This window comes from Erythrolamprus reginae, chromosome 5 (genome assembly GCF_031021105.1).
Source record: "Erythrolamprus reginae isolate rEryReg1 chromosome 5, rEryReg1.hap1, whole genome shotgun sequence".
NCBI classification, from domain to species: domain Eukaryota; kingdom Metazoa; phylum Chordata; class Lepidosauria; order Squamata; family Dipsadidae; genus Erythrolamprus; species Erythrolamprus reginae.
This window is the reverse complement of record NC_091954.1, coordinates 23,058,978-23,347,335: the sequence shown is the minus strand read 5'-3', so window position 1 is coordinate 23,347,335 and position 288,358 is coordinate 23,058,978. Positions and strand designations below refer to the sequence as shown.

Genomic DNA, 288,358 nt, shown 5'->3' with positions numbered 1-288,358 from the left:
CTTTATTACTTGTTCTCTAGTCAGGTTTGTCACTTGTGGTACAAATGGACGGTGACCTTTCTTTTGCCTTCTGTTTCCATTGCCACTTTCCTGGGTTTTTTGCCTTGCCTTACTCACTGTGAAATTGCAAATCCTTTGATGCAAGAGCACATTTTTTGACATTCTTTGAAGCTTGATGTACAGCACTGCGGCCAGTGAAACATCGAATAAGCAGAGCCTTCACTCAATATTGCTTAATGGGGTATTGTTCAGGAAGGTTAACTCTGCATTATTTCTCGCAGTTCAAAAGTACTCACTGTATTTCTGGATATTTCAATGCCTTTAGACTCCTAGCCATAGTAGATATATACATAAAATTAGTAATAAGTACCATATTTTTCAGAGTATAAGACACTCCAGAGTATAAGACATACATTAGTTTTGGGGAGGAAAACAAGAAAAAAAATCTGCCTCTGCCTACCAGCATCCATCGGTATTCATATGGCTAGCGTCCTTGCAGCAAATTGCAAACAGCTTGATCAGCTTCAGTACATTATTGCAGCCTGATTCAGCACAAGCAGCTGATTGATGCTTGTATCAGCCTCCCGAAATACCACCAATCAGCTGTTGCAGGCTTCAAGGATCGCCACAGCCCATCACTGACTCCATGTTTCACTTTTTTGTCTCTGCACATTGCATTTTTGGCCTGGGCACATTGTGTTTTTGGCCTCCACATTTTGTATTTTTGGCCTCCGTACACCACATTTTGGCCTCCGCACATCACATTTTAGACTCATTCCAGACTGTTGGAATCACCACAGCACATTGCCAATGATCGCTGCCTCTGGGTGTTGCATCTTTGGCCTCTCTGCATCACATTTTTGGTCCATGCCAGCCGGCAGGGATTGCTACCATTGCAGCCGATCCCCGCTGGCTAGAACTGGCTGCAAATACAATGTGCAGAAGCTGAAAAAATATTATTTACTTATTTATTCAAATTTAAAAGCCGCCCGTTTCCAGCAGACTCAGGGCAGAATGGCCAAAGGAAGCCGGCGGGCCAAAGGGGGCTGGTGGGTGGGTGAGTCTTTGGCAACATTTGCTGTATAAGATGCCAAGACATTTCCACCCAAAAATATGGTAAAATAATAAAATTAACCCACAAATGTTAGACTCTTAAAATGGGTCCTAGTTATGTCTTCTGTGGTCAGCCCAAAGAATCAAGAATATGAAAATACTTCTGAGTAGTTGCTTTACTATTGTTCGCCTATAGACAGAATCTTGCCAGGCTAAAGCAATTATAAAAACTGTGAATTGCTGTTCACAGGACATTCCAAGCTCCACAATCTCTTCTCCCTTTGAGAAAGAGCCCCTCCCTTCTGCAATTCAGGACAAAAAGCTATGACAATCCTAGAACTAAGGATAAATTACTTGGCAGTGAGAACAATTGTCCAGTGGAATGGCTTGCCTTCATGAAGTTATGGGTCACTGGAGGTTTTTAGGAAGAGATTGGACAGTCGTTTGTCTGAAATGGAATAGGAGCTACTGCTTGTGCAGGAGGTAGGATTAGACAATCTCCAGGGTCCCTTCCAGTAATGGGTTGCAGCCAGCACGGCTGGGATCGGGGCTCCAGTGGCGGAAATTGAGATGTGCATGCATCTCTGTGCCCGCAATGCATGTATGTGCATGCACACATGAGATTTGGCTTCTGTGCACACGCAGCAATTGAAATCTCACTCAAGGACTCTTTCATGCATGAGATTCTGCCATTTTCTGGTGTTTTTTTGCTTCAACACATGCACAAAGCAAAGAAATCGGCAAAAATCAGCAAAAGCTCTCGGGTTAGAGCATCCTCACATGAGATTTCGCTTCCTGAGCATGTGCAGAAGCCAAATCCCACACCAATGGGTGTGCGTGTGCCTGCCAGATGCATACACACTCACGGCAATCCCGGAGGGCGTACGGGTAGCAGCTAGTAAGTGGAAGCCCCGTCTGATTCCTTCCAACTCTATTATTCAGTTATTCTGTTAAACATTCCATTTTGCCTTTTTTCTCCCTTCACAAGGCAGTCTGTAATTATAAAGCAGGAATTATATCCCAGCTCATTTGAGATCTGCTCTCCCTCCTTTCATGTGCCATGTTACACACGCCCTCAGTAAGAGTAACCAATTTAGGATAACCTACATAGGCGCTGCTTCCAAATTGACGTTTTTTCCAATTCATCATATGCGAGAGCTGTGCTTTGCGCTTCCTGTTGATGCATAGACATTAACTCTCCAAAGATAGCAATGTTCAGATCACCTACCTTCAGGAAACCCATGCCAAACATTTCCATTTTTAAAGATGCAGATGCCAGCTCAGGAAGCTCAAACTGCCCAAGGAGCTGCTGATACAGTTCTACAGAGGAATCATTGAGTCTGTTATCTGCACCTCTATAACTGTCTGGTTTGGTGCTGCAACCCAACAGGATCAACACAGACTTCAGAGGATAATCAGAACTGCAGAAAAAACAATTGCTGCCAACCTGCCTTCCATTGAGGACCTGTATACTGCACGAGTCAAAAAGAGGGTGGGGAAAATATTTACTGACCCCTCACATCCTGGACACAAATTGTTTCAACTCCTACCCTCAAAATGTCGCTACAGAGCACTGCACACCAAGACAGCTAGACACAAGAACAGTTTTTTTCCGAACGCCATCACTCTACTAAACAAATAATGCCCTCAACACTGTCAGACTTTCTACTAAATCTGCACTTCTATTCTACTAGTTTTTCTCATCATTCCTATCACCCATTTCCTCCCATGTTGACTGTATGACTGTAACTTGTTGCTTATATCCTAAGATTTTTATTAATATTGCTTCTTCATTGCTTATTTGACCCCTATGACAATCATTAAGTGTTGTACCACATGATTCTTGACAAATGTATATTTTATTTTATGTACGCTAAGAGCATATGCACCAAGACAAATTCCTTGTGTGTCCAATCACACCTGGCCAATAAAAATTATATTCTTCTATTCTATAATAGAAGTGGGAAGACCCAAGTTTTTGCCTCCTCTTAGGGCAGGCAATCAGCTGGGTAGTTATTCCACCTCAGCTGTAATTAGTGTCATGCTCTCTGACATGCGAATTGACTAACATTCATAGACACACAAATACACCCAGTGTCCCATCATGTTTTGCTAAGCTTTGCCATGTTAAGAGGTAAGCATAGAGCAAAAACTCTTCCCACAGAAACTGTTTCTTAATAATAGTAATAATAATAATAATAATAATAATAATAATAATAATAATAACAACAACAACTACAACAACAACAACAACAACAACAACAACAAAACCAACAACAGAGTTGGAAGGGACCTTGGAGCTCTTCTAGTCCAACCCCCTGCTTAGGCAGGAAACGCTACACTACTTGGTTATCCAACCTCTTCTTAAAAACTTCCAGTATTGGAGCATTCACAACTTCTGGAGGCAAGTTGTTCCACTGATTAATTATTCTAAATGTCAGGAAATTTCTCCTTAGTTCTAAGTTGCTTCTTTCTTTGTTCAGCTTCCACCCATTGCTTCTTGTTCTACCCTCAGGTGCTTTGGAGAATAGGTTGACTCCCACTTCTTTGTGGCAACACCTGAGATCTTGGAACACTGTTATCATGTCTCCCCTGGTCCTTCTCCTCATCAACCTAGCCATGCTCAGTTCCTGCAACCGTTCTTCATATGTTTAAGCCTCTAGTCTGCTAATCATCTTCATTGCTCTTCTTTGCACTTTTTCTAGAGTTTCAACATCCTTTTGCATTGTGGCGACCAAAACTGAATGCAGTATTCCAAGAGTGGCCTTACCAAGGCCTTATAAAGTGGTACTAACACTTCACGTGATCTTGATTCTATCTCTCTGTTAATGCAGCCTAGAACTGTGTTGGCTTTTTTGGCAGCTGCTGCACACTGCTGGCTCATATTTAAATGGTTGTCCACCGAGACTCCAAGATCCCTCTCACAGTTACTACTGTTGAACAAAGTACCACATATACTGTACTTGTGTGTTTTGCTTTTCTTCAAGATCCTTCTGTATTTTGTGCCTATCTTCTGGAGATTTGGCTATTCCTGCCAGTTTGGTGTCATCTGCAAATTTGATAAGTTCCTCATCTATCCCCTCGTCCAAGTCATTGATGAAGATGTTGAAGAGTTCTGGGCCTAAAACAGAGCCTTGGGGTACTTCACTGATTAAGCATTGAAGATCTTCGGCTGTTTGGAACGGCAAAGCATTCGAATCGAAAAAGACAATTGATTTTTTTTTTTTAAAGAAAGGCTGTTCCTGCTTTCCAACCATCCCACCTTCCCTCTCAATATGTTACTTTTTGGCACAGAATTTACCTGTTGTTGTTAGTTGCAAAGTTGTGTCCAACCCATCGCAACCCCATGGACAATGTTTCTCCAGGCCTTCCTCTTGAGTTCATTTAAGCTCACGCCGACTGCTTCAGTGACTCCATCCATCCAACTCATTATCTGTCGTCCCTTTCTTCTTTTGCTCTCAATCGTTCCCAGCATAGGGCTCTTCTCCAGTGAGTCCTTCCTTCTCATTAGGTGGCCAGTACTTGAGTTTAATCTTCAGCCTCTGGTCTTCTAAAGAACAATCAGGGTTGATCTCCTCTAGGACTGACTGGCTTGATGCCTTGCAGACCAAGGGACTCACAGGCACCATAGTTCAAAGGCCTCAATTCTTTGCGCTCAGCCTTCCTTATGGTCCTACTGTATTATGATATTTATTTATTTTATTTATTTATTTTGTCCAATACACAATGAGGGTTTTAGTGGGTATATATCTATATACACATAGTAAAATACATGATGAAGGTTATAGAGGAGATACTCACAGTAAAATATATCTAAGAAATAATAGAAAAGAAGGTATAGTAATAGAACATATCAATGAAAGAATAGAAGAAGAGATATAGGAATAGAAGAAAGGTATAGGAGATATAGGAGAGCAATAGGACAGGGGACGGAAGGCATTCTAGTGCACTTGTACTCGCCCCTTACGGACCTCTTAGGAATCTGGATAGGTCAACCGTACATAATCTAAGGGTAAAGTGTTGGGGGTTTGGGGATGACACTATGGAGTCCGGTAATGAGTTCCACGCTTCAACAACTCGGTTACTGAAGTCATATATTTTACAGTCAAGTTTGGAGCGGTTAATATTAAGTTTAAATCTGTTGTGTGCTCTTGTGTTGTTGTGGTTGAAGCTGAAAGAGTCACCGACAGGCAGGACGTTGCAGCATATGATCTTGTGGGCAATACTTAGATCTTCTTTAAGGCGTCTTAGTTCTAAACTTTCTAGGCCCAGGATTGAAAGTCTAGTCCCGTAGGGTATTCCATTTCGAGTGGAGGACTGAAGGGCTCTTCTGGTGAAGTATCTTTGGACATTTTCAAGGGTGTTAATGTCTGAGATGCGATATGGGTTCCAAACAGATGAGCTGTATTTGAGGATTGGTCTGGCAAAAGTTTTGTAAGCTCTGGTAAGTAGTGTGAGATTGCCAGAGCAGAAGCTAGGTAGGATTAGGTTTACAACTCTTAAAATATCTCTTGGCTGCTAACTTGTATTTTATTTATTTTCTGACTTGTGTTTTAATTGTCTGTGGAGATTCTACATCATCCACGTCATGGTTGTCTCAAAAGGCAACTGGACTTTGTTTTTCCTTTAAGATGTTTTGCTTCTCATCCGAGAAGCTTCTTCAGTTCTGACTCAATGGTGGAAGAAGGAAGGATTTATATTTTCTGCAGTCATCTGGTCATGAGCATTCTTTCTGAGAGTCACTGAGGCCACTTGAGAAGGAAACTTCTCACAAATTCAAACTTCTTGCACTTGCAATGGGACATGCAGTCCTATGCTTGTCCCTTACTGCATCCCCAAAATAATAAGACCCCCCCCGCCCCCGATAATAAGACCAAGGCTATATTTCAGGGTTCAAAAATATATAAGCCCTTGTCTTATTTTCGGAGAAACACGGTGTGTATATGTGTGCATGTATATATGTGTGTATGTGTGTGTAGAGAGAGAGAGAGGAGGAAAGCCTGAAGCCTAGAGGTTAAAGCCACTGCCTTACAAGTAGTGATGGGCTACCAAAATTTTTACTACCACACTGTGGGCATGGCTTATGCATTTTGTTTCAACATCTTTCAGTGCAAATTGGGTGCTCTGGGGTGGAGCTCCAAATTTTGCTACCAGAACTATATTCCTGACCGTTCCCGTAGGAGCCCATCACTGCTTACAAGGCAGACTCTGCAAGTTCAAATCCTGATAAGGGTATGTCTAGCTGATAAGAGCATAATAAGCTCGAACTAGATCTATACTAATCTCCCTTCCTTTTCATTATCAGTCAAAAATATGTTATACATACACACACACTAAATACATATTATAGATAATATACATTGTTACATTTATTTGTAATATAAGTTATATGTTTTTAAATGCATGATAAACTTTTATTTCTATTATTTGGAAAATGGTCTTGGTTTTAAACAGAAACAATAACAAAGGAGTTGTCCACCAATTAATTACAGTAAAATACTTTCTACCAGCTTCTGGCAATCCTAAAATCAGACATAAAGCCTTTTACAATTCTTTTGGCCAATCTCCAGTTTAATTAATAAAAGAAATGTTGCAATTGTCTTTGTTTCTCTGTCTTATAAAAGACATTTGTGTCCTAATTAACCATCAAGGCCAAGAACTGGCATGCATATTTTAAAAGATGGGCAAGCTATTGTTTATTTCTTTGGGTCTAATTAGCCTTGATAAAATATTGGCGGTGGCTATAGGTCCATCTAATTAATCCTCAAAAAAAAAAGAGAAGAAGTTCAGAACTAAAATGTTTTGTCATTCACTATTTTTCTTTGTCTACCCTCTCTTTTCACCAAGATCCCAACAATTTTTTGAGAAACAGATTGTGGTCAAAATATGTTAATTAACCACCTCCCTCTTCTTCTCCCTCTCCCCTTCACTCTCCTTCTTCTCTCTCCCCCTCTCCCTCCCCTTCTTCCCTTCTCTCTCTCCCTCTTCTCCCTGTCCCTCTCCTCTTTTTCCTCAACCTCCCCTCCTCTCTCCCTCCCTCTCCTCTTCTCCATCTTTCTCCCTTTCTCTCTCTCCCTCTTCCCTTCTCCCTCTCCTTCCTACATACACTCACACCATTGAATCTGGGCTATTTCTCCCGTGGGTGATAACAGAAGAGTTGTCCACCAATTAATTAAAATGCTTTCTACCAGATTCTGGCAATCCTAAAATCAGACATAAAACCTTTTACAATTCTTTTAACCAATCTCCAGTTTAACTAATAAAATAAATGTTGCAATTGTCTTTGTTTCTCTGTCTTATAAAAGACGTTTGTTTCCTAATTAACCATCAAGACTAAGTTAATAAGCACTGGCAGGCATTTTTAAAAGATGGACAAGCTATTGTTTATTTCTTTGGGTCTAATTAGCTTTGATAAAATATTGGCGATGGCTATAGGTTCATCTAATTAATCCTCCCCCCAAAAAAGAAGTTCAGAATTAAAATGTTTTTTCATTCACCATTTTTCTTTGTCTATCCTCTCTCCTCACCAAGATCCCAACAATTTTTAAAATAGAAACACTGTTTGATGTATGTTAAATTATTATCCACCTTCCTCTCCCTCTCCCCTTCTCCCTCTGCCCTTCTCCCTCCCCTTCACTCTCTCCCTCTGCCCTTTTCCCTCTCCCCTCCCCTCTCCTTCTCCTCTTTCTCCTCCCTCTCCCATTCTCCCTCTCCCCTTTCTGTCTCTCTCTTCCCTCCCATTCTCCCTCCCACCTTTTCCCTCTCCCCTCCCCTCCTTCTCCCCTTCTTTTCCTGTGTTTTCCCTCCTCCCCTACTCCTTCTCCCCTCTCCCTTTCCTTTTCACTCTTACCTTCTCCCTCTCCCTCTTCCCTTATCCCTCTCCCTTTCCCCTCTCCCTCTCTTCTTCTCTCTCTCTCCTTTCACTTTCTCCCACCCCTTCTTCTCTTCTCTCTCTCCCTTCCCCTCTCCTCTTTTCCACCTTCTTCCCCTTCTTTCCTCTCCCTCTCCCCTTCTCCCTCCCCTTCTCTCTCTCTCCTTCTCCCTCTCCCTCTCCTTCCTATATACACCCACACCATTGAACCTGGGCTATTTCTCCCCTGGGCGGCCTGATTGCCGTAAAGAGTGAACTCCAGGTGCTGCGTTACACTACATTCAACTAGGCAGATGCTTCTTTCAGCCTTTAGGTGGAAAGACTCAAGAATGGCAGCCAGATTCCCCATTCCCATCTATCCTCTGGCCCAGGGATTGTAAATGGAGGGAGGCCACCCCTCAGTTGCCAGTGCCCCTGTTCCCCTCTTTGGATTCTGGCACTGAAGGTCAGGTAGCCTGGAGAGCTGATGTGGAGGCTGGGCAGGAGGTGAGTCCTAAGGGGGCTCTTGCATGGTCCCTGAGAAAGTCCAGCCCTCCCTGGCATTACCCCCTTGTGAATTTGTGGACTGAGAATTATCCATCCCCCCTTAGTGATTGACTATTGAGTGAAGTGATATTTGTAAGATTTTATGTACCACTGCCACTGGTACACTACACGTGCAACTTCGGGTCTCTGGCGCATGCGCAATATGTCCCAGCATGTTCTTGCTTCTGCGCATGCACAGGAAGCAAAATCTTACAAGGGGACATGCGCACGCATGTAATTTCGGCATTTTTTTGCTTCCACGCATGCACAGAAGCAGAAAACCACTAAAATATCATGCGTGCATGGGTCCCCTCCTGAGATTTTGCATCCTGCACATGCTCAGAAGCAAAAACACACTGGGACACACAGATGCGACAGAGACCCAAAGCTGCGCATGAGCTCAACTTTTACTACTTGTGCGGCGTCCTTATCCATACTGGTAGCAACCCAATACTGCCTGGCCCTATTTACTGTTGAGCTCACCCAGAAGTAGGTTTCAGCAGGTTCTGATCAGTTTTGAAGTACTGGTAGAAGAATTTTTTTTAAAAAAAAAATCTTTATTAAATATTTACATTAAAAAGTCCATAAAAAACAACGACAAAACACACCTTAGAGAACATACATACAAAACCATAAACACATATACACTTTCGTATTTACAACTATGTATCAAATCTTAAACACTCAACGATTTATGCAAATGTAAACTATCCTGTTGACCATATTTATTACAACCTACTTGTTACAGCCTGGTAATATGTTATACCTTAATATAATTTATGTTTAATTTTCTATTTCTTAATCATAATATTTTTTATAACAATGGATTATTATAAGTATTTGACAATGATTTTTCTATATATGTCTTAATCTGGTTAAAGGATTTATAAGATTACTTGTATATATCAATGCAATTTCCTTTCAAATTGTGTGAAATCTTAAGATTTATAAATTTAAGATTTTTAAATATTTTTTTTATGATTCAATCAATTGTACCATTTGCTCCATGTCTGATAAAATTCTGGGTTATCTTTTTCCTGAGGTTCCAGGGTCATCTTATTCATTTCCGCTATCTGGTGGATATTAGTTATTTCATTTAATATTGATGGGGTAGTTTCTAGTTTCCAACTTTGGGCATATACTAGTCTGGCTGCAGTTAATATATGCAATACTAAATATCTATCTTCTTTGGACATTTTATGTTTGATTATTCCAAGTAAATACAATTCATTTTAATGGGATTTGTTTAGTGATAATTTGTTCCAAATAATTTCTAATTTTTTTCCAGAATCCTTTTGCAGCTGGGCATGTCCACCATAGGTGATAATATGTACCTGTGCTTTCTTTACACTTCCAAAATGTTGAACATGAGTTCAGATACATTTTAGCCATATGGCTAGAGGAAATTTTGAAAAGTTCGGAGAACCGGTAAATACAACCTCTGACTGACCCTGCCCTCCATCTACAATATTTTTTACCTCTTGAGTCCCAGCGGATTGGGAGGGAATGGAGATTTTACAGTATCCTTTCCCTGCCGCGCCCACCAAGCGACACCCACAGAACTGGTAGTAAAAAATTTTGAATTACACCAATGACCACGTCCCATTCTTAAGAGGTCTGTAAAGGGACATGCATAAGCATACCAGCGTGCCTAGAGTTTCTGTCCTAATGTACCCTTTTATTTTTATACATTTCATGTATTCAATTCATGTTTATACTCGTATATTATTATTATTATTATTATTATTATTATTATTATTATTATTATTATTTAGATTTGTATGCCGCCCCTCTCCGCAGACTCGGGGCGGCTCTACTATCTAATACATGTTTGACAAAATAAATACATAAATAAAATAAAAAACTATTTGTTTGTTCATTTGTCTGTTTGTAAAATTTATTAACTGTGCATCTTGGTAACTCTGGGCGATATATAATATTAAGGATTGACTTTGCTTTAAGATAAGCAGCCCTAGATGCTACCATTTCCTCTCATAAGGAAAATGGCCTGATTCCCACATCTGCCTCTTTAAAAGGTATCTTTTCCATTGTTCATATGAAAAGCAATCGCATCAATGGAAATGACCAGACTTACTTACTTACTTACTTACTTTCTTTCTTTCTTTCTTTCTTTCTTTCTTTCTTTCTTTCTTTCTTTCTTTCTTTCTTTCCTTCTTTCTTTTTTCTTTCTTTCTTTCTTTCCTGTTCTTCCTCCCTCCCTCCCTCCCTTCCTTCTTTCCTCTCTTCTCCTCTCCTCTCCTCTTTTCTTTTCTTTCCCCCCCAAAGCCAAGCTGAAACCACAGTAAATCCGAAAGCCTCATTTTCATTCCATTGACTTGCCAAAGCACCAACTGCCTACTCCTGGCATCTGTAGGAGGTGATCATTCATACTTTGAAAAAGGAAACAGCACCATGATGTTCCAGAAAAGGAGGAAAAAACTTCCTTGCATGGTGGATGAGAGGAAAGCCACTTATTGCCACAGATGGTTTTCATAATCTCTGAAAATAGCTCTTATAGGCAGCAGAAGCAAGAAAGATTATTACTATGGAAAGAAATAACCATCAAAAGGGATTTTTGTGTCAGATCTGAGAGCTTCAATCTGGAAAGCAATACAGTTAAATGTTTGATTAAACCAGCCAATGACATCACCCCTTCTTTTGATTTTCTAAGGGGAGCTTTGGGTTATATGTATATATATATATATATACATATATATATTGACACTCAAAATATTACACGGGGCAAAACCCGAACTCAGAACAATCTACATACGTATATATGTATACACACACATATACATACATACATGATCCATCCATCCATCCATCCATCCATCCATCCATCCATCCATCCATCCATCCATCCATCCATCCATCCATATATACAGCCACCCTGAGTCCCATGGGATTGGGCGGCATATAAGTAAAATAAATTAAATTAATACACATACACACACACACATACACACTGAATACCCTATTCCGCTATGCAACTATGTGATTGGGCTTGATAAATTGATGCTTACAGCTTGAAAATTAAGGAGTAGTTACCATCAGCCTGTCCTCTCCCTTCTCCCTCAGTCTTGCTGGCTTAGCTCAACTGTTCTGTAGTAAAGCTGCTTGCTGGTGTGAAGGTAAAACTGAAACTGAAACGCCTTTCCTCTGCTAGTGTTTGGCATTTGGAACAGATTTATTTTCAGGTGGGGAGAGGGAGTAGAACTCTTAAGCATCAGAGTGCATTAATAATAATATAGGAAATACTAATGCTCTGATGGTCATTTTGAAAATTCCTTTCTCAGTGAGCACCTAGAAGCCAAGAGGAACATACGTGGCAAATTTCACGTTTGTAGGCTTTTCAGTTCTGAAGATTTTGTGATGAAGCATGAATGGTATTTCGCATATATGTAACTCTCTCTCTCTCTCTCTGTATTGATTGATTGATTGATTGGACTCAGGGAGGCTCACAACATAATAAATAATATACAATGTACAATCTAAAAATCTGATTAATTTTACTAGAAAAACTTTAAAACTCTACTAACATTTAAAATCATTCATCCCCATTCCCATCACAAAATATACTACATTTGTCGGCCAGGGGCCTGGCGGCACAGATAGGTCTTTAAGCTTTTATGGAAGGTGAGGAGGGTGGGGGTAGTACGAATCTCTGGGGGGAGCAGATTCCAGAAGATCGCCCCCCCCCCACAGAGAAGGCTCTTCCCCTAGGTCCTGCCAAATGACATTGTCTAGTTCAGTGTTTCCCAACCTTGGCAACTTGAAGATATCTGGACTTCAACTCCCAAAATTCCCCAGCCAACATTCGCTGGCTGGGGAATTCTGGGAGTTGAAGTCCAGATATCTTCAAGTTGCCAAGGTTGGGAAACACTGGTCTAATTGATGGGACCTGGAGATACACACACACACACACACACACACACACATATTTTAATGATTAGATTAATTTAAAATTTGCTTTAAAGAAAAAATGATTTTAAAGATCAGCAATATTTTTTAAAAAGTAGAATATTAAACTAAAGATAGTCTTCAACTTGCAAGCACAATTGAGCCCAACATTTCTGTTGTTAAGTGAATTACCCCCCCACACACACACTCATTTTTCTATCTTTCTTGCCACAGTTGTTCAGCGAATAACTGTAGCTGACAAGTTAGTAACCTGGTTGTTAAGTGAATCAGGCTTCTGCATTGACTTTGCTTGTCAGAAGGTCACAAAAGGGGATCACATGGCCCCAGGATGCTGCAACAGTATGAACCACTTGCTTAGCATCTGAATTTTGATTGCATCAGTATGGAGATGCTGCAATGGTCATAACAGTGAAAAGCGCTCATAAGTCATGTTTTTCAGTGCCATTGTAACTTTGGATGGTCACTAAATGAACTGTTGTCATACTCATTTAAAAACCTCAGTGACCAGAATTCTAGTCCCAGTTGTAGTCCTGGAGTAGTTACTTGTAAGTCCCTCTTCCTGCAGAAATTTGTTTGCAAGCATACAGCAGTGTTGCCAAATATCTATCCTTCAGCTTACAGCAACATCTCTAGAGAGATGTTAAACAGGACAGGAGCTAACACAGATTTCTGTTTCACCTCTTGGCAGATTGGAAACTGTTGTGGTTAGCTCTGGCCCAGCAACTGCCCCAAGGACTGTGGATGTGGGGGAGACATCCACATGCCGCAGGCCTGTTTTGCTCTCGGTGGAATCTGCTGATGAAGGCTCCTCTGACCAAGAAGACATGAGTGACAGAGAAGAGGAGAGTGTGGCAGACAGTTCAGAAGGAGATCAAGTATCTCTCTCCTCCTTGGATTCGGAACAAGAGTTAATGATACAGCCATGCATGCGGAGAGCGATGCATAGGCAGCAACAACTGAGAGATTATTATCAAAGAAAATGAGGCCACCTGTGGTTGGGTGGGGCTGTGGTAATTAGTGAGGCTGCTATAAAGAGCAGCCTGTGGGTTTGGCCATTGTGGAGGATTATCTGATCGTTGTGTTTCGTGACTGCCTTGCTGACTTCAACCTTGGTGTGTTGCTTTTTCCCCCGCTTTGAAACTAAACCAGAGCAAAGTGTGTTTCACTTTGTGAAAGAAGAAGGACTGTGAATTGCCTCACAGCTGCAAGCTACGTATCTCAGAACTGATAAGGGACTTGTACCAATTAACAGTTTGTTTGGAGACAAGTGCTCTTTGCTATACAAAAAGAGGGCTTAGTTTAAGTGAATTTTCATTATAAAGAACATTGTCTTGAATTTTCAAACGTGTGTGTATCTGAAATTTGTACCTGTGAATTTTTGGGAGGATTCTACCAGAGAGCCCGACAGAACAGAAACTGTGCAAGAAGATCACCAGCTTTATTACAGTTAACTGGAACCAACATGTTTTCACACTGCCTCCTCATTAGCACAAGTAATCATCAGCTGTTAAATGTAAGCATGAGGGCCTGTCAAAATGTATAACTTGGGTTGCAGTTGATGTCAATTTTACATTGATAAAAGCAATATGTAAGGGTATTTCTTGTGGCCTGCCCGCCTCCTACGCAGCTGGTCATGAATCCAGAGGACCAGGAGATGATTGAGGCATTACCAATTCATCCCACGCACCTAGCACCTGAATCCTATAGTGAGGAGGGCTCAGTGCCAGAGGCTGAAAGCCAACCAGGGCCTTCTGCACCCCAGTTTGAGCTGAGCAACTCAGGAGAAGATGGGGAGCCTCTGCTTGATGCTAGGGCATGCAGGGCATTTAGCAGGCATGACTGGCTCTATAGGAGGAGGCCTCCTCGTGAGTAGAGCTGCAGGCTAATTGGTCATGCCCTGAGACTATTTAAGGCGTAAGCACATAGAGTCACTTGCTGGAGACAACGTGGTTGATTCATTATACCTAGTTTTGCCATGTCCTGACTTTCCTGCTTTCTGAAGTCTGGATTATTGCTCTGTGAAAATAATTAATACCAGGATGTCGGCCAACTTCTGTGAGTTTTGATAACTGTGGAGTTAATTACCTGTTTGCTTTGGGGGTTTGATATCAGGCCAGCTCTAAAGAAGAGAAAGTAACGTTTTGACTCACTGAGAAAACAATTGTATGAATTTACTATCATAGCCAATAAGGCGATTTATTTGTACTAAATAGGATTGTTTGCCAAAAGTGGTGTGTGCGTCATTTACAAGAGGACTCCACACTGGGAAACAACAGGTATTGTTCTCCATTTTTTTTTTAAAAAATAACTATTGCTAGATGCTCCATTAGTGTCTCATAGATCTGCTTTGTCTAAATCCAGCTTGCTCATCTTCTTATCTTTCTCCACTCCCATAATGGAGTTTGATGGGTTCCCTGAATAGACTGGCTGGGCCCTAGGGGTGACATAGGGGATGTCCATTGTTGCCTATTTTGGGGTCAGGAACAGTTATAGATTCATTGTTCCAAAGTTGCCTTTTCCAAAAGGCAAGTTGACTTCCTTGGGTTCCTCCCCCCCCCTTGAAATCATTTCTTTTCTCACCCAAGAAACTTCTTCAGTTCTTCAGAATGAAGACGGATGAGACTCAAATGTTTTCAAAGGGGGAGAAAAATCTAAATCCAATTACCATTTGGAAAAAAGATCTTGGGACAACCTGAGCTGGATAATTGAGAATCTCTATAGATGCTTAGAGATTCATTCTGGTCACTTGAGATTTGTTCTTGACATGGTTTAAAAAGGGAAGCAAGGGCAGAAGTCACAGCACTAAGATCTTAGCATTCATGGGGGGGGGGGGAACGAAGGGCAAAGAGGAAAATACAATGAACCATGGCTTTTTTTCTAATTTAAAAACTAGCCATCTTTTTTAAAAATAAACCATGGTTCATTTTGACCAAGCTAGTGTGGCTTGGTCAAAATCAGAGTTACTGTTAGATTCGGAATAAGTTGCAAGACATGTGGTCGCCTGATTCTTCTTTATTAGGAATCAGCTCGTGTGTAACAAATGTGCAACAAAGTATGCAATTGTAATTTGCGGTAAAAGACAAAGCGGCTAGGGTTTCACTTTGTAAAGGATTTTTTTCATTGTAGGCGCGGCTTTGACAGCCGCTCGAATTTCCCGGCCGTGGTTCAGCCAGTCCTCGGCCAGTATGTGTTGTGGTTCAGCCTGAGTCAGATGAAAGACCAGCTGCGTCTCTGCTGGCTCCATGCCCGGGGGAGGATGAGAGCGGAGAGGAAAGTGACGAGGAAGAAAGGCCTGGGAGCCCTGGGGAGGGGCTCTCTCAAGCCAGTAGCTTGGATTCTCTAGAGTCTCTGGAGTCATTGGATGACGAGGCACAAGCTGTCATTAGTATGCGACAGAGACGCATAGATCAAAGGAGGAATCAATTGAAGAAATATTATCAGCGTTGAATAAGGAACACCAGGGGGTTGGGTGTGGTCCTCATTAGCAGGGAAGGGTTTATAAGGCAGGCAAACTTTTTCGGCAGTGTGGAGTGTTATCAGAGTGGAGTTGCTGTTATCTGCATTGTCTCAGCATTTCTGTTCCTGGCTCGTGGCCCAGCAGTCTTGAAGACCCATAGGAGGTGTATTTCTGTTATCTCAACAGCCTCGTCTTGGCATTAAGGATCCTGTGTTTCTGTATGAACAATTGCCTTCATGTATCTATTTAAAGTTCCAGTGTTTTCCTGATTTGTAAGGACATTTTCTGTTGGCTTCTTTTCTCTTTACCATTATAAAACTGTGTTTGGATTCTACCGGTGTGTCTGGCTTATCTTTGTGGGTTGGTCATAGCTTCCAGAGTGACCCAGACAGAACAGTATGTAAATGATGTAGATTAGCATAAGGTATTAGCACAACATATTTACATATTGGGTATTTACATAGGTACACAACAGTTACAACATATATGAAGTCAAGACTGTCCCCGATTCATAGATAATGCAAAATTTAAAAAATTGCTTTATGCAATAGAAAAAGCTAAAATCAAACTAAGCACCATATCCACCCCCGTCCCAGTTAAAAGTGGTGTTCCCCAAGGTAGTGTACTGGGACCAACGTTCTTCATTCTCTGCATCAATGACCTTTGTGATTACATCACAAGCAACTGTGTCCTCTTCGCCGATGATGTAAAACTCTTCAACACCACCGATAACACAACTACTCTCCAAATAGACCTGAAATCTGTTTCTGAGTGGTCTAACACATGGCAACTCCAAATCTCAACCAGCAAATGCTCTGTGCTACACATTGGGAAGAAGAATCTGAACTCCAAATACGAACGAATAATCAAATTATCACAGATAATCCCCACTCGGTTAAAGACCTTGGTATAGTAATAACAAAAGACTTAAGTGTCAAAGCCCACTGCAACAACATAGCCAAGAAAGCTTCAAGAGTTGTAAACCTAATCCTACTTAGCTTCTGCTCTGGCAATCTCTCACTACTTACCAGAGCTTACAAAACTTTCGCCAGACCCATCCTCAAATACAGCTCATCTGTTTGGAACCCATATCGCATCTCAGACATTTACACCCTTGAAAATGTCCAAAGATACTTCACCAGAAGAGCCCTTCACTCCTCCACTCGAAATAGAATACCCTACGAGACTAGACTTTCAATCCTGGGCCTAGAAAGCTTAGAACTAAGATACCTTAAACATGATCTAAGTATTGCCCACAAGATCAAATGCTGCAACGTCCTGCCTGTCGGAGACTACTGCAGCTTCAACCACAACAACACAAGAGCACACAACAGATTTAAACTTAATATTAACCACTCCAAACTTGACTATAAAAAATACGACTTCAGTAACCGAGTTGTCAAAGCATGTAACTCATTACTGAACTCCATAGTGTCATCCCCAAACCCCCAGCACTTTACCCAATTATCCATGGTTGACCTATCCAGATTCCTAAGAGGTCAGTAAGAGGCAAGTACAAGTGCACTAGAGTGCCTTCCGTCCCCTGTCCTATTGCTCTGCTATATCTCCTATACCTTTCTTCTATTCCTATATCTCTTCTTCTATTCTTTCATTGATATGTTTTATTCCTATATCTTCTCTTCTATTCTTTCTTAGATTTATTTTACTATAAGTATATCCTCCATAACCAGGGCCGCCGATAGACCGGTACTACTGGGAGTGGCGTCACGGGCCCGGCCAAATTGAATAATGGGGGGCCCCGGCGCCCGCCAAAAACTCTCCAACCCCGATTGCGACGAACTCTGCCTCTGTGGAGCTTCTACGACTGCGGCCTGCACCTTCTCCCCACCCCCACGAGGAAAGAAGGCAGGGAGGCTGGCAGATAGGCAGGGAGCCCCAATGGCAGCCGCGGAAGGAGCTCGGCCCTCCAGAAGCCAAGCTCCCCATCGCTATGGGAAGCCGGCCGCTTCTCCTGCTGAGCCCAGTCCTCTCCTGGTGGCTTTTGGCTCTTCCTGACGAGGAGCTGCAAGGCTGGCCCTGGAGCCCCACGCAGCCAGCGTTCCCTCGTGCCCGGCGGGCTCCCCTTTCCTAAACCCCCGCCAGCCCCCTCCTTCCCTTCCCTTCCCGCCCTGCCCTCCTTCCCCGAGGCATCCCTTGCCCATCATCCCCTGCCGGGCAATGGGGCAGCGGGACTGCTAGATGGGCAGCTCTTCCGGCGAGGGTGGGCAAGGCGTGCCCTTCTCAGCTCTCGGCCTTCACCCGTGCAGAAAGCATCCTTCCTCGCACCCAGCGCCGGCCATGGGGGCTTCCGCCGCCGCCTTCTGCAAGGCCCCCCGATGAGCCGCGTGGGTCTCCAGCCTTCTCCTGGTGAGTCACCGCGGCAAGGATGCGGGCGAGGGAGAAAGGGAAGAACCAGGCGCCTCGGGCGCTTCCCTCTTGTGGTAGAGGGGTAGGTGGTTTGTGGGGAGTGGGGGAGGGAAGGAGCCAGCATAGTCAAAATCACAATTTCTTTCGTTTCTTTTTCTTTCTTTCTCTCTTTCTCTCTTGCTCTTTCATTCTTTTTTTCTTTCTCTTGCATTCTTTCTTCCTCTTTCTTTCTCTCCTTCCTTCCCTCCTTCCATTTCTTTCATTCCCCCTCTCTCTTTTTATTTCTCTTTCATTCTCTTTCTTTCTTTCTTTCTCTTTCTTGCTCTTTTTCTTTCTCTCTTTTACCTTCCCTTCCTCTATTTCTTCTTTTCTTTTCTCCTTCCTACCTTCTTCCCTCCCTCCCTTCCATCAGTCCTTCCTCTCTTACTCTCCCCTTTCATAAGTTTCCTTCCTTCCTTCCTCTGTTCCTGTCCCTTCCCCCTTTCTTTCTTTCTTTCTTTCTTTCTTTCTTTCCTTCCCTCCCTCCATTTCTTGCTTTCCTTCTCCTTCCTCCCTTCTTTCCTCCCTCACTCCCTTCTTTCACTCCTTCCTCTCTTACTCTCCCCTTTCACACCTTTCCTTGCTTCCTTTGCACCCTTCCTCTGTTCCTGTCCCTTCCCTCTTTCCTTCCTTCCTTCCCACCCTCCCTCCATTCATTCACCCATTCCTCTCTTGATCGCCCCTTTTACCCTTCCTTCCTTCCTTCCTTCCTTCCTTCATAGCTCGCCATCGCCTTTCTTCCCTTCCTTCCAGATGGGAGTGCCCCCTCAAGACACCCGCCTGACTGCTGGTACCCTGCTTTTTCTCTCCCCTCGTCCTTTCCAGCTCCTCGCCGGTGGCTGCTGGGTGTGGGATCCCCCTCCCCTCTCCCCTCGCTAGAAAGCACATGGTTTTGTCAACAAGAAGGGAGAAGTGCCAAGGAGCCATAAATAAGCCTCGCTCCGCCTGACCGATGCCAGGAGGATCTTTCTTTCCCTTGTCACTCCCGCTTCTTTCTTTCTCCTGGACGAGTCCACACAATCGGCTTAACCCAGTTCCTGAAATAGCCTATGGCAGTGTTTCCCAACCTTGACAACTTGAAGATATCTGGACTTCAACTCCCAGAATTCCCCAGCCAGCATTCGCTGGCTGGGGAATTCTGGGAGTTAAAGTCCAGATATCTTCAAGTTGCCAAGGTTGGGAAACACTGGTCTATGGGACCGCCTCGCTTGGCGTGAAGCGGGAAATGATCCCCGGGGGATGGAGTGGCTTGGCAACTTAAAATAGTTTTAAAATGGCGGGTGGGGGGGGCAGACACTTAGGCTGTATGGGGCCCCAAAATTCCTGATGGTGGCCCTGTCTATAACCTTCATTATCTATGTTACTATGTGTATACCCACTAAAACCCTCATTGTGTATTGGACAAAATCAATCAATCAATCAATCAATCAATAATATATAATTCACTGTTGTTTCATTATGAATTCATTAATTCAGCCACAGGGACACGGAGGCATGCATGCAAGATAGCCTTTCCAAACCAGCGAACTCTCCACAGGTATGCAGTACAATATACCTCCGAGAATTCCAGGCTATCAGCGGTGAATTCTGGGAGCTGAGGTCTAAAATGTAGGAACTGGAAAGGTTTCCATAAGATGCAAAAATGCAAAACACTGTGTAAAACAAACACTGATCCAGGTTCACTCAACTTAATACTCTGGTTTGGACACGGTTTGGTTTGGTTTGTTACCATGCTGCCAGATTGCTTCCTATAGATGGAGACTGAATGCATAGTGCTGGAAACTCAACTTCTGCACAGGCTGAGAAGAAAAATAAAATTTAATAATTTTAAAAAAAGGTTAAACTCTTTTTTTTTTAAAGAAAGCTAAAACAAGATGGCAACTGGATTCACAGTGCTGGAGGCTTTCTGGAAGTCTGGGGAAGGCAAAAACAGCCTCCCCCTACTCTCTGGAATGCTGAAAGTCAGATGGCCAGTGCACATGTGCACATTGGAGCCGATATAGGACTACGCCACGCATGCCCTCAGATATGGCCACGTGTGCCGTCTGTAGCACACGTGCCATAGGTTCGCCATCATGGTTCTAGGAGAAAGGTGGGTGCTATCTTTCTACAGGACTATGCTAGCATTTCAAAAAGTATGAAGATCATGTTTTTTCAATAGGCCAGATGGTGTAAAATAATTGAAGCCGCTATACCAAGGAGGTACTGTTCCATTTAATGCCACATGAGTGTTTTATTTATGGTTTTTAAAAAATATATTTTATTGGTTTTTGCACATACATAACACAATACAAACAACATACAACGGTGCTCTGTGCATGTGTTCCCATCACCCGACTAACATACATTCCCCACCACCAATTGGGGGCACCATGTACCAGTACCAATTCTGTAATGTCCATTTTTTAGCCTCTTTCCAGCCCAATACCACTACTGCTTGAGCGCTTTCCAGTGCTGCAGTTTTTATTTCTTTAAAATCTCCCAGTTCTCTTTGTTTAACTAATACCGCTGTTTCTTTTGTAATTATCCACTTAATGTTTAACATCTTATTTATTTCATTCTGCACTTCCTTCCAGAATTTCTGAACTTCAGCGCACTCCCAGAACAGATGCATAAAAACTCCTTTCTTTTGTTTTATTTATGTTAATGTACCATGCATTGCATGTTTTTTTTTAATTCATGGGATGCCTCGAATGGTAGCGGGTGGTATGGAAAGATGTACAGGTAGGCACAGGTAGGACATAATTATTGTGAATTTGAATAATGTGATTTTAGATTTAGAGCAATTTGTAAACGGATACCAGGTCACGTTTAATGCAACTTGAAATTCACTTACTGGTAATGTGAATAGCCGATGATGTGCAATTGAGGCTGGTCCATGCGCAGTTTCAGTTGGGATTTTAGACCCTGTTAACCTTTGTGTGGGCAAAATGAACAAAATAAAGATTCTGCCAAAGGAAAAAAAATAGTACAAGTTCTTTAAAAAGAAGAGGCTTGTTATTACATTAGAGCAAACGTTTAATGTAATTGAATAACGTGTTTAGCATAATTTTACTAGAAATAGGACAGGATTGTTGAAATGCCAGAATGCCAGTAGTTTTTTTTTTTGCTTTTATTTTCCTTCCCTTAACTACTCTGGCTTTGTTAACCATCCGTTTAAGTGAATTATTTTTATCCTTGACTGTAATGTTTCTGTTCTGCCGGACTCTCTGGTAGGAGCCTCCCCAAAATTCAAGGGTATAAATTTCAGACACACACACATTTGAAAATTCAAAACAATGTTCTTTATCCCAAAAGTCAAAATAAACTAAGCACTCTTTTTTTATTGCAAAGAGCACTCGTCCCAAAACAACCAGGTAGTCTGTACAATTAACCTTAAGCAGTCAATAAGTACTTAGCTAGCAACTGTGAAGAAACTTCACACTCCTTCTTCTTCCAATGAAATGAGACACACACACACACACACACACACACACACACACACGTGGCTCTGCTTGGTTTTCAAAGGCGTGAAAAATCAACAAGCAAAGTCCAGAAACCAGCAACCCAGGATTCCTGACGAACTGCGATCAGATACTCTTTCACAACGGCCAAACCCACATGCTGCTATTTATAGCAGCAGCCCTAATTAATGGAGCCCCACCCAACCACAGGTGGCCTCATTTTTTCTTATAATAATCATTTAGTTGTTGTCTCCTATGCATTACTCATGTGTGGATGTGTCACTAATTCTTGTTCAGAATCCAAAGATGATACAGGTGATTGATCTCCTTCTGGGCTGTCTGCCAAACTCCCCTCTTCCCTGTCACTCACGCTTCCTTGGTCAGAGGAGGCTTCATTGGCAGATTCCATCGGGAGCAAAACAGGCCTGCGGCATGTGGATGTCTCCCCCACATCCACCTGCACATTCCTTGGGGCAGGAGCTGGGCCAGAGCTAACCACAACAGTTTAGTTAGCATGTACTCTTTGCAGGTACCAGAAATCTAGAAGGATTTGGTATTAGTCAGATGATCCTTAGGTTTTCAGCTTTATTGTTGGTTTTATTTTCTTAGAGAGGTTTCCAGGCCATATAGCCACAAAGGTGTTGTGGTTGGCTCTGGCCCAGCTCCTGCCCCAAGGAATGTGCAGGTGGATGTGGGGGAGACATCCACATGCCGCAGGCCTGTTTTGCTCCCAGTAGGATCTGACGACGAAGTCTCCTCTGACCAAGGAAGCGTGAGTGACAGGGAAGAGGGGAGTTTGGCAGACAGCCCAGGGGGAGATCAGTCATCTGTATCATCCCTGGATTCTGAACAAGAATTAATGACACATCCACGCATGCGTAGAGTGATGCATAGGAGACAACAACTGAAGGATTATTACAAGAGAAAATGAGTCCACCTGTGGTTGGGTGGGGCTGCTGTAATTAGTGCTACAGATAAAAGTGCAGCTTGGTGTTTTAGCCTCATGGCAGTTTATCTGATTCATTGTTTTGTCAGGATTGTGGTTTTTGTGCTGTTCAAGATTGTGTGGGGACTCTCTGGACTTTAGAATTGGACTCAATTTCCCAGTTATTGGGTGAGCAATTAGATTGCATTTAACCTGTGCCTTGTGTGCACCAGAAAATCCCTTTGGCATTTAAAAAGGGAGCTGTTTCTGTTTTTCTGTTTATAAAAACTTTTGGGTTTTCCTTTTATCATGTGATGTGTGTCTTCCTGGACTAATTACCCTGTAATTACGGGCAGTTGAAACACGCCGGCAGAACACATTAATGTGCATATAAAATGAATATCTAAAATGTTTTTTGTCTGTCAAGATGTAACCAATGACTCAAATATGAATAATGCAATCCCTTTGTGGGAGCCATTAGCTGCCCTTGAGGAAATAAATATAACACAGCTTTTGGTTTTCATCACAGGCCATGACAGCAACTGAAGACCACCCCAACATCAGAATGATGAAATATTACTCACTTCTGATTCAGGATAGCCAATTAGATTAAATGGTTTCCTCACCCGCATCAGCCCTTAATCTGATAGATCAGATTAAGAAGGTAATGAATATTAATCATCCGAATACTATTTTTATTATAGATTTATGTAACAGAAAATTGCAAGCCTGGATGTGCCTCCCCTCTCCCTGTATTTATCCTAGACAGAATTAGGAATAGTCAAGTCTGGGATACTTTTTTCAATATTGACTTTTGGACTTCAGATTTCTCTTACCTGACCATTGTCTTGGCTGCGGCTCTTCTTATATATCTTATTTATTTATTTATTATTTATTTATTTTATTTATTTATTTAGATTTGTATGCCGCCCCTCTCTGCAGACTCGGGGCGGCTCACAACAAAGTGAAAAACAATTTATAACAAATCTAAATTTCTACTAAAAAACATTTTAAAAACCCCATTTTCTAAACACACAAACATACACACATACCATTCATAAATTGTATATGCCCGGGGGAGATGTCTCAGTTCCCCCATGCCTGACGACTTATATACTGGATCTTCTTATACAGTAGTCCCTCGCTATACCGCGCTTCACCTACTGTGGCTTCACTTCATCGCGGGTTTCTGAGGAAGTCGGTCGGCAGATTTAAACAGCCCGCCGAACTCGATCGGCAGGTTTTTCAAAAAAAATAAATATCTAAAATTGTAAATACTGTATTTAAAAACTGTATCTAAAATAAATTCTGTGTGGGAAGGGTTTATAAACACTTAAAACAATGAAAACTTACCAAACAATTACAATATAAATACTTAAATAAGTACTATCAGTCGATAAATTCCCCATCGCGGATTTCACCTATCGCGGCCAGGTCTGGAACGTAACACTAGCGATAGGTGAGGGACTACTGTATATCTTCCTCAAATGCTAAAACTTAGGAAGAACAGTTGCAGGAATTAGGTATGTCTAGTTTATTTATTTATTTTAATTATTATTATTATTATTATTATTATTATTATTATTATTATTATTATTATTATTATTATTATGTCAGTACAACACAGCAAACGAGAACACTATGCTGGATTTTGTATTTCATCACCAGTCGGGCGCTTCCCAAGCACCTAGGACTGCGTGATGTAGTGGCGAATTATGTTTGCCGATCCCAGTAAAGTGGCCTTTTGCAATTGACAGATGGAGATTTTGTCAATTCCGATGGTTTTCAAATGTCCGCTGAGATCCTTTGGTACTGCGCCCAGCATGCCAAATACCACTGGGACCACTTTCACTGGCTTATGCCAGAGTCGTTGCAGCTTGATTTTTAGATCTTCGTATTTCACCATTATTATTATTATTATTATTATTATTATTATTATTATTATTATTATTATTTAGATTTCTATGCCACCCTTCTCAGACAACTCAGGGCTGCATACAACATAACAAATACAGTACAATACACATGTATAGAAATCTAATACTAAAAATTACTATGAAAAAACTATTTTTTTTAAAAAAAACCTTTCAGCCAACAAGTTTAATAAAAACAAGGAATAGAGGTGACGTGATAGCTGTGTTCCAATATTTTAGGGGCTGCCACAAAGACAAGGAGAGTCCAGTGGTGGGATTCAAATTTGTAAACTATTTTTTTGCTAGTTTCTGTGAGCATGGCTTGGTCAACATGGAGTGCCTTGGTGGGCATGACAGGGAATGGATAATATAAAATCTCCATTTCCTCCCCCCTCCAGGGGAAGGTTACTGCAAAATCCCCGTTTCCTCCCGATCCACTGGAACTCAGGAGGCAGAGGTGTTATTTACTGAGCTACTCAAAATTTACATAAGTGCACTGTCCTATAGTCTCTCCTATATCTCATATATCTTCTCTATTATATCTCTATAAGCTTCATTGTATATTATTGTGTATTAGACTAACTAACTAACTAACTAACTAACTAAATAAATAAATAAATAAATAAATAAATAAATAAATAAAAAATAAGTGATGACAACCTGCTGAGTCCCACCCTATTTTCCAAAGCACCTGAAGGCAAAACAAGAAGCAATGGATGAAAACTAATCAAGGAGAGACCCAACCCAGAACTAAGAAGAAATGTCTTGAAGGTCAGAACAATAAACCAGTGAAACAGCTTGCCTTCAGAAGTTGTGGTGCTCCAATACCCTAAGTCCCTGATGGTGAATCTATGCCACAGGTGGCACGCATAGCTATATCTGCTGGCACATAAGCAGTTGCCCTAGCTCAGCTCCAGCGGGTATGTGTGTGGCAGCCAGCTGATTTTCGGCTCATGTGGAGATTCTGGAATAAGGCCTGTGGAGCCTGGGCAGGGCAAAAAATGGGCCTACTGGAAGTTGGGAAACAGGCCATTTCTGAGCTCTGGAGGGGTGGGGGAGACTGCTTTTGCCCTCCCTAGGATCCAGGGAAGCCTCTGAAGTCAGGGGAGGGTGAAAAACAGGCATACTGGGCTCACCGAAAGTTGGGAAATGGGGGGATGTGGGGTGTCATGAATAGGGGGGGGGAGAATAGTGGAGGGGGTCATGCATGCACAGGGCCTCATAGGGGGCATTGAATTATGGGTGTGGGTACACGCGCGCCCGCTTTCATCACCTGAGGAAAAAATGGTTTGCCATCACTTCCCTAGGTTTTTAAGAAGAGACTGGACAATCATTTTTCTGAAAGGATTATAGAGTTTTCTGCCTCAGAAGGGGGTATGATTAGAAGACCTCCAAGGTCCCTTCCAACTCTTTTAGTCTGCTATTCTGTTATTTTTCCTGATCCTTAAATTTATTAAGGAGCCATTATATCCAGCTTCAGATATCCTAACTTATGATCATTGTTTGATGGTTCAAAATTGCCACAGGCTTGGAAACAGTGACATGATTCATCATCACATTTATGATCGGTGTACATCTCCGCAGTCAGGTGATCATACTTTGTGCACTTATGACAATTGCAGCATCTTACAGTGATTGTCATTTACAATTGTCTAATAACTCAACTGGGGAAGCCACATTTGCTTTACAACCATGTAATTCACTTAATGTCCCAATTATTCCCTTTAATGACCATAGTGATTTGTAGAATGGCTATAGTAAAAATGTCATAAAATTCGGTCTGCTCATGTGTTCACTTGTTTTAAAATTGCACCAACTTATGATGGACAAGTCCCAATTATAGTTGTTGAGGACTATGGTAATGGATCTAATGACTACCTTATTTAGGGTTACCAGATCTGGCTTGTAAAAATTGTGATAAGCACTAGATAAGGTACAGAAAAGAACAGAAAAGTTCACTCTTAAGGCCATCTTGAGGTAGTCATCATTTTTGCAGCTCCAATCTGATCAGTTTCCTATTGGCATGGATATTGATGAAAACTGTCAAGCCCTAAAAATATCAGGAGATCCAGACAGTTCAAATAGGTACAAAGGTTTATTGTAAACTTAAGCCAGGGGTGTTCAAATCACATAATCACAACTGTGTCATGTGACATATCGGGACTTTTTCCCCTTCGCCCCAGACGTGGGCGTGGCCAGTGCATGATATATCTGGCCCGTGAGCTTGGAGTTTGACAGCCCTGACTTAAGCTCTTTACAAGAATCTGAATTATTAACAGCCAAGGCAAATTAGCAGGAGATAATAGTCAATGGAATTCACAGTGGCTGGACTTAGACCTCTGGTGGGCATGAAGGGATTCTTGATTGAGAACATATTTGACCCTTCTCTCAGGCTCAATTTGCTTGTTTCTTCCCCAAACCCCCAAAACTTTAACCTTAGATTGTCTACAGTCGACCTTTCGCTGTTTCTAAGAGGTCTATAATGGGTGTGCATAAGCACACCACTGTGCTTACTATCCTGTTCTACTGTCCTATTGTCCTCTTTTATCATTACTTTTTACTTATGTTTATACAAACTTTTAACTTATGTTTATACAATCCTATGCATGTTTGACAAATAAATAAAATAGAAAAAAAAAGGTAGGAAGTGTTTTTCCCTTGCTGTTTTCTATAGCAAAGATCTTTATACGATACAAACAGCAAAAAGATTTCGCGTTCCACTTTCGGTTGATTCCTTATTTCTATCCAGTTGGACCCACAAGACCTCAAACGGATTGGCTCATTAATTTTACCCCTGAGGTTTCTTTTGTCAGGTACCTCCTATTTCAGTTAACTCAGAAAAAATACATCCATGGGAAGCTTCTGCAAATCAGATAAGCAGGATAATGTCAGTCGGGATTTGAGGAATATAAATCCAGAAGTGTGAAATTGCACAGCTGGAGGAGATCACATGGAGGGTATAATTCAATCCCTTGAAATGGTGGTCTTCATGACATGATACCCAGGTGTGTCTGGAAATTCAAAATTGTATTAGTGCAGCAGCCCTGTTGCTTCCCTGGTAAGCTGGATTACAAAACCCATCATGTTTGTTAGGGTTATTAATATTATAGTCTAACCCAATTTTCTGGGATAGGTTATCGTAACCAAAAAACAAAATCCCTTTTTAAAAATATGTTCTCTTGAATCTTTCATACATCAGATTTTGTTCAATTAATTTTATTTACTCAAAAGTAAAATGACTTATGCTGTGCCTCAAAGTGCCACTCTCAAATAATTCTAATTTCTCATTAACTTTTCTCATTATTCAATTTTAATCTTAAATTATATGACCAAACTTTGATGAATTTCAATAGGAGGAATGCAATTAATTAACAGGATTCTTTCTTTCATGAACAAATTGGGGCCGGTAAGATTAAGGAAAAAAATCTGATTTAAAGTTTACAATGAGTGGGCACATTTATGCCCGGGGTAAAACACACTGAACTTTTAATGACTTAATAAATGTTTTATTAAGTTTCCATCTAAGATAAAAATATAGAAGAAACAAAAGTAAAAAAAAATAAAAAAGAAGAGAGAAAAGTGCAAAAAATAGAGAGAAAAGTAATAACTTTGAATTTTCTTCAGTGCTGTAGATTGCAAAATTAATATATCATCCTTTTGCTTTACATTTCACATCATTTCAAGTCAGTTCTATAATTACGAAACCATTCTTATAATCAAAACCTAAGAGCAAGATGTCATTTTTTCATAGTTTTAATAAAAAAAATCTAGAACAAGTTGTTCCAAGTCGAAATAATATAAAATAAATCATTTTCTTTCATTAGCAATAGCATTTTAGGCTTATGTAGCATTTTTACAGCACTCTCTGGGTGGTTTGCAATGTCAACCTTATTTGCATACTGCCCCCAAAAATCTGGGTCCACATTTTACCAATCCTGGAAAGATGAAAGTCTGGATCAACGTTGAGCCCTAACAGAATCGAACTTCAGGCTTTAGACAGAGTTTGCCTGCAATATTGCCTTCTAACCACATTTTTAAAAACAGATTAACAGAGTTGGAAGAGACCTTTTAGGTCATCTAGTCCACCCGCCTGCCTAAGCAGGAGACCTTACACCATCTCTGACAAATGGCATTACGATCTCTTCTTGAAAGTCTCAAGTGATGAAGCTTCCACAAGTCCTGAGGGCAAGCTGTTTGATTGGTTGATTGTTATCCCTGTCAGAAAGTTCCTCCTAATTTCTAGGATGCTTGTCTCCTTGATTAGTTTCCATCCATTATTCCTTGTCTGTCCTTCAGGTGCTTTGGAGAATAGCTTGACCCCTTCCTCTCTGTGGCAGTCCCTCAAATATTGCTATCATGTCTCTCCTGGTCCTTTTCTTCTCCAGATTGGCCATAGCCAGTTCCTGTAAATGCACTTCATATGTTTTAGTCTCCAGTCCCATCATCATCCTGGTTGCTCTCTTCTACACTTTTTCTAGAGTCTCAATATCTTTTTATAGTTTGGTGACCTAAACTGGATGCAATACTCCAGGTGCAGTCTGACTAAGGCCTTATAGAGTGGTATTAGTACCTCACTTGATCTAGATTGTATCCCTCTCATAAGGCAATTTAGGATTGCATTGGCTTTTTTGGCTCATGTTTAGCTGATTGTCCACTAGGACTCCGAGATCCCTCTCACAGTCACTGCTATTAAGCCTGGTTTCTCCCAGTTTATATGTATACTTTTGGTTTTTTTAAATTTGGCTAATTAAAGCAGCCCATTTTGCCATCTCCGTTAATGGAGAACAGACAGAAGAATACATTTAATGAAGACTGAAAAGAAAATAACGGATATCCGGCATAATAAGTTTTCATATATTTAACGCATCACCTTTTATTTGTTATTTTTAATTATGTCTGCCTCCTTGAGTTGAAATACCCTTACAAAACTGAATAAATGGGTTCCATAACTCCACTGGCATGAGACAGTGCTTCTGCAACTGTTAGGAAGCAAAGTTGTGCAATAACACATGTGTGAAAAGGGGAGGCAGCCTTTGAAGCAGCCTCATGAATCATACAGAAGATATGGCTGCTTTCATGCTTGAACAGAGATACTTCCCTTTACAAAGCCCGACAATAAATAGCAAAGATTTTATGCAATACTGCTTGCTTTTCAAAGTTAAAGCAAATTATCCTTAAAGGCCAGCAGGGTTATTATTTTGAATCTCTGTATTATAATAGAGAGCCAGGTCACAGGCCCTATCTCACTGACAATCAATCAGGTTTTATTTTAGAAGACCAGTTCAATCTAGGTTGGAAGTCTTAGCAATCATTCACAAGTAAAAGTTTGGTTTTTGAGCCGAGCTTGAAGCTGTTCTCTAGTTGTTCTGGTTTTCCAGTGCAGAGAATGCTTTGATATGGAGGAGTTTTCTATCAATATATCTAAGAAACTGCCATGAAGACAAGGTTGTAAACCAAAGCACCAGAAAGCAGGACAAGAAGCAATGGTTGGAAATTAATCAAGGAGAGAACCAGTCTATATAGTTAGAACAATTAAGCAGTGCAATGACATGTTTTCAGAAATTGTAAAAGCTTCCAACATTGTAAGTTTTTAAAAAGAGATGGGATTTGTCTGAAATGGTCCAGGGCAGGGGTCAGCAACCTGCAGCTCTGGAACCATATGTGGCTCTTTCATTCCTCTGCTGTGGCTCCTTGCTACCAGTTGGCTCCACAATTGATGGGGCTTTCATTTAGGACAGGTAGAGGAAAAAGGATGCTACGCAGGAAGAGACTCTATAGTGGGGAAACCAGACTTCCAGTCAGCAGAGGAAAAATGATGCTGTGCTAGGAGGAGACTCTATGGTAGGGGAATCAGAGTTCCTGTCAGCAGAGGAAGAAGGATGCCATGCTAGGAGGAGAATCTATGGTTGGCTCCAGAATTGATTGGGGGACTTTCGGTTAGGACCTTTGTGGCTCTTTGAGTGTTTAAGTTGCCGATCCCTGGTCTAGAGTTTCCAGGATGAACAAGGGGTTGGGCTAGAAGATCTCCAAAGTCCCTTCCAACTCTGTTATTTTGATATTTGGTTAAGTTCACTCCTACGCCTAGTTGGAGAGAGAGAATGATTCATGATGAGAGACAGTACACATGTCAATTTTCACACAAAGTCCCTCTTGGTCCAAGGATTTTTGTATGTGAGCCCTTAATTTGTACTGGGCCTCCGGTTGGGGCGAGGGAGGCCATTTTAGCCCTCCCCAGGCTCTCTGGAGCCTGGAGAGGGTGAAAAATGAGCCTACCGGGCCCACCAGAAATTGGGAAGCAGGGGAGCGGGAAGGTCATGCGCGCACACACGGGGCAGTGTGGGGAGTCATGCATGCATGTGCAAGGGGTGGGCCATGTGGGGATATTGAATCATGGGAGTGGGCACACACGTGTGTGCAATTGCACTTGCACACATACTTTCAGCACCCGAGGGGAAAAGGTTCACCATCACTGCCCTATAGCGTTGGCCCCATATACTGTTTTCTTTCACTACTGTAACGCTCTCTACATGGGGCTACCTTTGAAAAGTGCTCGGAAACTTCAGATCGTGCAGAATGCAGCTGCGAGAGCAATGATGGACTTTTCTAAATATGCCCATGTTACACCAACACTCCGCAGTCTGCATTGGTTGGCGATTGGTTTCCGGTCACAATTCAAAGTGTTGGTTATGACCTATAAAGCCCTTCATGGCATCGGATCAGAATATCTCCGGGACTGTCTTCTGCCGCACGAATCCCAGCGACCGGTTAGGTCCCACAGAGTTGGCCTACTCCAGGTCCCGTTGACTAAACAATGTCATCTGGCGGGACCCAGGGGAAGAGCCTTCTCTGTGGCGGCCCCGACCCTCTGGAACCAACTCCACCTAGATATCAGAGATGCCCCCACCCTCCTTGCCTTTCGTAAGCTCCTTAAAACCCACCTCCGTCGTCAGGCATGGGGGAATTGAGAATATTCCCTTTCCCCTAGGCTTACAAAATTTATGCATGACATGTTTGTATGTATGATTGGTTTCTTAAATTGGGGTTTTTAAACTACTTTTAATATTAGATTTGTTTATATTTTTTTTTACTGTTGTTAGCCGCCCCGAGTCTAGGGAGAGGGGCGGCATACAAATCTAATTAATAATAAATAAATAAATAAATAAATTTTAATGGGAAAGCAAAAGCACAATCAATGTTATTATTGCCATCTCTTGTACCCAAACATATTTAATTATTGAAGGTCACAAATTATATGAGATGGTTAACAAAAATTCATCGGGGTACTCATCCAATTCATACCATACCATTTCTCTGTCACAAACATTGTTCCCACTGAAAACATGTCAAAATGTCTTTCAGACAGTCCTTGCATTCAATACCTTCAATGCTCGCTGCAGCTCTGATGCTCCCAAAGAACATGACCGCTGTTCCCTCCATGGCCTAGATATCACACACAACACATCGCAACTTCCCACATTTGAATAAATTGCTCTAAAAGGCACCATGACTTAATAACACTGGGAAACCCTGCGGTTCAGTCCACCGCTGTTGATGAAAGATGTGAAAATCATCTGCAATCGGTTGAAATGAATAGATTTCCTTTGCAGTAATTTCCATTTTCTCCCATTTGTCTCTGGCTTCCTACTTCATTTCTTATTTAAGGATCAGCTGGAGAACAAACTAAAGGAATATCTAAAGGAGCATAGCACATCTTTTCCTTAAGGTCTTAAAGCAAATAATACTTTTCTTTTATGTACACTGAGAGCATATGCACCAATGGCAAATTCCTTGTGTGTCCAATCACACATGGCCAGTAAAGAATTCTGCCCTGCCCTGCCCTACCCTAACCTGCCCTACCCTACCCTGCCCTGTCCTGCCCTGCCCTACCCTACCTGCCCTGCCCTACCCTACTCTTCCCTATGCTGCCCTGCCCTGCCCTACCCTGCCCTATCCTATCCTATCCTACCCTACCCTACCCTACCCTACCCTGCCCTGCCCTGCCCTACCCTACCCTACCCTACCCTGCCCTACCCTACCCTGCCCTACCCTACCCTACCCTGCCCTACCCTACCCTACGCTACCTGCCCTGCCCTGCCCTACCCTACCCTGCCCTGCCCTACCCTATCCTACCTGCCCTACCCTACCCTACTCTTCCCTATGCTGCCCTGCCCTGCCCTACCCTGCCCTATCCTATCCTACCCTACCCTACCCTACCCTGCCCTGCCCTACCCTGCCCTGCCCTGCCCTGCCCTACCCTGCCCTGCCCTACCCTACCCTACCCTGCCTTGCCCTGCCCTACTCTGCCCTGCTCTGCCCTACCCGCCCTGCCCTGCCCTGCCCTACCCTACCCTACCTGCCCTGCCCTGCCCTACCCTGCCCTACCCTACCCTACCCTGCCCTACCCTGCCCTACCCGCCCTGCCCTACCCGCCCTGCCCTACCCTACCCGCCCTGCCCTGCCCTACTCTTCCCTATGCTGCCCTGCCCTACCCTGCCCTGCCCTACCCTACCCTACCCTACCCTGCCCTACCCTGCCCTACCCTACCCTGCCCTACCCTACCCACCCTGCCCTGCCCTATCCTACCCTGTCCTCCCCTCCCCTCCCCGCCCTGCCCTGCCCTATCCTACTCTATTCTATTCTATTCTATTCTACTTACCTGAGGATGTCACTCCTGAACAAAAGGAGATGGATCAGAGGTGAAATTCAGGAGGTTTGGACAGGTTCTATAGAACTGGTGGTGGTGATTATGCGCAGTTCATAGAATTGGTAAATCACACCACTGACTAGCCTCCCACTCACTCATTCTCTCCTCCTTCTCAGGCTCATATACACAGAGCAAACATGAAAAGAAGGCGAGATGCAGCCAGGTTGAATGCTAGAAGACTTGGCCGAACTTTTATGTCGGTTCTGTGGGCTTGGTGAAGCGGTGCTGCCCCACTTTGTTGTGAGTGATGTCAAGTTGGCCATGCCCACTCAGTCACATGACCCCACCACCAAACCACGACCACAGAACCTGTAGGGGGGGGAATGTGAATGTCACCCCTGAGATGGATCCGTTGGGGGTATCTAGTTGGGGGAAGGGGGAGGCAAATTAAAATTATAATTAATCATTGCTAGTCATTTAAATTCTCTGAAAATTTCTTGTTTAATTGTTACATCAACACGTAAAGAAGATAAAATAATTCTCTTCATGCCCTACCGGATACAAAAGCTCAGCACTGATAGAACCTGACTGCAGATTTTGACAAATTAAGATTCCCATCCCATGTAAGAGTAGAGCAATAGCTGCTCCTTAATTAGCATTTCTGACAAAATCTACCTCATCTACTCATTTCTTTTGTGGTTTGCTCTTGCTTCCCTGGAGAGAAAAGGTGAAGGGCAGCCATGTGAATTCTCTCTCCCAGTAAAAAATAAATAAAAATCTGTTTCTGGCAATTGAGCCACTAGGGATTTTTAAAAAAAGCAGTTCCATTATCTGGTAGTTTGGGCAAGTCTAATTGCTGAAGGGGGTGGGGGAGAAATGCTGCTTGAAATTAGATGCAGCTGCTGTAAAGTGGAATAGCTCTAATGAACAGTAACACCTCCTCATGGGAATCCAAGGGGGAACTGTCACTTGGTGGTCCAACTGGCAGAAAGGCTGGCAAGACTCAGCACAGAGAAAAATTAAAATCTCTATGCAAAGATGTAAGCAGAGATATACATATACAAATGCGTGCACACATGCATACTGGATTGGATTGTTACATGCTGTTTTTTATCACTGTTGTTAGCCGCCCCGAGTCTGCGGAGAGGGGCGGCATACAAATCAAATCAAATCAAATCAAATCAAATCACAAACAAATCACAAACAAATCACAAACAAATCACAAACAAATCACAAACATAGAAACATAGAAACATAGAAGTCTGACGGCAGAAAAAGACCTCATGGTCCATCTAGTCTGCCCTTATACTATTTTCTGTATTTTATCTTAGGATGGATATATGTTTATCCCAGGCATGTTTAAATTCAGTTACTGTGGATTTATCTACCACATCTGCTGGAAGTTTGTTCCAAGGATCTACTACTCTTTCAGTAAAATAATATTTTCTCATATTGCTTTTGATCTTTCCCCCAACTAACTTCAGATTGTGTCCCCTTGTTCTTGTGTTCACTTTCCTATTAAAAACACTTCCCTCCTGGACCTTATTTAACCCTTTAATATATTTAAATGTTTCGATCATGTCCCCCCTTTTCCTTCTGTCCTCCAGACTATACAGATTGAGTTCATTAAGTCTTTCCTGATACGTTTTATGCTTAAGACCTTCCACCATTCTTGTAGCCCGTCTTTGGACCCGTTCAATTTTGTCAATATCTTTTTGTAGGTGAGGTCTCCAGAACTGAACACAGTATTCCAAATGTGGTCTCACCATCATTCTATATAGTGGGATCATAATCTCCCTCTTCCTGCTTGTTATACCTCTAGCTATGCAGCCAAGCATCCTACTTGCTTTCCCTACCGCCTGACTGCACTGTTCACCCATTTTGAGACTGTCAGAAATCACTACCCCTAAATCCTTTTCTTTTGAAGTATTTGCCAACACTGAACTGCCAATACAATACTCAGATTGAGGATTCCTTTTCCCCAAGTGCATTATTTTACATTTGGAAACATTAAACTGCAGTTTCCATTGCTTAGACCATTTATCTAGTAAAGCTAAATCATTTACCATATTACAGACGCCTCCAGGAATATCAACCCTATTGCACACTTTAGAGTCATCGGCAAATAGGCAAACCTTCCCTACCAAACCTTCCCCTATGTCACTCACAAATATATTAAAAAGAATAGGACCCAGAACAGATCCTTGTGGCACACCACTTGTAACCTGACTCTGCTCAGAATACTCGCCATTAACAATAACTCTCTGATGTCTACGCTTCAGCCAGCTGCAAATCCATTGAACTATCCAGGGATTAAGTCCAATCTTCACTAATTTATCTATCAGCTCTTTATGTGGAACCGTATCAAAGGCTTTGCTGAAGTCCAGGTAGGCAATATCCACGGCACCACCTTCATCCAACACCTTTGTGACATAGTCAAAGAAATCAATGAGATTAGTCTGACATGATTTGCCTTCAGTAAAGCCATGCTGATTTGAAGGCAAATCATGTCAGACTAATCTCATTGAGTTCTTTGACTATGTCACAAAGGTGTTGGATGAAGGTGGTGCCGTGGATATTGCCTACCTGGACTTCAGCAAAGCCTTTGATACGGTTCCACATAAAGAGCTGATAGATAAATTAGTGAAGATTGGACTTAATCCCTGGATAGTTCAATGGATTTGCAGCTGGCTGAAGCGTAGACATCAGAGATGTCCCAAACAAACAAACAAATACTGAGAATTCTCTCTGTGTAAAATTCTCCCTCTGTGTGTTTGTGGCAGGATTGGGTTCTAACTTACATGGCTGCTGGTTCGCTTCTTCCCACATTGCCCATGCAGTGTGGAAAATCCAGCTTCTGCACATGTGCAGAAGCTAAAAACAAGATGGCGGGCCTATGGAGCCTCCGAGAGAGCTGGTTCAGGGTTGTGTCCAGCTGGCCAGCGGCGAGCAGGAGGAAATTCTAAAGAACCAGTCTGAACCAGCAGGAACCCACCTCTGCTTTGTGGTTATTGTTGGAAGAAATAGCCAAGTCCAGATCCAAGCCAGGAATAAAAAAAAAGCTGATTGGAAAGAAAGTTGATTTACTCTCAGCCCCTCCAGGGGCCATATCCAAGGCAGTTAAACTTTTATAGCCAATAAACTATAATCTCTATATATAATATATTATTGCTGATAATGAGAAAGGGAGACTATTTCGAGCTTATTATGCTCTCATCAGCTAGTCATACTCTTACCAGGATTTGAACCTGCAGTGTCTGCCTTGTAAGGCAGCAGCTTTAACCTCTAGACCACAGGCTCACCTCCTCTCTGCTTTGTACCAGGGAAGAGTTATATGTTTTTTTCTGTTGAATCACCCTGGTATACTCAAATATGGGAGGAGCATACAGCTTCCTTTTTGCCTGGTGGGCAAAAAAACATATAACTCTTCTCTGGCACAAAGCATATCACATATATATGATTTTTTCTTGAATCACCCTGGTATACTCAAATATGGGAGGAGCATACAGCTTTTTGCCTCTCGGCCCCACCAGGGGCCATATACCAAGGCAGATAAACTTTTCATAGCCGATAACTATACTCTATAAGTGAAAATAGGAAAAAAATATGTTACACATACACACACACGCATATATATCCGTCCATGACATATTCATGTGTATACACTACTACACACATGAATACAGATACATCCATATACATGCACAGAACATGAGTGCCCAGATACCAGTTCTCCAGTACAGACATAGCATATACTGTACATGATTGCAATGGAAAAGTATTATGGTTACTTTTGCTAAACAAAAGGTCTGATAGCAAAGAAAACTATCCTGCAAATAATAAAGAAAAAAGAGGCGAAAATAAGAAAGCTAAAGGTGACAACAGGAACCGATGACATTTCAATCTGGCAACACATTGATCACAAAACCTTGTCCCCACTTCTGGTGCTGAAATCATGCTTGGGAGGGGGGGGCACATTGTTTACTCAAAGCAAATAGAAAAATGTCAACAGAAGGTTGTATTGATAGTGTTCTGCCTGACTGGCTCAGCAATGCGTAATAGTCCAATGAAAAGAAATCAAACACACACGTGCTCTGCTAATCAGCAAACTTGTATTAGAGAAACAAAAATAGGTTACTCAAAAAACAGTTCTTAATGTCCAAAAACAATGCAAGGCTTACTTCAGCCGCATACAAAAACACAGGGAAAAACAAACAAAGACAACCTGGAATGAGCAAAGACGTTTTAGGAGTCCTTTTGAATCTTTGAAGCAAACAGCAAGTCCCAGAGTTTTCACCTCCCACCTGTCTGAAAAAGCTGGGTTGAAAACTCCAACGGCACAGAAACTTCGAAACAGGAACCACAAAACAACACAGATAAACAGCCACAGTTTGCCTTGGCCTTTGTTCCCTTTTATCCCTTTAGCCCTCATTAAGGGAACCACACCCAGCCCAGGTGCTCCAATAATGATTTGTAATACTCCTTAAAGCGATCCCTTCTTTGCATAGCTCTTCGGCTACGTAGATCAATATATTGATCTGCAGAAGAACTCAGGGAGGAAAGACTGTCTGAGGGACTGCATGCCAAATCCCCTGGGCTGTCTGCTGAATCCTGTGTCCCAGTGGCCTCGTCCTCCTGGCTGTCGGCCACATCTTCCTGGCTGTCAGCCAGGCTTTCACATTCATTTTGTGCCGCGTCTCTCCCATCTGTGGGAATAACTGCTGGCCCAGGCCCAAACACAACAGATAGTGTCAGAATGGCGAAGAGAAACGTGGACTTGTTTTCTTGCAAATGTTTCATGAAAACTGTGCAAGAAAACAACCAAGCTCAGAAAGCACCTCATTTCATACCTGGCCTACCAATATTCTCCTTTATTGAAAGTGGGAGAGAGAAGAATAACATTTAAATTCCAACTTTGCAACATAAAGTGTTTTCAATCCAGCCAGACTAGGCTAAACGGCATGTAAAAGAAAGATTTTCACCCATGCTGGTCAGGGAATTCTAGGAATTGAAGTCCACAGGTCTGAAAGTTGCCAAGTTAGGAGACCCCACTCTCCTCCCTGACATATTCTGCCCATTTTCCTCCTTCTCCTCCCTCCCTTTTCCCAGTACTTCATCTATCAGTCTTGCCACCTGCAATAAATCAGAACAGATTGGCCGTCTAATTCTTCCTTCGGTATCTAGGCACATTCTTCTCCCTGTAGCTTTCCTTGTTATTGCCCATTTCTTAGAAATCAATGTCTTGCAAAGTAATTTAAGGCAAGAAAACCGCAGGTGTGTTTTTGCTTGTGTCTCACCATGTGCACTGCACCATGGCACTTTCAAAGAAAGAGCACACTTGATTGGTTCTGCATTCTTCTGTGGGTGGGCCAGGTGGGGAGCTTATGAAAAGTAGTTTTAGAAAAGTTGGCTTTTAAGGACATGTTCTGAAGAAGGTTAAAAAAGCCAAACTTGCAGTCACAAGTGCTCAACTTAATGGTATAATAACTGAGGCCTTTTAGTTAAACATGCCAGTTTAATCACAGAACTTGCCAACCGGGCAGATACAGGCTTAAGAACACAGATATGAGAACACCGACTTATATACAGCACGCCTTCTGAGGCAGCTACCAATGACAAACGGAGGAAAGTTCCCGCTTACAAGTAACTGGGCTTACGCGCCCAATCAGCACCCTGGAGAGGGATACGCGAGCTAGATTCTGACAGCCGGCTGTTACTATGCGGACACAGCACTCCTGCCCCTTCGGCTGACACAGACATAATCTTTTAAATATGTTGGTCTGCGACAGATCCTCTCGGAGCGCCGGGGCTCTGTGGCATGTTCCGAACCGGCGATCTCAGCCGGGTGGATCGCTTGGGGAGCCTGAATCGCCTCCGCCTCCCTGCTATGTGCCGAGGAAGAATTTCCTGACGGTTCTTCTGCTGTGGGCGGTTCCTGAAAACACTCCCCCTGGAACTCATTGGCTTCCCTGCCACCACTCCGTTCCTCCCTATTAAGTCTGATCTGATCCAGGTGTCTTCTCCAAATTCGCCCGTCTCTTAACTCTATCTCGAACGAACGAGGCCCCAGTTCCCTGCAAACCATCCCTTTCTCCCAATTCTTTTGGCCTGAATAGGCACGGGCAAATACCGCGTCTCCTACGGACACCTCACGTCTGGCTGCTTCTGGCCATTGCACTGTTGCCGTGTACCCTGGGTGCAGCCTGTCAAGTATAATCCGCAACTTGCGACCCATTAAAAGTTCCGCTGGCGTCCTTCCCGTGGTTACACATGGGGTGGTATGTTGGGCCAGGAGCACATCAGCCAATCTGGCTTTCCAAGAATTCTGGGGCATCCTTTTGAGGGACTCTTTAATTGACCTAACTGCCCGTTCCGCCTGGCCATTACTGGCCGGATGCCAAGGCGAGGTTAAGGCATGTCTAATACCAGCAGTAGCTAAAAATGATTCAAACAGGACAGATGTGAACTGCGGGCCGTTATCCGAAACTAGCAGGTCCGGGAATCCATGTGTGGCAAATAGGGTCATCAAAGATTCAATGATGGCCTGTGACTGAGTGGACTGCAACTGGGCCACCTCCACCCACTTGGAGTATGCATCCACGGTGATTAAAAATGTTTGCCCCATGAAGGGACCGGCCAAATCAATGTGCAAGCGTGTCCAGGGGCTGGCTGGTGGTTCCCACGTTAAAGGTTCAGCCCGTGGGGGCATGGGCCTGCTCTCCTGGCAAACAGCACAGTTAGCCACACACTGCTCTACTTCCTTATCTAATGCTGGCCACCACACGTAATCTCTGGCCAAACCCTTCATTCTAACTATTCCAGGGTGCCCCTTGTGCAGCAGGGACAACACCTGGTTCCTCAGCTTGCCTGGTATAACCACTCTGCCACCCCTTAAAAAAACTCCTCTCTCTACTGAGAACTCCGTGCGACAGCGGAAAAACGGAATGAACTGGTCAGCTGGGGCAGCGAGTGGCCACCCCCTCAAAACCCATTGCCTTACCTGGGCCAAAATGCGGTCTTTCCCTGTCTCTCTAGACACCTCGGGAGCAGCTAATACTAATGGCCCTTCTGTCAGAGTAAAAACGGAGCTGGCGGGTGCAGGGTCTGTTAATTCCTCATGTACTGGGCACCTGCTGAGTGCGTCGGCGTGCGCAATGTGACGACCCGGTTTATATGTTAAGGTGTAGGTGTAATTGGCCAAAAAAACAATCCAGCGTGTCATACGCGGAGACAACACAGCTGGGCTCTGGCGGTTACCTGAGAGTAACCCTAACAAGGGCTGGTGGTCCGTTACTAACTCGAACCTTCTGCCATACAAATACTCGTGGAAACGGCGAACTCCCGCCACTAGGGCCAATGCCTCCTTATCTATTTGTCCATAGTTTCTTTCTGCCGCGGCCAAAGTCCGAGAAAAAAACGCTAAAGGGGCTTCCGAGCCATTTGGCAATCTGTGGCTGAGGACTGCCCCCACTCCGTACCTGGAAGCGTCACAGGTGAGAACTAATGGCAGACTTGGGGAATACTGAGCCAGGACACTGTTTGAGGTGAGTATCCCTTTGACCCCTCTGAAGGAAGCTTCTTCCCGCTCCCCCCAGTGCCAAGCAGACCGCTTGTCCAGAAGCCTATGCAACGGTTCTGCCACCGAAGCCTTATGCGGGATAAACACCGCATAGAAGTTCAAGAGACCCAGGAAAGCCTGCAGCTCCTCCCTCGACTGGGGTCTGGGGGCATCCCAAATGGCCCTAGTCTTTTCAGGGGTGGGATGGATTCCCTTTTCATCCACCCTGAAACCCAGGAAATCAACCTCTGGAACCCCAAAGACACCCTTTTTTGATTTGAGTTTCAGTCCCGCTTCTTGAAACTTAATCAATACCTTCTTTACCCTGCGAAGTAGTTCGTCCTCGGAACTCCCCGAGACCAGGACATCGTCAAAGTAGGGCACCGTGCCTTCCAGCCCATACAGCAACCGCTCCATCAATCCCTGAAACATACCCGGTGCAATAGAGACCCCAAATTGTAGCCTGTGGCACCTGAAAACCCCCCTATGTGTTATAATTGCCTGGGCTTCCGCAGTCATGGGGTCCACGGGGAGCTGCCGGTAAGCCTGGGATAGGTCGAGCTTGGCGAAGAGCTTGCCATTACCCAGAGTGTGAAGTAACTGCTGCACCACTGGGAGCGGGTACGAGTGGTGAGCCAGGGCCTTATTAACAGTGCATTTATAGTCCCCGCACAGTCTCAATCCCCCATCCCCTTTGAAAGCGATGACCAGTGGGGTCTCCCAGACAGCCTGGTCAACTGGCTCTAACACCCCTTGGGCAATCAGACGGTCCAATTCAGCATCGACTTTTGGCCTGAGGGGAATGGGCACCCTGCGGGGCTTCAGCCTCACTGCTGGTACCTTGGGGTCAAGGCTAAAAGAAATCGGGGTCCCTGTGTAGCAACCCGAAGACTGAGGGGAATTCCTTAGTAAGCTCATGAAATACAGACCCCCCCTCTCACAGCGTTCACCCCCGAAACAGAAAGCCCCAAGGACCTAAACCAGTCTAAACCCAGGAGGCTGGAAAATGGCCCGTCCACCACCATAAGAGGCAACCTGCCCATGAACGATTTGAATATGACAGGGAATCTCCCTTCCCCCAACACCGGAATGGGCGCCCCTTGGTAGTCCCGTAAAGTCACAGTACATGGCTGTAACCGATTCTTGCTCAAGCCGGGCATGCATTTCTTTATGGTGGCCCAGGAAACCAAGGAATGCGCGGAGCCCGTGTCCACTTGCATGGAGCAATTCACGCCTCCCAGGCGAACTGTCACGGAGATCTTCTCTGCAGAAACTGATGTTTTCCTCACAAATGTACAAGCTGGGCGCGGGCAGCTATAGATGGCGTTGCAGTCATCCCTCTTGGTGGAAGAAAATCTCCTCTGCCAGCGGGGATTGAAACCTTGGAACTCCCTCTGCTCTCTAGGGGCGGCTGGAGGGGACCTCCGGGAACGGCAGACTCTCGCAATGTGGCCTCTGGCCCCGCAACGCCGACAAGCCGCTTCTTTAAACGAGCAATTTGACCGATAATGGTTTCCCCCACAACCCCTGCACGGGGACAGAGGGGGGTGGGGGCGACTAGCAGGAGGCTCACGACCCCTAGAAGCCCCCAGCCGGCAGACTTCCTCCTCCTCAGTTTCGCTGCCGACCTCCTTTTCCGCAGCGGCTTTAGGGTTTTCTGGCACCGCTGGCACTTTGGCCGTTACGTTCACCGAACTGTCCATGGCTGCCAGAGATTGCGTGGAAAGCTCAAAAGCACGAGCCTCAGCTAAAGCTGTTTGAAAGGTTAATTCCCGGGTGGCCAACAAGCGGCGTTTAAGGCGGCCATCCCGGACTCCGAACACTAGCCTGTCCAGCAAGTAATCATTTAAGTCGGAAAACTCGCAGTATAAAGCAGCCCGGCGGAGAGCAGCCACAAATTCATTAATAGATTCACCCTCCGCCTGATTCCTCTGATAGAAAACGTATCTGCGGGCACAGCGGGATGGGGCTGGGGCATAATGATCTTGAAGCATTGACAGGAACGTCTGCCAAGGCACATCGTGTATGGAGACTGGAGCAAATAAAACCCTGGCCGTCTCGAACATCTCGGGGCCGCAGAAACCGAGAAAATAAGATCTTTTGCGGTCCCCAGAAATCTCTGTATACCCATTGGAGATCAGGAAACAGTCGAACCTGGCGACATAAGAGTCCCAGGTCTCCCCTTGTGGGTTGAAAGGGGGAAAAGTAAGCTGTACAGACATTTTCACTTACTGCAGGTATAGATGCGAGATGGAATTGCAGGGTTGAATTCTCGTCGCCAGTATAATAACTGAGGCCTTTTAGTTAAACATGCCAGTTTAATCACAGAACTTGCCAACCGGGCAGATACAGGCTTAAGAACACAGATATGAGAACACCGACTTATATACAGCACGCCTTCTGAGGCAGCTACCAATGACAAACGGAGGAAAGTTCCCGCTTACAAGTAACTGGGCTTACGCGCCCAATCAGCACCCTGGAGAGGGATACGCGAGCTAGATTCTGACAGCCGGCTGTTACTATGCGGACACAGCAAATGGTCCTTGAGAGGGAGGGAGGAGAGCCACAAAGTAGGCAATGATAGATAAGAGACAGCCAGGCCCACAGTGGGAATGTAGGCATGGTAAACATCTTAGACGTTTCTTAGACCACGGGTGTTAAATTGAAGGCCAGTGGGCCAGATCCGGCCTGTGGGGCTCTTAGATCTGGCTCGTGGGGTCACCCTGGAAACAGCAAAACACTAGCGAGCAGTGTCTCTGCTAGCAAAAACAGAGCTCTGTTTTCACTGGCAGAGGGCTGCAGAAAGCTATCGCAGCCGAAAACATTTTGTCATTTTCGCTGGCCATACACTCGTAATTTTTAAAATATTAAAATAATAAAGATTCAGCAGGGCACCACAAACATATTGTATAAAGGAATGTTATTGATGCTTAAATGAATTTACAAAAAAGTGATAAAGAATCTTAATGAGAGAATGATATTGCTGAAGATTCAGATTATATCTATTTAATGAGCGTTGGCACTTCGTAAGAAGGATATTGACCCAGTTAATGCACCATCCACAAAATATGCATGCTGTGAAAGGAAAACTAGAAATAAAACATATATGAAAAAAGAAAGAAAGAAAGAAAAAGACAGTTATTTAGATAGTACTATTCATAAGCAAAGCAAATGCTGCAGGCAGAAATCCATTCAAAACTCCAGCTAACAGGCAGAACGGATGGATCAGAAAGTAGCCCCTCACCCAAGGTCCAATGCAGGACAAAAGCCATTAGCTACAATAGCCATTGCCCGACACCCTTTTCAGAACAGAAGCCCCTTCATTGCACCCACAGAACAGAGACCTATAAAGACCCATCCATCCATTCATTCAACCATTTTGTTCAGATGACACAGAACTGTCTTTGTGGTTCTGTTCAATAAACCATCTTTCCAATTAGCCTCCATGTTGTTTCCAGCGTTTTTCTCCCAGCAGGACCAGGTGGAGTTTTCGTCCAACATTAACATCCTATCCTTTTGCTAGCTGAACCGAGTGGTGTGTTTATGCTTCCTTGGATCTGGTCATAGAAATTGACTGAGAGTGTGCAGACTACCCAGAGTAATTTTCCAAAACAGATTATTTCATTTTTTAAATCTGTATGACTAATAAGAAATAGGTTGTGAAAACGTCTCCAGAAGAAAAAGTTAGGTCAGCTTCTGAGTATCACTTTTTCACATCTTTCTTTCAGAGTTATTCTCATTCTTGTGGAGCAGTGTTACACACAACTGAGTAGTTCCCAAGAAATTAATCATTGAACAGCAAGATTTCTTATCTCTTCGGGTTACCGCTGTGCATCTTGGGAAGGCAACAATATAAGATATACTTAGATTTTCTAGATTTTTCTGAGAAGAGACTGTGGGGAAAGTCAGTGAATAAACTAGAGACAGTGTCAGGTTTCCCCCCCCCATTATAGCTTGGACAAAACAGTAGGTATTAAATATTTAATAATAACAGTCTGATATGTACAGAGATGGATTTTTCTCCCTCTTTATTGTCTTCACCCTCTGGGGATCCACATCTGAATGTCATAAAATGATCTAATTTGGATGCCTTTAAAAAAATGTTTCCTAAATTTTTCAGGATGCCCTTGAAGCTCTTATTTTAAGTGAGTAGAGTGTAAATATTATTTTATGTTTAATCACTGTTATAGTGATAAAGATGGGAGAGAATTGATGGGCCACCTTTTTAAACCCATCTTGAACATAAAACAGAGGATCCATATTTTATTGAATATCGTTACATGCACATATTTTTCTGCTTTTTTTTTTTTTCAGAGACAACAGATCAGACCTGCCATTTTCCTAGATGCGCTGGGCTATAATTGCCACAATTGCTAGCCAGTTATAGTGCATCACTAAATTGGAAAGGGTCACATCCCATCCATTCTTCAACAGAAAACACTGAGCTACAAACTAAAACTTGCATCTTTTATGTTTGTTGGAACGAATCTTTGATTTTGCCCCAATTTTTTTTGCTCCTGTTTTACCAACAGATGCTTTGTTTTACAAACGTTCTCCATTTTTATGTTCTTCCCTTCTCTGTATGAAGATTTTTGAAATGATTAAAATTTGTATTGCTTTAGCAAAGGGGTGTCAAACTCAAGTTCATTGATGGCTGCATCAGGATTATGTTTGACCTTAGGTGGGTGGAGGGGCCGTGTCCAGATCGGCATGGCCAGGGTTTGATGTCACTTGTGTCTGGGGTAACTGTGGTGGCTTGGGCAGCCCCCACTGGCTCCATTTTCAGCTGGGACAACCTCCTGCAGCACCCTGCCAGAGAAAACAGGTGCCCCCCATCGGGCTCTGTTTTCGTCGGCAGAGGCACCACAGACTGGTCCTTTGCTGTTTCTATTGCAGTACTCTGTCCTAGATGCGGACCACCAAGAATACAGCACACACTAAGTTGGTCCAAAGATTTGTTTACTCAATTAACGACTACAAATAAACTTGCTTAATAGTTGACACACACACAAACACAAGTTAAAACCATCTTTTCTTTTTCAGAATTAAATGGAATTAACAGCTAGCATATGTCCGTGAACTCATAAATTAAGTCTAAGCAAATAGTTTTGGATATATCAAGAAGCTTACAAGGGTTGGCAAAATGCCTAGAAGCAGTCTGCAGGAAGAATGCCAAAACAGATAACAAGAGCTGATGAGCAGACGTTTTCAATAAAAAACAAAAAAGGCATGGGGGAACTAAGACATCTCCCCCAGGCTTTCTTATATTTTATGTTTGGTATGTATGTGTTGTATGGTTTTTAACAGTTGGGGGTTTTTATATAATTTTATTATTAGATTTGTTCCATTGTTATACTGTTTTTATTACTGTTGTGAACCGCCCCAATTTTCGGAGAGGAGCGGAATACAAATCTAATAAATTATTATTATTATTTCAAAACATGAAGGCATATGAGCGAACAAACGTTTCCTGCAAAGATTTTGCTGTTGCCATCCCCTAAATAGGCTAGGGGAGCGGCCAATTAGCCACAAGCCTTAGTCTCAAGGAGACCTTCTCCTGAGGAACTATTCCTGCCTTTGGGCAGTTCTGTGTGCCCATGCTGCTACTGCTGCTCCTCCTCCTCTTCCTCATCACTGATAGGAGATGCTGGAGGTTCTGAAGGCCCAGGCTGAACCTTTGCCTCTGGCATTGAGTCCTCTCCAGCCTCTTCACTGTCTGACTTGAGTGCTAGCTGCACAGGATGCTGGTGCACCACAACATTGGCCTCTTCATGGGTGGGATCCACTACCACCTGCATGGGCTGCTGGCAGGCCACAGCAGGCAACCCTGCAGACCATATCTAAGCATCCCAGGAGCCGGATATGGCCCATGGCAGAGGTGGGTTCCTCCCGGTTCAGACCGATTCTTCCGAACTGCTAGCGACTTGGTGGTGATGTCATAATGATGTCACCAATCCAGTTCTGTTTTGCCGGTCCATGGGCACTGCCATCTTTTTTAAAAAAATATTTGTTTTGAATGTTTTTCTTGTTTCTGGCACTGTCCATGTGTCGTCACCTAGTTTTTGGCATTGTTTTTGGGGACTACTCATGCACATGCACTTATGAGGCACAGCCACATGCCATGGGAGGCAGCAAACTGGCAGCAAGGTAAGTTAGAATCCACCCCTGGCCCACGGGCCTTGAGTTTGATACCTCTGCTTTTGTGTATAGGCCAGGGGTGGGGAACTATGGCCCTTTTATGACTTGTGGGTAGTGATGGGCGAACCAAACCTGCACAATTCGGGTCCTTACCGAATTTTGCGATGTTCGGTATGCCGAACCCGAACCTGAAATTTTTTGAAACTTCGGGCAAAGTTCGGGGTCGCGTTCGGCATTCGTAGCTTTGACGTCACCGGCAGGTTGCTAAGGATGCCAAGGTGATCCAGAAAGTGATCACCTTGGCGTCCTTAGCAACCTGCTGGTATACGTGACGTCAAAGCTCCACCCCCGGAATCTCTTGGTGGGATTCCCCATTCGGATTCGGGTTCGGGTTCAGTTCAGGTTTGGGTTCGGCTGAATTTTGTGTAAAGTTCATCCGAACTTGCCGAACCCGAACACTGTTGGGTTTGCCCATCACTACTTATGGACTTCAACTCCCAGAATTTTGAGAGTTGAAGTCCACAAGTTACAAAGGGGCCATAGTTCCCCACCTCTGGTATAGATGGTAAAGGAAAGAAGCTGTCAATCCTGTAGGACTCTCAGTAATTAACAATGCTTTTAAACAGAACAGTGGCCACAGAGAGTAATATTGGTCCATGATTCCATGTCAGGGATACAAGCCAGTTCATTACAAAGCAAACACACATCAGTCCAAGATTGCAAATCTAAGGTAGTATAATCTTTCTGTGGTAAAATAATCTTCTTATTTTTTTGCTACAGCTCATGCTCAGTGAATTCATAATGTTTAATATAATGATACATTCCAAATTCATATTCATATCCTTAAACCATATTAGTAAATTAATGGGTAGAAGTTCTTTTCTATTATTTTTCAATTCCAGCATGCTAAAGTCAACAATTAATCCTTTTTAGCATTCATTCTGGGTGGTGTCTAGTAAACAAGACCAGATCTACAAGGAAAGTAGATCTTTCCTTGAATTAAAATCATCTTAAATTCACTGGAGGCATACTTAATCTATAAAACCCTTAACAAGTAAATTGTACTAATCCAACTTTTTATTGCAAAATTCTTAGATGAAGTGAATATCTAGTTTAGCAGTATACTTTAATTGTGCATAGAAAAATATAGTAGATTTAAAATTGTCCAAAATCTCTCTATGGTAATAAAAAATCAGGAGTTTTAAATAGTGCTAACATATCTGGACCACGTTGTAAAGATTAAAAGTGCTTTGAGTATTTTACATTCTGCAGTTTTAGGCAATTCAGGATTTCAAGACAGAGTTATTACGTTTTAATGGTAAGAATGCTGTCTTCCTTATACTGTGCATTTTCTGAAATATGTCATTGCAGCCGGCATCTGCAGTATTCTGTTTCTTTCAAGGGCCATTTATAAGAGAGAGAAACTGTGCTATGAGTAAAGCGAATCAGATTAGATCTTTTGTGCACTTACCTAAAATGCAAATTAAGGCAATTGAAAGGCAAAAATGTTTTTCCATCAAATATTTCTAAGTGAGCAAAGAGGCCAATGAAACGAGCATGCTAAAAGTTAGCAAAAAGTTAAATTCAATGCTACCAACCACCTGATATACCGCAATGCAGATTTCCTTTTAGTTGGAACTGGTTTAGAAAGTAGCGATAACTATGAGTGATTTTGGAGGCATATGCACTTCGGTATGTGATGTAATTTTATTACTACATTGTTTTTCAATGGACTTCTAAATTTAATTATTCATTCATTCATTCATTCATTCATTCATTCATTCATTCATTCATTCATTCATTCGATATTTATGCCGCCCTTCTCCTTAGACTCAGGGCGGCTTACATCATGTTAGCAATAGCACTTTTTAACAGAGCCAGCATATTGCCCCCACAATCCGGGTCCTCATTTTACCCACCTCAGAAGGATGGAAGGCTGAGTCAATCTTGAGCCGGTGATGAGATTTGAACCGCTGACCTTCAGATCTACAGTCAGCTTTATTGGCCTGCAGTACAGCTCTCAACCTGCTGCGCCACCCTGGCTCAAGATGTTGGTGGTTATCTATAAAACCAATTTATTTATTTATTTAATTGGATTTGTATGCTGCCCCTCTCCCAGGACTCGGGGCAGCTCACAGCATATATAAAAACAGAACAATAATGTAAATCCAATTAATACTACAATTTAAAAACAATTAAAAGAAAAACTTATCGACCAAACATTCAACAATCATACTTAAAGCATTCAGTGGTCAGGGGGAAGATCTAAAAGTCCCAAGCCTGGTGGCAAAGATGAGTTTTTAAGCACTTTCGGAAGGCAAGGAGGGTGGGGGCAGTGTGAATCTCTGGGGGGAGCTGATTCCAAAGGGTCGGGGCTCCCACAGAGAAGGCTCTTCCCCTAGGCCCCACCAGCCAACATTGTTTGGCCGACGGGACCCTAAGGAGGCCAACTCTGTGGGACCTCACCGGTCGCTGGGATTCGTGCGGCAGAAGGCGGTCTCAGAGATAATCTGGTCCTGTGCCATATATGGCTTTATAGGTCATAACCAACACTTTGAATTCTGCCCAGAAACTGATCGGTAGCCAATGCAGTTTGTGGAGTGATGGCGAGATGTGGACATTTCTTGGAAGGCCCAAGACTGCTCGCGCGGTTGCATTTTGGACAAGTTGAAGTTTCCGAACACTCTTCAAAGGTAGCCCCATGTAAAGAGCATTGCAGTAGTCAAACCTCGAGGTGATAAGGGGCATGAGTGATCGTGAGCAAAGACTCCCTGTCCAAATAGGGCCGCAACTGGTGCACCAGGCAAACCCGGGCAAACGCCCCCCTCGCCACAGCTGAAAGATGGTGTTCTAAAGTTAGCTGTGGATCGAGGACGCCCAAGTTGCCCAAGGTCAGAATATTTGTCACACCACCTCCAATTGCCTCTTCTTGCCCTGTAATATCTGCCTGGCCAGCACCCTCCAGATCCCATCACTGAAGCAACATCATCTGATGAGATAAGGAGTACCGTGTTTTGCGTGGTTAGGATGCTGGGATGAAGTTACAGGAACTGGGCATGGCTAGTAGTGAAGAGAAGAACCAGGGGTGACATGATAGCAGTGTTCCAATATTTAAGGGGATGCCACAAAGAGGAGGGGGTCAAGTTATTTTCCAAAGCAACCGAAGGCCAGAAAAGGAATAATGGATTGAAACTGAACAAGAAGAAATTCCTCCTGGAAATAAGGAGGAACTTTCTGACGGTGAGAACAATCAAGCAATGGAACAGCTTGCCTTCAGATGTTGTGGGAGCTTCATCACTTAAGACTTTCAAGAAGAGATTGGATTGCCATTGTTCAGAAATGGTGTAAGTTTTTTGCTTGAGTGGGGGGTTGGACTAGATGACCTATAAGCAGGGGTGGGCTACTGCCCGGGTTGAGGTGGGGACGCAGTGGGGTATCAGAAGTGGAGCTCCACCCCAGAGCACCCAATTTGCACTGAAAGATGTTGAAAGAAAATGCAGGGCGTCCTGCATAAGCCACGCCCACAGTGTGCTAGTAGAAAATTTGGTAGCCCTTCACTGCTTATAAGGTCCCTTCCAACTCTGTTAAACTGTGTAGGAGGTTAGCAAGCCTGCATTCAAGACTCGAGTGCTGCTCTGGGGCAGCGTTGAGCTCCCCATCCTTTGCTCTAGATGCCCAAGAGATGAAAGGAAGCCTCCAACTGGGCATCCCCTGCACAACAGTGATGCTACCGGCTAACACTTTCAATCTGGAAATTTTATTTTATTTTTATTTATTTATTCATATGTCCAATACACAATACACATGGAAGAGAATAGACATGTAGTAATATATATAAAGATAATATGTAAAAATAGAGGAGAAGATATATGAAAGGAAGAAAATGTATATGATATATGAGATAAAGGAAAGGCAATTGGACAGGGGACGAAAGGCACACTAGTGCACTTATGTACGCCCCTTACTGACCTCTTAGGAACCTGGAGAGGTCAATCGTGGATAGTCTAAGGGAGAAATGTTGGGGGTTAGGGGTTGACACTATTGAGTCCGGTAATGAGTTCCACGCTTCGACAACTCGATTGTTAAAGTCATGTTTTTTACAGTCAAGTTTGGAGCGGTTAATATTATGTTTGAATCTGTTGTGTGCTCTTGTGTTGTTGCGGTTGAAGCTGAAGTAGTCATTGACCGGTAGGACGTTGCAGCATATGATCTTGTGGGCAATACTTAAATCGTGTTTTAGGTGCCGTACTTCTAAGCTTTCTAGACCCAGGATTGTTAGTCTATTTTCGTAGGATATTCTGTTTCGAGTGGAGGAGTGAAGGACTCTTCTGGTGAAATATCTTTGGACGTTTTCAAGGGTGTTGATGTCCAAGATGTGGTATGGGTTCCAGACAGATGAGCTGTATGCAAGGATGGGTCTGGCAAAAGTTTTGAAGGCTCTTGTGAGTAGTAATGCCTTGTTGCTTCTGACAGGAGTGCAAGCAAACCTGATGAGCTCTCAGAGGATGACTTCTCTGTTGTCAAGGCTGCCCTTTGAACAGGTTCGGCTGGGTTTTAGAAAAGAACTTAAGACTCTTCCTACAGTCTCTGGGCTAAGATGTGTGTCTCTACTAATCAACATGTGCAGTTGATGGAGCTGTATTTGTTACATTGTGATAAGACATTTTAGTTTTTCTTCCCATCATGGTTGTCTTTCTAATATGATCTTTCCACTGATCTTTTAATCCTTTGAAAGCCACCCAGAGTTGCGAACACACAGATGGTCTTACAAATGTATGAAATAAACAAAGGTCCAGAGGTGAAAATGAATAAAAGGAAGTAGCAGCAGCTGATACACGATGCGGGGGCGGGGGGGGCGGGGGGGAAACACTAATGAGAAGCAGAATAGGGTGAAGGGATAACTGAGTTTTGAATTCAGGTTGTAGGGAGATGGCATAGGGGTATCTTTGGTAAGCTGGCAAAGAGAAGAGGGACCAGACCTGGCACAACTCTATTACTGTTCCTGGGAAGAAACTCTGATGGAGTTAGAAACATGTCATTGCAGGATGCTACGATGTCTGATTGCCTTCGCAGTGTTTATTGCTTTTTATACAGTTTTCCAAGCAGCAAAAGGTAGAAGAAAGTAACAGCATTCTTATTGGTGAATTCTCCCTGCCAATCCTTAAGAACATCCTGTCAATAACAACCTGGATGAGATCACATACCAGCCAGGGATAGTATCCTACATCATCCTGGCTATGCAAACTGGGTGAGATTGTGTAGGTCTGAGAGATCCATTTGAGGTAGGAAGTTGTTGCACACAACCCCCACATCTCTATCTCTATAATTATCCTGACCAAGGCATTATGTGCTGAACCTAAGGACCTGCATGCAGAGAGCCAAGAACTCTATTGGTGCAATCTTTATATCTTGATTTTGCATTATGCACTTTACACATAAAGGATAGACAGAGAGAGAGAGAGAGAGAGAGAGAGAGACAGAGACAGAGACAGAGACAGAGAGACATAGACATAGACAGAGACAGAGACAGAGAGACATAGACATAGACAGAGAGATCTACTACTGTTACCTTTGATATGCAAATAATCCTAAACCCACATTGTATGATAAATTGGAGTAGAGAAAATCTATTTAGCATTTTTGCACTATTTTCAATACTATGACCAAAGTCTTCTATTAAACATTTATAACCAAAACTTTCATAGTGTGGCCTTTTGTGAGCTTCACAGCTGATGTATGTCAATGGAGAAGCCATTGTAAAAGCACAAGTTGCAGTCATGCGATGTCTCGCTTAATGACATTAACACTTATCAATAGAGTTGCTGGACCCAACTGTGGTCATTAAGGGAGGACTACCTGTATTTTCCGTCCACCTCAAGATTTTTACCTTTCAGAAGTTTGTGTAAACTCAATGTTGCAAAAACATCTGTATCTACTTTTATTGCAGCTGGCTGTATTTTTTTTCTCTAAGCAATAATAAAATAGCAACCACATCTTCCAACAGCAGCACACATAACAGTTTACTCCAGGGTAAGGTTGACATTTAATTAATTTACTTCTGAAATGTCAGTGTTCTTAGCACCTTGACCCTGCACTTGCTGTACAACCTTTCAGAAAAGCAAGAAGAAAGATTTCTTAGGAAGGGTGAGCATTCCTGGGTGACTAAAAATGTTCATTGTTGTTGCTTTCTGTACATAAAAGTGCAAGAATGGGAGACATGAAAAGTAACCAAGACAAGACGGAGTGGCTGTGGGTCTTGCCTCCCAACGACAATTCCATCTGTCTGTCCATTACCCTGGGGGGAGAATCATTGACCCCCTCAGAGAGGGTTCACAACTTGGGCGTCCTCCTTGATCCACAGCTCACATTAGAGAAACACCTTTCAGCTGTGGCGAGGGGGGCGTTCGCCCAGGTTCGCCTGGTGCACCAGTTGCGGCCCTATTTGGACCGGGAGTCACTGCTTACAGTCACTCATGCCCTCATCACCTCGAGGCTCGACTACTGTAATGCTCTCTACATGGGGCTACCTTTGAAAAGTGTTCGGAAACTTCAGATGATGCAGAATGCAGCTGCGAGAGCAATCATGGGCTTTTCTAAATATGCCCATGTTACACCAACAATCCGCAGTCTGCATTGGCTGCCGATCAGTTTCCGGTCACAATTCAAAGTGTTGGTTATGACCTATAAAGCCCTTCATGGCACCGGACCAGATTACCTCAGGGACCGCCTTCTGCTGCACGAATCCCAGCGACCAGTTAGGTACCACAGAGTGGGTCTTCTCCGGGTCCCGTCAACCAAACAATGTCGTTTGGCGAGACCCAGGGGAAGAGCCTTCTCTGTGGTGGCCCCGGCCCTCTGGAACCAACTCCCCCCAGAGATTAGAATTGCCCCCACCCTCCTCGCCTTTCGTAAGCTGCTTAAAACCCACCTCTGCTGCCAGGCATGGGGGAATTGAGATACACTTTTCCCCTAGGCCTTTAAAATTTTATGCATGGTATGTCTGTATGTATGATTGGTTTTTTATATAATGGGTTTTAACTGTTTTTAGTATTGGATTATACTGTTTGGTTACTGTTGTTAGCCGCCCTGAGTCTGCGGAGAGGGGCGGCATACAAATCCAATAAATAATAATAATAATAATAATAATAATAATAATAATAAATAATAATAATAATAATAATCTTATTGCCTTTTCTTATTTAATTTATTGGGCTGATTGATTTACCATCAAGAATTGGCATCCTGAACATTTCCCTAATCTTCCACCAGCAAATTCCTTCTTTATTTAGCCACACATGGGTGGAAAAGGGTTTCACATCTGGAAAAAATCCTCAACAGGACAAGTCTCCCTACTACTGTACATTGGCTTGGCAGCCTTGTTACTCAGTCCATTGAGAGACCGGAAGCACTGGTATAGTCACAGAGCCCAATATGATTGTTTGCATTAAAGCTGCTCATTCTGCAGCCCCGAGACTGGGTTGAATACAGCTGGAACAGCCCTTGAAGATGAATTGTCAAATTCTATTTATTTATTTTTTACTCTATGGGAGAAAATGGATTAAAAGAACGGTGGACAATCTCACATTTAATTGCTTTAAATTCCAATTAGGTTAAAACCGAACAAGACATGTTACGATTCTTTCAAGCTAAGTTCTTTATTGTTCTGCACCTATAGCCAGAATGTTGCAAACATAAGCCCTCTACTATCTGTATCTACAATATACTCTGAGAACTATTAGGCAGGGGATGCCTTCACCTTCTTTCTCTCGCACAAAATATCTGGATTAAGTTGATTTTTATTCCACTGGAATATCCCCTCCCTCTTGGGACAATCCATCACAAAATGTCCTTGCTTCTAGTACTTTATTCTGGCAAATCCCACCCTTTGAATATGAACCCCTTCCCAGCATGTTATTAAAAGGTCAAAAGATTAAAACTGGCTCTCCTCCTCCCTGCCTTTCCCCTCCCCACATCCAGTAAAAGTGGTACAGGTAGTCTTCAACTTACACCCACAATTGAGCCCAACATTTCTGTTGTCTAGTGCAGTGTTTCCCAACCTTGGCAACTTGAAGACATTTAGACTTCAACTCCCAGAATTCCCCGGCCAGCAAATGCTGGCTGGGGAATTCTGGGAGTTGAAGTCCAGATATCTTCAAGTTGCCAAGGTTGGGAAACACTGGTCTAGTGAGACATTTGTTAGGTTTTGCCCCATTTTACAACCTTTCCTGGCACAGTAGTTAAGTGAAAGTGCAGTTGATAAGTTAGTAACCCGGTTGTTAAGTAAATCTGGCTTTCCCATGGACTTTGCTTGTCAAAGGTTGCAAAAGGAATTACACAATCTTCAGACACACAATGGTCACAAATATGAGCCAGTTGCCAAGCATCTGAATTCTGATCATATGATCATGGGGATGCTTTGAGTACAGAGTTCCCTTGATTTTCGCGGGGGATGCGTTCTGAGACCGCCCGCGAAAGTCGAATATCCGCGAAGTAGAGATGCGGAAGTAAAGGACCGTTGAAACTTACCTGAACGGTCTTCTCGATGCACTGCGAGGAGAGTCCAACATGGGTGATACTTCAGCCTGATTGGTTAGGGACTGAGTTAAATTATAATATTAATTAGCTCCGCCCTGTAGCCACCCCCTTATAGCTCAGTCAATAAAAACGAAGGAGTAGTGCGATTAACACAACTTTATTAACTCAAACTTCAACAAACACTGAGCCCCTGGGCCAAATGGCCGGGATGGGTTTGGACTCTCCTCGCAGTGCATCGAGAAAACCGTTCAGGTAAGTTTCAACGGTCCTTCTCCAATGCACTGCTGCGGAGAGTCCAACATGGGATATACCCAAGATTACTATGCCAGGGCGGGAGAAGGCTGGACCAGGGGCGTATGGACATCACACACCCGCTGCAGCACTCTTCGGCCAAAGGCCGCCTCCGAGGATCCGAATGAGTCTAGTTTATAATGTTTTACAAACGTATTCGGAGTAGCCCAAGTTGCGGCTCGGCAAATGTCCTCCAAAGGTGCCTGAGAGGACCACGCCGTCGAAGTAGCCGCGCTCCTCGTAGAGTGAGCTGTAATGCTCTCGGGAACTGTCTTAGACCGTGAGGTGTAAGCTGTAGTAATACACGACGTCACCCATCTACTAATCGATGTAGGAGACACCTTAGTACCCCTAGTAGATGATGCGAAAGACACAAATAAGGCCTCCGTTCGACGGAAACCGGCAGTGCGACGCACATAGATTTTAAGCGCTCGACGTACGTCTATCTTGTGCCAGCGTAATTCCAGCGGATGGTTGCCCCTGGCACAGAAGTCTGGTAACACAATATCCGTTGATCTATGGAAGAAGGTGTTTACCTTGGGTAGGAATGTAGGGTCAAGCCTTAACACTACTCGATTCTGGTGAAACAGACAAAGGTCAGGCCTTACTGAAAGAGCCGCCAATTCAGACACTCGCCTGGCCGATGTGATGGCCACCAGGAAGGCGGTCTTAAAGGATAAAAGACGCAGGGAAATGGTGCGGAGAGGCTCAAATGGGGGCGCCATCAGGGTATCTAACACAAAGGAAAGATCCCATGATGGGAACCTATGGACCCTCTGAGGTCGTATGTTAGCTGCCCCCTTGAGAAAATCTCTCACCAACGGATGATGGCCAATTCTTCTCCCGTCGTCCAGCTTGACGATGGTTGAGATAGCTGCCACATGTCTGCGCAAGGTGTTCGGGGCGAGACCCCTGTCCAGTCCGGTCTGCAGAAAGGAGAGAACTTGTTCTACCGAAGCAGATTGTGGTTCTGTTCCAGTGGCAACACAAAATTTATGAAAGGCCGACCAGGTGGTCTGATAAATCCTTGTCGTTGAAGGTCTACGGGCCGCCTGTATGGTGGAAATCACCGCTGGAGGAAGCGCTGCTGCTCTCAATCTGTTCCCTTCAAGCGCCAAGCGGCAAGTTTCCACCAGTTGGGATCCGGATGGTAGACTGATCCCTGGGACAGCGAGACAAGGTTGATCGGGATTCGCCATGGTGGTGTGATTGACAGATCCATCAAATCCGCAAACCAGGGGCGGCGCGGCCAATAAGGGGCGATGAATATTACTTCGGCCCTTTCTGCGATTATCTTGGCCACTGCACGGTGAATGAGGCATAGCGGAGGGAACGCATACAACAGGCCCTCCGGTCAGGGGCTCCTGAGGGCATTGATCCGTTCGGCCCTCGGGCAAGGGAAACGAGAGAAAAAGCAACGCAGATGTGTGTTTTCTGCTGTGGCAAATAGATCCACCCGCGGAGTCCCGTACCTTCTCGTCACCGCCTGAAATGCGTGATCCCCCAAACGCCACTCGGCCGGTTGGATGGTGGACCGGCTGAGCCAATCCGCCTGGACATTGTCTACCCCAGAGATGTGCTCTGCTCTGATTGAAAGTAAGTTTGTCTCTGCCCACGAGAATAGCATGTTCGTCTCTTGCATCAGTCTGGCTGACCTCGTCCCACCCTGATGATTCAAGTGGGATCGAGTCGCCACGTTGTCGGTGAGAATTAAGACATGAGAGTCCTGACACTCCTCTAGGAATGCCTGGAGAGCCAGAAAGACTGCTCTCAACTCCAGAAGATTGATATGGTTGTCGGTTAAGTCTGCCATTGTCCAAACTCCCTGAGCCACTTGAATCTCTGAGTGAGCCCCCCAGCCTCTGAGGCTCGCATCCGTAGTGATCACCACCTCCCTCTGTTTTAGGAAGGGGGAGCCTCGAAGAAGCGCGGGCGAGCGCCACCATGGGAGCGACTTCCTGACGCTCCCTGGGATTGAGACCAAACGTTGTGAGTGGCTCGCTCGAATCCGCTGGTAAGGGAGGAGGAACCACTGCAGGGGCCTGGTGTGGAATCTGGCCCAAGGGACTATGTCTATGCAGGAGACGAATGACCCTAGTGTCTGAGATAGCAGGGCCAAGGTCACTTGACGTTGATGGCAAAGAAATCTTACCATGTCCCGAATCTTCATCTGGCGTTCCTCTGAAAGGAAAACCTCGCCCAGTTGAGAGTCTATGACCGCTCCCAAATGTTGAAGACGGGTCGTGGGACTGAGATGACTTTTTGGGAAGTTGACGGTAAACCCGTGGTCCTCCAAGGTCTGGATTGTCAGCTGCAGGTCCGCTCGAGCTCCCTCTGGAGTCCTGGACAGAATGATAATATCGTCCAGGTACGCCATGAGGCGCACCGAACTGGATCTTAGGGAGGCTGTCAGGATGTCGATAAGTTTTGTGAATGTCCTGGGCGCCGAGGACAACCCGAACGGCATCGCCCGGTACTGGTAATGGCGCTCGTTGACACAGAACCTGAGGAACTGCCGATGTGCCGTGTGTACAGGTACGTGCAGGTAGGCCTCTTTTAAGTCTATTGAGGTCATGTAATCCCCCCTCCTGATGCAAGAAAGTATCGTACGGAGCGAGTGCATTTTGAACCGCACATACCTTATGTACACATTGAGCTGCCTCAGATTTAGAATAAGCCTGCATCCCCCTGAAGTCTTGGGTACCACGAATACCACTGAGTAGTACCCTTGCCCCCTCTGGCTCAAGGGAACCGGCTCTATGGCCCCTATGTCCTCCAGGTGCAGGATCTCTTGTTGAAGGAGAAGCCTCTTGTGGGGGCATGCAATCCAAGGACATTGAACAAAACGTTGACGTGGCAAACAGAGGAAATTGAGCTTGAGGCCCTGACAAACAGTGTTGATGGCCCAAGAGTCTGTGGTTGAGCCTTCCCAAACCGAAGAGAATGCCTGCAGGCGGCCTCCGATACGAACCCCCGTAGTGCAGTCACTTTTGGCCACGGAACCCCTTCTGGCCTGCATTGCCAAAGGGCTTTTTGGCTGGTTGATACTGCCGCCCCCTGTTACCATAGCCTCCTCTGTTGTTCCTGAACGTATTCTGGTGAAATCCTCCTGAATACGGCCTTGGATTATGTGCGCCCGCCGTAGCAGGCTCCTGCCGAAAGGGCTGACGGCGGTAAAATGGTGTTTGGCGGCGATCTGCTCGTTTGGAAGACTTGGGCAGGACCTTCTTTTTGTCCTTATCCTCGATAAGGACTTTATCCAAGGCCTGCCCGAAGAGCTCCGCCCCATGATAAGGAGCCGAAGCCAGCCGCCACTTAGATTTTGTGTCAGCTTGCCAGGAACGCAGCCAGAGTAATCTCCTGGAGGACAATGTGGCTGCCATCGCCCGGGAAGCAAATTTGGTTGCCGTTAGGGTAGCATCCGCCGAGAACTCAGAGGCCAAAAGAAGCTTGCCTATGTCCTGCCGAAGGCGTCCTTCCTCCGGTCCTACCCTGGCCTGCATCTCTTGCAACCAGAGAATGCAAGCTCTGTTGAAGAACGAAGCGGACAGCGACGCTCTTAAGGCCCACGAAGCCATCTGATGGGTCTTCTTTATAAGTGTTTCGGCCCTCTTATCGTCAGGTTTGAGGCCCTCTGCGAGCTCAGACGGAACTAACGCGCTTGAAACTAAGCTGGCCACCGGTTGGTCAATGGTCGGAAAGGCCAGCACGTCCTCAATCTCAGGGTCGAAGGTGTACATTTTCCTGTCCAACATTGATGGACCCTGAGCCGCCGCCGGTTGCTGCCACGGTCTCTTGATATTGTCTAAAAATATCTGAGATGATGGTATGTGGCATGACTCGGGATGGGGCTCGGTAAATAGGCGCACTGCTGATTGAGCGCCAGCTGATGTTTCAACAGGCTTAGACGCTGCGGATAAGGCGGCCACCTGTTTGGCTTTCCTCAAAAGGACGTCGAACAAAGCCGGTTTGAAAAGCATTGCAGAGGCAGGTTGGTCATGAGGAGGCCCCTCATCGTCAGACAGCTCACACTCATGGTCTGACTCCCCTTCCTCCTCTTCCATTTCAGAATCTAGAGGGAAGGAAGAAACCTGTGGAGCTGACCAGAGATCCTTCCTGGGCTGCCTTGATGGCGGCATCATTGGCTTCTGGGGTCCCACAGCCATGCCATGAGTATAGGCGCAAGTCAGCATTTCCTGCAAAGCAGGTGGCATAGACTGCCATGTCTCATTTACTCTAAGTCCAGCTGCTGATGGGGTAAAGGTCGCAGATGGCAAATTAGATGAATATGTTGATTGAGGCGGTTGGTACAGGTAGCCTCCTGTCCCCCATACATTCGACTGGGGCAGTGAGAAGTCTGGTCTAGGAGGTGCTTCGCTGGGCAGGTTTAGAGGCTGTCTGCCTGGAGACAGCTCAATGCTGTGCACCGACTCAGAGCCCCTGTGTATGGCCGGGGAGCAACCGGGTAGCCAATGTTGTGATTGTGGCTGCATTGAGGTTGTAGACTGAGGAGGAGGTGAGGGAACCAGCGAGGCCTGCCTTTGGGCGGCCTCAAGCTGCGCCTCCAGAGTCCTGATCTTTCTTTCAGCCTCCTTTAGTGATGAGGAGGAGGCATTAGACTTGGTTCTGGAGGAGGTGGTCTTAGTGCTCACTTTTGGAGCTTCCTCCCTCACAGATACTGCCTCAGCCGAGGCACTGGCTGCTTGTTCTGCCATTATACAAGAGAACTCACAGTTGAGATTGAAAAATCCGGTTGTGGCTGTGCAAACAGTCGCTGTCAACACGGAGATGCACGCTCGAGTCCACTGACAGGGACACAAAATGGCGCTGTCCGGTGTCGCTGTGGGCGTTCCTCAGCTAACCCGGCAACTTCCGGCGAGCCAAAATGGCGGGCGCCGTTGTGGGGCGGGAAATCTTGGCGGGCTTTTATAACGGCTCCTGATGTCTTTGACAGGAGCCGAAGCCAAACCGCCAGCTGTACCGACGCTGCGGCGGCATAAGGGGCCTCCCCGGTACGCCCCTAGCTAGATCGCTTCCTTTACAGCGATCAGCTGTGAGTCGGCCCTTTATTCTCGCCGCGCCGCCGAATTCGGCGATTCTCTGCGGCGGCTTCAAAGGGACCCCTGTTGTTGCCGTTCTTCGCGCCGCGCGTCTCTGCGGTGGCTGCAAAGGGACCCAACTGAGGCTCCTCCTGAAGCTTTTGGCCCTTCTGGTGAGCTCAGCACAGGAACGTGTAAGGGAGGGGGGGGAGCCGCTGAGGCAACCGTACCTTCGCCCCTCCGAGCTCACTGAGGTATGGCCACGGAGGCCAGATGACCTCAGTGTAATAAAAACGGCTTGGGATCCCACCACAAGGCAAAAGGAGGGGTCTGGCCACTTAGGTCAGGGACCCTGCCCAGGGGAAGCCGTTCCTCTGAGCTGCTCCCACTGGGGGAACGAGCTCTGAGGAGGTAAATAGCTGCAGGTGGTACCCTCGGGGGGTAGGCACCTGAGACTTCCAATCCATTTCTGCTTCTGTTAAAGAAGAGAGAGGGAGAAAAAAAGGGAAACATTAATTCAATATATTTATTTATCTCACATTTTAAACTGTTAAAAAACCAAGAGAAGAAAACTCAAGTCCCTACACTACGACTGAGTTTTTTAAACTGAGCTATAAGGGGGTGGCTACAGGGCGGAGCTAATTAATATTATAATTTAACTCAGTCCCTAACCAATCAGGCTGAAGTATCACCCATGTTGGACTCTCCGCAGCAGTGCATTGGAGAATACACCATTTTTGGTTATGAACAGTATCCCTTAAAACTTTAAACCCCTAAATTACCATTTCCCATCCCCTTAACAACCATTTACTCACCATTATTACTGGCACTCACCATTGAATAAGACACTTAGTGATCCTGATATTTATAAACATAATTATTTATTAACAATAATTATTTTTTTTGTTATTTATTTGCAAAAATTATTAGTTTGGCGATGACGTATGACATCATCAGGCGGGAAAAACCGTGGTATAGAAAAAAACCCAGTGAAGTGTTTTTTAATTAATATTTTTTAAAAAACCGTGGTATAGGCTATTCGCGAAGTTAGAACCCGCGAAAATCGAGGGAACACTGTAAATGTAAAGAAGGACCACAAGTCACTTTTTTCAGTATTGCTGTAACTTTGAAGAGTCCTATTGTAACTCAAAGACTACCTGTACTGAAACAACATCCCATTGTTACTTGTAACGACTAAGATCACAATTACTATACCACAGAAGCAATCAAAGAATGATGCCTAAAACACGGAAACAGTCTTACTAAATGGCTTTCATTGTGGCTATTTCATTGTGGCTAACAACCTCCCTATCTTCGATTCTATTTTCACAAGAAAAACTGGGTCAGCACTCCTTCCAATACGATTCAAAAAGAACTTTTCTTTGTGGATGAAGATCATTTCAGGCTGTTAAATGGCCGAGAGTGAATGACTGGCAGAAATAGGGAACAACACTCTTTAAAAGATTCACATTACCTAAGTCTTTTTGGCTTATTTCAAAGCTTGCGTCAATTCTGAAGCGAACCTGCCTGAAGCCATCTTGTGCTGCCTCATAGTTGCAACAAAGCCTGAGAGAGGGAAGGGAGGAGGGAAGTAGATAACCCAGCTAATAGTCAAAATAAAAAGTTTTTCCTGCGGGAATCAAGGTCATCCATAACAGGTGGTTGGTGAAGGAGGAGAGGAGCCTGGCAGCTATTTTCATTGGACAATATGACTGATGATACCTGGGAGGGGGTAAGTTTTACTCTTTTATTTAAGAGAAAACAGCAGGAGCTTTCAGAGCTGGTTTTCACTGGCTGTGCAGATGTATTTAATAAACATGTTCTTTGAGGAATCTACCTGCCTTGGAGTTTTGCTTTCAATGCATGCATTACTTGGAAGGATGACAGCTTGTTCTTCTGATTGTAAAAGAGACCTTCACCGCAGATTACAGTTGCAATTTGAAGTAGACCCAGAGGCAGGGTTGGTTGAGAACGGTACTTTTATTCAGCTCAGAATAGGTAAGTGACTTTCAGCGAGTACCGTCTGCTCTGCTTGGGAGAAACCGCTTCTTTTATACATTTGCGGTTCCCGCCAAAGCAAGAGCAGAGCGCGTCTGAGCCAATCAGGAGCGACTTCCTGATTTCCAGCTCAGACAGCGCTTTAGCAAGGAACAAACTATTTACAGAGATACAAGGTAGCCATTACAGGATACAACACCCCTCCCTCCTTAGTTGGATGCATCCATCACGAAAGCCATGTGACGAAGTCGTCCAATCTGTTGGGTCGCCGCGAGGCTCGTTCCGACCTGCGCAGTTCAGTTGCGTCCTCGCTACCGGCGGTGGAGGTTGGCTCGCTGTTGCTCCCCCGGCGCAGCTGGGACCTGGTTGGGGCTCCGGCCTGTTGATTCGGCCTGGCAGGCACGATGATGGCTTCGGAGGAGGACGATGGTTCGGCGTCGCTGGAGGATTCTCCCTGACCCGATAAGTCCATTTGAATGTCTAGTAAATCGGGTTGCGAGTTATAGTCTGTTGGAATGGGAGAGTCTTTGTCAGCAGTTTGCTCCAGGGGGTTTCCCATGCGTTTCCGAATGTGGTCAATGTGCCGTTTCCACATTCGACCATCCTCCAGTTTTACCATATATGTTTTTGGAGCGGTCTGTTTAACAACAATTCCTTTCATCCAGTTTACACCTCCATCAAAATTTTTTACAAATACATTTTGTCCCAAATACATTTGTCTTTCCGGGTTTACATATATTGGGTTATTAGTACAAAACCTTGGGTGTAACCTATCCAGTGGGGACCTTAATTTCCTTCCCATTAGTAACTCAGCAGGACTCACGTGCATGTGAGAGTTTGGGGTAATGTGCTGGGTTAACAAGAACTGGTCCAAATTCTGTTGTACATCTCCTGGGCCTGCGTAATGCTTCCTTAGCCACGCGAACATAACGTTCCGCCAACCCATTAGCCCAGGGCGAGTAAGGTGAGATGAGTGCATGTCTGACCCCTAGGTTATCTAAAAATAATTCAAACTGCCTGGCCGTTAATTGAGGCCCATTGTCAGACACTAGGATATCGGGGCAACCATGGGTAGCGAACAGTCTGCGCAAAACCTTGATGGTGGCATTTGTGGTTATGTTGTTCATTGCTATGATTTCCACCCATTTGGAAAATGCATCAACCACTATTAGGAAGTATTGTGACCCCACTGGCCCTGCAAAATCAATATGGACCCATGACCAGGGGCCTGCAGGTTGTTCCCACTCTGCTGGAGTTGTTTTGGGGGGTTTAGGCCGTGATTCTTGGCATGGGTCACATTTGGCTACCCAATTTTCAATATCAGCATCCAAACCTGGCCACCATAAATGCCCTCTAGCTAGGCCTTTCATCCTGACAATCCCAGGATGGCCCACATGTAACATTTCAAGTACCTTTTCCCTTAGGCTTTTAGGAACGATCACTCTATCCCCCCACAATAGACAACCTTTTACATATGACAATTCAAGTCTTTTGGTTTTGAAGTCACACAATTCAGGTTTCACAGAGTCATTTTGCCATCCTTTTAGTACACAGTTAACCACCTGTTTTAGGATTGGATCTTGCTGCGTATGTGCAGCCACCTCCCTTGCAGTAGTTAGTGGGTTGTCTTCGAGCTCTATCATTAAGACATCAGCAGAAGGGGCAGGGTCCTCCACTAACTCTGCCATGGGGCACCTACTGAGGCCATCTGCGTGGTTGATGGTTTTACCCCCTTTATGGATGAGCTCGTACTGGTATCCTGAGAGGAAAAGGGCCCATCTGATTAATCTTGGGGACATAAATGGAGGAGTAGGCTTGTTGGGGGCTAAAAGGCCTAATAAGGGCTTGTGGTCGGTAACCAATTCGAAACTCCTCCCAAAAAGGTAATTATGAAACTTTTTTACTCCTGCCACTAGAGCTAGAGCCTCCTTATTTAGTTGGCTATAGTTCCTTTCAGTATTGGTCATTGTTCTGGAAAAGAAAGCAATTGGGGCCTCTGTTTTGTTAGGCAAAACGTGAGCCAAGACTCCTCCCACGCGGTACGAGGAAGCGTCGCACGTAAGCCTGATAGGTAGCGAAGTACTATACTGGACTACCACACTTTTAGAAGTCAATAATTGTTTTATTTGTACAAAGGCTTTGTGTTCAGTTCTCCCCCATGTCCAAGGGGTTTCTTTCTGTAGCAAACGGTGTAGAGGCTCTGCTGCTGTTGCCTTCTGTTTTAAAAAAACGGAGTAAAAATTAAGAAGGCCTAAAAAGGCTTGCAATTCAGTCTTATTTTATGGCTCTGGGGCTTCTCTAATAGCTCTCAGTTTCTCAGTGGTGGGGTGGATACCTTCCTTGTCGATTTTATAACCTAGGAATTCTACACTGTTGGTTCCCCAGACGCATTTATCAGGCTTAATTCTCAACCCTTTGTCTTGAAGTCTCTGGAGTACTTCCCTAATCCTTTTGTTGAGCTGTTCTTGGTTTTCCCTTGCAATTAAGATGTCATCAAAATAGGGAATGGCCACTTTAATCCCTGATAACAATCTTTCCATTATGCTTTGGAATATCCCTGGGGCTATGCTTACTCCAAACTGTAATCTGGTACATTTAAAGGCACCCCTGTGGGTCACAATCGTTTGCGTGTTTGCTGTCGCTTCATCGACAGGCAGCTGCTGATAAGCTTGGGCGAGATCAATCTTTGCAAACCTTTTCCCTTCCCCCAGGGAGTGCAGGAGTTGTTGTACCACCGGAATGGGGTAAGGGTGGTGTTGGAGTGCCTTATTTAGCGTAGATTTATAGTCAGCGCAAACTCTTAAGGAGCCATCCGGTTTTAGAGGGGTGACTATGGGTGTTTCCCATGGTCCCTGCTCCACAGGAACTAAAATGCCTTGGCTTATCCAGCTGCAGGTCAAGTTTGGGGAGTAGCGGAAGGGGTACCCTGCGAGGTTTGAGCCGGACAGGTGGGACCTTGGGATCGATGGAAAACGAGATAGGGGGCCCTTTATACGACCCCAAGGTGGGGCTAAACACTTCAGGGAACTCTTGTAAAAAGTTAGGCATGCTATCACAGTTAACATTACAAATACCAGAAATTTCAATTCCCAAAGGTTCCATCCAAGCCAACCCCAGGAGAGACTGTTTAGCCCCTGTAACAACAATCATGGGTAGGGTACATTTAACATTCTTAAATACGATAGGTACATTCACTTTGCCCAGAACAGAGATTATCCCCCCTTGAAAATCTCTAATTACCAACGAGGTTTGCAATAGCTCAGATTTAGACAGGCTAGGCATGTACAATTTAAGCTTTTCCCATGGCATAATGGTGTATTTAGACCCCGTGTCAAGCTCCATAGAACATGGCTTGTTATTTAAAAGTAATGAAATAACAATCTTGCCCCCATTTTTTGTTGCCGTGGTATTCACGGAAAATTGAGTGTTACCTCTTGAGTAGTCGCGGTTAGCGGCTGAGTAGTTCTTATGGCTCGAAAAACGGAAAGGTCGGTTTTCTCGCGGTTGAGGTGTTTGATTCTGGGGTCGTTGGTGGCGCGGTGTGGAGAAGGTTTCCTCCGGTGCTGATGCTCTGCAGGCTTCGGCGATGTGGCCGCGTCGGTTGCAGCGGCGGCATATGGCGTCCCGGAAGGGGCAACGTTGGCGCTGATGGTTTCCTCGGCAGCCGGCGCAGGGGGTGGCGGGGTGAGGAAGTCTGTGTTGTCTCGGCTGGTCTTGCAGCAGGAAACAGCTGTCCTCGTTGCGAGCTGGTGGGCTGCGGTCATCTGGGTCCTCGGCGCGGGAGAACGTGGAGTCTATCTTGGCGATGACTTCTTTCTTTTCGTGATCTATCAGCTCTTTAGTAGCGGCGGCGGCGACCTCTGCGGTTTGCGCTAGCTTAATCACTGTTTGTAGGGTCGGTTCGTCTTCGGTGAGGAGTTTGTTCCTGACCGCGGCGTTTCTCATGCCAAAGACTAAGGCATCGGTGAGGCGAGCTTCCGGGTTGTCAAACTTGCATTTCGCAAGCACCGTTCGAAGTCGCGTTGCAAATTGGTTGATTGATTCCGCTTCGCGCTGAGCCATTCTAGAAAACTGGTGCCGGAAAACCATGGCTGGTTTTGTTGGCTTGAAATGGCTCGCGAGCTTGTCTTGTAGGACGTCCCAAGCGACGGATCTTGCCGGCAGCGGGTCGGTGAGAGTCTGGGCGAGGGCGCGGATTTCTGGACCGCAGTAATTTAGGAAGATGGCCCATCTTCGATCGGCATCGGCGTCCCGTATTCCTGCTGCCTCGAGGAAGATCTTGAAGCTGGCTAGGTAGTCGTCCCAGGAAGTCTTTTCGGGGTCGAATAACTCAGGAGCCCGGCCGATTTGGAGATTGTTCATGTTGCACGCGTAGTTTCTTTCGTCCATCGTCGCCAGTGAAGTAGACCCAGAGGCAGGGTTGGTTGAGAACGGTACTTTTATTCAGCTCAGAATAGGTAAGTGACTTTCAGCGAGTACCGTCTGCTCTGCTTGGGAGAAACCGCTTCTTTTATACATTTGCGGTTCCCGCCAAAGCAAGAGCAGAGCGCGTCTGAGCCAATCAGGAGCGACTTCCTGATTTCCAGCTCAGATAGCGCTTTAGCAAGGAACAAACTATTTACAGAGATACAAGGTAGCCATTACAGGATACAACACAATTCTAGATGTCATCCCTTAAAGATAGAGGTTTAGCTTAAAGTGGATCTTCAATATGTACTTACTTTTTAATGTCTAATACATGGGTTTTTGACTTTGGCAACTTTAAGGACCTCAAACCCCAGAATTCGCTAGCCAGCATTCTGGGAGGTTAGTCCACAAGTCTTAAAGTTGCCAAGGTTGGACACTCACTCACTCTATCTTCACTAGTAGAAAAGCAAAAACCCTTATTATATCTTCTAACCCTAAAGAATTTAAGGATTTCTTGGCCTATCCATTTATCTAATGATCGATTATTTGTTCCAGTTACTCCAGAATAGTAAATGCTTCAGTTTAGAAGTTTTCTCATCCATCAAAAAATAGTATCAAGAGACAATTACTTTGACAAAGATTGATTTAGTTGCCTCAGCCGTTGTGTGCTTTCATCGTTTCATAGGTCTTCAGCCCGTTCCTAGATCCCTTCTGCCTATAAATCTTTTATTTTCACTTTTTTACCTGTGAAGCAGATAAAAAGAATCCCACAGAGAGTAAATATAAGCCACAAGAAAGCTGTTGTTAGTGCCACACTATGAATGTTTCAGGTATAAATGTTTAATAGAAGACTTTGGTTGGTGATGGTACTGAAAATTGTGCAAAAATGCTAAATAGATTTTTCCCAGTCCAATTCATCATACAACGTGGGTGTAGGATCATTTGCTTATCAAAGGTAATAGTAGTAGATCTCTCTCTCTCTCTCTCTCTCTCTCTCTCTCTCTCTCTCTGTATCCTCTATATGTGTGAGATGCATAATGCAAAATCAAGATATAAAGATTGCACCAATAGAGTTCTTGGCTCTTTGCATGCAGGTCCTTAGGCTCAGCACATAATGCATTGGTCAAGACAATTGTAAAGATAGAGGCCTGTGGAGTTTGTGTCCAGCAAACTGCCTACCTCAAACGGGCCTCTTAGACCTGCATGATCTCACCCAGTTCACATAGTCAGGATGATGTAGGACACTATCCCTGGCTGGTATGTGATCTCATCTAGGTTGTATCAACAGGATGTTTTTAAGGATTGGCAAGGAGAATTCACCAATAAAAATGCTGTTACATTCTTTGATCTTCTGCTGCATGGAAAATTGTATAAAGAGCAATAAACACTGCGAAGGCAGTCAGACATCTTAGCATCCTGTAATGAACTCCATCAGACAATGAAATTATTTATTTATTTATTTATTTATTTATTTATTTATTTATTTATTTATTTATTTATTTATTTGATTTGTATGCCGCCCCTCTCCGGAGACTCGGGGCGGCTAACAGCAATAATAAGACAGCGTACAATAATAATCCAATAATAAAAATGATTAAAAACCCATTAATATAAAAACCAAACATAAATACAGACAATCCCGACAATCCATGCTGAATTTGAGTTTAATATTTTGGAGCTTTAACCTTCCATGAAATCTTGATTTATAGGTAGACTATGCAAGGGGAAGTAAAAAAAAAAAAGATGCAACAATACAGTCCTTGTCTCTTTTTACGTGTACAAAGTTGCCCCCTTAGCCACAGACATCATTTTAACATTTTAAAATTCCTTTATGGATGTCTGTTTAGAGACATTTATATTATCTCTTCTCTTTCTATGATGTACTCTTTTCTTGGAAATTCTATTCTGGTATTATATTACATTTTTTCTACAAGTGTCCCTTTGTGGCAATTGAATGTTTATAAATTCTTATTGCTGTGCATTTTTAATGAGACCACTGCTTGGGGAGAAAATAACATTGTAATCCCATTTTTTAAAAGAAAATCTGGGATAGCAATTCAACTTCTTAAAAACTTGGTCTGATGCCAAAACATCATCTAAGATGTTTCACTCCTGAAAAATTGACTGGTAAAGGTTGGGAGAACAATGTCTATGGAGATTCTCAGTCATCCAGGTCATGGTTGTCCCAAAGGTGCTTTTTTCAAGAGGCAACTGGATTTTCTTGTTTTTCTTTGAAGAGGTTTCACTCCTCATCTAAGAAGCTTCTTCAGCTCTGACTGGATGGTGAGGAATGGAAGGATTTCTTGGATGAGAAGCAAAACGTCTTCAAAGGAAAACAAGGACGTCCAGTTGCCTTTTGAAAAAAGCACCTGTAGGATGTGTTGAGAGAATAGGATGAAGAAAACTTCTTCATTTCATATGGATAGATTTAGCCATAGAAACTGTGAGCATCCTTACCAAGCTAAAGCCAAAAACAGAAACAAAAGAACAGCCTAGGGAGAAATAAGTAGCTTGGTCCTCAGACTAATCTGCTATCAACCAGCACATAAATAATATTTACATATAGTTGTACTTTTCAGACAAGGCAACATAAAAGTATCCAAAGATACTTCACCAGAAGAGTCCTTCACTCCTCCACTCGAAATAGAATACCCTACGAGACTAGACTTTCAACCCTGGGCCTAGAAAGCCTAGAACTAAGACGCCTTAAACAAGATCTAAGTATTGCCCACAAGGTCATATGCTGCAACGTCCTGCCTGTCGGTGACTACTTCAGCTTCAACCACAACAACACAAGAGCACACAACAGATTTAAACTTAATATTAAGCGCTCTAAACTTGACTGTAAAAAATATGACTTCAGTAACCGAGTTGTCGAAGCGTGGAACTCATTACCGGACTCCATAGTGTCATCCCCAAACCCCCAACACTTTACCCTTAGATTATCTACGGTTGACCTATCCAGATCCCTAAGAGGTCAGTAAGGGGCGAGTACAAGTGCACTAGAGTGCCTTCCGTCCCCTGTCCTATTGCTCTCCTATATCTCCTATACCTTTCTTCTATTCCTATATCTCTTGGAGGATTGATATTTTGGTAACTTTAATCTAGTTTAGACGTGCTTGGTAAGTAACAACATAAATATAATAACTTTTTAACATTTTGTTTTGTTTTCATTTGTTTTATTCAAATATTAGAGATAATTAAGTTCATGGGGCTTAATTGTTCATGTTCTTAAAGAGACTTTAAGGGGCTGACAGATTTCCTTGACCCAAGTTCAGCTCTTTGTAGCTTCGTGGAGACATCTGGGTTAGGGTTAGGGTTAGTGCAGAAATGTTTCCTAAGAGTGTTAAAACTTCCCAGCTCAGCTGATCCTCTGGCATTTCTGATCCAGATACAAATTAGATCTGATGCAACTCGGCTTTTTGAAGATGACTCAGAAAGATAAGGCGATGCCAACTTCCTAAAACGTCTGGTGAGAGAAAGCTCAACTTATAGCATTTTCATCAAAAAAGCAATTTAACAAGTTAAAAACCTCTACTCCTGTTGAGTAGTATATATTTCTTTTATACCCGTATGAATAACATAACAATGCTTCCTTTATCAAGGGAGGTAGTAAAATCAGAGCAATCTTAAAATCTGGAAAGCAGGCAATTGTATTGATTCCTCCCTCAGTACAATTTGATAAGGATTCAAAGAGTTTTCTCTCCCGAGTAATTGTACGTGTTAACATTTCTCCTTAGTATTAGTTTGAAAAGTATTAACTTTTCATATCTTATCTGTCTGTCTATACATCTGATGGAGTAAAAATGGAATGAAACTTACTTGCTATTCAAGTCAAATGCAAATGCTTATAACTGAGCAACAGTGTAATATTTGGTTTTTAAATCAATTGGCATTCTACAGAAAATGGAATCCAACGCCTATTAACTTATCATCCTTCCATGGATGTGTTCACAATATTGTCCCTTGAGGTGCAAATGAAACCTTCTTGAGAGGTCTTTGGTATTCTCCGAGCTTGATTGTTTTGTTGATGACTGTTAGAAAAACCCTCCAAATAAAATCAACAGGAGTCCAAAAGAACAATAAAAGAGAAATTTATTATTTTATTATATTATATATATATATATTTATTTATTTGTTTGTTTGTTTGTTTGATTTGTTTTCTATGCTGCTCTTCTCCTGAGACTCTGGGTGGTTTACAACATGTTAGAAATCTACATAAAACGGTATACTAAAAAACCCACAGTTAAAATTAAATGAACAGGTTCACACATCTGACATTCACTCATTTGTCGGGGCAAGATGTCAAAGTTTCAATGGCCCCGAGCCTGCCGGCAGAGATGGGCCTTCAAAACTTTGCGGAAGGCAGGGAGAGTGGGGGCAGTACGGATTTCTGAGGGGAGCTTGTTCCAAAGGGCCGGGGCAGCCACAGAGAAGGCCCTTCCCCTAGGCCCTGCCAGATGACATTGACTAGCTGATGGGACCTGGAGAAGGCTGAATCTGTGGGCCCTGACCGGCCACTGGGTTGTATGAGGCAGAAGACGGTCCCCAAAGTAATCTGGTCCCATGCCATGTAGGTCATAACCTACACTTTGAATTGTGTTTGGAGACCAATAGCAACCAGTGCAGCATGCAGAGTGCTGTAGAGACATGGGCATATATTCTTGCAAGAAAGGTCCCCATATGATCGGATCTAAAATCTCTGTACCACAAGAGGCAAAATTACAATATGAATGTGACGTATAAATATAATTCACGTCTTCAACCTCACTCCTCCTACTTCATTTTCTACTTCTCTCTTTATATAATATTTTGGCATCCTTTTTAGGGTGTTTTCCAACTTGGAAGAACTCCATCACCCTCATAACAGCACATTTCCTCAATTTAATGTCTTTAACAAGTCAATATATCTCTTTCCCACAAATCAAAGATTATCAAACAAAAATACATTCTTGATTATATAGTCATAAAATGTTGTGCAATGGTTCTTCTTACATGCTTTAATTCTTATTTATTACAAGAATAATATTCCATTTCTTACCGTGACATTTCATTACCCAACTACGTGACATCGACAGTGCTTGAAAGGAGTGAGATTTGCTCTTAATTTATATTCTTCTGATTTGCCATCAGTAGCAGGTTGCAGCCAGTAGGGCCCAATACGGAGTCCCGGTAGGGAAAACGGAGCTGCGAATGCCCCAATGTCCCCAATGCATGTGCGCCCATGTCCACACGAGATTTGGCTTCTTCGCATGTGTAAGAAGTCAAATCTCACATGAGGACATTTGCGTGCGAGAGATTTTGCTGGTTTTTGGTGGGTTTTTTTGCTTCCACTTCTTTTTGCTTCAGTGTTTCTGGGTCTTGGAGGTTCTTTGGTTGGGCTGTTAACATCAAGATTAATATCAAACCAGCTATCAAGAAGTAAACAATATCCCACTCAAGGAACCATCAAACAGGCTAACAGTAAACAGTCCCACCAAAGAACCTCCAAGACCACACTCACCAACATTAACAGGATAGGTTACTAGACCAATGATGGTGAGCCTATGGCACGGGTGCCACAGGTGGCATGCAGAGCCATATCTGTAGGCACGTGAACTGTTTGTTTGTTTGTTTGTTTGTTTGTTCGTTCGTTCGTTCGTTCGTTCGTTCATTCATTCATTCATTCATTCATTCATTCATTCATTCATTCATTCATTCGATTTTTATGCCGCCCTTCTCCTTGGACTCAGGGTGGCTTACAACATGTTAGCAATAGCACTTTTTAACAGAGCCAGCCTATTGCCCCCACAATCCGGGTCCTCATTTTACCCACCTCGGAAGGATAGAAGGCTGAGTCAACCTTGAGCCGTTGATGAGATTTGAACCGCTGACCTTCAGATCTACAGTCAGTTTCAGTGGCCTGCAGTACAGCACTCTACCTGCTGCGCCACCCCGGCTGTTGCCCTAGCTAAGCTCCAGCGTGCAGGTATGTGCTGGCCAGCTGATTTTTAGCTTGCAGAGAGGCTCTGGGTGGGCGTTTTTGGCTAGCAGAGAGCCTTTGGGAGGATGAGGGAGGGCGTTTTTACCCTCCCCTGGCCTTCAGGGAAGCCTTTGAGCCTGGAGAAGGTGAAACACAAGCCTACTGGGCCCACCAGAAGTTGGGAAGCAGGCAGTTTCCGGCCTCCAGAGGGCCTCTGGGAAGTGAGGGAAGCTTTTTTCGCCCTCTCTAGGCATTGAATTATGAGTGTGGGCACTCGCGCATGTGCGATACTGCATGCACATGCTCTTTCGGCACCCAAGGGAAAAAAGGTTCGCCATCACTGCACTATAAAATGAGAGCAAACCTCACCCTCTAACAACACTGGTGATGTTACCTAGTAACAAAAGGTCTGCAAAAAAACAACCAAGTTAAGAGAGCACCAAGAACCCTTCATTTCAGTCTTGCGTTACAAATACTCTCCTTTATGAAATCACCTTGGATGTGGTAGAATTCTCCCAGCAAAAGTCTGTGCATCTGGTATTAGGAAGTGAAATAGGTAGGGCAAGCCATTAAGCAATTAGGCACAGATGAGCAGATGGTTTTAAAAATGGATTAATTAAATGTAAATGCAAAGAATAATTGTGTGAAAACAAGATTTAACATTCCTCACATATAAATACCTTGGAAAGAGAAAATTATACGGCGGCTGGAATCTGGCTGGCATTAAGGGAAGCTGACTGGGATAGGAAAATACCCTATAGGGCAGTGATAGTGAACCTATGGCAAGGGTGCCACAGTTGGCACTCGGAGCTATATCTGCTGGCACATGAGCTGTTGCACAAACTCAGCTCCATCGTGCATTTGTGTGCTGTCCAGCTGAATTTTGGCTCACACAGAGGCTCATTCTGGCTTCCAGACAGCCTCCAGGAGGATGGGGGAGGACGTTTTTACCCTCCTCCGGCTACAAGGAAGCCTATGGGGCCTGAGGAGGATAAAACACATGTCCACCAGAAGTTGCGAAACAGGCTGTTCCCAGCCTGCAGAGAGCCTCCAGGGGTGGGGGGAGCTGTCGTCGCCCTCTGCAGGCATTGAATTATGGGTGTGGGCACTTGCACATGTGCGATAGCGCATGCCCATGTTCTTTCGGCACCCGAGCAATAAAAGGTTCGCCATCACTGCTATAGTGCAGAGAAGACTTTTGTGCAAAGTTTAGATAAATTCTGGCTTTTGAGCCAGTTTTTATTTTAAAAAAAGCACCACCACCTAAGTATTATTGATCTCTGGCAGGCCCGGGACAGGGGTTTATCCTCTGTCCTGGTGCTTCTCGACCTCTCAGCGGATTTCTATACCATCGACCATGGTATCCTTCTGCACCGACTGGAGGGGTTGGGAGTGGGAGGCACTGTCCTTCAGTGGTTCTCCTCCTACCTCTCCGGTCGGTTGCAGTCAGTGTTAGTGAGGGGTCAGAGGTTGACCTCTATGTTTCTTCCTTGTGGGGTGCCTCAGGGGTCGGTCCTCTCCCCCCTGCCATTAAATATCTACATGAAACGGACTTAAACTCAACAATGATAAGATGGAGTGGCTGTGAGTTTTGTCTCCCAAGGACAATTCCATCTGTCCCTCCATTACCCTGGGTGGTGGGGGAATTACTGACCCCCTTAGAGAGGGTCCGCAACTTGGGCCTCCTCCTCAATCCACAGCTAACATTAGAGAACCATCTTTCAACTGTGGCGATGGGGGCGTTTCCCCAGGTTTGCTTGATGCATCAATTGGGGCCCTATCTGGACCGGGAGTCACTGCTCATAGTTACTCATGCCCTCATCACCTCGAGGTTCGACTACTGTAATGCTCTCTACATGGGGCTACCTTTGAAGAGTGTTCGGAAACTTCAGATTGTGCAGAATGCAGCTGCGAGAGCAATCATGGGCTTTCCCAGGTATGCCCATGTTACACCAACACTCCGCAGTCTGCATTGGTTGCCGATCAGTTTCCGGTCACAATTCAAAGTGTTGTTTATGACCTATAAAGCTCTTCATGGCATTGGACCAGAATATCTCCGGGACCACCTTCTGCCGCATGAATCCCAGCGACCGGTTAGGTCCCAGAGTTGGCCTTCTCTGGGTCCCATCGACAAAACAATGTCGTCTGGTGGGACCCAGGGGAAGAGCCTTCTCTGTGGTGGTCCTGACCCTCTGGAATCTACTCCCCCTGGAGATTAGGATTGCCTCCACCCTCTCTGCCTTTTTCAAACTCCTTAAAACCCATCTCTGCCGTCAGGCATGGGGAAATTGATTCCCCTGGGCAGTTTCCATTTTATGTATGGTTTGTCTGAGATGCATGACTGTTTTTTATATTAAGGGGTTTTAAATTGTTTTTAACTATTGGATTTGTACTGTTTTGTTGTTGTGAGCCACTCCAAGTCTTTGGAGAGGGGCAGCATACAAATCTAATAAATAATAATAATAATAATAATAATAATAATAATAATAATAAATAATTATAATTTTGGATGACTGAATGTTGCATTGTTGCACTGGGCAATCTTTCAATGATGAGGTCTTGGGATTGTGAAAGATTTCCATTTCTGCATTAGATATTATAGCGCAGGAATGTCAAACTTGATTTCATTGAGGGACACATCAGGGTTGTGTTTGACCTTGGGGGAGCTCGGGCGGGTGTGGCCAGTTTGACGTCACTTGTGTCGAGGGCACCTGTGGTGGCCCGAACACTATGTCAGAGAAAATGAGCTCCCGATCTGTTTTCAGCTTAGATGGCCTCCTGCAACCTTCTGCCAGTGAAAATGGAGCTCGGGAAGGCCGCTCCATTTTCGCTGCCACAAGCACTGCGGGCTGGTCCTTTGCTGTGTCCAGGGTGGCCCCGCAGGCCAGATCTAAGCATTCTATTGGCCGGATCTGGCCTGTAGGCCTTGAGTTTGACATTCCGGTCCTAAAGTGTATTTTGCTAATCCAACTTTATGATTGCCTAAGTCAGTGATGGCGAACCTATGGCACGGGTGCCACAGGTGGCACGTAGAGCCATATCTGCTGGCATGTGAGCCATTGTCTCAGCTCAACTCCAGCGTGCATGTATGTGCTGGCCAGCTGATTTTTTGGTTTTCATAGAGCCTCCGGGAGATGAGAGAGGGCGCTTTTACCCTCCCCCGGCTCCTGGGAAGCCTTTGGAGCCTGGGGAGGGTGAAACACGAGCCTACCGTGTCCACCAGAAGTTGGGAAACAGGCCATTTCTGGCCTCCAGAGGGCCTCTGGTAGGCAGGGGAAGCTATTTTCGCCCTCCCAGGAATTGAATTATGGGTATGGGCACTTGGGAATGCATGATAGCACATGCCCATGCTCTTTCGGTACTCAAAGAAAAAAAGGTTCGCCATCATTGTCCCAAGTGGAACATTTTATCTGGACCCAGTTTACTCTGGTTCCAACTTTGGGATGGCACTCTCCTTTTTAGCCTAGTACAAGGGTTTTGCTTGAAGCAAGACATAATGATCCTGCTGGACCTTTAAGCAGCTCTTGTATTACTGACCGGGGTGGACAATTATGGCTCCTTCATGACCTGAGGACTTCAACTCCAAGAATTCCTGAGCCAGTTGAAATCCACAGGTTCTAAAAGGGCCATCATTGCCCAATTCTGTTACCGACTGTAGTATTCATTCATTCATTCATCCACCCACCCATCCATCCATTCATTCATTCATTCATTCATTCAATTTTTATGCCACTCTTCTCCTTAGATTCAGGGTGGCTTACAACATGTTAGCAATAGCACTTTTTAACAGAGCCAGCCTATTGCCCCCACAATTCGGGTCCTCATTTTACCCATCTCGGAAGGATGGAAGACTGAGTCAACCTTGAGCCAGTGATGAGATTTGAACAATCTTATGACAAACCTTGCTGGACTGATGCAAGATCTTGTGGGAGGTAGTTTTGTGGTGATTCTCCATTTCTCCTTGTGGATAGATTTTTTAGACAGTATGTTTGGGGAATCTTCTTGTACTTTCAACTATGAATCTGGTATTTCAGTATCTGCACAAAATCTCTCAGAGGCCACTTGATTTCACAAACTTTATTGTCAAAACACGGAATCTTGTCAATTACACCCTGAGAGGGGAAAAAATGGGGGGAAGCAGGAAGGAAAGGGACATTTCTCAATAATCTCTTCACCTCTCAATAAACTACAACTAGTTTTACTATGCTGTAACTACTTAAAATGAGAATTTCATGCAGTTTTTAAAAATACTTTTTATAAAATAAGGCAGCAAATAAACCCATGTTTTACTTTTACTAAAGTAAAGGGTGGCAGATTGTTCTATGGGCAAAGATTAAATACAGGTTTCCATTTAAATTCACAAAACAGTTACACTTCATTCACAGATCTAGAAGGGATGAGTAAATTATAAAAGTGATTGTATCACCTGCAAAGTTCCAGTCCTCAAATGGGAATAAACTCATTTCTGGTGAAGAATATATAATGGCGAGTTGACATTACTGTTCATATGTACTGTATAAAACCAATCTTCTGAATTTTGTTAAATTCAAAATTTGAAATTATAACCCACCAGTCATTTCATCTCTTTTTAATCTCTCTGCTAAATTCCTTTCAGGGTGCAAATCTTTAACCCGCTGAGAAAAAGAAGAGTAAATGAAAGAAGACTCCATTAGTAACCACTATCTGAAAGCATAATGAGTCTTTCAATAGGCTCAATTGGTTAAAATAGAGATAAGAAGCCATGGAGATGTAGAACTTTATCAAAGGAAGCCATCCTTCTTTTCTATATGCCAGTTGCCCTTTCACATTTTCTTAAATATCTTTTGGTTTGGAAGTGTGAGTAGTTGGCCTGTTTCCAAGTCACATACCTTCAAGCTAAGGTCTGAACAGGACAGCACAAAAGATAACTGACCAGTGAAACATGGCATTTCATCAGCTTTCTATCTCTAGGTAAATGTATTTATGTGGGAGACAGAGAATAAATGTCACCTAAAAGCATTCCCAGGAAGTGTGGAAGTTGGATCAAAAATCCCTTCCTGAATTACAGTAATTAAGCCGTCCAGATGCAGCTATGAAGATAACAACAATAACAACAACAACAACAACAGATTTGGAAGGACCTTGGAGGTCTGTTCCAACCCTCTGCTTAGGCAGGAAACCCTTCAAATAGTTATCCAATGTCTTCTTGATATTGTGTTGGAGCATTCACAACTTCTGGAGGCAAGCTGTTCCACTGATTAATTGTTCTAATTGTCAGGAAATTTTCCCTCAGTTCTAAGTTGCTTCTCTCCCTGTTTAGTTTCCATGCATTTATTTATTTATTTATTTATTTATTTATTTATTTATTTATTGGATTTGTATGCCGCCCCTCTCCAGAGACTCGGGGCGGCTAACAGCGACAATAAGCATTGCTTCTTGTCCAACTGTGCTTTGTTTTTGCTTGAAGATGTTTCGCTTCTCACCCATGCAGCTTCTTCGGTTCTGAGCCTGGTTGTTTTCTTGCAGACGTTACATTATCCTAGCTAGGTAACCTCACCAGTGCTAGCATTGATGATGTTATATAGTTTGGGTAATGAAACCTCTGCAAGAAAACAACCAGGCTCAGAGACCCTTCATTCCAACCCTGAGCGACAAATATTCTCCTTTATAGGCTTGCTTGGTTTTTGAAGACTGGGATTAAATTGTCCAAACTCTGGATGTATCTCTTTTAGTTTTCTTCACAGGAATATCCAGCAACCACTCTGTGGATGAGAAATAAATATTTCATACAGTCCTCAGCTAAAGGCAGAGTGTTCATGATCTGATCCTGGCACTCTACCTTTGCATCTGTGTACAGAAATCTTTTAGAAAGATCCCAAGAATCTTTATTGTTTAGAAATTTCCACTGGTTTTATTTTGAAAGTGGCCTTCAATGAGTGTGTCCTCCAGGACTGTGTTTCTAAAGGTGCTCCTACAAAAATGGCACTACAGCAAGCTGTCAATTCAAGTTGTACTGTAACAAGGGATGAGATGGAAAACTCAGTAATTGAGGACAACAAAAGTAATCCTGGGTTTCTTTCTTCAGGGTGAGATTAAGAAACAACAGAGCATTTCATTTTAAGAGATATACAGTTAAAGATGCTTTATAAATAAAGGGTACAAAATCCACAAATGCACCTGTTTGATGTCACAGGCTACCGAAAGCACAAACCACTAGCAAATCACTGCCACAGATTTAAATATTGGTTCAAACAGCACAAAATATCAGAATTTACTTCCAGGTCAAATATGGACGATTCCACCAAGTACCATATTTTGAGAGAATATGCATTTGCGGTGCACCAGAAATAGAAGACATTGCACATGTGCTACTCAATTGTAAACTATACTCCTCAGTAAGACCTCAGTATTTACAGCCCCTACTTGACAAAATCATACACTGGGACTGTAATAAACAATTATCATATTTTCTTCAGGGTACAAATATATATGTAGTTTCTAGAACCGCTAAGTTTATAGTCAGGGCTGTTCAGATGAGAATACATTTTATAGAACATATTGGGGTGGCATGCAAAGGAGATGAACTCACTTAAGAATATTTTATATCAGTATCTTAGATTTGTTTAATATAATCCTTTGCACGAGTTATATTCTCATGTTTTACTACTCAATTTTAGCATATTATACTGCATTTTAACTTATTATTTATTCAAATTCCCTCTATTTTAGCCAATTTTATTGTATTTTAACCAGTCACAGTTTTATGACGACCGATGTGGTCTTTTTCCTTGCTTTGATATGGTCGATTGACTAATCAAATAAAGTTGATATTGTATTGTACTTCCAGGTAGATGATAATAGTTTTATACTAGGATTAGATTTACATCCACATCTTTACAGAATCTCTTAATATGTAGGCGAAGAGCAGGCAGAACTGGTGGATGGAATTAAATGTGTCATTAGCTTGTTTTGTTGTTATGTTCCCAGAAACAGTCCAAGTCTAACCCCTCTTAAATTACATTGAGACATCGCCAATTAAGTACTGAACTTCAGTTGTCTAGATTTTTGTGTGTAGGTTTGAATAAATGTGCTGTGTTGCAACTTAATGTAAGGACCTGATCTTTTGCACTTGACGGCTAACAGGTTATATTTTATGCTCTTGAAATCACATCTATCTTTTAGAGTGTCTCTTAATCTAGATATATATTTATCCTTGATATATTTGATTTACCATATTTTTTTGAGTATAAAACGCACCTTAGTTTTGGGAGAGGAAAACAAGGGGGGGGGATCTGCCTCTGCCTCCCAGCAAACAGTAAACATAGAAACATAGAAGTCTGACGGCAGAAAAAGATCTCCTGGTCCATCTAGTCTGCCCTTATACTATTTTCTGTATTTTATCTTAGGATGGATCTATGTTTATCCCAGGCATGTTTAAATTCAGTTACTGTGGATTTATCTACCACGTCTGCTGGAAGTTTGTTCCAAGGATCTACTACTCTTTCAGTAAAATAATATTTTCTCATGTTGCTTTTGATCTTCCCCCCAACTAACCTCAGATTGTGTCCCCTTGTTCTTGTGTTCACTTTCCTATTAAAAACACTTCCCTCCTGGACCTTATTTAACCCTTTAATATATTTAAATGTTTCGATCATGTCCCCCCTTTTCCTTCTGTCCTCCAGACTATACAGATTGAGTTCATTAAGTCTTTCCTGATACGTTTTATGCTTAAGACCTTCCACCATTCTTGTAGCCAGTACAGTGTTTGTTGTATATTTTTGTGCATGTGTGCCTGAATTGGAGAAATGTACATTATGGCAGTACATTAATGCTAGCAAGTTTTCTGAAACTCCGCCCAATTATTTAAATAGATCTACTGGTCAGAGTTTAACTCAGAGTTTAACTAAGTCAGAGTTTAACTCAGCTGCCCTATCTTAATACTAAAACAAGACATTTCAGAATATACTTGTACAGATGCTGTTAAAATTTATGCGGCTTTCTGGAAGTATACATTATTCTCTGCTATTTAAAAGAAGATACAATAGCACTGGGCTTCTTCAGATCGAGCATTTATTTTAAAAAGCTTCTTCATTTTGTTAAGTTGTCTAGAACAATAATAAAGAGGTCTTTAAAAAATAAGTCTAATAATTTGAACATTCTATAGACATTTAGTTATTGACTTACCTCCTTGTATCTAGTTTCAGCAGTCTGATTAGCACAAGAAAATAAAATTCTGCCTCTACTGCTACTTCCCAGCAATTTGCCTCCTTGCAGCTAGATTCACTTTCAGTTTTAGCACATAGCCTGCCTACAGCCTCCATCAGCTGTGGGTCGGGAGGCTGATAATCATTTGCTTGTACTAATCAGGCTCTGCATTTTTTGCTGCAAGGAGGTAAATTGCTGGGAGGCAGAGGCCAAAGGATGGGGGTGACTGGCTGGGGCTACATTTGGTATATAAGACGCACCCAAGTTTTCACTCCTTTGGGGAATAGAAAGGTGCGTCTTATGCTCCAAAAATATGGTAATTGTCCTTTGTGAGCACTGTAAGTAAAGAAACAAGTGTTCCTTAGTTTTCCTTGCATATAAGTGGAGAAGATAAAATGTGAAAGAATGGAACCTAAATTCACTCAAGTTGAAAACTGTTCTTTTAACATAAATTTGCAAGCAATTTTTCAACCACAGATAGGTTTCCTCTTTTCTCAGTTGTACAAGGTGTCCATCCACACCATCTAATTATCTCCTAAGCAAACAGTTGGTCACTTTTGCCCTTCTTCTTTCTCTGTGGTTACGGCCTAGAAAGGCAATGTCCTCCCTTCTGTCCTTTCCATCATTCAATGAAAAGCGCCTTCTCCAGCCACATATTTTCTATGGATCCACGGTTTAGCAGATAATAGTTCTGGCTGCAACTGCCAACCCTTTGCGCCCCCCCCCCCCCCCAATATCACACTTTTGCAACTCTGGAAGCTCATAAACCTAACACATGCAGAGCAATGCAGCTTAGGAGTGGCTTAATTCAGCAAACGTGGCATTTCCTTTCCCTCTTTCACTGCAACCTCCTACAGCTGCAAATCTAGGTCAGACATGGCTTCAAACTTGGGGCACGGTTGGAGATGTCAGTAGGTCAAACTTGATTAGTGGCTTGGCAATCACCCGGACCTCCTCATTTAATGGGTTGGATTTTAAGTTCACACACTGCAGAGACTCCATGGAAGCAAGTTTTTCAACAGGAACATCTGTAGGAAGAAGAAACGTAACATCAAATGCAATTCATCTACCAAGGTTTCTTTTAAAAGTGAGGAATCGGTTAATGTTACTAACTGAGAGAAATGGTGAATTATTCTTGTAATAAGTGAGCAGGGTCACAGCCATATTGTATAACATATTGTATAATCAATAAGACATCTGTACGTCGGTTATGTACCAAATGTAAAGGAAATAACCAGGCACTTCATATTGCTTCTGGGTCAGGCTGACATTAGAAAGGAAAGTGCAAATGTTAGGAGAAAATTATCTTGGGATTTTCATGTCAGTAAACCACCTGTTAGGATGCCAAAATGTTATATAACATGGTCTGACAATTGAGTAGGAGGGGTGAGAATGTTGTTTGTCTGCAATGTAAGAAATGTATCTAAACTCTATATCCAGATTCCTTATCTTATCTGTGATCCCCTTATATAGAGCGCTGGTGAGACCACACTTGGAATACTGTGTTCAGTTCTGGAGACCTCACCTACAAAAAGATATTGACAAAATTGAACGGGTCCAAAGACGGGCTACAAGAATGGTGGAAGGTCTTAAGCATAAAACGTATCAGGAAAGACTTAATGAACTCAATCTGTATAGTCTGGAGGACAGAAGGAAAAGGGGGGACATGATTGAAACATTTAAATATGTTAAAGGGTTAAATAAGGTTCAGGAGGGAAGTGTTTTTAATAGGAAAGTGAACACAAGAACAAGGGGACACAATCTGAAGTTAGTTGGGGTAAAGATCAAAAGCAACATGAGAAAATATTATTTTACTGAAAGAGTAGTAGATCCTTGGAACAAACTTCCAGCAGACGTGGTTGGTAAATCCACAGTAACTGAATTTAAACATGCCTGGGATAAACATATATTCATTGTAAGATAAAATACAGAAAATAGTATAAGGGCAGACTAGATGGACCATGAGGTCTTTTTCTGCCGTCAGTCTTCTATGTTTCTATGTTTCTATCTTGGGTCTTCTGGGCCCAGGCTAAGTCCTTTTGCAAAAGTTTTTATCTTCGTTAAATGTTCTATGTATTGTTTGGTGGTCTCCTGCGGGTTTCTTTGAGTACATTTGTCTCACTAACAGTCAAGATATATATTGAATGTATTCAAAACATTAATTTGAAATGCATCTGAGGAATGTAATGCAGAGACAAAAACTAGTGATAGTTTTATATGAAGAAGGCCCCAGGTTCAGCCTTGGACACATTCAGTTTGGCTGGGAAAGAGTCTTACATTACATCAGGGTATATCACTGCCAGCCAGCTAGTCTTACCTAGGATCCACCTTTGTCCCCCCCCCCCAAATATATTTAAGGAGTGACTGCATATTCCTGTTAAATTTACATCCATATAGAGTTAGGGAAGGTGCACCCACCCATGGATAGCAAGGTTATAAACTGGACTTCTGGGAAGCAATGGCAGATTAAAGACAGCTTTACTTTTGGCAGAGTTGATGACTGTCACAGAACAAGGCACCAACAATGTATTGGCACCTCAAAACGTCTCCCTGATAAAGAAGAGGAGATAGAATCACTCATAAGTGCTCTATATCAGGAGTCTCCAACCGTGGCAGCTTTAAGATCTGTGGACTTCAATTCCCAGAGTTCTTCAGCCAGCTTTGTTGGGAAAGAATAAAGGCAAAAGCAAAAGGAAATTAGAGGATTGAAATGAGATTTGGGCAAACCTCTGGAAGATGCCTGGAATACTTTACCTGACTCTCTAGTTTCTTCCCCAAATCCCCAAAATTTTAACCTTAAACTGTCTACCATTGACCTCACCCCATTCCTAAGAGGTCTGAAAGGGGCATGCATAAGCACATCAGCGTGCCTACTGTCCCTGTCATAATATCCCCATGTATTCGTAACCATCTCATGTACTCATAACCATGCTTATATATCATTCATTCATTCATTCATTCATTCATTCATTCATTCATTCACTCACTCACTTACTTACTTACTTATTTTGTCCAATACAAATTGAAAGTTAAGGAGAATAAAAACATGTAGTAGTAAATATCAGGGAAGGGATAGAAGAAGAGATATGAGAATAGAATACATCAATGAAGAGTAGAGGAAGGATATATGGATGGGAGAAAAGATATATAAAATATAGGAGAGACAATTGGACAGGGGACGGAAGGCACACTAGTGCACTTATGCTCGTCCCTTACTGACCTCTAAGGAATCTGGAGAAGTCAACCGTGGAAAGTCTAAGGGAAAAATGTTGGGGGCTGGGGGTTGACACCACGGAGTCTGGTAATGAGTTCCACGCTTCAACAACTCGATTGCTAAAGTCAAGTTTGGAGCAGTTGATATTAACTTTGAACCTGTTGCGTGCTCTTGTGTTATTGCGGTTGAAGCTGAAGTAGTTGTTGACAGGCAGGATATTGCAGCATATGATCTTGTGGGCGATACTTAGATCATGTTTAAGGTGTCGTAGTTCTAAGCTTTCTAGACCCAGGATTGTAAGTCTATTTTCGTAGGGTATTCTGTTTCGAGTGGTGGAGTGAAGGGCTCTACTGGTGAAGTATCGTTGGACCTTTTCTAGGGTGTTGATGTCCGAAATTCGGTGTGGGTTATATATTTACAATCATGTTTATACTTTATCTGTAATCATATATATGCTTGGCAAAATAAATAAATAAATAAAATACATTTTAAAAAGACAGTGAAGGACCAGGGGGCCTGTATGCTACGGTCCATGAGATTGCAAACAATGAAACATGTGTTGTGACTAAATAACAAAAACAGCTGCTCCTCCCTCAGGTGAGTTAGGGTGGTATTGTCCGCCCACAAGGCTCGGCTTTAAGTGGAGTGTACTAACACTCTGAGATTTAAAGAGGAGGAATCAGGAGGCTGGGGCGGAAGCGGGCTATATCACGGGTTTTGAAAATAAATCTTCCGCAAAAGTCGAACCTGCGAAAGTCAAGGTACTCCAAGATCTTTGACAGAGTGAGGGGTTGTCTGCAAGGTTGTGTCCATTCAGCTTGTATTTAGTGTTCTGATTATTTTTGCTAGATGTGTAGGACAGAGCATTTGTTGGTTGAGATTTGGAGTTGCCATAATAAGAAAAAATAAAAAGGCTGGGAGTTTAAATTAAATGAATAAATCATTAATCCCAATAGCAAACATAATGGCCTATGTTAAAGGACTGTTTTAGTGTCAGATATGATTTCTTCAATCTCCAAGTGAAATATGTTATTTAGAACATTGCAAACATCCAAGGACGAAAATAAAGGGAAATCTTCAATACAATAGGTTCCACATCTGCAGAGATAAAATTTATTCCTACTGATGAGTTTTTATTGTTATACTCTGTAATAGATTTATCACCTTTCAAAATGCCAAGGTCTGCAGCCTATCCACATAGTCTCAAGTGAAAAACCTACTTAATGGAACAGCTAACTTTCCTCCCACTTAATAAACATATTTATGTAAATTCAGTGCTTTGTCTGGGCTTTATCAGGGCGGTACAGCCAATCTGTTCTAAAAATCCTTGTTGTTATTACTGTTTCTGAGGATTTTTTTACACCAAAGAAATTGAGCTAGTATATATTAAGCAAAATGAACTTGGTAAGTACCCTGAATGGTTGACTAGATCAGCGTTTCCCAACCGGTGTGCCGCGGCACACTGGTGTGCCGCGACACACCGTCAGGTGTGCCGCGGCGAGAGGCGGCAGAGGAGAGTGGGCGGATCGGGCGGGCAATGGGGCAGGGGGGAGAAGCCAGGGGCGCGTTTGGCCGGAGGCACCGTGGGGAGGCAGGGGCAGCCGCGGCTCCCTTTACTCCTACCGCCGCACCTCCCTGCCCCTGCCTCCTCACGGTGCCTCCGGCCAAACGCGCCCCTGGCTTCTCCGCCCTGCCCCATTGCCCGCCCACTCTCCTCCGCCGCCGCCTCCTGCCTTGGGGCGAGCAATCCGGGAGTCCGGGACTGTGTGGCTTTGCGCCATGAAGAGAAAACGGCCGACTTTTCCCTGCTGCCATTTTCTCTTCATGGCGCAAAGCCACACAGTCCCGGACTCCCGGATCGCTCGCCCCAAGGCAGGAGGCGGCGGCGGAGGAGAGTGGGCGGGCAATGGGGCAGGGCGGAGAAGCCAGGGGCGCATTTGGCCGGAGGCACCTTGGGGAGGCAGGGGCAGGGAGGTGCGGCAGTAGGAGTAAAGGGAGCCGCGCTTCCCCTGCCTCCCCACGGTGGCAATAGCAGCGGCTGAGGCTTTCACTTGTGGCATCGGGAGTGCTAATAGCGGCGGCGGCGGGAATAGCGGGGGGGGGCTCCTGCAAGTGGAAGCCTCAGCCCTGGAGCCCCCTCGCGCCCATGGCTTCTCGTCGATGCCTCTGCCTGCCCGATCCGCGGGAGTGCTAATAGCGGTGGCGGCGGCGGGAATAGCGGGGGGGGGGCTCCTGCCCGCCGCTGCTATTAGCACTCCAGCGGATCAGGCAGGCAGAGACATCGACGAGAAGCCATGGACGCGAGGGGGCTCCAGGGCTGAGGCTTCCACTTGTGGCTGTCCCCGCCCGCCCGATCCTTCCCTCCGGATTTTTTTGGGTGCGGCTTCTTCCACAGCGGTGGCTGCAGCGGCGCTGGCGATCCGGCCGCTAGCCGCTCCAAGCGCTGTGGGAACGCCCACCCCTCTCACAGTCCCGTCCCGGACTGTCAATAAAGGGGCTGCTTGCTCGGAACATTCAAACTAAGGGAAACCTTCGCTGGCCTCCACAGAGAAGAAAGGAAGAGAGAGAACGAGAGAGAGCAACAGAGAGAGAGAGAGAGAGTGAGAAAGAACAAGAGAGAGAAAGCATGAAAGAGAGAGAAAGAAAATAAGAGAGAACAAGAGAGAGAGAGACTAAGAGAGAGAGAAAGAAAAGAGAGAGAGAGAGAAAATAAGAGAATGAGAGAGAGCAACAGAGAGAGAGAAAGAACAAGAAAAAGCACGAGAGAAGAAAAGCAAGAGAGAAAAAGAGATAGCAAGAGATGCTGAAAGAAAGCGAGAGAGAGAGAAAAAAAGAAAGCAAGAGAGACAGGAAGAGGAAAGGAGAGAGAGAAATGAGAACAAAAAGGGGAGGAGAAATGAGAAAATGATTGAGGCAGAGAATGAGAGGAGAGAGAAACAAGAGAGAGAGAGAGGTGATTCTTGAAGCATATGGTAAAAAGCACCCAAATAATAAGAAAAAAACCCCAGCCCTCACCTGTTTTTGAAAAGAATAAAAGAGAATTAAACCCCAGCCCTCACCTGGTTTTGGAAATGGTTGGAGTGTGTATACATACACACACATAAGGGGGGGAGAGAGACAGGGATGGAAAAAGGGGAGAAGTGAAAGGGAGAAGGAATGAGGGAAAAAGGGAGGAAGAGAGAGAAATGAGAAACATGAGAGAGAAAAGGGGGAAAGACAGGAGAAGTACCCATAAATGAGACAGTGGTATAAATTTCAGGAGGGATGATTGATGATTGACTGTATTTATAAGGGGATGTTACATGGGATTATATATATTAGGGGGTTATGTATGTATGTATGTATGTATGTATGTGTGTGTGTGTGTGTGTGTATGTATGTATGTATGTATGTATTTATTTATTTATTTATTTATTAGATTTGTGTCATTTTGGTTGGTGGTGTGCCCCAGGATTTTGTAAATGTAAAAAGTGTGCCGCGGCTCAAAAAAGGTTGAAAATCACTGGACTAGATAATAACCCCAGAATTATAAACTAGACTAAAGGAAAGATATAATCATAGGAAAAATGCTCATAGATTTAAATTATTTATTTTTAGGATAAACAATTCTTTCCCATGAATTTGCAAGCAAGAGACATAATTTGAAATAAAGATCCATTACATATTGCTAAAGAAATAAACAAGCACATACAGTATCTGCTAATCCACAAATGGCACTTGGTAGTAATATTTTTTTGTGATAAGGGGAAAAAAATCAGTGCCAATTTGCTATTATTGCCTTTTCATTAGTGAGCTAGAGCAATTTGTAGATAAAACACAGGTTTCTAATTATATAATTAAGGAAACATTTCACCATCTCACTATTTTAGTCTGTATAGTGATAAAGACAGTTACTAATGTTTTAATCTGTTTTTAAAAAATACATTCAATGATTTGGGACTTGCTTTTATGACAAACTGCCTTTATTTCAGAAACTGACCTATAACTATAAACTTCTCTTTCATCATGACGGGGTGGGAACAAAGATCAAAAAGTAAAATTTATAAAATTATTGTTTGGAAGTATGACTGTCCTGCCCAAAATCAGCCGAAGGGTTCTTTGTATCTTTTATGGGTTACATTATGCATACCTGCACATTTATGAGTTTTCCCCTCCCTTCAGGAAAATCACACAGGAATCCTGCAGTGAGATATACATGCAAATATATATTTTTGCTTGGAAATAAGGAGGAATGGGTCAGAATTTTTTATTTTTAACCCTGCTGTTCTGTTCGGGTCGTATGTGACCCGAAGCCAAGTTTGAGTCCCTGTAAAAAATTTCCCCTGCATATCTGAAACTTGAAATTTCATGACTTTTCATCATTTCAGGGGTTCTCTCTATGAGAATTTTTTTTGGGGGGTGGGGGGCTTAGTTTTTGCTGAGCAAAAAAAGTTACAAATCTTATGTTCGGGTCACATACGACCCGGACCGAAAACACTTCATTTGAAGTGCTTATGTTTGGTCAATTTGAAAACTTTTTTCACTTGGAAAGTAGTCTGAACATTTCTGCACACAATGATATGAAAATTGAAATGAAAAAATTAATCCTTATTGATTTATTTTGCACATAAATGTGCCCCCCCCCGTTTTTGTGATTTTTTTTCAATTTATGGATAGTTTTGCTTGCAAAATCCATTCTATTTTACTGGAGTTGGTGTGGGATTGGTAGCTTGAACATTTCTGAATATAAGAAAAATATAAAGGAACTGAAAAAAATGATTCTTACTGGTTTTTTAACATCAGAAATAAGGCCTCCCCCCCCCCTCGGCTGCTTGCAATCATTTTCACTTTTTATTTTTTTATGCTCCAAATCCGAAATATTCTTTAAAATCTTAGGCATTCATTTACTCAATTTAACAATGCTGGTCATCAAAAAATATTTTTGGGGTGGTGGCTAATTGTTTTCTGGGCAAAAAAAAATCATAACTTCAAATCTGTTTCTGTTCGTATATGACAGGACCAAAAATATTTTTTTTAGGTACTTGAATTTAATCTTTTTGAAAACTTTTTCAACTGGAAAACTAGTTTGAACATTTATGAACATAATGATATGAAAATTGAACTGGAAAAATTGAGACTTATATTTTTATTTTGATCAAAAAGCCCCTCCCTCCCCCCATCCTTTCTGAATTTCGTGTCAATTTATATTTTTTAAGGCTACAAATCCCTAAGGAATTTTCCCCCAAAAGGTTTGATATACTAAATTGAACATTTCTGAACATGAGAAAAATATAAATGAACTGAAAAAAATGGTTCTTATTGGTTTATTTTTGCCACAAAAGGGCCACCCCCCCCCGGCCTTGCTGTGTGCCATTATTGTCACTGTTTATACATATTTGTCTATAAATATTTGGAATATCCTTTTGAAAATCAACCACATTGTAGCCAGATAACTAATTTTATGAAAGAAATCCATTTTACTAAAAAAAAGTATGTAAGTTTGAAATTAACAGCATAATTTTTATATAAATTGAAATAAATTTATATGCAAAATAAACCAATATGCATCAATTTTTCCAGTTCAATTTTCATATCATTATGTTCAGAAATGTTCAAGCTACAAATCCCACACCAACGTTAGCAAAATAGAATGCATTCTGCTAGCAAAACTATCCATAAAGTAAAGACTATTTCACAAAAACGGGGGGAGGCACATTTATGTGCAAAATAAACCAATAAGGATTAATTTTTTCAGTTCAATTTTCATATCATTGTGTGCAGTAATGTTCAAGCTACCAATCCCACACCAACTTTAGTAAAATAGAATGCATTTTGCAAGCAAAACTATCCATAAATTGAAAAAAAATCACAAAAACGGGGGGGGCGGCACATTTATGTGCAAAATAAACCAATAAGGATTAATTTTTTCATTTCAATTTTCATATCATTGTGTGCAGAAATGTTCAGACTACTTTCCAAGTGAAAAAAGTTTTCAAATTGACCAAACATAAGCACTTCAAATGAAGAGTTTTCGGTCCGGGTCGTATGTGACCCGAACATAAGATTTGTAACTTTTTTCGAACAGAACAGCAGGGGCAGCTATCTCTACCCAATTAGATAAAACCTCCATGGAAAGGGGGAGGGGGAAATAAAGTTGTGAATTATAATTAAACATCCTAGCATTTATACCAAGCTAAAATACTTGGCTTTTGAAGAGCGACCTTTCTTTACTTCAGTTGCAGTAAATATTGCCTGCCCCACTTCGGTCAGACTTAGCAGTTTTATCAGGTCAGAGAAAAAATTCTGAAAGAAGCTTTATTTATTCCCTCAAATTGGAAAATCATTGAAGGGCAGGAGTCTTACTATTCAATGTGTATCTTTTTAGAACAAATCCAACCTTATTAAGATGAATAAATAAATAGTCTGCATACCTCTTCAGGTAGAGCCATTCACCTCTTACATATAGAATGGAATGGAATGGAATAGAATAGAATAGAATAGCAGAGTTGGAAGGGACCTTGGAGATCTTCTAGTCCAACCCTTTGCTTAGACAGAAAACCCTATACCACTTCAGAGTTTTTTGTTTCATTCAAAGCTTTTTGTTGACCACTGCAGATTTAAAAATAAAATAAAAAGATAAAGGAGTCAAGGGAAGTGAAAGGTTATGGGTGGCCTTTTATTGCTCCTACAAAAAGTGAATACTTTGACTAATTTATAAAAACAGTAAAGATGGGAAATAAATAAAAATAAATAAACAGACGAAGCAATGGAGCTCTCTGCTTTATGGAAAGAGGAGGTTTTCTTTTATTGCCAATTTTTCCCCCTCAAAACTGTCCACTCTGATGCTATTTTATGTTGAATAAACTAGCAGTCTGAGGTCCTCTTACAAATATCTACATGTCAGGTACGAGTCTGTGAAGAAACACTGAGGATACTCACCAAGTAGCGTTAATCGGTGTATTTAGGCCTGATTCATCTTTTACTAAAGGCACTTAAAGAATAAAGCTCCACTCAGGGGAATGGAAACAGAGAAAATCCCAATTGATTTATTTTGAGTAGATTAACAGTACCCAAACAGATCTTTGTTTAGGATTTTACTCAGCCCTTTGCGAGATATTACATTCACACCCCTCCTTAATTGTAGAGTTAAAACAGACTCGGCTTGCCTGAGGCCAAAAAACCTCCATTGTAAGAGGAATTAAACGCCATGCAATAAAAACAAATTGAATCACAGAGCTATTCAAACAATGCCTAGAGCAGTGTTTTTCAACCTTTTTTCTTCAGGGGAACCCTTTGGTGTCATCAGATTTCTGACGGAACCTGTACCGTGTACCGGTACTGTTTATGTCCTTTCAAGGCGAGCCTTAAACATTAAAGAGGGAATTTAATTAAAAGAAAATGTATGTAACTGGTTGTCAAAATTAGAAAAAAAAACACTTTTGCTACTTTTTTGATTATTGATATTAGTTACTAACAAAATACCGCATTTTATTCATGGAAAGTTAGATGGTACACTGTATTGTTTGAATGTATGTTGAGAGAAAAAATTTAACCTCCCCCCCCCCCAAAGTCCTTCCTTCCTCCATCTCTCCATTCATTTCATTCTTCCTCCTTCCTTCCTTGTTCCCTCCATTTCTCCTTCCTTCCTTCCTTGTTCCCTCCATTTCTCCTTCCTTCCTTCTTTCCTTCCCTCCCTCCCTCCCTCCTCTCCACTTCTCTCTTTCCCTTCCTCTCTTTCCCTTTTCTTTCTCTCTGTCTACTTCTCTCTCTCTCTTTTCCCTCTCTCTCATTCTCTCCCTCCAGGTCTCTCTCATTTCTGTGTACCTATCCCTCTCTCCTCCCTTCTCTCATTTGTTTCTCCTACCTTTTTCTCTCATTTTCATTTCTGTTTTTCTCTCTCTTTCTTCTTCCTCTCCCTTTTTCTTTCTCTCCTCTCTCTCATTTGTTTCTCTCTTCTCCCTCTCATTCCTGGGCCCGCCAGAGATCATCCATCAGCGTGACCGGACTGCAAGTATGTTGCCGAATTAAGTCCACAATTTCCTATATTTTGATGTTACACGCTGCCTTGCTGCCCACCGGAGATCCTTCCAGATCCCTCCAGTAGTAGATGCTTGGAACAAACTTCCAGCAGATTGGTAAATCCACAGTAACTGAATTTTAACATGCCTGGGATAAACATATACCCATCCTAAAATAAAATACAGAAAACAGTATACGGGCAAACTAGATGGACCAGGTGGTCTTTTTCTGCCGTCAATCTTCTATGTTTCTATATTCCTTCCAATGCGTCCAACCCAATTCATCTAGACTTCCCACTACATGTTCTTTAACCTTCACATCTGACCGGCTTTATGGAACCAGTCCAGGCTCTTTGGAAACATTTCACTTTTTCAGACAAGAATAAAATATGGCTAATGAAGCTAGATCTGCCAGTAGTTGAGTTGTCAAAATCTGTCTTTCTTGTGCACCTAATTAGTTCATTTACTTCTCAAGAGGGTGTGTTTTTAATATTATTTATTCAATCATAAGTTTTAGAAACATTTTTTTATTTTTTATTGTGATTTTGTAAGTTATGGAAAGTCTCTGTTGGTTTGTATTCTCTCCTCAGTTCATAAAAGTATATCACTAGAATAAAATTAGATTACGTTAGAGATAAAAATCAATAGCTTTTATTGCTTAGTTTAATTTTTAGTTTCCCAATCCTTTTCAGTACTGTATGTTCAGTTAATATCTGATTTTATTACAATTTTCTGGAACTCAAGGGAACACTTTCCAAAGCAAATCAAAATGACCCCAAATGCTGGGATTAATGTTCTGGGATTAATTGCACGAATTGCATCAAAAATAAGTAATCTTTATTTGACTTTATAGTCCATAATAATTATTGATTCTTACTCGAATAAATAAAAATATCTCTATCTTTAAATTACTTGATAAGAAAAGTCAATATAAATAAATTCTGTAATTGCTCTCTGCCACTGCATGTATTAAATAATTTTTTTCACCCAGGAGTGATTCATATCCAAACTAACAATGTTTAGATACAGCAAAAATAAAAGAGAAAAAAAGAGAACCTTCCTGCCGTTGTTTTTTAAATTCACTATGCACCATGCACTTATAATTTAGAGATCTACAAGCACAAATAAATATAATAAATGAGGGGAGTTAAATTTTCTGGATCACTTCCCACTGCTTCATGGCACTGTAGTATTTTTTTAGAAATAAATTTTAGCAATACAGTAAAATACAGTTATAGCTATGTAAATAGTCCTAATAATAAGTGATGGCTATGCTGGAAATTTTGTTTGTTTATTGAGTTATACAGTGTTCCCTCGCTTTTCGTGGGGGATGTGTTCCAAGACCGCCCGTGAAAGTTGAATTTCCGCGAAGTAGAGATGAGGAAGTAAACTATTTTTGCTATGAACAGTATCACAAGCCTTCCCTTAACACTTTATTGCAATTTTCCATTTCCTTAGCATCCATTCAGATTATTACTCACCATGTTTATTTATTAAAGTTTATTAAAAAAATATTGATTAAAGGCAGACAAAGGTTTGGCAATGACATATGAAGTCATCGGGTGGGGAAAAACGTGGTATAGGGAAAAAACCCGCAAAGTATTTTTCAATTAATATTTTTGAAAAACCGTGGTATAGACTTTCCACGAAGTTCGAACCCACGAAAATCGAGGGAACACTGTATATATTGACTGCCCATTTTCTCCAAAGGTAGTCTTGCAATCAAACCCTCTACCAGACACTGAATTTAAATACCCTTGCACTTTAGATGACTAATATATGTATAGTGTTTTAAGAGTTATCCAAACTCTGGTGTGTTTCTCAACTTGGCTTCCTGAAGATGTATGGACTTTCACTCCCAGAATTCCTCAGCCAGCAGAGGGAACTTTGGGAGTGAAAGTCCACACAATTTCATGTAGTCAAGGTTGAAAATCACTGCCCTAGACATTTTGATTTTTAACGTTTAAGCCTGTATGTGAAAGAGAATCCTTTCCTTCTCTCTAACTTTTACTGGCTGAAACTTGAAAGTCAAAAAATTAGAACTTAGTTCATTTGAAAATGCAGTCCTTCTATGAATTTGGGCTGAGTGCCCCCTTTATTTTCACTGAACTTGACAGCTGAGGTGCCAAAAATGCACTATTTTATAGCTTTGGTTGTAGACCCACATACTGTAGCTCAGGGATGGCGATGCGTGCTGCAAGTGGCACATGAACTCAGGTCTGGCACGCATGTGTGTGCTGGTCAGTTGATTTTCGGGCCTTCTGGAGTCGGGAAACAACTTCCGGAAGTTGGCAAATGGGCCATTTCTGGCCTCTGGAGGGCATCCGGAGGAGGAACCATTTTCACCCTCCCCAGGCTCCTAGAAAGGCTCTGAAGCCTGGGCAGAGCAAAAAAACCGGGCCTTCCGGTCCAACTGGAAGTTAGCAAATGGGCTATTTCTGGCCTTCAGAGGACCTTCGAGGATGGGAAAGGCCATTTTCGCCCTCCCGTAGGCTCCTAGAAATGCTCAGAAGTCTGGGGAGAGCGAAAAACGGGCATGCCATTGCGTGCTGAGAGCAGGGAGGGGTCTCTCACACACACACCTACGGGATGTCCACATGGACTTATGGAGATGGGCATCCTTGCAAGTGACCCCCCCCCCACACTTGCTTATTATGCTCAAGAAATCATAGGAATAGATGGTTTCCAAGAGCCCAGTTCAATTGCAAGAAGCCTCCCCTACTTCCAACACTTTCATGGAGGAAGATTGTATTTGGAAAAAGGCAGCTGTACATTGCACTCAGAATAACGAACAATTCAGAAATCCTTTTGCCAACTGATCAACATTCTTGCAACTAATTAATTTGGCCTAATGGGCTTTTCATTCTGCATTGTTTATCTCGTCAAACATCCATTACATCAGGGGAATGAAAAGGATGAACATTTTTGCTTTGGGGTACTTTTTTTTTTTTAGCTAAACAATGCAAATCCAGAAAATAGGAGTGTGTTGATAGCCCTTTTCCAGAACATGTAACTTAAACGTTGGCACTACTAATAAACCATAGCATTGAATAAAACTTATAAAGCTAATTCAAGGCTTTGAAATAGTTCATATAATGCCAGGTTTGCATGTACTGTATGGGTAAAGTGATGGGGAAATCAGGAGATTCCAGCCTACTGATTTATTCAAGCTTTCTACAAAAAAATTGAGCTACTAACAGCCAAGGGAAATTAAGACGGCATTCGAGGTGGTCTGGACTTAGATCTCTTGCAGGCATGCAGGGATTCATGACTTACTATGTGTTTGACTTCTCTGTCAGACTCAACCTGGTCCTCTAACTATAATATGCAAACAATGGGGTAGGATGGGATGGAGTGAAAGAGGTGAGGTGAGGAGAGGGGGGGAGAGGAGAAGAGAGGGGAGGGGAAGAGAGGAGAGGAGAAGAGAATAAATTTGGCTGTGTGATTAGACACACACGGAATTTATTTATCTCCGGTGCAGAAGCTCTCAGTCTACATACAAAACAAAATAACTGTAATAATGATAATGATGATGATGAGGGTGATAATGATACCAATAAGAGAAGGTAGTAGAAAAGATGAGAAGAAATGCATGCATTGTCTGCTACTAAACATGTAAACCAGTGCTTTCTAAAGAGAAAACTCAAAGCATTTTGACTGCAGGACCATATGATTTCTCTCATAGCTATTATTTAATGACCCTCAGTCTTCCTGCCCTCCCCATCTCATCTGTCTCTCGTTAGCCTTTGCATTCTTAGAAGCAGTGTCATCTGGAATAGGCAGCTACAAATACAATTAGCACCATTTCTTTTGTAATTTAAATGTTCCTTCCTTGACACCTGCCTTAGATTTGCTTTCTTCCTCACAGCTGCTTTGATTAAATGAGGATTTTAAGGGGTTGGGAGAATAATTACTATGTTAGAACTCAGTGAAACAGAAGAAATGCACTTATACGCTTTTTTTGAGATTGCAGTATTTTGTCAACTCCACACGCGCAGGCAGCTTTCATGAATCAAACACTACCTGTTTCTCTGTAAAGAAAAAAATATATTAATGGGAAATCATGAAAATGGACAGGCGCTGAATAAAGATGCTCCTCTAAAATGGAGAAGGCACGTGAAAATGTAAAGGGCATGGAACAAGGGTGGCGCTGAAACTAGACCTGCTTCCTTTGAAATTGGATGAACTAATGAAGGGTCATTTTGCAAATGTTGCCTATTAAGATGGCTTTGGAAAAGATGCTCTCCATCATGTTCTTGTCTGTGCTTATCTTCAGTAACAATTACTTATCTGTTTGGCATTGCATGCAAATAAATGTGCAAATTGAGGTAAGAGGAAAATTCTGCATGGAAAACGAGGTAATTCTAAGGGCAGAAAGCCATCTTGACAATGCTTCTGAAGATAGGTGGTAAGAAATTCCACTCCAAGATAATGCGCAATCTTTCTCAATGGGGTTGCGCCCCCCTCCCCCCAGTTGAAAGCAGTGCAATGCTACCCAAAATATAATAGCCTATTTTCCACAACAAATGATCCTCTGCCTGTATTACAGTTGTATTGCATTTGGGGCTCTTTTTCAACCGTGATGTAGGAAATACATTATCTCTTTTGCCGTGTTTTGTTTAATGGGTTCTGTTCAGTTTTTTCCTCAATGTTGGCAACTTTAAGACATGTGGACTTAAACTCCCAAAATTCTCCTGGCTGGGGAATTCTGGGAGTTTAAGTCTATAAGTCTTAAGGTTTCCAAAGTAGAGAAGCAATGGGCTCTGTTAATATTTGGGTTATGTGATGCTGAAATGAAACATAGAAACGTAGTAGTCTGACGGCAGAAAAAGACCTCATGGTCCATCTAGTCTGCCCTTATACTATTTTCTGTATTTCATCTTACAATGGATATATGTTTATCCCAGGCATGTTTAAATTCAGTTACTGTGGATTTACCAACCATGTCTGCTGGAAGTTTGTTCCAAGGATCTACTACTCTTTCAGTAAAATACTATTTTCTCATGTTGCTTTTGATCTTTCCCCCAACTAACTTCAGATTGTGTCCCCTTGTTCTTGTGTTCACTTTCCTATTAAAAACACTTAGATTAGATTTAGATTAGATTTATTGGATTTATATTTATATTACTTCCCTCCTGAACCTTATTTAACCCTTTAACATATTTAAATGTTTCAATCATGTCCCCCCTTTTCCTTCTGTCCTCCAGACTATACAGATTGAGTTCATTAAGTCTTTCCTGATACGTTTTATGCTTAAGACCTTCCACCATTCTTGTAGCCCGTCTTTGGACCCGTTCAATTTTGTCAATATCTTTTTGTAGGTGAGGTCTCCAGAACTGAACACGGTATTCCAAATGTGGTCTCACCAGCGCTCTATATAAGGGGATCACAACCCCTTATATATGAAATGAAATGAAATCACATATAATTAATCAGGAGATGAATGCTTGCTTTCTAATTAGTTAATTAGTCGTCTATGGCTAATATGTTTGCTATAGCCTAGTGTAACACTGGGTTATTTTCTTAACGCTTTTTGCTCCTGCCTCACAATAGACCTCCCCTCATCCCTTTAACAGAACTGATGAGCACAACCTAGTTAATCTTTTTTTAAGCTTAGTTGCTAAACAAAGTAGAGCCTATCTGGTTAGTTCTTGGGTAGGAGATTACCAGGAACACCTATAGTTACAGAACACTATTAACTAAAACATTCAAATCAAGCATTCAAATTAAATCTGATAAAGGGATTGCTGGAAGAAACACATGAATATCTATGCATAAAAGATGTGGAACTTTGATCATAATTGCCTGTAATCTCTTGCATCAGGGCAAAGTTGGGGTGACTAAATGAAGCTTACTGGCCGGATGCCCTTTCTGACGCCTACATGGAGTTTGCAGCAGATATTTTCTATTTGTTCCCAGAGAGAGATAAATAATTGTCACTACCTGTTGTGGTTAGCTCTGGCCCTGCTCCTGCCCCAAGGACTGTGGATGTGGGGGAGACATCCACATGCTGCAGGCCTGTTTTGCCCCCCCCCAGTGGAATCTGATGATGAAGGCTCCTCTGACCAAGAAGACATGAGTGACAGGGAGGAGGAGAGTGTGGCAGACAGCTCAGAAGGAGATAAATTATCTAGCTCCTCCTTGGATTCAGAACAAGAGTTAATGATACAGCCACGCATGCGGAGAGCGATGCATAGGCAACAGCAACTGAGAGATTATTATCAAAGAAAATGAGGCCACCTGTGGTTGGGTGGGGCTGTGGTAATTAGTGAGGCTGCTATAAATAGCAGCCTGTGGGTTTGGCCATTGTGGAGGATTATTTGATCATTGTGTTTCATGACTGCTTTACTGACTTTGACCTTTTGTGTGCTGATTTTTCCCCGCTTTGAAACTAAACCAGAGCAAAGTGTGTTTCACTTTGTGAAAGAAGAAGGACTGTGAATTTCCTCACAGCTGCAAGCTAAATATCTCAGAACTGATAAGGGACTTGTACAAATTACCAGTTTGTTTGGAGATGAGTGCTCTTTGCTATACCAAAAGAGGGCTTAGTTTATGTGAATTTTAATTATAAAGAACATTGTTTTGAATTTTCAAACGTGTGCGTGTCTGAAATTTGTACCTGTGAATTTTTGGGAGGAGTCTACCAGAGAGCCCGACAGAACACTACCTAGGATGGAACTCGTAGCCTCCTGATTGTGAGATGAGAGCTACACTTCTAGGTCACCACGTCGCTCTTGTTGGGCCTTCCTTTAATCTTCACATTAACAATTTCAAATGTCAAGGACTACGTGTGCTTCCAGATTTTCAAGAATCTGTTAATGCAGCCTTAAAACAAAACAGAATTAGTTCATCTAGTCATGTTTTCTGTATGATTTACCCAGAAGGGCTGACCCTACCAAAGTACATTAGCTATCACCTTTCCTTTCTTGCATGGCCATTAGGCAGCAGCTCCTGGAAGGAATTATAATTAACAGCAGCTGAACTATCTGGGAAAAGACTCTGCTGATGATCGCATAGGGTAATTGTTGGTCATATTAGAGTTAGACACTGAAAACCAGTGATATTCTCAGGCTAACTGTAGATGCAAAAATCTGGAAAGCCACTAAAGTAGGGGCTAAAGGAAAAAAAAAATACACCAAGGTCTAGACATTGCAGTCCTAATAGGATCCTCTGTCGACTCAGACAAAATGGGCTCCCAAAACAGCAAAACCAAATAAAATATATTAGGTATTACTATACAACAGAGATGGTTAAACTTTTTGGCACTGAGTGCTGAAAGTGGTGTGTGCGTGTACTTGGAGTGCTGGAACCCAGAAGAGAGCAGCTATCTGGTGCACATGCATGCACCGTAACCTGGAAGAGCAGTTAGGAGCAACACGCATGCCCACAGAAAGGGCTCTGTGTGCCCCCTCTGGCATGTGTGCCATAGGTTCGACCTCACGGCTGTTGTGGTTAGCTCTGGCCCTGCTCCTGCCCCAAGGACTGTGGCTGTGGGGGAGACATCCACACGCTGCAGGCCTGTTTTGCCCCCGGTGGAATCTGCTGATGAAGGCTCCTCCGACCAAGAAGACATGAGTGACAGGGAGGAGGAGAGTAGGGCAGACAGCTCAGAAGGAGACCAATTATCTAGCTCCTCCTTGGATTTGGAACAAGAGTTAATGATACAGCCACGCATGCGGAGAGCGATGCATAGGCAACAACAACTGAGAGATTATCAAAGAAAATGAGGCCACCTATGGTTGGGTGGGGCTGTGGTAATTAGTGAGGCTGCTATAAATAGCAGCCTGTGGGTTTGGCCATTGTGGAGGATTATCTGATCGTTGTGTTTCGTGACTGCTTTACTGACTTTGACCTTCTGAGTGCTGCTTTTTCCCGCTTTGAAACTAAACCAGAGCAAAGTGTGTTTCACTTTGTGAAAGAAGAAGGACTGTGAATTACCTCACAGCTGCAAGCTAATTATCACAGAACTGATAAGGGACTTGTACAAATTACCAGTTTGTTTGGAGACAAGTGCTCTTTGCTATACCAAAAGAGGGCTTAGTTTAAGTGAATTTTCATTATAAAGAACATTGTTTTGAATGTTCAAATGTGTGTGTGTCTGAAATTTGTGCCTGTGAATTTTTGGGAGGAGTCTACCAGAGATCCGGACAGAACAATGGCTATGCAGCATGCTCCCAAAATATTCGTTTTTTGTTACTGTTATTTTGTCCTGTAACTAACTCGTTCTAACTGGTTCTCAACCTGGGGGTCGAATGACCGTTTCACAGGGGTTGCCTAAGACCATGGGAAAAGACAAATTTCCCATGGTGTTAGGAATGAAAGCTTCTATTCTGCAGCCTTGGAACATATTTATACAATCTGACCAATCAGGCATTTACAGTATGTGTGTGTGGGTGTCCTTCCTGCCAATCAGCTTAAAGCTCTGTTGGGGGAATTGGCACTAGACTTATGGTTGGGAGTCACCACAACACAAAGAACTGTATTAAGGGGTCACGGCATTAGCAAGGTTGAGAACCACTGTACTAAAGGAACTTTATGGATCACTGTTGGTTTCTTAACTCTACTCAGTTAAAACTACCAAGGCTTCAATTTGGTGTGTTAGGGAAGCAGACCATAGAAGAAATTTTATGTCTGAATTTAAATTGTCTTCAAAAATTAAGAAAAACATTGAATTTTATCTAGGTGGGCTCAAACCTTTTTTAATTTTTTTGTTGAAATTTATAAAGTCTCTTCCCTCTTTGTTTTTTTTCACAATATTTAGATCCTTGGGCAAAGTGATTTTAATTTCCAAAATGCATCACCACCTTTAAAATGTTCAGACTCCCAATAGCTGAATAGTCATTGGTCAAGGGGAATGAAGAAGCAAGGTGGATTATCATATCACTGTCCTGTAGGGGAAAATTACCACTTTGACCACTGATTTCATTGCCCATCCTCACTTCTATTCTGGTGGCCTAGAGATGAAAATGCTCTCCTCCTCCTTGGAAGGTTGAGGGGTCAATCCTAGGCAGCAACATATGTTTCTGATTCAGGGCACAAAGAGAAAATATCTCTATGAATTCTACATAGGTATCAGGAAGGACATCTATCCAGTAAATGCTCAGCTCCACTCAGTCAACCTGACTCTACCCATAGAAAAAAGAAAAAAAATCAAAAATTCATTTCAGAACTGGGACATAATTGTAGGAAACTACAGAGAAAACCTTGGATAAAATATTCAACAAATGAGACAGTCACAGCATGTGCAATAACATGCTCTGAGCCAGTTTAACAACCGGTTCAATGATCGCACGCACCTAACGCGCTTGCAGGCAACATTCAAAATAAAGCAATTTGAAGTTCAGCAGCTCACCTTCTAAGGCAGCCCCAGTAAATAGAACAATGGAGGCATGGAAATCAGCTGAGTCAAAAAAAAAAAAAGGAAATACAGTGGTACCTCTACTTAAGAAGTTAATTCGTTCTGTGATCAAGTTCTTAAGTAGAAACATTCTTCAGAAGAAGCAATTTCTCCCATAGGAATCAATGTAAAAGCAAATAATGCGTGCAAACCCATTAGAAAAGAAATAAAAGCTCGGAATTTGGGTGGGGGAAGAAGGAGGAAGAAGAGGAGGAGGAGGAAAGTCACTGCTGAAGGAAGAAGGTGAGATGAGGGGAATCAAAAAAGTCCAAAACTTTAAGACTTTTTTAAAAAAAGAGGGACTCTGAGGTGGCGAGGAGGAGCACACGCCTTCCAATACACCCGGCGCAAGGCTGCCTCCCATACACTGGCTGCTGCTGCTGCTACCTGCTGCCTCTTCCTTCCCATGCTGAAGGGCTCCCCTCTCCTCTCCTTCGTTTTGTAGCCAGTGCCTTTCCTTTGCGGTGGTGACTCCTCGGCTGCCCAGAGCGAAGGGAGAGTTTCTTTTCTCTGGGCGCTGGCAGAGGTTTATTCCCTCTCCAAGTGCCTAGAAAAAGGAAAATGCTTTGTTCGCTCTGGACTGCCAAAGCCTCCTTAAGCGCCACCGAAAGACTCCTCTGGCAGCCCAGAAAAGCACAAGATGGCCAGGATTAAAGGGGGAATGGCAGGAAACTGGCTGGGCCTTCGTGCCGCTCTCAAATTTCCTGGGAAATTTTTCTGGGCTCAGGTTCTTAAGCAGAAAATGGTTCTTAAGAAGAGGCAAAAAATATTGAACACTCCGTTTTTATCTAGAAAAGTTCTTAAGTAGAGGTGCCACTGTGTAGGACAGAATAGAGCAGAGGCGGGTCGGCAGGGCCAGCTGATCATTAGAACTACCGGTTTGTCTGAACCAGCAGCAGCCCACCACTGCTCTGAGCTCAGGAAATACAGGGAATATCAATATAGGCATTCTTGACATACAGACACAAAGTGGCTCCAGAAATATGAAAGCTGCAGATTCAATCTCACTTTCTAGAACAGGGCTGTCAAAATCAATTTTATTGAGGGCCACATTAGGGTTGTGTTTGACCTCGTAGGGCTGGGGTGGGCACGGACAGCTCAACATCTCTCGTATTGGGGGTGCCTGTCGTGGCCTGAGCACTCTGCTAGCAAAAATGGGCTCCCGAGCTCCTTTTTCAGCTGTGATGGCCTCTTGTAAAGCTCTGCCAGCGAAAACTGAGTTCAGGAGAGCCACATGCAGCCCTTCTGAGCTCTGTTTTTGCTGGCAGAGGCACTTCAGGCTAGTCCTTTGCTGTTTCCAAGGTTTGGCCCCACAAACTACTCAGCCATCTAAATCGAATCACAAGCCTTGAGTTAGACATCCCTGGTCTAGAAATTCAACCAAGAAAAAACACAAACCCCTTCCTGCCTTTTTAAAATCAGCTCTGCATCAAGCTTTTATGCCTGTCAGACAGTTCTGCATTACTGAACCAGTGGCATTTTTTTCATATACCATACTATTAAAATATTTTCTACTAATAAAATATTTGCTATGTGTTACTTTATATAATACACATTGGCTAAATGAAAGAACAATGGAGAAATAATTAAAATTCAAGCAAAGCAACACGTCAAATAAAAGAATTAATACAGTACTAAGTGAAAAAGGAAAATTCTCTGATCGAACATTCAAAAAAGAAGTGGGGAAGCTTTCGTTTCCCAAATGTTGTATGTAATGTATATGTTTTGTTTATGTCTTTTCTTTTCTGTTATATTTGAAAAAAAAAAAATAACGGTGGTTTCCTCCAGGTTTAGACCTGATCGCCTGAAGCATTAGTGACCCACTGGTGATGTGACAATGGCATCACAGATCTGATTCTTTTGGTGCTGGCTGTGGGCGCCACCATCTTTTAAAAAATATTTTTCAGTACATTTTTCCATCTTTGTATGGCTTGTCCTCTTCTTAGACCCGATTACCTCCGGAACCGCCTGCTAACCGCACGAATCCCAGCGACCGATAAGGTCCCACAGAGTTGGCCTTTTCCAGGTCCTGTTGACTAAACAATGTCGTTTGGTGGGCCCCAGGGGAAGAGCCTTCTCTGTGGCGGCCCTGGCCCTCTGGAACCAACTACCCCTGGAGATTAGAATTGCCCCCACCCTCCCTGTCTTTCGTAAACTACTCAAGACTCATTTATACCGCCAGGCATGAGGGAGTTGAGATATTCCTTCCCCCTAGGCCATTACAAGTTATGCATGGTATGTTTGTCTGTATGTTTGGCTTTATTATAAGGGTTTTTAGTTGTTTTATTATTGGATTGTCACATGCTGTTTTTATTATTGTTGTTAGCCGCCCCGAGTCTACGGAGAGGGGCAGCATACAAATCCAATAATTATTATTATTAAATTAATTATTATTCTACTTGAAAAAAAGCCCTCCCACCCACCCGCCGGTTAATCCTGAGCTTTATTTCTTCGCCCGAAGTATAACTGATCAGCTCCTTAGCTGTGTTTCAGGCTATATCGGGCTAGTGAGCATGCACAGAAGAGAAAATGCACGAGAGGACGTGCACGCATGAGCGGAGGAAGTGAACCGGTGGCGGATTTAAGTAGCTATGCAAAATGATGACGAATGTACCGTATTTTTTGCTCCATAAGAGGCAGTTTTTTCCCTCCCAAAGTAGGAAGAAAAATCAGCCCCGTCTTATGGAGCGAAGATGCAGGCAGGGAGGGGGGGGGGGGGAGGCTGTGAACTCGGAAGCGCCATCCCGCCGGCTGGCTGGCTAGCTGCTGCCTGGCCCCCTCCCTCCCGGAGGAGGGTCTCCCTCCGCACCACCAGCGGCGCTCCCCCCGCCAGCCAGCCAGCCAAGCCCCGCGCCTGCCAGAACCGGCTCCTCGCTCTCCCCCCGCCGCCCGCCGCATTTGCAGGAGGTGGGGAGGGTCGGGCGGCCCGCCAAGGCCAGGAGGGATGCCGCGGCCCCCCCTTCCCTCTCTCCGCCCGCCGCTGCGCCTCCTTGACGCCGAGAGGAAATGCCGGCAAAGGTTTTTCTCAGCGGAGGTCTTCAATGTCGGGGGCGCACGGGCGGTTGCGCGCGCTCCCTATCTCCCTGCTAGCCCACTCGGAATATTCAAAATAAGAAAAGCCTTTGCCGGCGAAGGTTTTTCTTATTTTGAATATTCCGAGTGGGCTAGCAGGGAGATAGGGAGCGCACGCAACCGCCCGAGCGCCCCCGACATTGAATATCACCTTCGCCGGCCCCGCCTCTCCTGCAACCCCCTTGCTGAGAGCCCGGGACGAAAGTGCAAAGGTGAGGCGGGCAGGGCGTGCGCGCGTCACCGCTGAGAAGAACGGAGAGAGAACGAGAGTGAGTGAGAGCAACAGACAGCAAGATAGAGAGAAAGTGAGAAAGAGAGAGTGGGGGGGGAGAGAAAGAGATAGCAAGAGAGAGAGAACAAGAGAAAGAAAGAGCGTGAGAAAGAAAAAAAGAAAAAAGAAAAAAAGAGAGAAAGAGTGAGAGAGAGAGAAAGCAAAAGAGACAGAAAGAAAACAAGAGAGAGAAAGTGAGAAGAAGAGAGAGAAAGAGGGGGAGAGAGAGAGAAAGAGAGAGGGGGGAGAGAGAGAAAGAGAGGGAGAAGGAGAAAGAGAGTGGGAGAGGGGGGAGAGATACGGGAGAGAGAGAAAGAGAGAGGGAAAGGGGGGGAGAGAAAGAGAGAGGGAGAGGGCGGAGAGATAGCAAGAGAGGGAGAGAGAGAAAGAGAGAGGGAAAGGGGGAGAGAGGGGGGAGAGAAAGAGAGAGGGAGGGAGAGAGAGGAAATAAAGGAAGAGGAGAGAGAGAAAGGAAGAGAAAGAAAGAAAGAGGGATAGAAAGGGAGAGCGAGTGAGAGATGCTCAGTGAGCCTTTCTTTGAAGTTGCCTTTCTTTCTTTCTTTCTCTCTTTCTTTCTTTCTCTCTTTTTCTCTCTTGCTCTTTCGTTCTTTTTTCTTTCTCTTTCTTTCTTTCTTTCTCTTGCTTTCTCTCCTTCCTTCCCTCCTTCCATTTTTTTCATTCCCCCTCTCTATTTTTATTTCTCTTTCTTTCTCTCTTTCTTGCTTTCTTTCTTGCTCTTTTTCTTTCTCTCTTTTACCTTCCCTTCCTCTATTTCTTCTTTTCTTTCTCCTTCCTACCTTCTTCCCTCCCTCCCTCCCTTCAGTCCTTCCTCTCTTACTCTCCCCTTTCATAAGTTTCCTTGCTTCCTTCCTCTGTTCCTGTCCCTTCCTCCTTTCTTTCTTTCTTTCTTTCCTTCCTTCCTTCCTTCCTTTCCTCCCTCCATTTCTTGCTTTCCTTTTCCTTCCTCCCTTCTTTCCTCCCTCACTCCCTTCTTTCACTCCTTCCTCTCTTCCTCTCCCCTATTTGGCTCAAAATATTTTTTTTCTATTTTCCTCCTCTAAAATCTAGGTGCGTCTTATCAGCAGGTGCGTCTTATAGAGCGAAAAATACATAAGTGGAACCCACCCCTGATAGAGAGTGTTAAAAATAAACAGAATGCCTCAAAATACTTTCCTCATATTTGCTCCTGTGAATCCATTACTCATTTGGGGGGCGGCGGAGGGGTGGGGAATGAAGCAGCATCACAGTAGGATAGCAAAATCCATCTTGCAATATGAGAACCAGAAAAAGCAGTGGATAGTTCAAATCACAACATGATTCTTGGAAAAAAACCTGGAGTATTAATTATTTTGAGGTGTTGTATTTTAATAGAACTGGCAATTGCAATAGAAATCATGACTCTAAGGTAGAAAACAATGCTGCTGTACCATTAGTAAACAAAACTGGAAAGGATTTCTATCAAAACTTTGCCTACAAGATACTTGATTTTTCCACATATTTGAAAGGCCGGGCGATTAAACACCTGGCCGCAGGTGTTTGCAGAGGCGGGAATTTGCAGAAGCGGGAATTAGCTCGGCACCAATCGCTGCAGGGGAGCTCTCGCGCAAGAGCTCCTAGCATCCTTTGTGGGCCGCATGGACTGTCGGGAGGCGTGGGCGTGGCTATTGCCCTATTTCAGGGTCTGTTGCACCACCCATGCCTCCTTGTCAGCATGCCGCCCTGCAGACACCCACCCACCCTCCGCTCAATCCAGGGTGTTCAATGGGTCGCCCAATTGGGGGCCGAGTGGGAATTTTTGACAATCTCTGAACATTTATTCAGATTGTTTTTTCGCCTACTCCATCCTGGGCGAACAAGATGGAATCGTGGTTAGGGGGTGCATCTGTTGGTAAATAGGTTTTGATTTAACAATTTGGTGCTTATATTGGTCACTATATGGCAGAAACGGGGCGGAAAGGGTAACAGTAGCAACTGTGTGTTCTCCTTTGGGCATTTTTTGTAAGATGATTGGCACCCCCGCTGCACAACTTATGCTTCTTCACCGGGCGGAGCGGTGTGAAGGGGGTGCCCTTGGGGCTCACCTACATAATTTCCGGTTCTGGGTCATGCAGGTTGAGCCCTCCCACACGCTGGGCGTGGCTTTACGGGCTGGGTGTAGGCGGGGCATGCCTCACCCTGACCAGGCATGGAGTTACGACCATTAGTTGTCCAAGTATGTTGTGTTCAGGAAATTCCGCCCCCATTTAGCGCCCCCTGCAGGTCTTCCTGTTAATATTTAATAAAGTGACCCTTTATTCCCAGCTTGGTGTCCGAGTGTTTATTTCTAGTCCGATGCAAATGAACTTTATTAGCATTTACAAAGACTGAATTTGTAATCTAATTAAAAATTCAATAGAAGCATTTCAATTAATTTTTTTTTTTTTTAAAGAATACTTAAAGCTTTTTCACTCAGGGCTTCATACATATTCTCAATAGCCCTTACAAAAACACAAATGATACTAATCCTGGTTGATAAAATTCTAGAGACAAATTATTATGTCATTTTACTTGTATAACTGTCTGGTTTGGCACCGAACTCAATAGGACAGGAACAGGCTTCAGTGGATAGTTAGGACTATAGGAAACAAAACACAATTGCAACCAGCCTGCCTTCCACAGAGGATATAGATACTGCCCGAACCAGAAAGAGGGCTGAGAAAATTATTATTATTATTATTATTATTTATTAGATTTGTATGTATAATGATGGACCCCTCACATCCTGAACATACCGGTAAATAGTTTTTCAACTCGTCCCCTCAGGATGGTGCTACAAGGCATTACATGCCAAAACAACCACTGATAGATACAGAGACATTTTTTCCCCTCATGCCATCACTCTGCTAAACACTTAATACCCACAGCACTCTTATGCCTAGGGATATTTACCCACATAGTATGGCTATATTACTTTGATCCTTCTCCTCTGTTCTACTACCTTCTCTTGTTGATATCACTATTAAGAGTATTATTACTTTAATATTGTGATTATTATAAATGGTTATTTTGCATGTATACTTCTGCATCAGAGACAAATTCCTTGTGTGGCCAATCATACTTGGCCAACAAAGAATAATCTATTTCAGTGATGGAGATGTTTTATAAGCTGGAAATAAAAAACCAAAAGAAAAAGAAATGCTGGATATGAAAATATTTCTGATTCACATCAGAAATTATTAAGACATATTTCATGAGGCAAAATAAATGTAGCTCCCTCCCGTTTCATCCATCTCTCTCTAATTTGTTTTCTGAAAGAAAAAGATTTAATCCAGTTAGTAAAAAGTTCACAATATCCTTACTTCCTTCTCAGATATATCCTAATATAATTGATATACAGTGTTCCCTCAATTTTCACGGGTTCGAACTTTGCGAAAAATCCATACCACGGTTTTTAAAAAATATTAATTAAAAAATACTTTGCGGTTTTTCCCCCTATACCACGTTTTCCCCCACCCGATGACATCATATGTCATCACCAAACTTTCGTCCACCTTTAATAAATATTTTTTTAATAAACTTTAATAAAGAAACATGGTGAATAATAATCTAAATGGTTGCTAAGGGAATGGGAAATTGCAATTTAGGGGTTTAAAGTGTTAAGGGATGGCTTGTGATACTTTTCATAGCCAAAAATAGTGTATTTACTTCCGCATCTCTACTTCGCGGAAATTCAACTTTTGCGGGCAGTCTCGGAACGCATCCCCGCGAAAATCGAGGGAACACTGTATATATAATAAAAACATACAAAGAGCCATTAGATACAGAAGGCCACTTGAAGATCAGAGAAGAACTTAAGAAGGGAATGAAATTGATTAGCTATCATATTTTCAGATACAAAGTAAGTATAAAAAAGACTTAGTAGAATTCAGAATATGTAAAAAAACCAAACGTAATAGATAAAATTTTAACAGGAACAGAGAGGAAATTCACCACAAGGATGTATAACTATTTGTTAAATTTTGAAAATATAGAAAGAAACGGTAAAGGAAAGTATGATAGCCTGGATAACAAACTTTGGCTATACCATTCAGCTAGAAGATTGGAAAAGGCTATGGAAAGAAAATTATAAAATGACAATATCGGTGTCATATAGAGAAAATCTGTACAAGGTGTTCTACCGGTGGCACTATGCCCTGGCAAGGCTGGCCAAAATTTGTCCAAATGTGAATAATGAATGTTGGAAATGCAAATCAGCATGCGGCATGTATTACCACATGTGGCAGACATGCCTGGAAACAATTTTTTTAAAAAAAATATGATTAAAAATTGGCTAAAAGAAATGTTAAATTATGAAATAGAATTAAAACCCAAGAAATTTTGGAAAAAAATTAAAAATATGATGGAGGAAATTATAGGAGAAAAATTACCATTAAAACCGGAACTCGTTCTTCTTGGAATAATTAGACATAAAGTTACAATAAATGACAGGCATCTGATCCTACATATAACGACCGCGGCAAGAATTATATATGCGCAAACCTGGAAACAGGAAATCGTCCCAACAATGTTTAATTTAATAACAAAAATATATGAGGTAGCAGAAATGACAAAGCTTACATATGAACTACAGGACAAAGATATTAAGTAATTCCACAAAACTTGGGGCAGGTGGTATAGCTGGATTACTAAAAACAAAATAAAAGAAAAGAACAATGAGAATAACGATAAAGTTATTCAAGTTACCAATTTTAGAGAGGAAAATTAAACGATTATTAAGAGGAAATATTGTCACTACAAGGCACTATTATACCATAGAGGAAATGAAAATAATCTCGTAGAAACGGATACGTTAACGGAAAAGTGAAGATGTATGTGTAACAATTAACAAGGGAAAAATACTGCTATAAATGAACAAGCTGCAAAATCAATTATCCTGCCACTTAGCAGGTATAAATATTAAGCTCTGATACCAAAAATAACCCATGTATAAAGCATAATGCTTTATTTTTGTTATGAGTGTATATATGTTATTATTCTATTTCTTACTCTTTCTCTCTTTTCCCTTTCTCTCTCTATGTATACACACTCTGTAAATGTTGTATTTCTATGTATACACACTCTGTAAATGTTGTATTGTTGTTTTGTCTACTTTCTTTTTTAATGTAAATACAATTAATAAAGTATTTTTCAAAAAAAAAGAAATAGAATTAAAACCCAAAATGTATCTTTTACGAATTATCAGAAGACAACACAAAAAGGCTAATTATTCTTTAATAACACATATACTAAAGCGGCAAGATTGGTTTTCGCACAAATTTGGAAAAAAGAAAACATACCCAGATGTGGGCTGCTGCCGGAACAGCTAACTGTGCGCAGCTCCATGGCTCTGGAGCGTAAGTGCGGGATTGAGTGCAATTTTACTTCCTGCACCTGTGCAGGTAGCAAAGTCTCGTACAGGGACGCCCATGTGGGTGTGTTTCGGTCAGGTTTTTTGCATCTCCCACAGCAAAAAATCCCACAGCAAGAAACATTCCCAAAGGACATAGCATAATGTGGCAGGCCAAAAGCTCCAAGCATTCTGGCATCGGCCTGACATTAACCTCCATTCCAATTCTGCGAAAATTAATCAGTGCCTATTAATCAGGCTATCAAAAATCCAGAAATCATATCCCTTTTTTTAGTATAATATGGTTAATAGAATATGCCTTGCTTAAAGGAATAGCTCAGGGGTCGACAAAGTTGTTCAGAATCTAGGAGCCAGCCAAAAAATTTAGGAGCCAGAATTTTTTTTAAGCAAACTTGGTTTTTAATTTAACAAAAAAAACATTACAAACGTTATAAACAACATTTTACTTTTAAAGATAATAAATATTATATTTTGATATTTTAGATTTTAGGCAACATTCTAGTGTTTTTCACTTTGCGTTTTGTGGCCATGAACATGCCTTGTGATTTTAGAGCTGAAGTACCAGTGGTCCACAGCCTTGGCAGGATCAAACGCCTTCACAGATGGCCCATTCATGGTGATCATAAACAAGTCACTTAAACTTTCTTCTTGCATCCTTGATCTGAATTTATTTTTGACCATGTTCATCAAACTAAATCCTCTTTCACAACATGAGGTTGAGACAGGGAGCACCGCTACAATCGACAACAGGTTTCCCAGAACTGGAAATCTCTCGGTGTTGGAGAGTGCCAAATCCAGAAGCTCACACAGTTTCTTTCCTTTTCCAAGGACCTTAAACTCATACCACTCATTGAGGAGTGAGTGAATGCATTGGTCATCACTTTCAGGTGGAGATAGCTGTTTACGAAAATGATGAGCCAATGCAGTAATCTCAACCACACCGTAGTCCGGTGTGGTTGAGATTACTGGCCCGAAGGGAAGGAGCGGTTCGGGTTCCCCGCGCGGCGGAAGGAGAGGCGCCAGAAGACTGACGGGTTTCCCGGCAGGCCAGTCCGGCCGGCCACCCATGCGAGCGCTTTTCGGCGACTGTTCCGGCCCGGGAGGTCCCACAGGACGCACGCCTTCGCCGGGGTTCAGTTGCATCAGGGGGGGAGGCTTGGGCAGCGAGAAGGGCAACGGCTGAGGGGAGGCCGCGGCAGCTGCCGAGTCTCCACCTGACATCGCTTTCACCCCCTCCCCCCCGGCGCAGGCCTGGCTCCGCCGAGCCGGCTCTGCTGTACTCCCGTCGGGATCCGAGGGGAGACCGTTAGTCAGAAACCGAAACAGAGAAGAAGGAAAGGGAGACCGGGCCGGGGACGCGGGTGAGGGGGGGAGGGGGGAGGAGGGGTTACTGGTCGGAAGTCACCGCGCACGCGGCCGGAGGAGGAATGAACAAAACCTCACGCCGGGAGGGGAGGGGCTTCCGCTTCTCTCCGAAGGCGGGTGAGCGGCCAAGATCGGAGCGTCTGTGTGCGGTGGGGGGGAGTGAAGGGGTTCGAGTAGGAGGCGGAATGGAGGCAAGGGGGGGAGGGAGAGACGCACGCAAGCGCAGGGGACGCTGGGAAAGCAGCTCGCTCCGAGGTTGATGGGCGGAGCTACGGAAGCCAAGATGTACCATTTCTGGGCGTAAACACAAGGCGGGAAAAATATACTGTATACCAGTGATTTTCAACCTTTTTTGAGCCGCGGCACATTTTTTACATTTACAAAATCCTGGGGCACACCACCAACCAAAATGACACAAATCTAATAAATAAATAAATAAATAATAAATAAATAAATAAATACATACATACATACATACATACATACATACATACATACATACATAAATAACCCCCTCATATATACAATCCCATGTAACATCCCCTTATAAATACAGTCAATCATCAATCATCCCTCCTGAAATTTATACCACTGTCTCATTTCTGGGTACTTCTCCTGTCTTTCCCCCTTTTCTCTCTCATGTTTCTCATTTCTCTCTCTTCCTCCCTTTTTCCCTCATTCCTTCTCCCTCTCACTTCTCCTCTTTTTCCATCCCTGTCTCTCTCCCCCCCTTATGTGTGTGTATGTATACACACTCCAACCATTTCCAAAACCAGTTGAGGGCTGGGTTTTTTTTCTCTTTTATCCTTTTCAAAAACAGGTGTGGGCTGGGGGGGGGGGTTTCTTATTATTTCGATGCTTTTTACCATATGCTTCAAGAATCACCTCTCTCTCTCTTTTGTTTCACTCTCCTCTCATTCTCTGCCTCAATCATTTTCTCATTTCTCCTTTTTTCTCCCCTTTTTGTTCTCATTTCTCTCACTCTCCTTTCCTCTCCCTATCTGTCTTGCTTTCTCTCTCTCTTGCTATCTTTTTCTCTCTCTTGTTCTCTTATTTTCTCTCTCTCTCTCTTGTTCTTTCTCTCTCTCATGCTTTCTCTCTCTTGTTCTTTCTCTCTCTGTTGCTCTCTCTCTCTTATTTTCTCTCTCTCTCTTTCATTTCTCTCATTCCCTCTTTCTCTCTATCCTTTCTATCTCTCACTCTTTCCTTCTCTCCCTCCCTTTCTCTCTCTTTCCATTCCCTCTTTCTCTCTATCCTTTCTATCTCTCACTCTTTCCTTCTCCCCCTCTCTTTCTCTCTCTTTCCTTTCTCTCATTCCCTTTCTCTCTCTCCTTTCTATCTCTCACTTTTTCTTTCTCTCCCTCCCTTTCTCTCTCTTTCCTTTCTCTCATTCCATCTTTGTCTCCTGGGGCTGACTGCGCCTGCCCTGCACCCCCCACCGCGGAGGGAAAGCATTTGGCATCGGCACCGCCAACCCCCCCCCCTCCACAAGCAGCAAAAGCCTCTGCGACTGAGCCGGAAGGCAAACGGCGCACCCCGCCGCTTAGGCTTTTGCTGCTCCTGGGGGGGGGGAGGATTTTCTCCTCCCCGCCCCCCCCCGGCAGCCAAACGTCGCTGGTGCAGGAAAGCAGCGTGTTAAAAGGCGCGCTGCTTTCACGGAAAACAAACCCGGCTTTCCTGGCAACGGAGGATGACAAGCAGGACGAAGCGGGGTGGAGCAACGCGAGGCTCAAGCAGGCAGCTTCCGCGCGTTTCTTTCAGCGGAAGAGGAGGAGAGGGAGCGGATCGGGCGGGCGGGGGCAGCGCCTTCTACTGCCGGCGCCTCCCCGCCCCCCCCCAGGCAGGCAGGGGAATGGGGACTGCGCGCCCATGGAAAAGGGCACGCAGGGGGGGTATTTTGGGGTGCGCGAGTAGCGGCGGCGGCGGCGGGCAATAGCCGGGGGGCGGCTTCTGCAAGTGGGAGCTCCAGGGCTGAAGCCTCAGCCCTGGAGCTCCCACTTGCAGGAGCCACCTCGCGGCACCGGTTGAAAAACACTGCTGTATACATACAGTACAGCAGGCAACATTTTCTAGGCGCCAGACAACATTTTCTAGGCGCCACTGGCGACCAGGCGCCTGGGTTTGTCGATCCCAGGAATAGCTCATATTAAATTAAAATGAAATCTAACATTATTTTTTTAGAAAAGACTGCTGGACTATGTGCCATTACAATAGCAACAAGAATTTTCAAAATAGATTACATTTCGTGAAATATTGGCAGGGGATTGCAAATTTATCCGGGAGCTATTTATAAGAACAACAGTCTGTCATTCTTTTTAAAAAAAAAATATGGGAAAGAGAACTACTTTTTCCTTGCTTTTAAATTCAAAAAGACTTTTCTATTCAATGATTCAATTTTCTTGGAATATATGCATTTTAAAATTTAGGTTTTCATTTAGAAAATAATAGCCAGTGATGTTCATTCAGCTTGTGTGATGCCTGTATGTTTGTACTGAATGCAATACTAGAGGTGCTGCTGAATATCAATATAAATGGATATGCGCACGGACACACACACATACACAATCTCTATGCCTAAAATCAATAGGGCACTGCCAATGTAAATACTGAACTTTGTCACCACATACTACAGTATAAATTAGTAACTTATATTTCTTTGAAAGATGGTTATGCACTATTTGGAAATGTAAATACATTACTTATTTGCATTTAGATGTGTTTTCTGCCTGAGAACTATTTCTTAAGTGTGACGTGGTACAATTGTGAAACAACGGATAGAATTTTGCTGCAAATCACCAGGCAACCAAGGAATCAAATTAAACTTTCATGCAATTAATCATCCAAGATATGTACGTTGCCTGTATGCATAAATAAAACAAACAAAATAACTTATATAACCGGATGTTTCTATAGAGGTGAATCCTCTATACAAAGAAGAAGCATGACTAGTTTATACTTCTGGGTCTATAACTGCGATTCTGAATATGAAATGATTGGTCCTTCAATTGATTTAGAATTGTCTGGGAGGAATTCAAACTATCACCTGTTTTTAATTTCAGAGGCTATTTTTTCTCTTCCAAGAGCCAGAATTCTTGACTTCCTTTACCTTTTAGTAATTACAATCATTAAATTATATTACAATTCATGTTTTTCTTCTTCCTGAGCCTTTAATCACATCCCAGATGTGAAACTAAGGCTACATTCACTCAGTGCCTTAATAGAAAAAAATGTGAACTAGCATAATGTGTAAATCCAGGTATAAAGATGATTTAGTGTAACAAATTAACAAAGCCTGTTCAGATAATGAAGGATCTTTGGATTTATCCAGATATACAGTATTGGGCTTTCTGTTGCTACCCATCACTGATTTTTGCACAGTTGCAGTTTGAGTATAAAGTAATTATGCTTCTTCCTTGTATCCCGGATTGTGATAAATCAGGTGTCCAACTGGCGGCCCATGGGCCAGAGGCGTCATGCACAGGCCACCCCACCCCAGCTCCACAAGGGAGAAAACATGGTGAAATGTCATGTGATGGTAATATTGTCAGATTTTTGTGGATAAATCACAGCCCGCGTAAGCTATGATGAATCAAATCTGGAGGCGACGGATAAAGTTACAGAAACGGCTTCAAAAATGAAGTTACTTTTATTAATAAAAACAATAAATCAGCTTTGCCTGGTCCCAGGCTCTTACTGTATGTCTACATTGTTAGAGAGTTAGAGAAAAGACGGAGTTTCTAGACAGGATTTTACATCATCATGGGCAGAGCTAATTAACATACACACAGTTAACTATTTAATTACTGAATGTCTCTGAATGTCTTTGGGGCTGGCAATACACAGCGTGACAAATATGACATGTCGACTTTGACACCCATGTGATAAATAAAAACAGAAGCAGACTAGAAGTAATACAAGTGAATAGTGACATACAAAAATGTCATTAACATGTTAAGGCTGTGCAGTGATTGTGATTTGATCTCCAGAAAGTGCTTTGGCCATCTCAGGAACTCAAATGTAACATCTACATGTAACATTTTAAAGCAGCTATAGGCCTGGCTGCACAGTTGCAGAAAAAGATGCAGCTGCTTTAAGGTGGTACTTCAGAGGACACAAAAAATGCTACTTTTGCATCATCTGAAGTACTTACTCTTGGGAAACCAAATTTGAAGCACCACATAGCCCTAGAGCACATATTGCAAGAAAAGGCAAGAACCAATCAATCAGATTTGTAATAAAGAGTTTCATTTCCACCTTAGTGATGGCAAGATACAGTGGCGGACCTAATTAAAATAAAATCCAAAGTAAAGTTCAGTATTTAGTTTCACAGTCATTTTGCCTAAATCAGGGGTAGGCAAAGTTGGCTCTTCTATGACTTGTGGACTTCAAGTCCCAGAATTCCTGAGCCAATCATGCTAGCTCAGGAATTCTGGGAGTTGAAGTCCACATGTCACAGAAGAGCCAACTTTGCCTACCCCTGGCCTAACCCAATTCAAGATTGATTAACAGTCTTCCCACCAATTCTTGGAACTGGGCCCCTGATCTGTCATCCCATGCCCTCCTCCCAGTTTTATTTCCTGTTTGTCTGGAAAAGAAATCAACTGAGAGCCATTTTGGATTGTATTGATTTGGCACAGAATTTCTCAGTCAGTGATGTCTGTGGTGAAGGGAACAGCAATGAACACCACCATCTCAGATTCTCTTCCATGCTTGAGAACATCAGAAACTTTCCCTAGTTGCATGCTTGAATAACAACAAGTTTTGGGATTTTGTAGCTACAGCCTTTAGTGTGTCAGAAGTACGGTGTTGGGAAAGTCCAATGAAAACACGGAAACAGATCATGAATACATCCATTGAGAATTTTCATTCAAGTCACAAACGAACAGGCTCAAATAAACATATCCTACCTAGAGGCACAGGTAAATACCTTCCAGAAGTGAGAGAGTATTAGCTGAATATTCTTGAAAAGTCCATAAAGTTGGCAAAAGTTAAAGAGGAGAAAAGGATGGTGTGCAGCAAGGAGGATGAGCTCCATTATGACAGTAATGAATGCACCACTGAGAGAGCTGAAAGGTTAAGTTGAAGACAAACCATCTTGAAAAAAAACACCTAAGTGGTCGCTAAGGAATGGCATTGACTAGAGAATACTCCATTATTCAATCCATTTCACCTTTGATTGCTTCTCAAATCTTCCTTTTCTATTTACCGTACTGGCTTCTTAATTTATGTTTTTTTCCAGTGTGGTCTGCAGCATATTTAGGTAATTGTTTGCACTCCGTTTCCCTTTGATAGGTTGAGGGCAGACACTGTACTTTCTGCATTTGTTTTTATTTTCTTGGATTTTTCTTTCTTCTGATTTTAACTTCATGTTTCTTACTAGTAACTAGTTCAAAGACTTTGTGTATGGTCTGAATAATTTCTTAGACACTAGACAGTATTTGGCAATGTGTTTTTTATGAGGGCTTGTAAGAAAGGTAGGAAAGCTTTTGTTCTTTTCCCACTGTGATTCTTATTGATTCAGGTGCTGCAGGAACTAAACTCAATCATAATTCCAAAGCAGAAACATCTAATTGATTAATCTTACCTATGCTCTTGGATTCTCTGCAGCTGTCATTAAAACATTTATGTTGAGTTAATCTGTAAGCACTTTGCATTGTTATCAATAGCAATGGGGATCCTATAGCTGTGCCATCCATCTTCTTCTAGATTCTGCTATCATATGAGGGCGGTGGTGGAATGTATGCACCTGAAAACGGCCAATGAAGTGGAAAAATTCAAAGAATTCATGAAGAATATACTGGTGATAAAAAGTTATGAATATGGAACAGATAATTATTTAGCAGGTTTTGAAACATTTTTGCATGAATATGAAGTTAAAGGTGAGTTGCTGAATGTAAATGATGAAAATGAATCATACAAAAGAATAAAAGGGATGCTTCAGACCGAGGTATGTATTTGAGATGCCTCTTGGTTATTTAACAGAATATCAGAGTTGGAAGGGGCCTTGGAGATCGTCTAGTCCAACTCCCTGCTCAAACAGGAACATTCCAGACAAGTGTCTGGCCAGTCTCTTCTTGAAAGCGTCCAATGATGAAGCACTCACAACTGGATTCCTGGATTTAGTGTATTGATTGTACTGTATCAGGAATGTGTGTGGTGATGGTAGAAATGGGATCATAGGTCAGCCAGTGTTGTTGGCTGAGAACCAAAATGATTTGCAATGATAAGAGTGGTAAAGAATGGGCTTGAAGCACGTTTTCTGGAAATTTGACTGGGAAAATGGGAGTTTTGCAAGATATATGTAAATACTGAAAAAATTAACCAAGCAGATAAGTTTGTGAATTTTGTGAAACAGTTTCTAAAGATAGGCTAAGAGATGGACAATTTTTAAGATATGTGAATACTGGTAAAAACTGGGGTGTGATGCTAGTTCGCCTCCTCGTGGTGCATCTGGATAGCATACTAGTGCTATAACTGTCAGCCAGACTACATTGAAGAACTGGCAATTAACCAAGAGTTGGCAGCCAGACATTTTTGTAGAACTCCTGGCTCTTCAAATAGATAGCAAAACAGGCCTAACAGGACATATTTAGGCTGGCTTCTAGTGAGGCTTAAAAACCAAAGCTGTGTTCATCAACCAAAGTGGGGCCTTGTCTCAACCCCTCAGTGTGGCTGTGGTATTCCTCCACAAAATATCCATCACATTGTGTCCGAATGTTCATCAAGAGCTTACACTGGCCCAATGTCTTGATTTTTTTCAACATAGATCATCCTGTCCTTGAATGGTTGGGTGGACTGGACATTAAAGTCCATGTATTTGCCGTTAACGAAGTAATTCACCCAGACCAAAACGTTTTTTACTAAATAGGAATATCAGAAGCAATTTAAGAAATATTATAAATATATTAGAATACTATGAAGTAAACCCTGGAAAAAATTTGGCTTTGATATTTTTAGATGCAGAAAAGGCATTTGATAATTTAAATTGGAATTTTTTAATAAACCAATTAATAAGGGTGAAATTTAAAGAAAAACTTATGAGAGTCATTTGAACAATCTATTCCCAACAGACAGCTAAAGTTAACATTAACGGCGACTTAGCTGATAGTACAAATATCGAAAAAGGTATCCAACAAGTATGTCCTCTCTCCCCATTAATTTTTATATTGGCAATGGAAGTCTTATTAATCTAGGTTCAATCTAACAAAGACATTAAAGGGCTCAATATAAAAGGACAAGAGTATAAACTTCAGGCTTTTGCCGATGATTTAGTATTCAATATAGAAGACCCCATTGAATCTGGAGAAAAATTGCTTGAAGAGATTACTGGATTTGGGAAAGTAGCAGGATTCAAAATTAATAAACAGAAGATTAAAATATTAACCTGACAAATAGAGAAAAGCAATTATTAGAAAATAAATTAGAGTTGCAAATTGAAAAAATAGTTAAATATTTAGATATAGACGTCTAAGGCAATAACAATTAAAGAAGATAATTATACAGAGCTAATTTTAAAAATCCAAATGAAACTGGAAAGATGGAATAAGTTACCAATTTCCCTTATAGGGAGAATTTCAGCAATCAAAATGTCCATCCTACCCAAAATCTTATATTTGTTCTGAACAATCCTAATTACCCTGAAGATTTTTTCCAAAAATTAAGCAGAATTATAACAAAATTTATATGGGCAGGAAAAAAACCTAGAATTAAATTACAATATTTGCAGGATAACAAAAAACAAGGAGGATTTGGACTACCCAATTTTGAATTGTACTACTATGCATCAAGCATTGATTGGTTAAAAGAATGGATCAAACTTGAGAACAAAAGATTACTGCTGCTAGAAGGGCACGACCTGTTGGTAGGATGGCATGCTTTTTTATGGGATGGGAAAGACAGAATCCATTAATATTTCAGACAACATATTATCAGAAATTCAATTTATGAGACTTCGACCAAAATTAAAAGAACTCATTATTCACAAATTCTGAAATGGTTCTCCAGCATGGAAGCCATGATGCACCCGAACATTAAAGATTTAAATAGGATGGTTAACTATTCTCAATTGTTGAATGAAAAAGGCGAATTGAAGACCAGAGAACAATTAGAAAGAATGAAGTGAGAGTGGATTGGTGGCCATACACTCAAATAAAATCAAGATATCAAGAAGATAAAAGGAAAATAGGAATACAAAAGGGAGAAATAGAATTGGATAAAATAATCTCAGGACAGGACAAAAAAATTATCTCTAAACTCTATAAATATCTATTGAATTACAAAATGGAAGAGTATATAGTTAAAGGTAATATTCATAATTGGAACAGAAATTTTGGATATAGTGTGAACCTAGATAAGGGGGATATAATTTGGTCTAAAAATTATAAATTAACAAAATCAACAGCACATAGGGAGAACCTGTACAAAATGTATTACAGATGGCACCTCCCCCCAGCAAGACTAGCGCAAAGATATACTGTACTGGAATAAAGCCACATTGTTGGAGGTGTAATGAAACCATGGGGACTTACTATCATATTTGGTAGAACTGTCCAAAGATTAAGGAATTTTGGATTAAGATACAAAAATGGATAATGGATATACAGTACTTAAAATGAAAATAAATAGAAGACCTGAAGTGTTCCTCTTAGAAATTATAGATCAGAAATTAGACAAAGATAAATATTATTTAATGATCCATATACTGACTGCAACCAGAATGGTGGTGGCTCAATGTTGGAAGCAACCTAACATACCAGATGACTCACTGATCTTTAAAAAAATATTAGACTGTGCAGAGGCAGACACATTAACACTTAAATTAAGAAATAAAGAAGATTCTGTTTATTATCAAATCTGAACTCTTTCTATGACTGGTTTAAGAGAAAAAAACAAAGTTAAAATTAAAATACGATAATAATAATTGGTTTAGTTCTTCTTTTTTGGTATAACAAACTGAGTATGATACATATGCAATATAAATATAAAAATGAAGATCTTTAGGGAGCTAAATACTGTATTTAACAAAGAGTATGTACATAAGGCGGCTAGTAAACAATCTATTATAGATAAAATATGGATAACCAAAATGATTAATAGTGGATACCAGTTGTATCTACCAGAATATAAAGATACTTAATAACAGAAGTTTTACTTTCCCTCCTCTCAGGATGATCTAAATTATACACTGATTGTTATCTGTAATGATGTTGTTGTTTTTGTTGTCACTGTTGTTTTGTCCTTGTAATTTGTAAATATTTGTCTATTTTTTCTTTTTGATTGTTATATTTTTAAAAATCACAATAAAAATTATTGAAAAAAAATAAAATAAAGTCCATGTATTTGCCATACGCGAAATAAATAAACAAAGAAACAAACTGGTAAAAACGTAGCAGATAATATGTGGTTTACTGCAAAAATAAACAAAAATAACTTTGTGGAAATATCCACTTTTGCAGGTTTCATTATATCCAGAGGTGGACTGCTAATGGGGAATGGTGACATGTGCTCGCCTCTGTGGTTCTGAGTGCTAGCGGAGTCTAGCGCAATTCTGCTACTGCAGCTGTGCAGGTAGCAGAATCGCGCACAGACACACCTGCGTCTCCGCATGCAATTTCGTTACCTGCCCAGGTGCAGTAGCAGAATTGCGCTGGACTCCACTATAGAGGGATTTCTTATCGACCTGAGCTTATCAAGCCAGAGTGCTAGCGGAGTCTAGCGCAATTATGCTACTGCACCTGGATAGGTAGTGAAATCACCTGTGGACACACTTGCGTCTCTGTGCTAAGGGGGAATGGTGACGTGTGCTTGCCTCTGTGGTTCTGAGTGCTAGTGGAGTCTAGCACAATTCTGCTACTGCAGCTGTGCAGGTAGCAGAATCGCGCACAGACACACCTGCGTCTCTGTGCGCAATTTCACTACCTGCCCGGGTGCAGTAGCAGAATTGCACTGGATTCCGATAGCACTCAGAGCTGTGGGGGCGAGCACATGTCACTGTTCCACCTTAGCAGAACCTCTGATTATATCGGCAAAGAAGTGAAGGCGAAACATACTTTGTTTTCCTGAACTATAAATCAAATTGGACAATGCACTAGAGAAGTAGTAGAGGTCAACCCTAATGGGGCCAAATTTCAACCAGATCATAATAAAGATATTTCAAAGGACCCCCACCAAAAAATATCAATGGTAGGCTTTTTATATACTTTCTTGCTGTGAAAGCAGGACAGTGCAGGAAAGATAATAGATGCTTTTGAATTATGCAAGCCGAAACTCAGATATTTTGGACACCTGATGTGAAGGGATGATGGACTTGAAAAATGAATATATTTGGTAAGATAAAGGGAAAGAGAAGCCACCTGCACAGGATCAAAGAGATTACAATCCTGGAAAGAGATATGACATTGTAAAAGATAAGGAGGGGGGTGGGCCTTCATTAATCAGTCACCAACTGAGCCCAACTCAGTAGCAGCTAATAAATAATTACTGTTTATTTCTGCTGAAAATCTCCAACCTCCCATCTAAACAAATTGAAAACCTACTATTATATGGATTTTCAAACATAATAATACAAAATTTATATGCTTGGGTTTGAAATATGGCACATTATCAGGGTATTAAGAGCATCTAAAAGACTAATCTGAAGTGCTGTCAAATCAAAGTAAATTACTAGCTTTGTAACACCACTGAGATAAAAGTGGTAAATAACTTCTAGGAACAATGCTGGCAGAAACTGAAAATGACGTACTTCATACGGGAAGAATCTTTTCTGAAAATGATTCTTTACTGACTTTGATTTCTTTTCAATTGAACTAGTATTTTATATCTTCTGTCCTTTTAAAGCAATAGTAAACATGTTCCCAAATTACAAGGAAAATATAGCACAATACAAACACTTAGCATTATCCAGTCTTATCTTTTTCCTGAAGAAGAACATTAGGTTTCTTTACAAGCACAAACAGAAATATGTGTAAGATGTTCCCTATGTAGAGATCTTCATCAAGATGTGGAGGTTCCATCTTTACAAAAATATGTCTTCTTTCCTGTTCTGTCGGGCTCTCTGGTACACTCCTCCAAAAATTCACAGGTGCAAATTTCAGACACACACACGTTTGAAAATTCAAAACAATGTTCTTTATAATGAAAATTCACTTAAACTAAGCCCTCTTTTGGTATAGCAAAGAGCACTCATCTCCAAACAAACTGGTAATTTGTACAAGTCCCTTATCAGTTCTGTGATACTTAGCTTGCAGCTGTGAGGCAATTCACAGTCCTTCTTCTTTCACAAAGTGAAACACACTTTGCTCTGGTTTAGTTTCAAAGCGGGGGAAAATCAGCACACAAAGGTTGAAGTCAGCAAAGCAGTCACGAAACACAACCATCAGATAATCCTCCACAATGGCCAAACCCACAGACTGCTATTTATAGCAGCCTCACTAATTACCACAGCCCCACCCAACCACAGGTGGCCTCATTTTCTTTGATAATAATCTCAGTTGTTGTTGCCTATGCATCGCTCTCCGTATGCGTGGCTGTATCATTAACTCTTGTTCTGAATCCAAGGAGGAGCTAGATAATTGATCTCCTTCTGAGCTGTCTGCCACACTCTCCTCCTCCCTGTCACTCATGTCTTCTTGGTCAGAGGAGCCTTCATCATCAGATTCCATGTCTCCCCCACATCCACAGTCCTTGGGGCAGGAGCTGGGCCAGAGCTAACCACAACATTTCCCATCTCCAAATTAGCAATTGTATTTCCCCTCCACCCCAATTAATTTGAACATCTGGCTTGACTAGAGTTATGCTAGCTTCTGGTGATATCTCACCTTAGGTATCACCTGTTTAAGCCTACTATCCTACTTGTTCTTTGTCTTGTCCTGTGAAATGGCTTCACTCTTAACAGTACAATCTATTGAGTCTGAAATTGTTTCTAAGGTTACATGTGTAGATCTCTCTTATTTTCTTTAAAGTCCGCCTTCCAAATTCAATTTCTACAGTCTTCAAAATAAGGCTTATCAAAACTATGCCACTCTGAAACTGAACTTAAAGAAATGAAGCCAAACATTAAGACAGATATAATGCAAGGAATCAGAAATATTCCTTTACATCTGAACAACGGTACTTAACTCACTACTTTGATTCTGGAGGAAAAAAATATAGAGCCCCAATGTAGAATGTATGCTTGGCATCATCTTGATACAGGTTTAATACTGAAAGCTGCTTTTTCTGAGATGCAGAGTAAAAGCAACATTTGGGGTTGCGAGAGGAATGCTTGTGTTTCAGTGTTAAACAAATGTACAGGTATAACTCGAAAAATTAGAATATCGTGCAAATGTTCATTTATTTCATTAGTGTAACTTAAAAGGTGAAACTTAATATATGAGACATATTCATAACATGCAAGGCAAGATAATTCAAGCTGTGATTTGTCATAATTGTGATGATTATGGGGTACAGCTCATGAAAACCCCAAATCCTCATCTCAGAAAATTAGACTGTGGAAATGTTACAATGGACCTCAAACATCTTGCAGAGTGTGCCTCTTCATTCTTCCTCTATACTCTGGGTCCTTGGTTGCCAAATGAGATGCAAAAGTTTCCACAGTCTGTGTTGATTTGGGGAACCAGGTCATCTGCTGGCATTCGTCCACTGTGCTTCATTAAGTCTAGGGTCAACACAGCCGTCTACCAGGAGATTTTGGAGCACTCCATGCTTCCATCTGCATAGGAGCTTTATGGGCATGGTGACGACCATAGTTCCCTCTAAGCTGCGTAGCGCGCTGGAACGCAGGCAAATCCTAAGGACAGCTCAGAGTTTTCCAAGCTGGCACAGAGCCGGCGTGGTTTCTCCCCGACCGACAGCTGATCCATCCCCCCCAAGCTGTCGGCGGGGGAGAAAGCCTCCCACCTCCTCCCACGTCCCTCTGCTTCCCCTCAGCTGCCGCCACACTTACCTGCCCTGGCTCTGATACACACCCGCACGGCGTCGGAGGAGGCGTTGGCCTCCTCCCCCGCCGCCATGCTGGGGGCTGTCTCCTGGAGCCGGGGGTGACGGGCCTGGGATCGGACCTGAACTCCACCTCCTCCCCCGCCGCCATGCAGGCCAGCAAAGCATCAAGGCTTCTGAGGTGAGCTGCGCGGCAGTGGCGGGAGGCAGAGCCAAGGGGAGGGCACACTGGCCAGAAAAGCCGGCTTTCCGGGAAAGCGGCACTTTTCAAACGCACCACTTTCCTGCACCTCTTTCCTGGGCGGGGGGGGGGGGGAGGCGGCCACCTCCCCCCGGGGCACCAAGCTCAAGCCCTGTGCCAACCAGCAAAGCCGCCAGAGAAGTGGAGAGAAAGAAAGAAAAGTTACAACTTTGAAGGTTACAATCGGACAAACGCTGAGAGTTTTAGTCAAAGTTGTAACTTTGGACAAAGCAGTGCGTTATAGGGCAATTTTTTAAGAAATCTGTTGGAATTCACTGTTGGAATGTATTTCTATGCAAAAACTACAGTAGGAGAGGATAACTACACTTAACTTGGTCATCTTTAAATAAAGTATTAAAATATTTCAGGAGAACATGATCAGGGAGAATACCACTATACATTTTATAAATCCAATCATTTCTAGCTTTCAGCTTTTATCATGGGAAATCTCTCAAAAATAACCTATTCTAACAAAACCCAACAACATTTCCCAGACAATTCCCTGGGAAAAGAAAAAAGAAAAAGCAGATTTTATTTATTTATTTCGATTTATAAACCACCCATCTCCTGACTTGCTCAGGATGGCAGACTTGAAGCCCAAACAATTCTAAAGATGAAATGGATAAATATTTCATATCAATATCCAATATCTTTTTTCTTTTTTTCTATTGAGTAAGTTCCTGCAGCTTTTTAATTTTTCATCCAGTATTTAATATTTCATTCCCCCTCCTACTCCCTTCTTCTCCAGGTGCAGATTCCATCACAACAACATCCTATGGACCCAATACTATATGGATTTGAACTTGGATTGTGTCCCAATTTAGTACTGTTTGGACTTAATCAACACTCCTCAGGTTAATCTTTAAGTTCTATCTCTATTCTCTATCACATCTTGCAGATGGAGGCTGGACGTTCAAAGATAGCAGCAAGGATTTGGACTGCTATATTTAAATATTGATTAAAACCAAATTGAAGGCTCCAGGATTTGACTATTTATCCCAATTAAAGAAGAGCCTTCACTCTGGCAAGGTGTATTTCCTTATCATTGTGGCTTTATTTGGGAAGCACAACATTCCATATTGTGAGAATTTGTCACTGCAACTCCCTGGGAACTAAATGAATAGAACCGAATCTCCTATGAAATGTACACAAATATATACAACTCTTTCCTTTTCTTGATTTTACTGTCCTCCCAATTTTACCATGATGGCTTGCAATCTACTCTTTTATTTGCTGATACAGAGACAGAGTTGTTTGTTTGTTTGTTTTATCCCGTCCTCATTATTTTTTATAAACAACTCAAGGTTGTGAATATACTTAATTCTCCTTCTGCCTCCTATTTTCTCTACAAAAAACAAACCTGTGAGGTGAATTGGGCTGAGAGATTGTGACTGGCCCAAAGCCACCAATTTGGTTTAACGTCTGAGACAGAAACAGTACTCACATTTTTCTAGTTTCTAGCCTGGTGCTTTAACCATTAAGCCAGGGGTATCTAAACTTGGCAACTTTAATACTTGTGGACTTCAACTCCCAGACTTCTCTAGCCAGCTGGCTGGAGAATTCTGGGAGTTAAAGTCCACAGGTATTAAAGTTGCCAAGGTTGTACACCCCTACACTAAACAAAACTGGCTCTCAAAAAATTGCTTACACTTACAAAATCTCTCTGTATAAAATGTCAGTAAATGAAATTTTGTTATAGAAATATAATAAATATAAATATGCATAATGGTGATCTAATTTTAAATAGTGAACTGTAAGATGAAAGAATAATCACTATTCCTTATTTTAGACATAGGGTTGTGTTATATGACATTATGTCATTTGTTTATTATGTATAAGAAATTGAAAAAAAATAATTTGTTTTTCTCAGTGTAATTATTTTGTTACAATTTATTTGCTTTCAACTCTACTCAGCCAGAAACATTTAATTCCTGCTATTTTAAAACCTTTCCAAATTGTAAATGTGGGTGTAATTGAGTGGAAATGTAATGTTTATTTTTTCTTTCTTTTTATAAATGGATGACTATTACCCATTATATTCTTTTATCTACTTCTTGCTATCTTATTTATCTACATAATACAGATTTTGTTTTTTCTAAATATATAATTATAAAAGTAATACTTCCAAAGCAGGATGTTTATTCAATCTTATTAGGCAATAATACTAAAGGGCTTTTCAGTTTAAATTAATCAACACAAGATCATATGTTTTTAAATTAAATGCATGCTATAGTATTTCTCAAGGATATTTTCTTTCATCCCTCTTTTTAACTAATCTTACAGATAATATATTTGTTATACTATTCAATAATGCATTTAAAAGTGTTGTAGTAAATATTGCTGCCCTATATTTTGTAGGTAAAATACTATGAAAAAATATTCCTAGTTTTTCAGATTTGCTGACTGCATTTCTTTGCTACTTAAATATTATCAGAACTCCATATGAGGCATTCTATTATAAAAAGGGAAATCTGAATGAACAGGTTAAACCAATATAGAATGCTCATTTTAGTTATTTATAAAACACGTCATTCCAAATGTGATTGCCACTATTTCACCTCTCTAGTTTAATCTGTTCAGTAAAAAAGAGAACTAGTTAATCATAGGTAATGGATTTCATTAAACTATTGATGTTGATTGGATCAGTTCTGCCCTATATAAAACTCAAACTTTTGATTCCATTTATATACTGGTCATGCTACTTTCCAGTGAAAATAAATTACTGATGAGTTATAGATAACATCTATTTTTATTGCTTTTTTATGGGCTCCTTTATAAACTCCAGACAGCTATTCATGCCCAGTCACCTCTTGGCTTGACTACTGCAATGTTTTTCTTCTTAAAGACTATCTGGAAGCTACAATTGAACCCGAATATAGTGGCACAGGCAGTGATAGGGGTGACGTTTCCAAAAGAGAGACTTTCGGATAGCATGCCTCAGGATGCTACAATATCTCTGCTTTGTGAGCTGTACAGATTGCAGTTTGCTTCCAGGTGTGTTCAAAGTGCTGAGTCTTACCTATGAAATCCTACATGGCATAGGGCAGTGATGGCAAACCTATGGCACGGGTGCCACAGGTGGCACGCAGAACCATATTTATTCATTCATTCATTCATTCATTCATTCATTCATTCATTCATTCATTCATTCAATTTTTATGCCGCCCTTCTCCTTAGACTCAGGGCGGCTTACAACATGTTAGCAATAGCACTTTTTAACAGAGCCAGCATATTGCCCCCACAATCCGGGTCCTCATTTTACCCACCTCGGGAGGATGGAAGGCTGAGTCAACCTTGAGCCGGTGATGAGATTTGAACCGCTGACCTTCAGATCTACAGTCAGCTTCAGTGGCCTGCAATACAGCACTCTACCTGCTGCGCCACACCGGCTCTTGGCATGCGAGCCGTTGCCCTAGCTCAGCTCCAACGTGCATGTGTGTGTCAGCTAGCTGATTTGGGGCTCACACAGAGGCCCTAGGAGGGCGTTTTTGGCTTCCAGAGAGTCTTCGGGGGGAAGGAGGAAAGCATTTTTACCTCCCCCAGGTCCAGGGAAGGCTTTGGAGCCTGGGGAGGGCAAAACACGAACCTACTGGGCCCAAAAGTTGGGAAACAGGCCATTTCTGGCCTCCAGGGGACCTCGATTGGATGAGGAAAGCTATTTTCGTCCTCCCCAGACATTAAATTATGGGTGTGAGCACTCGCACATGCACGATAAAGTGAGCCCACGCTCTTTCGGCACCCGAGGGAAAAAAGGTTCATCATCACTCGCATAGGGCCTGGTTACTTGAGGGATTCCTGCCTCTTAGTAAAAGCTTGGCCATTTTGATCTTGTGGGGTTGTCACAGTCTGGGTTCCTTCCATTAAACCACATCTTGTTTTTATCAGGACTCATCTTGTTTAGAAGAGGGGTGAAGACCAACTTCTCTCCTCGCAGGGGATCAGAAGCCTTCATCCTCCACACGTGCCTACACACACACACACACACACACACACACACACACAGAGGGCAGCCTTCTGATTCCTTTTTAATGGGGGGAAGCCCCAGCAGCATAGGCACCACGTGGAGGGTGAAGGGATCTGATCCCCTGCAAGGAGGAAAGAAAAGGTGATGCCATGGTGAGGGAGAGAGAAGGAAGAGGACGTCTAGGAGCACGTTTTCCCTTGCACAAAAAAAATGTGCAAGGGAACACATGATGTGTACTGGTAGGAAAAGGTAAAAGGAACCCACCCCTGAGAGGAACATCAATATTTGCCTGTTTGCCAAAAAACTGCCCCTGATCTTTCAAATTTTTTTAACATCAGCTTTCAAATATTTTTAACATCAGCTCTCAATTGTGGAGGTGGAATCATGGTTTGTAACAGATCAATTTGTATTAGAGATGTCTCAAGCAATTTGTGCAATGTTGGCATGTCTCGGTATAGCTGGGCTATGAAACCTTCGACATCACCGAGCAGAGAATTTTAACAGAGCGTGGATGTGTGATAAAGCCAAGACACAGACTTAGTTAAATAAGTATTATTTACATATAAACAAAATATAGAAACAATCCAGAATAAGCACGAAGCAAATACAGAATAATAAGCACTGAGCAATTACAAGATTAGAAGCACAAAGCAAAATACATTATAGATAATAAGCACGAAGCTTATACAACTCCCCCCTCTCAGGCAAAGTAAGAGAATGACTGAGCAGAAATGTGCGTCACAGCCTCATTTGAGGGATGGAGTACTGGCGCCCTCTAATGACGTACCAGCCTAGAATATTTAACAGTTAAAGTGACAGTACATTTTTACAGTGATAGTACAAGTTTAAAGTGACAAACCCTAACACACATGTACTGTGTACTAACATGCAATAAGATAAAAGCAAGTAGAATAAAAGAGAAATAGATGAAGAGTTAATTTTGTGTTTTAAAACAGCCAATTTTGGACCAAACCCTATAGTTCTGGGGCTAGAAAATCTCACATTTGGACATACAATGTTCCCTCGATTTCCGCGGGGGGATGCGTTCCGAGACCGTCTGCGAAAGTCAAATTTCCGCGAAGTAAAGATGCGGAAGTAAATACACCATTTTTGGCTATGGACGGTATCACAAGCCATCCCTTAACACTTTATTTATTTTATTTATTTATTACTTAGATTTGTATGCCGCCCCTCTCCGAAGACTCGGGGCGGCATACAAATCTAAGCATATAAACCCCTAAATTACCATTTCCCATTCCCTTAACAACCATCTACTCACCATTATTACTGGTACTCACCACTGAATAAGACACTTAGTGATCCTGATATTTATAAACATAATTATTTATTAACAATAAATTTTTTTTTTGTTATTTATTTGCAAAAATTATTAGTTTGGTGATGACATATGACGTCATTGGGTGGGAAAAACCATGGTATAGGAAAAAAACTGTGAAGTATTTTTTAATTAATATTTTTTTAAAAAAACGTGGTATAGGCTATTCGCGAAGTTCGAACCCGCGAAAATCGAGGGAACACTGTAGTTAGAAAAATGAGAGATCTGAGGTTGTTGGCGTTTACTTTTTCAAGAAAGAAATATCAAGAAAGATATAAGTTGGGTACTCCATTTTGCCTAAAGGTCTTTGTGGGTGTTAACGCTTTTCTATATTCATCAGATAATGCCAACAAAATGTTTGAGTTATTGGCAGCGAGAAGACAGGTTCAGAACAGAGAGAAGATCAAAAACTGGAGGAAGCAGCTATTATCTCTTCAGGAATTGATTTCGCAATGGAGGTCATGGATCAACTAAAAATATTTCCAACTAATGATTAATCATTTAATAAGGAGAAACATTGTATTTGAAAGTTAACAAAGGAAAACCCATAAATGTCTTCAGGAGATTCATATTCAAAAGAACAGCATAAACCTGCTGGGTGTGCAAAGCTCAGAAAACAAGAATCACCTTAATTTCTTAAACTATATTTATTGTTAATAAATGAAACATTCATTCCATTAATGAAACAACGTTGAAAGCTTATCAAAGAAATTCTCCAGTTCAACTTTAACACCTAACATCATTAAGTCAGGGTTATTCTGACTTTCTTTTTCATTCGCTTCTCTTGTGGACTAAATAATATTTTCTTTAATAATCTGACACCCTCCTTAATGGTCTTGTTCCTTCCTTTGTATTTCTCTGTAGCACACTACAAGATTTTTTCAAGAAATTGTGATCAAACCCTGTGGGAAACCCTCCCGCCCCGAAGAATGAAATATTTTGGAGAATACTAAAAGGCAGAATATTCTATTTCCCCAAAGGAGAAATTGAGAAACACGTACTCGGAGGCAGAAAAAAACCTCCCAGTCTTTCTTAATAGCCCACAGCAGATGCCGGCACTTAAAGAGATAAAGAATTTATTGAAAGAGGAACCCAACTATCTAAATGGCCCCATTCATAAGTAAAGCAAATAGTAACAAGCAGAAATTCATTCAAGACAGGATATTTAAAAACTTCTTGCAGCAAAGTTTGACAGCTTACAAAAGTAGAGTGATAGTGTTAGAACAATCAGCCCCTCACTCAAGATCCAACATAGGATGAAAGCCATTCGTCACAATAGGAATTGCCCAACACCCTTTAAGAAACACAAAGCCCATATTGCACAAATCCCAAACTTCAAAGTTACAGAAACTATAAAGACCCACCCACCTATTCAGCCATTTGGTCAGCTGCCCCAGAATAACAAAACCTGGTGGTTCTGTTCACCAATAAACAGTGTCTTTCTTTCTAATCAGCCTCCATTTTATTTCCAGCATCTTACTCCCAGCCTGGAACCGAACCCAATGGATTTTCCTTCCAACAAACCATTAACTTCAGTAATGAATAAGGTTCAACAATATCAAATACTCAGTGGTGAAATCCAATTTTTTTTTACTACCGATGTGGCTTGCTGGGCATGACAGGGGAAGGATACTGCAAAATCTCCATTCCCACCCCACTCTGGGGCCAGCCAGAGATGGTATTTACCAGTTCTCCAAACTACGCAAAATTTCCACTACCGGTTCTGCAGAACCTGCTGGATTTCACCCCTGCAAATACTTCTTTCTTTTTCTCCAATATGTATACGGACTATTATTAAGTATTGTACCTTATGATTCTTGATGAACTTATATTTTCTTTTAGAACCCACCCCTGAGAGTATGTGCACCAAGATGAATTCCTTGTATGTCCCATAAAAAATTCTATTCTATTCTATTCTGTTCTATTTTATTCTATTCTATTCTATTTGTAAGAGGTGAATGGCTCTACCTGAAGAGGTATGCAGACTTGTGCATCGAGGCTATGATACAGCATTTGCAAAGGGGAAAAACAGCCTTTTAACTCAACTCATTTTAATAAGGTTGGATTTGTTCTGAAAAGATACACATAGAATAGTAAGACATATACAGTATTTTTAAACCTTACCGACAATATAAATCAGAAGAGTAAGAAAGTAGCCATTTTTTTTCTTGATACCAAAAAAAAATGCCTTTGAAGACTTCAAATGGTCTTTTCAATTTCAGACTATGAAGGAATGAACTGCAGGCCAAATTTTTTCATACAGTATACCAAATTAACCTTGTAAACAGTAACAAATGATGCGTTATGCTTCCCATTGGAAATCACATATAATCCCCCCTGTGGAAGAACAGAAAATTAGCTTGTGGGACTATGCTTTGATGTCCAAATAGCTCTGTAAAATATTTGAAGAACTAATCGAATTCAGAATTCAAACCATCATTACTTGGTTAGCTTAATAAACCTAAGACAGATGTTTGAATGTATGCTCTACAACTCCTAGCATGGAGTAATTTTAAAAGCTCTCTGTACTGAACTGATGGATATGGTTAAGCTAGCTTCCCTTCTTAACTGCTTTTTAACTTCATTGGCCTTGTATTTTCAATGTTCATGTTGCAGTATAAAAAAGTAGCTTAGCAATTTGTGCGTTCACTTGTATCTTTCCCTTCCCTTAAAATTGCATAGAGTTTTGGTCACGAGACTATAAAAAAGATATTGAAAGTCCATAAATAGTACAGAGAAGTACAGCCAAGATGATCAGGGGACTGGGAGCTAAAACATACGATGAACGGTTGCATGAATTGGGCATGGCTAGTCTAACGAAGAGAAGGACCAGGGGAGACATGATAGCAGTGTTCAATATTTCAGGAGCTGCCACAGAGAGGAGGGGGTCAAGCTATTTTCTGAAACACCCAATGGCCAGACAAGAAATAATGGATGGAAACTGAATAGGGAAAGATTCAACCTAGCAATAAGGAGGAACATTCTAACAGTGAGAACAATCAACCAATGGAACAGCTTCCCCTTGGAAGTTGCGGGAACTTCATCACTCAAGATTTTCAAGAAGAGATTGGACTGCCATTTGTCAGAAATGGTGTAGGGTAGGGATGGTGAACTTTTTTGGCACTGAGTGGCCAAACCAGAACTCACATGTCTGCCAGATGGTCTTTGCGCATGCTGGAGCCCCAGAAACCTGGAGACCAGCTGGGCAGTGTGCATTCACATCTCTCTCTCTCTCTTTCACTCACTCACACAAACACACTTTCTTCTTCTCTCTGTCTCTCTTTCTCTCTCACACACTCTTCCAGTCTCTCTTATTGACTCAGCAAAATAGGGTTTGGAGCAGATCTCTACAAATTCTCTCTGGCTCTCCATTCAGGTGGGGTGGGGAGGGGTGAGAGTTGTTTTGGCCAGATCTGAAACGGGAAAGTTTTTGTATGGTGCAAGGGACAAAGTTGCAGTCTTTGGGAAGGAGGAAGGAGGGAAAAAGAAGCAATGGATTTGCAGCTGGCTGAAGCGTAGACATCAGAGAGTTATTGTTAATGGCGAGTATTCTGAGCAGAGTCAGGTTACAAGCGGTGTGCCACAAGGGTCTGTTCTGGGTCCTATTCTTTTTAATATGTTTGTGAGTGACATAGGGGAAGGTTTGGTAGGGAAGGTTTGCCTATTTGCCGATGACTCTAAAGTGTGCAATAGGGTTGATATTCCTGGAGGCGTCTGTAATATGACAAATGATTTAGCTTTACTAGATAAATGGTCAAAGCAATGGAAACTGCAGTTTAATGTTTCCAAATGTAAAATAATGCACTTGGGGAAAAGGAATCCACAATCTGAGTATTGGATTGGCAGTTCTGTGTTAGCAAAAACTTCAGAAGAAAAGGATTTAGGGGTAGTGATTTCGGACAGTCTCAAAATGGGTGAACAGTGCAGTCAGGCGGTAGGGAAACCAAGTAGGATGCTTGGCTGCATAGCTAGAGGTATAACAAGCAGGAAGAGGGAGATTATGATCCCGCTATATAGAATGCTGGTGAGACCACATTTGGAATACTGTGTTCAGTTCTGGTGACCTCACCTACAAAAAGATATTGACAAAATTGAACGGGTCCAAAGACGGGCTACAAGAATGGTGGAAGGTCTTAAGCATAAAACGTATCAGGAAAGACTTCATGAACTCAATCTGTATAGTCTGGAGGACAGAAGGAAAAGGGGGGACATGATCAAAACATTTAAATATATTAAAGGGTTAAATAAGGTCCAGGGGGGAAGTGTTTTTAATAGGAAAGTGAACACAAGAACAAGGGGACACAATCTGAAGTTAGTTGGGGGAAAGATCAAAAGCAACATGAGAAAATATTATTTTACTGAAAGAGTAGTAGATCCTTGGAACAAACTTCCAGCAGACGTGGTAGATAAATCCACAGTAACTGAATTTAAACATGCCTGGGATAAACATATATCCATCCTAAGATAAAATACAGAAAATAGTATAAGGGCAGACTAGATGGACCATGAGGTCTTTTTCTGCCGTCAGACATCTATGTTTCTAAGCCTTTTCTCTCTGTCACTCTCGCTCTCTCCCCCTCCCCTTTTCAGAAAAGAAAAAGATAGATTGGAAAGGTTTATCTTTGTCTAAGATAGGAAAAGGTCAAGAATGATTAGCACATATATACAAGGGGAACCTTTACCTTACTGTATTCTAACCACTGTGGCCCCACAATAGAGTTATCCTTTCATCTAATGAGTTGAGCCAGGAGAATAGTTTACAATCATTTTTAGAAAAAAGGAAGTGTGAATTGAAAGTGTAGGAGAAAGAGAAGATGTTGGGAGCCATCAATATTCTATCAGGAAGTAAAATCAAAATGCTCAACAGGGGAAAGAAGAGAGATAGAAGGGGAGGGGGAGGAAGAGGGAGATGTTAGACCAAGACTTCATTCAAGCTACAGATTGATATTGGAATGAGAAATCTTAACAGACTACAATTTAAGAACCCAGCTATAAATAAGCTAGCTTTATTGCAGGCATCAGAAGAGCTGTTCAACCAACAGTTGCAAAGTCTGAGCCATATAAATAGAAGAATTAAAATGCATCCTTTTCTCAGAGTTACAAGCTGAAAACTGTCAATGCAGGAGGAGAGGTTGATCTGTTGCGATTCCATGACTGGTCTTAGGCGGTTTGTGTTTGACTTTCCCTGACTTACTTTTCAACTTACTAAAGAAAACAGCAGGTACCAGGGCATTGAATGGAATGGAGGGGAGGGGAGGGGAGAGGAGAGGAGAGGAGAGGAGAGGAGAGGAGAGAGGATTGGATTCTTTGGACACACAAGGAATTTGACTCTAGTGTATAACCTCAGTATCCATACAAGCATCAAATTCATAAGCCATGAATCATAAATTATAAAATACAATCATAAATCATAAGATTCAAACAACAGCGACCGATAAGGTCCCACAGAGTTGGCCTTCTCTGGGTCCCGTCGACTAAACAATGTCGTTTGGCGGGCCCCAGGGGAAGAGCCTTCTCTGTGGCGGCCCTGGCCCTCTGGAACTAACTCCCCCCAGAGATTAGAACTGCCCCCATCCTCCCTGTCTTTCATAAACTACTCAAGACTCACTTATGCCGCCAGACACCTTTCCCCCAGGCTTTTTTAAACTTTGTTTTATGTTTGGTATGAATGTGCTGTTTGGTTTTTTTAAAATAATGATGGGGTTTTATATGTTTTTTAATATTAGATTTGTTCCACTACTATTCAATTCAATTCAATTTATTAGATTTGTATGCCGCCCCTCTCCGAAGACTCAGGGCGGCTCACAACAACAATAAAAACAATATTCTAGCGAAAACAAATCTAGTATTAAAAAGCACATAAAAACCCTATCATATTTAAAAAGTAAACAACATACTATATTGTTTTTATTACTGTTGTGAGCCGCCCCGAGTTTTCGGAGAGGGGCTGCATACAAATCTAATAAATAATAATAATAATAATAATTGATAAATCATAAGATACCAATAAGAGAAGATAGTGGGAAAGATGAGAAGGTGAGAAAGATGACAAAGATTAGAAGATCTGAAAGATCTTACAACCCTATTACATGGGTAAATATCTTCAGGGTAAACATCCCTGGGCCACACCCATCGATCACCATGACCCCTGGCCTCCCCGAGATCAATGCCCGCCCTCAGTGAAATTGCGTTTGATACTCCTGCCAGAGACAAAAGAAAAGAGATAAAACAGAGAGATAACTAAGAGGAAGAACAAGAGAGAGTCCACAAATAAGAACCAAGACAGGTTCCCTTCCAAAATATTTGTCAGACCTCCATTCCTTCTATGGGCTCAGCTGCCTTTAATCTGACTCCTGCCCACTCTTTCTCCTGCCTCTAAATATCAATCCTATATACTATTACAATTGCAAAGAAAGAGAGACATGGAAGCTGTTGGTGGAAAGACATCTTTGAGGGTTGCTTAGGGCTGTATTTGGAGTCAGGTAAAGAAGCATTGGCTCACTACGGATGGAGTGCAGCATCACCTATTCATAAACCTTAAAGGTTTTTTTTTTGTTAAAGTCCATTTGTTTCTTGGCTTAATGTTTAAAAAGCGACTCTGTTGTTCCACATCTTATCCTCAGTTCCCTCTAGTTTATCTCAGAGGAATGTTGAAATAAAGTAAAAAGAAAATAATATATATGTTTTTTCTGTCGAATCACCCTAGCATACCCAAATATGGGAAGAGTTTAATGCTTCCTTTTGCCTCTCGGCCCAATCCAGGACCATATCCAAGACAGTTAATTTTTCATAGCCGACAAACTATATTCTGTATGTGTAACATATGTTTGCTGAATTGAAAATGAAGGGAGACTAGTATAGGAAACAACCTCGAAATAGATCTATACTAGTCTCCCTTCATTTTCAATTCAGCAAAAATATGTTACACACATACACACACACACACACACACACTTGTGTATGTATGTATGTACGTATGTATGTATGTATGTACGTACGTAGAATAGAATAGAATAGAATTTTATTGTCCAAGTGTGATTGGACACACAAGGAATTTGTCTTGGTGCATATGCTCTCAGCGTACATAAAATAAAATATACATTTGTCAAGAATCATGTGGTACAACCCTTAATGATTGTCATAGGGGTCAAATAAGCAATGAAGTAGCAATATTAATAAAAATCTTAGGATATAAGCAACAAGTTACAGTCATACAGTCAACATGGGAGGAAATGGGTGATAGGAATGATGAGAAAACCTAGTAGAATAGAAGTGCGGATTTAGTAGAAAGTCTGACAGTGTTGAGGGATTGATTGATTGATTGATTGGATTTGTATGCCGCGCCTCTCCGGAGACTCGGGGCGGCTAACAGCAATGTATGTATGTATATATTCTGTTTCTATATAATTAATAGGCCACCCATATTATCATGGAGCAGGGGTGTCAAACTCACGCCGTTGTGACACGACATCTTGGGACTTTTTCCTTCACTAAACTGGACATGGGCAGGACCAGTACGTGACAAATCTGGTCTATGGGCCAGACGTTTGACATCCCTACCATGGGGTAACTCTAGTGTAGAGTTAGAAGCCATGTGAAGCTTGTGTGCAGCAAACTGCCTACCTCAAAGGGGCCTCTCATACCTACATGATCCCACCCAGTTTACATAGCCAGGATGATGTAGGATACTATCCCTGGCTGATATGTGATCTCATCTAGGTTGTATCAACAGGATGCTCTTAAGGATTGATGAGGGGCGTATATAAGTGCACCAGTGTGCCTTTCGTCCCTTGTCCAATTGTCTTTCCTTTATCTCATATATTTATTTTTTATTTATTTATTACTTAGATTTGTATGCCGCCCCTCTCCGAAGACTCGGGGCGGCTCACAACATGTAAAAACAAATCATAAGCAATCAGACAAATTTAAAATATTTAAATATTTAAAAAACCCCATATGCTAACAGTCACACACACAGACATACCATGCATAAATTAAACGTGCCCAGGGGGAGATGTTTCAGTTCCCCCATGCCTGACGGCAAAGGTGGGTCTTAAGGAGTTTACGGAAGGCAGGAAGAGTAGGGGCAGTTCTAATCTCCGGGGGGAGTTGGTTCCAGAGGGCCGGGGCCGCCACAGAGAAGGCTCTTCCCCTGGGGCCCGCCAACCGACATTGTTTAGTTGACGGGACCCGGAGAAGGCCCACTCTGTGGGACCTAATCGGTCGCTGGGATTCGTGCGGCAGGAGGCGGTCTCGGAGATATTCTGGTCCGATGCCATGAAGGGCTTTAAAGGTCATAACCAACACTTTGAATTGTGACCGGAAATTGATCGGCAACCAATGCAGACTGCGGAGTGATGGTGAAACATGGGCATACCTAGGTAGGCCCATGACTGCTCTCGCAGCTGCATTTTGCACGATCTGAAGTTTCCGAACACTTTTCAAAGGTAGCCCCATGTAGAGAGCATTACAGTAGTCGAACCTCGAGGTGATGAGGGCATGAGTGACTGTGAGCAATGAGTCCCGGTCCAGATAGGGCCGCAACTGGTGCACCAGGCGAACCTGGGCAAACGCCCCCCTCGCCACAGCTGAGAGATGTTGTTCTAATGTGAGCTGTGGATCGAGGAGGACGCCCAAGTTGCGGACCCTCTCTGAGGGGGTCAATAATTCCCCCCCCAGGGTGATGGACGGACAGATGGGATTGTCCTTGGGAGGCAGAACCCACAGCCACTCCGTCTTATCCGGGTTGAGCTTGAGTCTGTTGACACCCATCCAGGCCCCAACAGCCTCCAGGCACCGGCACATCACTTCCACCGCTTCGTTGACTGGGCATGGGGTGGAGATGTAAAGCTGGGTATCATCCGCATATTGATGATACCTCACCCCATGTCCTTGGATGATCTCGCCCAGCGGTTTCATGTAGATGTTGAATAGCAGGGGGGAGAGGACCGACCCCTGAGGCACCCCACAAGGGAGAAACCCAGGAGTCGACCTCTGGCCCCCCACTAACACCGACTGCGACCGGCCAGAGAGGTAGGAGGAGAACCACTGAAGGACAGTGCCTCCCACTCCCAACCCCTCCAGCCGGTGCAGAAGGATACCATGGTCGATGGTATCGAAAGCCGCTGAGAGGTCAAGGAGCACCAGGACAGAGGATAAACCCCTGTCCCGGGCCCGCCAGAGATCATCCATCAACGCGACCAAAGCGGTTTCCGTGCTGTAACCGGCCCTGAAACCCGACTGCCGGGGACCTAGATAATCGGCTTCTTCCAAGGACCGCTGGAGCTGGAGTGCCACCACCTTCTCGACAACCTTCCCCATAAAGGGAAGGTTGGAGACTGGACGATAGTTGTTAAGTACGGCTGGGTCCAGGGAGGGCTTCTTGAGGAGGGGGCGCACAAGCGCTTCTTTATAGAGTGATGGAAAAACTCCCCTCCCCAAGGAAGCGTTGGTAATCTCCTGGGCCCAGCTCCGTGTCACCTCCCTGCTGGCCGAAACCAACCAGGAGGGACACGGATCCAGTAAACAGGTGGCGGAACTCACAGCTCCAATGGCCTTGTCCACTTCATCAGGTGTCACCAGATCAAACTCTTCCCAGACAGGTGGACAAGTACGTGCCCCAGTCACCTCGACTGACTCGTTGTCAGTCGACTCTGTTTTACAATTGGAGTCGAGGTCGGCCCGAATCTGAGCGACTTTATCAGCGAAAAACGTGTTAAAGTCCTCGGCACTACTCTGCAAGGGCTCCCCAACTCCCCCCTGATTAAGAAGGGAGCGGGTCACCCTAAACAGAGCGGCCGGGCGGGATTCCGCTGATGCAATCAAAGCGGCATGGTACGCGCATCTTGCCGCCTTGAGCGCCACTTTGTAAGTCTTAATAAAAGCTCTTACAAGTGTTCGATCAGATTCAGACCTACTCTTCCTCCATCGCTTCTCTAGACGTCTCTTCTGGCGTTTCAACTCCCGGAGCTCCTCGTTGAACCATGGAGCTCTACGGGGTCTAGCGCCACGGAGAGGTCGCAAAGGCGCAATCCGGTCAAGAGCCTCTGCTGCAGCCTCGTTCCAGGCTTTCGCAAGAGACTCTGCCGAACTGTGGACAAGTGCCTCTGGAATAACCCCAAGCGCCGTCTGAAAGCCCTCTGGGTCCATCAGGCGCCTGGGGCGGAACATCTTAATTGGTTCCGCCTCCCTGCGGGGAAGGATTGGAGCCAGGAAGTCAAGCCGTAGTAGAAAATGGTCTGACCATGACAAAGGCACTGCTTCTAAGCCCCTTAGTCTCAGACCATTACTCAATTGCTCGGAAAGGAATACCATGTCGGGTGCGTGCCCCCCTTCATGAGTCGGACCCTGTACTACTTGAGTCAGGTCCATGGCTGTCATGGTGGCCATGAACTCCTGTGCCAGCCCAGAGGTTTCGCCGAGTGACGGCAGGTTGAAGTCCCCCAAGACAATAAGTCTTGGGAACTCCACCGCCAACCCGGCTACCTCCTCGAGTAGCACAGGCAGGGCTTTTGACACGCAGCTGGGAGGCAGGTACGTGAGAAATAAGCCCACCTGAACCCCTAAGTCCAACTTCATCAAGAGTGACTCGCAACCCGCAATTTCCGGAGCAATGAGTCCACGTAGGCAAAGGCTCTCCCTGGCTATAATAGCCACTCCTCCCCCCCTTCCCTGGGGTCGAGGTTGATGCCATATCTGAAACCCAGCTGGGCAGATTTCAGAGAGAGGAACACCTCCCTCTGGGCCCAGCCAGGTTTCAGTAATACATGCCAGGTCGGCCTCCTCATCCAGGATCAGATCCCGGATGAGGAGAGCTTTATTTACCACCGACCTGGCATTAAGCAGCAGCAACCTGAGTCCAGGGCCAGAGTTACACTCATCACCAGTACCCAAGATTGGGCTCACGGAGCCAGAACAAGGGATCGTTATTAAGCAACGGTCCCTCGTTCCCCTGGAACGGCTAACTCCGCGGCCCCCGCCATATCTGCCTCTCCCCAGCAACACAGGAATATTCTGACCCCCTGTCTCCCCAGAGATTAGCGCCCCCTCCCCTCCCGCCTCTCCGGCGTCAGGTGGGCAAAGTCTATCATTCATACTGCTTCCATTTATCACATTCATACCATAATCCCACCCGCCCCAACCATTGCATTCATACCAATCATTCGTCCCATATTTACCCCAATCATCCATTAATTACAAAACCCCCTAGTGATATTAAAATGAATTAAATTGGTAATAATTAAAATACTAATAATATATATCACAATATAAAATAGGAATAAAAAGTTCATGGATTAATAGTTAATAATATAAAATCAGAGCTTAGCTATTAATTAAAGTTAGTAAAGTGCAAAGTTCTAAAGTGCTAAAAATATAGGAATAATTAAAAAATCAACTATCCATCAAGCCAGCAATACTGACACATATCATATCATATATATTTTCTTCCTTTCATATATCTTCTCCTCTATTTTTATATTTTTCTTTATATATATTACCTCATGTCTATTCTCTTCTATGTATTGTGTATTGGACAAAATAAATAAATAAAAATAAATAAATAAATAGAAATCACCAATACAAATGCTGTTACTTTTTTCTACCTTTTGCTGCTTTGAAAATTGTATAAAAAGCCATAAACACTGTGAAGGCAATCAGACATCTTACCATCCTGCTATGACTTGTCTCTAACTCCATCACTCTAGGTGGCTTAAAGTTACTATTATACAGTTAAAACATAAAAAGTTAAAATTAGACATTAAAACCATGGACAAGTGAAGATGCGGGATGTGGGGGGGGGGGGGGGAGAAATGGGATGTACTATTTCTCAAACAACCATCTCCAATGCACTGTTCCCCTACTGAAGCCCCAAGCTGACTGGAAGAGTCAGGCCTTCAGGCCTTTACGAAAAGATAGGAGGGTTGGGGCCATCATCACATCATAGGGCAAGATGTTCCAGAGGGCAGGAGCAACAGTATAAGAGGCCCTCCTCCTGGACCCCGCCAGCCGGAATAATTGGGCTCACAGGACAATCCCAATGGGGTATCCCAGACTTAACGGATTCCATTTAGATTTAAAGAACAAAAAAGACATTCACAGCCAGGAGGGTACATAACTTGTATGCCACTCCTTTTTTTTTTGTCCATGGCCTAGGACAGGGGTGTCAAACTCACGGCCCACGGGCTGGACGCTAGAATGTTCCATTCTAGCAAAGGGAAGAAAAGTCATGATACCCAAGTGATGTTGTGACACCATGAGTTTGACCTCCCTGGCCTAGGATATTTATTTATTGGATTTGTATGCCGCCCCTCTCCGCAGACTCGGGGCGGTTAACAACAATGATAAAAAACAACATGTAACAATCCAATTTAATAAAACAACTAAAAACCCTTATTATAATAGCCAAACATACACACAAACATACCATACATAACTTGTAATGGCCTAGGGGAAGGAATATCCTAACTCCCCCATGCCTGGCAACAAAGGTGGGTCTTGAGTAATTTGCGAAAGACAAGGAGGGTGGGGGCCGTTCTAATCTCTGGGGGGAGTTGATTCCAGAGGGCCAGGGCCGCCACAGAGAAGGCTCTTCCCCTGGGGCCCGCCAAACGACATTGTTTGGTCGATGGGCCCCGGAGAAGGCCAACTCTGTGAGACCTTATCGGCCGCTGGGATTCGTGCAGTAGAAGGCGGTTCCGGATGTATTCTGGCCCAATGCCATGTAGGGCTTTAAAGGTCATTACCAACACTTTGAATTGTGACCGGAAACCGATCGGCAGCCAGTGCAGGCCGCGGAGTGTTGCAGAAACATGGGCGAATCTAGGAAGCCCCACAATAGCTCTCGCGACCGCGTTCTGCATGATCTGAAGTTTCCGAACACTTTTCAAAGGTAGCCCCATGTAGAGAGCGTTGCAGTAATCGAACCTTGAGGTGATGCTGCAACTACAAACAATGGAGCACTGAGTTGATTCCCCCTTTGTAAGGACTAATATTGCTTATGTTGAGTTTCAATCCCAAAATACAGTCCCAGAATACCAAGTGAGGAAAATTCTTCTATACCACAGGGACAACCAAGAAACCGTAGTCTGCTGAAAGCTACCCACTGAATTCGGGAATGAGTTCAATTGGGACCAGAATTTCCATGGATGAGCAAGGCAGTTGTTAACTTGGTTGGGCCAAATTTGGTCGTGGTTGTTAAAGTGAATCATGTGGTCATTAAGTGAATTCAACTTTCCCCATCAATTTGCTTGTTGGAAGCCAGCTGGGAAGGTCGCAAATCACGTGACCTGGAGGTACCGCAGCCCTCATAAATGCAGTCCAAATTTTGATCATGTGACCATGGGGCTACTGTGACGGTCGTAACTGCAAAGACCAGTCCTAAGTCAGTTTTTTCAGTGACTTGAATGGTCATTAACCAAATGATTGTAAGTCAAGGACTGTGTGTAGATTGTTGCTTACCAAGCTATTGGAGGAAGAAAACTTGTTCATTGTGTGTGTGTTAACTTTTACCTAGTTATGCCCACTCTCACCTGGAGATATTAAACATCAATATCAATAGCTTTGCCTTCATTTACTTTTTTCACCTAGAGATAAAACATTTTGAAGCTGTGATCTGTCAAAGTTACTGACAAGTTTGTTTCCCCCTTTTCTATGTGAATTAATTGGCTGTCACTACTGTCTAACTTTCAGAAACGTCAGCACATTCAGTTTATCACACTAAAGTTATGCCTATGTTAAGAAACTAAGAGGAAAAATCAGCACACAGCAAGCAACCGCATCTTAATAAGTTATTAACAGGGGAAAATGTGTTCCTATTAAAAGCCTATCAAAATCTCCCTCCTGCTTGTTTGGCTGCAAGAGAGATTAAATTATCACAGAGAATCATGATTAAAAACAAAAAGAAATGAACACATTTTTGGGGGAGGTGAGAACAAATCTAAAAAAATGAGTCAACACAGATATAAAATGTACAGACAGGTTGCTAATATAAAATCTATCAATATTTAATGGGCTATTGCAACATTCAGAAGAAATGGATTTCAAACAATTTTTTCTTGGTCTCTGAAATGATTGCATAGCAAAATGATTATCAGAAAAACCAGCTGTTGTGGCAAAATATTATGGCTTTTTTAACTTTAGGTATACTGCTAATATTTGGGGGGAAACGCTTCATTTATTATTTATTTATTTAAAACATTTATATGCTTCAATGTTTTATTGGTTTTTAATATTTGTAAACCATCCAGTAAACTTTAGCTGAGATGGACAGCAAACAAGAGGAAGGAAGGAAGGAGGGAAGGAAGGAAGGAAGGAAGGAAGGAAGGATCTTTCTTATATTGAATTTCGAATTACTCCCAAACAAAAATTAATGCAACATAAATAATAAATTTATTTTTACTTATTTTATTTTATTTATTTATTAAATTTTCATGCCACCCTTCTTGCCTATAAGGGTGGCTATAAATCAGCATAATTCATATATGTATTAAAACCATAAACGTTAAAATCCTGGCATCAAATTAAAAATCTGTTTTGCCATGAACACCATTTTATCAGCACCAAAAGTTGTAGCATGTTTATTTCTACCTATTCAAATCTGGAGAATTTCCTGTTTTTACTTATGTAAATAGGCCAAGTTGCAAACTTTATTCAGGATTGCACTTGAATATACTGTACAGTATGCACTGTACAATGCATCAAATAAAAATGTACTTCCCATTAAAAATGAAGTAGTATGTAATTTTGGAAATGTGAGCAGGCTAAGCTGCATTAACAGAGTGAATGTAGGGGGTGTCGGAAATGACAGCCAGAATCCTTCAACCGCACAGCCCACAACCCAACACTCGACCAAAGACTAAATACAGATGGATGAAAGAAACAATGTCATCTTCAAAATCAACCGTAACCAATGCAACCAATTCTACATGGGACAAACATCATGTCAATTAAAAACCAGGATCAACCAATACCGGCTGGCAGAAAGACATCATGATCCCAAATCCTTTATCTTTGCCCACACCAACACCAAACAGCACCATTTCAATTGGAGCAACGCTAAAATAATCTACCACCCCACCACGCTCGTCAGTTCATCAAAGCCTGGCACTCTATAAGCAATTCCACCAACAGACACATTGACCTACAAACAGACTATGAAGCCCTCAGAATCCAAATCAACCTTGCCGCTGATTCACCTCCCAGCCGCATGGTTTGCACAGGCAAAAAAGTGTGCGCATTCAAACACAGGCAAAAAAAAATTAACCCCCCCCCCCCAAAAAAAACCTCCCGCAAACAAGATGGTGATGCATGCACAGTGCCGGAAACTAGGCTTCTGTGCATGCACAAAATAAAATAAAAAAGTAAAAAATTGCCCTTCCCAAAATTCTCCAAAAAAGATGGTTCGGCACCAAAGTGGATCCATGATGTCACCATGACATTTATTTACTTACTTACTTACTTACTTACTTACTTACTTACTTACTTACTTACTTACTTATTTATTCGATTTTTATGCCACCCTTCTCCTTAAACTCAGGGAGGCTTACAACATGTTAGCAATAGCACTTTTTTTTTTAACAGAGCAAGGCTATTGCTCCCACAATCTGGGTCCTCATTTCACCCACCTCGTAAGGATGGAAGGCTGAGTTAACCTTGAGCCGGTGATGAGATTTGAACCGCTGACCTTCAGATCTACAAGTCAGCTTCAGTGGCCTGCAGTACAGCACTCTACCTGCCGCGCCACCCCGGCCCACGTTACCAGCAGGTCGCTAACGGTTCGGCCAAACCGGTCAGAACCGGGATGAACCCCCCTCTGAACCAGAGGCAGCACAGACCATCAACCAACTCCACGCCACCAGCAGTTCATCTCCCAAAGATCTTGACCTGATGTAATTCCCCATTACAAGAGTCATCAAAAGACTCTCATTTCATGCACCCAAACCTGAGGCCCTTATAAACAGAGTAACAATGATACTGACATCCCCTAAACTCCACTGAAATGTTGCTTAGCCTGGTAATGAATGTTCAGAAACCAACCCACAAACTCAGAGAATGAACCTTCACCCTCACATAGTGCTACAAATCTAGGAATTGGAACACAGAGATAGAACACAGACATAGAATTGTATAGATTAAATAAAAATAGAAATATTTGGAAACTTATTTACAAGCAAGTAAGTTTACTTTGTGTGTGTATCTGTGTATGTATGTATACACACACACACACACACATACATACATAGATACATATATATATACACACATGCGCACACATATACATACATACACACACACACACACACACACACACAAAGACAGAATAAGCTATGTGAAAAAATGGAAACAAGCACAGACTTTGGATTAAGTTTAGAAGTAAATGATAGGAATTTAATTTTGAACAATCAAGTAGCATTGTGTGGAAAAAACAAATACAGTCTTTGTGTCTGTTTTGTACCATATTAAGAAAAATCCTACTGCTTTGTCTTCCCAGATTAGCCAATATTCTTGGATTTCCTAAACAGTTTTCAGTTAATGTACTAAGTACAACTGCCAAGGTTTAGTTTTAGCTTTTACGCTCTGTCAAGATGAGGCACACCGGGGAAGATTGTACTTCTAAATAGCAGTATCGTGAGATAAAAATCTATCACGTTATGTGTGAAAACCATAATCTTAGTATAAGTTTTGGAATGTGCATGATTAAATGAAAAGTCAAACAGTATTTGCTTGCACAGAAAAACTACAAATGTCAAGACAATATTAATATGAACAAAGTGACACTTGAATGCAGAGCCACATTTTTTTTTTTACCTGTAATCTCATTCTCTTCGAGGTTGATCATTTCAAGAGCCTGCAAAGAAGTCAGCTGGTCAGGAAAAATGTGAAATTTGTTCCTGGACAGGTTGATAATTCTCAGATGTAACAGAGTTCGAACCTCTTCTGGCAGGTGATGAATATAATTCCCTTCCAGATTAAGTTCTGCAATTGGACAGGACGGACAATCAATAAAAATGTAATTTAACTCTTACAATCTTTCAAGTCAAAGTTTTTTTTAACTTCGGGCAATATTCCTATTTTTAATTATAGTGGGAGAAAGATAACAAAGAAAAATAGGTATGTGCATAGATTTTGGATTCATTTAGCCTAGATTAAGGAGTTGTAGAGAGAAAAATCTTATTTTAGGTCATATTTATGCAGAAATATTGGAAATTTAAAAAGCGTCACAAACCTTTAAACATTGTAGAAGGCTTCATATATGGAAGCTTAGAAGAACTGCCTATTCCAAAAAATTTATATAGTAAAACCTTGGAAGATAACACAATCTCTTTTAATATTCTTTTTAATCAGAAATCTATGGAAATCATTGTACTGTAGGTAATTTTTCACAATAAATGCAATGTCTATTATATGATGCTTAAAGCAAGGGATCCTTGGTACTATCTGAGTTTGCTTGTTTTCTTACAAATGTTTCAGTACCCAAACTACTAATATCATTATGGTTGAAAGCATTCATAGCAATGATGGGCTCCTACGGGTACAGTCAGGTACAGAGAACCAACAGAAAAATTTTGGTCAGGTACACAGAACCGGTAGAAATTTATTTATTTATTTATTTATTTATTTATTCATTCATTCATTCATTCATTCATTCATTCATTCATTCATTCATTCATTCCCCTTCTGGGCTCTGGGTATGTTTTTCCCATCGCAGTAAATGAAATTAAATACGTACAATTTAAGAAGAGTTGTGCATGCATGCGTGTGTGTACATACACATACAATTTATATAGTAGATAATGTATATTTGTATGCCTGTGTGTAATATGTATGTACACATATGGCATATACAGTGGTACCTTTATTTACAAACCTAATTCATTCCATGACCAGGTTCTTAAGTAGAAAAGTTGGTAAGAAGAAGCAATTTTTCCCACAGGAATCAATGGAAAAACAAATAATGTGTGTGATTGGGGAAACCATAGGGAGGGTGGAGGCCCTGTTTCCTCCCAGGATATTCCTAGAGAGGCCCCACAGAGGCTTCTCTCGCCTTTCCAGCCCTGTTTCCTCCCAGGAGATTCCTAGAGAGGCCCCACGGAGGCTTCTTCCTGCCTTTTCCGGTTACAGTTTTGGAGGCTCGGGTTTGTAAGTGGAAAATGATTCTTGAGAAGAGGCAAAAAAATCTTGAAAACCTGGTTCTTATCTAGAAAAGTTTGTAAGTAGAGGTGTTCTTCGGTAGAGGTACCACTGTATATATACTGTATAATTAAATAGTATATTTTGGATGTTCAGTAATAGTAAATAGATAGGGAAATTGTATCTCTTTGAGGTGAGGAGAGGCCAGGCACTCTAACCCAAACCCTTGACGTGACTGACATCAAGTTGGCTACCTTTAAGCCAATCACATGACCTTTAATCCACCCCGGTCAGATTATTGTCAAGCCACTCCCACCTGGCCGGCAAGCCACACCGACATAATAAGCCATGCCCACAGTGTGGTAGTAAAAATTTTTGCAGCCCTTCACTGATTCATAGGGCATCTTTTATAGGGAACTTCACACAGATATTACAGTACTTTGAAAAATGTAATGTACTGTTATAAACCATTATCTGTCCACCATTTTAGAAGTGCAACTGATGTAAAAAAGTGTCTCCCTGTCTGCATATTTTGGAAGTGGTATATTTTTAGATAACAGATAGCTTCTGCCTTTTGGAATCAACCGTCAACACTAAAGGATCCAGCAGTCATAAAATATGCTGCAGACCACCCTTGGTAGAGCAGTCAAAAAGGGCTTGAAAAGATATGCCTTGATGTGTCTACACCTACAAAGATCAGAACAGTACAAGCAAATTCCCTATGACGTTCTGTTGAAGTCAAAATTGGGCTTTGAAAAAGCAGTGTAGGAACAGAATAAATGTTTTTAAACTCTGGAATTGGGGAAGCCTGCTGAGAATATTGTGGACTTCCATTAAAACAAATCAATGTAGCATTGAACAAGTCAACTCTGAGTTTTCACTAAAAGACACAAATGAGCAGGCTCAAATTATTCTCCCTCAGATACATTATGGCAAACAGCTGCATGCTAGATGGTTATGGTTACAGTAACGATGGTTACATTATTGAAGATTTTAAAAAAGACCAATTAGGGACCTTTTGTCATGGTGAATACATCATCACCGACAGTTGACATTAATTTGAGGCTGCATAATCAAAAATAATTCAAGCTGCAAGAATCACACTGTTTTTGTTGTTATGGTCCTTCGAGAATTTCCTGAGCTCAGGGTGGCTAAAGGAATAGGTCCATGGAATTTTCAACATTTTTCTAAAATGGTTTGCCAATATCTTTTTCCTAGAATTTAGAGAGAATGACAGTGTTCGTTAGCCAGATTTGGCACCACAAAAACATTTCCCCCCCTTTTTTTATAACTCTTTAATCCCTTTATTCAGGGTGGAGTTGGGACAACTGAATAGAGTTGAGCATTTACTGGCCATTTGCCCTTCCTGACACCTACACAAAATTCACAGCAGATATCTTTTCTGCTAGAAAAACATCTGTCGCTGCTAGGATTGAACTCTCAACCTCCCAAGTGGAAGGTGAGCATCTTTAAGCCACCACACCGCTTCACCATAAGAATTCATAATCTCTCCTATTTGAGTCTAAATACCACATCTAAATGCTTCTCTGCATTTCAGATATACTAGCATTTTATTGTGTGGATAACCATAATTTGTTTGAAGGGCAAGTCATAAAACTGACTTATATGCAGGCACAAATAATCGTCTTTATAAAAGGCAAACTTTATAAATATTCTTCAACTTTTCTTGACATTAAAGTGATATGCATAGCTGTAAAAATATCTTAGAAAAAAGAATAAATAGGAAGAACTATATCAACTTTCAGTAATACGATCATGCTAAATTGCAGCAATGATCCTTTATTAGTACTTCCAAGCTGAGACTTGAATTATATATTCGTTTTCAATCACTTTTAAAAGGAAAAAATATCTCCAGCTCTTCTGTGTTCTTTAGATTCAGCACTCGCAGCAGTTTTAATTTACCAGCTGGAATGAACAATACATTTGAAGAGCTTCAATAAAAGAGACTCAGGATTATACAGGAGGAAAAAACGTTGGAAACATTGTAGGAAGCCTGAAATGCGAACATTTTTATTTTCACAAAAGATGAGTTCCAAATACACTGTCAGGGGTTTAAAATTCAAGGCCCACAGGCCGCATCTGCTTAGATCTGCAGCCCCTGCAGGGCTGCCGTGGAAACAGCAGACTGGCCCGTGGTACTTCTGCCAGGAAAAATGGAGTTTAGGAGGGCCGTGTGCGCCCCCCTATGAACTTCGTTTTCAGCTGCAACAGTCCTGAACTCTGCCACAGAAAACGAAGCTTGGGCGGGCTGCGTATGGCTCTCTCAAGCTGTTTTCGCTGGCAGAGTGTTCAGGCCGCCACAGGTGCTCCTGACATGAGTGATGTTGAGCTGGCCACGCCCAACCTGGCCACGCCCCCCAGCTCTGCCAAGGTCAAACACAACCCTGATGCAGACCTCAATGAAATTGAATTTGACACTCCTGCACTGAATGTATGTCCAGAGAAGGAAAAAGCCACATGTAGAATCTGCCTAAAACAAATGACTGTCAACCTTCTCAGTGGCATAAATGGATGTGGCAAGAAAAACTCTGAAAATACAACCAAAGTATTTGGAATTAGAAACATCAAAACATACTTTACAGACAGTCCTTGACTTACAACCGGTCACTTACTCACTGTTACAATGGACTCTTCCCCATTACATACAATCCAATTTTTGAAATGATGACTGCTGTACACCATCATGTGGTCACACGATCACATGTTGGGCTTTTGGAAACCAACTCATCTTTACAATCATTTGCAGCATCCCATGATCCTGTGCGCTTGTGATTTGTAACTCCCCCCCCCCCCAAGTTTCTGGAATTTTCTTCCAGTTTCTGACTAAAACCACACATTGAGAAAATGGATTCATTTAACAACTGCACATTCACTGGACAAGCACAGCGAAATATGTAAAAAAACAACAACAACTGGTCTGATTACATGATCCCTCAATTTACAATCGTATTGACTAAAAACTGTATTTCTGGGCTCAATTGCAGTTGTATGTTGAGAACTGCCCGTATTGGAAAGTCCTTGAAAGTCAATGGTCTTCCTCCAGGAAAACTTTAGTAAAGAGGTCCAAGCAAGCTCACTCCCACTATATATGTTTATTGTATTTATTTATTAGATTTCTATGCTGCCCTTCTCGAGACGACTCAGGGCGGCGTACAACATTATAAATGGAACAATATATATAAAGAAATCCAAATTACGTTAAAAAGAATTATAGAGGTAGAAACCCCCATATACAGTCATAAACATTCATCCAATTCAATCATTCATAATATTGGCCGGAGACAATCTCAACACTCACGGCCCCCATGCCCGCCGGCAGAGGTGGGTCTTCAAAGGTTTATAAAAGATTAGATTTGTATTGTACATTGTTTCTATCACTGCTATGAGCCGCCCCGAGTCTGCGGAAAGGGGCGGCATACAAATTAATTAATTAATTAAGTAGGTAGGTAGGTAGGTAGGTAGGTAGGTAGATAGATAGATAGATAGACAGACCAGAAGGGAGTGGGCAGTATGTATCTCTGGAGGGAGTTCGTTCCAGAGGGCTGGGGCCACCATAGAGAAGGCTCTTCCCCTAGGCCCCACCAGTCGACATTGTCTGGCTGACGGGACCCAGAGAAGGCTGACTCTGTGGGACCTAACTGGCCACTGGGATGCATGTTGGCTACAACACTGAAACAGATACATAAGAGAACAATAAAGGGGTAATGTAATCAGTGCCATTTCTTCCATAATTCTTTAATGGGTATTCAGTTGATCTTATTGTTCTTTCTCACACTTTTGATATTTATGTATGTATGTATGTATGTATGTATGTATGCATGCATGCATGCATGCATGCATGTATTAGATTTGTATGCCGTCCCTCTCCGAAGACTCGTAGCGGCTCGTAGCGATATCCTTCCTAATGGTATCAAAATGTACCATAAACACTTATTTTATTTGCATTCCACTGACCTTCTGTTGACCATCTCCACTCCAGTACAGAATGTTTAGGTTAAACATCTACATGACTTCTAGGAAAAGCTATCATTTCTATTTCCATATATTTATTATTATGTGCAATGGTCCATACCACAGATTTGACATTATTGTCTAATATAAAGACAATGTGTTAATCTTGTTTTTTAAATTCTTCACCTGCCCTTTTAGACAGAAGACCACACCAACATTCAGTGCTTTAAATCATTCAGTGCTTTATGTATTCAGTGCTTTAAAGCATTCAGTGCTTTATGTATTGCAACAGAAGGTACAGGAATTATGAGTGGTAGTCCTTAGATAAAATTAGACTTCATCTCCCTCATCACACTCTGCTCCCGTTCAAAATAAATGGCATTACCCTCTGTTCTAAAAGTGAAATTAAGGTAGCACATGGCAATGACTTGGTGCCAGAGGATAGGGCCCAATTGATACCCCGAAATTTCATTCACATACTTAAATGTGATCCCAAGAGCCATATCAAAATCGCTGTTCCCAAAATTGCTACAAGCTTGCAATTTTACCAAACTGGAGTATCGGAATAAATGGATTCTATTAAACGTAATGGATCAAAGCACTAGGTTCATATAGTCAATCAAGAAAACCTCTTTCTGACAACTGCACATTCCTGGTGCAAAAAGACCACAATCTACAGTTGATCCCAAACAAATTTTCAGTTGCTGCTCTGTTCTTCAGCATATCAGCCTGAACAACATTGAAGGACTTTATTAACCCATGTCAAATACCAACCCTAGAGAAAAATAACTGTTGGTGACACCCAGCTGACAAATGTAAAGAACTTCAAATGCTTGTGAAGCATCATCTCTAGCGATGGCTCTTTGGAAAAAGAAATGGACTCATTAGCAAGGCCAGCCAGGCTTTGGGGCTGCTGCATAGCAGAGTGTTCAGTCAACATAAACTCCACATGTCCACAAAGATTAAAGTCAACAGATTTATAGTTATTTCTTCTGTCCTTTATGGGTGTGAATCCTAAATGATGACTCATCAAAGGACTGGAGAAATTTTACACGCAAGCTGTCCGGTCCACCCCTGACATTCATTGGGAATATTGTGTCTCCATTCATGTCTCCTTGAAATGCATGGGTCCATTAGCATTGAGTCCGTGATCATCAGAGCTCAAATGTGGTGGGTGGGGCATATCTTTAGAATGGATGACCATCATATGCCCTACCAGTTGCTCTGTAGTAAACTAGAAATAAGACAGACCTTGAGGTAAAGGGCTAACTGTTTGGCCCGGTATGGGCATACTGGTAGCAGCAGTCACCCATGACTGGAGAAGTGTTAGCGGCGGCAGAGGGTGAAAAACTGCACACGACGGTAGCGTGCGTGGGCACATCTGAACCAGTAGGGAAGGTAAGATTTCACCACTACCTTGAGGACGTCCACCCAAGCACTACAAAGATGCTGTAAAGGAAACTCTATAACAGTCAACCAAGGGAATTAGAAACTGTGACAGAACCCACCATCAAAACTGATCGAAAACCATGAGCAGTGTCACAGAATAATACCCAAAGTTATGTAACAATGGGTGTACCCACTGTGCTAGTCTCTGTGTTTCCAGCTAGGACTGAAGGATCAGCGTTGGTATTCACAGATGAACTACACAACAGTGTGTCTTCTTCAAATCCAAAGGACTCCCTATTATTATATGAAATGAAATTGAATGAAATAGGGAGAGGGAGGTGCCAAGCACCATGGCGACACGGAGTTCCACTCGATCTGTAGGGGAACCCCAATCTCCCCATCGTCTGGGGATGTGGTTCTATTAGAACCAGGTCGGAACCACCCTGTAAGGGTGGTGAAGAAGTGGGACACTACCAGTGAGCTGGAAGGGGTTGGCAAACCTCCCAGCAATCCATCTTAGAGTCCATAACCGGTGGCAATGGAGATCGGCTTTCTCCACCAGGAGGAAGATAAACTATGATGAAAATGAAGGAAATGATTGTGAATTTTGGAATTTGTCTTCCCTATTAGATAGGTTAATAATTAGAAATTATATACAAAGAATTTATAATTTGATGTTGAATATTAAATATAAGTAAAAGTGGACTTTTAATGGGATGCGGGTTTTTAGTTATTAGGAAAGTAAATAAGGATCAGAACAGGTACTATGGCTTAGATTTAAGAAGTGAGAGATATATTACTTAGCAGGTGAAGGAAATTTTAGCAGTAAATTTAATTGGAAGATAATTTGTGTATCTGGAAGACAAAATTAGAAAAGGAGGTAGCAAAAGTTAAGATATACAGTAGACCCCCGCTCGTTGCGAGGGTTCCGTTCCAGGACCCCCCGCAACGAGCGGGTTTTCGCGAAGTAGCGCTGCGGAAGTAAAAACACCATCTGCGCATGTGCCATTTTAATTTTTTTTCTACCATGGCCTGCAGACTCCTAAGTACAGTGTTCCCTCGATTTTCGCGGGGGATGCATTCCGAAACCGCCCGCGAAAGTCGAATTTCCGCGAAGTAGAGATGCGGAAGTAAATACATTATTTTTGGCTATGAACAGTATCACAAACCTTCCCTTAACACTTTAAACCCCTAAATTGCAATTTCCCATTCCCTTAGCAACCATTTAGATTATTACTCACTGTGCTTATTTATTAAAGTTTATTTTAAAAAATATTTATTAAAAGCAGACGAAAGTTTGGCGATGACATATGACATCATTGGGCAGGAAAAACCGTGGTATAGGGAACAATCCATGAAGTATTTTTTAATTAATATTTTTGAAAAACCGTGGTATAGACTTTTCACGAAGTTCGAACCCACGAAAATTGAGTGAGCACTGTATTTTTTTTTCAATTCTTCTGCTATTTTTCATCTTGCCTGTTATCCCTGGACTATCAAGGCCATTTGTTACTTTTGTCTACATGTACCAATTTTCCGACTTTTAAATTCTGCTATTATATAAAGCACTTGTTTTTCCTTTGAAATACTTTTTGTCAGAAGTCTTTCGGAGCTAAGACTGAAAAAAGAGATGAGAACTGCTCCATTTCTTTCAATAGCTTCAGAATTAATTGACTGGAATCCTCCAAGAGCTGGAAGAAAAGTTTAGGAATAACTGAAGCAGAAATAAAATCTCTTTCAGAAAATGGCAACTTTTGGAAAAAAAACCCATATAGAATATATTTTAGTTAGAAATATTGCACAAGATTATTTTTTTATTTTGTTTCATGTTGTATATGTTCTCTCTGGTATTTAATTCCTGTATACAAATTCAGTAAATCTGTGGTTTATATAATTTGGCACTTATCCAAGGGCAGAGTTTCCTTTAAATCTTACAATTCCCTATATATTTTTTGTAGGGAAGATTCTTTGAAGTGGTTCTCTGGGATTTGACTAACTCTGTTCTTTATATCCTTCACTATGAAGTGGTTTCATGTGACTGCTTAAAACTAAAAAGGGATTTCTACATTCTTGCATTTCTTTTCTTTTTTTAAAGAATAAAGTTTGATTGTATTTATCTCTTGGGAGATTAGCCTATCTCCTAAAAAATGAGAAACAAAATGCCACACGCCTTAACACTGCAGTGCCAGGAAAGCTCCTATATAATTTACTAATTGCTGGATACCCATGCTTCACTATGAAACTGACCTTCTTGACATGTTTCATGACAAAGCCATCATGACAAATTCCTTTGTGTCCCATCACACTTGGTCAATAAAGAATTCTATTCTATCTATTCTTATCATGGAGTAGAATGTCTAAACTCTCAGCCCGCAGGCCAGATGAGTCACGTGCTGGCCACATCTACTGGCAGTTGGAACAGAGTTCTTCTCAGGTGGGAAGGGGGACATCGAGAATGTTAATAATACTGTAAATAATAAATTAATGATCTGATGGTCATTTTGAAAAATCATTTCTTAGCAAACACCTAGAAGACAAGAGGAACGTATGTGCCAAGTTTCAAGTTTGTAGGCTTTACGATTCTGGAGACTTTGTGATGATGCGTGAGTGGCATTTGGCTTTTATAGATATATAATTCATTTTTTCAATTTTTCAATTTATCAGACAAAAGCACAAGTCTTTATCTCTTGTATGACAGATTCTGAAGAGAACAATAGATGAAGTACTGCCTAATAATTTAGGTGTTTACAGCAAGAACTAGCAAGACACCTTCTAGGGCAGAAGGAACATCTCCTGTGGTAGGGCCTCGATGCTACAGTTCCTTTTTTCATGCAGGATGCCTGTTGCTATGCAGGTTATTGACAAAGGACAACATGGCTAACATTGGTGCACTTTTTGGGTAATAAATCACATATAATATGATTCCAATATTGATTTTGAATGAGACTAAAGCAGCAAAGTTTACACATGGGATGAAAATTGGAAAGTTTCTCCTATTTTTGTTATAAAATAGATAACTTTCTTATTGAGCTTTAAATAAGAAGAGTCATACTGGGTTAGATGAAAGGCAAAGGGATTTTACAGAAACCAGGCAGATACCTTTGGAAAAACTGATCATTAGAGCATCCACCCTGTTCCTATTGTGGCTTTACATGATCGCTATTCAAAGCATGAGCCTCTAATCCAAGAAGTAACATTTAATTATTAGCCATTAATGGCTTCCTCTTCCTTTCATCTGATATCTCCTTCTAAAGTCATCTGAGGGAGGGGAGTGACCTGAGATAATATGGGGAAACAGTCTGGCAATCTGGTTATGAAAGGTGTAAGATTAGGATGTTTGTTCATTGTTTATTGGATAGTATTATATAGCTATGTTGATATTTGATTAAGATATTATGGTATATATATTGATGTGTCTTTAGAGTGTGTTTAGAGTGTGTTAAAAAAATAAAAAAACTTTTACAAAAAGAAAGGAAAAAGAAAAGAAAATAAAGGAAGGAAAGTAAGGAAGGAAAGTAATGAGGAAAGAAAGAAAGAAAGAAAGAAAGAAAGAGAAAGAAGCCTGTGAAATTTGAAAAACATAATGATATTCCTAGAGAAAAAGTTCTAATTATCTGTTTTGGCCAGTTCCATGAGATGCTTTGATCTGAAGATTTATAAAAAGCAAACAAGGGGTAATTGGCTCATCAATCGTCTCCATCCATTATCAACCCACTCACATGAAGGTCCCAGAAGAACCTGTCAATAGTTCCTTACTTAGGGAGGAAAGAAAATGGATGCTCGCAAGAGCTACTTTTCCTTTCTGACTTTGGGAATAAGCTTCTGACTTACTAGGTTTTCAGAAATTATTGAAAGCAAAGCCATTTAGGAGAGCTTTTGAACTACGAATATCATTATCAAAGTATCAACTGTATATTTTGCTTAATTATTGTGATTACACATAGAGAGAGACACACACAGACACACACACACACACACACACCAGATTTGTTTGTTAGACTGCAGTTGCGTTACTTTTAAAATTATTTGGCTTTGATTATTGTTTTATAGCATAGATGTTTTAGAGAAATTGGAATTCATTGTGTATTTTGATTGAGAGAAAGAAATCAAACAGCTAATAAAATATTTCAGCATTATTATTTTTATTTAAATACTGCTCACCTCCATTCTGCTCCTCACCAGAGATCATCCGTAAGTAATGCCAATACTGTTTCTGTCCCAACTAGTGATGGGCGAACCCAACAGTGTTCGGGTTCGGCAAGTTTGGACGAACTTTATGCAAAATTTGGCCGAACCGAACCCAAACTCGAACCCGAACGGGGAATCCCTCCCACGAAGAGATTCCGGGGGCGGAGCTTTGACATCACCGGCAGGTTGCTAAGGACGCCAAGGTGATCACTTCCTGGATTTCATGGAATCCAGGAAGTGATCACCTTGGCGTCCTTAGCAACCTGCTGGTGACGTCAAAGCTCCGCCCCCGGAATCTCTTCATGGGAGGGATTCCCCAGCTCCTTCAAAGGGAGGTCTTCACGTAAAAATAAACATTGTTATTTTTACCAAAAAGGACGCTGCAGCGGCGCTGCAAGCAAAGGGCGGTCCTTTCACGTAAAAATAAACATGTTTATTTTTACATGAAAGGACCGCCCTTTGCTTGCAGCGCCGCTGCAGCGTCCTTTCACGTAAAAATAAACATTGTTATTTTTACGAAAAACTTTGCCCGAAGGATAATCTGTTTCCTCCAAGATCCTCTGGAGTTGCAACATCACCACCTTGTCAACCAACATCCCTAAAAAAGGAAAGGTGGGAGACTGGAGGAAAATTGCCCAGAATGATGTGATCCAGTGATGATGTCTTGAGGAGGGGATGTACCACAGCCTCTTTAAATCTAGGCAGGAACATCCCCTCTAATACAGATGAATTTTTGAGGGACATAATTGTTTATTGTTTGTTTGTTTTGTTTATGTATTATATATTGGAGGTGGTGACCTCTTGAGAGCTGTACACAACATAATTTCATGTTAATGCACATTTAGTACATTAGTCCACATTTAAAGTGAGAGTAAAGGTTGTCTGTCTAATTTGCCATCATTGGGGCCAACTTTCCTGATCCCTCTTGGGTAGCCTTAACCAGCCAGGAAGGGCATGGAACTAGCACACAGATGATGGCATGTACATTCTGGAGGACCCTGTCCAGTTCTTCAGGTCCAAGAGATCCAAAGTTCACCCCCTGGGCATCTCCATAGGACTTGCCTCACACTTGGCATACAGCTGAGAATAGATCTGGGCAATTTTACCCTTTAGGTCAGGTGAGTGATACTGCCCCCTGGGGGCGGTGGGATGACTTAAGGGGCCGCTAAGAGGCAAGGGTGGTGGCAGGTGGTTGCTAAGAAAATGCAGAAACTCTTCTCGCTGTGAGAAGTTGTTAATTGCTCGCCCTCGCAAGACGAGTTTCTGTATTTTTTTAAAGCTTTTTTTCCCTAAAGAGACCAGCTGACAGACACATGGAGCTGTTAAACTCCTGTAAGACATCCGTCTTGCGGTGGGACGCAATTTGTGGGTGACAGGTCAGGAGGGGCGGAACGGGGCAGGGTGGTCCGTGAGACTTTCGAACAAGCAGGAAGCAAAGCTTTGGAGGGGAGAAGAATTAGAGTCCCTGAGAGTTGCTGCGTGCTTGTAATTCTACAGTGAAGAAAAAGGCTGTTGGGAGAAAGAACATAAGCTATGCGCCCAAAGGAATGTTGAGTTGAGTTCGATTTCCTTAAAGTCACGGGCAGTCCCATCCAATTAACAGCAGGGCTTAAAATAACTGGGCTGCTCCCTAGAATTGCCTCCTTGTTCAGTGATCGTTAAAATTGCTTTGTATACACTGTTTAATTCAATGGAACTACGCCCATATGCAATCCCAGGTACAGTATATACCAATTCAAATTCCTTTGAGTTGGATTGGAGGTGGGGTTGCCCCAGTGAAATGTGTATATTGTTTTCACCTTTCTGATATTTGTATAACTAGTTGTTTCATGGAATACAGTTCACACTGCATTTGCATTATGATTTTTTTTGGTTGTGTATCTAAATTATTGCAGAGTCACTTGGTTAAAGTAGTAATTACTTCTGCGTGAAGTTGAGAACAAGGAAGATTTTTATTCAATTTTGTACCTGACAAAATTAAGCTACCTTAATGTTTCAGGAGTGTTACATTTCATAGTTTCTGTACTTTTAGAAATCTAAAAATCTGAGCTTTTATCGTTATCATTCATGTGCATATGTGACTAGTTTTTTCTTCACAAATAGTTTTAACATATTCCCATGTAATACCTGCTAGTCATCTGATCTAGTGAGGCTGTTAGAATATATTTGTATTTTATTTTATAATACCGGTGTTATTTATTTGAGGACTGTTATTAATGCTCAGAATGGTTTCATTTTGTTTTCTTCAAGATCTGTTAGGCTTCTTTTTACTGTTCATAGGCCTTGAAAGTTGCTTAGCCAGGGAAGTGAAACAAGGTATATATCCTAGAGTAGCTTCTTCTTATTTGATAAATACACCTTCAGAAAATTTAAAGGCTCTGACAGGGGACCGCAATTGACCGCAATTGAGCCCAAATGTATATTACTGGGACAACTGTTAAGTGCATTTTTCCCATTTTATGATTTTTCTTGCCACAGCTGTTAAGTGAGTCACTGTAATTAAGTTATCATTGTTGTTAGCCGCCCCGAGTCTGCGGAGAGGGGCGGCATACAAATCCAATAAATAAATAAATGAATGAATGAATGAATGAATGAATGAATGAATATTGTGTTCCCTTTTATTTTGTTTGTCAGAAGGTTACAAAAGGGGATCAAATGACCCCTGGACATTGCAACTGTCATAAATATGAGTTAGTTGCTGGGCATCTGAATTTTGTTTTTTGAAAGATTATTTATTTATTTTCAGAAAATAAACATAAATATTTTTCATATTTTTTTAACAGATTATAATCTGTGTCTATTGCATTTCAGGTTTACCAATATATAGATATGCAGAGATGGACGAAATGACTAACGCAATTAAGGGAACAAAGGACAAAGAAACCAAAGAGACATGTCATAAGTGGTATGAATGGATCCAAAATAAAAATAAAATGTAATGATATAGGGTGTAACTGAATTTAAACAGTAACTGAATTAAAACATGCCTGGGATAAACATATAGTATAAGGGCAGACTAGATGGATGATGAGGTCTAATTTTCTGCTGTCAATATTCTATGTTTCTACGTGTATATAAAAATAAAAATAAATATTTAGCAATAGTGATAGACGAAACAAGTATTGAAACAAGTATGAATAGTTATTTTTTCCCTTTTATCAGATTAAAATTAGAGACATTAATGCTTATTGCTATTTCTTTTTCTTTTCTGTTTTTCTTATCATAAATGTATCTGAACATATAGCATTCATTCGTCAAAGCAGCAAGTATTTCCCCTAGCTCCATCAGTCCCAGGTGAAGACCAATCAAATGGGTCTAACCTCTCTGTGGAGGGCGTAGAATAAGACAACCTCAAAACCATCAGGATGTGATCTGACCAAGACAGAAAAGAGCCCCAAATTAGCTCTTCTCTCAGAGCCACCTCTACAAGAAAACCATGTCCAGAGTGAGACCGAAATCCTGAGTTGGACCATGAATGACTTGCGAGAGGCCGATTTCTGTTATGGAGACCATGAATTCCTGAGCTTCCTCAGAGGTCCACTCCAGGGATGGAATAATGAAGTGTCAATCCTGTCAAGCCAATCCTGAGATGGCCTCTTGCAGCTCAGACAGGGAAGTTGGTACCCAGCAGGGAGGCTGGTACAGTAGCAACTATCCCAATTGCCCCTGTGAGCCTAACTTCAGGAACAGAGTCCCACAACCTGTAATTGTGGAACAGCACACCTGAGGGCTAAATAGCACATCTGGTGCTAAACCCTAAGCTTGGCAGAACATATACACAGACACGCTCCCGAGTCCAGCCAGGTCTCAGTAATACATGTCAGGATGACATTCTCCTCGTCTTATCTAATTCTCTAAATTACTTCTTCAGGGCAAAGGGCATTTAGCAAAAAAGAGCAATTTGTTCCAGTGTTAGAAGCTATTGTGTGCTCTTGAGCAACAATGAGGATACTCAGCGGTTTGTTTTTTTATAAAAATAGGGGGTCCACAGACATACACCCTGGCATTCAAAGGAGTGAGGTAGAATACAGAACAACCAGACCAATAACTTCTTTGTCCTTTCTTGAATCAATCTCACGACAGTCTTGGAACAATTACAGTCATTATATTATATCCCGAGTTAGCTGTCCCTTCCAAGAATTTTTTGAGAGAATCTTTTGTATTTGAAATAATGTACAGCATTATAATTCAAATTTTAACCGCAGCAAGAATCTTATATGCCCAGACTTGGAAACAGAAGCAAACAGCTACCATATTAAACATTGTAAATAAAATCATGGACTACGCAGAAATGTCTAAATTAACCATGGAATTACAAAATAGACAAGATACGGTATTTTACGAAGTCTGCGGTAAATGGTATGACTGGCTGAAGAAACAGAAAATCTTTCAATTAATCCAAAAAGAGAGTAATCCAATAAAATAACCTAATAGTGTATGACAAACTCCTGCAAGATACTCTACCTTATATAATTTTTTTTAAAAAAATTAAAAATTGCTTATATAACACTGGAAAAACCTTAAAACCATAATCCTAATCAAATTAATAGAAATTTATAACTACTCATAAAAAAAGGAACAACACTCCAACGATAAATACGGACTTTACGTCGTAAGGAAACGATATACCAGCTTATTGCTGGTTTTATCTTCTATCTTTTTTTTCAATCTATTCTCTTTATCTTCCTTTCTCACTTTGCAATTTTATTCCTTTTCTTTCTTCATATCTTCTTTTCTTCTTCCCCTTTTTGCTCCTTTTCTCTCTTCCTCTCTAACTTTTCCTCTTTATTCTTTTTCCCTATGTAAGTATGTATACTATTCTAAAATTGCATATTCTAAAATCACACAAATTTGTACCAATGTTTAAATAGTCCTTTTGTTTTCTGTATTCCCTTCCCCCATTTATTTGTAATAAAAATTATTTTTTTAAAAAATGTACAGCAGCTCTTAGAAATGTTTACGTTATAGAAGTGCACTTATCTCTGAGACTTCATTTTGCAGACATAATAGAGCTTTTTGGTCAGTGCCTGGAAACATTATAGCAAATGGGGTGAAAAAGCTGTAATGTTATGGAAGCCATTAGCCTTAATACTGCAGTAATTCTACCAAAGGAACAAGGATGGATGAGCTCTAGGAATATTCTTATTTTTAACCTTACCCATCTTCCATCATTCTAAGCCTAAAAAACTTTTGGAAGCCCTTCTAGGAATGATGGGAACATATATAAAGGGTATTAGTTGATAAAATGATTGCAGGAATTACAAAAAAGAACTTTGTGTCAACCAGGTTCCTATGTTTCAAGCTTTTGGGCTACACATGTACAGGTAATCCTCAACCTAAAATGGAAGTTGGGGACTTGGACTGTCGTCACTAAGTGGTGCAAAGTGTGACACTTTGTTTAGCAACAGCAATCTAGTCCTGATTGCTGATGTTTCATGAGTACTTCCTGCCGGCTTCCCACAATCAAATTGATTTGAGAAATTACGAGCTCCATTGAGAGGTTTTTGGAACAGTGCACAAGGGCCTCAGGACCACTTGAATTTCGGAAGCCTCCTCATTCTGTGGCTGAAAATTCTTCTTGTATTTTGGCATGGAGCTTTCTTAGCCAGCCCACAGAAATGAGAGGAAGTCCTCTTGGTTGATGGCAGTGGCACCTGACCTTTCCCTGCTGGCTTCCCCATTGACGTTTTGGAAAAGCCATCAGGGAAGATTGCAAATGGTAATCACATGATCACAGGACGCTTGGCAATCAGATAGAAATGCAGATGGAGAGCCCAAATTAAAATTGTATGACTATGAATGTACTATAATGGCTGTCATAAGTTCCTTTGTTCAGCACTGTTGTAATTTTGAACAGTTGTTGAGCAACTGTTGATAATGTGTATTTGTGCAGGACTACCTGCACAAGTACTCATGGACACAGACATTTGTACCCTTATTGTTATTCTGAAATAGCATCTTTTGAGCAAGGTTGATTCTATTCAGTAGAACTAAGGTGCATTTGTAAATTTGGCAGATTCTTGACTTACCACCACAATTGCAACTGCAACATCTGTCACATTATAAATGTAAATAGATAAATCATTATCAAGATAAGGGATTTCGTGTACTTCAGATTGCCATCTGAAATATTCAGACAGAGGTATTGGTTACACGTAAGACCCACAAAATTGCCTCTTTTGTCTCTGGCTCAGAAACCAGAATATATTAAACATGCATATTACAAAATTAAAATTTGCCTTGACTATGGCAATCACTGCTATTATTTCAGGATGAGAAGAAGGTATTTTGCCAACACACATGGTCCTTCCTTCTGTTTAGTCAGTTTGCCAAGATGCAAAAGAAATTCTTTGTGTGTACCCATAAGCTCCAAAAACCATGAAAGGCAAGCTGAATTACTTGAAAGCAGTTTCCTTTATTGTTCCTCACACATTGATAGGAATCTTGCCAAACTAAAGCAAACAATTTGTGTCATTACAGATGTCCTGTGTGAACCTCTAGAGAGGAGCTATCTTGATCCTCTTCCCCCTAACCAAACTATCTAAACTTTTCTGACTCTCGCTCCTCTGGAATGTAGCCCTTCCTTCCTGGGAATCCAGACTACATTCAACCCCAGTATTTCTGAGTCAGTTTATGACTGCCTGGATTAGTCCCTTTAGTGTTCTTAACCAGAATAAGTATTACTTATCTTCTATTCATATTAATTTGCCATCCAATCATAAAATTTTCCCAATATTATAGTATTCTGAATCCTCCTTTTCTTTCATTATCATTGTCAATCTGTTTATTTCCGTACAATCCTCGCCTTCATAGGGGGCTTTTATTGCTTTCCAATTTTGTGCAAATACAATTCTAGCTGCTATACCTATATACATAATTATATATATATTCTTTGTAATATTTCTCTTAAATACCCAACAGGAATATCTCTGGTTTTAATTCTATACGTTGTTTCAAAATCTATTCTATCCACATTTAAATTACCCTCCAATATGCTTTGGCTTCAGCACATGTCCACCACATGTGATGAAAAGAACCAGTAACTGGTGACATTTCCAACATTTCATAAATTTGATTTTAAACCTTTTAGCTATCCTCCCTGCTGACATGTGCCATCTATAAAACATTTTATACATATTTTCTTTATATGCTATTGCCATTGTCAGTTTATACTGTATTTTTCAGAGTATAAGATGCACCTTTTTCCCCACTAAAAAGGGATGAAAATTTGGGTGCTCCTTATACTCAGAATGTAGCTTTTACTAAGCTTTTTTCCAACCCTAACGAGGTGCTAACAGTGAAGCAATCTTCTGTGCTTTGTTAGCAAGTGATCTTCGCTTTGCCTGCTTTTCTCGTTGTTTCTCTGAAGAGAGAAGTGAAATGTTTTAGAAAGTGTTATTTTATCCAGGGTATAAAAAGGAACCACAAGTGCTCAAAGCTAGTGAACTAATGTGCTGAAGCTGACCAGACTAAAGACTAGCCAGATGAATACCTGGTAGGTAGATTATTTTTTCCTTATTCTCCTCCTCAGACATTAAGGTGTGCCTTATACTCCAAAAAATATGGCAATTTCTTTCTCAGAAGTGCTGTCATTTGTCCAATTCTATCGTACATCCAAAATTCCTTCCCCGTTATCATTGTTTCTTTCAGTTGTTTCTGCTCTAATTTAACATACACTAGAGTTGTTTGAGTTCTTTGACTATGTCACAAAGGTGTTGGATCAAGGTGGTGCCGTGGATATTGCCTATCTGGACTTCAGCAAAGCCTTTGATACGGTTCCACATAAAGAGCTGATAGATAAATTAGTGAAGATTGGAATTAATCCCTGGATAGTTCAGTGGATTTCAAGCTGGCTGAAGCATAGACATCAGAGAGTTATTGTTAATGGTGAGTATTCTGAGCAGAGACAGGTTACAAGCGGTGTGCCACAAGGGTCTGTTCTGGGTCCTATTCTTTTTAATATGTTTGTGAGTGACATAGGGGAAGGTTTGGTAGGGAAGGTTTGCCTATTTGCCGATGACTCTAAAGTGTGCAATAGGGTTGATATTCCTGGAGGGGTCTGTAATATGGTAAATGATTTAGCGTTACTAGATAAATGGTCAAAGCAATGGAAACTGCAATTTAATGTTTCCAAATGTAAAATAATGCACTTGGGGAAAAGGAATCCTAAATCTGAGTATTGCATTGGCAGTTCTGTGTTAGCAAAAACTTCAGAAGAGAAGGATTTAGGGGTAGTGATTTCTGACAGTCTCAAAATGGGTGAGCAGTGTGGTCGGGCGGTAGGAAAGGCAAGTAGGATGCTTGGCTGCATAGCTAGAGGTATAACAAGCAGGAAGAGGGAGATTGTGATCCCCTTATATAGAGCGCTGGTGAGACCACATTTGGAGTACTGTGTTCAGTTCTGGAGACCTCACCTACAAAAAGATATTGACAAAATTGAACGGGTCCAAAGACGGGCTACAAGAATGGTGGAAGGTCTTAAGTATAAAACGTATCAGGAAAGACTTAATGAACTCAATCTGTATAGTCTGGAAGACAGAAGGAAAAGGGGGGACATGATCGAAACATTTAAATATGTTAAAGGGTTAAATAGGGTTCAGGAGGGAAGTGTTTTTAACAGGAAAGTGAACACAAGAACAAGGGGTCACAATCTGAAGTTAGTTGGGGGAAAGATCAAAGGCAACATGAGAAAATATTATTTTACTGAAAGAGTAGTAGATCCTTGGAACAAACTTCCAGCAGACGTGGTTGGTAAATCCACAGTAACCGAATTTAAACATGCCTGGGATAAACATATATCCATTGTAAGATAAAATACAGGAAATAGTAAAAGGGCAGACTAGATGGACCATGGGGTCTTTTTCTGTCGTCAGTCTTCTATGTTTCTATGTTTCTATGTTTCTAGATAGTTACACAATTTTTTATTAGTCTTTCATCTGTTCCTGTGAGTATTTCATCCAATTCTGTTTTTTTTAAAGTCAACACCTCATTGAATCATTGAGTCTTTCATCTGCACATCTATAACTGTCTGGTTTGGTGCTGCAACTCAACAGGACCGACACAGACTTCAGAGGATAATCAGAACTGCAGAAAAAGTAATTACTGCCAACCTGCCTTCCATTGAGGACCTGTATACTGCACGAGTCAAAAAGAGGGCAGGGAAAATATTTACTGACCCCTCACATCCTGGACACAAATTGTTTCAACTCCTACCCTCAAAACGTCGCTACAGAGCACTGCACACCAAGACAACTAGACACAAGAATAGTTTTTTTCCAAATGCCATCACTCTACTAAACAAATAATTCACTCAACACTGTCAGACTTTCTACTAAATCTGCACTTCTATTCTACTAGTTTTTCTCATCATTCCTATCACCCATTTCCTCCCATGTTGACTGTATGGCTGTAACTTGTTGCTTATATCCTAAGATTTTTATTAATATTGCTTCTTCATTGCTTATTTGACCCCTATGACAATCATTAAGTGTTGTACCACATGATTCTTGACAAATGTATATTTTATTTTATGTACGCTGAGAGCATATGCAGCAAGACAAATTCCTTGTGTGTCCAATCACACTTGGCCAATAAAAATTCTATTCTATTCTATTTTAATGTCCTTTTCACATCTTAATTTTATTTGCATTATCGTATACCAATCCATTTTTATCAAGGCTTCCTGTTTCTTTCATCAGTTGGACGGGGACACTAATGTTTCCTGTGGTAGAAATTGGGCACATAGTTTGCTACGTTCTCACAACTTTTTAGACTTTTTCCCTCAGGACCAGCATAAAAAGGTTCTGGGAAAGGAAAATGTATTTATTGTATGTTAGAAACACAATTTGTTTTCTGACCTTTGCTTGAAAGCTTCAGAGTTCTCCATATTTATATATTGTGTATTCTGGGGGGCTTTGATTGATTGCACTGTTATTAGTTATTATTGATTAATGATTATAATGTTGTATCATGAATCTGAAAACTTTTTTAGATTGACTCAACTGAAGCAGTATAGGAATAACCATATATGTATATATGATATCTTTATACGTGCTATGTGGAACAGTCATAGGCAAGAAGTCTTAAGACATTTACTATTTAGTTCTGAACAACTTAATTTGGTTGCGCTCATTATCATTTTATTTATTAAATGCAATAACTATCTATTAATTTTTTTAAATTTATTATAAATAATACTGCCCATTTCACTGTTACCATGAGTTTGGGGGGGGGGGTGTTTAAAGAAAAATAAAAAGATAATACAAAATTTTAAATTTTAAAAGATTAAATAACAATTAAAAACCAAGAGGACAGGCAACAACGAGGCAGAGGGAGCAGGAGTATGGGGGCCAACCTCATATTCCAGAGGGCAGGGGTCACAGCAGAAAAGGCTCCTTCCCCAGACGCCACCAGTCAAAATTATTTGACAGACGGGATCCAAAGTAGGTTTATTCCGCTGCAGCAAGTGGGACAGGCAAATGCCGTCAGGACTTAATAATTAGCTCCACAGATAACCTGGACCCATGACACACTTATTATACTTGCCACTGTAACAGTACTTGTAGCAGCGGTGTGTTGTAAATAATTTTGCCACCGGTTCGCATGCACAGGACCATCCCGGATGGGTGAGCGGAACCTTCTACCGTCAGCGCTACCAGTTCTAAGAACCGGTCCAAACTGGGAGCAACCTACCACTGATTTGTAGACTATGCCACAACTTTGGTGCTTCTGTTATCCTATACCATGTCATCGTTATACTACTTCTACAAGAGTTCCCCCTTAGAGTTATAACCTGGCCTACAAGGTGGCTCTCTATTTCAAGATTTATCTACTACATATTTTTCTTATAAATGTACATATTTTCATACAGCAAGACCAAACTTGGAAAATAAAAGTTGGTCTAAGTGAAATGAATGGGTAGTGTTTTCAAAAAAGGGCTGTTCTTGTTTATTGTTCAACTCCTCTGAGTTGAGAGCAACTTTCATTGACCAAAGTTTGTATATTTGTTTCCCCAACTGCTCTTGGTCAGTTTCAAAGGAACCAAGTAGACAAGTGAAAACCATCTTTGGCTGCTCCAGCTAAAATGTTTTACCAAAAAAAAAAAAAAAAACCCCTCTTCATCAAGACAGCCCTTTGAGGGAACATTCTGAAAATGTCTTTAAAGACATCATTAAAGACATCATTTAATCACGACATTGCCTGGAAACTTATTTCATAATGGTTTCGATCCCCAAAGGGCAGATATAGAAAACAAATAAATAATTAAAACCCTGCAGGAGAGAGAAGGTCCCAATTATGCATGTAGAGTGGCACATCAACCTTTATAAAGTTGGTCCTGGCATTTCACCCAGCAGGAATTAATGGCACACAAATACCTTAACAAGCATAGGAAAACAACATAGGAGATGGTAGTAAGATGCCACTTGTGCCTTGTTCCAGGAGGAATAAAGAAAATCAGGGGAACATTGTTTTTACGTCCTGAACTCCCGTTGAATTCCAAGCTTAATTTGGAAAATCTGTAAGTAAAAGAATTGGCCTTAGCGGGATATATTGGAAAACCATAGATTCTCTTTAATACAGGGAACCCTCAATCTACAGCGGGGGCTTGGGGTTATTTTCAATTGGTCTTTTCATGCGCATTTGCTTCAGACCTTGCCTAATGTCAGGGCTGCCTCTGATCAATCCATAGCGAAGAAAACTCTTGACTGTATAGATTCAGAAAAAAGTTAGTATTTTTAACTAGGAAAGAACTGATTGCAGCAAAAGCCAGGTAAGATCTGAAACAAACAGACACAAAAAACCCCCAAATTAAAATAACCCCAGAGCTTCAGGGAACTAGAGCCCAATCATCAGCCAAGATGATGTTTTGGGAACATCTCTGGTCCAGGTTCACCTGTCTTTTGTGCATGCCTTCCCCAAGACGATTGGCCTTGAAGATGTTTGTTGTGGTTAGCTCTGGCCCTGCTCCTGCCCCAAGGACTGTGGATGTGGGGAGACATCCACATGCTGCAGGCCTGTTTTGCCCTTGGTGGAATCTGCTGATGAAGGCTCCTCTGACCAAGAAGACATGAGTGACAGGGAGGAGGAGAGTGTGGCAGACAGCTCAGAAGGAGATCAATTATCTAGCTCCTCCTTGGATTCAGAACAAGAGTTAATGATACAGCCACACATGCGGAGAGCGATGCATAGGAAACAACAACTGAGAGATTATTATCAAAGAAAATGAGGCCACCTGTGGTTGGGTGGGGCTGTGGTAATTAGTGAGGCTGCTATAAATAGCACCCTGTGGGTTTGGCCATTGTGGAGAATTATCTGATCGTTGTGTTTTGTGACTGCTTTACTGACTTTGACTTTTTGTGTGCTGATTTTTCCCCGCTTTGAAACGAAACCAGAGCAAAGTGTGTGTCACTTTGTGAAAGAAGAAGGACTGTGAATTGCCTCACAGCTGCAAGTTAAGTATCACAGAACTGATAAGGGACTTGTATAAATTACCAGTTTGTTTGGAGACGAGTGCTCTTTGCTATACCAAAAGAAGGCTTGGTTTAAGTGAATTTTCATTATAAAGAACATTGTTTTGAATTTTCAAACGTGTGTGTCTGAAATTTGTACCTGTGAATTTTTGGGAGGATTCTACTAGAGAGCCCGACAGAACAATGTTAAACAACTCAAGCTGGCTTCTTTAAGTCCAGGTCTCCGCACTGCTTCTCAGAAATTACAGTCTCACACCTTCCGTACACTTCCTCTCCCAAATAACTATTGCTTCTTCCCCCTCCCCCACACCCATGGTTTCCATGGCAGCTGGCAGCAAGCTTGACAAGCTGACAGTTTGTTTACTGACTGTTCAAAGTTAGGATGGCACTGAAAAATGGGATTGCTGGTACTTGTACTTACAAGTGCAGCATCTCCACATTCATCAAAATTCAAGCACTGAGCAACTGACATATATTTATGATTTGATGGTTTTTAGGACTGTTGCAGCATTCCAGGGACATGCGATCACCATAGGCCAGTGTTTCCCAACCTTTTTTGAGCCGCGGCACATTATTCATATTTTCAAAATCCTGGGGAACACTGAAAGGGGCGGGGCGGGGCGGGGGGGCGGGCTAAAGAAAAGTTTGGACAAAAAAACCCTCTCTCTTCCTCCCTTTCGCTCTATTTCTCCCTCTTTCTCTCTTTTCCTTCCTTCCCTTCTTTCTCTCTCCATCACTCTTTCTTTCTTTCTTCCTCTCTTTTTTGCTCTCTTTCTCTCTCCCTCCTTCCCTTCCTCTGTCTTTCTCTCTCCCTTGCTCTCTCTCTCTGTCTCTCTTGCTATCTCTTTCTTGCTTTTTTCTCTCTCTCTCTTGCTCTCTCTCTCTCTTTCACTGTCTTGCTATATGTCTCTTTCTTTCTCTTTGCCTCTCTTGCTTTCTCTCTCTCTTTCTTTCTCTCTCTGTCTCTCTTGCTATGTCTCTCTTTCTTTCTTTCTTTCTTTCTCTCTCTCTGTGCCTCTCTTGCTAAGTCTCTCTTTTTCTCTTGCTATGTCTCTCTTTCTTTTTCTCTCTCTCTGCCTCTCTTGCTATGTCTCTCTTTCTCTCTCTCTTTCTCTGTCTCTCTTTCTCTGCCTCTCTTTCTTGCTCTGTCTCTCTTTCTCTGCCTCTCTTGCTATGTCTCTCTTTCTCTCTCTCTCTGCCTCTCTTATATGTCTTTCTTTCTCTCTCTCTCTCAGCTGACTGCAAGCGGGAGCCCTGCCGGCGGCAGCTGGACGTGCTGCTGGACACCGTATATGCCAGGCCTGCAGCGCCAGCATGTACGACGTCTAGCAGCACGTCCAACCGCCACCGTCAGGGCTCCCGCTTGCAGTCAGCTGAGAGAGAGAGAGTGCACTCCCTCTCGCCGCCACCATCTCCCCGCGACTGCCTGCGGCCGCTGCGGCCGCCCCCCCCCCTGCTCCCATCGCCATTGCCCTCCCACCGGGCCACAAAGGACACTTGCCGTCGACGCCAGAGAAGCTGCAGCTGGGCGGGGCGCTGCTGGTACTTCCGTCCTGGGGCTCCCGCTCGCAGCTGTCAACCGGCTCCTGCTCGATGCCGCGGTTTTCGGCGCTCTCCTGCTGGGCCCCAAAGAAGGAAGGCGGGAAAAAGGCGCGAAGAATGGAGCTCTCCTTCTTCCTGCCTTCCTTCTTTGGGGCCCAGCAGGAGAGCGCCGAAAACCGCGGCATCGAACAGGACCCGGGGGACAGCTGCGAGCGGGAGCCCCAGGACGGAAGTACCGGCAGCGCCCCGCCCAGCTGGAGCTTGGCGGCACACCTGGCTATGTCTCGCGGCACACTAGTGTGCCGCGGCACACAGGTTGGGAAACGCTGCCATAAGCGATTTACAAACAAGGAAAGTCAATGGGGGAAGCCGGATTCACTTAATGGCCTTGTAATTCACTTAAAAGCTACTGATTCTCTTAATATAAGACGGAATCTGTTTGTGAGGAGATCATTGGAGAGGGGGGGAGGATTTTGACAGGTTATCTGAAGTATCCCACTCTTCACAAATTATTGAGTAGTTTTGATCAGAAAAAAAGATTAGAACAGAATCCTGGTTTTGAAGAAATAAAGTTTTCAACTGACATTTGCAAGACATTTCTTTAAGCCATGAAACAGAATTAATTTAGAAAGAGAACATTGTTCTAAAGTAATTATTTCAGAGTGAACTTGAAATGATTTAAAAGTGTAACACATTGCATAATTCCAAAATAATGAAATAGAGTGTTGAACATTAAATGCCATCATGTCTTTATCGACTCTTAGCAAGTACATTATGACTGAACAACTAGGACTGGCTCAGGAATTCTGGGAATTGAAGCCCACAAGTCATAAAGGGTCCATAGCTCCCCACACCTAAACTAGATAAAAAGTTTTTCTCCATAATGATCTGTCCCTCATATGTCTTTTAGAACTTCTGACCATGCACTCATTGCTACTGTAACTGAGTCCATCTGCCTTATTGATGATCATCTTCTTCTCTTTCTGGCAAAACATCTTTTTATTCTTTCCCAGTTTTAGAGTCTCCTCAAGAGACCTAGATCCGTGGTGGCTAATCTTTTTGGCACAGAGGGCTGAAACAGGAGTGCGTGAGTGCGCACGTGTGCGTTAGCCCGCCAGAACGCTGAAACCCAGAAGAGAGCAGCTGCACTTCCTGATTCCGTCGCCAGCTGGTCCTTGGGCATGCGCGTGACAAAACCTGGAAGAAAGCACCTGGCCCCACGCGCATACGCACCATCGTTACTGCACCTCTGGGTTCCATCACATACATATACAAAGATCAGCTGGCCAATGCACATGCACACATGGAACCTGTGGTTGGCCACATGTGCTGGATCAAATGGCCAGTGGGCATGCATGCAATCATGGGCTTTCCTAAATATGCCCATGTTACACCAACACTCCGCAGTCTGCATTGGTTGCCAATCAGTTTCCGGTCACAATTCAAAGTGTTGGTTATGACCTATAAAGCCCTTCATGGCACTGGACCAGATTATCTCCGGAACCGCGTTCTGCTGCACGAATCCCAGTGACCAGTTAGGTCCCACAGAGTGGGTCTTCTCCGGGTCCCGTCAACTAAACAATGCCGCTTGGCGGGACCCAGGGGAAGAGCCTTCTCTATGGCGGCCCCGGCCCTCTGGAACCAACTCCCCCCAGAAATTAGAATTGCCCCCACCCTCCTTGCCTTTCGTAAGCTACTTAAAACCCACCTCTGCCGCCAGGCATGGGGGAATTGAGATGCTCTTTCCCCCTAGGCCTTTACAATTTTATGTATGGTATGTCTGTATGTATGTTTGGGGTTTTTTTTATACTAATGGGTTTTTAATCATTTTTAGTATTTATTGGATTATTATTGGACATTGTTTTTATTATTGCTGTTAGCTACCCCAAGTCTCTGGAGAGGGGCGGCATACAAATCCAATCGATCAATCAATCAATCAATAAATAAATGTGGTCAAGCCTGGAAGTGCAGCTGGTGTTGGCGCACATGCCCATAGAGAGGGCTCTGCATGCCACCTCTAGCATGAATACCATAGGTTCTCCATCATGGCCTTATGTGTTCAAAGTAGGATAATCAGAGACTGGTCATTTGTGCTTTGAGTGAGAACTCTAGGTTGATTTGTTCAATATTTTTAACATGTACACTTTGATTTTAATAATATAAAGAGGTACCTTGGTACTCAACTGCTTTGAAATTCATTGAATTTGAAATTCATTGAATTTGAAATGCACTGAATTTGGTATTCAGTGCATTTTGACATGAAAATTTTGTCCCAGTGGTCATCATTTGTTTCATGCTCAATGCACAAGCTAGATTCTTTTCAATGTTGACTGCCTTATGAATCACGACATGATTCCTTATGGGAAAATTAGTTCAGTACTCATTATTTTTGGTACTCGTCGCGCCTCCCAGAACCAATTAATGATGAATTTTGAATTAGCACTGTATATGCTTAGCTATACGCCCAGAAAGAAAGACATATGATTGATTATAGTTGGTTTCGGTTTCTAATCTTTTGTCTTTAAGACTATAAATTACTCAGAGTTTCCAGACTTGAAATGACATAACTTTCAATAAATAAATAGAAAGAAGTATCCACTTAGTCCATGGTTTGCAATACAACCACTTGTTTAATGATTGTTCAAAGTTACAATGGCACTGAAAAATGTAGGCTCGGGCCATTTTTCACACTTACGATCATCACAACATCCCTGTGATCGTGTCATCAAAATTCTAATGCCTGTTCTGGGGTCATATTTCTGAGAAGCAAAGTCAATGAGGAAGCTAGATTCACTTAAGAACAAACGTAACAACTGCACTTAGCAATTGTGGCAAGAAAGGTCATAAAACCTGACAAAACAACTGTCTTGCACCAAGAGAAATGTGAGGCTCAAAAAACATGTAACCCTTCCCTTGTACAGAGCTGAAGGGACTGAATACTGTAGCCTAGAGGTTAATTCTCTACCTTACAAGGCAAAGGTTGCAAGTTCAAGTCCCAGTGAGGGTATGGCTAGCTGATGAGGCCAAAATAAGGCTGAAATAGATCTATCTCCCTTAATTTTCAAATTCAGCAAAAACATGTGACATATATGTGTGTGTGTGTGTGTGTGTGTCATGTGATATATTATATTTGAAAATTAAGGGAGACTAGGATAGATCTATTTCGGCCTTATTTTGGCCTCATCAGCTAGTCATACCCTCACTGGGACTTGAACTTGCAACCTTTGCCTTGTAAGGCAGAGAATTAATCTCTAGGCTACAGTATCCAATCCCTTCAGCTCTGTACCAGATCTATAGTAGTCTCCCTTCCTTTTCATTATCAGCAAAAATATGTTACATACACACACACATACACACACACACACACACACACAGTGTGTTGGGGGGGGTGTCTTCAAAAGGTTTTAAATAGAGACAGAGGGAATCCACCAAAACTGTCCCTCAGGACTTAATTCTAACAAATATGGGATGACTATTAGAAAATGAGAAATGGAATGGGTGTTATGAATGGAAGCATTCCACATTGCAATATTTTGAGAGAATTTTAAAACTTCTAAAACATCACAAATGGGGATGACAGAAAGAGAGAGAGAAAAAACTTAATAAAATGACTAAGTCTAGAATGTAGATGATTATTATACATATCAATGTGGAAATCCTTCATTTTATTTCCATGAACTTCCAACTATCTAATTCTAAGGCATTTCAGCCTTTATTAAGAAATATAGACAGTTATACAGATGAATAACTGCATACATTTACATCCAGTCAAACTACTCAATTTTATACTGCATTTATCTTTTACAGTGGTACCTCGAGATACGAGTTTAATTCGTTCCGGACCTGGGCTCTTAAGTCGAGCAGCTCTTATCTCGAACGACTTTTCCCCATAGGAATTAATGTAAATAATTTTAATTGGTTCCAGCCCTCAAAAAACTCACAAAGTTAGTCTAAATTATGCAGAAAGACATGTTTTTAATGAAGAAATGTACATGTACATATAAATGAATAATGAAGTTTCTTTCACTTAACTTGTAAACTTTCTTAAACTTTTAAATTTACATATGTTCAACTTCTCTGCCACCCAATCCTGTAGGACAGAGGTCCCCAACCCTTTTTGCACCAGGGACCGGCTTTAAGCGATCAAGAGAGGAATGGGTGAATGAATGGACGGAGGGTGGGAAGGAAGGAAGGAAAGAGGGAAGGGACAGGAACAGAGGAAGGAAGCAAGGAAACTTATGAAAGGGGAGAGTAAGAGAGGAATGAGTGAAGGGAGGGAGGGAGGGAAGAAGGTGGGAAGGAGAAAGAAAAGAAGAAATAGAGGAAGGGAAGGTAAAAGAGAGAAAGAAAAAGAGCAAGAAAGAAAGAAAGAAAGAAAGAAAGAAAGAAAGAAAGGGGGAAGGGACAGGAACAGAGGAAGGAAGCAAGGAAACTTATGAAAGGGGAGAGTAAGAGAGGAATGAGTGAAGGGAGGGAGGGAGGGAAGAAGGTGGGAAGGAGAAAGAAAAGAAGAAATAGAGGAAGGGAAGGTAAAAGAGAGAAAGAAAAAGAGCAAGAAAGAAAGCGGCAAGCACCCCCCCGAGCCCCCCAGGCCGGCTGCAACCTTTTAAAACACGCGCGCCGCTTCGCAGCTGTCTCCTGAAGCCGAACGCGGAAGTTAGCGTTTGGCTTCAGGAGACAGCTCCTTGGCGCTTGTATCTCGAATTTGGGCTTGTAAGTAGAACAAAAATATCTCTCCCCTCCCAGCTCTTATCTCGAGTTGCTCTTAAGTAGAGCAGCTCTTATGTCGGGGTTCCACTGTATTCTAAATACAGTATGAGATTGGATTAAGCTTTCCTTGAATGCAATTATTCCAGATCATTCAGTAATACATTCTTCTATTTTTGCAGAGTTAACTTTCTATTGATGCGAGAGAGATAAACAAATTTCTCAAAAATGACTCGCATCACATATTGTACGTAAGGAGACTTGAGAGAGTACTTTGATTTGGAAGAAGCTGTTTATTCCAGTTGGAGTCCTCTTGCAAAAGCAAAAATTAATTGAATCCTACTTTTTGATCTGAAAATGTCTCTGTTTAGCCCTACAGTTATCAGATTATTATCTGCATCAGGAGCAGTTGTCACCTCCATGTGTACAAGGTTAATTAAGAGTAAATTAGTAAATCCATCCTGGAACAAGTTACTGTATATTGTGCTGGAGAACAGAAATTATATTATTTCCCTTACTTAGAGGGATAGTTAGATCTCCACATATCCAAGAGAGATACTGTAGTACTATATTTCTATTAGATAAAATTGCTTTATCCTTGTATGGTAAAAAATATCCCTCTAGATCTCCCAAAATTAGATCACCCTCTGCATGTTCAAGATATACTTCACATAAAATAATCCTTCATGTTGTCCACATTTCCAACATTTTCTGGCCTATTTGCAAATTCAAAAATTCTTTTCATTTTGTGTACTTCATTTTCACCTTCATTTGTTGTGTTGGTAAGACGGATAATTGCTGTTACAATTTCTGTCGCAAAAGTTTAATTTCTTGTCAAATACTTTAATTGAGATTTCTTTAATACCTCTGATTTCATTTTTATGTCATCTAAGATTGCTTTCTCTTGTTTCTTTTTTTTAAAGCCTATTATCAAATAGGCCCTCATAAAAGCTTTACCTGTATCCTAAACCACCCTTATGTCTGTACCTTTATTAAGAAGAAAAAATATTTCTTTTTTTTAAAAATTCTGGGACTGTTTCTTTCTGAAACATTTCATTTAACCTCTATCTGAAGGAACTGATTTTCTTTCTAAATGCTAAAGCCATTAGTTTGTGGTCTGAAAGGGTCTTAGGCAGTATCTGTATTTTATGAATGCTGATAGCCAAATTCTTAAAATATCCAAAGCATGTTGTTTGCTGAGAAATGTTTATGTCTTTCAGAAAAATGAGAGGGGTCTTTGAGTTTGTTTTCTGCAGGCATTTCATTACACAAACTAGGTAACATCATCAATGCTCATCAAAGAGATACAGTAAGTGTAGTTTTTGCATCCCTAGTTTTTATATCCCCATGCATCTACAAGCTCTAAATTGTTTGTATTTCTTAAAAAATGGTAATTTACACTTTGTGTTGTTGATTGTCTTTCTCAACAGTCCATCTTTTCATGGGCAGATTTCCCCATTCCAGACTCCCATTAAACAACAATTTTCATACAGTAGATCCAATAGTTTATCCATAAGGCTTTAAAAAATATTACTTTATCCTCATTTGGGGCATAAACTCATATTATCAAAGTCTCAATTGGTCCCACACAGAGTAACTTCAAGCTTCACATATTTGCCACAGAGGTGGGTCCTTCCCAGTTCGCACCGGTTCTACAGAACTGGTAGCAAACTGCTGGTGATGTCATGGTGATGTCATAGAACCAGTTCTGTCGGTGCTGGTTTGTGGACGCCGTCATCTTTTTTAAAAAATTGGGTTTTGGGAGGTGAATTGTTTTGGTTTTTTTCCCTCCACTTGCGCAGAAACCAGGTTTTTGGCACTGTGCATGCATTGCCATCTTGTTTTGGGGTTTTTAGGGGGGGGGAAGGGATTTTTCGGCACTGCGCATGCATCACCGTCTTGGTTTTGACTTTTTTTTTTTTTTTTTGCACCGTGCAGGCGCACACGTCTGGCCATGAGGCACGGGAGGAAGTGAACCGGCAGCGAGGTACGTTAGAACCCACTCCTGATTGTTCTGGACCTGGGCTGGGATCAGGCTGGCTGCTCCAATAATAAGAGCTTTACAGGCTGGTAATTTTCAAAATAACATTTCTTTTATTTTTCCTTCCACAATGGATTTCATCACTACAGCTCTGGCATGGAAAAATGCATTCAACTCTTACAGACTAAATTACAAAGTTATAATTCTTTCTAAATAACAAGCTGTCTACTTCAAAACATCTTATCTCTGAGTCAGGTTCACGCTGTTAAAAGTTTATCATGCAATATAAACACTCACTTATTCGGAGAGATGACATAAATCACCATCTTTGTTTTCTAGCACTTTGAATAAAGCATTCATCTCTTTCGTTGAATTCCGGAAGTGATGTAATTAATTAATTAATTTAGACACTCTGAACAGCATATTAAAACCTCTTCCCAATTTCGTCCTTTCTTTTCTGCAACCTTCTTAACTTTGGATTTAACCAAGGGCTCTCTTCTATACTCCCGTTATCAGAAGAAACATGACTCTGCATGCTTTCGCCAGATGGCTGTTCTATTTCACTTTCCTCACTAACTTCTCCCACATCTCTTAAATCAAGGTAATTTACAGCTTCTACATCATCTTCATCTTCTGAACCTGACAATTCTAAAGGCTGACATGGAACACACACAACACTGATCTGCCATAACATCAATCAATATAAGTTCTGCTTGTAATTGAGACTGTATATTCAGAATAATCTCATTTCTCTTTTTGACTCCCACTAACATACATTATGTCATAGAAATGAGTATAAGCTCTCACATTTGTAAATACTGTATTTAAGTATATTTTTTCATGTGACAACACTGAAGAAATGACACTTGGCTACAATGTAAAGTAATAAGTAAGTACCTTGTATAACAGCGTAAATGTGTTGTCCCATCAAAATAATGCAACACACAGCCATTAATGTCTAAAGTGGTGACAACAAAAGTGAGTGATTTACAAAATGTGAGCGGGTGTACTCACTTTTGTGACACATTGTAAATTCTTCACCCAGATTTTTGCATATCAAATATTTGGTATTCTTTTTTCTACAAGCACTTTGTCAAGCTGGTGCAGACGTTGGTGATAAATTAACAGCTTGCCCCACTATCTATAAAGGCCTGATGTTTATGGAAACTTGGGAGAGGTGATTTTCATTAGGGAACAGATGCAGCCACAAAGCATTCATTCGAGTGGTTCAAGGCCATTCTATGCCCACCACCTAGGCGGAAGTGGAAGGAGGATTTGCCAAGCTGGCACAATCTAAGTGGGCAATGTGACACGTTTGTGGGTGGGGGACAAGGGATGTGAACTTTCAACTGGGCAGAAAATTCAGGTTTTCTAGTGTAATTGCCAGAATGGCTCTGGCTATAAATTGGAACTTTGAGAAATACTTGGACTTTGATTAGATTTGGATGCTACCTGGAATCTCGACACACTTCTTGTAAACACTTTATAACTTCTTTTGGTTTTTCAAAAGAATGAAATTTTTTTTTAAGATCATTTTCTCCTTCTGTGAGTGGAATATAAATTTTAAAATAAACATTTGTACTCAAAACATTAAAAAGTCAATATTTGTCTTGACTTGTCAAGATTTTCATCCTGTATATATTCTCTTCTTATGTGTTTATGGAGATTCTTCTAGTATAATCTCAATTACTGTATCTCCAAGTTAAACAAGTGTTGAATTGTTTTTAGTTTTTCTATTGCCCCCTTCAGTCTACCAAAATATGAATTTGATACATATATCCCATGCAGGGCCGCCGATAGGGGGATATTACTGGTAGTGGTGTACCGGGCCCGGCCATGAGGGGGCCCAGTTTTGCCCGCCGTTGCACATGCACAGTACCGGCCTTCTCTTGCCTGCCTCACCAACGAAAAAGGCGGGCCCTCTGACCCTCGCAAGGCAGGACTCGAAGAAGCCCCGACGGAGCCTTTGGCAGCACGGTCCTCCAGTCCCAGAGTAAAGCGTGCGGCGAAGGTAGGAGCCCCTTCGGGTGGCGGTTGCAACTTGCGCTTGTGTTAAATTTTGTTTCTTTCCTAAGCAGCCTTCTGTGTAAAAAAATCCATTTGGGAACGAGTCGTTCCCAAATGGATTTTTTTACACAGAAGGCTGCTTAGGAAAGAAACAAAATTTAACACAAGCGCAAGTTGTAGGCTTCCCACATGTGCGCCAGCGTCCCCCAAAAGGCCCCCCCGTGCACCCTTTTCCAAGGGCATGCACGAAGCCGCGGCCGCCCCCGCGCGCCTCTAGCCCCCTCGCGCCCCCGTGGTTACTCGCCGCTGCCCTCGCCCGCCCGTCCGCTCCGCCTCTCTTCCCTGCAGGCATTCTCACAATGGGGGCCACCGCGCTCTCTCCATCTCCCTGCTAGCCTGCCCGGAGCATTCAAAGTAAGAGCGAAGGTTTTTCTTACTTTGAATTTTTCGGGTTGGGCTGGCAGCAGGGGGGTGGAGAGAGCGCGCGTCAGCCCACGCGCCCGACATTCCAGGCGCCGTCCCCTGACCCCGGTTTCCTGGATTCCTGGTGGCGCCGACCGAGCCCTGACCAGCGGGCTCCCGACCGAGCCCTGCCGCGGGAACGAAGCGAGTGGGGCGCTCCCTGCCCGGCTGCGGCTCTTGTAACTCGGCCCGGGATGGGTGTGACTCTACGGGCTGCCCTCGTCGGGGAAAGGGAGGGGAGGGGAGGGGAAGAGAGGGCCAGGAGGACACAGAAGGGAAGGAAGGAAGGAAAAATAGGGAGGGAAGGAAGGGAAAGAAGGAAACAGGAAGAAGAGATAGGTTGGTTGGTTGGAATGAAGGAAGAAGGGAAAGAAGGAGAAAGGGGAAGGGAAGGAAGGAAAGGAAAAGAGGGAGGGGGGAAAGGAAGGAAGGAGAGATAGGTTGATTGTAATTGAAAATTACAATTGAAAGTAATTGAAAATTACTTTCGCCAGCCTCCGGAGAACGAGAGAGAGTGAGAGCGATGACAGAACAAGATAGAGAGAAAGTGAGTGGGAAAGAGAGAGAGAAATAGGGGGAGAGAAAGAGATAGCAAGAGAAAGAGAACGAGAGAGAGAAAGAGTGTGAGAGAGAAAGCAAGAGAGAGAGAGAAAGAAAACAAGAGAGGGAAAGTGAGAAAAAGAGAGAGAGAGAAAGAGGGGGAGAGATAGAGAAAGAGAGAGAAAGAAAAGAGAGAGAGATCAGAGAGGAAGGAAGAGTGAGAGAGAGGAAGAAAGCAAGATAGAGAAATAGAGAGAGAAAGAAAGTAAGAGATGAGAGAGGAAGGAAGAGAGAGAGAGAGGAAGAAAGCAAGAGAGAGAAAGAGAGAGAGAGAGAGATAGAAAGAGAGAGAGAGAAATGAGAGAGGAAGGAAGAGAGTGAGAGAGAGGAAGAAAGCAAGATAAAGAGAGAGAGAAGGAAAGAAAGAAAGAGATGAGAGAGGAAGGAAGAGAGGAAGAGAGAGGAAGAAAGCAAGATAGAGAAAGAAAAAGATGAGAGAGGAAGGGAGTGAGAGAAAGAGAAAGACAGCAAGAGAGAGAAAGAGAAAGAAAGAGATGAGAGGAAGGAAGAGAGTGAAAGAGAGGAAGAAAGAGAGAGAGAGAAGAGTGGAAGGAAGAGAGAGAGAAATGATAGAAAAAAGGGGAGAAAAAAAGAGAAATGAGAAAATGATTGAGGCAGAGAATGACAGAAAAGAGAGAGAAACAGAGAGAGAAGTGATTCTTGATTTAAAGCATATGGTAAAAGCACTTAAATAATAACAGAGGAAAAAAACCCAGCCCTCGCCTGTTTTTATTAATAGTTTTGCTGGTTGTTTTAGTTTTAATAGTAATGGATTTTGGTTTTTTTTAAATTATTATTGACAAAATTGAACGGGTCCAAAGATGGGCTACAAGAATGGTGGAAGGTCTTAAGCATAAAACGTATCAGGAAAGACTTCATGAACTCAATCTGTATAGTCTGGAGGACAGAAGGAAAAGGGGGGACATGATCGAAACATTTAAATATGTTAAAGGGTTAAATAAGGTCCAGGAGAGAAGTGTTTTTAATAGGAAAGTGAACACAAGGACAAGGGGACACAATCTGAAGTTAGTTGGGGGAAAGATCAAAAGCAACATGAGAAAATATTATTTTACTGAAAGAGTAGTAGATCCTTGGAACAAACTTCCAGCAGACGTGGTTGGTAAATCCACAGTATCTGAATTTAAACATGCCTGGGATAAACATATATCCATCCTAAGATAAAATACAGGAAATAGTATAAGGGCAGACTAGATGGACCATGAGGTATTTTTCTGCCATCAGTCTTCTATGTTTCTATTAATTTCTTTTAATAAAAAAGAAGGGATTTATTTATTTATTTATTTATTTATTTATTTATTTATTATTTCTTTGCCGCCCAGTCCCAAGTTTTTCCTTATTTCCAGATTGCATTTCTTCTTGGTGAGGTTCCGCCCATTGCTTCTTGTACTACCTTCAGGTGGCATGGAGAATAAATAGATGCCATCTGCTCTGTGGCAGCCGTTTAGGGATTGGGAAACTACTATTATATTCCCCCTCAGTTTTCTATTTATTGAGCTAAACATACTCATTCTCTTAGCCCTTGTTCATAGGATTTAGCCTCTAGGCCAGGGGTGTCAAACTCAATTTCATTGAGGGCCACATCAGGGCTGTGTTTGACCTCAGAGGGCCGGGGGAGGGCTTGCCCAGGGTGTGTGGCCATGGTGGGCATGGCACCGGATTTGGGGGGCAGTAGTTTTAAAATGGCCGGGGGGGTGCAGACACTTAGGTTGTATGGGCCCCCAAAATTCCTGATGGTGGCCCTGATCCCATGGCAGTTTTCTCCTTTATGCCACCCAAAACATTATTCTGTACATTTACTAAATTATCTGATCTTATGCTTCCTTCTGCTTTATTAGGAAGAACAGTAAGTAATCTAGAATTTCTATTCATTAAATTAAAGCAAAGCACATTAATAGTAGGAGAAGAAAAAAATAGAAAGTTCTAAAAAATTGAAAGTCAAGTAATTTTTATAGTTTAACAAATGACTAGTGTGAAGTGAAATGACACAAAAAATTACTTAAACTGTACCAAACATTAAACAGTAATTAAAATATTTCTCAAATAAATATTGTAACATTTCGTTTCAGATAAATGTTCATTATGATGGAGCTCCCTCTTTAGGTCAAAGGAGAAAATTAAATTAATTGAAGAGAGTAGAAAGAAATTAACAAAATGGAGAATTTACAGGTAGTTGATTTATGACCAGTTGCTTAGTAACTGTTCAAAATTACAAACAAAAAACGGGTGTTATGAGAATCAAGCCCTTCCATAGTCATAAGCCTGAACTTCAGATGTTTGGCAAACATGGCTGCATTTATAGCATTCTGTTTTACAAGGGTTTTGCTGAAATCTTTGATTTTTGGCAAAAACACCCATAAAACCCATTTGTTCTCTAAAGACCAATGAATTCCTTTAACCACTGCTATAAATAAAGGAACTGTTTTACAACCATTACAACATACAGTGTAATGGGTTGATTCCATTACAGCTGTATATTAAAATCCACCTGTGTAATTCGGAGTTAACTGAAACAGCCTTTCCATGCACTGATGATGTTACCTAGCTAGTAATGAGATATGTCTAAAAGCAGAGAAACAAATTAAGACAACAGCAAGAATCCATTTTTTATAAAAATTAAAAGAAAAGGGGATCAGATCAGACAGAATACATCTGGTTCAAATAAACAAAATGGTGATATCCTAGAAGCAAGTAACTCTGAACTGATAATGTTAACTTCTAACAGTTACTTTTCTCAAGACAGACTCTGCCTTTTCAATTTCTGAAAAGGAGAAATAAAACCAGAATGAGACAAAAAATCTTTATTTTCTTGATCTCTCCAGACACAGAAAAAGCTTTTGACAATTTTGAAAGGTTTTTCATGTTTGCAGTTTTGAAAAAGATGAATCGTGGCACTAAATTTTTCATATGGATCCAAGGAATTTGGAAAGAATAAAAAAGCAGATGTAGCAGTAGATGGTCCTTTAGCATAACAATGTGCTAAACCCAAGGAGAGAAAACAAAATTGTCCACTTTCCTTTTCTTTATTTTTATGGACTAATTTCCAGAAACTACCCAGAAATTTTGCTAGATTTTCAAGGAAGTGGGCTTTTCTTTAAAAAAACAACAATAATCTAATTTATAGTACGTTTCGGTTTTCAAAAATGTTGGGATCCAAATGATAATTTTAAAAAATACAATTGTGCAGGCAAATTCTGTGCCACAGTCACAGGAGGTCCCGCCAGCTACCAAAAAGAGAATTGGGTGTTTTCTAAATTGCCCACCTATTATTATAGTATGGCATGTCAGTGCAGTCAATTGCTTGTCTCCCAGTGCAGGTTAGTATTAATCTCAAGGAGAAAGGTCAATTACTGTACTTCTTTTAAAAATACTGGCTCTCCTATATGATATAGCATGCATATTTTGTATTTTAGGTAATACTGTAATTGTGGGAAGCCCACTCTCTCCAGATTAAAATATTATTTTTATAATCTCCGAGTCTTCAGAGAGGGGTGGCATACAGATATAATAATAATAATAATAATAATAATAATAATAATAATAATAATAATAATAACAACAACAACAACAACAATAATAATAACTATAATAAAAATTATAATAATAATAATAATAATTGTTGTTATTATTATGTCAATACAACACAGCAAACGAAGATCACTATGCTGGATTTCGTATTTCATCACCAGTCGGTGATGAAATTATTATTATTATTATTATTATTATTATTATTATTATTATTATAGTTGTTATTGTTGTTGTTGTTGTTATTATTATTATTATTATTATTATTATTATTATTATTATTATTAATATTAATTCTTAATATTAAGAAAGGCAGAATATAGAATATTTCCCCAAAGGAGAAATAGAGAAAACATGTTCTTAAAGGCAGAAAGCAGCCCTAGTCTTTCTTAATAGCAGAAGCCTCAAATCTTTAGAGATGGATATTTGGTGCCCATTGAGAAAGACTGGGTCAGTAAACAACAGGCACAAAAAGTTGGAGCTGATGGGATAAAAATTTATATCCCCCACTCAAATTCTAAGAATAGGACATGACCTTTAGGGCATAATAGGGTTAATCCACCACCATTGGAATAGCAAAAAACACAAGGCCTCACTACATTGCACAAACCCTTGGAACATCTCAGAACCCATAAAAATCCATCCATTCCTAAGTCGAGGGTGAGCCATACCAGAAACTCTGCTGCTGTCAATGAAGTTTCTGGAATCCAAATAAACCTTCTTTCCTTGCAGCCAATCAGCCTTCATTTTATTTCCAACACCTTTCTTCCGGCTTGGAACTGGAACTGGTTTTTCTTCCAACAATACTTCACTCTTGTCATTCCGTCGTCTGTACCATATGGCTGGCTGCTGCCCTCCAAAACATCCTTCTGTTTTGGTCTTCCTATAAAAAGTTCATGCAGCTCTCCTTTGGAAAAACTCTTCCTATCTTGACCGCTAGCAGAGAAAGGAAGGAAGATGATGGCCTTGATGTAGTGATGCAGCCAATATTGCCTAGCCAAAGGGGACTGAAAATGTTTAAGTCCAGAAGAATGAGTTACTGTTTGGAAGGGCTTCAGCCAGCCACCTTCTTAACTCACTCTAGAAGAAGGAGGAAGAGTTGTAAGATTCGGTTTTTATGCCAATCTCAATAAAAGTAATGTTTGCCTTCCTTGGGAGTTAATTTTATGATCTGGTTTCCTTAGTGGGACTGACACTGCTGAAACACAAGTACAGAATTGCATACCTGCCTTCCATTGAGGACCTGTATACTGCACGAGTCAAAAAGAGGGCGGGTAAAATATTTACTGACCCCCTCACATCCTGGACACAAATTGTTTCAACTCCTACCCTCAAAACGTCGCTACAGAGCACTGCACAGCAAGACAACTAGACACAAGAACAGTTTTTTCCCGAACACCATCACTCTACTAAACAAATAATTTCCTCAACACTGTCAGACTTTCTACTAAATCTGCACTTCTATTCTACTTTTTTTTCTCATCATTCCTATCACCCATTTCCTCCCATGTTGACTGTATGACTGTAACTTGTTCCTTATATCCTAAGATTTTTATTAATATTGCTTCTTCATTGCTTATTTGACCCCTATGACAATCATTAAGTGTCGTACCACATGATTCTTGACAAATGTATATTTTATTTTATGTACGCTGAGAGCATATGCACCAAGACAAATTCCTTGTGTGTCCAATCACACTTGGCCAATAAAAATCTATCTATCTATCTATCTACATCTAGGGCCAAGATTGAGAAAGCTTATTCCTTCTTGCAAATAACCATCTATTTTATTTTCTGTCTGGTTTTACAAAATTCTAGAACATCATTTTCTAATCTTTTCCTAACTCAAACTCAAAGAACAACTGATACATAAATAATGTCAGCTCTGACTGAAAGGCTAGTCTAACTTAGCCTGATCATAGAGTGATTAAAATTCATTAACTTCTTCAATAATGGAGTTGCCAATGCTTTGGTAAGCAGTCAAGAATGCTCTTTTCCATTGCCCCTATAAATAGTCTTATTTTCTTCTACTAAATAGATACTGGGTTGGTCTTCTACAGCCGCAACTAGTTTAAAATCTTTAATTGAAATTTAAATAATCAGGAAATGAAATCAAGTCACTGTCTTGCCTCCTAATTTGCCTCGCACAATCTCCCTTTTTGGATAAGGGCCGCCTGGCCCTTCACCCAAAAGCCAACTATAGTTTTCAATGTGAAACAAGCACCCAACTTATATTCTTGGCCTTCCAGCTAAATTGTTGGATAATGCTAGAGATGACTTATTTCAACAGTGTACGATAGAGACTACTAAGATAATTGATAATTATAGTTGGAGGGACACGTACATTTTCCTTTCATCATTTCATATTTTTGCATCAAATCTTGCACAGCTACTAAAATGTTCATTCAGTCAATGATTAAATGATTTGTAAGGAGACACAATATACTCTAGCACCTTTGAATAGCTAACCAAATAGAAAGCTTTAAAAAAATAAACACAAGAAATCATATGTATCTTTAAATGTAAATATTATTCACTCAGCCGCTTAATTGTTTGTCTGTTACAATTGTTTTATCAAAATACAGTTTTGTTCTGCGCCTGTCGAACCTCATTAATCCTTCTTTGCACTGTTGCTTCCTCAGTATATATTTATCAAAGTTTGTGTTATTTATACATAGCAATTTAATTATTGTTTCACTCTACACATTCCTCAAATGCTCTATAATTTTTACTACTTTTCAACAATCTTGATAAAATGCCAAATTCCTTTTAACTTTTGCAGGAGGCAATTAAATCTGTCAGGTAATCATTTATTCATTTTAGAAAACATTGTACTAGTTTTACTTCTCTCAGGGGCTGCCACAGAGAAGAGGGAGTCAAGCTATTCTCCAAAGCACCTGTGGGTATGACAAGAAGTAACAGGTGGAAACTAATCAAGGAGAGATGCAACCTAAAACTAAGGAGAAATTTCCTGACAGTTACACCAAGTGATCAGTGGAACAATTTGCCTCCAGAAGTTGTAAATGCTCCAACACTGGAAGTTTTTAAGAAGAGATTGGATAACTATTTGTCTGCAGTAGTGTAGGGTATCCTTCCAAACCAGGGATTTGGACTAGAAGATCTCCAAGGTTCTTTCCAACTCTATTATTCCATTCTATTATGTTCTGTTCTGTTCTATTCTATTCTAAATTCTATTCAATATCAGTATTTTAACCCTCAGTGTTGGCAACAGACACCAACTCTATAAATTACTTTATTGGAAACAGAGTTGTGCCACTATTCTGCTTTCCCAAGTCCTCGGAGAGGGGTGGCATACAAATCTATGATGATGATGATGATGATGATGATGATGATGATGATGATGATGACAATACTGGAAGATGCCCCTTCTGATGTTGATCAGTCCATAGCTTTCATTCCCAACAAAAAGCTCAGTCTTCCAATACTTCATCGCCTTTTCTATGAATTTCTGATGTTTTCAATGACTCCAATGACTTCCAGGCATTTTATGATTCAGCTGTGTGGCAATGAGACAAAGGCTTTCTTGTAGTTAATCCAGGTCATGTATAGGTTTGTTTTCCTGTTCTTACGGTTCTCCAAAATCATTTTATCAATTAGGAGCTGGTCTTTCGTACCTCTGCTTCATCTTTTATTGCCCTTTTGCTCCACTGGCATGATGTCACTTTCTTCTAGGTAGTCCTGAATTCTGTCGGCTATGATACCTGTCAGCAGTTTGAGCATGGTCGGCAGACATGTTGTTGTTGTTGCTGTTGCTGCTGCTGCTGTTGTTGTTGTTGTTATTATTATTATTATTATTATTATTATTATTATTATTATTATTATTATGTCAGTACAACCCAGCAAACGAGATCACTATGCTGGATTTCGTATTTCATCACCAGTCGGGTGCTTCCCAAGCACCTAGGACTGCATGATGTAGCGGCGAATTATGTTTGCCGATCCCAGTAAAGCGGCCTTTTGCAATTGACAGATGGAGATTTTATCAATTCTGATGGTTTTCAAATGTCTGCTGAGATCCTTTGGTACTGTGCCCAGCGTGCCAAGTACCACTGGGACCACTTTCACTGGCTTATGCCAGAGTCGTTGCAGCTCGATTTTTAGATCTTCGTATTTCACTAATTTCTCTAGCTGCTTCTCCTCAATTCTGCTGTCTCCTGGGATTGCGATGTCGATGATCCATACTTTCCTTTTCTCCATGATCAAAATGTCTGGTGTGTTATGCTTCAGAATTTGAGTTTGAGCATGGTCGGCAGACATGTTGTTGCTGCTGCTGCTGCTGCTGCTGCTGCTGCTATTATTATTATTATTATTATTATTATTATTATTATTATTATTATTATTATTTCCATAAATGAATCCTACTTCACTTTGTGGTAAAAGATTTTGAGTTACCTCCTCCAAATGAAACTAATGGAGATGGCATGAGATAATATAATTCCTTGCTTTTAAAAATTAAAATTCTATCTATCTATCTATCTATCTATCTATCTATCTATCTATCTATCTATCTATCTATCTATCTATCTATCAAGAGATTCTCACAATTGCCTGTAGCCGGTTTATATAGTGAAGGGGAAGGCCAGTGAGTTTTGAAAGTGATTCCATTTTATCTGTGTATGTTTGATTTTGATTTTTCTTAAATACCCTAAGCTGTTTAGACACTCATGAGAATTAGACCTGTTTGAGAGCCTCTGTCTTAAATGAAAACAGTAAAACTGGTGGATTATTGACACAGGATTATTCCACATTTCAAAGAACTCAACAGAAAATGAAAGATATAAACCTCAACTTTGCTGCAAGGCAGAGTAACAGCGTCATAAGAGCAACAAGAAGTTTCAACCTAAGATTCAAAAAATAAACATCTTACAGAAGTCTCTCACATATCATTTTGCTGGCATTCAAATCTTACCTCTCATTATACATTTGTGAGACTGTCTGAAGCTAAGATGGTCACATTGCTCATAACGTTTGAGAGAGGGGTAATTTTATTTAATTTATTGTTAATTAATTTGCCACCCATCTCCAAAAAAGATTCTTTTATAGGTAGTCTTCGATTTGCAATCACAATTGAACCCAACATTTATGTTGCTAAATGAGGCGTTTGTTAAGTGAGTTTTGCCCCATTTTCCTGGCACATTTATTAAGTGAACCACTGCAGTTGTTAAATTACTTAATCCGGTTGTTAAGTGACTCTTAAGCTTCCTCATTGAGTTTGTAAGGAGGTTGCAAAAGGCGATCCTGCAAAACCAGAAATCTGCAATCGTCATAAATTGGAACCAGTTGCCAAGCATTGAAACTCTCATCACATGACCATGGGGATGCTTCAGGTGTGAAAATTGGTCATAGGTGTTCTACTCTCGGGTCTCCGGTAAATTTCCAAGTCACAAAAAATCACTTCTTTGAAATAAAACTCACTCTTTATTTTTTCAAACAAGCAGGGTATATATAAATTGCAAAGCAGAGTTAAGTACCATGAAGTAACACAGTTCTATCTCATTCAGAAACCAGCCTCGGCTCAGGATTTGGGAAGCGCAACGCCATCACTCTACTAAACAAATAATTCCCTCAACACTGTCAGACTTTCTACTAAATCTGCACTTCTATTCTACTAGTTTTTCTCATCATTCCTATCACCCATTTCCTCCCATGTTGACTGTATGACTGTAACTTGTTGCTTATATCCTAAGATTTTTATTAATATTGCTTCTTCATTGCTTATTTGACCCCTATGACAATCATTAAGTGTTGTACAACATGATTCTTAACAAATGTACATTTTATTTTATGTACGTTGAGAGCATATGCACCAAGACAAATTCCTTGTGTGTCCAATCACACTTGGCCAATAAAATTCTATTCTATTCTATTCTATCTATTCCTTCTAAATTCCTAGATAGCACACACTGTTCATAAATCAAAGCATAATCAGAAGTTCACCACCAACTTTTGCAAGCACAGGGAAAACAGCTCAGAATATCTTGGGAGACAAAGACCATGATTTTTAGTATTTCTTTTCAGGCACGCCAAAGATTCTCGGCTCTTCCATGTAACGAACGTTGTGAGTCCATCCCCTCCTTTTCCCGGACACCCTTCTTTATATAGCCTGGAAGTGACATCACACCTCCAAGAGTTAAGGCCATAGTTCCCTCTAAGCTGAGCAGTGAGCAATCGCTCACTTAAAAATCATCATCAACTCAGAGTTTTCCAAACCTGCAACCGAGAGGGAAAGAGTGAGAGGGAAGGAGAGAGAGAGGAAGAGAGAGAAACAGATAGAAAAAAGAGAGGAAGGAAAAGAGAAAGAAAAAGAATGGGAGTAAGGAAGAGAGAAAGAAAATCAAAATCTAGTTTGAAACTAGCTCAACTATTTAAGTGGCATTTTGAGATTGATAGAGTTGCCCTATTATGAGCTCACTGTTATAGACACACAGTACAGTATTTTATTTTGAAATTCTCTGAGGCAAAACAGGGTGGGTTTTTTATTTGTTTGTTGATTTATTTATTTATTTACTTATTTATTTATTTATTATTTCTGTGCCGCCAGTCCCGAAGGGACTGCCGCTCAGACACTATACTTTTCCGCCCACCCCCCAAAAAAATTAGAGGGAACACTGGTTAAGGCTGTGGATTACATACTTCTGCATCTCTACTTCGCGGAAATTCAACTTTCGCGGGCGGTCTCACAACGCATCCCCCACAAAAAGCGAAGGAACACTGTAATACCTTTTACTCTAGATCTCCTCTCGTTTTTCAGCCATTCTTTGATAGCGTGGGTTAATCCACATATCTTCCCCTAATATGTCTTCCTGACTGACACCAATCTCCCATTGTCACATCAGCCTCTTCTGGCTCTCCCCAGTCACTGTCTGCCTCACTCTTGCTCTCAGCTTCCTCTGGCAGCCCCCCTGGCCCAGGATATCCTGAGGGGCCTGGTTCATCCTCTTCAGAATCAGGCATGACCTGAGGTGGACAAGGATCACTCACAAAAATAGGTATCACTAAATGTGAAAATCGGTCATAGGTGACTTTTTCAGTCCATTGTAACTTCAAATGGTCAAATGGCTGTATGGCAAGGATGACCTACATTTTGATAATGACTGTTTTACTATCAATTTATTACATGATATTCATGGTTACTGAGAAAAAATAAGTAACACACGCATAGTTCCCTCTAAGCTGAGCAGTGAGCAATCGCTCACTTAAAAATCATCATCAACTCAGAGTTTTCCAAACCTGCCCAGAAGCCGAGAGGGAAAGAGTGAGAGGGAAGGAGAGAGAGAGGAAGAGAGAGAAACAGATAGAAAAAAGAGAGGAAGGAAAAGAGAAAGAAAAAGAATGGGAGTAAGGAAGAGAGAAAGAAAATCAAAATCTAGTTTGAAACTAGCTCAACTATTTAAGTGGCATTTTGATATTGATAGAGTTGCCCTATTGTGAGCTCACTGTTATAGACACACAGTACAGTATTTTATTTTGAAATTCTCTGAGGCAAAACAGGGTGGGTTTTTTATTTGTTTGTTTGTTTGTTTATTCTTTCTGTGCTGCCCAGTCCCGCAGGGACTGCCGCTCAGACACTATACTTTTCCGCCCACCCACCCCCCCTCCAAAAAAAAATTAGAGGGAACACTGAACACACGGCATAAATACATTTTTAAAACGAAAAAGTCCTGGCACTTGGAAAAAGAATAGCAACAACAGAGATGCTTCCTTTTTTTTTTTTTTTTGGTTATTTCCAGAAGCATATACACACCTACCTCTCAGCTGGCTAAAAGTGATAATGAATTTGCAGGTTACAGACTTCAGCTCATTATTGGCCAGCGTGATGAAATGTATGCCTTCAGCCACATGTCTCATGACTTTATAAAGGGCGATGGGAAATGTCATCAATTTGCAGGCTGCCAAATCTAAAGGAAGACATAAAAGGAGGAAAGGAAGAGAAATATTGAGTTTTCCAGAACAAAATAAGTTGCGTTGTGAGGCATCAAAATTGTATTAGCTGTCCGTGAGGATTAGATGCTCACAGTAGAAGAATCAGGGGAAGATAATACATTTTGAAATAAAGTCTATCTTGATACGATAGCATGCGGTGCGGCGACAGACCAGAATATCATAGTGCTGCCGGGAGGTTATAATGCTGGGAAAACTCTTTTGTTTTCCTACCACTTAAATATGAAACCTATTCACTGACAAACACAGAATGCAGGTAAGAAATGAAAAATGAATTATCTGGAGGATAAACACTGCTTCATTTCAGAAGTCAGTAAACAGTCCATCCAATCTCCTATCCCTTGAGTTCTCCTATCTCAGAACTTCTCTCTGAAGGCCCTGCCCTTCTCTTTTCCCCCCAAAAGTTTTAATTTACAAATATACAATAAATACATTTAATTACAATTGACAGTAAAAACATTTCAAATTACCGAAAACAATAATCATGTCGAATTATAGTCTAAACGATATACATTTGACAATAGACCGAGACAAATAGACAAAAAAAGGTCGATAAACATACAAACATACAGAAAGAAAGAAAAGGAAGAAAAGGAAAGAGAAGAGTAGAGGGAAGGAAAGGGTGGGCAGGTGTACGGTAGATCTGTATCGAGATTGTGAACTAGGTATATTTTCAGTAGCTCATTTTCTTATATCTAATATTTGAGATTATAGATAAATAAGAAAAAGCGTTGAATAAATCAAGATAAAGAGGTTTTAAGAAAGCCAGTAAAATTTTAGAATATATATCGATGTCTCATACATCTATTGAAAAAGAAAGAAAGATTTAATACCAGATTGGTATCTGTTTGAATATATACAGTTCCTAACATTTATTAGGCAAGTTGTTCTTTTTTTCTAACCAACAGTAGAAGGGATCCCAACAGTTGTTGAATGAGTATTGTTTCTAACTACCATAGTTAACTTAGTCATTTCTGCACAGTATTTGATTTTTCCTATTATTAAGTTATCTTCGTTTTTCCACCATTGCGCAAATGCTAATCTGGCTGCTGTAGTTATATGGATAATTAGGTGAACTTGATTTTTGGAAAGATTCTGTCTTAGAATGCCTAAAAGAAAGCATTCTGGGGTTTTATCAAGTTTCAAATTTAAAATTTCATCTATCCAAATTCCTATTTTTTTTCCAGTAGGCCTGCGATTTTTTACATTACAAAAAAAAATCAAATGCCCTGCCCTTAAATACCTAAAATTCAGTAAATGTAGGAATAATATTCCTGCAGCAAAGTAATATAATGAGCACATTTTCTTCCTCCTCTTGGTAAAAGTGGTTTTTGGTCTTTTCAGGTGAACTGGCAGAGAACTTGCTCTCATGCTGTATGTGAGAAGAACACTCAAATAGCTCCTCCATATTCTACATTAATCGAGGCAGCATGTAGGCGAAACAAAGGGAGAAAAAGTTATTTCTTCACCCTTCCATCCTTCCAAGGTCATTAAAATGAGGACCCCCAATTGTTGGGAGCAATACTGTATACTGACACTGTAAACCACCCACACCTACTAGGCACTCAAATCAATCAGCCATTAACAGTGTCAGTACTATGTACCTCACCGGCTGGCTTTGTCAATATATGAACTAACCAGCAATGTCTGTTTGGAGGAATTAGAATAATGTTGCTTTAAGGGCTAGTGCTGCAATTAGCTATGAAAGGGAGTCAGATGTGTTACTGTTGTTATCCTTGCTAATGCTTGCCTTTGCTCTATTGCTCTTGCTAACACTCTAACTCCCTGATCTCACTATCTGCTAGATTTATCCATGTGACTATACTATAGACTTGCTGTGTGCTAAATGTTGGTCTATGTATTATGTATGTAAATAATACTTATGTTATTATATAGAACTGTGTGTTCTGCAGGAGAGAAATATTGTAGAATTATAGATGTATATAGAACTGTGTGTTCTGAAGGGGAATATTATTGGTTAGCTGCTATATGTATATTCTGAGATCTGGTTTGTATATGATTGCTTGACTTGTATATGTATGAAGTGGGCTGTTTACTTACTACTATTGAATATATGTAAATAATATTTATACAGTGGTTCCTCTACTTACGAACTTAATGCGTTCCGTGACAAGATTCGTAAGTAGAAAAGTTCGTAAGAAGCAATTTTTCCCATAGGAATCAATGTAAAAGCGAATAATGCGTGCAATCCCAAACCTCACCCCTTTTGCCTTATTACTGCCGGCATTCGGATCCTTGTTCAGGGGTGGGTGGAGGGGGGGGAAAGACAGCGGAGGCTGCCCGGAGAGAGCCTCGTGGGTGGATTGACATGCATGGGAAGCTGCCTGGCAGCTTGTCAGCCGGCGGGGCTTCCACCCTCCTTGAATGTTTTTGGCGATGGTGGCAAAGAAGAATCCCGGCGCTTCAGCTTCAGATAAGGCTCCCTGGCTCTCACTCCGTGCCTGGCACCCACTTCCTCTGGGGAAGTCCCTTCAAGTCCCCCCAGGGCTCCCTTGTGGTTGTAAAGAGGAGGAACGAAGGGAAAAAAATGTGAAGCCACCCCTCCCAAAAAATGGATCCCATGCAAAACCGTGCAGGAAATTTCCCACCCGGGCTAAGTTTCCCCTCGCCTTTGAAAAGGAATTTTTCTAACATGCCAAAAACGCACCTATGTTCCCTTTTCTGTGCTCAGTTCGCTCATGATTTTTGACAGCAGCTGGAAAGCGGTGAGGGGTATTTGAGGAGGGGGCTCGGGACGCTAAGCGGGAAGGCAGATCCTCCTACTTCTGGTTGGGAACGATGGGTGTCAGTATCCATCGATGCCAGCTCTTAAAAGTCCCCAAAACTTTTCTTTAAAACTTTTGGTAGCATCCCAGCCGATTCCTCGCTGGGGAAGCCAAGGCAGCCCCTTATGTTAAGGACGGGCAAAACACGGCCCTTCAGCTCTCGCTCGTCTGCATTTCGGGAAGCTACGTCACTCATCTGCGGGTTCCTCCGAGCAGACAGGGAGAACCCAGCTTGTCCACCTGCTTTTGGCCAAGGAGATTTGGGAAGCTGGTCATATGCCAGCCGGCGGAAGACGCCGAAGCGGGGGCAGAGCAGCTGGGTGACATGCCCCCCTTCCTCCCCCTCCCCCTCCTCCAGAGCCCGCAGGGACAGCCAAAGAAGTGGGGGCCAGTTGAAGTTGTGGCCTGGAGTCCTAATCCGGCCGCTGCTTCACCTATCTCCCTCTGGCAAGCCTGCGCGGCTTCTCCATATGGGAGAAACCGCTCCGAGTCCTCACCGCCCCTCCTGCCCATAGGCCGGTTGAACTGCGACTGCTGCCCGCCAGGACCCTCCGAAGCCGGCACGGCTATGCCTGCCTCCCCCCCTCTTGCCTGGTGGGCGACGAAGCGCTTGGGGGGATGTCCAGCTTAGGGTCCGAAGTTGCCTCCCCTCGGCACCCCCAAGCCGAGTTAGCAGCTCCCCGCTTCTCTGAGCCTCCCCTCAGAAACCCTGAAGTCAGGATGCCACTGCCGTAGCTCCGTTCCCTCTAGATTAGATAGATGGATGGATGGATGGATGGATGGATGGATGGATGGATGGAGGGAAGGAGGGAGGGATGGAGGGAGGGAGGGAGGGAGGGATAGATGATTGATAGGAGCTGGCATGGATGGATACTGACACCCATCGTTCCCAACTGGGAGGAGGAGGGTCTGCCTTCCAGCTTAGCGTCCCGAGCCCCCTCCTCAAATACTCCCCACCGCTTTCCAGCTGCTGGAAAGCAAAGGGAAAATCCCAGGAGCTTCAGCCGGCAACAGCCAGAGGCGGGGAATCCCGGTGGGGGCGGCAAGCAAATGGGAAACCCTCGCGGTGGCAGTCACAAGGCAGAAGAATCCCTGCGGCAGTAAGAGAGCGCACATGCAGTAATAGGGCACACGCACCCGGGCTCGGGTTCGTAAGGTGAAAATGGTTCCTAAGAAGAGGCAAACAAATCTTAAACACTGGGTTCGTATCTCAAAAAGTTCATTAATAGAGGCGTCCGTAAGTAGAAGTACCACTGTACTCTATTTATTATTCTGGGTTATTGGCTAAATAACCACCACTGCCACATATACTCTGTTTTAAGTTTAGGATTCTAACATTGGTTATAAGCCCAGTGTGGGATGCTAACGAACAGGTGTATAGAGATAAACAACATCTACACATCACTCAAAAAAGACAATCAAAAGGCCCAAAAGGAAACCAGCAATCAACACCCATATCAATGGAAATCAACACTAAGACCAACACTAGACTGACAATCAAAAAGTAAACAATACCACAATCAACGAACTACCAATACAGACGAACAAGCCAATTATAAACAATACTCTGCTCAGTTATCCTGGCAGTGCCAGCTATCATTCTGACATCAATGGGCTCCTTGTTCTATCTTTTATCCTCTCTGCACACATCAAACTGACTCTCAGAGTTTGGTTCTGTTCCCAGCAATTTCAAGAAAGCGCAAGGAGTTTTTTGGAGGTAGGTGGGTGTCCTGATCTTAAGACTCAGATCTTTGAAGAAGATCATTGGCTGTACAGTCAAAGAAATGAATTCAAAGAACAGATTAGAAAGAGTGTTCCTAGAATCCCAGGTGGGCTTTTGAAGAAACAGATATAGAAACAGTTGGAAATCTATGGTGTTTGCTCATGGTCTACAGTTGAACAATCTGTGTAGTAAGCTATAATAAATAAATACTGATGAAATATCACTCAGTTAGTAAATCCAGTTAGTTATATTTTTCTATACAATAGATTTACTCTTCAACTGTCTATATGTATATATAGAAACATAGAAACATAGAAGACTGATGGCAGAAAAAGACCTCATGGTTCATCTAGTCTGCCCTTATACTATTTCCTATACTTTATCTAAGGATGGATATATGTTTATCCCAGGCATGTTTAAATTCAGTTACTGTGGATTTACCAACCACGTCTGCTGGAAGTTTGTTCCAAGGATCTACTACTCTTTCAGTGAAATAATATTTCCTCACGTTGCTTTTGATCTTTCCCCCAACTAACTTCAGATTGTGTCCCCTTGTTCTTGTGTTCACTTTCCTATTAAAAACACTTCCCCGCTGAACCTTATTTAACCCTTTAACATATTTAAATGTTTCGATTATGTCCCCCCTTTTCCTTCTGTCCTCCAGACTATACAGATTGAGTTCATTAAGTCTTTCCTGATACGTTTTATGCTTAAGACCTTCCACCATTCTTGTAGCCCGTCTTTGGACCTGTTCAATTTTGTCAATATCTTTTATAACTAGTTGATAACCAGTGTTGCCAGGGAATTTATTTATCCCAATCCTGTATTAGAAAACAGGGAACATTAACATTATTTGCATTAGCAGGTACCTCCCCTGACAACGTGCCCTCTTTCCTTGAATCTGAGGGCCTAGGGGGTGGGAGCTGGAAACCATAGACAGGGACCGAATAGGGCACCTCCCCTAACAACTTGTTCCCTCTGCTAATTAAAGCTGAGGGCCTAGGACAATGATGGCGTGCATGTGTGAGTGCCCACACCCATAATTTAATACCCATAGAGGGCGAAAATGGCCTTCTCCCCGGCCTGCTGGAGGCTGGAAACGCGGGACCACGGTGAAGGCCTTCTCTGTTGTGGCCCCGACTTTATGGAATCAACTCCCCCCCGAGGTCTGTACGGCCCCCCACTCTGCTGACTTTTTGTAAGGCCACAAAGACCTGGCTATGCGGGCAGGCCTGGAAGCCCTAAATCAATCACTAGCTTGTCCATATATTTGAATTTGGTATGAATGATTAGTACGTATTATTGAACTGTTTTTAAAGTTTTAATTACGATTTTAGATATTACTCATTTTTTTTCCTTGACTTTTTATTGCTATTCCTTTTGTTATTGTAATTTTATACTATTGTGAGCCGCTCTGAGTTCTTCGAGATTGGGCGGCATAGAAGTATGTATGTATGTATGTATGTATGTATGTATGTATGTATGAATGAATGAATAAATAAATAAATAAATAAATAAATAAATAAATAAATAAATAAATTCCCCAACTTCTGGTGGGCTCGGTAGGCCCGTTTTTCACCCTCCCTAAGCTCCAAAGATTTCCCTGGAGCCTGGGGAGGACAAAAACGCCCTGCACTATCCCCTTGGATGCCCTCCAGAAGCCGAAAACGCCTTCCAGAGCCTCCGTGCAAGCTGAAAATCAGCTTGCTAGTGCACACATGTGTGTTGGTGCTGAGCACTAACTCGCGTGCTGGCAGATATGGCTCCGCGTGCTACCTGTGGTACGCGTGCCATAGGTTCGCCCTCACTGGCCTAGGATATGAGAGCTAGAAACTACCATTCGGACGGGAACCGAGCAGGCTCATTGAGCCCAAGTGGCTGTTACTATGGAGATGCATCCGAGTCAGGCCAGCACCAGTGCTGAAATCTATTTACCTTCTCTATCAGTTTAGAAGTGCATGCTTTGTGCGCATCACAGTCACTCATGCTTTTTCATCCTCTGCGCATGCACAGAAGGCTTTGCACATACACAGAGGATTAAAAAAAATAAAATTGCGACATTTGGGAAGGTGGGCAGAGCCTCACACTGCTGCCGCTACCAGTTATTTGAACCACTAACAGCTGCCACTACCGGTACACCCAAATTGGTAGCATTTGTGGCCTACACACCTGGGGCTGCTAGTGGTGCGCCCCCCCTCCCCCCAGTATTTGTTTCCAGATAGTAAATCATCTGTGTACAAAGTTTGAAATTTCTCAAGGTGTTCAAGAGTTATGCTGGAACATACATACACATAATCTTTTTAAAAATATACAGTCATACCTCGTCTTACGAACCTAATTGGTTCCAGGGGGAGGTTCGTAAGACGAAAGGTTCGTAAGATGAAACATTGTTTCCCATAGGAAACAATGTAAAGTCAATTAATCCGTGCAACCAAAAAAAAAACCCGCAAAAAAACCGCTGCCGCCCGGCTGTCACCTTTTAAAACAGCCTGGGGGCTTCTCAGCGACCTCCCGAACGCCGAACGCCAACCCCAAACTTCTGGGTTCGGCGTTCGGGAGGCCGCCGAGAAGCCCCCTGGCTGTTTTAAAAGGTGACAGCCGGGCGGCGGGGCTTCCCAGCAGCCTCCGAACGCCGAACTTTTGCCGAACTTCCGTGTTTGGGGTTCAGGAGGTTGCTGGGAAGCCCCTCAGCCCGGCTGTCACCTTTTAAAACAGCCGCGCGGCTTCCCAGCAGCCTCCGAACGCCGAACACGGAAGTTCGGGTTTGGGGTTCGGCGTTCGGAGGCTGCTGGGAAGCCGCGCGGCTGTTTTAAAAGGTGACAGCCGGGCTGGGGGGCTTCCCGGCAACCTCCTGAACCCCGAACCCGGAAGTTCGGCAAAAGTTCGGGGTTCGGGAGGTTGCTGGGAAGCCCCCCAGCCCGGCTGTGACCTTTTAAAACAGCCGCGCAGCTTCCCAGCTGTCTCCCGAAGCCGAAAGCCAAACCTGAACTTCCGCGTTCGGCGTTCGGAGACAGCTGGGAAGCCGCGCGGCTGTTTTAAAAGGTCACAGCCGGGCTGGGGGGCTTCTCAGCAACCTCCCAAACCGAACCCGGGGTTCAGAAAAATTTTGCCTCTTCTTACGAACCCCGCCGCCCGGCTGTCACCTTTTAAAACAGCCGGGGGGCTTCCCAGCAGCCTCCCAAACGCCGGTTTGTAACTCGAAAAAAGTTCGTAAGAAGAGGCAAAATGTTTCTGAACCCCGGGTTCGTATCACGAGTTGTTCGTAAGACGAGGGGTTCGTATCTTGAGGTACCACTGTATATAGAGCTGAAGGGATTGGATGCTGTAGCCTAGAGGATAATTCTCTGCCTTACCAGGCAAAGGTTGCAGGTTCAAGTCCCAGCGGGTATGGCTAGCTGATAAGGCCAAAATAAGGCCGAAATAGATCTATCCTAGTCTCCCTTAATTTTCAAATTCAGCAAAAAAACATGTGACACATACAGATAGAATGGTCGTCTATCAATAAAATTAACTGCCTTGGAAATGGCCCTGGGTTGGGCCGAGAGGCAAATAAGGAGCTGTGATGTTCCTTCAATACACCAGGGTGATTCGACACAAAAATATGTAACCCTTCCCTGGTGCAGAGCTGAAGGGATTGGATACTGTAGCCTAGAGAATAATTCTCTGCCTTACAGGGCAGAGGTTGCGGGTTCAAGTCCCAGTGGGTATGGCTAGCTGATGAGGCCAAGATAGGGCTGAAGTGGATCTATCCTAGTCTCCCTTAATTTTCAAATTCAGCTAAAAAACATATATATGTGTGTGTGTGTAGATTGTTCTGAGTTCGGGTTTTGTCCCGTGTAATATTTTGAGTGTCTATGCGATGTTTCAGTGAAATCACATTCACCATCATCAGGCTGAAGTTATGAGCTTCGTGCTGCTGTAAATATGGAATGTTTGCAACTGCCATTTGTTCCTTATATATAGTGTTGGGGGTGGAGATTTGGTTTGAATGTAGCAAATAGATTGGGTGACTATGTTTTAGTGATTTGATTGGTTGGTGGAATCACAATTACTTGAAGGATTGACATGGTGATGATTATGATATGTTTTTTTATTTAAGGCTGGTTTCCAAATCTCTGGTAGGCGGGACGTATCATCTCTTTTGTTCATGCAGAGGGGGTGTTTTTCTATCTCTGTGGCCGAAATGGGACCATCCTAGTCTCCCTTAATTTTAAAATTCCAGCTAAAAAACCATTTGACACATACAGAATATAGTTGTCGGCTATAAATAAATTAACTGCCTTGAAATGGTCCTGGGTTGGGCCTAGAGGCAAAAAGGAGCTGTGACGTTCCTTCAATATACCAGGGTGATCCGACATAAAAAAACATATAGTCCCTCCCTGGTACAGAGCTGGAAGGGATTAGGTCTGATAGCTCAACTGCTAATTCTCTGCCTTACAAGGCAGAGTCCACCAGATCAAATCCCAGTAAGGAAGGGTGTGGCTAGCTGATGAGGCCAGAACCAGGCCGAAATGGGATCATCCTAGTCTCCCTTAATTTTAAAATTCCAGCTAAAAAAACATTTGACATATATGTATGTACCGTGTTTCCCCGATAGTAAGACCCCCCCCGATTGTAAGACATATGGGGGGTTTCAGGGGGGTCGGCTTATATAAGCCATACCCCGAAAGTAAGACATATGTCTTACTTTCGGGGAAACACGGTATAAACGGTATTGCCGGGGGGGGGCGATGACATTGCTTCCAAGCTCCCCGCGCGCCCCTCGCCTTCGCTCGCCGCGGCCTCTTCCACCGCCTCTTCCCCTGCCGAAGCTCAGCTGCAAGCGGCCAGCGAGGCCGCTTGCAGCTTCGCTCGCCTTCCAAGCTCCCCGCGCGCCTTCGCATTCTCCCCGCGCGCCTTCGCCTTCCAAGCTCCCCGCGCGCATTGCTTCCAAGCTCCCCGCGCGCCTTCGCATTCTCCCCGCGCGCCTTCGCCTTCCAAGCTCCCCGCGCGCATTGCTTCCAAGCTCCCCGCGCGCCTTCGCTCGCCTTCGCTCGCCACCGCCTCTTCCCCTGCCGAAGCTCAGCTGCAAGCGGCCAGCGAGGCCGATCGGATCCGAGGCGAGCGGCCGGAGCTGCGCCCTCCTTCGCCCGCCTCCTTTCCGCTCGCCTCGGAGCCGAGCGGCCTCGCTGGCCGCTTGCAGCTGAGCCTCGGCAGGGGAAGAGGCGGTGGCGCCGCGGCGAGCGAAGGCGAGGGGCGCGCAGGGAGCTGCGCCCTCCTTTCCGGCAGCTCCCTGCGCGCCCCTCGCCTTCGCTCGCCGCGGCGCCACCGCCTCTTCCCCTGCCGAGGCTCAGCTGCAAGCGGCTCCGAGGCGAGCGGAAAGGAGGCGGGCGAAGGAGGGCGCAGCTCCGGCCGCTCGCCTCGGATCCGATCGGCCTCGCTGGCCGCTTGCAGCTGAGCTTCGGCAGGGGAAGAGGCAGTGGCGAGCGAAGGCGAGCGAAGGCGCGCGGGGAGCTTGGAAGCAATGCGCGCGGGGAGCTTGGAAGGCGAAGGCGCGCGGGGAGAATGCGAAGGCGCACGGGGAGCTTGGAAGCAATGCGCGCGGGGAGCTTGGAAGGCGAAGGCGCGCGGGGAGATGTAAGACATACCCCCAAAGTAAGACACAGTGGGGCTTTTGGGGGTAAAAAGATAGTAAGACACTGCCTTACTATCGGGGAAACACGGTATGTATGTATGTATGTATGTATGTATGTATGTATGTATGTATGTATATGTAGATTGTTCTGAGTTCGGGTTTTGCCCCGTGTAATATTTTGAGTGTCTATGCGACGTTTCGGTGAAATATTACACGGGGCAAAACCCGAACTCAGAACAATCTACATACATATACCCATGAAAATCTACGAAAACAAATATATGTATATATATATACAGTACTGTAAATATCTAGCCATTCTAAGTTTTTAATTCACACACTGTGATTTTTAGTGTACTACACTACATGGCATCGGACCAGATTACTTGCGGAACCGCCTTCTGCCATATGACTGGTTAGGTCCCACAGAGTCGGCCTATCTAGTTTTAATTAATTGGATTTAGACAAAGTATTTTATTGTTCCCTTCATAGGGGTGGCATGTAAATCAAATATACACACACACACACTGGTGAAGTTATAGCATGATAAGTAAATCCAGTTAGCTTCTATTTTAGTCGCTGTAAATGTACTGTATTTCAATCTGAAAAACAGTAGTTTAAAATACTTCCTATACATAACATTCAACCATCTATACTCATATCTGTATAATATTTACTGTTTCTTATCTACATTTTTAATTTTGATTATCTGTGGTTCTTAGTGCAAAACTCTCCTCTGCTAATACATGGGACCCTATCTCATGATATAAATTATTACATGATCTTCTGTATATACAGTAGCTTTGTTAATGTATGAGCAGAGTAATCCTTGTTTACCAACGTTGTTCACATATAGAAACATTTAGATTGACATTAGTTGTGAATAACTACTCAGCCACACACAGATATACTAACTTGAATTAAAGTTTACTTTGAGAAATAACATATTCAGATAAACAGTCTAAAGCAGTGGTTCTAACCTTAATACAGTTCCTCATGTCCTGATGATCCCCAATCATAAGTCTAGCTTAAAGCTAGTTGGCAGGAAGGTCAGAGTGACACACACACACACCACTGTAAATGCCTGATTGGTTGGATTGTAAAAATATGTTCCAAGGCACCAGAATATAAGCTTTAGTTCCTAACACCATGGGAAAATTGTCTTTTCCCATGGTCTTAGGTGACCTGTGTGAAATGGTTGAAAACCACTGGTCTAAAGTCATACACATAATAAGTCAAAATAACAATCCAAATATTATCAAGTACATAGTCTTTCTTACTAGTTGTCTTTGTCATAATCAATAAACAAAGATATCAAGCCTAAACACATTTTACAAAAGTGAAATGTGTCAAGTCTAAACACATTTTACAAAATGTGTTTTACAAAAGAAAGATATTACAGAGACATTGCAGAGCATACACTGTTTAGTGAGTAGCACTAAACAGGGAGTACCTTAGACCAGTGTTTTTCAACCGCGGTTCCACGGAACCCAAGGGTTCTGGAAGGGCCAGCCAGGGGTTCCGCAACTTAATGAGAAAAAAAACAAAACTCAACCAGGAGCAGCAGCCGCCCTCGCTACCTTTGCCTCCTCCTCCTCCCAGAATGCTTATTTGGGGACATTGTAAATCCATCCCCCCCCGCAATGTTTTCAAATGCCGCGTGGCAGAGCTGGGCGCTGTTTCTCCCCGACTGACACCTGCAACTGGCAAACAAGCTGTCAGGCGGGGAGAAACCCCTGTGGGTCAGGAGAAACCCCTGTGGGCTGCTCCAGCTCTCTGGACCAGGCCCACCACTGCCGATCCTCCATTCGCTGTTTCTTTTTGGCGGGGCGCCGCCCTGGAAAGAAGAGGTGCAGGGAGCCCCTGCCCACCATCCCCAGGCTGAAGGGACTGGAGTGATGTCTGCACTTCCCCCCCCCCTCTACACACTGCTGCTGGCTGTGCGAAGTAAAGAGGGGGAAGTGAGAGGGGGAGGGAATGAAAGGAAGAAAGAGAGAGAAATGAAAAATGATGGAGGGAAAGAATAAGGGAGAGAAAATAGAGGCAAATGAGAGAGAAGGGAGAAAGAAATGAGATCAAGATAGATAGATAGAGAATAAGAGAGGGAGAAGAGGGAAACAAATGAGAGAAGGGAGAGAAAGAAAAAGGAGAGGAAAGAGAGAAACAGAAATGAAAGTGAGAGAATAGGCGTTGATTGCTTACCTGAACGCCTCTTCTCGTACGGTGAGCGGGTACAGCAGTCACATGGGTTGCTCATGTCCAATCCGGTGGAACTGAGCCTAGTGTTAAAAAAGCTTGCTGGATCCGCCCCTTCCCCAGAATTCGCGAATCCATAGACTAGGCTCAGCTGTGAAGCTCTGTAGTGTTCAACTCTCATTGTTAGAGGAAGAAAGGTTATAGGAAGGTAAAGAAGACACATACAAGGGCGGGAAGTGACTGCTGTACCCGCTCACCGTACGAGAAGAGGCGTTCAGGTAAGCAATCAACGCCTATTCTCCGTACTGAAGGAGCGGGTCCAGCAGTCACATGGGACATACCCAATAGATGGTCCCTAGGGTGGGATTAGATTGCTATCGTGAGAGATAACGGATTGGAGTACCCTTCTGCCGAAGGCAGCGTCCGCTGAGGCGTAAGAATCAATTTTGTAGTGCCTGATGAAGGAATTTGGCGAGGCCCAAGAGGCTGCTTTGCAGACCTCCTCCAACGGGGCTTGAGTCGCCCAAGCAGCCGAGGTGGCTGCGCTCCTGGTGGAATGCGCTGTGATGTTCCTTGGAACTGAGAGGGCGGCCGATTCGTAGGCCTTAGATATAGTCCCTCTGATCCAACGGCCTATCACTGTAGAAGACACTTTGGCCCCCATGACTCTGGGATGATAGGCTATAAAAGGTGCTTCCGACCTCCGAAAGGGTCCTGTGCGTTGGATATAGATCCTCAGCGCTCTAATGAGATCCAGGGTGTGCCATCTAATTGCTAAGGGGTGGTCCTGTTGGAGGCAGAAGGAAGGTAAGACAATATCCTGGGTCCTGTGGAACATGGAACTGACCTTGGGTAAGAAGGTGGGGTCCAGTCGCAAGACTACCTTGTCCTGATGAAATTGGCAGAGGTCCTGCCTGATTGAGAGGGCAGCCAACTCCGAAATGCGTCGGGCAGAGGTAATAGCCACCAGGAATGCCACCTTAAAGGATAGGTACCTGAGGGACGCCGATTTTAAGGGTTCGTATGGTGCCTGCGTGAGGGAATGGAGAACCCGTGGCAAATCCCAGGATGGATACCTGTGGACCTTGGAAGGTCTGAGGTTGGCTATACCCTTGAGGAATTCCTGAACTTCTGGAAAGGAACGGAGAGGCTGTCTGCGGGGCCCCGCTAGGACAGAGGAAATGGCCGCCAGATGACGCCGGAGGGTGCTGGTGGAAAGTCCTTTATGGAAACCTTGCATAAGGAAGGAAATGATCCTGTGTATGGGGATGCACAGGGGAGAGAGACCCTCCTGTAGACACCACTGGTGAAACTTGGACCACGTATGGTCGTAGATTCGATTGGTCGAACCCCTTCTGGCCTTTAAGATGACCTCCACTGTATCGGGGTCGTGTCCACGCAGTTCTAGGTCTCTCCTGATAACAGCCAGGCGGTGAGGTGGAACCACTCCGGGTCTGGATGGAATGAGGCCCCCTGCCGCAGCATATCCCCCGAAACGGGGAGTCGCCAAGGGTCCTGGACGGACAACTGTTGGAGATCCGCGAACCAGGGCCGGCGGGGCCAATGAGGGGCGATTAGGATTACTCGGGCCCTCTCGGTGAGGACCTTGTGAATCACGTCCGGGAGAATTGGAATTGGAGGGAATGCGTAGAGTAGGCCTGGAGGCCATGGGCTCCGGAGGGCATTGATTGCTTCCGCTCCCGGGGATGGAAATCTGGAAAAAAAGCGAGGGAGTTGGGCGTTCGCATTGGTCGCGAAGAGATCCAGAACTGGTAGGCCGAATCTGAGGCTGATTTGATGGAACAGGTCCTGATGGAGATTCCACTCTCCGGGGTCTATCGTTGCTCGAGATAGCCAATCCGCCTGGACGTTGAGGCTCCCCGAGATGTGGTCGGCTAGGAGCGACCGAAGATGTTTTTCCGCCCAAAGGCCTAACTTGAGGGCCTCCCTCATGAGGGCCTTGGATCTCGTGCCCCCCTGTCTGCAGATATGGCTTTTCGTGGCGATGTTGTCGGTGAGAATGAGAACGTGCCGGTTGGGGATGCGAGGAGAGAATTGCTTCAGAGCCAGAGAGACGGCTCTTAACTCTAGCCAATTGATTGGCTTGGAAGCTTCCTCCGGGGACCACGTGCCCTGGGCTATCATCCCCTGGGCGTGGGCGCCCCATCCCGATAGACTGGCGTCTGTGGTGATGACAAATTGATCCGGGCACCTGAAAGGGGATCCTTTGTCCATGGCCGGAGACTTCCACCACTTGAAGGATCTGCGAACAATTGGTGGAATGACAATGCGACGGCTTGAGTTGCTGTGCCCCGATCTCTGAAAGGGTAATAGGAGCCACTGTAGTTCCCTAGCATGAAGGCGAGCCCAGGGAATGATGCCTATGCATGACACCATCTTCCCCAAAAGGGAAGACAGGGATACTATGGAAACTGAAGGTTGAGATAAAATGCATGAAATTAACTCCCCTATACTGATTTTTCTCTCAGGAGAGAGAAAGACCTGGGAGGATTCTGAATTAATAACGGATCCCAGGTGTAAAATGGATGTGGAAGGTTGGAGATGACTTTTGTCAAAGTTGATGGAAAATCCATGGTCCTGTAGAACTGACATGGTGACAGAAAGGTCTGTTTTCACTTTCTCTAGGGAGTTCCCATGAATCAAAATATCATCAAGGTAACATAAAATGTGGATGGGAGACGCCCGGATATAGGCCGCCAGAGACCCCAAGAGCTTTGTAAAGACCCGAGGGGCCGAGGAAAGGCCAAATGGCATCGCCCTATACTGGAAATGCCTGCCCTGAAAGGAGAAACGTAGAAATTTTCTGTGGCATTTGGCTATAGGAATATGGAGGTAGGCCTCAGTGAGGTCTAAAGAGACCATGAAATCTCCCGGGTGGATGGCGGCCAAAATGGATGATAAGGAGTGCATCTTAAACTTCCTATATTTGATGAATAGGTTCAGCTTCTTTAAATCCAAAATAGCTCTCCAACCTCCGGAGGATTTTGGAACCATAAATAGGATGGAATAAAAACCTAGACCCTTCTGACCGGGGGGAACCGGTTGAATGGCTCTGATGGACAATAAGTGAGAAATGGCCTCCTCCATACGGTTACAATCTGAGGAGGACCTGGGAGAAGGGCAGGAAATAAAACGTTTCGGGGGGGGAGAAGTAAATTCTAAAAGAAGGCCTGTTTGAACAGTGTCAATGACCCAGGGGTCCTTGGAGGTGAGACGCCAATTAGAGGCGAAATGGGCTAGACGGCCACCTATGGGAATCGAGGAAAAACTACCATCTAGGTTTTTTTGAAGCCCTGTTAGAGGACGCTCCCCTTTGGAAACGAAAACCTCTGCCCCTGGAGTTCCTACCTTGGGAACGAAAGCGGGGGGAATACTGACCTGGAGATCTCTGATAGGAAGCCGCTTGATCTTGCTGACGCCCTGGGCGACGAAAGGACTGCGTTTTGGTAGCCTTTTTGGTGGTTGGACCCAATACTTTCTTCTTGTCCGTGGTTTCCGTGAGGAGTGGATCCAGAAGATCCCCGAAAAGAAGGTCGCGCTTTAAGGGTCCCAGAGATAACTGCCACTTCTGACGTACTCCTGCTTGCCAAGGGCGAAGCCATAGGAGTCTTCTTGCCGTTGTAGAAGCTGCAATAGACTTAGCAGAAAATCTAGTAGATTGTAAAGTGGCATCAGCCACGTACTGAGCAGCTGCAAAGACCTTGTTGAAGTCTTGTTGACCTCTCAAGTCATCGGGAGGAATATGCTGTTGAAGTTGGCGAAGCCACAGAAGCATGGCTCTGGAGAAAAAGGAAGCCGCTGCAGAACTTTTAATGGCCCAGGAATCTGCGGTGAATCCTCTTTTGAGCATCTGTTCAAACCGCTTGTCCTCTGGGCGGAGGACTTCCTCTGCTTCGCCTGGCACAGCAGCCGCCGAGTGAAGGATCTTGACAGGTTCATCCGGTTTAGGAAAGGAAAGGAGCTCCTCATAGGAAGAGGAGAGTTTGTACAACTTTTTGTCCTTGGTTGTGGGATTGAGCCCAGAGGCTGGGAAATCCCACTGCTTAAGTAAGGCATCTTTAAACAATTTAGGCATAGGAATTACCTCATTATCCTCCTGTTCCTCTGTGAAGTAAGGTAAATTCTCCTCCGGGGGATCAGTGGATGTGGAGGCCTGTTTCTCCTGGGCCGCCAATCCCGTAGAAATTCTAGCTTTGAGGAGGAGAGATTTGAACAATTGAGAGGGAAAAATAGTAATTGGAGAAGGAACCTTTATTTGGGATTCCTCATCATCTGAGAGGCCTTGAAAGGGATCCTCATCCTCCTCCATATCCTCATATTCGTCTTGAGAGGAATCTGATTCATCCTGAATAGGAGCTCTAACCGTTGGGGAAGAACCCAAGGGGTGGGAGGGACGAGGAGGAGGAGGAGGTAAGGGAAGCGCATTGATGGTAGAGAGTTTAGCATCAATGGCCTTGGATAACACAGAAAAAATAGATTGGAATTCAGGAGGTAAACTAGAAATATCAGCAGGAATGGCAGAAGAATCCCTGAAGGCCTGGGAGGATCCTGGCTGGGAGGAATCTTCAATAATATCTGGTTCCTCTGGACCTACTCCCCATAGGTTAGGTTGGGGTCTGTCTAGGTTTGGCTCATCCAGAGATAACACAGTGACCCCAGAAGAAGGCAGATTAGAAGCCTCTGGGGGGCCATGACTACTGAGTACTTGGGCCTGTACTTTCAAACGCTTTGCTGATTTGTCATGGATTTTTTGTAGGGCTAGGTCCCTTCTCTTCTCGGCCCTGGTGACTTTGGTCGAGGGGCGGGCCCCTGAAGAAGAGGAGGTTGAGGCCTGGGGGATACTGGTAATCTCATCGCCTGTAGGCCTGGCCTCTCTGGGACCTTGAGTGGTGCCTCTCTTGGGAAAAGTAGCCATAGTCTGACAATTAACAGAAGACAAGGCTGAGCCAATAACTGAATAATTAGGGAGAAGAATTTCAAAGACTTCCCAAGAGGAATGGATCCTGCTCCGAGGCCTCGGAGCTGCTGAGACTTGAGGGCAATCTGGGCAAACCCAGAGTTCGTGTCCCCAAATACAGCGTGGCCAGCCTCCCTAAACTTTAATTAAAGTAACCAAGGCACTCTGGTTGGAGGCTTAGCCGGTGGAGAATTAAGCCTGAGCGTCCCAAAGCCCACTCCGGGATCCAAGCGGTGGACTGAGGCCTACGCGGCTGGCAGAAGGCCAACACGAGAGGCCTAAATTTAAAAAGGGCGCGAAGGCCTTCGCGCCGAAAAATCGCTCCGTAATAGAATTCTTAAAGGGGAAGCCATCGACTAAGTCCAGGAGACTAAAACAAGCGTCTCACTCCGCAGGAGGTATTTCTTAAGCCCTTTAACAATAATACTATAATAAATCAATGAAGCAATACTTGCACCAAGACCTCCAGGCCAAAGGATTAAAGGAATCCACAAGCGGCAGCGGGGATCGTAAACGGCAAAACAGCCGGGGGAAAACGAAACCGCAACTTCTCCCAAAGGAAAAAAGCCGAGCCACAAACGGCTGGCGCTATTAGTGCAAGTAAACAAATAAGGATAAACAATTCTTACTACTTTTGAAGGAAAGATCGAAGGGAAGGTGTTAGAATGTTGAACGAGCTATCACAATACAACCGCAGGATATGCGAACTGAGCGAATTCTGGGGAAGGGGCGGATCCAGCAAGCTTTTTTAACACTAGGCTCAGTTCCACCGGATTGGACATGAGCAACCCATGTGACTGCTGGACCCGCTCCTTCAGTACGGAGAAATGAGAGCAAAAAGGAAGGAGAAACAAATGAGAGAGAGAAGGGAGGAGACGGAAGGTACACAGAAATGATTGAAACCTGGAGGAAGAGAATGAGAGAGAGGGAAGAGAGAGAGAGAGAGAAGTGGGGAGAAAGAAAGAAAAGGGAAAGAGAGGGAGAGAAAGAGAGAAGTGGAGAGGAAGGAAGGAGAGAGGGAGGGAAGGAAGGAAGGAAGGAAGGAGGAAGAATGAAATGAACGGAGGGATGGAGGAAGGAAGGACTTTTTGGGGGGTAATTTTTTTTCTCTCAACATACATTCAAACGATACAGTGTCCCATCTAATTTTCCATGAATAAAATGCAGTATTTTGTTAGTAACTAATATCAATCATCAAAAAAGTTGCAAAAGTTTTTTTTCCCTAATTTTGTCATCCAGTTACATACATTTTCTTTTAATTAAATTCCCTCCTTAATGTTCAAGGCTCGCCATGAAGGGACATAAACAGTACCGGTACACAGTACAGGTTCTACCAGAAATATGAAGACACCAAAGGGTTCCCCTGAAGAAAAAAGGTTGAAATACGCTGCCTTAGACAAAAGAGAAATGAAGGGGGTGACTCGGAGAAATAATCTATGAACTCTAGCTCCCTCTAGTAGTAGTCTGCAACACCTCAGCAAATCAGACATAGCTCAATTTATATTGCCAACCTAACTGTTTTGGACAGAGTCCTAACAATCTTTTCATTTTCTCTTTGAATAACCTAAGTTTTATATATTTCATTTTCTCTGAGTTTAGCGGTTGTCCTGTTTTATTTGTAGGCTCTGTAATATCATCAGGGAAGGAGAGAATTTAGTTTGTTGATTGTGAAATACACTGGTTTTGGCTTGGCTTGCCGCAGTGATGGGATGTATCTCTTGGTGTCTGTTGATAGCCAATTTGTCAGAATGTCAAATTCCTTAGCAAATTTGGATTAGTTTTGCTTTTATATATACATACTTTCACAGCTGAAATTGGGAAATTTATGCTGTATAATCCTGGAGATTTCAAATGAATTAATACTGACTGCTGATCATGCATCACCAGAGAACAGCCAGCTGAATTCAATTCTTTTCAAAATGTAATGGAAAAATGCGGCTAGCACTGTCCAGATCTATTCTCACCAAGTACTGAAGTTAATAATTTTGAGTAGAACAATGAAAGAATACAGAAGGGTTATGAGAGAAAGGGCTTAGACGAGAATATAATTGCAAAGCTCGGTTTCCAGGTGTTTCTCCTCTTTGGATGCCCAATTCTTTGCAAAACAATTATCTGTTATTTAATGTTGAAGTCATGAGCTACCACATTACACTACAGTGACCTGGCAGGATGAGGGAACTTCTATGATTTCTGTTCCTGCTGTTAGGCACCGTACATTAGTACAGGTCATGTGCTTCTCTTTTAAGTCAAATGGATTCTGCCTGCCTACATACATATGTTTCACCCCTTTCAGTTAGACCCAGGTCAAGAAACTGGCTCCACAGTAAATATTGGAAAACTATCCATGTAGGCTACCACAATAGAGTCTTGAAACCCTGATCTGAGGTTCTCTTCCTTCCTTCTCTTTTACTAATGATGCCGAACCTATTGCGTGCACGCCACAGATGGCGTGTGGAGCCATATCTGAGGACACAGGAGGAGTTGCCCCATATCAGCTCCAGAGCACATACATAGGCTTTCCTGAATCCTGTGGATGGTGAAAAACAGCCCAAAAGTTATATTATATTTATATTATTAGATTTCACTTTTCAGTTATATTATTAGATTTGTATGCCGCCCCTCACCGAGGAGTCGGGGCGGCTCACAACAACAACAATACAATACACAGAGAACAAATCCAATATTAGATTAAAAAACTAAATTTAAAACCCATAGATATTAAAAACAATCATTACTGCACAATCACACCATTCTCATGTATTACAGTCAGGAAAAAAGGTGTGGGGGAAGAAGAGATAGTTATTCCCCCCATGCCTGGCAACATAGATAGGTCTTCAACATCTTGCGGAAGGCAGGAAGAGTAGGGGCAATTCGAATCTCCGGGGGGGGAGTTGATTCCAGAGGGCTAGGGCCGCCACAGAGAAGGCTCTTCCCCTGGGTCCTGCCAAACGGCATTGCTTAGTCGACAGGACCCGGAGAAGGCCAACTCTGTGGGACCTGATTGGCCGCTGGGATTCGTGCAGCAGAAGGCGGTCCCGCAGGTCTACAGGAAGTCTGGAGGCTTCAGGGAGGCCTTTTGCGCATGCATGGGGGGATGGGGATATCAGCACATGCATGTGGGGAACAGTACAGGACTTTTGTGCATGCACACAGGGGGGGCATTGCATTATAGATGTGCACATGCAAAAAAAAAGTGTTTATATTTCCACCATATAATAATTTTATGGACCCTATGGTTGTCTATGTCCTAATCACAAGCCTAACAAGTAGATGTTTATTTACAGAGCTTCCTTGAAGCTTCTTAATTATTTTAATCTCTTTTTTCTTTTTTTTAGAATTAAGTGTGATATTGGAAGAAATCCCTCTGCCCTGTATCGGTGGGGATGGAAAGATTCCCCTTGTTGCAATTGTGATGCTGATATTAAACATATTGTGCAAGATTGTCCACAACACGCATTATTTGGTTCCCTAGAACAGTGTTTCCCAACCTTGGCAACTTGAAGATATTTGGACTTCAACTCCCAGAATTCCCCAGCCAGCGAATGCTGGCTGGAGAATTCTGGAAGTTGAAGTCCAAATATCTTCAAGTTGCCAAGGTTGGGAAACACTGCCCTAGAAGATCTGCACACAAAGCAACACCAGAGCAATCACCTGGAAAATCAAACTGGACACCCAATTATGAGGCTATCGTGATACTCTCATAGAAGTTTAATTTCTCTTCTTACATCTTACTTACTGCTTTACTTATGCTTCTTGGTATCAAGCCTTTTCTATATTAAAGGAGGGGAGGAAGAAGAAGGGAGGCAAAATTTCTGTTTTTCTAAGCCTTCTTGGAAAGCCAGCAGCTGAATTGATCCACTGCACTCTGCTGCTCCATTATTTATTCAATAGCATCTTTCTCCCCTGGGAATCTTTCACTGGTTTTCATTGTGATGCTCTGTTGGGACAATCAATAACACCTCCTCCTTCTTTTCCCCAACTTCACTGCCTGTTTTCCTTCAGTGACATCAGTCACTCAGCTCCCTATATATATAATCTATTTGTTGTTCTCTTGGCTACTTGAGATATTCCTAGGAAACTTGAAGCTCAAAGTATCAATGCTCTTTCTGTCCTGTTTCTTTTTCCAAGTCCAACTTTCAGTTTTAATCTGCACATACACACGCACGTGTTTAATTTTATACACTTGACTAGATCTATAAAGTACTCTATTAACATACTGTATTCAGAGTATAGGATGGGCCTTAGTTTTGGGGGAGGAAAATGGGGGAGGGGGGTCTGCCTACCAGATATTCATCTGGCTAGTGTCCTTAGTCTGGTCAGCTTCAGCACATTATTTTATTACCTGGTTAGGGCTTAAAAAACCTTTTTCAGAGGGAGTAACAATGAAAACAAGCCTGAAAGCCAGGAAGCTTGTAGCACATTGTTAGGGCTGGGGAAAAAAGCTTTGAAAAAGCTACATTAGGACTATAAAATGCACCCAAATTTTCAGCTTCTATTAGGAAGGAAAAAGGTGCATCTTATACTCTGAAAAATACGACTTTTCTGGTCTGCCTTCTAATCTGATTCTTCATCTGATGATCATTCTCTTCTTGCTTGTTACGTAACTGCAATGATCCTCCAAAGAGGCCACTCAAAGAAACCTGTGCGGTTATTTATGATTTTGCAAATGCTTCATCATTTGTGCATTGCCATGGGAAGTTGATCTGAGCAGCTCATGGGCAGAGATATTCATTGAACCACCTGTCATGAGATTGCCACATAATCAGTTTTATCCCAGAGCATCAGAACAATCATTTCTTTCCTTTTTCAATCTTTCTTGGGAAGGAACAGAGTTTGACTGCAAAACCTATTTTATATATCGGAACGTTATGAAAACTCCACTGTTGGTAATTATAATTCCAACATTCATCATACATATAAACAGATTTAATAACTTCACCCCCCCATAGGGTTAAGCATTACAACATCCCAACCCGTATCTATTTTTAAAAAATCCATAAAACATGTTTTTATCATTTCAAGATACTATAAAACATCACTGTGCAAATAAGTCCACTATCCAACTCATTCTAATATCAGTTACTGTAAGGAGTCCCTGCGGATTTTACTCCACTAGTTGCTGCTGACTATAGGGTCATAGGTCAAGGACTACTATACTATACTTTCAATGGATTCAAGGATTTTTCTTGCCTGTGGAGTTGGTTTTGGGTGGTGTAATAGTGAGACAATGCTTGGATTTTGGAGCAAAATAATTTTGACTGGCTCCTCAACCAAACCTAAGGATTGCCCAGAACACCAATTTCAGAATAATTATTGGGGGGGTGGGGGGGTGTATGCTAAGAACAGCACTTTCAGAATTGTTACTCTGTGTGTGTGTGAGAGAGAGAGAGAGAGAGAATGAGATAACACCTATTTGCAATGAAGAAATTTAAATATTTCTTAATGAAATATGCAATTGAAAAATATAATTTAAAAAAAACAGAGACAGAGAGAGTATGTTGTAATTGCATCTTCAAGCCAGCTTCAATTTTAATATTTTTCTTGCCAAAGTTTTCAATATGCTTCCTGATTTAATGGGAAACTGCTCCACCTTCTGGAGCTCCAAGCAGAATAGTGTATATGTCTGTTTTCGATGAGAGCAACTGATGCTGTAGCACTTTTGAAGTTTACAAAAGATGGGATCTAAAAAGTACTGTCCGTCTCTTGATCAGCTCATTCAGCACGGGCAATCCTCAACTTACAACTGTTCATTCAGTGACCATTTGAAACTATGATGGAACTCAGCAAAGGGACTTACAATTGGTTCCCAAAGTTACGGATATTGCAGCGCTCACAAAGTCATATGATTGCGATCAGGGCTCTTGGCAGCCGATTCGTACCTACAACGGGTTGACAAAATGTTCATGATCATGTGGTGGTCATTTTGTTTGCTGGCTTTCTCAGAAAATCAACAGAGAAACTTGGCAAGTAAAGTCACAATGATTTTGTTTTTCTGGTGGCCTGCCCTGCCCTCCTTCCACATTCTTGCCTAGAAAGACTTTCTAACCTTCTATTACACAAAAAGGTTAGGGAAAAGAGCAAGGATGCTGAATTGGAGAAAGAAGCTTGGCTCATTGAGAGCCGACCTTCCTTTCTCAAGGTCAGTTCTGCTTGTTCTGTGTCCAGAATGGAACTGACCAGTCTTTTTCAGTAAGCAGCTCTTTCACTTCATGAGCCCTTGTGGTGTAGCAGTTAGAAGTCAGTATTGCAGGCTACTTCTGCTACCTGCCGGCTGCTTGCAGTTCAGCAATTTAATTCTCACCGGGCTCAAGGTTGATTCAGCCTTCCATCCTTCTGAGGTATGTAAAATGAGAACCATAGGTTGACTCTGTAAAACCACTTAGAGAAGGCTGTAAAGCACTGGAAAGCGGTATGTAAGTGCTATTGTCAGCAATCGGAGTAACGCACCCACTGAAAGCAGAACTCCGAGACAGGTAGATTCCTCAAAGAACATTTTTATTGGATACATCATATCGGCACAGCTGGTGAAAACCAACTCTAAAATGTCCCCCGGTTTTCATTTAATTAAAAGAGCAAAAGTTCCCCCTCTCAGATGTCACTGGTCACATTGTCCAATAAATATAGCTGACAGGCTGTTTGGTCACTCCTCTCTTCCTTCAACTGCCACCTGTTATGATGACTTGGGTTTCCACACGAAAACTTTTTGTTTTGGCGGTTAGCCAGGCTATCTACTTCCCCCTCCCTTCCCCCTCTCAGGCTTCATGGCAACCTGTGAGGCAGCACAAGATGGTTTCAGCCAGATTCGCTTCAGAGTTGACAGTTGTTTTACTATTATTATTATTATTATTATTATTATTATTATTATTATTATTATTGTTGTTGTTGTTGTTGTTGTTATTATGTCAGTACAACACAGCAAATGAGATCACTATGCTGGATTTCGTATTTCATCACCAGTCGGGCGCTTCCCAAGCACCTGGGACTGCGTGATGTAGCGGCGAATTATGTTTGCCGATCCCAGTAAAGCGGCCTTATGCAATTGACAGATGGAGATTTTGTCAATTCCGATGGTTTTCAAATGTCCGCTGAGATCCTTTGGTACTGCGCCCAGCGTGCCAAGTACCACTGGGACCACTTTCACTGGCTTATGCCAGAGTCGTTGCAGCTCAATTTTTAGATCTTCGTATTTCACTAATTTCTCTAGCTGCTTCTCCTCAATTCTGCTGTCTCCTGGGATTGCGATGTCGATGATCCATATTTTCTTTTTCTCCATGATCACAATGTCTGGTGTGTTATGCTTCAGAATTCGGTCAGTCTGAAGTCGGAAGTCCCACAGTAGTTTTGCTTGCTCATTTTCGGCCACTTTTTCGGGCTTATGATCCCACCAGTTCTTAGCCACTGGTAATTATTATTATTATTATTATTATTATTATTATTATTATTATTATTATTATTATTTCTATGCCACCCTTCTCCTGAAGCTGAGGGCGGCTTAAACAAAACAAATACAATATGTGAGAAATCTAACATTTAAAATATTAAAAACATAAAATCTAAAACATGTAAAAAAACTAAGAAATATCTCATTCTAAACCCCAATTCATTTAAAACCAATCATTCATATTTCACACTAACATACTTTTATCCATTCAATCATAGACCGGGGTAGATATTAAAATTCAATATCCTCAGGCCTGTCAGCAAAGGTGCGTTTTTAAGGCTTTACAAAAAGGCTGGGAGGGTGGGGGCAATGAATCTCCGGGGGGAGTTGATTCCAGAGGCCGGGGCTACCACAGAGGAGACTCTTCCCCTAGGCCTCGCCAGGAGGCTTTGCTTGGCTGACAGGACCTGCAGAAGGCCGACTCTGTGGGACCTGATTGGCCACTGGAATATGTAAGGTAGAAGACTGTCCCGCAAGTAATCTAGTCCAATGCCATGTAGGCCTTTACAGGTCATACCCAACACTTTGAATTGCAATTGGCAACCAATGCAGCTCACGGAGCGCTAGAGAAACATGGGCGTATCTCGGGAGGCCAATGACTGCTCGCACGGCTGCACTTTGCACCATCTGCAGTCTCCAAACATTCTTCAAAGGTAGCCCCATGTAGAGAGCATTGCTATTCACTTTGCATCTGTGCTTGAGAGGGCCAGGACAATGGTTGTTGAGCAAGGTGATCATCATCATTATCATTATCATTATCATTATCATTATTTATTGATGCCGCCCCTCTCCGTAGACTCGGGGCAGCTAACAACAATGATAAAAACAGCATGTAACAATCCAATACTAAAACAACTAAAAACCCTTATTATAAAACCAAACATACACACAAACAAACATACCATGCATAAATTGTAAAGGTCTAGGGGGAATGAATATCTCAGTTCCTCCATGCCTGACGGCAGAGGTGGGTTTTAAGGAGCTTACAAAAGGCGAGGAGGGTGGGGGCAATTCTAATCTCTGGGGGGAGCTGGTTCCAAAGGGCCGGGGCCGCCACAGAGAAGGCTCTTCCCCTGGGTCCCGCCAATGACATTGTTTAGTTGACGGCGACTCGGAGAAGGCCCACTCTGTGGGACCTAACTGGTCGCTGGGATTCGTGCGGCAGAAGGCGGTCCCGGAGATAATCTGGTCCGGTGCCATGAAGGGCTTTATAGGTCATAACCAACACTTATGGTTATGATCATATGGCTGATAGGCTTAATAACTGCAATGACTTAATATTATAAAAGTAGAATTCACTGCAGACATAAGTTGAGGACTACGTGTCTGAAATACAGGTAGTCCTCAAATTATGACCACAATTGGGACTGGAATTTCGGTCACTGAGTGCATGCAGTCATAAAGCAAGACACCCTAAGACTGCCTCACTTAGTGACCACAATGCCAGCAGTCATTAATTCCATTGCTAAATGAGAATCATGGGTTAAGCAGAGGGAGTGCTTGTGTAGGGTGGATGGGGGGGGGGGGACAGGACAGTCCAGGCTGCGTATAATTTGGAGGAAGGGCTGCTGCATTACTGCACAAAGCCTCAGCCACTTCTGGAAGTCTCAGCTATCCCAGCCTGGCCCAGCAGTGGAGCATAAAGCTACCACAATTAGGAAACCTCACAGCCCCCTCCCCTCCAAGCCCATCTGACCAAGAAGCATTCAGAATTCCCGGGCAGTTCCCTTCATCGTCTATGTCCTCTCCCTCTCTAACTTTTGGCTGCCCTACCCAATGCCACTCATCAGTGGCAGTGCTGGCACTGGGACTGAAGTAGAGGTTTCCAACTGCACTGCCCCCGTACCTCTAACTTCGGAGCTGCTGCTGCTACCTAGGGCTGCAGTATAGGCTAGTCGAAGGAACACAGGTCAGGGGGGAGATAGATGGATGGGAAGAGTTACAGCGCTTCTACAATCATAAGTGGGGGCAGGATGCCAAAGCACCCAAATTTTGATCATGAGTCTTAGTGCGCACTGCATCAGCTATAGGTTCAGGTCCTAAGCCCATTTTTTTCAGCTGCTTCATAATTTCAATTGTGAACGATTGGTTATAAATTGAGGATTACCTGCATAACCAAGTCAACATATGTTCTGTCGGGCTCTCTGGTAGACTCCTCCCAAAAATTCACAGGTACAAATTTCAGACACACACACGTTTGAAAATTCAAAACAATGTCCTTTATAATGAAAATTCACTTAACCTAAGCCCTCTTTTGGTATAGCAAAGAGCACTCGTCTCCCAACAAACTGGTAATTTGTACAAATCCCTTATCAGTTCTGTGATACTTAGCTTGCAGCTGTGAGGCAATTCACAGTCTTTCTTCTTTCACAAAGTGACACACACTTTGCTCTGGTTTAGGTTCAAAGCGGGGGAAAATCAGCACACAAAAGGTCAAAGTCAGTAAAGCAGTCACGAAACACAACGATCAGATAATCCTCCACAATGGCCAAACCCACAGGCTGCTATTTATAGCAGCCTCACTAATTACCACAGCCCCACCCAACCACAGGTGGCCTCATTTTCTTTGATAATAATCTCTCAGTTGTTGTTGCCTATGCATCGCTCTCCGCATGTGTGGCTGTATCATTAACTCTTGTTCTGAATCCAAGGAGGAGCTAGATAATTGATCTCCTTCTGAGCTGTCTGCCACACTCTCCTCCTCCCTGTCACTCATGTCTTCTTGGTCAGAGGAGCCTTCATCAGCAGATTCCACCGGGGGCAAAACAGACCTGCAGCATGTGGATGTCTCCCCCACATCCACAGTCCTTGAGGCAGGAGCTGGGCCAGAGCTAACCACAACAACATATGAGGCATATTCATTTACAATCGTATGACAGTCATACCCGACTTAAAAATAGCACTCCGTTGGCTATATTCCCAGCAATTCCTATTCAGAAATACACTACTAAATGGGATGCTATCCAAACTGTACAATACTTTGAATTCAATTCCAAAGAGAAGCTTCAGAATATTTGGGGGTGTATTACGAACATAATAGTTGCCTACAATTCTTTAAAACAGATGTGTTTCCCTCCCACCCAGATCGCGTGTCAGCTACAATCCTTTAGAAGGCATAAAATTGATAAAACATTCACCACCTTAGGGTTCATTTGCTACAATAATTTAGAATAATCTTGTATAATATTCAGAATCTAAAAGATAATATTATTATGATGGTCGGTTGAACAGTCAGCCAGACATTTAGATTAGATTTGACATTTTAATCCACCTATCGAATCCTCATTATTATTAGTTATTATACAATAAACTTGTATGCTGCCTAATTCTCAACAACTCTGAGTAGCTTAATCAAATAAGTTATAATAAAATCAATAAAAGATTAAAAATAAAAATAAAGATCAAAGACTTTCACAGCCCAATCTACCTCTAAAATAAATTATGTGGATAAAAGAGACACCCAGGGAAGCGACAGTGAAAGCACCATATAAAATAAATAAGCAGATAAGAAGAATCCTACAGAACTGGGCCAGCGATGGGCTGCTCCTGCTTCAGCCTGGTTTATTGCAGAAGTGTTGTGCACATGAGCAAGCATGCACATGAACATGTAACAATGAACCTATTACTGAACTGGGCCAAGGAAACCTTTGCATTAGCCAAATATATTCATTTTAAAAGTTCACAAACATGGATAGGAAGGTGATGGTCTGTCCTAACTTCAAACAGTCACAGTGAAGAACTATCTATATTTAAAATGATTATTTATAACTCCTGGTTTGTTTAGCGAGAGATGAGTTAAATGTTATTTATTTATTTATTTATTTATTTATTTATTTATTTATTTATTTATTTTTGTGAGTGACATAGGGGAAGGTTTGGTAGGGAAGGTTTGCCTATTTGCCGATGACTCTAAAGTGTGCAATAGGGTTGATATTCCTGGAGGCGTCTGTAATATGGTAAATGATTTAGCTTTACTAGATAAATGGTCAAAGCAATGGAAACTGCAGTTTAATGTTTCCAAATGTAAAATAATGCACTTGGGGAAAAGGAATCCTCAATCTGAGTATTGTATTGGCAGTTCTGTGTTAGCAAATACTTCAGAAGAAAAGGATTTAGGGGTAGTGATTTCTGACAGTCTCAAAATGGGTGAACAGTGCAGTCAGGCGGTAGGGAAAGCAAGTAGGATGCTTGGCTGCATAGCTAGAGGTATAACAAGCAGGAAGAGGGAGATTATGATCCCGCTATATAGAATGCTGGTGAGACCACATTTGGAATACTGTGTTCAGTTCTGGAGACCTCACCTACAAAAAGATATTGACAAAATTGAACGGGTCCAAAGACGGGCTACAAGAATGGTGGAAGGTCTTAAGCATAAAACGTATCAGGAAAGACTTAATGAACTCAATCTGTATAGTCTGGAGGACAGAAGGAAAAGGGGGGACATGATCGAAACATTTAAATATATTAAAAGGTTAAATAAGGTCCAGGAGGGAAGTGTTTTTAATAGGAAAGTGAACACAAGAACAAGGGGACACAATCTGAAGTTAGTTGGGGGAAAGATCAAAAGCAACATGAGAAAATATTATTTTACTGAAAGAGTAGTAGATCCTTGGAACAAACTTCCAGCAGACGTGGTAGATAAATCCACAGTAACTGAATTTAAACATGCCTGGGATAAACACATATCCATCCTAAGATAAAATACAGAAAATAGTATAAGGGCAGACTAGATGGACCAGGAGGTCTTTTTCTGCCGTCAGACTTCTATGTTTCTATGTTTCTATTTACTTACTTACTTACTTACTTACTTACTTACTTACTTACTTACTTACTTACTTACTTACTTATTAGATTTGTATGTCGCCCCTCTCCATAGACTCCGGGCAGCTAACAACAGCAAAAAGACAATATGAACAAATCTAATACTAAAAGTAATGTAAAAAACCCCCCAATTTAAGAAACCAATCATACATACAGACATACCATGCATAAAGTCTATAAGCCTAGGGGGAAGGGAATATCTCAATTCCCCCATGCCTGATGACAGAGGTGGGTTTTAAGGAACTTACGAAAGGCAAGGAGGGTGGGGGCAACTCTGATCTATGGGGGGAGTTGGTTTCAGAGGGTCGGGGCCGCCACAGAGAAGGCTCTTCCCCTGGGTCCCGCCAAACGACATTGTTTAGTCGACGGGACCCGGAGAAGGCCAACTCTGTGGGACCTAACTGGTCACTGGGATTCGTGCGGCAGAAGACAGTCCCGGAGATATTCTGGTCCGATGCCATGAAGGGCTTTATACGTCATAACCAACACTTTGAATTGTGACCGGAAACCGATCGGCAACCAATGCAGACTGCGGAGTGTTGGTGTGACATGGGCATATTTAGGAAGGCCCATGATAGCTCTCACAGCTGCATTCTGCACGATCTGAAGTTACCGAACACTTTTCAAAGGTAGCTCCATGTAGAGAGCGTTACAGTAGTTGAGCCTCGAGGTGATGAGGGCATGAGTGACTGTGAGCAGTGAGTCCCGTTCCAAGTAGGGCCACAACTGGTGCACCAGGCGGACCTTGTTGTTTATTCTGTATGCTATACCAGTCTACAAATCATCACAGATGAATTTTCAGCCTTATTAAACCAAAATATAACAAAACTCATTATAGTTTAGCATGCTCTCTGGATTAAACAATAGTTAACATAATGTACATGGACTTTTAGTTTAAAATCTCCATTTTCAATTAGTTGGTGCATTAAATTCTCAGCTAGTCCTACACCCCACTGATGTAGAAGTCCTGGGCCAGTGTCTACAATTAATAAGGACACTGCTATACATCTGAATAAAAAAAGCTCAGATCAATACTCACAAGGATGGCGTTCCTAGCAGTCAGTAAACTTCTGCATACCCAAATTACATTATCCTCAGGACTCAGGAAAGGACTGTAATCCTCTCAAAGATGGTCTGTGACATCAGCAGTCTTGCCTTAGACAATTGTGACATCCTTTATGTGGACTGCCTACAAGTTGAAAGTTGTAGCTCAGGGATGTCAAACTGGAGGCCCAGAGGCCGGATGTGTCACATACAAGCCACGCCCACCCCAGCTCCGCAAAGGGGGGAAATATCACAAAATGTCACGCGATGGCAACATGATGTGGTAAGTTTGACAACTGTGTTGTATCTAGTGCAAAATTTATTTATTTATTATTTATTTATTTATTTATTAGATTTGTATGCTGCCCCTCTCCGAAGACTCGGAGCGGCTCACAACAGTAATAAAAACAATATAGTAGTGGAACAAGTCTAATATTAAAAAACATATAAAACCCTATCATTATTTAAAAAACCAAACAGCACATTCATACCAAACATAAAACAAAGTATAAAAAAGCCTGGGGGAAAGGTGTCTCAACTCCCCCATGCCTGGCGGTATAAGTGAGTCTTGAGTAGTTTACGAAAGACAAGGAGGGTGGGGGGTTCTAATCTCCGGGGGGATTATTTACAAGACAAACCTACCAAAATAAAGTTGCCATTAGGCTTCTAGGCCATTCAAGAATAAAAATTATTTTTAATGAAATACAAAAAAAAAAATCCTACATCAGCAACAGAAGTAATGATTATGCAGTGATTATATGATGATTATGAATATACAGTGAAGAAAATATATTAATGTATTACAGTGATTAAAACAAGTTGTGATAAAAGAACAAATAATTAAGAAAACATAATATAATAGCAATAGCTCTTACACTTATATGTCACTTCACAGTGCTTTACAGCCCTCTGTAAGCATTTCATAGAGTCAGCATATTGCCCCCAACAATTTTGGGTAACTCATTTTACCCACCTTAGAAGGATGGAAGGCTGAGTCAACCTTGAGCCTGGTGAGATTTGAACTGCTAAATTGCAGGCAGCAGAAATAGCCTGCAGTACTGCATTCTAACCAGTGGTGGCAGCACCCGGTGCGGTCAGATGCTCCATCCCGGTAGAAAATTCTGGGATGTATCCGCAGTTGCATGCCCCCAACGTGCCCCCCCCATTCAAAATTTGGCTTTTGCACATGCACAGCAAGTGAAATCTCGCATGAGGACATTCGCATCAGCGAGATTTCGATGATTTCCACTGATTTTTTTGCTTCTACACATGTGCAGAAGCAAAACTTTCGGCAAAATTTGCCAAAATCTCACCCACACGGGTCCTCATGCGAGATTTCGATTGCTGCGCGTGCAAAAAAGCCAAATCTCATGCCGACGGGCGTGTACAGCCCGATGGGCACCTGCACGCCCGCAATGGCCTTAGAAGGCGCACCGGTAGGAGGTAAGATGAGCAGCCCTTCATTGTTTCTAACCACTGCGCTACTGAGGCGCAGTAGTTGTAGATAACAATATAAAATTAATTCAGTCCCTAAGCTAATCATTATATCAAGGTTATATATTTATTTTATTTATTTTATTTGACTTCTATGCTGCCAAATCCCAAAGGACTCAGCAATGTATTATGCCATGTTCTGATTTTTAGAACACATAGAATTTTCAAAAAATAAAAAATAATTTATATTGTATCTTGGATTTATTCCTTAATTACAAGAGTAATTTAGTTTCATTGTGCAAAATTTCTCCTTATCCTCTTTAATAACATAAAATACCATCCTCCTCGATCCACAGCTCACATTAGAGAAACATCTTTCAGCTGTAGCGAGGGGGGCGTTTGCCTGGTGCACCAGTTGTAGCCCTATCTGGACCGGGACTCACTGCTCACAGTCACTCATGCCCTCATCACCTCGAGGTTCGACTACTATAATGCTCTCTACATGGGGCTACCTTTGAAAAGTGTTCGGAAACTTCAGATCGTGCAGAATGCAGCTGTGAGAGCAATCATGGGCTTCCCAAGGTATGCCCATGTTACGCCAACACTCCGCAGTCTGCATTGGTTGCCGATCAATTTCCAGTCACAATTCAAAGTGGTGGTTATGACCTATAAAGCCCTTCATGGCATCGGACCAGAATATCTCCGGGACCGCCTTCTGCTGTACGAATCCCAGCGACTGGTTAGGTCCCACAGAGTTGACCTCCGGGTCCCGTTGACTAAGCAATGTCGTTTGGCGGGACCCAGGAGAAGAGCCTTCTCTGTGACGGCCCCGGCGCTCTGGAACCAGCTCCCCCCAGATATCAGAGTTGCCCCCACCCTCCTTGCCTTTCACAAGCTCCTTAAAACCCACCTCTGTTGTCAGGCATGGGGGAATTGAAATTTCCCTTCCCCCTAGGCTTATAGAATTTATACATGGTATGCTTGTATGTATGAGTGGTTCTTTAAATTGGGGTTTTTTAGATTATTTTTAATATTAGATTTGTTTACATTGTCTTTTTATACTGTTGTTAGCCGCCCCGAGTCTTCGGAGAGGGGCGGCATACAAATCTAATAAATAAATAAATAAATAAAATATTGCCAGGCTGTCATTTGCTTTTTTGACTTAGTCAGTAAAAAGTAACAGCCACATTGATTTGTACATTCTGGTCTATATGATTTATTGTTCAAATCCAGTGAATTGTAGTTTGCTCAACAAACTATGGCTAAGTGTGGTGTACCTAATTACAGGCTCAATTCTTGACACTTCTAGAAGAATGGACAGGAAGTCTCTCATTTTTAGGAATAGACTGAGAATGACTCCTAAAAAGCCATTAACTCTTGATGTAGTCAATACTGAGTCATATAGAATCAGTGTTTCTCAAACTTTAAGATGTATGATCTACAACTCCCACAATTCCCCAGCTAGTTTCCATTTTATTAAAAAACCAATGTTAGCTTAATATATAGTAGTCCTCGACTTGCAACAGTTCATTTAGCGACCATGAACTTAAGGACAGTGATTCACTTAATAGCTGTGGTAAGAAAGGTCATTAAAGGTGGTAAAACACACTTTAAAAATGTCTCACTTAGCAACAGAAAGTTTGGACTCAATTGTGCTTGTAAGTCAAGGACTATGTGTAATAGCATCCTAAATTCTGGGAGGGAAACTGTTGTGGTTGGCACTGGCCCAGCTCCTGCCCCAGGGAATGTGGAAGTGGATGCAGGGGAAAATTCAACATGTCACAGGCCTGTGTTATTGCCAACAGAATCAGATCACAGTTTAGTTTCCTCAGATGAAGAAGAAGGTGGGAGTGACTCGGCAGAGGAGGGCTTGGCACACAGCCAAGGCAGTCAATCTTCCTTATCTTCTATAGCTTCAGATGATGACATTTTGGACCCACGCAAGTGCAGAATTATGCGTAGAAGAGATCAAGTAAGAACATATTACAGGAAATAAGGGAGGCCACCTGTGTTTGGGTGGGGCTCCAGTAATTAGGGCTGCTGCTATAAATAGCAGCATGTGGGTTTGGCCATTGTGGAAGAATATCTGTTGCAGTTTCGTCAGGAATCTTGTGTGCTGCACTTTGTTGCTTTTTCACGCCTTTGAAACCAAAGCAGAGCAACGTGTGTGTGTGTGTGTGTTTCACTTCGTGGAAGAAGGAGGGGTGTGAAGTTTCACCTCTGGCTAAGTACTTAATGACTGCTTAAGGGAAATTGTACAGACTATCTGGTTTTGGGAAGAGTGCTCTTTGCAATACAAAAAGAGTGCTTAGTTTATGTTGACTTTTGTGATAAAGAACATTGTTTTGAATTTTCAAACGTGTGTGTGTGTGTCTGAAATTTGTATCCTTGAATTTTCGGGAGGCTCCTATCAGAGAGCCCGGCAGAACAGAAACCAACAGTGGTTAACTTACCAAGAGAATCTGCTTGATTTTCCACTGCTTCATTCACCTTCTTAGCTACTCTGGCAACATCTTCAGCCATTTTTCTCTCCATGCAGGTATGTCCAACCATGAAAATCCTTTAGGGAAGGTCCTACAACTAAGCAAAAAAAAAAAAAAATCAAGGGTTCCACAATGCTAATACCTCAGAAAGGTTTAGAAAGCAGCTTTTCTGAAAGAAAGAAAAAAACAAGTCAATTTGTGCCTAAAATTTACGGAGGTCTGCTAATGTTTAATAGATTAATATACCTGAAGAAGCAACAGGTTGTTCCTTCTATGAGATGGACAGTCTGCTTCCAGTCTCTACACTCATCAAATTTAACAGCAGAGATTTAGTAACCGTGGCAAGAAAGATCTTAAATTGGGGCAAAATTCACTTAACTGTCTTGCTTAGTAACAGAAATTTTGGATTCAACTCTGGTCATAAATCGAGGATTACATGTATGCTTAATTTTAGGAGGCAAGTATGTTCAGGTTTTCTCTGAATTGAAGTTATAGGATGGAAGTTACAGTATTCTTTTTCTGAATTTTTCTTTTCTTTTTCTGCACACTTTGCCCCAATTTTGCTTTTTCCCTGACTCACTTTTCCCCCCTTTATTTATTTTCCTGTATTTATATTTACAATCTATTGACATTTAATAAAAATTAAGAAAATAAAAAGCATTCATCCAGATTTTAAGAAGGCCAGGATAAAGTAGCCTAATTTTTAATATCTTTTATTCTTTCTCCTAACTCTAACCACTTAAACATTTATAGTTGTGGGAGGTAAAATATGATCCAATCACATAATGGCTGTGGGGGGGAATAACTATAGATAACACTAGTCATAGTGATAAGTGATTCAGCATTTCTGGTTGTTTTTTGTTTTAATGAACAAGCTAGAAACCAAGGCCAAAGGATGGTCTTTTATAAGCAAATAAAGTCAATGAATTACCCTCACATACTTGTGGCACTCCAGATCTCCAGAACAATTCTTTTTCACAGTAAAAGTTGAATCATTTCCAAATATTTTTCTAAAACGGAGGCCAAAAACCAGTACATTGCTGCCTGTTCCGAGCCATGAAACCTGAATTCTACCAACCACCTCCCTGATTTAAACAAGGGTTTCTGCTTTCACACAATTTTTAGTTATTTCTTTTCCTTTTTGCTAAAGAACCTCACTCCACAGTGATGTGAAATTCATTGGAGCAAGCTACAAGTACATATCCTCCCACAATATTAGCAGTGTAAGCAATTGCCCAGGCCATCAGCTACAACATAGAGTTGTTAACCTGATCCTACGCAGTTTCTGCTCAGGCAATCTCACACTACTCACAAGAGCCTACAAAACTTTTGCCAGACCCATACTAGACTACTGCTCATCTGTCTGGAACCCATACCACATCTCAGACATCAACACCCTCGAAAATGTACAAAAATATTTCACCAGAAGAGCCCTTCACTCCTCCACTTGAAACAGAATATCCTACGAAAATAGACTAACAATCTAGAAAGCCTAGAACTACGGCGCCAAAAACACAATTTGAGTATTGCCCACAAGATCATATGCTGCAATGTCCTACCGGTCAATGACTACTTCAGCTTCAACCGCAACAACACAAGAGCATGCAACAGATTCAAACTTAATACGAACCGCTCCAAACTTGACTGTAGAAAACATGATTTCAACAATCGAATTATCGAAGCGTGGAACTCATTACCGGACTAAATTGTGTCAACCCCTAACCCCCATCACTTCTCCCTTAGTCTCTCCACGATTGACCTCTCCAGGTTCCTAAGAGGTCAGTAAGGGGCGTACATAAGTGTACTGGTGTGCCTTTCGTCCCCTGTCCAATTGTCTTTCCTTTCTTTCACCTATCTTATATATTCTCTTCCTTTCATATATCCTCTCCTCTAAGTTCACTTTCACCCTCTTTTATATTATCACATGTCTATTTTTCTTCCTATGTACTGTATTTGTGTATTGGACAAATGAATAAAATAAAATAAATAAATAAAAACATGGTTGTGGGTCTGAATCTGAAAAAAACCAACACTGTACCAATGGACCAATTTGCGGAGGTAAATGCGGTGGATTCAGAAAGTATTCAGACCTCCTTCACTTTTCTCAATTTTGTTACACTGCAGCCTGTATCTAGTAGTTGTTGAAATTCATTTTTTCTCATTAATCTATACTTAGTACCCCATAATGACAAAATTAAAACATAATAGGGTACTGAGCGTAGATTAATGAGGAAGAAAAGTGAATTTCAATCACTGTAGATTCAGGCTGCAGCGTAACAAAACTGAATCTACTGCATGTATGAGATAAAGAAGCCAAGTGTATTGTACCACCTCACAGGATGTATGTTAGGTGATTATGATAATACAGAAGAAAAACCCCATACAAGTAGTCCTCAACTTGTGACCACAACTGAGCCCAAAATTTCTGTTGCTAAGCAAGACAGCTGTTAAGTGAGTTTTGACCTATTTTACAATGTTTCTGGCCACATTTGTTCAATGAATCATTGCAGTTGCAAAGCTAGTACCACAGTTGTTAAGTAAATCTGATTTCCCATTGACTTTGCTTGTCAGAAGTCGCAAAAGGTGATATACATGACCCTGGGACACTCCATTATAAATATGAACTAGATGCCAAATGGCTGTTAAGTGTGAAAATACAGTCGTACAGTAATACCTCATAATACGAACATAATTGGTTCCAGGACGAAGTTCGTAAGGTGAAAAGTTCGTAAGATGAAACAATGTATCCCATAGGAATCAATGGGAAAGCGAATAATGCGTGCAAGCATTATGCGTGGAGAGGGGGAGAAGTTTTCGCTGACGGCAAAGGAGAATCCCGGTGCTTCAGCTTCAGACAAGGCTCCCCTGACTAGATGCTCCCTTCCTTATCGTCCTCTGGAGCCCGTGGGGACAGTCACATGCTCCCCTTTTTCTCCCCGGACAAGGAAGTGGCGCCCAATTGAAGTAACGATCCGGAGTCCTAATCCGGCTGCTGCTTCTCCTCCCTCTAATCCTGAGCAGCCCCGTCTAGGAGAAACCGCTCTGAGTCCTCTTCGCCCTTGGGGGGGAAGACGGGAATTTCACCTAGGCAGCTTCCGCTATCATTGCAAAGGAGAGGCAGCCCAGCTGCCGAAGATCAAACTGTTTCTATTCCGTTCTAAGGCAAGGCTCAGGATTCCTTAAAAGGGGCAGCGCTGGCAACTTTTCTTTTTAGCACTGGGGAGAAGCAGAAGGGCCGCCTTGCCTCCCTCCCCAGTGCTTTGCTCAGGGAGACAGAAACGGCAAAGGGGGGGGAGAGAGAACGGGAGGCTCAGGATTCCTTAAAAGGGGCAGCGCTGGCAACTTTTCTTTTTAGCACTGGGGAGAAGCAGAAGGGCCGCCTTGCCTCCCTCCCCAGTGCTTTGCTCAGGGAGACAGAAACGGCAAAGGGGGGGAGAGAGAACGGGAGGCTCAGGATTCCTTAAAGCGGCAGCGCTGGCAACTTTTCTTTTTAGCACTGGGGAGAAGCAGAAGGGCCGCCTTGCCTCCCTCCCCAGTGCTTTGCTCAGGGAGACAGAAACGGCAAAGGGGGGGAGAGAGAACGGGAGGCTCAGGATTCCTTAAAGCAGCAGCGCTGGCAACTTTTCTTTTTAGCACTGGGGAGAAGCAGAAGGGCCGCCTTGCCTCCCTCCCCAGTGCTTTGCTCAGGGAGACAGAAACGGCAAAGGGGGGGAGAGAGAACGGGAGGCTCAGGATTCCTTAAAGCGGCAACGCTGGCAACTTTTCTTTTTAGCACTGGGGAGAAGCAGAAGGGCCGCCTTGCCTCCCTCCCCAGTGCTTTGCTCAGGGAGACAGAAACAGCAAAGGGGGGGAGAGAGAACGGGAGGCTCAGGATTCCTTAAAGCGGCAACGCTGGCAACTTTTCTTTTTAGCACTGGGGAGAAGCAGAAGGACCTTTGCCTCCCTCCCCAGTGCTTTGCTCAGGGAGACAGAAACGGCAAAGGGGGGGAGAGAGAACGGGAGGCTCAGGATTCCTTAAAGCGGCAGCGCTGGCAACTTTTCTTTTTAGCGCTGGGGAGAAGCAGAAGGGCCGCCTTGCCTCCCTCCCCAGTGCTTTGCTCAGGGAGACAGAAACGGCAAAGGGGGGGAGAGAGAACGGGAGGCTCAGGATTCCTTAAAGCGGCAGCGCTGGCAACTTTTCTTTTTAGCACTGGGGAGAAGCAGAAGGACCTTTGCCTCCCTCCCCAGTGCTTTGCTCAGGGAGACAGAAACGGCAAAGGGGGGGAGAGAGAACGGGAGGCTCAGGATTCCTTAAAGCGGCAGCGCTGGCAACTTTTCTTTTTAGCACTGGGGAGAAGCAGAAGGACCTTTGCCTCCCTCCCCAGTGCTTTGCTCAGGGAGACAGAAACGGCAAAGGGGGGGAGAGAGAACGGGAGGCTCAGGATTCCTTAAAGCGGCAACGCTGGCAACTTTTCTTTTTAGCACTGGGGAGAAGCAGAAGGACCTTTGCCTCCCTCCCCAGTGCTTCGCCCAGGGAGACAGGGACGGCAAAGGGGTGGGGGTGGGGGCGGTGCCCAGCGGAGTGCCATTTTGCGATCTCCGGTGGGTTCGTAAGGTGAAAGAAGTTCGTAAAAAGAGGCAAATTTTTTCTGAACCTCGGGTTCGTATCTCGAAGTGTTCGTATCATGAGGGGTTCAGATCATAAGGTATTACTGTAACTCCCTTTTTTCACTGCCATTGTCACTTCAAATGGTCACTATGTGTTCTGCCGGGCTCTATGGGATGAGTCTCCCGAAAATTCAAGGGTACAAATTTCAGACACAAACACACTTGAAAGTTCAAAAACAATGTTCTTTATCACAAAAATTCAAAAGAAACAAAGCACCCTTTTTGTATTGCAAAGAGCACTCGTCCCCAAACAACCTGGTAGTCTGTACAATCCCCTTAATCAGTCCTTAAGTACTTAGCTAGCAGCTGTGAAGGAACGTCACAGCCCTCCTTCTTCCACAAAGTGAAACACGCACAATTTGCTCTGCTTTGGTTTCAAAGTTGTGAAAAAATCAACAAACAAAGTCCGGAAACAGCAAGGCACGGTCCTGAAGAACAACAATCAGATAATCTTCCACAACGGCCAAACCAGCACGCTGCTATTTATATCAGCAGCTCTAATTACTGGAGCCCCACCCAAACACAGGTGGCCTCTCTTATCTCCTGTAATATTTCTTCAATTGGTCTCTTCTATGCATAATTCTGTGCATGCGTGGGTCTAACACTTCCTCATCTGAATCAACCAAAGATAATGGAGATTGGCTTCCTGGGCTGTGTGCCAAGCCCCCCTCTTCCAAGTCACCCCCACCTTCTTCTTCGTTGGAGGAAACTGCATTACCTGACTCTGTCGGCAATAAAAGAGGCCTATGACATGTTGATGTTTCCCCTGCATCCACCTCCAAATTCCTTGGGGCAGGAGCTGGGCCAGAGCCAACCACAACACTATGCAAACTGTTGTAAACCGAGGGCTACCTGTACAGATTATTTGTAATTATTTTATTGCATTAATTTGGGGGCCAACGATTTAGCAATCACAATTAGACTTATATACAGCTTCATTTCAGCATGCTTCATTTAGCATGGAGACCTGGAAAAGATGCAGTAGAGTTCAATGCAAAGATGCAAGGGATACGAGAAAACTACTCATAAGGCAAGATTACGATAGCTGGGCATCTCAATAGGAATATAGGGAGGGTTCCTACCTGGTACGGGCCACACTGCGCACCGACAGTCAAATGGGAGCTGCGCGCGCAGCTTTGGGTGTACGGTGTGTGCGCAGGTCCCAGGGAGATTTTGCTTCTGAGCGGGAAGCAAAATCTTGCGAGAGGATGCGAGTGAGAAAGTTCAACGATTTTTAAACAAAAGCTCACCAAAATATTGCGAGTGTGCACGTCCCATCACAATATTTTGCTTCCTGTGCATGTGCAGAAACAAAATCTCGCTGGGACGCACGCAGGCCTTTCGGAGACTCGAAGCTGCATGCACAGCACAACAGGAATGGCAGGAGCGGCAACCTCCCCCTGGGAGAGAAGTGTAAGATGCATAAAATGATTTTTATATATACAGTGGTACCTCAACATATGAGTTTAATTCATGCCAGAACCGACCTCGTATGTCGATCAATTAGTATCTTGAATGAATGCATTTAGATTTGGCTTTTCGCCCCGAGATAACTGGAAAAAATGGGATTCTTGCGCCACCTAGTGGACGCTAGGCTCGTATCCCGAATTTGAGGTTGGGTGTCGAACAGAAATTTTGCTCGCGTCTCAGCTCGTAACTTGGAATACTCGCATGTGGAGCAGCTCGTATCTAGAGGTACTACTGTATTGGCATCCTTCAGTCTCAAAAGACCATGGTATGATGCTCTGGATCAGTGTTTCCCAACCTTGGCAACTAGAAGAGATCTGGACTTCAACTCCCAGAATTCCCCAGCCAGCGAATGGTGGCTGGGGAATTCTGGGAGTTGAAATCCAGATCTCTTCAAGTTGCCAAGGTTGGGAAACACTGCTCTGGATTCATGCTTCAAAATGATTTGGAGACAAAATAAACAAGAGGCAAGTATAGACATTGACTTACAACCAGTCTCTTGGTAGCCATTCAACATTACAACGGACCCTGGAAAAACTACCTTGGACCCAGATTTAATGTTCCAACAACTAGCGCCCCTCCCCCACACTCCACAATCACAAGACCACATTTGGCAACTGGTGGAAAGTGGTGCTTCCTGCTGGTTTCCCACAAAAATAACCTTGTAGCAAACAATAGATTTGTTTAATCATGGAGAGTTTTTTTTTTAATATTGCAAACATGGTTATAAAAGTTATAAAATCTATTTAACCCTCATGAGTTAACATGGACATTGCAGGTTCAATTATAATTGTAAGTCTACTTCAATAGTGTTTCCCCTCTCTCCCTCCTTTCCTCCCTCGGTCTCCACTTAAACTGAATATGTTGGTGAAAAGGAATAATAAAGGGTTTTCTGGAAAAAGAATTACTATTCAAAGCTACTGTTCTAGATAGTTGTTGAAAGTATTACAGTATATCTGCAAGGATTAATTACAGAAGTAATCTTACAGACATTATAAACATCATTTTTCAATCCTGTTTGACAAAGTACATTCCCCTAAAGGTGTTTATGAAAATGTACTGCTCCAAGGATTTCAGGATATGAAACTCTGTCATGTTCTACAAAATGTATGAAAAAACTCCAACTAGTCAATGAGAATAAATGCATCCTGTTTGTACAGAGATCCTATAAAGATCTCTATTTTGTACCAGTATTGTTTAATTGGTTTGCACATGGACAGGAATTGAGAGGTGACAAAAGTGGACTAATTAATTAATTCATGGATATAGGTACAAAAAATGATCCAGCTGTCTTATGCTTAGATCAGTGTTTCCCAACCTTGGCAACTTGAAGATATCTGGACTTCAACTCCCAGAATTCCCCAGCCAAGCGAAAGCTGGCTGGGGAATTCTGGGAGTTTGAAGTCTATCTTCAAGTTGCCAAGGTTGGGAAACACTGGCCTAGATGAACACAATGATACAAACCGGTTAAAGGGGGTTTTTTGGTATACTTTTACAACCTTCTAGTGGTTGGAAAGAACAAACGTACATTTAGGTTTGGAAAAAAAGCAAGTACAGTCTTCCCTCGATTTTCGTGGGGGATTCGTTCCGAGACCGCCCGCGAAAGTTGAGTAGAGATGCGGAAGTAAATACACTATTTTTGGCTATGAACAGTATCCCAAGCCTTCCCTTAACACTTTAAACCCCTAAATTACAATTTCCCATTCCCTTAGCAACGATTTAGATTGTTACTCACCATGTTTATTTATTAAAGTTTATTAAAAAAACTTTAGTTTGGCAATGACATATGACATCATTGGGCGGGAAAAACCATGGTATAGGGGGGAAAACGCAAAGTATTTTTTAATTAATATTTTTAAAAAACCGTGGTATAGACGTTTCGTGAAGTTCGAACCCACGAAAATTGAGGGAACACTGTAGTCCCACCTATGGTTGTTCTATCTTCTGAATCAATCTTCTTCAAGCATTCATATACATACCTAATTGTGTTACCCAAATATATCTGGACAACAACAGCAGTCAGTGCTTTCTAGCCTTCACAACTTGAAGACGTGTGGATTTCAACTCCCAGAACCCCCCAGCTGGTTAGGGGATTCTGGGAGTTGAAGTCCACACATTTTCAAATTGTCATGGTTGTAAAACACAGCTGAGCTACGCAAAAAGGACCGCCCCACAGCCACTCCGTTGTACGCGCTGGAACCCACAAGAACTTCACCCTCCACCGGAAGTGTTGAGTTGCGCGTCACCCTCTCTTTCCTGAGCTCCGGGAAGGCAGAGCCCGTTGTGCGCTCCGCTGCGCTTTATCCTGTTGCGGTTTCTTGCGCGCGGAGAGGAGAAAGCCCCCCTTCCCTGCGCCCTCCCCTTCCCCCCACCACCTCAGACGAGGCTTCCCGAAGCGCAATTGAGGCTTTCTCCCCACGCTTACTGCAAATCAATAAAAGACTCTTTTTCCCACGCGCAGCAGGGCCGCCTTCCGTCCTGGGCAGCTGGTGGAGCGTTAGCGCCCTGGCGAACCCCGCGCTCTTGGCTCGCCTCCCCCGGCCATGGAGAAGGACGGGAGCAGCTGGGCCTCCGTTTTTAAAGGCAGCGAGGGGGCGGAAGGGGGTGGAAAAGCTCCCCCGACCAGCCGGACGGAGAACAGCCCCGGAGTCCCGAACCAATCATCAGCGCTCAAGCCAAGCTAAGCCAAGGCAGAACGAGCGCCCTCTCGTGGCGGGACCGTAGAGGCTCCCTGCGCGGTTCGGTGGGGGAATTTAAAGGCAAACCCTGTCCTCAGACAATCATGTCACCTGACAGTCATGTCACCGTCTGGCATGTGCAATCTGGCAAATGAGCGCTCGGTTGGTGACACGTAAGATCATCCTGTGTTTATCTGAATCGGGTGCTTTCCGCAGCCCCAGAAGAGATGTATGATTTTGTTAAACGAATTTTAAATTGCTTTTAATGCTGTTTTAAAGTTGTTTTTCCTTGTAAGCTGTCCAGAGTCCTTCGCAACTCTATTTGTCAAGTACGCATTGATAGTATACATAGATATAAGAGTTTATATACATAAGATGGGTACTGATAAGAGGGAAGGTTAGGACATGAATGGTAGGCACGCTGGTATGCCTATGCACCCTCATTAGTGACGTTGTACCTCTTAAAGTAGGCTTTGTTCTTGACCACTTTAAGGAATCCCATGATTGCTGGGCAACGCTGTGTGGAAAAGTCCCCAGCCTCCAAATGGAGAATCGTTTTATTGAACTTCAGCAACCTGTTTGGCATTCAGATGGGAGACCACAAGTGGGACCATGGTCAGCGAGGGTTGGAGTGCAACCAGTGAAGGGCTACCAAAATTTTTACTACCATAGTGGGCGTCGCTTATGCAGGACGCCCTGCATTTTCTTTCAACATCTTTCTGTGCAAATTGGGTGCTCTGGGTTGGAGCTCATTTTCGCTACCCTACTGCGTTCCCCCCACCTGGGTGCAATCCCCTTTTCAATCTCTTGCCAAGGCAATAAGGATGGGCTTGAGAAGTGACCAGGACCTGAACTCGTTTGCCCTTTTCGGTATAGTTACAACAAAACTTCCTGCAAGTAAATTAATTGATTTAGGCACTGAAGAGAGGTCTGTTTCACTTCCAGGATGTGATAAACAGGAAAAAAGAAGCAGTGAAACAGTTGCATCTCCATGTGCTTACTTCCCTTTTCCAGAAGAGAGCCAATAGTTTATTTTATTTATTTTGTCAAGTACGTATTGGTAGTATACAAAGATATAACAATGTTTGCATACATACTAGTCAGCAAGAAACATCAGGAGAGGGGATGGTAGGCACACTGGCTCACTTATGCACGCCCCTTAGTCTATAAATATAGGGCATGCTTAGTTAACAGAATAACAGAGTTGAAGGTCTTCTAGTCCAACCCTCTGCTCAAACAGGAAACTCTATACCAGTGATGGTGAACCTTTTTCCCTTGGGTGCCGAAAACGTGTGCGCAGACACTATTGCACCCGCCCACACACATTATTGCATTGCCCGAGGAGGGCAAAAATTGCTTCCCTGCCCCCTCCATGCCCTCTGGAGGCCAGAAACAGCCCATTTCCCAACTTCTGGTGGGTCCAGTAGGCCTGTTTTTCACCCTCCCCAAGCTCTAGAGCAGTGTTTCCCAACCTTGGCAACTTGAAGATATTTGGACTTCAACTCCCAGAATTCTCCAGCCAGCAAATGCTGGCTGGGGAATTCTGGGAGTTGACGTCCAGATATCTTCAAGTTGCCAAGGTTGGGAAACACTGCTCTAGAGGCTTCTCTGGAACCTGGGTAGGGCAAAAAAACCCTTCCCCATTCCTCAGAGGCCCTCCGGGAGTTGAAAATGCCCTCCCAGAGTCTCCATATAAGCTAAAAACCAGCTGGCCGGTGCGCATATATGTGCTGGAGCTGAGCTGAAACAACAGCTTGCATTCCAGCAGATATGGCTCCGTGTGCCACCTGTGCACCCGTGCCATTGGTTCACTATCACTGCTGTATACTCTTCTATAAAGGGTTGTTCTATCACTTCTTTAAAATATCCAGTGATGGAGCATTCACAGATTCTGAAGGCAAGCTGGACCATTGGTTAATAGTTGTTGTTGTTTTATCAGGAAATTTTTCCCTTCACTTTAGGTTGGTTCTGTCCTTGATTAGTTTCCATCCATTGCTTCTTGTCCCACCCTCATGTCATTTGGAGAAAAGGTTGAACTTGTCTTCCCTGTGGCAGCCCCTCAAATATTGAAATATTACTATCATGTCACTCCTAGTCCTTTTTTTCCACTAGACATAGACCTTTTTGGGAAGGATGGTGTTTATTCTCCCCCTCCCCCCCCCAAAAAAAAGGCTAGCAGTTTTTCTGAAGAATGCAGTTCATTCTTTCCTAGTTAATAGCTCCATTTCTGGGTTAATTATTAGCTGTTGCAGTAATGGATTTTGCAAGGCGGTGCTAATGTGTCACCTTCTTTTCTCACTTATTTTGGGCATGACATGCAGGGGAATTCACAATTATGTTTGGAAGAGTTAGTGGTAAAAGGAAACCAGGCTGTCAAAGAACATGATGGCTGGACACCATCAAAACTAACACCAGCCAGAGCATAGAGAAACTCAAGAAACCGTGCAAGATTGGAAAATGGGGAAGAGACCTGGCCCATAGAATCACCAAGAGTCAGACATGTTTGAATGGATAACAACATCCTTCTCACCATCACATCTCATGAAATGGGAGGATATATATAAATTTGATAAATACATAAATTTGATAAAAATTAACTGACTGGGTTCCACCTTGAACAAACATCTGCCACTCCTTTAGCTTTGCTGAAATATTTGATGTTTTGCTGACTCTTACTAAGGAGAAGGTCTCTTTCATGAAAACATTTGTTGGTTTCCCTCTTCTTTATCTCATTTCAGTTCAGAGATAAATTCCCATGCCATATATTTAGGTTGCTGAAGTCTTGTTCTCTTCCCTTCCTCTTCCTTTTTCCTGTGCGTTCACAGATCATAAGCAAAGTACCGTATTTTTCAGAGTATAAGATGCACTGGAGTATATAACACACCTTAGTTTTGGGAGGAAAACGAAGGAAAAAATATTCCTACCAGATATTCATCTGGCTAGCTTCCTTAGTCTGGTCAGCTTCGGCACATTATTTTATCCCCTAATAGTTAGGGCTTTAAAAATCTTCTGAGGGAACAGCAATGAAAAAGCCTGAAAGCTGGCAAGCACATTAGCTCCTTGTTAGGGCTGGGGAAAAAAGCTTCAGAAGAGCTACATTCAGAATATAAGACGCACCCAAATTCTCAGCCTCTTTTTTTGCAGCGGAGGTGTGTCTTATACTCCCAAAAATACAGTATCTTTTTTCATGTAGTACAGGAGTGACTTTGGAAGCAATTGCAGCTGAAAGAGAAAGAATAGGTAGTCCTCAACTTACAATAATTTGTTTATCAACCAGTGTTACACTGCCTTGCAACTACGTAGTCCTCACACTGACTTGCAATATCCCCACAATCACATGATCAAAACTCAAGCTTTTTTAAATCGGCATTTGCAGGACTTTCAGCATTCTGACAAATTGGGAAAAGCCAGATTCGCTTAAGGATTGCATGAATGACTTAACTGCAGTGATTTGCTTAATTGGAACAAAATAGGTCATAAAATTGGGGCACAGCTTTTTAACTGTCCTGTTTAGGAACAGAAATTCTCCCAACTATGGTCATACATTGAGGATCATCTCTAAGCAATTTTGTGGCACCAAATATTTGCATAAAAGATAAAGTCTCCTCGAGGCTCAAATTTCATGGATTAATATAAGAACATCATAAGAGCTGTGTTGAATCAGGCCAAAGCCCATCGAGTCCAGCATTCTGTGTCACACAGTGGCCCACCAATTGTCTTTGGGGATCTTGAGCAGAAAGAGAAGGCAAGACCCTCCCTTTCCCCTGACCCCCAACAAGTGGTACTCAAGGGAATCCTGCCTGCCTCAACCAACATAGAGGGGGCACATGGACATCCGTTTCAATATCAGATTCATGCATGTAGTTTTCTAGTCAAGAACATATCAGTGATTTGCTACTTGCTCCTCCCAGGAATCTTTTTTGACTTTCACCCTGGCCAAGAGCCCTGTGATTTCTTACAAAGTGTTACACTTGCAGTATTTTTCAGAGTATAAGATGCATTTTTTCCCCTCACAAGAGGCTGAAAGAGGTGCATTGCATTTTCAACCTCCAAATGCTTGTGTGGTGCCCAAAATGGCTACTAGGAATAATACAGTAACTTATCAATACCCCTTTCCAGCTTTGCCTGCTTTAGTCACTGGAGTTCCCTCCGAGGATCAAGCTGTTTTTCAGTCTGAACATAACCTAAGCCAACCATCCCCAACCTCAAAACCAGTGAGCGAATTAATATGCTGAAGCTGACCAGCCTAGCCAGATGAATACCTGGTAGGCAGAATTTCCCCCCCTCTCATTTTCCTCTCCAAAAACTAAGCTTCATCTTATACTCCGAAAAATACGGTAAGTAATCCAGTCATCTTGATTTCTCAGTCCAGACAAGCCAACCAGATGATGCATACTTAGTCTTTACTTTGAACTAATAAAACAATACTGAACAAGCTGGAACAACTGTCAACAACTGCATTAGAAGGGCAAACATAATCATATTCTATAGCAGGGGTCCCCAAACTTTTTACACAGGGAGCCAGTTCACGGTCCCTCGGACTGTTGGAGGGCCGGATTATAAAAAAACCTGAACAAATCCCTATGCACACTGCACATATCTTATTTTAAAGTAAAAAATAAAATGGGAACGTACTATTTAGAGGGGGGGGGGGGGTAAGTCTGAAATTCACAAAAGTTTATGTTTTGTTTTTAATTTTCTTTTGTTAACATCTGATTGGCTATACAAGGTTTTTTTGGTTTATAGAAAAATGTATAAAGAAAGAAGGAAGCACTTTGTTATACAGTGAACCCTCGAGTTTCGCGTCCTCAAGGATCGCGAAAGGGCTATTTCGCGAGTTTTCAACCCGGAAGTAAACTCCACCATCTGCGCATGCGTGCCCTTCCACGCATGCGTAGATGGTGGAGTTTCCCCGCCGGGCAGAGGCTTCCCTGGGTCTTCCCCCTCTTGCCCCCGTAAGACCCCAGCGGCGGCGCGAGCAACGGCGTGGGCGGGCGGGCGGCACGCGCGGGGACACCCCAGCTCGGCTCCCCAGCTGGGAAGCGGCCCCAGCAACAGCGTGGGCGGGCGGGCGGTGCCCGCGCGCTTGGGGACATCGCAGCTCCGCTCCCCAGCTGGGGAGCCGAGCTAGGGAGTCCCCACCGCGCGCGCGTTGCTGGGGAAAGCGCGCGCGCTTGGGGAATCCCTAGCTCCGCTTCCCAGCTGGGGAGCGGAGCTGCGATGTCCCCAAGCGCGCGCGCTTTCCCCAGCAACGCGCGCGCGGTGGGGACTCCCTAGCTCGGCTCCCCAGCTGGGAAGCGGCCCCAGCAACAGCGTGGGCGGGCGGGCGGTGCCCGCACGCTTGGGGACATCGCAGCTCCGCTCCCCAGCTGGGGAGCCGAGCTAGGGAGTCCCCACCGCGCGCGCGTTGCTGGGGAAAGCGCGCACGCTTGGGGAATCCCTAGCTCCGCTTCCCAGCTGGGGAGCGGAGCTGCGATGTCCCCAAGCGCGCGCGCTTTCCCCAGCAACGCGCGCGCGGTGGGGACTCCCTAGCTCGGCTCCCCAGCTGGGAAGCGGCCCCAGCAACAGCGTGAGCAACGGGGTGGGCGGGCGCGAGCAACGGGGTGGGCGGGCGAAGGGCGGGCGGCAGTGGAAGCAAAAACACCATCTGCGCACGCGCAGATGGTGTTTTTACTTCCGCACCGCTACTTCGCTAAAAATCGATCATCGCGTGGGGTCCTGGAACGGAACCCTCGCGATGATCGAGGGTTCACTGTAATGGTTAATACATTAGAAATATAATTGGTGTACTTTTTGAAGGAGGGAATTTAATTAAAAGAAAAGTATGTACCTGGATGACAACTTTAGGGAAAAAAATTGCAATTCTTTTGATGATTGATATTCGTTACTAACAAAATACTGCATTTTATTCATGGAAAATTAGATGGTACACTGTATTGTTTGAATGTATGTTGAGAAAAAATTTAAAAAAATTTACACCCCCCCAAAAAAAGTCCTTCCTTCCTCCGCCCCTCCATTCATTTCATTCTTCCTTCCTTCCTTGTTCCATTTCCTCTTCCTTCCTTCTTTCCTTCCTTCCTTTTCCCTCCATTTCTCATTCCTTCCTTCCCTCCCTCCCTCCTTCCTTCCTCTCCTTTTCTCTCTCTTGCTTTCTTTCTCTCACTCAAAATCTTTCTCTCTCTTGCTCTCTTTCTCTCACTCAAAATCTTTCTCTCTTGCTTTCTTTCTCTCTCTTTCTCTCTCTCTTTCTCACTATCTCTCTTGCTATCTCTCTTCCTCCCTTCCTTTCTCTCTCCCTCTCTTTCTCCACCTTCCTTCCCTCTCTTTCCTTCCTCTCCACTTCTCTTTCCCTCCCTCTTTTTCCCTTCTCTTTCCCTTTTCTTTCTTTCTCCGCACTTCTTTCTCTGAAGTTCGCAGCGGAGTGCTCAGCCTCCCCATCCCCCCAGGTGCATGGCAGGCTGGCAGTAGAACGGGGAGCTCACGCGCATAGGCACATGCAAACCTTCACTGGTGCAAGACTTCCCCGCACTTTCTTTGTGGCTCCCCGCCCCAACTCCAATGCCCAGCTCCCCAGGGTGGCCTTGGAAAAGACTGCATGGCAGGTTGTTTTGGTGTGCATGGCAGCACCCCTTACAGGAGACATTGCCGTGGTCCCCAGACACAACCGAAGAAGCCAGGCGGGGCTCAGAGCCCACAGGGGTTTCTTCAGGCCGACAGACTCACCCGCGGGCTGGATAAATGGCCTCAGCGGGCCGCATCCAGCCCCCAGGCCATAGTTTGGGGACCACTGTTCTATAGGATGATTATGTTTCTTCCCCTTTTCCCCTTGTTTATTAAGATATTGAAATATGAAGAAAAAAGCAAATATTGAAATAAAGTTTTTAAAAGTCAACAAGAACTGCCTCATTTGCATTATTAAAAAGCCATAGTAAAAAATGATACATTACTTTTTAGTGATAAATCCTTCCCTTCCCCTTCTGTATCTCCAACCACAGTTTAGCTACTTAAACTTCATACCAAACATAAGTGTGTTAGTTTCTATTTGAATCTTTTAAAAAACCGTCCAAATGTCTATATTTGCCTTGCTGTGTGGTAGATAATATATAAGTGAACTTGATTACCCTTCTGTTCAAGTCTTAGTTTTTGTTAATGCAGCAAGTTTCCTGTTTTTGCTGCGAAAGACATTCTCACATGTCTAGTCAGATTCACATCGCCCTTCTCCCATGTATCAAAGGAAAGTGTAAGAAGGGTTATGAAAGCCACCTTAAAATTCCTCACAGAATAAATGTTTTTATAACATCATTCATATATTTGGCCATGATGAGAGGGGCTGGTGCTTATATTCATGCATAACTGCTAACAACTAAAGATTCTATTATTAATCTATTCTGTGCTCTTCACTTCTATATAACAGATTTGGTAGGTGTTCTGTTTAAGAGCAATGAGTAAAGAAAAGCATAAAACCCACAAATAGGTTTGGCATTTTATACTTCCTTCTTTCATCTATCTGTAGCTAAGCCGTAAGCTGTTGTTTCAAGAAAGACTGTTAATTTAGAGCCTTGAAGAACAAAATAAAGTTAGTAAAGATAGTTCAAGAAATTGACATTGGAAGCTGCTTTATGCCAAAACCTATATCATTCTAATCTAGGAGTTCTCCTGCGCTGGACTGAATCTTTTTTGATTTCTGATGGACCTTACCAATTCAAAATATTTTCTCCACACACCCTCTGCCTAGAGAATTAATCATGCAATCCTCAGTTATGCTTGGTTGCTGACTCGAGATTTCTTAATACTTGTTATCATCAGTTTTGTATTCATTTTCATCATGACGCACACACCAGATCAAGTTACTGGAATTTCACTGACCTGAAAAATATTTTTTCTTCCTTGGAGAAAAGCTCTAGAAACATTCGTATCTAACTAAATGCTCATGCCTAATGACATGGGTGAATTCTGCCAAGCATCCTTTTTGTCCTTTTTATATTGCCTGAAGTTATATTACGGCCCCGAGTCTGCAGAGATGGGTGGCATACAAATCCAATAAATAAATAAATTATGTGTGTGTGTGTGTGTGTGTGTGTTTGTTTTCGTAGATTTTCATGGGTATATGTATGTAGATTGTTCTGAGTTCGGGTTTTACTCCGTGTAATATTTTGAGTGTCTATGCGACGTTTAGGTGAAATCACGTTCACCATCATCAGGCTGAAGTTGTTAGCTTCGTGCTGCTTTGAATATAGTTATATAATAAATATAAACTACTGTATATTCAAATAAACATAAACTATATTATTTATTTATAATAAATATAAATTATATTCAAAGCAGCATATATGCTGAAGGGATTGGATACTGTAGCCTAGAGGTTAGTTCTCTGCCTTACAAGGCCCAGGTTGCAAATTCAAGTCCCAGTGAGGGTATGGCAAGCTGATGAGGCCAGAATAAGGCCGAAATAGATCTATCCTAGTCTCCCTTAACATGTCACACACACACACACACACACACACACACATATTACAGGCAGAGGCTACAGGTTCAAATCCCAGTGAGGGTATGGCTAGCTGTTGAGAGGAAACAACCTCAAAATATACTAGTCTCCCTTCATTTTCAATTCAGCAAAAATATGTTACACACACAAACACACACACACACACACATTTATCCTGATGTGAAGGTTGTAATGGGCAATGGAAGTCATGAGGCTGGGTCTATTCCTACATTTTAAAATAGTGATCAAGGATTATATTCTGGTCCCAAGAAAATGAAGGCTGGAGCAAATGGCTCAGCCTGAAGTTAGAAATTGTAAAAAACAGTGAACTGGAGCACTAAAAACAGTTACCTTTGGACTTTTAGAAAAGAACAGAGGAAAAGAACATGGTCACCAAATACAGATGCCCACCTCAGTTAAATCTGTATAAAATTTTACTGCAACAAAATTGTTCTTGGATATGCTTACAATGACTTAAGAACACAAGTCTTTTTTTTACCTACCAATATGACTCTTGCTGTAAGAAGGATGTTGGAAATGTAGTTCTTTGAGATGTGCAGCATTGGAGCAAGGTGTCTAAGGTCCTCTTATCTGTTTTGTCATACTTGTCCTGAAAAGTTGTGTGCATGTGTGCAAGACAAAGCCCTGAGCTTACCAGAAGTGGTTCTAGGTATTCAAGAGTAAGAGTATGATGCCCCTTGATAGGATTATCTTCAAGATAGACTACAAGGAGTCACTTACAAAAGACAACAACAAGAAGTTAGAGCTACAAGACTGAAAACCTTGATGGGAAGACTTAAGGGGAGCCTGAATTAATTGTATCTGGAGTAGGAAACCACATCCTGGGCGCTGTTCCTCATGACACTATGATATTCAAAATAATGCAAAGCTAGGATGTTTGGGATAAGAGATAGTGAAGCATGATCCTTATTGCACATTTGCAATACAGCAGATACATTTTTCTGATAGATAAGAATTTTGCAAGGAAACATTTGTAAAAGTCTAAAAAAACCTAATGATCATCCCAACTTTAAAGATAAAAACAGAAAAAAATGGGTATTTTATAGTCTTTACCTGTTTTGACACCATTTTGTCAGCTAAAAATAAGCATAGGTATGAAACTATTATGAAAGTTAAAAATGGGGAATTAATGGAACCTTTATTAAATATTAAGAAGCCAACAGGAATATGAAGCTAAATTCCTACAGTTGACCACAATATGTCAAAAATAAATACACAGATAAAATTAATTACAGGAAGAGATGTTAATGACAAAGATAAGATTGCAAAGGATCATGCCTTTAGTAATGCGAGAAAGTATATAACTTCCAATGTATAGCTATGGGAATGATTCTTCAGAGTACAGTATCATGGACTGCATGAATCAATCAGTACTAAACCAAGTACTGGGGATTGATGGTGCCTTGAGACAATGCATTAGCAAGCAGAAACTTGGGATAGGTGAGGCACATGCATGATTGATGACAAAAAAAAACTATGTTTGGCAAGTTTCACCAAAGTAGGAAGCCAATCTAAATATTGCAAAAATATTTTTTATAAGACCTATAGTATGAGCTATTTTAAAGATAGTTCAAATGGTGAGTACTTGTCCATAGAGTAACAAACAGCGAACAAGACTTAAAGGCAACTACCTGTAATTGAATTCAAAAGTAAGCTTCATAATCAGTAAAAATTTCCTGTATGCATTCAGTTTTTCTTTTTGTGGCATTTATTTTGATCACTAGAAAGTTTTTAACAATAATTTTGCTGATTAATACAAGGAAACAAACAACTAGTTCATGTTTTGAATCAGAGTTTTGCAACCAAGGAAGAAATAAATAACAAACAATAACAATTCTAGATTTTACAGAATACACACAATTGTCCCAATTTAACATAATGTAAAAATTCATACATTTTAGCTTATATGTGCCATTGTTTAAATATAGACTCTGGCCTCCAACATCAACTGCTTTCCTGTCTTTTGCTCTCATACTTTCTTTTGGGGAAAGTATGGAATTAGCTATAGATTGATTTCAGGTCAAACAGCCTAAACCAATATTATAGGTTGAATGGCAGATAAGCAGGGTGGCAGATAGGCCAATTGATTATGCAGTAATAATAGACCATATGCATTGATTTGGGTGCTCATTTTATTATTTTCCACACAAGTAAATGCTTATATGAAGCGGATATGTGATGTAGATATTTTACAACAAGATGATGCCCATATCCAAATAGAGTATAAGTCTGAAAACGAAATCTCTCTAAACCTTTGCATACTATTTCAAGATCAAAGAAGCTACTCTAAATAGCTAAAGAATTATTTCTCAACAAAATGAACCAGCAAACGTGGAGAACTCTTAAAAATATCACTGGTTATAGTAAACCGCCATCCCAGGCTGAAGGAAGTCCATAACTGGCAGATGACCTGAACGTGTTTTATCGCAGGTTTGAAAGGAAACTACAGCCATCTATCTCCACAACCCCCATCTCAGATGCACCAACAACAGCCAAGCCTCCTACAACTGATCCCGTATCACTGAGTTCACAAGGCCTAGTGATAAGAGAAAAGGAAGTGCAAGATCTATTTCACAGACAAAAGCCAGGAAATCTCCAGGCCCAGACAAGATAACTTCTTCTTGCTTAAAAGTCTGTGCTGACCAATGGGCTCCCACCTTCATCCAAATCTTCAGTAAATCGCTAGAGACATGCTATATTTCTTCTTGTTTCAAATGCTCTACTATCAGCTCAGTGCTTATGAAGCCCACCATCAAAGAACTGAAGGACTGCAGACCAGTTGCTCTAATATCTGTAGTTATGAAAACCTTTGAAAGGCTAGTGTGGTTGAACTTGAAAACCATCATGGATCCACTATTACAGTGTTTCCCAACCGGTGTGCCACGGCACACTGGTGTGCCGCGAGACATGGTCAGGTGTGCCGCGAAGAAATAAGCTCAGCTTCTGGTCTCGCAACTTTTTGCGAAGAGAAAAAAGTTGTGAGACCGGAAGCTGAGCTTGCTTCTTTGCGCCTTCCAAGTTTTCCAGCAGTTGCGGCGCCCCGCCCGGCTGGAGCTTCCCTGTCAGCAGGTGAGCTTTGGGGCTTGGTGGGAGGGCAGCGGGAGGGCGGCGCGCAGGGGGAGGGTGATGGCGGCGGCAGCGGCAGCGGGCAGGAGCCATGCCTTGGGGCGGTGGCAGGGTGCTCCCTCTCTCTCTCCCCCTCTCTTGCTTTCTCTTTCTCTCCCCCCTCTCTCTTTCTCCCAGTAGCCGTGGGGCGACGTCAGGGTGATCAGCTGTGAGGCGGAGCTCCGGAACAGAGGAACAGAGGCACCGACGGCGGCGGCTGGAAATGCTGGAATTGCGTGGCTGGCACTTGCCTGCTGGCTGGACCAGGACGGAGGCTCAAGCCCCACGTCCATGCCCAGCGCAACGTCAGAAATGTACGGCGTCTAGCCACCGCCATCTGTGCCTCCGTTCTGGAGCTCCGCCTCAAGCTGATCACCCTGCCGTCGCCCCACGGCTACTGGGAGAAAGAGAGAGGGAGAGAGGGGGGGAGCAAAGAGAAAGCAAGAGAGGGAGAGAGAGAAAGAGAGAGGAAGAGAGGGGGGGAGAGAAAGAGAGAGAAAGATATAGCAAGAGAGGGAGAGAGAGAAAGAGAGGGAGAGAGGGGGGAGAGAAAGAGAGAGAAAGAGATAGCAAGAGAGGTAGAGAGAGAAAGAGGGAGGAAGAGAGGGGGGGATAGAAAGAGAGAGAAAGAGATAGCAAGAGAGGGAGAGAGAGAAGGAGAGAGGGAGAGAGGGGGGGAGAGAAAGAGATAGCAAGAGAGGGAGAGAGAGGGAGAGAGGGGGGGAGAGAGAGAAAGAGATAGCAAGAGAGGGAGAGAGAGAAAGAGAGAGGGAGAGAGGGGGGAGAGAAAGAAGGAGAGAGAGATAGCAAGAGAGGTAGAGAGAGAAAGAGAGAGGAAGAGAGGGGGGGATAGAAAGAGAGAAAGAGAGCAAGAGAGGGAGAGAGAGAAGGAGAGGGAGAGAGGGGAGAGAGAAATAGATAGCAAGAGAGGGAGAGAGGGAGAGAGAGAGAGGAAGAGAGGGGGGGAGAGAAAGAGAGAGGGGAGAGAGGGGGGAGAGAAAGAAGGAGAGAGAGATAGCAAGAGAGGTAGAGAGAGGAAGAGAGAGGAAGAGAGGGGGGGATAGAAAGAGAGAGAAAGAGATAGCAAGAGAGGGGGAGAGAGAAGGAGAGAGGGAGAGAGGGGGGATAGAAAGATATAGCAAGAGAGGGAGAGAGAGAGAGGAAGAGATGGGGGGAGAGAAAGAGAGAGAAAGATATAGCAAGAGAGGGAGAGAGAGAAGGAGAGAGGGAGAGAGGGGGAGAGAAAGAAGGAGAGAGAGATAGCAAGAGAGGTAGAGAGAGAAAGAGAGAGGAAGAGAGGGGGGGATAGAAAGAGAGAAAGAGAGCAAGAGAGGGAGAGAGAGAAGGAGAGGGAGAGAGGGGAGAGAGAAATAGATAGCAAGAGAGGGAGAGAGGGAGAGAGAGAGAGGAAGAGAGGGGGGAGAGAAAGAGAGAGGGAGAGAGGGGGGAGAGAAAGAAGGAGAGAGAGATAGCAAGAGAGGTAGAGAGAGGAAGAGAGAGGAAGAGAGGGGGGATAGAAAGAGAGAGAAAGAGATAGCAAGAGAGGGGGAGAGAGAAGGAGAGAGGGAGAGAGGGGGGATAGAAAGATATAGCAAGAGAGGGAGAGAGAGAGAGGAAGAGATGGGGGGAGAGAAAGAGAGAGAAAGATATAGCAAGAGAGGGAGAGAGAGAAGGAGAGAGGGAGAGAGGGGGGAGAGAAAGAGATAGCAAGAGAGGGAGAAAGAGAGAGGGAGAGAGGGGGGAGAGAAAGAGAGAGAAAGAGATAGCAAGAGAGGTAGAGAGAGAAAGAGGAAGAGAGGGGGGATAGAAAGAGAGAGAAAGAGATAGCAAGAGAGGGAGAGAGAGAAAGAGAGGGAGAGAGGGGGGAGAGAAAGAGAGAGAAAGAGATAGCAAGAGAGGGAGAGAGAGAAAAAGAGGTAGAGAGAGAAAGAGAGAGGAAGAGAGAAGGAGAGAGGGAGAGAGAAAGAGATAGCAAGAGAGGGAGAGAGAGGGAGAGAGAGAGAAAGAGATAGCAAGAGAGGGAGAGAGAGAAAGAGAGAGGGAGAGAGGGGGGAGAGAAAGAAGGAGAGAGAGGGGGTAGAGAAAGAGAGAAAGCAAAAGAGAGAGAGAAAGAGAGATAGCAAGAGAGAGGGAGAGAGGGGGGGAGAGAAAGAGAGAAAGCAAAAGAGAGAGAGAGAAAGAGAGAGAGAAAGAGAGAGAGAAAGAGAGAGAAAGAGAGGGGAAAGAGAGAAAGACAGCAAGAGAGAGAAAGCAAGAGAGAGAGAGAAAGAGGGGGGAAGGAGGGTGAGGGAAAGACAGAGAGAGGGAAGGAGGGAGAGAGAAGGAGGGCAAAAAATAGAGGAAGGAAGGGAGAAACAAAGAGAGATGGAGAGAGAGGGGAAAGAAAGAGGAGGGAAGGGAGAGAGAGAGAAAAAGAGGGAGAGAGAAAAATAGAGCGAAAGGGAGGAAGAGAGATATTTTTTGTCCAAACTTTTTTTACACCACCCCCCCGCCCACCCACCCCGCTCAATGTTCCCCAGGATTTTGTAAATGTGAATAATGTGCCGCGGCTCAAAAAAGGTTGGGAAACACTGCACTATTAGACCCTCTGCAATTTGCATATGGAGCAGAGATCAACATGCTGTTGATATGGCTCTGCACTACATCCTACAACATCTTGAATCTCCAAAGACCTACATGAGGGTCCTCTTTGTAGACTTTAGTTCAGCATTCAATAGCACCATTCCAGACACTCTTCTAAGCTGAACCAGCAACCAGTACCTGAATATACTTCTAAGTGGATCATAATCTTCCTAAAAGACAGGAAGCATAGTGAGTCCAATCACAGAATCATATCAGGTATCTGTACAATTAGCACAGCCCCCTCCCCAAGGCTGTGTGCTCTCTCCACTTATCTTCTCTCTATATATCAATGACTGCATCTCTAATGATCCCTCTGTTAAACTACTGAAGTTCGCAGATGACACAAGTGATCAGACTCATTCAAGACAATGATGAATCTGCATAAAGACGGGAGGTTGAACCACTAACCTTGTGATGAAACCGGAAAAAACTGGAACTAAATACCCTAAAAGCCATAGAAATGATGGTAACTTTAGAAGAAACCTGCCCATATTTCCACTTCTTACAATACTAGACAACGCAGTATCAATAGTACAGTGATACCTTGTCTAACAAACTTAATTGGTTCCTGGACGAGGTTCTTAAGATGAAAACTTTGTAAGATGAAACATTATTTCCCATAGGAATCAATGGAAAAGCGATTAATGTGTGCAAGCCCAAAATTCACCCCTTTTGCCAGCCGAAGCACCCGTTTTTTGCGCTGCTGGGATTCCCCTTAAGGAGCATCAGTGAAATCGCAAAAACACCAAAGTCCTCGAAACCCCACCTCCAGACCTATGTGTTTTTGTGATGCTGTGATTTCACTGAGTTTCCCCTCGCTGGGAAACCCCACCTCCGGACTTCTGTTGCCAGCGAAGCGCCCGTTTTTGCGCTGCTGGATTCCCATGCTGGGATTCCCCTGCAGCATCACAAAAACACGGAAGTCCGGAGGTGGGATTTCCCATGGAGGGGAGCCTCAGGGGAATCCCAGCAGCACAAAAACGGGTGCTTCACTGGCAACGGAAGTCCGGAGGTGGGGCATCCCAGCGGCGGCGGTAGGTTTGTAAGGTAAAAATAGTTTGCAAGAAGAGGCAAAAACATCTTAAACCTCGGGTTTGTATCTCAAAAAGTTTGTATGATCAGGCGTTTGTAAGACGAGGTATCACTGTATTTCAAATTTCTAGGTTCTACCGTATCGCAAGATGTAAAATGGACACCTAATATCAAAAAGTCATCAAAAAAGCACAACAAAGAATGATCTTTTTGCACCAACTCAGAAAGCTCAAACTGGCCAAGGAGTTGCTGATACAGTTTTACAGAAGAATTATTAACTCTGTCATCTGCAACTCTAGTGGAATAGATGCTGCTCAAGTATGAAAGCTCTGTTTTATTACAGCCGGTTCAATGATTGCTTTTTATTCTACCAGTACTTTAAAATAATTTACATCAAACTCTGCACCTAATAAATATCCTCTTCATACAAAAGTTTACAAAGAACCAGCTTTGTTCTCTGTTCCCCTTTATCCTGGCAAGAAACATTGGATTGCAACTTTATCTTATCTGCAATTATTCCACAATGTTCCATATTCTATGTTCCTACTGCCTTATCTATTAAAACGTGCTCTGGATGAATCTCAAGAGCAAGTTGGGAGATTCCAGTATTACACCTAGTCCTCAATTCACAACAGTTCAATTAGTGACCCTTTGAAACGGCACTGGAAAATGTGACTTATGACTATTTTTTACTTATGACCATTGCAGAATCCCCATAGTCATGAGATATACATTCGTGGCTCACATTTACAATGGCTGCAGTGTTCTGGAGTGACGGGATTCCCTTTGACCACCTTCCAACAAGCAGTCATGGGGAAACCAGATTCACTTAACAACGGTTTTACTGATTTTAAGAACCACAGTGATTCACTTAACAAATGTGAGGAGAGAAGTTGTCCGCTTTTCACTTAGCAACATAAATTTGGGGCTCAAAATTGTGGTTGTAAATTGAGGATTACCTGTATCACTCCCAATTCTTTAAGGCTGAGGAAATGGGGGAGGGGAGACTCTCAAGAGGGTTTATCCAAGATGCCCGTCCTGGTTTACAAGCAACCTGCTAACATTCCCTCGGGCGTAACGCCAATCACTAACCCGGACGAAGCCGAACAGGCCCTCCGGCTCCTGGCGTTAATTCAGCCCCGAAGACGTTCCGCTTTGGCCCAGCAGAGACGCGGCCACGTGCTCCGTCGGCGGGCTAGTGGGTGGGTGTCTCCGCCGCGTCCCCGCCTCCTGGCTCGGCCTTGCCCGCCTTTCTCCGCCTTCCGAGCCCCTCGTTTCCTACTGCTGGCGGAGGCCGAGGGAGAAGGTGGCGGTGGAGGCGGTGACGGAAAGAAAAAAGTGGCCCGGAGCCGGAGAAGCGGTCGCCTCCGCCATCCCCCTCGTTGCCCCCGAAGGAAGCCGCCGCCGCCACCGCTTCTTCTTCCTTGCGCCCCCGCTGCCTCTCCGCTCTCCGCCTCCCCCCGGTTTTTGTTTTCCTTCGCTCCGCCACCCAAGTTTCCCTTTCTGCAGCTCCTGCCTCCCGCCCACCCAGGACAATAAGAGCGGAAGAAGATGTCCTCCGGGGGCCACCAGCAAAGCCAGAGCCGCGCCATCCCAACCAGGACGGTGCCCATCAGCGACTCCTCGCAGCTACCTCATGACTATTGCACCACGCCCGGGGGGACCCTCTTCTCCACCACGCCCGGAGGTAAGCGGGGGGAAGGGAGGAGAGAGAAGGAGGCCAGGCGCGAAGAGAGTCCATGAGGGGGAAGAGACCCCCGCGCCGGGCAGGCCCACCGAAGCGGGAAGAGGGGGCGTGCGCCCGGGCCTGGCTAGAGCGCTTGATCTGAGGGCGCCTTAAAAGGGGGTGTGGACGCCTGGGAGGCCTTGGCGGTGGAAGGGGACACACTCGAAGCCTCAGCCGTCCGTCATAAGCGTCCTCTGAGGGAAAAAGAAAGAGTCCGAGCTTGCCGTCCGGAAACGTTGAAGCGCCCTCACGAGCGCTTTGCCTTCCAGCCGGAGCATTGCGGGGAAAGACGCGCCGCAAGGGCGGGGGGGGGGGGAGGAGGCGGGAAGACCCGCTCATTTCTGCAGGAAGGCCTCGTCCACAAAACCTCGGGGCGCGCCGGGGAGAGAAAGCGGGCTGGATCCGGATCGCCGCCTAGGCCTCGCCCTCTAGTGCGGGGCTGGCGGCGAGGTATTTGTAAACAAGGCCCTGGAGAGCCGCAAGACGCCGCGGCTGTTGCACAATAAAGGAGGGGAGGAGTCCGGAGCGAGGCAGGGACCGTGGCCGCGGGCGAGGGAAGTGTGAAGTCCTCGACTTATGACCGGCCAGAAAGGCCTCTTGTGCTTAAGCCGATCAGGCTTCAGCATCAACCTTTAGGAAGGCGACGAGCAGCGGGTCCCCTCGTGTTTATATAGAAGGCCTGCTTTCCCTTCGGGAGGAGAGGACCACGCCACCCTGCCCCAAAACACCCCGGCTCGGGCGTTGGAAATGGCTGGCGTGTCTGTGGTGTTTTACCAGCCGCCCTTTGGGGACGTCAGCCGGCTGCCCTGCCTAGCTTTTATTAATATTAAATAAATAAATAAACTAGGCCGCGAGAAGGCACCACGTGCTGTTTCTGCTTTTCCCTGAGGAAACGCTTTATGTGCTTTTTTTTCTCCAAATCGCTTCAACTGTTGTATATAAAATAAGCTACCCCCAAAACGGGGACGCGGTTGCGTTATATATATCGCGGGGAGCTTCGAACTAGGGTTGAATCAGATGAATTCAGTTATTTGTGGACCCTTTTTTTAATGTCTTGGACGTGCATTGAAGCGGAGCAGGAGATTAGAGAGAAGCAAGCAGGATCCCTCAGCTAATGATTAAGCCTCTGTTCCCTAGACGTGGAGCGAGCTGGTTTGAAGGCAGTAGAAGTTGAAGGGAGGTGATATGTGCACGTGTGCAGCTAAATAGTAAATTTCCTTTCAAAATGGTATTGCTGTAGGCTCGGGGTTTTTCAGCTGTTTACAAGCTGTTGCATAAGGCCACTCTGAGTTTGAAACTTTGCTGCTTTATGTCTGACGATTTTTTAAACTTAGCTAATACATTAGTTTTAGTTAATACATTAACCTGCTCAGAAGCTTTTAACAGCTTTGTCCAACTTTGCCCCCCCCCCTCCAGCTGCTGAAAATGCTGGATTAATACAGAGATTAATTCCAGAGGGGAAAATATGATAGTAATATGTTGTAAGAAACATTCTTATGATGCTTTAAAAGTAAAATTATTGTGACATCCAGCTTTCGTTGACTAGACCACTTAAGAATTATGTTATGATTAGACTTGTCCTCTTATCGGTATGGTTCTCAGATGTCACAAGTCTCTTCCCCCATCCCACTTGTTTGCACTTTTGCCTTGATTTTCATATGTGCAACTGTGTATTCTTTTATCCTGCTGAGTTCTAGTAAACTCAAAGTTGATGCATTGTTTTTTATGTGGCCAAGGTTTAGATTTTAGATAGCTAACAAACTGATTTGGTCTTTGCAACTTTTTCTTAAAGTTGATGAGCACCAGGTTCCTTCTTGGGCCTTTTGTTTACAGCTTTGAATTATACTTTTATATTTCATATTATTCAAAATTACTGGTAATGGGTGGGGAGGGAGAGAAAGCAAGATATGCTGCCTTGCTGATTTGTCAATGACATGGGTTTCTTCTGCAGGCCCAAAACTATTAAGATTACATTTCAAGTTAACAGCTGTCATGCCAGAGAACAGTATAAATTTGGAAGTTTATATAATTTCTGGAATGGCATTTCTTTGCCCAGAACTTGCTTTGAATGGGAAAGGCACAGCACTATGCTTTTTATTTAAAAGGTACATGATTTGGCACAAAATAGCTCTTCAGATATGTGAGTTAAAATTAGATTTTTACTTGAAGAATTCAGGGCCGAAATTCACACACCTAAAAGGAACTCAAGCTTGGAAAATTAGAGATATCAGGCTTGTTTCAAATAAGTGGCTAGTATGAAAATTAACAATTGATAAGGAGTAGCTGTGAAACTTGACAGTTTCTGCCAGAATACCATAGTTTGACTTTTATGGTTGTATTTCTTCATTAACTGTGGTTTATTAAATACATTATGAGATTTACATTAGATAGTAAACATACCATGATATGGAAAACACAAATAAGCCAATTACATCATGATTTAACATCCAGAAGGCATTTTGAAATTGATGGATTGATATTCTGTCTTCTCTGTTTTCCCTGTTGTGGAATCATTGCCACATGATACAACAGAGTCCTCCCCCCTCCCTCCTTATATGTTTTTTTGTTGTGAGCAGCTGAGAATCTGGGAAGATTTGGTGGCATCCAAGTCAAATATAAATATTCTGTGAACCCAGTCGACAATGTTGCATTATATTTTACACAAGTAGTCTTCAACTTGCAACTGGTCAATTAGTGAAGTTTGAAGTTACAAATGACACCCCCCCCCCAAACATATTTACTACATAATTCTGAAGTTCCAGTAGCCACCCCTCCTATATTTTGAGTGCTTGTCAACCAGACTGAATTTATAGCCATCTGCACCTTCCTAGTTTCACACGAGACTGCAACTTACAATGCTTTTGCTGTAAACCAGTATTTACTTCCCATAACAAATAATGAATTCACTTAACGACCACTACCAGAAGGTCACAAAATCAGATCGATCACACAATGACATGCTTTATGGTTGTCAGGACTTAAAACTATACTTGCTCAATTACGGTTTTGAGTCTACTTGTAGAGTACAATATACAAAGTTGAAAACCATCGACACCCCCCCCCCCCAAATGCTTCTGCTGTTCCTGGGGTGCAGAACAGAGGAAGCGTGTCCATAGTTTAAAAACTCAGATTCCCATTGATTACAATGAAAGAGGTAACCATTTGCAAGGCTTAAAGAATCCTAATGCTCGAATTGGATTAATTTTACTATATTCTGTTCTGCAGTTCAGGTATGATTTAAATGCAGGGCTGATGCAATCAAATTGATATTCTCTTCATAATCTTGACAGTACAGTGGTCCCTCGAGTTTCGCGATCTCGATCTTCGCTAAACGCTATATCGCGAGTTTTCAACCCGGAAGTAAACTCCACCATCTGCGCATGCGTGCCCTTCCACGCATGCGTAGATGGTGGAGTTTCCCCGCCGGGCAGAGGCTTCCCTGGGTCTTCCCCCTCTTGCCCCGGTAAGGCGCGAGCAACGGCGTGGGCGGGTGGGCGGCACACGCGCGGGGAAACCCCAGGGCCGCTTCTCAGCTGAGAAGCGGCCCCAGCAACAGCGCGGGGGGCGGGCGGCACGCGCGCGCGGGGGAAACCCCAGGGCTGCTTCTCAGCTGAGAAGCGGCCCCAGCAACAGCGTGGGGGGGCGGGCGGCGCGCGCGCGCGCGGGGAAACCCCAGGGCCGCTTCTCAGCTGAGAAGCGGCCCCAGCAACAGCGCGGGGGGGCGGGCGGCGCGCGCGCGCGCGGGGAAACCCCAGGGCCGCTTCTCAGCTGAGAAGCGGCCCCAGCAACAGCGCGGGGGGCGGGCGGCGCGCGCGCGCGCGGGGAAACCCCAGGGCCGCTTCTCAGCTGAGAAGCGGCCCCAGCAACAGCGCGGGGGGGCGGGGGGCGCGCGCGCGCGCGCGGGGAAACCCCAGGGCCGCTTCTCAGCTGAGAAGCGGCCCCAGCAACAGCGCGGGGGGGGGGGCGGGCGGCACGCGCTGCGGACAAGCAGCAGCAGCGAGGCGGCGGGGAAACCCAATCTTCAGCTCCTCGCTGCTGCGGTGGAAATAAAAATACCATCTGCGCATGCGCAGATGGTGTTTTTACTTACGCACCGCTACTTCGCGACAAATCGATCATCGCGAGGGGTCCTGGAACGGAACCCTCGCGATGATCGAGGGACCACTGTAATCCCATTTCCTTTAGGAATCAACTGACAAACTATACTAATTTCAAACTTTTGCTTAGAGTGGGAGCAGGATGTCCTATTCTTAAGTGGAAGCTTGTTAAAGGTCACTCAAAATTGCATAGCTGAAATTCCATTACTTTAGTTTTAGTTGTTGCATTTTTTCCAGACATCTGAATCTGATATTTCTATATATAAATAAATACTAGTAATTAAAAATAAGTTTGTTTGTTTGTTTGCTTGCTTGCTTGCTTGCTTATTCGACTTCTATGCCGCCCAATCCCAAAGGACTCAGGGTGGCTTACAACCCAATAACAATACAAAAAGATACAGCAATAAAAAGAAGTCGAATATAAACTTTTTTTAAAAAACCTAACCCCAATAAAACCCATTTATATAAAAAACCAATCAACTCTTATGCATGCACACAATTCATAAAATAAAAAAATTGACCATGAAAGATGCCGGCAAAGCCAGGTCTTTGTGGCCTTGTGGAAGGCCAGTAGGGCGGGAGCTGTACAGACATCGGGAGGTAGTTGGTTCCATAGAGCCGGGGCAGCCACAAAGAAGGCCTTCTCCCGCGGTCCTGCCAACCTACATTGTTTAGTCGATGGGACCTGGAGGAGGCCAACTCTGTGTGCTCTTATTGGTCTCTGGGAGGTCTGTGGCAGGAGACAGTCCCGTAGATAGTCTGGCCCTGAGCCATATAGGGCATTATAGGTAATAACCAACGCCTTGAATTGTGCCTGGAGACTAATAGGAAGACTGTGCAGCTTGCAGAGCACAGGTGTCACGGCGGCATTCTGGACTATTTGCAGTCTCCGAACACTTTTCAAGGGTAGCCCCATGTGGAGCGCATTGCAATAATTGAGACTGGAGGTGATAAGGACCTGAGTGACTGCACAGAGCCTACTGGTCCAAATAGGGCCACAACTGGTGAACCAGGCGAACCTGGACAAAAGTCCCCCTGGCCACAGCTGAAAGTTTGACTCCATTGAAATCTTTGGTTACCCAAAAGTGTGAAAACAGTATTTTTTATCTAAATTGGAATATATTGTGTGTGTGTGGGGGGGGGGGGGGGGGAATACTAGCATTGCAACATTAAACATAAGTATGGCAAAAGAAGGAACACAGATATTGAAAGATGTAATTGCAAAGAAAATAATCAAGCTGTATTTTATGAATATAAATTTCCTTATTATTTTATGATTCTGTTCATTTAATTATTCTAAATTTCCAAAAATTTATAACTTTTAAAAAGACCAGTGTGGTTGGTTGGTTGGTTGGTTTTTAAGTGTAGTTGTTGGTTGGTTTTTAAGTACGGTAATCATCCATTAATTAATTAATTAATTCTGGATTATCCCACCTTTACAGAATCTTAAGTATTTCCCACATTGAAAAAGCAGCAAATTCTAGACCACCTTTGCCTCAGGAAGCTTCCTGGATGATTCTGGACCTTAGTTCTCAGTCCAGCCTATGTCATAGAGTTGTAGGGAAAGAATGAGGAAATGCTATGATTTCCACCATAAACTCCTGTATGAAAAATTGGGTATAAGTTAAACAAGAAAGAAAATAATTTTGAAAACATGGAAGGGTATTTATACATATACATGTGCAACAGAGAAGAACAGTGTTGAAACCAAAGAAACATTAACAGCCTATCTCAGGTTCCGTATTAAAATAGTAAGGAAGAGTACTGAAGGTGGCTATATCTGTGTAAAGAAGAATTTTGGAAGAACACCAACTTATGAGGAGAACTAACAGCCAGAAGAAACTTCAGAAGGCAAAATACAGACATTTGGCAATGTTTGGATTTCTTCCTCACTTATACAAAAGTGCTTTTGTTAGACACATTCCTTTCTCGCTCTAATTTTGTGATGTTTCGTTTTGAAAGCACTGAATGTGCCTTGCTACTTGCCATGGATGTTGGAACCCAGCCCAGGTCAGCAAAGCAAAAATTACACCAGTGCCTAGAGAAAAAGTTATGAACACCTGAGCACCATCACTTTTGCTCTGCAAAGCAATATTTCAACAGGCTTTGATGACTTTCATTGCCCATGTTTTCATGGCCAAAAGTTAAAACTTTCTCCTTGAGAGATATCCCAGCTGACTTCAGATACCTAAAAAAAAAAACCTTGATTACATAAAAAAGTTTTCCATGGACTGTTGGGATTCTGCCTTAAGGCAACTAATTGCGTGAGTTAATGGATTATTTTAAATGCAGACATTATAAGGATACTGCTAACTGTTGGTCTTCAATTCACATGAGTGGAAATAATTATTGCTCACTTTTTTTGTTATTTCATTCTACTAACACTGGAAAAGAGAAGTCAGCATTCAGAGTTTTATTAGTAGAGGCTGTTGTTTGGGCTGAAATGTGTGAAAATCAAGGACCAGAATTTGGTATTTGCAGAAAAGCAAGTAGGCATATGTAAAAGAAAGAGATGTAATGGTGAGAGGTAGATTAAATTATCATGAATATTTCCTTCATTGTGGGGTTTGCTTTGTCCAAATTCAAAATCTGATACTTGGTTTTTATGATCCAAAAATCTTTGGGGGGTTTTTTAATACCGCAAATATTCAGCAAGTATTTTCATGGCAAATGACCTAAATTGGACAGAACTCTTATTATATTGACCCCTATGCACCATTTATTTGGAATGTTGGAATTAGTAAACTGATACATTTGATCGGAGAAAGGGGCTGTGCTGCTTTACCGTCTACAGATTATGCTGCTTTTCACCAGCCCTTTGTTCAAATTTCTTCCAAAATTGCTATTTATCTGAGTTGCTAATGCTAAGGAATTTCATTGGTGGAATTGGACTGTTGTGCTTGAACCATTTCTGATACCCCATTTCTGATATTCAGGTTGTGACTGCAATTGATGTTGCATAGACATTCAGAGAGAGACAGTCCAAAGGGGAAACAATGGTGTACGTGTGAAGATGTCATCAGGCAAATGCATTCTGCTTACTTACCTCAGATGTCATGGTGCAAGTATGTAAGGGTGGAGTTTACGTGAGGAGCTGCTCGCACTGTGATTCTGAGGTCACCATTGATTGCTACAGATACCACTGAGCTTATAAACAAAAGGGCAGTTCATGCAAGAGAGAGACAGAGAAAGAAAGAAAGAGAAGGGTTGCTTTGAGTGATTTCCAAAAATAACACCCCAAAACTGAGTAATCAAAACTGAAGCAATGGAATATAAATCTAATATACGGTAACTAAATAGCTATTATACTCACCCAATAAGTAAAAAAGAGTCAGTAACAGCAGCCCAGTATTTTCTTGGGGTATTTATCCAGTTGTACACACACACGCACACACACACACACAACTTTGCTGAAGGAATAAAACCAAGGTGAAAGCATGGAACAAATCACCATTTTGCTTTGACAGGCAAGTCTGTTTCCTAGTAATTTTTCCAAGTAACTAGCTACATAAAGATACAAATGTAAAAAGAAACTCTGAACAAATATAAAACTGAGGGTTACAGATGAGAGATTCAAACCCAGAGATTGTGCCTTTGAAGAGAAGAGCAGCTGTTCTATAGCTAGTCTTGACTCAGAAATTCTCATCGTACTTGATGTGCTATTAAAAAGTATTGGGCTGTTCAATTCTACCAGTACCTCAAACTCACTTAAAGCCTACTGTTCTCTCTACAATTTTAATCCAGAAGAGTGGTCTTATCAAATAGTTGCAAGATCCTGCAACAAACCACTGCAAAGTGGAATGCTATCCAAGCATGTTTGCTACTACAGTGATCCCCCGTTTATTGCGTCCCCAACCATTGCGAACAGGGTACTTCGCTATTTTTCAACCCGGAAGTCAAAAATACCATCTACGCATGCGTGCCGGGCACGCATGCGTAGATGGCAGCGGCTTCCCTGGGTCTTCCCCCTCTTGCTGGCGTCAGCGAGGAGTTTCCCCACCGCCCACGCAAACTCCTCGCTGCCGCCCGCCCTTCGCCCGCCCACGCCGTTCATTCTCGCCGCTTTTGAGCTGAGTCCGGGAGCGAATTCGCTCCCGGACTCAGCTCAAAAGCGCCGATAGCAAGCGGCAAGGAACGGCTTGTCTCGGCGCTTTCGAGCTGAGTCCGGTCAGCTCGAAAGCGCCGAGACAAGCCGTTCCTTGCCGCTTGCTATCGGCGGTTTTGAGCTGAGTCCGGAAGCGAATTCGCTTCCGGACTCAGCTCAAAACCGCCGATAGCAAGCGGCAAGGAACGGCTTGTCTCGGCGCTTTCGAGCTGAGTCCTGTCAGCTCGAAAGCGCCGAGACAAGCCGTTCCTTGCCGCTTGCTATCGGCGGTTTTGAGCTGAGTCCGGAAGCGAATTCGCTTCCGGACTCAGCTCAAAACCGCCGATAGCAAGTGGCAAGGAACGGCTTGTCTCGGCGCTTTCGAGCTGAGTCCGGTCAGCTCGAAAGCGCCGAGACAAGCCGTTCCTTGCCGCTTGCTATCAGCGGTTTTGAGCTGAGTCCGGAAGCGAATTCGCTCCCGGACTCAGCTCGAAAGCGCCGAGAGCCAGCGCCCCCCGGACCCCCAACCCGGGTTTGGGGGGCTGCTAGGAAGCCCTCCATGCCGGCGGCAAACAGCCGCCCCGCCCCCAATCTTCGGCTCCTCGCTAGCGCTGTGGGAGTAAAAACGCCATCTGCACATGCGCAGATGGTGTTTTTACTTCCGCAGCGCTACTTCGCGAAAACCCGCTCGTTGCGGGGGGTCCTGGAACGGAACCCTCGCAACGAGCGGGGGTCTACTGTATATACAAAAAAAACCACACCCCATCTAACTGATTATGTCTGGGCCTAGAAGCTAAGTGGGATTGTGTTTGGAGTGGAAGCTCTCGAGCAAATTCCAGAGCCATAGGAAAAAATGGGTGATTTAGAGGTGGTGGCAAAATACAGTATTTGCCAAGAAAACTAGATTCATAAGATATGTCACTGAGGTTAACAGGAATTGAACCTAACTCAGTGTTCCATAATCATCCAAAAAGATCCCAAGTGAGGATGAATTAGAACTCACAAGTTCTTGGTGCCAGTCCAGTACTTTAATCATTATATCAGAGTGGGCTCAGATTTGTAGAAAATTTTTTTTTTCTCTTACAGCAGAGCTTTAGGGTAGAATTGGAATGTAAATGAAAAGGGCTGGGTATGTTATAAGCATAGAGTTACAAATTTACACCCTTCCTTTAATTTCTGCAGCTGAAAGAGATGTACATAATTCTTCTACCTCCTGTTTTCTCTCTAAAATAACAACCATTAGGGGTTCAGGTGATGGCTTCTGGGAGACCTCTGTGACTCCAGTTTTAAACTGAAACATCAATGTTTTCTCCATTTTAGAATTTGATAGGAGGTTTATTCTTGCAAATGGGACTGGGAAAAAGTGCCAGCTGTCACATTTTACTATTTTTCTTGCCTTTGCTTTTATTTAATACTGACCATTCCACAATTTTTGTTCCTTGGAAAAAAGGAGAACAATCACAAATGAATCTTCTTTCAGCGGTGATTCTTACTGGGGAGTTGATTGGGTAAACAGGCTGTTTACAAGCTTGGGAAGTTCGATTCCTGTGTTATTTATGTGTTCTAGGAATGCACAGATGGTGCTGAATAGATGTCACACTTAGTTGACCTAGGGGTATGATGGAACACAAGGGAGAAATCTGTTTCATAGCTATACTTGGCCTAAGCCATAAAGGGCATTTAGGTTAAAGTAAAATTCACTACATTTGGTTGTACTGTATGATGTTACATAAGTTCCTTTGATTTAACTAAGCCTCTGTAAAGAAAATGGAGGCCGAAATATGCAGTGGCAAAAAATTGGCAAACAGAATTGAGCAATATGATGAAAATGGGAAGTGGAAGCACTCAGATAAGCAATAGTTGAGGACCAGCTATACCATGTCCACTTGCTTTATTTATACTATTAATCCTTTTCTTAAGAGTTTAATATTTTGTCATCTTTCCTCCCCCCTTCATACACTTTCTTTTTATCAATTAGATTGATTAAATTAAGTTTAACTTTGACTTGATTAAAGCCAGGCAATGTTGCTATTGTCTTAATATGGTGATGCTTTTTCAGATGAGCTTCTGATGTGGAAGGAAATGAGATTTAAGATACTTTATTATTGCCATTGTAAGTACAGTATATACAATGAAATTCACATAATGCCTGAAGACCAGACCCAACAAACATAACAATCCAAAAACACGCCTGACCCGCCAGAAATTCCCAGCCTGAAACATCCAAACATCCACACAACAGACTAAGTTGTGATTTATTTGTGATTTATTTTCAATACAAACCAGAAAGCAATAGTGCATTTAAGCCCTTTGATAATAGATAATGGTGTAGATCAATTATTGCCAATTGTTTTTGAAAAATCGATTCCATATACTGTAGACGCAAAGGATTAAATTAAATACTGTATTTTTTCAGAGTTTAAGACACACTTTCCCCACGCTAAAAGAGGGTAAAAATTTGGGTGCGTCTTATACACTAAATGTAGCTCCATCCAGCCTCTCAAAAGGTGGTTTCATAGGCTGAAAACAGCCTGTGAAATCTCCGTTTCAGAGGCTGGGCAGGGCTTCAACAAAGGGTTCAGAGACTGAAAAAGCAAGGCATAGAGCTCACCACCAACGAACCTGTTGCTAAAGTTCACCTTTGAAACAGAGTATTCAGGGAGGCCATCCACACACACCGCCATCAGCTTTTTTCTTATTTTTCTCCCCCAAAACTAAGGTTCATTATATACTCCGGTGCATCTTATAATCGGAAAAGTAAAGATGCAGCAAGTGGCTTATTTTCTGCTTGCCCTCCAAATTTCAGCTGAGTAAAGGGATACATAGTTTGCTAACATCTAGATCAGTGGTTCTTAACTGGGGTTCGGTGAGTCGGTCTCGGATTCGGCGGAACCTCCGCCACGGAGGTCAAGACACACCCGACTCATTATGTAAATTCGTGATGACACGCCCTGCTTGGCTATCACTTACTGCAGATGATCACATTACATTAATTGGCCTATCAGTGCTGCGGGGAATTTAGTGTGCTCAGTTGTCACCATGTGACTGTCATAGTTGTACGTTGTGTGGTTTCTTTCTTAATATACTAACTATGTCGAGCAAAAAAAGAAAGTGGTCGGACAAATATGTACAACATGGATTCACATGTATCACGGAACGTGATGGGAATCAGCATCCTCTCTGCATGATTTGCAATGCCAAGTTGAGCAACTCTAGTCTCGCATCGGCAAAACTGAAGGAACACTTCCTGAAGCTGCATGGAGATGGGGAATACAAGAACACAATGCTTGCTGAATTCAAGGTGAAAAGAGCCAGATTTGATGAAAGCGCCACTCTGCCTGCTCTTGGATTTGTACCCGTGAACAAACCGATCTTCACCGCATCGTACGAAGTTGCTTACCTGATCGCAAAGCAGGGCAAGCCGCACACCATCGGTGAAACACTCATAAAACCAGCAGCGTTAAAGATGGCGAATCTGATACTCGGAACAGCGGCCGAAGATAAATTATCCCAAATTCCTCTTTCAAATGATACCATCAGTGACAGAAGAGAGTGCATAAGTAAAGACATCTTGGCTCAAGTAGTCGCAGATCTAATTTCAAGTCCAGCAAAATTCAGCCTTCAGCCCGACGAGACCACAGACGTTTCTAATCTAAGACAGCTTGCTGTTTTCGTGCGCTATGTGAAAGACAACATGATAAAAGAAGAGTTTATTTTGTAAGCCTCTTACAACAACAACTAAGGCAGCCGATGTGAAGAAGCTTGTGGATGACTTCCTCAGAGACAACAATCTTTCATGGCACATGGTTTCTACAGTTTGTACGGACGGAGCTCCAGTCATGCTGGGAAAAATGTCTGGTTTTGGTGCGCTAGTAAAAGCCGATGCGCCACACATCATTGTTACGCATTGTATTCTGCACAGGCATGCGTTGGCAACAAAAACCTTGCCTCCAAAAATGGCAGAAGTATTAAAAACCGTAGTAGAATGAGTGAACTATGTGTGAAAATAGTGCTCTGAGGCACCGCATCTTCAGTGAGCTGTGTAAAGAAATGGGCTCTGAATTTGAGTTACTCCTGTACCATTCTAATGTTCGGTGGTTATCCCGGGGACAGGTGCTGAATCGTGTTTTTGCCATGCATGTGGAATTAGCCCTGTTTTTGCAAGAACACCAACGTTGTCATGCAGATTGCTTCAAAAATCCTGAGTTCATTCTCATTTTAGCGTACATGACTGATATATTCGCAGCTCTAAATCATCTCAATCAGCAGATGCAGGTTGGTGGAGTCAACATCATGGAAGCAGAAGAAAACCTGAAGGCTTTAAAAAAAAAACTTACTGTTATGGAAATGACGAACAGAGAACAATAACTTTGCAAACTTTCCCCTTCTGGACGATTGTGTAAGTAAGATCGAAGATGTGTCTGGAATCGGAGACATTTCTGTATCCATGGAACTGTAGCAAACAATTGCCATGCACTTAGATGAGCTTGCAAAGTCTCTCGACGGATATTTCCCTACAAGAAAGTCATATCCAGCATGGGTGAGACAGCTGTTCACGTTTGCTGTTGAGACAGCAGATGTAAATTATGAATACCTCGACGAAATCATTGAAATTCAGCAGAGCCAGGTTCAGCAGCAACTCTTCAGAACAACAACACTCTCAACGTTTTGGTGTCGACAGTTGGAAAAGTACCCAATTATTGCTAAGAAAGCCCTGGAATTTTTTATACCATTTGTTACAACATATCTGTGCGAACAATCCTTTTCAAGGATGCTGGACATAAAAACAAAGGAAAGGGACAGACCTTGCTGTGAAAATGACATGAGAGAAGCACTTGCCAAGGTGAAGCCAAGCATAACTGAACTGCTCTCTCAAAAACAACAGCAGAAGTCACCCTGATTTGCAGGTATGTAATTTGTTGTGAGTTCATGCACTGTGTTGGTTTTGTTCTTTGATCAAGGTGATGTTCATGCACGGTTCATTTTGTGTAGCAGTAAAAAAACATATACCTATGTCTTGAATTTGGAAAAAAATCATATTTGATTTATCACTAAAGAAGGGTTCGGTGAATGTGCATATGAAACTGGTGGGTTCAAATAAGGTTAAGAACCACTGATCAAGGTTAAGAACCACTGATCTAGATATTTTCAACTACAGTTCCTATAATTGCTTACCATTCTGACAAAATATAAGTCTATTGGGCACCAGTGTGTTGACACTGGATGAAAACATGCCTGCTGTGTGAGATGAAACGTTTGACTAAGGTTTGCATCCAGTTTGCCACAGATGTACATTAGATGCCATCTGGCACCTTAGCCTGTCCAGAAACATACAGTGGTCCCTCGATTTTCGCGGGTTCGAACTTCGCGAAACAGCTATACCACGGTTTTTCAAAAATATTAATTAAAAAATACTTTGCGGTTTTCCCCCCTATACCACGGTTTTTCACCGCCCAATGACGTCATACGTCATCGCCAAACTTTCATCCACCTTTAATAGATATTTTTTTAAATAAACTTTAATAAATAAACATGGTGAGTAATAATCTAAATGGTTGCTGTGGGAATGAGAAATTGCAGTTTAGGGGTTTAAAGTGTTAAGGGAAGGCTTGTGATACTGTTCATAGCCAAAAATAGTGTATTTACTTCCGCATCTCTACTTCGCGGAAATTCGACTTTCGCGGGCGGTCTTGGAACGCATCCCCCGCAAAAATCGAGGGAACACTGTATTTCTATCTGTAAAAGAAAACTATTCCTTGCTGTAAAACCACGTGACACTCTTCAGTAAAGTATAGGCAATCCTTTATTTACAACAGTTCATTTAGTAACTATTCAGAATTACAGCACCATTGAAAAAAGTGATTTAGGATGATCATTTTTCACACTTAACAAGCATGATAGCCCACCCATGGTCATGGGATCAAAATTCATATGCTTGGTAACAGGTTCCTTTAATGATGTTGCTGTGTTGGAAGGTCATGTGATCACCTTTTTCAAGCAAAGTCAATGGGGAAACCGCATTCATTTAACAGCAGTGATTTGCTTAACAACTGTGGCAGAAAGGTCATAAAATGGGGCAAACTCAGCAAATGTCTCACTTAGCAACATAAATTTTGGGCTCAATATTCAGTGGTACCTCTACTTAAGAACTTAAGAACAGGTTCTTAAGTAGAAAAGTTAGTAAATAGAAGCAATTTTTCCCATAGGAATCAATGTAAAAGCAAATAAGCGTGCAAACCATTAGGAAATAAATAAAAGCTTGGCATTTGGGTTGGAGGAAGAAGAGGAGGAGGACAGTCGCTGCCCAGAGCGAAGGGAGTGTTTCTTTTCTCTGGGTGCTGGCAGAGGTTTATTCCCTCTCCAAGCGCCCAAAGAAAGGAAAATGCTCCGTTCACTCTGGACTGCCAAAGCCTCCTTAAGCGCAACCGAAAGGCTCCTCTGGCAGCCCAGAAAGTCCCGAGATGGCCGGGATTAAAGGCGGAATGGCAGGAAACTGGCCGGGCTTGTGTGTCGCTCTCAAATTTCCTGGGAAATTTTTCCAGGCTCCAGTTTTTAAGTAGAAAATGGTTCTTGAGAAGAGGCAAAAAAAATCTTGAACACACAGTTCTTATCTAGAAAAGTTCTTAAGTAGAGGCGTTCTTAAGTAGATGTACCACTGTAGTTGTAAATCAGGGATTACCTGTAACATTAAAGTCCCTGTTATCTCCAGTGGGAGGAGCTCTCAGACTCATCTGCTCCCCCTCATTTTCTGCATCTTTCAGCAGTAATTTGCAGGCAAAGCCAGGCCACTGAATGTTTCATAGATATAGAGACCCAACTAAGGAATATGGGAAGGTACAACTGCTTAGGGGCATTAGGAAGATTGCCAAGCTTTGAGGGTCTCTCGGCCAATGGAGAGAGAAAAACATGGGCAGGGACTTTGCTAGGAAAGGAAGGCTCCAACTGAAAACGAGGCAAGCATTAAGAAGACATGAGAAAGGAACAATTATCCTGCTTAGCAAGAAAAGAGAATTCAAATAAAAATGGTATTTGCACAGCTCTGGGATGGTTTTCTAGGATGTATCATTTTAAAAATATTTTCTATTGTTTTGACACTGTCATGTTTTATTGCTGTTTGTAACATAAAATTTGAAAATAAAAAAAATAAAAATATATTTTTAAGAAATATTGGCTATAAGGACAGTAATTAAACCAAGTAGTAGAATTCTGGTCAATGAATAAAAGAAACCAATATGAAGTGGTTCAGGGGCGGGTTCCTCTTACCTTTTCCTACCAGTGCGCTGATTGCTCATTGTAACACATCGTGCATGTGTGCGCATATCCCCTAGCACAATTTTATGTCTGCATATGCAGAGACACAATTTTCTTTCTGCGCATGCTCATAGAACTGAAAAATTGCTGAAAATTAAGGTCAAGAGCCATCCTTGTTGCAAAAGGGGGAAGTTTCCAAACTTCACTTATGTTTTAGGTTTTATACTAAGCATACAATACTTCAATTGGTGCATTTGACTCCAACTTCTAGACCAGTGTTTTTCAACCAGTGTGCCGTGGCACACTAGTGTGCCGCGAGACATAGTCAGGTGTGCCGCGAAGCTCAGAGAGAGAAAGAAAGCAAGAGAGAGAGAAAGAGAAAGAAAGAGAAAGCAATAGAAAGAAAGAAAGAGAGAGAGAGAGAAAGAAAGAGAGAGAGAGAAAGAAAGAGAGAGAGAAAGAAAGCAAGAGAGAGAGAGAAAGAAAGAAAGAGAGAGAGAAAGAGAACAAGAGAAAGCAAGCAAGAGAGCAAGAGAGAGAAAGAAAGCAAGAGAGAGAGAGAAAGAGAGGGAGGGAAGGAGAGAGAGAGAAAGACATAGAGGGAGGTAAGGAGGGAGAGAAAGAGAGCAAAAAAGACAGGAAGGAAGGAAGAGAAAGAAAGAGGGACGGAGAGAGAGAAAGAAAGAGGAAGGAAGGGAGAGAGAGATAATTTTTTTGTCCAAGCTTTTTTTAGTCCCCCCTCCCGCCCCGCTCAATGTGCCCCAGGGTTTCGTAAATGTAAAAAATGTGCCGCGGCTCAAAAAAGGTTGAAAATCACTGTTCTAGACAACTAAAATGATTTGTCATTGCTTTCTTCCTAAAGTTGAGTGTGAGTGGCCCAAAATCATCCAGCTGGCTTCCATGCCACTGGCAGAACTAAAACTTGACTTGTATTATGTTAGAATATTAATGACTTGGAGAAGCATGTTAACAGGTTAGCCAATGAATAGGCGTAGCAACTGAATCAGCCAATAGGACCTAACCACTTCCTGAGTTGTGCAGAGAATCGAAACTGAATATTTAAGCTTAAGACTGGGTGTGGCTCCAGTCCATTCTGCACTCTGCTCTTTTGTCCACTCTGCTTGTCTGCTGCTGAAATGAAAGTAACTGCTGCCTGTAACTGATTGAAGAAGAATTCTACTTGTGGCATTGTAAATATATGTGTTTGTAAAGAAGTTATTGAATCCAGCGGAATCAGTCATTTTTGTGTGCTTCTGGTTTTGATTTTGCAATAAACTCTGATATATTCTTTCATTACTAGACCAAAACTGGCTCTTTTGCTTTCTTATATACAGTATAAGATTTATATAATATTTAGTGTATACCTTGGATATAAACTAAAGTGCATTCAGTTGAATATAATGTTTTTTTAGAGCTGCAATCTTACTTTCTAAATAAGGGGCTTGAGCAAAAAAATATGCCTCAGGAGTTAGACCACAAATATTTATGATTTATCTGCCTGAAAAAACAATGATTCAGTAAAATATTATTCTGTTAATTAGCAACAGTGTTGCCAAATTTCTGATTTTAATAGAAGACCGTATGTGTAGCTCAGGGTTGAACTAGTTACTAAGGAGTCCTTGGTGCTCTGATTATGATGTGATCTAGTTGGATAATGTAATATATGCAAGCAAACAACCAAACTCAGAGAGCACCAAGGTCTCCATAAATTCCTGATTATTATTATCATTTTGCTGCCATAGACTAACATGGCTCTCCTCCTATAATGTCCATCTCAGCAGAGTGGATCTGATATGCCGAATCCCAGCGACCAGTTAGGTCCCACAGAGTGGGCCTTCTCCGGGTCCTGTCAACTAAACAATGTCATTTGGCGGGACCCAGGGGAAGAGCCTTCTCTGTGGTGTCCCCGGCCCTTTGGAACCAACTCCCCCCCAGAGATTAGAATTGCCCCCACCCTCCTTGCCTTTCGTAAGCTTCTTAAAACCCACTTCTGCCGTTAGGCATGGGGGAACTGAGATATTCTTTCCCCCTAGGCCTTACAATTTACGCATGGTATGTTTGTATGTACGTTTGGTTTTATAATAAGGTTTTTTTTAGTTGTTTAGTATTGGATTGTTACATGCTGTTTTTTATCACTGTTGTTAGCCACCCAGAGTCTGCGGAGAGGGGCGGCATACAAATCCAATAAATAAATAAATAAATAAAATAAGTGCCAGTTACCTTTGTTCCTTTTCCACCTCTCTAGGTACCAGAATTATCTACGACCGCAAGTTTCTGTTAGATCGGCGCAATTCTCCCATGGCTCAAACTCCTCCTTGCCACCTTCCCAATATCCCAGGAGTTACCAGTCCTGGTTCTGTGACAGAAGATTCCAAAGTGGAAGTAAACAATCTGAACAATCATGAGGGGAAGCCTATAATTGGTAAGAACATTTGCATTATAGCAGAATCAAAATGCAATGCCAGCATCCATGCTTACTTGCAACTGACAGTATTGACCCATCTGTCTGCCACAAGTCTTCGACTCACAACCATTTGCTTACAACAGCACTGAAAAAAGTGACTTATTACTGATCCTCGCACTTGCAACCATCGTAGCATCCCCATAATCACATGATCAAAATTTGGGAGCTTGCCTATCAGCATGGGTTTACAGCCGTTGCAACATCCCAGGGTTACGTGATCATCATTTGTTCCTTTCCTAGCTGATTTTCAACAAGCAGAGTCAGTGAGGAAAGCTGGATTCGCTTAGTGACCATGTGAGTCATTTAACAGTTGCAGTTATTCTCTTGTGGCATAAGAGGTTATCAAATAGGCACAACTCACTTCACGGCCTTTGAATGGAAATTCTGGTTGCAATTGTGACTGTAAGTTGACCACTACCTTTATTCCAAAGAACAAAGAGGGTTTTTTTGGGGGGTGGGAAGGACCATGCAGTATTACTGATCTCCTTGTTCTTTATAGCCAGAATGGGAAGTGATACAGAGCTATTCTGTTTCCTGCACTTTGTTACTGTTCAAATATGAGTTTTACCTTGGGATCAAGTAATTTATTTCCTGTCTGCAGATGTTTTCTCTCTCTCTCTAATGCATTTAGAGAGCTTCTGCTGTAGAGAACAGTGAACTGTTCCAACAATTGCATGTGGTAGGAATTGAATGGTGAATTATTACCCCTTTGCCTTCTGTGTCATAGCAATTCAATAACTATGAATTATTGAGAGGTGTTTACCTTTTCAAAATGATATAAAGTAGTTCAAGGTGAGATAAAGTGCACATATTTTTTGCCATACAATTTTGTTTATATCCTTTATGAGATCGGCTTGATCCATTAGAGGGACGAGCTGAAACCCACTATAGGCTATAGGAATTGAGGGGTCCTGGGTGCTCTATGAGCTTGCTTGTATTCTTGTAGACGTTTCATTACCCAAACTAGGTAACATCATCTACCACTGATAGTGTCACCAATTTGGGTAATGAACAATCTGCAAGAAAACAAGCAAGCTCGGAGAGCACTGAGGACCCCTTTTTTCAACCTTGAGATACAAATATTCTTTATTGGTAAATAGGAATTGGACAAAAAATTAGGTAAGTGAGGCTAATAATACAGTAATACCTCATGATACGAACTTAATTGGTGCAAGGAGGAGGTTCGTAAGACGAAAGGTTCGTAAGACGAAACATTGTTTCCCATAGGAAACAATGTAAAGTCAATTAATCCGTGCAACAAAAAAACCCCCCGCAAAAAAACGGCTTTCGGCGACTGCTGGGAAGCCGCGCAGCTGTTTTAAAAGGTGACAGCCGGCCTGGGGGGCTTCCCAGCACCCCCCCGAACCGGGGGGGGGTGCTGGCAAGCCCCCCAGGCCGGCTGCGACCTTTTAAAACAGCCGCGCCGCTTCGCAGCTGTCTCCCGAAGCCGAACGCGGAAGTTCGGCTTTAGCGTTCGGCTTCAGGAGACAGCTGCGAAGCGGCGCGGGTGTTTTAAAAGGTCGCAGCCGGCCTGGGGGGCTTCCCAGCAACCTCCCGAACCGAACCCGGGGTTCAGCAAAATTTTGCCTCTTCTTACGAACTTTGTTCGAGTTACGAACCAGCGTTCGGGAGGCTTCTGGGAAGCCCCGCCGCCCGGCTGTCACCTTTTAAAACAGCCGCGCGGCTTCCCAGCAGTCTCCGAACGCCGGTTTGTAACTCAAAAAAAGTTCGTAAGAAGAGGCAAAATTTTTCTGAACCCCGGGTTTGTATCACAAGTTGTTCGTAAGACGAGGTGTTAGTATCTTGAGGTACCACTGTACTCACTTACCTAATTTTTTGTCCAATTCCTATTTACCAATATTTTTTTCCTTTATGTAGCTGGTCTCAAACAACCATCTTGTTTCATTTCAAGTTCAAAGTTTATCTCAGTCAAAGACTAGCAAATAGCAATGCAATAACAAACTGTTTAGAAGTAAAGGAGGAAGGCCAAATGTAAAACACAAGCTAAACATGAATGTAGGTGTAAAACACAAGCTAAAACATGAATTTACAGTAAAAAACATTGGAGGTGAGAAATGTCCCAGACGTTCCATGCATGAACTTTACCATGCTTGGGTCATATGGTATTGGGTGCTCCATGCCCAAAGTGGAATGTCTTTTGGATGTATTGGCCCATATACAGAATGAAATAGGGCAGTTTTATTTTGGATATGCACCCAACATCGTGATTCCATAATGCAGCAGAAGGTGACCTCTGAGGTGAGGTCTGACTCAAATGTCATTGAAAGTAAGAATTCACTGATCTCTTAGGAGACATAAAAAAAACCATGTCTGCAAAGTTTCTCCTCCTAAAATATGTTCTGTTGATTTTCATGTGTTCTTGTTTTTCAATCAGGTGATGATTCTCAATTTGAGATGGACATCTGATTTTTCCTGAGGGTAACCATGGAGAGACAGCAATTCCTGATCACCTGTGCACATCTGATTTTGATCATCAGGTTCAATAACTCGAAGGATGAAAGAAGAAAAAGAAGAAGCTGCTGTTTCCACAGAATTTTCACTTCAGCTTTTGAAGTGCCAAAGGATAAGAGGACTCTCCTTGATTTCCATTAACCATACCATGCTTCCTACCCATCTCCCCCTCCCCTGCTTGCCTTACTCACTCCCTGTGACTGACTTGGAACCCATGATAAATTTATAGGGCTAAGGAGTGTCCCTTGGCTTCTCGCACTTTAGAGACAAACGTTCAAATATGCACATGCGAGAATTTAACTTCTATCAACAATTGGATATTTATTGCAAAACACACAAGGGGCATGGAAAGGGTGGATATATGTTTGAAGTGACATGACACTGCCATTGTTCTCCTTTCCCTTAACTGCTGTTAAATTGATGTCAATTTATTAACTGGTTCCTATGTTATATCTCATTTTTTGACGTGCAAAATGCACTCTCTTTGATATTTCTAAATCCTATTGCTCAACTTGTCTTTTTTAGTTAGTATAACCTTTCATGTGGGCACTGCTGTGAGATTTTCCTAAAAGAGTATTATGGGAGGTTTTTTCCTGCTTCCCCTGAAAATTTCTTTTTTTAAAAAAATGGATAAATAATTTAGAACCATCACTTCATCGTGCATTCATTTCACTTCATATTTCATCCCAATATCATTTCCCCCTCCCCCCAAAAAAAGATTATCTCCAATTCCTCCATTTAACCCCCCCCCCAGTGTTAAAAATGAACCACATCTTTTCCTAATGTAATTGGGGAATATCACACTTGATGGATTTTTCTATCAGTGTTTCTCAAATTCAGCTATTTTAAGCTGTGTGGAATTCACCTTCCAGAATTCTGAGAGTTGGTCAACACAGCTTTAAAGTTGCGAAGGTTGTTCTCTACTATTCCTCTTCAGTCTTTAATTTTTGCTGCTCAGTAACATCTGGTGGGTTCTTGGCAAGTGCATCTTTGTGCCAAAATAATTAAATAAAGCAACCTGGTTATGCTTAACTAAGAGAAACCCAACCTCCAAAAATGAAATTTGTGAAAATGTCTTGGTGGACCAGAGAACCTTAAGAATCAATTAATTATGAAGATGTTAAGTGCTGATTTCATGATGTATGACTTCAAATGAATTTGAAAGGGTGACTAATCATAAAGATTTCACTGCATTTTTCGAACAAGACCTATTTGCTTCTTGGTCAATATCTTTTCTTTCTCAAATTCATACATTATTAAATCAGTCACATTGTAACCTATTGTCTGTATGGAGGAAGAGTTGCTGATGATCTTACTTTATTCTGTTTATTTTGATACACTGGCCATTTCCCACCTATTGGTGACCTAACTCCCAAGTTGATTAGTTCTGGCATGAGTGATCTTGTGCTGTTTGCCTGGGATTGTTGCAGAGACCAAGTAGGATCTTTCTTTGTAGGAATTCATAGGCAATTGAAGTCTCCTTGTTGGAAAAAAAAAGCAGTTACTGCGAGAAAGAAAATTGGTGAATCAGTTTAATACAGCCAATGGATGAATCCATGTGATGACTGCATGGCCCCATGATACTTTGCACTCTGAGAATGCTGCAATATTAGATTGTTTTGTTGTCTAGGCCAGGGATCTCCAAACTCAGTAACTTTTAAGACTTCATCTCCCAGGATGCCTCAACCAAAATGGAATTCTGAGAGTTGAAGTCCTCAAATCTTAAAAGTTGTCAGGTTTGGAGACCCCCTAGCCTTGGCTAATGGAATAATAAAACTCTTTGCTTCATGTCACCAATAGATGGAAAGCAGATTTTTTTTCTTTTTTTTCTTCAAAAATTAATTATTTTAGCACGCAGACTTAAGAAAAACTACAGTGATGACAGCAGAAAATGCATTTCCTTCTCTCAGAAGAGGGAATACTACTTAAGACAGTGCTTGGTGTGACCTTGCATACATGAGTTGGGGGGGGGGGGTTGGTTGTTTTTTGTTTTTTTTAAGATAACAGACCCACACTGGATGTTTGCTCCTTGTCTTCAGTGATGCTTTCCTCCTCTGTAACTTTATTTTGAAAACAAAGCCTCTAAGGCAAGGATAAGTTACCATGACCCACCCAGATGTCATTAGACTGCAACTCCCACTATCTCTGGCTATTGGTCTTGCTATCTGACACTGATGAGGGTTGGAGATTCTGCTGTTCTAAGATTCTTCTCTAAAATATTTGCCTCTGATTCCTTTAGGAAGTCTTCCAAGAGTGATTCATGTGCTACCTCAAAAACAGAATGACTGAATTGTGCTAGCTTTCCCTAGTGGGGAAGTCATACCGCTATGGCAATTTTGCACATGGATTTTATTGTTCAGGCATAATTGGGAGAGGGAAGTGATACAGCCTCAGGGAATGTGGCAACAAAGATACTTGTTTTTATTAATGTAGGCTTCACTTCTAGAAGAATATCTGAGAATATGTTCGTCCTATTGGATTTTGGCCTATAAAATGACTTAATAGAATTCAGTTCAGTTCTCGAATTCACCTGTATTTTCAAATCTGGGAAGCGACTTTGGCTCTTAATTCTCTTTATAAATTGACAACTTTATCATAATTGACTAGATTTAGAAAGAGGGGGGAGTGTCGTGATCTAAAATGTAGAGTGCAGGGTTTTTGCTTCACCTCTGCTTTTGTGATAGCTTTGGGGGCATGTAAGAAAGGCAGGAATTTATTTTGTTTCGCCTACTGTAAAATGTGAATAATACAGAAGCAAAATTGCTTTGTAACTGTCGATGTCTCAGGAATAATCTCCTATTTGCAATGTCTCTGGGGAAAGATTGCTGCTTTCTAAAGTGGGTGAATATGCTGTGACTAAGCTGCAGCTGGTCAAGGGAAGAATCCCTTGAAGTGCAGTGTAAGCATTTGGATTTGGGCCAGGAGACCTCTAAAACTCACTGCATGTTCAGTCATAAATCAGAACACAGACGGTTTCGGTGTTTCTCTCTGGAACCTCCATTCAATGGCCATACAGTTGGTGGGAGGGGAGAGTCAGATAACAGCTTTGCTTGGCAGATTTGGGCACAACTGAATTTTTAATTACAATCCCAGTTCAGCTAAGTCCAGCGAGGGAAGGAAGGAATGGGTAAGAATAGAGTTTGAGGGCTGCTAACAGACCTTGTTCTCATTGTAATTTTTTAAAAAAATAATAATTGGGATTTGGGAGTTAACTTTAGTATGTTACTTTCTCCCTTCTAGTGATTTAACTAGGAAAATACTGTTAAGAAGACGCTTTTCATAATGAAAAAAATACCAGAGAATTCCATGAGATTTCACAAATTGGTTGCTTTATTTAAAAAAAACCTGATTCTTCTGAAGTCTGTTCCATATAAACTTAGCTGAAGGAAGGAGTGTTCCAGAGGGAAGGATTGATCTGTAGTCTGAGTGAACAGATTTCTCTTCTACTGCAGGATTCTTCATGTATCTGCTTTAATTTTCCCCCAATTTATAAAATTGAGCTAGTATACTCATATCTTACTGATGGTTCTGAGAAAATAATGTCATTAAGAAACGTTCAGTTTCCCTAAAAAGAGGTCTCTAAACTTGACAACTTAAGACTTGTGGATTTCAACTCCCAGAAATCTTGAGAGTTGAAGTCCACAAGTCTTAAAAGTTGCCAAATTTAGGGACCCCTGTCCTAAAATTTGGTTCAGTCATGGCCATTTTCTTTCCCATGCTTTCTCATCCTTGTCTACGAATAAAGCTGCATTTTATAGAGGAAGAGAAAGCTATAAAGGGAAAAAAAGATTATTGCTTTATTCTGCAGAATTTATCCTCCTAGCACAATATAAGTTCTCAGAGAATTTGCAGAGAAGACTTAAGAGGTAACAATGCTAGGCACTAAAAATATTTGCAGCTGATTTTTATTACTTGAAAAATTTCTATCCGATAGCTGAAAGAATAGAAATAATTGCTAACGTATTTTGCAGCCCTTCAAATTCAGAACCACAATCTCTTTTATCAGTAAATTAGTATTGTATCTCTTTTCTAAACTGGGGCCTCCAGTGCTATACTGTATACGATCATTTCCCCTGCTTTTTTGTAAAGAAACTTTGGAATAGCTGATAAATTTTAAGCTCTAATATGAGCTAAGTGAATACATTTGAGGTAAGTAAGGCTGCAGGCTTTAGTCAATTCCTTTTTTCTTTTTTTTTTGCTAACAAAAAGGAACAGATTTATATCTGATGTAGAACATGCTTTCCTTTTTTTGCCTTTTTTCTTAAAACTTCATGTTAAAATGCTGTATAGATGTAATCAACTGACTGAAAATTATTAATTAAAATTCATTTATTGAGTCTGTCTTTGGATTTACAGTTTCTAGGATTAGGCCAGCAGATAAATGCATCCAGGGAAATCTATGGGGGAAGTTGAGAAAGTGATTGTGGTTGAAACTCCTTTTTAAGGTCTTGTGCATGCAGCACATGGAAAAAAGTGATGACACTTCAGTGTAGTTACTCTACTGACCAGTGTTGGCTGGCTGGGAAATTCTGGGAGTTGAAGTTCACATACTTTCAAATTGCCAAGGTTGAGAAACATTGATCTTGACCAGAGGCCTTCAAGCTTGGCAATTTTAAGATTTGTGAATTTCAGCATAGCTGGCTGGAGAATTCTGGGACTTAGAAGTCCACAAGTCTTAAAAGTTGCCAAGTTTGGGGACCCCTGATCTTGACTGCCTATATACCAGTAATTGTGCTAGTGAAAAGACCAAACAAGGATGCCTAGTGTTATCTTAAAGAGCTGTGCTTTGCAAATAGCTTTTGCAGGTGGAAGGATTTTATGTGACATTTGCACAAAAAGATTTCGGCAATCAATGGCAGACAATTTGTACTAGGAGATGCCATCTTTTATTTATTACAAACAAATAGGTTGAACCAGCTTTGCTCTTTTGGAACCTTTCAACTTTCCAGAGAGCAATCTCAGCCTGAATGACCAGAAGCTATTTACATCATTATTTTAAAACAAAAAACAGCAAAATCCATCTAGATAAAGTGTAGTAATGGTGAAAGACACACTGAACTAGAAGTCACCCTCACACCAAGTGTACATATTTGAAAACATTTCACTGGAAATATCTGGATTCCCTGAATCAGGTTGAATACTTATGCAAAAATGTAGCAATTCACATATGCTGAAGAATGAGTAAACTCAGAAAATGTCTCTGGAAGAAAATTAGCACAAAACCTAATTGTGATAGGTTGCTTGCTGTCTTTGCCAATTCAGTTTAGGCTTGTTTGGCAAGAACATCGAGCAACGGATTGAGTATTACTTTCCATCTCCTCGGATTATCTGAGACCGTTGAATATTTGGTTGCTGTTTATTTCTTTGTTGTTGTGCTTAAAAATGCAATTACCACACACACACACACACATACTTTGTGGCATAAAAATAAAAATTCTGGTCTTCCATTAGCTATAGCATTCCAACTTAGTATGTTGATTTTTGAAAAATAATAATAATTTTAAAAAAACTCTTCCAGTTCAGTTGTCTAAACCAGTATTTGATGCTGGCTAGAAAATTCAGGGAGTTTAGATTCACCTGTCTAAAAGTTGCTGAGGTTGTCAAATACTGATCTAGACTGCTTTTGACATCTGGTTTATTTGCTGATTTTCACAACAAAAAATGGAGGATTGTAATTATTTGCATCAACTGTAGTTTCTATAATGAGGAGGACTGTATAGTAGGAACAGAATTAAAATATTTTAAATATTTGCTATGGCTCATCATCACCGAAGGATTCTGTTATAAGAACCTTTTGTACAGAGAACTAATAAAGGATGTTTATAGTGGCCTTGGAAAATCTTCAGTGTTATGGCTAAAATACTATCTGTTTTGACTCCGAGATGCCACTTGGAACACTTGAAAAGATCCATGGTAAGTTGCCCTTGCCATCACCAAAGATAGTGTGCTCAATGCATCAATGAGGATTTCTAGAGCCTAAATTTAAAGTTCACAATTCTGCCACTGTTTCTGGCATTTGTCTACATAGAATTGGATTAACAATGAGCTTTCCACTATAAATTGGCTAATGATCCAATCTTAACCAGGAGGCTACATTTGAATCTGGATCTATTAGTAGATGGGCAAGGATTTTTGACCAGGTGTTGAATGATGACAATGAAACCTTTTAGCTCTAAGAAAAAGTATGCCCTGAGTAGACATTTGTGTGAGACTACTTGTTGGGGGGTGGGGGATACATTCCTTAATTCTTTCTCTGTACTTGTCTGCCTGAGTGATTGGTTTTGGCCTGGCTCTAAGTGGACTTGGATAATTGTGGCTGAGAGGATAGATAGATATTCTACAAGTTCATGGCCTGCTTGCAGTTTCATTTCATTTCATTTATTTAGATTTGTATGCCGCCCCTCTCCGCAGACTCGGGGCGGCTCACAACAGAATAACAGAAGACAATTTCAGTTATCTTCATCCAAAAAGAAGCATGCTGCTTTCCATATCAAACTTATTTTGTCCTAGACATCTAGTATCTAATACTATGTACCCCTCGGATTACTGCTTTTCACCATCATTTATGGATTGCTCCTTGATATATCAATAATTGGACAGTTAAGCTTTGTTGCGTTGAGTTCTCTGTAAACCTCAGGACTGTGTTAAAACTTTCTGGATTAGTTCTGCAGTTGCAAACTTGGTACCAAACACAATTTCAGTCCCTTTCCCCCATCCGATTTCTCTATTAATCTTAACTTGCTGAATAGATTTTGCTGACGGGTGAAAAAGTGAGATTTGTCTTCATGATCTTTTAGTTAAATTTTTACAGTGGTGAGGAATCCACGAAGGACAATTTGATAGGCATGGAATCGGAGTTCAAAGAACAGGTAGAAGAATGAAGAGGTTGCATGGCGATAGATTGCATGAGCATTTTGACTCTTGCATCCTGCAGTTTCACAGAGACATGGCAGGTTGGAAGAGATTTGCAGTTGCTGATCATCTGCAAAACTGGGTAACTCTTGAACATTTAAGAGAATTCTACTGTGGAGAGAGGGTGAATGCAAGAATAATATATGTATGGGTGAATATATACTTCCCAATATATATATAAATATATATGTGTGTGTGTAAATTACTTTTAGAAGAAATAACATCAGGGAAAATGTTTTGGATTGATTATGAGGTGTATCTGGTTTAGCTGGTGATGTTTCATACACCTGGCTTTCCAAGCATTGACAATAATTCATCCAACGTAGAAATCCAATGTTATAAGGACCAGTTGTTTATAAAAATGGTTGTAAATCAAATCAGATGTGGGGAAAAATAATCAGCACCTTTGTCCCCATTTATCTGAGGAACACCAAACTACCTTGCTCCTCCTCCCATCTTCCCTCTATTGCCTATTTCATATCATGAGGATGGCAAACCGGAGTGCCTTTCTTTGCCTTAAGTGGGTGAAGTTCTCCTTCAGACATTATGTGTGGCAGCTTGTTTTTTTCTATCTTATTTGTCGGCATTGAAGTAAGAGTAGAAGCCACTGCCAAAAAAAGATTACTGAATGTTCTTAATGCATTTGAAAGCGTCGTATCTTCCTGTTCTTTTTTTTTTTTGGCACATCATCCATGTTTAACTAAACCCCAGGATTCTTGTTTTAACCATCAAAGGTGGTCTGAAAAATCCTTGGGTACTTCTGTAACATATCTGATTTTTACTGAAACAGGTGTTTGGGAAAACACTCTCGCCAATGGTTGCTGTTACAATGAGATCAATAAAGACCTTGATTCTATCAAACCAAAATGCCTGTGTGTGTCTGCTTTTTCCATTGCCGTGGCAATATGGAAATGTGGGACCTGAGATAAATTTTATTTTTTTATTTTTCTTGAGATCACAGGATGGCCTTTCCTTTCATGCAATACAGGTACCCTCGACTTACAATCGCAGTCAAATCCAAAAATTCTGTTGCTAAGGGAAACAGTTTTAAAGTGAGTTTGGCCCCCATTTCCATAGTTGTTAAGGAAATATTTACAATGCAAGTAAATTTGACTTTCCCCGTTTACTTTGTAAAGTGGTTTGCAAAAAGTGGTCCCAGAACCCTTGGTCACTGCAAACATCAATAAATGAGAGTTGCTAAGCATCCAAATTTTCATCGCATGATCATGGGTATGTTGCATTACTCATAAGAATGGAATGGTCATAATTCACTTTATTCAAGGCTGCTTGTAACAGTCACTAACTGAATGGTTGTAAATTGAGGCCTGCCTGTATTTTTAATTTTTCCCCCCATAATGCAGGTTTTGGAAGGAGTGGGAAGGAGTAGAAATCCTCTACATTAGAAGGATGAGCAGAGACGGGTTTGTCCAAACTGATAGTGACTCACTGGTGATGTTATGGTGACATGGAACTAATTCAGTCAGTGTTGGCCTGTGGATGCCACCATCCTTTTTAAAAAAATATTTTAGGATTATTTTATTTTTTAAAATTGGGGGAGGGATTTTTTTCTTGGTCTTTTTTTTCTTTCTGAAGCTGAGTTTCCAGCACACTGCATGTGGTCGCCCTCTTGTTTTTGGCTTTTGGGGGAGGAGTCTTTTTAATTTTTATTATTATTATGGAATTTGGGGGGTTTCTTCTGCACATGCGCAGGAGCTGAGTCCCTGGCATTGTACATGCAGTTGCCTGTGATGAAGTATCCACAACTTCTGAAAGCAAGCTGTTCCATTGGTTAATTCTCACTGTTGAGAAGTTTCTACTTCATTCCAAATTGATTTTTTTCCGTGATCTTCCTTTTTACACATTCAAGAATCCTGGAATGAGTACCTATTGTTTTGCTGCTATAAAATAGGGCAGTTTTAACTCTGAATTACACCTGCAAACCCCCCACACACCCCAAAAAACAAAAAACCCACCAGGTTGGGATTTCTAATGTAAACTAGATCCTTGCAAATTTCAATTTTGAGGTCCACATTTTTCTTCACTCTTTTGTTTCAAGGGTAGTAATTGGTAATCTCATTCTTTGAAGTTTGGGCCACTTGAAAGTTACCTCCAGGAATGATATCTCAGTATCTCGCTCTAAAGAACTACTTACCTATGTATATGGTCAGGCAAGATGTTAATATATAAAGGAGTAAATGGAATTTACTATTTGTGCATTGTTTTGGTAACAGTTTAAATTAAACTTTGCATGTTTAATTTCAGCATTGTTTTGTTTTTGCCACATTGAATGGTAGTTTTAGGAATGCAGGTAGAGCACACAAGTCACCAGAAATTGGCTCTGAATTATCATTAAAAGGGACGAGCGCATACACTTTTACATACACCTGTTTGGTTTTTGTAGATAGCAACAATCTATTGTACCGATAGGAGGATTAAAAAAACGTTGACGTTTCAAGGTAAACATTAACCCTTTAGTTTTGTTTGCTGCCTGTTAAGAGATCATGCCAAACCAAATGATTTGAATGTTATTTATTCAAAATAAATTATTCCTTCTGCTTTCTTCTCACACATTTAATACTCTATTGGCAAATGCAATTCAGCAATTGATGACTAGTTCTTCCCTGATTTTTGAAACCTACTGTGGTCTTAGCAGGAAAGTCCCTTGGATGCTAGCACTATTTCCTTTTTTGAAAGCTACTCTTTAAACTTTATTTTTAGGGGTGGGATGAATGGTATCCTTGTACTGATGCCTGACCCTGATGTAAAGCATTCTAAGGTAGCTTTATTTCAGCTGCTTGCTACGGTCTGGCCCCTAAACTACTGCAGGAACTCAAAATGTAAAAATTATGTAGCTGTCTTGGTTCCACAATCAGTGTTTTTACATTTTCCAGAAAAAGAGTGGGTTTGCATTCCAAAGTCCATTTTAACATAAGAATTGGTGGGGGGGGGATCAAAGAAATTGTTGTTTCATAATGCAGAGTAATGTACAAGTACTCCTTGACTTATAACAGTTCATTTACTGATTGATCGAAGTTACCGCAGCACAGAATAAAAGTTGCTTATGAGTATCTTTCACACGAACCATTGCACGATCCGTATGGTCACATGATCAAAACTCAGATTTATTATTTATTTATTTATTTATTTTATTAATTAGATTTGTATGCCGCCCCTCTCTGTAGACTCGGGGTGGCTAACAACAGTAAAAAGATGATATGAACAAATCTAATATTAAAAGTAATATTAAAAACCCCAATTTAAGAAACCAATCATACATATAGACATACCACGCATAAATTTTATAAGCCTAGGGGGAAGGGAATATCTCAATTCCCCCATGCCTGACGACAGAGGTGGGTTTTAAGGAGCTTTCGAAAGGCAAGGAGGGTGGGGGCAACTCTGATATCTGGGGGGAGTTGGTTCCAGAGGGTTGGGGCCACCACAGAGAAGGCTCTTCCCCTGGTTCCCGCCAAATGACATTGTTTAGTCGACGGGACCCGGAGAAGGCCAACTCTGTGGGACCTAACTGGTCGCTGGGATTCGTGTGGCAGAAGATGGTCCCAGAGAATATGAACCAGATGCTTGGCAACTGGTTCATATTCATGACCGCTGCTTTGTCCCAAGTTCCTGTGATCAGCTTTTGCGACCTTTTGATGGGCAAAGTCAATGCGGAAGCCAGATTCACATAACAGTAGTACCTTTATCAACTACAGTGGGAGTGGGAGGCAAGCATTTCCACCACTGGGCCACCAAGCTACAACAACAAGAACAACAGAAGAAGAGGAAGAGGAAGTATTAGTCTTAAAGATTCAGTACAACATGCCTCCAAATTGGTGGCTTCTCTCCATGACCAGTTGACTTATCAGGCTGGCTGAGGAATTTTGGGAATTGAAATCCATCTATCTTAAAATTGCCAGGATTGAGAAAGAGTGATTTATTTATAGAAAACAAAGATCACAAGATTTAAAGTATATAACTTTCTCTTTAAATTTTTTTAAAATTAAACACAAAAAAATACAACATTCAACACCAACAACACAAAACAAACAATTAGGAGTATTATAGCCTATATATTATAAGCTTTCATAAGATAGAATCAAGATCTATATTATCCATAAATAAATATATTAATACAGTATTTGTATCTGTTTACTTGGTCTTTATTGTTAATGGCGAGTATTCTGAGCAGAGACAGGTTACAAGCGGTGTGCCACAAGGGTCTGTTCTGGGTCCTATTCTTTTTAATATGTTTGTGAGTGACATAGGGGAAGGATTGGCAGGGAAGGTTTGCCTATTTGCCGATGACTGTAAAGTGTGCAATAGGGTTGATATTCCTGGAGGGGTCTGTGATATGGTAAATGATTTAGCTTTACTAGATAAATGGTCAAAGCAATGGAAACTGCAGTTTAATGTTTCCAAATGTAAAATAATGCACTTGGGGGAAAGGAATCCTCAATCTGAGTATTGCATTGGCAGTTCTGTGTTAGCAAAAACTTCAGAAGAGAAGGATTTAGGGGTAGTGATTTCTGACAGTCTCAAAATGGGTGAGCAGTGTGGTCGGGCGGTAGGAAAGGCAAGTAGGATGATTGGCTGCATAGCTAGAAGTATAACAAGCAGGAAGAGGGAGATTGTGATTCCCTTATATAGAGCGCTGGTGAGACCACATTTGGAATACTATGTTCAGTTCTGGAGACCTCACCTACAAAAAGATATTGACAAAATTGAACGGGTCCAAAGATGGGCTACAAGAATGGTGGAAGATCTTAAGCATAAAACGTATCAGGAAAGACTTAATGAACTCAATCTGTATAGTCTGGAGGACAGAAGGAAAAGGGGGGACATGATCGAAACATTTAAATATGTTAAAGGGTTAAATACAGTCCAGGAGGGAAGTGTTTTTAATAGGAAAGTGAACACAAGAACAAGGGGACACAATCTGAAGTTAGTTGGGGGAAAGATCAAAAGCAACGTGAGAAAATATTATTTCACTGAAAGAGTAGTAGATCCTTGGAACAAACTTCCAGCAGACGTGGTGGGTAAATCCACAGTAACTGAATTTAAACATGCCTGGGATAAACATATATCCATTGTACAGGAAATAGTATAAGGGCAGACTAGATGGACCATGAGGTCTTTTTCTGCCGTCAGTCTTCTATGTTTCTATGTTTCTACATATGTACAATATTTTAACTATTCCTATAAATAGATACTTTAAACTGTACAGTCCTTTCTTGATTAGTTCAAGAATTAACAATTACACATCATCATTTAATTGTTCTTTCTCTCTCTCAGCCATTCATATACTTTGTTCCATACATTATAATAATCAGATTCCTCTTTTTTTTTTAATTCCTTGGCTAGCTTATCCATTTTGGCACAGTCCATTATCTTTCTAATTATATCTTCGTTCTTGGGGATTTCTATGCTTTTCCAACATTGTGCATAGATAATTTTTGCTGCTTTGAGAAATGTGTATAATGAGGTACTGTCTTATCTATTATGCCTAGCAAAAATAATTCAGGTTTTCTATCAATTTTCTCTTTTATTCTTTCTTTCAACCAGTTTCCTATTCCAATATTATTTTGTTTTGAGCAGATGGTAAAAAGTACCTGCAATCTTTTTTGAATTTCCAACAGTGTGGATGAGTTTGGAAACATCTTTGCAATTCTTACTGGTCGTAAGTGCCATGTATAAAACATTTTGTACTGGTTTTCCTTGTATGCCACAGATATTGTCAACCGCTGAAGTATATAATTTTCAAGGGGCCAACAGAAAACTTGCAGTGGTTTGAACATTTGAAGAAAGAAGAAATTGAAGAGTGAGAATCTGACTTTTCAGCTTCCCTAAAAATGACTTAAAGTGGGTTTAATATTCATAGTTTTGTGGAGGCATTGACTATTGACTGGATTTCTTCTTTTTTTCTCTTCATCAAAAGGTGCAGTACTGCTTCAAACAAACAATCACAAACTCCAACATATTTCATCCAAATCTCCGCCACATCACAAGGGTTTTAATTCTAGAATTTTAATTCTAAACCTTTTGCTGGTGTTTTTGTGGTATCTGGGCCTCATGACCTTATAGAGCAGTGGTTCTCAACCTGGAGATCAGGACCCCTTTGGAGTTTGAGCAACTGTTTCACAGGAGTCACTTAAGACCATGGGAAAAGACACATTTCCCATGGTGTTAGGAACTAAAGCTTCTAATCTGGTGCCTTGGAACATATTTTTACAATCTGACCAATCCAGCGTTTACAGTGGGAGTCTCCTTCTGACCTTCCTGTCAATTAGCTTAAAGCTCTGTTGGGAGAATTGGTGCTAGACTTATGGTTGAGGCAGGGCCACCGATAGACCAGTTCTAGTGGGAGTGGCGTCACGGGCCTGGGGAAATTGAATGATGTGGGGGGCGCTTCTCCTGCTGAGCCCAGTCCTCTCCCGGTGGCTTTCGGCTCCTCCCGCCGAGGAGCTGCAAGGCTGGCCTCGGAGCCCCGTGCGGCCAGCATTCCCTCGTGCCCGGCGGGCTCCCCTTTCCTAACCCCCCGCCAGCCCCCTCCTTCCCTTCCCGCCCTGCCCTCCTTCCCCGAGGCGTCCCTTGCCCATCATCCCCTGCCGGGTAATGGGGCAGCGGGACTGCTAGATGGGCAGCTCTCCTCCGCCCGCGCAGAAAGCATCCTTCCTCGCACCCAGCGCCGGCCATGGGGGCTTCAGCCGCCGCCTTCCGCAAGGCCCCCCGAGGAGCCGCATGGGTCTCCAGCCTTCTCCTGGTGAGTCACCGCGGCAAGGATGCGGGTGAGGGAGAAAAGGAAGAACCCGGCGCCTCGGGCGCTTCCCTCTTGCGGTAGAGGGGTAGGTGGTTTGTGGGGAGCTGGGAGCGGGGGAGGGAAAAAGCCGGCATAGTCAAAATCACAATTTCTTTCGTTTCTTTTTCTTTCTTTCTCTATTTCTCTCTTGCTCTTTCATTCTTTTTTCTTTATCTTGCTTTCTTTCTTTCTCTTGCTTTCTCTCCTTCCTTCCCTCCTTCCATTTCTTTCATTCTCCCTCTCTCTTTTTATTTCTCTTTCATTCTCTTTCTTTCTTTCTTTCTTTCTCTTTCTTGCTCTTTTTCTTTCTCTCTTTTACCTTCCCTTCCTCTATTTCTTCTTTTCTTTCTCCTTCCTACCTTCTTCCCTCCCTCCCTTCCTTCAGTCCTTCCTCTCTTACTCTCCCCTTTCATAAGTTTCCTTCCTTCCTCTGTTCCTATCCCTTCCCCCTTTCTTTCTTTCTTTCTTTCTCTTTCTTGCTCTTTTTCTTTCTCTCTTTTACCTTCCCTTCCTCTATTTCTTCTTTTCTTTCTCCTTCCTACCTTCTTCCCTCCCTCCCTTCCTTCAGTCCTTCC

At 42.4% G+C, this 288,358-nt stretch overlaps 2 protein-coding genes across 7 annotated transcripts; one reads left to right on the top strand and one right to left on the bottom strand.

Moving 5' to 3' along the window:
• Nucleotides 1–77,151: 77,151 nt before the first annotated feature.
• Nucleotides 77,152–253,159, bottom strand: LRRC20 (leucine rich repeat containing 20). 6 transcript variants are annotated; one of them, XM_070752225.1, is made up of 6 exons: nucleotides 236,464–236,733; nucleotides 227,895–228,021; nucleotides 222,987–223,029; nucleotides 193,212–193,361; nucleotides 147,259–147,426; nucleotides 77,152–82,301 (listed from the first exon to the last, which is right to left on the bottom strand). In XM_070752225.1, the coding sequence occupies exons 2-6, from the start codon at nucleotides 227,925–227,927 to the stop codon at nucleotides 82,156–82,158; spliced, it is 540 nt and encodes a 179-aa protein (XP_070608326.1). In that variant the 5' UTR covers nucleotides 227,928–228,021; nucleotides 236,464–236,733; the 3' UTR covers nucleotides 77,152–82,155. The 6 variants fall into 6 exon arrangements, with proteins under 6 accessions (XP_070608326.1, XP_070608322.1, XP_070608324.1 ...); XM_070752221.1 differs by lacking the exons at nucleotides 222,987–223,029; nucleotides 236,464–236,733 and adding exons at nucleotides 233,822–233,971; nucleotides 236,018–236,084; XM_070752223.1 differs by lacking the exons at nucleotides 222,987–223,029; nucleotides 236,464–236,733 and adding an exon at nucleotides 253,074–253,159.
• EIF4EBP2 (eukaryotic translation initiation factor 4E binding protein 2) lies at nucleotides 253,144–281,854 on the top strand. The gene is made up of 3 exons (XM_070752227.1): nucleotides 253,144–253,668; nucleotides 271,385–271,561; nucleotides 273,999–281,854. The coding sequence occupies exons 1-3, from the start codon at nucleotides 253,533–253,535 to the stop codon at nucleotides 274,028–274,030; spliced, it is 345 nt and encodes a 114-aa protein (XP_070608328.1). The 5' UTR covers nucleotides 253,144–253,532; the 3' UTR covers nucleotides 274,031–281,854.
• The last annotated feature ends 6,504 nt before the right edge of the window (nucleotides 281,855–288,358 follow it).

Bases quoted from the DNA above. Each gene is read 5' to 3' on its own strand.
- LRRC20 (XM_070752223.1), bottom strand. From the start codon at position 227,994: ATGGTTGGACATACCTGCATGGAGAGAAAAATGGCTGAAGATGTTGCC. The intron at 147,427-193,211 runs GTAGGTGTGTAT...GTCCAATTGCAG, and splicing joins CACTTTTAGCCAGCTGAGAG to AACTTAATCTGGAAGGGAAT. The intron at 82,302-147,258 runs GTAAAAAAAAAA...TTCTTCCTACAG, and splicing joins CGAAGAGAATGAGATTACAG to ATGTTCCTGTTGAAAAACTT.
- EIF4EBP2 (XM_070752227.1), top strand. From the start codon at position 253,533: ATGTCCTCCGGGGGCCACCAGCAAAGCCAGAGCCGCGCCATCCCAACC. The intron at 253,669-271,384 runs GTAAGCGGGGGG...CCACCTCTCTAG, and splicing joins CTTCTCCACCACGCCCGGAG to GTACCAGAATTATCTACGAC. The intron at 271,562-273,998 runs GTAAGAACATTT...TTTTTCAATCAG, and splicing joins TGAGGGGAAGCCTATAATTG to GTGATGATTCTCAATTTGAG.